Source organism: Maniola jurtina, chromosome 4, assembly GCF_905333055.1.
Source record: "Maniola jurtina chromosome 4, ilManJurt1.1, whole genome shotgun sequence".
NCBI classification, from domain to species: Eukaryota; Metazoa; Arthropoda; class Insecta; order Lepidoptera; family Nymphalidae; genus Maniola; species Maniola jurtina.
In genome coordinates this window covers 823,773-1,103,822 of record NC_060032.1, presented here as the reverse complement: position 1 = coordinate 1,103,822, position 280,050 = coordinate 823,773, and the positions used below count along the sequence as shown (strand labels likewise).

The following is a 280,050-nucleotide window of genomic DNA, read 5'->3' as shown; positions in this document are numbered from 1 at the left end:
CTGCATCATCATCTTACTGTTTGGTATGACTGCAATTTTGCAGTTTATATTATTTAAAAAAGTCTCTTGTAAGTCTTTCGTGTGCGTAAACCCTTTCTTGAGTTATGCTGCTATCTTAATAGCGTTTACTCTAAACAGGGACCGTAATTAATTCCAGATAAAATCTCCACCGTGCAGCAGTTCTGCTGGTTGTGGATTTTAGCGGAATTTACAGCGCTTAGGTGCTAAGGACCAATAAAATTACCATTATCGTCTATTTATTCAACGTAGTTTACTTACACGGGTGCTTTTGAACTTTTTTTTGAGTTCAGTATCAACCGATAGATGTCCAATGCTGGACATTGGTCTCTTGTAGGGTCTTCATAAGTCTTGCACCACTCGAGTCCAGCGACTACATAGGTACTTGATGATAACGGTGACTTCACTTAGGTGGACCTTCTACGAAAATCCATATCTCTACTCAACCTCTACTCGCCGATGACATTGGCTGGTTGGCAGACTACTAATAATTTATTTGAATACAAATAATTAATAATTTATATGAATTTATACAGTTAGAACAAACAAATCAATTTTGAAACGAGTTGTGAATCCAGCTCTAGTGGACCTCCAAGAGCCTCATTTTCCCCGAGATCCTCATCAACCACTGTTGAGTGACGTGTTCCAGAAGCCCTTTTACGTTACGCATCAGAACGAGGAATATACCTCGTCTGGTCGAATCATTGATATAAATACAGAATATACTTATTATAAATAATATACTTATCTTTTTTTTTCTCTCGTCTGGCTTTACAAAAATTAGCCAATGTCAAGTTTGTAGTTATTTACACGTTAGGGATAGATAAGTATGGACTTCGTCTGTGACGGCGCTCGCAGACACACGCGCGGCGTCCCCTTAGAGCGCTTCCTAGTCAGTTCCAGCATGGTTCCAACCCCAAAAAACATCAGTGAAACACAAAAACCGGCCACTTTTAACAAAAAAAAAACGCTCCAAAAAGACACCACACGCGCGCTAGCAAACGCTTACACAGACGAAGTCATAATATATCTTGTGAATATAAATCACACTAATATTATAAAGGCGAAAGTTTGTATGTGTGTGTGTGTGTGTGTGTGTGTGTGTGTGTGTGTGTATGTTTGTTACTCCTTCACGCAAAAACTACTGGACGGATTTGGCTGAAATTCGGAATGGAGATAGATAATATCCTAAATTAGCACATAGGCTACTTTTTATCCCGGAAAACCAAAGAGTTCCCACGGGATTTCGAAAAACCTAAATCCACGCGGACGAAGTCGCGGGCGTCAGCTAGTGTAACATAAATGTGAGTGGCGTTTTACTGGAGTACCTAACCACGCTGCCACACCATACATCATCATAAACTTTAAAATCAGTATCTTCCTCCGTTTTTGAAGTCGGTTAAAAATCTTTCTGTTTCTATTACTGACTGTGCTGTCAACCACAAAAATTCTAACCACGCGTTTGACATTTTGCTCCAAAATTGCTCCAATTCCATACGGCTTTGAAGCTCACATTGTATTCCGGATTTTCCTATCTCTTATTCCCAAATCTATACATTATTATTGACGTACTCCTGCAATCACAGCGGGCTATGTATCGGCGGGCAGACGTGACTGGCAAGCCTACTAGTGAAAACATACGCACTGTCAAATGCAGCGTGAATGTGGCGATTTCTTTGAATTGACACACTTATTTATATAGGTACACGTATAATTAAATAATATCATAAAACAAAAACAAGAAATAGACGATAAAACAAATCGATGCTAAGTAACCACTCATCTGTAGATGCAACCCACCTCGGTTTCTCATGGTAGAGTTGCTTATTACTTTTAAACTGCAAGTTTTTAAATCGATGCTGAGCCGACCACTCACGCTAGATGCGTCCCGCTCCAAATTTATATGAATAATGGGTTTCTCTTAGTTTAAACTTATTTTACCTTAAATATTCATAAATTATAACCTTACTTTCTTAGATAAGTCTTCTTTTCATTGGTCAAAATCGTATGAAAATCCGTAGAGTAGTGGCTGAGATAAGCCCGAACAAACACGAACTCAGCGCAGCGAGGGACTTTAATTTGTAATAGTATGTAGTGGTCGATAGATAAATAAATAATTAGTAGTCGACTCGCCTCGGCTTCGCTCGGGTGGGATTTCTCAAAATCTACGCTACAAAGGAAACTTACAGATCTCAAGTTTCTAGACCTAAAAGGCAAAAAAAATATAAAGACTAATAATAAGCTGTTGATTAACGTGTGTTAAAAAACCTTAAGTATTTTAGTGAAATATAGATACGTGTATTTCCACATACATTCGTGCCTAAATAACAAACCGCTGAATTTGAATTGACATCACTGTGATTTAGTTGTAACCTAAATAATTTCGTTATTATTGCATTTTGTAGTTTGGAAATTACGGAAATTAAAAAAACAAATCCTATCTAGATAATGGTAAAATGACAAAATTGTTTCGCAGTTTTTAATTTATTAATAGATTAGTGACAGCGTAAGTGTGGTTTACAAGGAACCAAAAGCTTAATTTGCTATAATCCGCTAAACCAAACAAATCTGTATGGTGCAACATGCAGCACATGCGATGTGCACCACCTGCCCTCCCACTGATAAACATGCAGGAAAAGCCAGCCACCAAGCAAGCAATTTGCACCACCACCACGCATCACCACACAAATCCCAAAACCACTCGACGCACGTTTCGCCCCAACACCGGAGCATCCTCAGGAGATGTAGACCTTACAATGCCTAATTGCAAAGTATGGCTAGTTTTTATGCCCTACCCGCGACAGCAATTTGCTACAGATCAATGCCTACCGGCAAAGCCGTAGAGCCAAGCCTTCCTGTTACACCGTAGCAGTCATTACCTACGTAAAAGTTGTAGCTCTGCTACGAAACAAAGGCATGAACAAGATTTAACCCTACAACCCTTTGCATAGTCCGGTTACATCTTAGACTGCATCATTTTATTTAACTACCAGGTAAAATCGCAGTTGAAAGTTTCTGAATAATTTTCAGTACGCACGTATTTATTTAGGCTATGAAAGCTTCTAATGTTCTGAGTAAAGCTCTTGTTATAAGTATCGTCTTACAGATTTCAGCGAGCTTCTTTGAACCATATATAGGTATTGTTAAAATATTAAACACTAACGTGAGCGTCTGGAATACAGTTACAAATACTAAATAGGATACCTGAGCCCGTTTATTTAGAACTATGCTATGCCCACGACTTCATCTGCGTGGATTTAAGCATTTTTAAACCCCTTGAGAGCTCTTTGATTTTACAAGATAACAAGTGTAAATTAAAAATTTATAACACCCCCGACAAGTGAAGGTTACAGTAACTAGAAAAGAGCTGATAACTTTCAAACGGCTGAACCGATTTTCTTGGATTATAGCTAAGAACACTCGATCAAACCACCTTCAAACAAAAAATACTAAATTAAAATCGCTTCATAAGCTTAGGAGCTACGATACCACAGACAGATACACAGATACACACGTCAAACTTATAACACCCCTCTTTTTGGGTCCGTCAAAATTTCGTCCGACGATAAACGGATGGCCCGTGAAAAGTTAGCAGTCAGGCGAAAATGTGTCAGATAGACACATTTTCGCATGTAGAATATTATTTAATAATATTATTATTAAAAAATATTATATTCACAAATATTGATATTTTTATAAATATTTATAAACGTTATTAAAATAAAATATTTAATATTCCTACCAACCACGTTATGAAATCGATATGAAAATATAATAATTTGTAAGATTTAAAATAAAAAACTTAGGGGGTATTTACTAAGAGGATAAAGTTCCTTCCAGCTTCCGTTTTCCCCCCTAGCTATTATAATATTGGTACATTTAATGGGAGATTGAATACGTACGTATGTACCTTCAACCTTAGGCTTTATCATACCTATTTGGTGTAATTGCAGTCAAGTGCAAGCGTGTATCACACTAATATTATAAAGGCGACAGTTTGTATGTGTATGTGTGTGTGTGTGTGTGTATGTTTGTTACTCCTTCACGCAAAAACTACTGGACGGATTTGGCTGAAATTTAGAATGTAGATAGATAATATCCTGGATTAGCACATAGGCTACTTTTTATCCCGGAAAATCAAAGAGTTCCCACGGGATTTCAAAAAACCTAAATCCACGCGGGCGAAGTCGCGGGCATCGGCTAGTAGTTTAAAAAAATACGACTTACTTGCTACTTTAATACGCCAGATATGAAAATTTAAGTAATTTCCAGGTTTCACGTTCCCAATACACCTACGCTGCTACTTTTGTAACTTCCCATTTTCCCAACTCTGCGTGCTATGATTGATGTGAGTTCCAAAACACGAAACTTGGTTAACTTTAAAGTTTAAATTCTACAAGTTTAACGCGTGGTTACGTTGGTATTCATGCATGTTTGGAATGGGTAAAACTTTAAAAATACGATTAAGTACTGCATACCTGATACTGCATCTGAATACAAGATATAACAAGTGTAAATTAAAAATTTATATGACTCCCGACAAGTGAAGGTTACAGTGACTAGAAAAGAGCTGATAACTTTCAAACGGCTGAACCGATTTTCTTGGATTATAGCTAAGAACACTCTCGATCAAACCACCTTTCAAACAAAAAAAAACTAAATTAAAACCGGTTCATTAGTTTAGGAGCTATGATGCCACAGACAAACAAGTCAAACTTATAACACCCCTCTTTTTGGATCGGGGGTTAGAAATTACGTTGATACGTTGCTCCGCTGTGACGTGATTGAAAAGCAGACCGACAAACAAACACATTTTCACATTTACTTACGTGAGATTGAAACTTCACTTTCGGAGGCAACCAGATCTTCCGTTCAAATCTGGGGTCATAGTAAGTGCACGAGTATGGATCCTTATTTATTCTGTTGTCAAATCCCGCAAATGGTCCTCGGCGTGGCTTCGGGTGTAGTTATAACAATGTATTTCAATATAGGCTATTAAGAAAGAATTCGTTATAATTTGAGGTATCGGGCATTTATCTACTACTTTAACGGAAACAAGAACAAAAAACCAGCTAATTTCGAGTCAGACTCGTGCACCGAAGGTTCCGTAGTCGGGTATTTTTTCTGACATTTTGCAAGATAAATCAGATCCGTTTATTTATTCAAGCGAGTGTTTTGTGGCTACAGAAAAATAAGGGTGTAAACAAAATCCGACAACAAAACGGCAAGCTAATTTTAACGCTAATTATTTCGCGGCCGGAAGCGAAATCCATTTCCATGTCTATTAAATTGCGATTTTTTCCAGTTCAGTTCCTCTTTGTTTAAGGTATCTTGTTAGTAATTAATTATTTTTTGTTGTTGTGTACTCTTCAGGAATCGCGCTTAGAGCGTTAATTAAAAACCAGCCAAGTGCTAGTCAGACTCGCGCGCCGAGGGTTCCGTACTCGGATATTTTTTCGACATTTTGCACGATAAATCAAAATCTATTATGCATAAAAAAGCCCTTTGATATGATACCGTATTTAATATATGTTAACTTATATTGAAAATTGAAAATACATACTAATTATTTGTTCAGGAACACATTTTAATTTTTTTTTATGTATCCAAAACTTCACGGTTCTCGGATGTTTCATTTACTTATGAGTATGCTGTAAGACCTACCAGGTGGATAGGCCTTTCATGATTCTAGGTCAACGGAAAGCACCCGACAGGTTTTCTTGACAGACACGGCAGACGGACAGACGGACGGACAGACAGACAGACAACAAAGTTATCCTATAAATGCGCGGGGCTGCAATTGCTTGTATAGTACCTAGGTATGGCACAATATTATTGAAATTGAGAAATGAACATGAATGAACATTTGAAAAGAGCAACCACCGAGTTTCTTGCTGGTTGTTCTCGGTAGGAACGCCATTCCGAACCAGTGGCAAATTATTATTTTGACGATTCAAAAGCACTTGTAAAAGTTTACTTGAATAAAAATATATTCTATTCTATAAATATATTCTATTCTATGAACGGTCGGATACAGCGGCGGCAGATGTAGGAAATAGGGATTCACCTTCACCGAGAGATAAGAAGCTAAGCCGAGTGAGGGCACTAAGCCATAGAGAAACTTTACAGGGACCACTACTATGGTACCCTAGTTATTCTAACAAAATATACTAAATTATAAATTAAAGAAACAAATATAACCGAACAAGTGCGAGTCAGACTCGCGCACCGCGGGTTCCGTGACATTTTGTACGATATATCAAAAACTGTTATGTTATAAATACTGATCCCAATTAAAAATCAAATAATTTCATTCTTCATAATATTTATCTAATTTTAGTATTTGTTGTTGAAGTACACGATATAACTGAAATTATACACAAGTTTCAGTTTCTAATATGTAGCCGTTTTTGACATATATGTACTATGTATAATGTATATATAATCTTCACTTTAAAGCCCCCTATTTTGTATGCGAACTTCCCTGAAATAAAGGTTTTTATATTTTTTATGTAATATGCTGAAGCCCATCAGTTTACTTACAAATTATGTTATATTTGAAGTATTCACGTTCAGTAATTCAGAAGTTATAAGGCTGACAGACGGACGGACAGATGGAGAAGTGCAATTTTACTCAAGTAGACCTCGCTTCGGTCAAAAAGCAACTTGCGAACTCAATTTATTTGAGAAAATATTATTTCGAGAACCGTTGGTAAGGGGATGGATACCTTTTCATCCCCCGGTACTTAGTTCATGTTTCAAGTTTCTTACCTTTATAATAGACTACGATATGATTCGTGTATGAAGCGAAAGCTACTAAACGGTTAAGTTTAGAGTCTACGTAAGTTAGGTATAACGCAGTAGGTTTCACAGAATATGTTATGCTTTATGACCGGGAATTAGGGTTTGAGTTTTGTAGATTTCTAAATATATAAAAGGAAGAGTTGACTGACTGACTGACTGATCTATCAAGGCATACCTAATTCAAACTCGTGGATGTAGAAAAAAATAATACTTATTTGTTCTTAATGTCCAAACTACTGACGGATCAGGCTGCTTGGCATGCAGAAAGCTATTATAAGGATTTTTTTTTTATAAGGAAAGGATTTTTGGTAATTCAACCCCTAAAAGGGTAAAATAGGGGGTTGAAATTTGTGTAGTCCACATAGACGAAGTCGCGAGCATAAGCAAGTTATAATATATTGTTATACCCTGTGTTACTTCTGGATAAAGAAGTTTTTTATTGGTGAAATAATTATTAAAATCTGTTCAGTAGTTACACAGTTTATCACATGTTTATCGAATACTAGCTGACGCCCGCGACTTCGTCCGCGTGGATTTAGGTTTTTCGAAATCCCGTGGGAACTCTTTGGTTTTCCGGGATAAAAAGTAGCCTATGTGCTAATCCAGGATATTATCTATCTCCATTCCGAATTTCAGCGTAATCCGTCCAGTAGTTTTTGCGTGAAGGAGTAACAAACATACACACACACACACACACATACAAACTTTCGCCTTTATAATATTAGTGTGAAGTGTGACAAACAAACAAATCTTTCCTTTTCGTGAAATTAACTTAGATAAGTGGTATAGATATATAACTAAAACAAAATACACTGGAAAAGAATCGGGATCTACATGCATCGCAGATTCATCATAATATCAGATGGACAGACTCCCCGAGGAAATTACAGTAAGTATGCCCATTGCTATTCGAATCAACGGAGCTTTGTTTCCATTTTTACAGTACGACATTTTAACCGAACAAAAACAACTGCATAGAAAAAGTTTCTGTCTGTGTCGTATTCTTCAGTGCTGAGAGTCGTGACCCTTTCCAAATCGTAGGGGTTTTTGTGGATAGTAATGCAGTGGGCTTCCAGATCTCTTAATATACGGCTCGACTGCATAACTTTTAAGAGAAGTTTCCCTAGCGCGCTCCCCATACAAACGTAGTTTGGTTTTTATTGAAATATAAATCAATCAAACTCAATTAAATTTTGTAGCCACGTTCTAGTTACTAATATCTGTGTCTGTGGTTTCCCAGATTTTTGTACAAATATCTAGTTTTAAAGTTACTCAGGTAAGATTTGTATATAAATCCGTGAGCTTAGTATGTTTTAATCCGCCAAAACAGACACATTGTATGGTACAATGTGAGCATGCGATGTGCACTGCTAACCTTCTTACTATTTACAAGTGTAAATTAAAAATTTATAACACCCCCGACAAGTGAAGGTTACAGTAACTAGAAAAGAGCTGATAACTTTCAAACGGCTGAACTGATTTTATTGGATTATAGCTAAGAACACTCTCGATCAAGCCACCTTTCAAACAAAAAAAAAGTAAATTCAAATCGGTTCATTCGTTTAGGCGCTACGATGCCACAAACAGATACACAGATACACACGTCAAACTTATAACACCCCTCTTTTTGGGGCGGGGGTTAAAAAGCAGGAAAAGCAAGCAATACATACGAACAACACCATACCTACATAATGTTATCTAAAACACTCAACGTACCTACGCCCGCTCACTCTGGACACCGGAGCATCCTCAGGAGATGTAGACTCCACGGCGAATCAAGGTTTAGGTTCCATGTTATAATCTAATCATGAAAAACAAAACTAACCGTGCATGGTTTTCGTTAAACGGAAAGCTTAGCAGTTAACGCATTGGATGCCTGGCTGTGCAAGCCAGCGCAACATACCGCTGCAGCAATCCCGGGGGATTCCCGAGTCCCGACCGCATTCCCACACGGACTAGAGCGTAATCTCACAAAACACCCAGTAATACTAAAACTATACTAATATACTACTATATAGTTTCTTGCTGGTTCTTCTCGGTAGGAACAGCATTCCGAACCAGTGGTAGATTATTTTGACGATTCAAAAGCACTTGTAAAAGTTTAATTGAATAAAAATAATATGAATTTGAATTTGAATTTGAATACATACTATACTAAATACTATACATACTTATCAAAATACGCTAGATTGAAAGATTCCGATTGTGAATTTTTAAGGGAAACTCCATCCATACAAAGGTTTGGTTCTCATTTAAATACTAGCCGATGCCCGCGACTTCGCCCGCGTGGATTTAGGTTTTTCGAAATCCCGTGGGAACTCTTCGATTTTCCGGGATAAAAAGTAGCCTATGTGCTAATCCTGGATATTATCTATCTCCATTCCAAATTTCAGCCAAATACGTCCAGTAGTTTTTGCGTGAAGGAGTAATAAACATACACACACACACACACACACACACACACACACACACACACACACACATACAAACTTTCGCCTATATAATATTAGTGTGATTATTCAATAAAATAAAAAAAGTAATCTCACAAAACATCTAGTAATACTATACATACTTATCAAAATAAGCTAGATTGAAAGATTCCGATAGTAGATTTTTAAGGAAAATCTCTATATTCCATACAGTAGTTTGGTTCTCATTTAAATATTATTCAATTAAATAAAAAAAAAAACATATTATTTCTCAGATTTAAACTGCTTCAGTGAAAATGCATCTTTATGGTACAAATCTGAAGCGAAACAAAGCGGAGATAAGTTTAGTCGACCAATCAGATTTTTGAGAGTTCATATTGTAATAAAATTGGTATGTTTAATACAATCTACAATATTATGTAGGATTGTTAATGTATAAGATATAATGTATGTGTTAAAATCACTATCCACAAATGCGAATGTGTGTTTGTTGGTATATTGGTTAGTTAGTTTATTCTTTATAATCACTCCGTAACGTGTAACGGATTGGCGTAATTTTTTGCATGGATATAACTCGAGACTTGGAAAATAACATAGGCTACTTTTATCCCAGAAAATCAAAGGATTTCAAAAACCTTAATCCATGGCATCAGCTTGTAATCTTATTAGTCTACTTAACACATTTACGCTCCACTTTGCTCTAGTGGATAGGCACCCTAATGCTGTAATCACTATGAGTAGGTATAATGTAGACTTTCAAAATCTTACAGGATAAGGCCGGATGACAGAAAGATAAAGATATTACCATTGTAATTTATTGTAATTTGTAACATTGTTTATTATGAAAAGAGGTGATAATAACGGGGGCTGCTTCACAGTATAATTTGAATAATGAACAATGAATAATTATTTCGAATTTAAATCTGAATAATGGAGAATGAGTGATTCCCTTTCATATCGCACAATGGTGTTATCAAATTGCGAATCCTTAGTACGTGAGTGTTTCAAGAGATTGTATGAAATAAAGGCTTTCAGCAAAGTACTGTCGAAGAGCTGATGAAATATTTCTACATCCGATTTTTTTAAACCTTTAGAGTTTAGAGAAAAGTCTCAAAAAATATTTTTTCAGTATTTTTGGGCTCTTTGGTTTTGGATTATTGTATACTAGGAACCGTCCAACAGCGTCGCTCCTATAGGAGCCCAGCTTGTCTACATTATAAAGAAAGCCTCTGTACCAACTTCCAACGTTTTGATAATACCCAAGGATTTGGGCTGAGCATTTTACGCAAAGTCATAATAATAGTTTGTGGGTGGGTGTTGCAGCGCATCGTGTGTTGGGTACGTTTGGAAAGAATGAAAAAACTTTTATTTTTGAAAGCTGTGCCACACATTACCAGTTATACCTACGATTAGGTTATCCCGGTTCGGTTATACGATTTTAGGGGATTTGTGTGGTGTTGGTGCGTACTGCTTGCTCGATGGCTGGCTTTTCCTGTATATTTAGCAGTGGGAGGGCGAGTGGTGCATATCGCATGCTGTATGTCGCACCACACAGACTTGTCTGTATCAGCGGATAGCAAATAAAGCAATTGGTTCCTTGAATATAAATTTTGTTTTGAATGGTAAATTGTGCGCCAGCTCTTAGCCTATCATCCACACCGTTCGTTCTCTTTATTACGCATAATTTACGTGTTTCACAACTCGGATTTTGTGACATTCACGTAGCACTGTCTAATATTAGATTGTGTAAATCATGTAACTGAAAAAAACAACAAAAACATTATTTTCACTTAAATAAATTAATTTTTTGCTGGGTGTATTTTATTCTTACTTGGCTTATAGCTAAAGTTAGCTGGATAGTGACACACATCTATACTAATATTATAAAGTGGAACCCTTTGTATTTTTGTATGTTTGTATTGAATAGGCTCAAAAACTACTGGACCGATTTCAAAATTTCTTTTACCATTACTTAGAGGGATTCTTCCGAATAGGCTATATATTTTTATTCCGGAAAATATAAAAATAAATGTCCACCCGTGCGAAGCCGGGGCGGGTCGCTAATTACCAATAATGGTATCTTTTTTCCTTCATTTCTTTCTTTTCTTTGCTAATATTTGATACAGGAAGAAGTAATATACGGGACATATTGCAGATATCTCATATTTTCGGATTGGCCAATATCTGCCGTTTACGACAAGAGAAAAGTTTTATATTGCGCCACCGTTGATATAAAACACGCAGCGATACATTATCCTTCAGAAATTTAACTCCTAAGGGGTCTAAAAAAATTACAAAACACAAAAAATCGAGGCACAATAAATTGATGATATTGATATCGATAAAGTAAACAATCCAAATCTTTTTGAGGAAATTTCGAAAAGGGGACTCGAGAGCTGGAAAATCATTTATTTTGATGTAACTATCATGATTTCAATTTTCTTTTGTGCCTAATTGAAATTGAAGCGCTTGGTCATGTTAATAATTGATATATTATTTAATAAAACGAATTTTGACCTTTACTTCCTATTTTTGCTACATTTATTATATTATGATACTGTACGTGTCTTAGGGTTTAGTATATCGATGGTCGGTAACGGAGAACTTCTCAATAGTTTGCGGGCAATATGTAGGGAAGAAAATTTTTAAAATTTCTCAAACGTATGTTGTTTGTAGTTGCTAGCTTGTTTAGTTTTATGCGATGGCTTGCTTATTTCATCTTCTTTCGAATTTCTTGGAGTTTTAGAACAGTTGCTGTAAAAAATAGTGTTTACACCAGGGAAAAGATCTGACATTTTTTAGATGGCTAAACAGATTTTTATCACACTATCAACCAAAGCCCGCTTTCACATTAAAAAACCGCATTTAAATCGGTCCATCTGTTTGAGGTCTATGATGCCACAGATAGACATACCTACCAACACTCAGACAGATAAGTCGGTCAAACTTATAGCTCTTTGCGTTGGGGGTCTTACCCTCCATTAGGGGCGAAGCAACAGATTCCTGAAAGGCCGGTAACGCATTGGCGGCTCCTCTGGTACCTACTGCAAATGTTCTGGGCGGCGGTAATCACTAAACATCAGGTGACAAGCCTGCTCATTTGCTCGCTATTTTTATTAAAAAAAACCACCTCACGTACACGAAAACAGTACAAAATAGACTTCAATATTCGAAACCGCTAGCAAAAGCTCTCTCAAGAGCGCTTTCCTACATTCATAATTAAATCTCTCTTATTACGAACACCAAGATTATTGTTCCTAAAGTCCCTCAATATTAGATTCAGCAGTACATACCATAAGTTATCCTAAGTGCTTCTACACCGCAAGGAATTACTTAGAAGTAGATTAATTATACGAATTAGGGGGTAGGTCAGACCCGACGGCGTAATTTATGCAGACTCGCATGTTGATCTGTTATTCAATTTTAGTCTTTATTGCTAGAGAAATAAAAGCCCAAGGTTTACACATATGATCCATTATACCCCGGTTGTTCCCGGAATTATTTACGGGCAACCCGAAGGTGGGTCTGAATTAAATTTTAATATTTCATACCGCGCTATTTCGGATCGCTTTTTGTTTGTTAAAGATTATTTTGTTATGAGCTCAGAATTAATAAAGCACATTGTTGATATTGAAAACTATAATAAAAGCAGAATGTCAAACGTGATTGTTATAGTTATAAACTACGTTATATGAAACTTGCCCTAATGTCCTAGTATAAGGATTCCGTTTCTCCTTTTGAGATACAGAACCCTAAAAATTAGTCAAATAGCCTATTATTCTAGTAATTTTAGGCAGGTAATATGCAAACCTCATTTCTCGTTAGCTGAGGGCAAGTGTCGCATAAAATTTCATTACAGTGTCGCACGCGGTACTTCCTACTTTATAACTTTAATTAAACTGTACCTCAGTTTATTAACATGTAGGGCCGTTTGAATATCTCTTACAGGATTTTTGGAATTATCAATTTTCGAAAGGGTTTTCGTAGTATTGGAGAAATTATGCGTTTGATATGGACACCAGACACCAGGACACCCAGGATACCAGACGTCACCTATTTTCTGAGAAATCAAATGTAGAGTGGTGTTTGTGTGTTAGCCTGTGCCAACTACTACTAGAAGAACCTATGAAATATATTACTCACTTCTCTCACACTCTGACTGTTGATTTTATAATATAATGACTTTTTGTCAATTAAGAATGATAAATTGATTAAAGATGAAATCTTATTTTTAACCCCCGACCCAAAAAGAGGGGTGTTATAAGTTAGACGTGTGTATCTGTGTATCTGTCTGTGGCATCGTAGCTCCTAATCTAATGAACCGATTTTTATTTAGTTTTTTTTTTTGCTAGAAAGGTGGCTTGATCGAGAGTGTTCTTAGCTATAATCCAAGAAAATCGGTTTAGCCGTTTGAAAGTTATCAGCTCTTTTCTAGTTACTGTAACCTTCACTTGTCAAGGGTGTTATAAATTTTTAATTTACATTTGTCTTCATAAAATAATATTATATTACTTATACCCATTAATATAGAATAGTAGGTATAGAATATGACCGATCACGAACGAAATGATAATCATCGATGTAGATAATATCGCTCAAGTGGCCAGGTTTTTTAAAATGAGAACAAAATATTTATTCTAAAATGAAACTTAACACCTGATCAATAAGTCAAGACTTATTTGAAATAAGGTCAAACTATAATTTTTGCTTTTATTATTCGGGCCGCTTTTGAAACACTTATTTCAAATCCAGTAGATATTCCTATCACTTATAATACCAGTTGAATTGTGGACCTTCTACTTTTTGAATGTAGTTAAAAAAACAAAAGAAACATCTATCCCATTTTTAAGATTTCTACTTAAGATTTAAAAGAAAAAGGTAAGAAAAGGTACCGCGTTTAATTTTCTAAAGGTATCTTATTACTTTGATCAACCACCTTCACCGCGATAGCGCGTTGTGTTAAAGACCCTACGTGACTTTCCATTAATTTGTCTTTTATATACAGGGTGTGTAACCAAAACGTTACATAAACCAAAGTTCACAATATATTGCAAATAGAACATCTGACTGACGCTATAGGTCACCGAACGTTCCGTAAATAGGTCACTCGAAGTCAGTTAGTCAGAAGTTATACAGAGTGTAACCTAGCAACTAGTAACGCTAGTAAAAGTATGTTATTATACACTACCTACATACAATCCAATGCCAATAACCATTTGCATTTTCTTGCAGTTTAAGACGTGATTTAGTATTTTTCAAACCCGCAATGTATAGCGTGCAAAACTCGGGCCAATGCCCTAACTACGACGCGTCATTGACTCCGAGTGGTCTATTTACACTACGTTCGTGTACTTCTAGCGTCAGTCAGATGTTTTATCTGCAATATGTTTAATACAGATTTTCAGACAATATTTTTTCATTTTTTGGTTACACTCTGTATTCAAATCCGTGACGCTTCCATTATCTTTTGTATCCTGTTTAATCGGTTATTATTTTTAAACAGTTTACATCCATAAAATCTTACTTATCTTTAATAGCTTTGTGCTTTATCTTTTCTTTCTGTTCTTATTAATATTGTTATACTACCAATGAATTTCTCAACCCATTGCCAGCTCACTACTAAGAACTAGTCACCTCTCATAGTGAGAAGGGTTTGACCATAGTCTACCACGCTGGCCGAGTGCGGATGGGCAGACGTTACACACCTTTGTTAATACTATGGAAAACTTTCAGGCATCCCGGTATCCTAACTGTTTTTCTTTCACCGTGAAAGCAAAGAAATTCGCATTTTCCAGTATACCGTCAACAGAAAATTTTAAAACGATATTATTGAAATATTTTCGGCAATAATAATATCTCTTCAGTTGAATTTCTTGCATTTGATGATGTAAATTAGATTGTAATAGTGCTGGGTGTCCGTGACAAATCCATACTAATATTATAAATGCGAAAGTATGTCTGTCTGTCTGTCTGCTACCTTTTCACGGCCCAAAGTTTAACCGATTCTGACGAAATTTGGTACAAAGTTATCTTATATCCCGGGGACGGACATAGGCTACTTTTTATACCGGAAAATTAAACAGTTTCCGCGGGATTCCTAGAAACCCATCCGCTTAACCGACTTGTATGATATTTGGTACCGAGGTAGCTTGCATCCTTGTAATTGACATTGGCAACTTTTTATCCCAGAAAATCAAACAGTTCCCACGGGATCCTTAAAAACCTAAATCCACGTGGACGAAGTCGCGGGCATCCTCTAGTGCCTCATAAAAATTAGGATAACAAAAAACAAACATAATAATATAACTATGAAAAATAGGCAGATAATGATAACAGTTGTTTTAGAATTCAATTTTCGTTTACCGGTGGTAATTTCCCGGGGGCGCGGTCCGTCTAACAGTAACGTCGGGGTATGACCTACAATGCTAGGTGGCTATGAAATAGAATTATACCTGCCCTAATAATATTTATTGCGTGGATGTAACTAAATCGTACATTTTGTACCTCTTTATTAGGGTTCCAACGGGTACCAATGAGACCCTATTACTAGTCTGTCCGTCCGTCTGTCTGTCTGGCTGTAAAAATTTCAAAATGGCTGCCATGAAATGCCCATTTCTTGACAAACACGACGGATGGACAGACAGACAACCTATCTTATAAGGGTTCCGTTTTTCCTTTTGAGGTACGGGTTCGGAATTCTAAAAAGTGTTATTTCTTGTATGATGGTACGGAACCCTCCGTGAGCGAGTCCAAACTTTTAATGTGTAAAATAGTGATTTGAAATTTAGTTCTTCATTTATTGTCCACGCGGACGAAGTCGCGGGCATGAGCTAGTGTGATATAACAAACAATCCAATTTCCATTTTGTTTTAACAACAGATCAGCCAGTGCGTATCGTAACGAAGCAAACGCAAATATTTGCAACTTGTTAGCGCGGGACGATATCACAGTGATGCGGGAATCCTAAGCGGATACATGCTCGTCTTTTACCTTTCTACTGACATTTGTTGGAGTCAACTAACTGACTGACGGCGTCCGTGTTTCCTGCTAAGTGTAATTTGAATACACTCAAGTCAAAAGTGAATAAGCATCTTCTAGACAACCTAGATCTCATCATTGTTCTGTTTCTCAGACATGATTGTCATTAAGCGCAAGCCTAACTAATATTATAAAGGAGAAAGTTTGTGTGTGTGTGTGTGTGTGTGTGTGTGTGTGTTTGTTACTCCTTCACGCAAATACCATTGGACAGATTTGGCTGAAATTCGGAATGGAGATAGATAATATCCTGGATTAGCACATAGGCTACTTTTTATCCCGGAAAACCAAAGAGTTCCCACGGGATTTCGAAAAACCTAAATCCACGCGGACGAAGTCGCGGGCGTCAGCTAGTTTAGCTATAAAAGCTATCTAGTCCTATAGTTCTCAGATTTTACGGAAAAAAGTTGGTGCGCGCTAGCTCTTCTAGTTCTCCTAAGGGTCTCCTCATTTCAGACTCAAAACATAAAAAGCTAATAATGTAAACGGGAATAAAGGGTTCTAAGAAAAATTACAAAACCTGAGTCGGGTCAAGGACTGTAGTGGCCCTCGGGAGTTGTTAAAGACGTAAAAGCTGTCGTTGAGATTCGTAAAATTTTAATTGTCGCTTAGCAACTTTTCGTCGCCCGAAGTTCGTATTTTTACCCGACTACGGCAAAGCCGAAAGGAAGGGTTATGATTTTAGCAGTCTATGTATGTATGTATGTATGTATATATGTAAATATGTAAATATGTATGTATATTTGTATCCAGATTCTGTGTTCCACCGTAGCGCCTAAACTACTGGGCCGATTTTGATGAATGAGGCCGTGGTTGTGCGTTGTCGACAGCAAAAAGAAAATATTCTAATTTGGTAGACAAATAAAATCACTGGGAATGCCGTCAATCAAGGATAAGACATACGCTGTCGACAACGCACGACCACGGCCTTTGTATTGAATCTCAATCAAGACGATAATAGTACTAAGCACAATCTTGTTTCTTTCTTTTTAGTTTATTTTACTTGTACCAAGTCGGGTTCAAGTTGTCTCATTTTTTACGTAGTCGGGTTATAGTTTTTTCAACTTTTTTTTATTAAGGGCTTGACCTGCGCCTTAATTTACAAGGCGTTGTTAAAATATGGCAGCTACTCCATTGTCCGCACCTCAAAAGGAAAAAAGGAACCCTAATAGGATCACTTCGTTATCTGTATGTCTGTCGTGTCTGTGAAGAAACCTATAGGTTACTTCCCGTTGATCTATTATCGTGAAATTTGGTAGGTAGATAGGTCATAAAGCACGCTTAAGGGGAAAAATCATGAATTTGTGGTTACATCACAAAACACTTTTGACTTTTAAAATGTGTTCATGAACAAATAATTAGTTTTTTCAACTGTCAAAGTAAGATTATATGTACCAAATGGGGTATAATATGAAAGGTCTTTACCTGCACATTCTAAAAAAGATTATTATTTATTTTGACATTTGATATTTTTTGATTTATCATGCAGAATGTCAAAAAAATAATACGACGGAGCAATTGGTGCGCGAGTTTGACTCGCTATTGGCCAGTCTTTTTTAAGATATAAAAAATACATTTTTCCACTAATCTTGCAAAAGTTCGTAAAGTTTCCGATTCTTTAACGAATGTATCCTACACATAAGGTATGTCATATTATGTATGTATACACTAACATCCAAATTTCTAGTTTTCTCATCTCCGAAGCTTATGAACTGCAAAAATACAGGCAAAATCTGAAAAACAATTTCACAGCAGTGCATACATAATTAATAATAACTTTCATATTGTTATTTCATTTATTATTTACGAGGCATACACTGTATAATTAGTTTACATACATTAATTCCGAATTGTTCACACAAATTACCGTGAAGATTAATATTAATGTAATAAGTGGCCCAGTTATTATCAAAATAGCAAACAATCTATCTAATAGTAATCTAAACTGATCGGATATGTTTGGAGATTTGCATGCTCGATTGATTTTACATGCTAGGATTATGGCATAGATTATGAAATAGTTGCAGATGTGACTGAAATAATTTTCGATTTGTTTTACTGCCTACATGAATATATTTACACTATTTCTTAAGTAAACTAATGATTTTATATAGTATTAATCATGGTAAGTCCCCGTCATCTACAATATTATGATACCTTGTTTATAATAATCATTTATTAGTAAAGTTATAAATAGAATTGCTGTGTTTTCTTTGTAAAACTTACAATTGATTGCAGCATAATAAATATTCTATATAGATCATTGATTGCGGTTATTTAATTATTCTACTTAAATAATATTTTGATATTTTTGAGCAGCCGAAAGCTGTTGAGAATTACACAAAAAAAAATCCGCACGTTGTGTAGCGTTGAATTGCAGGAACTATTAAGGATAAAACTAAGGATAAGGATAGGACTAATAAGGATATCTTATAATCTTGCTCTATTTGAAGTCGTGATACTAAGCGCTCGCGTTCCACGTCAAGACTTGCGTAGGCATAAAATCAAAACAACTTAATGAATGTCTATTATTTACCTATTCTTCACAGCTTTGGAACGTAAAATCAATAGTATCAATTACGCGAAAATTCCGGCTTTTGGTGAAATAACTTTGCTAATTTGTGAATTTACCAATTTCCGATATTTTAGTGATTCCGTCGTATTAAATCACACAGTATAAGGTTCTCTCTGTTACGTAATCCCATATAAAATCATGCAAAAATAACAAAAAAAAATTCAATAAGCGTTAACCATTTTGAGTCACCAACCAATCGCAAACGAAACTATGTTTTCGAATTGAACTTCAAATGTTTTTGAAAACATTACCAAACCCATCGTCGGTGCACAACTCTCAGGATGAAAGGTTTTAAGACCATAGTCCATCACGCTGGCTGGCAGATTTCACCATTGAGAACATAATGGAGAACTCTGAGGCATGCTTTCCTCATGATATTCTTTGATGCACTGTATTAAAATCGCTAGATTATAGGCAGCGTACTGTATAAGTACAGTATATAGATGTTTCCTGCAGCGCTTTAAGAGGGCTCTCTCTGTCACTCGCTTCATACAAACGTAGTTCCAATTTCATTTGAATATTAAGCAACCAAAGTCCATGAAATTTTGCAGACATATTGTAGAAAGTAATATCTATGTCTGTGGTTTTCCAGATTTCTGTTAAAATATTCGGTTTCAAAGTTACGCAGTCTTAAAAATTTTCATACAAATCTTTGAGCCCCTGTAATTTTAAAACTACATATTTTTAGAAAAATCTAAAACACCACAGACACAGATATTAGTTTCTAGAATATGTCTGCAAAATTTCATGGAGTTTCTAGAATATGTCTGCAAAATTTCATGGACTTTGGTTGCTTAATATTCAAATGAAATTGGAACTACGTTTGTATGAAGCGAGTGACGGAGAGAGCCCTGTTAAGCACTGAATGTTTCACAGCTTATGTAGCTCGTAGCGAAGGAAGCAGCGCTGGGAAGCCGTCTTGAAGAATTTCATTCCATTTAATGGAAAGCCTAAATAAAGCGCTCGACGCCCCGTGCTCCAGTTTTTGTGCCTTATTTATTGAGCACGACAGTATTTCTTGCAAAAGCGCTGCAAGCCGGGTCTTTTCTCACATCGTTCAGTTCTTTAAGGGAGATTATGGTGTTTATTCTATGGAGCTTAGACTTCTCCTGGTAATAAGGAGTACAATTGTACCTACTTTGAATAAATGATTTTGACTTTGACTTTGACTAAGAACTTTTTGTCACGATGTGTATCACACTTACATTATAAAGGTGAAAGATTGTGTGTGTGTGTGTGTGTGTGTGTGTGCGTGTATGTGTGTGTGTGTTTTCTTTATTATACCACGATTAACACATAGGTTATTTTTTATCCCGAAAAAATCCGTTCTTCCCGCTTGATTCTTTCAACATATATCTTGTTTGATTGTGATTAGTTTTATTTAGTTTTGTTACAGTATCCCACTGCTGGACAAAGATCTTCCCCTTCCCCCTTAACATTTCAGAACAATTCATGGAAATATTCTTAAATTACCCAATGACTAGAAGTCATTGAAATCATCTGCAGTTAATTGAAGTTCATTGAAGTTTTTGAATTATGTATGTCAATATTTGTTTCATAATATTTTATATTGGATTAAATAATTGGGTTAGAGAAAATATTATGCAAGGTAAGTAGGTACACCGGAAATTCATATAATTGAATATCAGGTATAACTTGGCTATTTGTCTAAAACTCACTAATGCATATTAGAAGCTAATTCGGTTTACACGATGATTTGTTGGCGACTGAACAAAAGGGGTGTAATTTTTGGGGTCGCAACAAACAGAACGCGTGACGGCAATCTCTAAACAAGACGTCACAGCAAACGCGCGCTTACGCGTTTCCTGAGTGTAATAATATGTCTAACTGTAATGTCCTCCCGACCGAATTTTGGATACACTATACAGTGGAGATATGATAGAAAAGCGTGGATTTGACCTGCAGCTCAATATTGTAATTGGCATAATATTGTATATAAAATCTTTGAAAAGAGCAACCGCCGAGTTTCTTCCTGGCTCTCCTGGTAGGAAAAGCATTCCGAACCAGTGGTAGATGCTTTTGACGATTCAAAAGTACTTGTAAAAGTCTAATTGAATAAAAATATTTTGAAGTTTTTGAATAGCACAATTTAAACGTGCACAAACACAGGTGCATTTTCTATTCCTTGATTATCACAATCCGATGGGATGGCAATGCGACATGACTGGGGAGAAATCAGGAGCTGTATTGGCAGCATTTTGAACTCTATAGAGCAAAGAGGTGAAACACCATCAACTCCCTAAGTTCGGACTAGACTAGACTAATGGAAAATTTCTTGAGACAAAAACCCGATACATAATTTTTTCAGCGTTACCCGGGAATGGATCCCAGGACCTCGTCAAACGCTGTAATTGACGCTGTAATAAACGCTGTAATTGTAATTACCGCTAGACGAGGCAGAATAAACATCAGGTACTACCATACTAACTACCATAGATCAATGAAATTGTCTACTACACAGGTACAAGATGTAATACGCTGCCGTCGCGCGTTGTGTATGCTTCATGCTTTAGACAAAAATAATTGAGAGCGAGCCGGGCTCGTAAATTGATATTAATGATCCAAAGGCAAAATTGGTTAGTAGGTAAATTAATATACCTAAAGTTGAATTTTGGATTATAATCTCGGTTTACAGAGGCAATAACCTATGACCCAAAAGTTTCAATACGCCTAAAAAAGCTGCTTTACAAGAGATCATCGCCCGTTGCCGGTTTACTACCGAGCACAGGTCTCCTCTGATAATGAGAAGAGTCTGGCCATAAACGCCGAGTCACACCAAGTACGTACACGTGACACGTGCGTAGTGACGCGCGTAAATCCCTAACACAGCAGGTTACGCATACGCCCACGCTTTACGCAAGCGGTGTGCCATGTTTTATACAGTTCCATACATTACAACGCAATGGTACGCACTACGTCTACGATTACGCAACGCTTACGCAGCCTGTGTGAATGAGCTATAATCCACCACGCTGGCCAAGTGTGGAAATTCAGTGTGAAATCTACCAATTTCACACTGAATAGCTCATCGTAAAAACCTACTTTATTGAGAGAGAACCAACCTATCTATTCTGTTTGATTCTTACCTTACCGAAAAAAGAAGAGGAAATAGAGGATTATTTCCTTCTAACAGTTAACAGAATGTGAGAGTAGTATTTTAAAGCACTAGATCTCGTAATTTCGTTCGCGCATCGAACATCTTGGAAACTTGCTAATAAAATGTTACTACGGACATTCAAAGAGTGCTTGGCTTCATGCGGTTACACTAGCGACTTTTTGTTTCGAAAGCTTTAGGCCGAGGTTTTCAAACGAGTGCGTTTAAAAACGTTCAACTTTTCGATTCCTTGTATTACAACTTCTAGCTGGTAGAAACGTGCCTTGGTTGACAAGTTAAACGAGAAGTCTATAGATAGGGTCAACTTGTTTTAGGCTTGGTTGATTCCATTCGTAATGATACCACGCTAAACCTTGATTAATGTCAACCAGGCCCATAGAAAGAATATAATATATATAATTGGACAACGACACATAAATAGGACAGTTTGATGTGTCTTGCAGGTTGTTACTTGTACTTACTTCTCTGGCTCAGTTACCCAACGAGGGTCTTGGTTTCCAACTCTAAAAGCTGCCAATCATGCCTATATTGTGTCATTTTGCACCTTGGGTCTTCTGAAAGCTTCTTGGAAAGCATTCATAGTCTAGTCATTCATCCATACTTCCATACATTATACTATTATATAATATTATAAATGCAAAAGTGTGTCTGTCTGTCTGCTACGTTTTCACGGCCCAACCGCTGAACCGATTTTAATGAAATTTGGTACAGACTTGAGGTACATCCCGGGGAAGGACATCGGCTACTTTTTATCGCAGAAAATCAAAGATTTCCGACGGAATTTTAAAAAATCCGAAAACCACGCGGGCGAAGCCGCGGGGATCCTCTAGTAAAAAATAATTCGAGCACCATTTATACTTGTACCTATTACAGAGAGCTTTTTGGGAGGTCACAAAAATTAATTCAAGCACTTTATATTTTTCAATGCATAAAGAGGTAAAACGACTTATTATCTTGCGACATGTCGCTAATGTGGCACTTGCTTGCAAATAAAATACTACAACCGGCCGCAGCAGTCACTCAAGAGTGCTAGCTTTCCTCTGCTCTTTTAAAAGTTTCTTTGTCTTTGTTTACATTTCAGTTCTACATTTCCGATTTTACTTCCTTCAAGATAGCTAAAAGGAAGCTAATATACCTATTCAATCTAGAGTTTAGACTTTACGTTGAGCAGTATTTTTGTTGATGGTGAGATTCTGAATAAATGAATGAATTCATGCTTTTATTTTGTTGTATTTCTCGGTTGAAATTGGTGCTTTACATGTGGAATTAGAGGTCAAAATGCTGTATTAAATTTTAGAAAAACGCCTCGATTCGCTGCTAATATAAATCGACCCTAAAGTTAAACCATCCCCGTGTATAAAGGGCGTAACCAGAATGGTAGCAAAAATTTAGCGTTATTATTATACTACCTTAACACAATCCAATGCCAATAACCATTTGCCTTATGTCATAGTTTTAGTGATGTAACATTTTTCAAATCCGCATTGTATAAGCTTGCAAAACCCGCGTCAATGCCCCACCTACGACGCGGCATTGACTTCGAATGACCTATTTACGGAACCTTTGTTGACCTCTAGCGTCAGTCAGATGTTTTATATTGTGAACTTTAAAAAATCTGAATTTTTTTAACGTGTTTTTTGTAGCTTTTTATGGTATCTTATCAGTAATCACCAGTACTATCACCTATCTTCGTTTTTGCTAGCGTTTTCGTTACACCCTGTATACGTACGTGGCCCATAGAGTAACGTGTAGCTTTTAACGTTCGATCACTGGTCGCCGTGGCCGCGTCATGGGCAGTTGGTCTTGAGTTACTGCTAGCGGATGTACTACCTATTTGTTTACTCTACTATTCAAAATAAACTTGTAGTGCCTAGACAAAGAATTAATTTATATCAAAAAAACGTATACTGCATGGCCATACGAGTGTACAATAAGCTACCGGAACGTTTTAAAAAACTCAATATAAGCCATTTTATATCTAAACTCTTCAAAACCTTGTTGAATAGGTGCTATTACTCGGTAAATGAGTGTTTTGAGGATGATATCAATAACATAGTGTAATATTTTGTCACTTTGTTTTGTCTTTTTCTATTGTAATAACTATAATTAATGAAATTTGAAATAATGCACTTGACTATATTTATAATTAATGAAATTTGAAATTTGACTCTTAATTCTGTTTGACATTAATTTAAATTAATTTTGTTATCTTAAATATTTGCACACTAATAATTTAGTAGAAAGTTAAGGACTCTAATCATAAATTTCCATCTTATTGTACCAACTTTCTCGCAAATAAATTATCTTATCTTATCTTATCTTATCTTATAAATTTTGGGGTGGAAATTCTAATGGTTTTATTGTAGGTTGAGAAAAAATATGGAATTTACGAGTATGTTAAAAAAACTCGCCTGTTACGATAAATACATAATATAATACTAGAATCAGATAGTGTCGGGGACTGGACGGGTGGACAGTTTTGATTTTTCGGGTAGCAGATACGTGTTTTGGGAACAGTTATTATACACAGAGAAACGTTCAGCTTTTATAAAATAACGAAGGTCTGGCCCTCGCGGTCTCTCTCTTCATGATATTTGCATGAAAAATATCTAACAGTTGTTTCGGAAAGAATAGATGACGGACCTAACATCTACGCCTTAGAGTCTACGACTTGGTATAAAAAGTTTGTTGCAAATTAGACGTTTTATAGCGTAGAAACAACACGGTCTTTTCACAAATACCGAGTCTTTATACGGTTTTTTCGTAAACTCATGTTCCAATTTAATTTCACGAGGATACTTTAATGAAAATTATATTTTCGTACAACGTTCTGGACGACGCGAAATTTCACATGGAGAGAAATAAAGAACAAAGAAAATGCAGTCAAGTTTGGACGCAATGGAGATAAAAACTTTATTAAGTCCCGTAATGGGTTGTCGCTCCGTGGACGGTGGACGTCGGACGGACGTTCCATTTACTACTTACAATAAAACTGTATGAAGAACGAATCTACGGAATTACACAAAATCCGTTGTTTGACGACTAATCGAAATCAGCATCTTTTAACCCCCGACCCAAAAAGAGGGGTGTTATAAGTTTGACATGTGTATCTGTGTATCTGTCTGTGGCATCGTAGCTCCTAAACGAATGAACTGATTTTTGTTAAGTTTTTTTTTTGAAAGGTGGTTTGATCGAGAGTGTTCTTAGGATTATATCCAAGAAAATCGATTCAGCCGTTTGAAAGTTATCAGCTTTTTTCTAGTTTTCTTATAGAGGTGTCGGGGTTTTTTTGAATTTCGATTTATTGACATAGGCAAACTTTCGCCTTTACAATATTAGTTTGAAGTGTGGCTGATAAACCGACGGTACAGTCTAGCTATGCCAAGTCCGTGAGGTATAATGAATTCAGCGTCTAGGATTACGGCCTTCTTTCACTTATTGCGAGGAAAGTAAGGGTGCGTTTAATGTAGACCACCTTTTTACACAACTATAAAGGATTATGTTCAGAAATAAACTTTACAGAAATCTCGACTATTAACATTATTTTCCAAGAATGTTTTTTATAGTTTAAAATAGATAGTAAAGTTATATAAGATTCATTCATTCATTTATTTATTGCAAGATTGTAAGTTCCAAAAAGTTGTTACATAAATTATTAAGTAGGTACATATCACAATCTGCCATAAAATGGCGTGCAAAATTTGTTAGCTTGATCTACATTTTCGATAAGTACATAAAATATTTACACTTTATCAAAAAGAATTAAAGTTTAATACATTATAATTTAAGTGATCATTGTAAATCAATAGATAGAAGATGTAATGTGTGGCACAATTCAAGAAATAAACGTTTGTTTCTCTTTCTTTCTTCTTTTCCTGTCTATTGTCTATTGTTTAATAATTTCCAGGAATATTTTCCAGAAATGTACTTTATATCAAGTTAGCAGAAATAAATTTTACAAAACACGGGTAGAGAGTTGTAAAGGGAGCATTATGAACACGGGTCAAACAGCAAAGGAACTTTTAAGGTAGCGCTACATTAATTCAACTCAGCGCTCAGATTTTTGCTGCATTCATTTCTAGGAATTTATCGTAAAAGTATGAATGCTTTTGTTCCTTGTCGTTCACTTTCATACTCTTTTTAACCCCCGACCCAAAAAGAGGGGTGTTATAAGTTTGACGTGTGTATCTAGGTATCGGTGTATCTGTGTATCAGTCTGTGGCATCGTAGCTCCTAAACTAATGAACCGATTTTAATTAGTATTTTTTTGTTTGGAAGGTTTTTTTGCTTGATCGAGAGTGTTCTTAGCTATAATCTAAGAAAATCGGTTCAGCCGTTTGAAAGTTATTAGCTCTTTCCTAGTTACTGTAACCTTCACTTGTCGGGGGTGTTATAAATTTTTAATTTACACTTGTTATATGAAAGTGACGTATAAAGTTTCAATTGATTTGTTATATTAATTTATTTATGGATTTGTTTGTTAGAATCGGAACTTTTTTCCTTAGTTCTTCCTTTAAGATATTCCAAAGCAGTGGTAGATCCACTTTACCAATCAAAAATATTAAAGATTTTTTTTAATCCAGGTATTTTCAGACTGCCAACAATAAGCATTCTTTTAAATAAATAATTCCAGTCTAGCTTGGCTGCAATCAGAATTACAGCCAAGCTAGACTGGAATCCTGACAAAATGATGATTTGTGTGGTGCTGCGTGGTGGTGGTGCGTGTGGCTGGCTTTTCCTGCATGTTTATCAGTGGGAGGGCGGACGGTGCATGTCTCATGCTGCGTGTTGCACCATACAGATTTCTTTGGTTTGGCGGATTATAGCAAATTAAGCTTTTGGTTCCTTGTATATCACAGTTTCTGTAAATAGAGACAGGTGGTAGGCGCGCCATAAATCAAGTTTGCGGCGCTCGCACAAAGAGGGGCACTTTGCTCGAAAAACTCTAAAAGCTCGAGACGGCCTCAATGGAGTGTATTGGCCCTCCACGGCGGCGGGATTATTCCGAGTGCTTAGAGCGTGATGGATCTAGAAGACTGAGCTTGCTTTGTTTCCTTCCAAGCCAAGGTAATGTGTATTCAAATTTAAATTCAAATTCAAAATGTTTTTATTCAATTAGACTTTTACAAGTTCTTTCGAATCGTCAAAAGCATCTACCACTGGTTCGGAATGCCTTTCCTACCGAGAAGAACCAGCAAGAAACTCGGCGGTTGCTCTTTTCAAAGATTTGATATACAATATTATGCCATGTATAAAAGCAATTGAAGTCCTGCGCATTGCTGGAGCGAATCGCAGGTCAAATCCACGCTTTTTTATCATTTACATAATCTTCGATAGTATAATATGCTTTTCTCAGGAGCATATTTTTAATAGATTTTTTGAACCTGTGTAAAGGCAAGTCCAAAATTGGCTGAGGAATTTTGTTATAGAAGATTATACCCATTCCCACAAATGACTTTTGGACCTTCCTGAGGCGGAGCGTAGGAGTCGCAAGCCTGTTACGGTGTATTTAAAAGATATGACTATACCTCGCATCGATACCTACCCCAATAGAGTCTACTTAGGTGAATTTTCATTTTTAGGGTTCCGTACCTCAAAAGGAAAAACGGAACCCTTATAGGATCACTTTGTTGTCTGTCTGTCTGTCCGTCCGTCCCTCCATACGTCGTGTCTGTCAAGAAACCTATTGGGTACTTCCCGTTGACCTAGAATCATGAAATTCGGCAGGTAGGTAGGTTTTATACCACAAGTAAAGGAATAAATCTGAAAACCGCGAATTTGTCGTTGTATGATTAAAAATAAAATAAAATGTGTTTCAATTTTCAAAGTAAGATAACTATACCAATTAAGGTATCATATGAAAGGGCTTTACCTGTACATTCTAACCCAGATTTTCATTTATTTTTATGCAAAATAGTTTTTGATTTAATATGAAAATGTCGGAAAAATTACCCGAGTTCGGAACCCTCAGTGCGCAGTCTGAATCGCACTTGGCCGGTTTTCGCTCATCCATCCGCCTGTCTGTTCGGGCATATTAGGTAGGTATAAAGTGTAAGGCACATTGTACAGTGTAAATAATGTGTGAGATGGAAGCAGACAATCCGGGAGACGTAAAATTCCCAACACGAAGGAGCCACTCGGCTCCCAACATACGAGTCTACTTGCACCTAATTATACGAGTACACTACACTGTACACTTTAGGGCGAGCGCAGACGAACGATTAGTCGTAGAAGGTATCCACCCACAACAGCTAACCGGTAAAGCCACTCTGCGTAAACAACCTCCAGATATTCTTTGTGGGGCTGAATATTTGCTTTCATAACATGGTTCCAAAGGAATTATTAGATTTGCCCTTAAACAACTTCAAACATTGTTTAACAAGTGTAAATTAAAAATTTATAACACCCCCGACAAGTGAAGGTTACAGTAACTAGAAAAGAGCTGATAACTTTCAAACGGCTGAACCTTATCTTGGATTATAGCTAAAAGAACACTCTCGATCAAGTCACCTCTCAAACAAAAAAAAAAACTAAATTAAAATCGGTTCATTAGTTTAGGAGCTACGATGCCACAGATAGATACACAGATACACACGTCAAACTTATAACACCACTTTTTTTGGGTCGGGGGTTAAAAAATGCTTCGTCTGTGACTTTTCCACCAGTTTAAAATGAAGATTCCACTGTGAAAAGCCGGCAAGAAACTCAGTTCCACTTTCTTTCTACTTCTACTTTTACAATTTTGTCACCAAGGGATTCATAAAATTGTGTCGGGGGTTAAAAATACACTTATTAAGTTCTTTTGCACAATTTTATGAATCCCTTGGTGACAAAATTGTAAAAGTAGAAGTAGAAAGAAAGTGGAACTAAGTTTCTTGCCGGCTTTTCACAGTGGAATCTTCATTTTAAACTGGTGGTAAAATCACAGACGAAGCATTTTTTAACCCCCGACACAAAAAGAGGGGTGTTATAAGTTTGACGTGTGTATCTGTGTATCTGTTTACACTATTTATCGCTGTCTATCCGTCTGAGAGTAGCCTTACCCAATCGAGTGCCACAGTAAGTAGCTACCTATACCCTCAGTGAACTCGCTACGTCTTGAGACATTTTAGGCTAATTGCCTCCAAGAGACAAGTTTTACTGCTGAATACTTAAGACTATGCATTTCACTTTATCGGAGTGTTCGAAGGTAATGAATATTGCATAATATACTCGTAGATTGTTACTGTGTAACAGCATTTGCACATTAGCCGATAATAGTTCGTAGTACTTATAACAGAGCTGTGGGATAGTCAGATTGGTACTTTATTTGTAACCAGATGATTAATTTGTTCATTGGGTTTAGGGTTTTTTAAAAATCCCGTGGGAACTCTGTGATTTTCTGGGATAAAAAGTTGCCTATGTCAGTTTCTGGGATGCAAGCTACCTCTGTACCCATATAAATCGGTTAAACGGATGGGCCTTTAAGAATCCCGTGGAAATCCTTTGATTTTCCGAGATAAAAAGTAGCCTATGTCCATTTTTGGGATGCAAGCTATCTGTGTACCAAGTTTTGTCAAAATCGGTTAAATTAATTAAATGGGCGTTTCACTACAATCACACTAATATTATATAGGCAATTTGTGTGTATGTATGTGTGTTTGTTACTATTTTAGGCAAACACTACTGGACAGTTTTGACTGAAATTTGAAATAGAGGTTAATTATATATAATACCCAAGATTAAAACATAAGCCACTTTTTATCCCGAAAAATCAAAGAGTTCCCACACATTTTCCACACGATTTAAAAAAAAACCTATAACCACGTGATTTCTAAAAAACCTATATCCACGTGGATGGAGTGGCGGACATCAGCTAGTATCAGTATAGTATTAAATTAACAAGTGTAAATTAAAAATTTATAACACCCCCGACAAGTGAAGGTTACAGTAACTAGAAAAGAGCTGATAACTTTCAAACGGCTGAACCGATTTTCTTAGATAATAGCTAAGAACACTGTCGATCAAGCCATCTTTCAAACAAAAAAAATTAAATTAAAATCAGTTAATTAGTTTAGGAACTACAATGCCACAGACAGATACACAGATACACACGTCAAACTTATAACACCCCTCTTTTTGGGTCGGGGGTTAAAAAGGCTAAATGGAAATAAAAATAGCTGTACATAGTAAAGAACCTCATTTAGATCTATCACGCAAAGCACACTAAATAAACCAACAGGCGTGCGAGGCCTATCCACTCCAATCAGTCTGTCTGGAGATTTTAGAGGTTTTTGTGAGTGAAGCACCTCTGGCCTCAGGGAGGCGGGTTCGATAATCTGGATTTATGACGCGACTAAAAACTGTATGCTTTGGCTTTGGAGAATAAAGCTCCGCGGAATGCTTCGGGATTTATTAAGTAAAGTGAGTCGTAAAAATCGTAAATGTAAACTTGCTTTATATAGTAAGTGAGGATTTGGCGAACAAATCATTGTAAACTAGCCGATGCCCGCGACTTCGCCCGCGTGGATTTAGGTTTTTTGAAATCCCGTGGGAACTCTTTGATTTTCCGGGATAAAAAGTAGCCTATGTGCTAATCCAGGATATTATCTATCTCCATTCCGAATTTCAGCCAAATCCGTCCAGTGGTTTTTGCGTGAAGGAGTAACAAACATACACACACACACACACACACACACACACACACATACAAACTTTCGCCTTTATAATATTAGTGTGATACTTAATAAAAGTAAAAGTAAAAAGTAAGCCTCTTTGTTATTAAATACGTTTTTCTAATACATTGATAACTATCTCGTGTTACAATAATTTATTTATTTTACGTCATTTTTGTTCATAAATTCTTCATAATCAAAACATATATCAATCTGATCAAGTGTAAATTACTTACACCAAAATAAATTATACACAAGAGGAGCAAAAAACTGTATGAGAGCTATTGAAACTTAATTGTAATTACCATTTCGGAATTACGAGATTTGGACTCAATTTAAGCACAGTTTTAGTTTGTTTTATTTAAAAACGTTCAAGTTTGTATTCAATGAACGAAATACGAATTCGGCACAAAATTTTAGCAGTTTGAAGCTGTTTGCTCGTTTCTTTATGACGTATTTTTCTTACACCTTTTTGTTGATAAATATAAATGTTAGATTAGAACTACATCAAGAAAACTGTTAACAAATTCTTGGATATGAAGATTTGTTTAATAATTTCGAAAAGTTACTACATCTTCAACAAAATGCAATTATGTACTTACAATAAAAACGCAGTTCAATATGTTAACAGCAAACTGAATTTTCAACATATTATTTGAGTAAATGCTTCGTCTGTTTGCTCTTTTTTTCACAAATAAACAACATTCCTCGAACGAGACGCGTAAGTTTATAGATCCATCACCACTTGAACACCTCAATATAATCGCGACGTAAACAGCCAATACAATTCATTCGAGTCGTCTTGAATTTGAGCTTTTTTCGAGGAAAATGCTCTTTTTTGTGTAGCAAACATGATTTTTGGCTGTTATGTTCCACGAGCGAACTTATGATACTTATGAACTTTTACTTTTTCTGCTTCTTAGAGCATAGAAAGCTGTAGATTTCGGTTATCTTTTCAAACTAAATAATTGACATTAGTTTAAACCTGAGACAGATTTCATTATCTTATTGTAACCTACAAAAGTATCCAGGTACAATGTGTAGGATACTAGCCGATGCCCGCGACTTCGCCAGCGTGGATTTAGGTTTTTCAAAATCTCGTGAATTTTTCGGGATAAAAAGTAGCCTATGTACTAAGCCAGGATATAATCCATCTCCGTTTCCAATTTCAGCCAAATCCGTCTAGTAGTTTTTGCGTGAAGGAGTAACAAACATACACACAAACTTTCGCCTTTATAATATTAGTGTGATTAAGGACATAATATGGGGCATGAAATATAAACCAAATCAGGGTGGTGTTACCAAAATTTATGGCGCAATATGTTGCAGCAAAAAGTATAGTTCAACTAATTTCACTTGACTTAAGTAATGCCCGCACGAACCAGAGATACGAAAAATTTATAATGAAACGATTTAACTGCATGAACAATAAGTATTACTTTTTCTTTTGTGATTAGACTTTACCTTCTTACTTTTTTTATTACTTATTATTCCAAATTACAAAAAAAAAAATATTCACGTGTGAGTTTTTGTGTTTTTTAACCCCCGACCCAAAAAGAGGGGTGTTATAAGTTTTACGTGTGTATCTGTGTATCTGTGTGTCTGTGTATCTGTGTATCTGTGTATCTGTGTATCTGTGTATCTGTCTGTGGCATCGTAGCGCCTAAACGAATGAACCGATTTTAATTTAGTTTTTTTTGTTTGAAAGGTGGCTTGATCGAGAGTGTTCTTAGCTATAAGCCAAAAAAATTGGTTCAGCCGTTTAAGAGTTATCAGCTCTTTTCTAGTTTTCTTGTAGAAAAGAAGGTTAAATAACCGTTAGGTTCTTAATATTATGTCAATTGACAAATGTCAAGCTGTCAAGGTGGACGTTGCCTAGATATACATTATTATTTATTTGAAAATGATGTTTTGGAAAACTCAGATACTTTGGATCCAAGTCCAAGCTTAGTCCAAGTCATCGATGGTCCAAGTTAGTTAGTCCAAGAAAATCGGTTCAGCCGTTTGAAAGTTATCAGCTCTTTTCTAGTTACTGTAACCTTCACTGGTCGGGGGTGTTGAAAATTTTTAATTTACACTTGTTTATTACTTATTATTCCAAATTACAAAAAAAAATACAATATTCACGTGTTTCAGTGTTTGTGTGTGTTTTGTCCTTTAATCACGGTACAACGGAACAATGGATCCATCTGATTTTTTGCTTGAATATAAATAAGGCCTATAGGGTGACAAAGGCTACTTTTATCCCAGAAAAATAAAGAGTTCCCATGGGATTTTTGTGTAAACCTAAATCCACCCAGATGAAGTTGTGGGCATCACTAGTTTCTATATTTTGAAACTAGGTATAGTACGGGACATATAAAGCAGCTGACGGGAAGTGGCTGGATGAGGAAGGCTGAGGACCGGGTGTTGCGGCGCTCTATAGGGAAGGACTATGTCCAACAGTGGACGTCTACAGGCTGATGATGATGATGATAGTACGTGACAGGTTGAAATGGCATCGGGGTGGGGACGCCCCGCACACCCGCAAAGCCCCCTCGCTAACAGGATAGCGCTGGTGGCTTGCAGGGCGTCCCTCCGCCTCATACCCCGATTCCATCTCCTCCTCCATCCCCATCACACTCCATCCACAGGTCATCTCGACCTGTGGTAAGCAAAGAATGTACTTGTATGTATTTTCTAATGCATGAACAACATTTCCAATGGCATAAAATATTATCAGCTGAAAGTTGAAACAAAATTATTCCCAACTATGTCTGACTAAAATTATGTCAGTGTATTCAAAAGATAAAATTGCGGCTATACTCTATTCTGAATGCAGATTTCGTTTCCAAAATTCCAACCTAACACGGCGGCATTATGCAGGTCCCACGGTTTATGCGAATTATGCATCTTTTGTGCGAGCTTTGCAGTTTTCTTTATATTCATTATACTATACTCGTACTGGACAAGCGGAATTATACCGTAGGGGTAAGTGGAAAGAATATTCTGAGTTAGCCTGAATTTCAGGCCATTAAGCTGTGTGTTTTCATTAACATTTTTGATGAAATATATTGCTATTCTTTTCATAAGGTGCAATGCAACGCCTTTGCTTTATTAATAGCAATATTGTACATTGAAGGATTACTACTTTGCCCCGGATTTTTACAAGGCGCATTCTAAATCAAACATTTTATTGAATTTTTATTAGCAGTTAGTAAACTATTTTTCAAATTTTTTTAAAAGACTGAGCGCGGTTGCGCTCTCATCCAATCCAAGTCCGTGTAAATACAGATTTTTAAAACTCGGACCAAACTCGGATATTGAGTACGCACTAATCCGATCTCTCGTGCAAATCTAAGCTACTTAGTGGGCATCTTTGACATATCTACGTCATATTATGTCCGATTTGAATCTGAGGCACATCGGAGACATTCTCATGAATGACGGAGTCGGATGTAGTGCTACCAAACAAATAGTTCTATGACTACTTCGGTACGTATTTTCACGGAATCAGATCGAATGCAATGCGTATGCGCAATAATTTTTAAAATTACTCAATCATATAAAATGCCCAATACATTAACAACAAACGATAATTAAAAATTTATAACACCCCCGACAAGTGAAGGTTACAGTAACTAGAAAAGAGCTGATAACTTTCAAACGGCTAAACCGATTTTCTTGAATTATAGCTTAGAACACTCTCGATTAAGTCACCTTTCAAACAAAAACTAAATTAAAATCGGTTCGTTAGTTTAGGAGCTACGATGCCACAGACAGATACACAGATACACACGTCAAACTTATAACACCCCTCTTTTTGGGTCGCGTGTTAAAAAATCGTCGAATTTATTCATAAAATTCATCTTAATTAATTGGTAATTATTAAAAAAGTTATAATATAGGTACCTAAAATGGTTGATATGTAGATAAGTTTCCTAATATGCGTGCAATCTCATTACCGGATTTGGCGGTTTCGTGTTTAATTCGAAATGAGAAAACCGCGGGCCGCGACCGCTGTGACCAACTTCATCAGCGCGCCGAGTTAATATTTGAGTTTTAATTATAGTTCCCTCCTTTATGTACTACGATGAAATATTGAACGATTCGAAGACTCGTTGATTAATTTATTATTTGAGTATAACATGAGTTTTAATCAATACATCTACTCTACGATGACATAATCTTTGCTAGGTAGAACATTAATCTTTTTAACCAAATACACACAATCGATATACCAGAAAATATCATCATGACCTGGTTAATTTTTAGGGTTCCACACCCAAAGGGTAAAAACGGAACCTTATTAATATCACTTTGCTGTCTGTCTGTATGTCTATCTTCTTCTGAAGTTCCTGTGGGGAACTTTTAACAAAACGTCGAGGCACCGACGTCATCGGCAGGTTTCAAATGGTAGTCAAATGTTAGTAAATTTAGGAGGTAGCGCCAAATGTTTACATATTTACATTTAAATGGGGGACAATACGTAGAGAAACTTTCAGCTTTTATAAAATAACGAAAGTCTTGCACGCGCTGGCTCTCACTCTATAACAAACAACGCATTTATAATATTATGGTAGTTATAGTACTAATTAAGTAGTAGTAGTAGTAATTTAAAAATTTAATCCACCAGTACCAGTGCCTGTAGTGTCTATTGATGCCGGGTCTTTCACATTGCAGGCATTTAACATAAGTACTAAGTATATAATTTTTTCACTGTATTCCTAAATCATACGTGTGAAGAACTGCGTTTAAAAGCTAGTAAAATACAGAATTATCATAAAATATTCGTATTTCCACCACTTTAGCACCATTTAATTGCCACTCGGCACCATTTAGCATGCTTGGAGTATTCTGGTGCAATTACCGAGAATTTACCGCCTCATTAGGAGCATAATCGCTAGTATATGCACCGGAATGTACTTGAATAGATCTTATAAATTTACCTAGCACTGCATAACGATTAAGGTATTATAACGTCTATTAGTACCTACAGCCGTAACGTTGTCTGGTTGGAGACTTCGGCCGTGGCTAGTTACCACCGGTAAAGCTGTGCCGCCAAGCGATTTAGCGTTCGGTATGATGCCGTGTAGATGAAACCAAAGGGGTATGTTCAAAGGGTTCAATAAAAAATTACCGTACCCCTTCCAGGTTAGCTCGTTTCCATTTTAAACTGCATCATCACTTACATCAGGTGAGATTGCAGCAAAGGCTAACTTATATTAAAATTCCTTGCGACTTGGTACTATCCAACACTAGCACTTCTCCTTTCAGCAAAGGTTGCCTGGTAGAGATTGCTCCAAGCAATAAGGCCGCCTTTGCACACAATTGTTTTTTCTGTTTTCTTCTTTCTGTGTTGTGATCCTTTACATGTGTTTTTGTGTGCAATAAAGTGTTCTATCTATCTATCTATCTATCTATCTATATCTGAATTAAAAAAAACGTCCACCAGGTTCGATTCCGGGCACGCACCCCTAAGTTTTCGGAGTAGTGTGTGTTTTAAGAAATTGAATATCACTTGCTTTAATGGTGAATGAAAACATCGTGAGGAAACCTGCATGCCTGAAAGTTCTTTACAATGTTGTCAAAAGTGTGTGAAATCTGCCAATTCGCACTTGGTCAGGGTGGCTAACTATGGCCTAAATTAAGTGGTTTAAGTGCAGCTGAACTTTATAATAATAATACTATTACTATAGGATACAAGAATCGGAACACGGTTTTGACCATTGATGTAGAAGGAAGCTATCCCTTAATTTGCTCTGTGGTACTGATAGTGTAACACTCTATGACACCTCTTATATCCACAATCTTAATGTTTAGGAAGCGATCTAGGATCCTCACCACTTTTTCACCCTGTATCGGCCCTACCGCAGTGTCGTAACTAGAATGTTTTAGAAGAGTAAGAAGTAGTATTTTGAATAAATTAGAAAAATTAAAAAAAAAATTGTAGGTATTGTAAGGTTATTTTTAAAAATTGTTTTGAGTTGTCAAAAATAATATAAAATTAATAATTTATCTAATGCAGGTAGATTGATAAAATCGATATTTGGCTCATTCGATGTCATACAATCTGTTGCTAGGAGGCCAACAAGATTGAACTTGCATAAATACGGGTGTTTCGAAGGTTTTAGTTCAGTCTCCTTCTGAGATTCGGAGCGATATCGCATATTTTCGGTATTTGGATTGTGAACTGGATAATTAGATGTTGTGATAGCAATCACGCTCTAATTAAATTATTTATTTTGGCATTAGTTTTTTTAGATTAAAACTCTCGGATAACCTCTACACATTGAACCTGTGTTTTTTGTGTTGGTTTGAGAGGACATTCCAATAATTCGATAAAAATATTTAAATAATACCTGCTTTCAATCAATATTATGCACACTGAGCTGATTGCAATATCTGAATGCCTGTCTTATATATTGTCACTTGAGGGTGATAAGTTTGTGATTTTATCAGACTCAAAGAGCGCCCTTCTACATTTGGCTCGGCTAACCTCGAATATTCGAGGATACCCGATAGCCTATGACATCTTAGACTCCATATGCAAAATTAACAACAATAATAAAACTGTCATAATTCAATGGTTACCCTCCCACGTAGGAATCATGGGCAACGAGGAAGCAGACACGGCAGCCAAACGCGCCATCAGCGATGGTATACCCTATGACTGTATACCACTACCAAATGAAATTTTGATAAAATTTAAACAGGAATGTGTAGTAGAATGGCAAGAATATTTTGACGAAAGGTCTCGGGTTAAAGGCATATGGTATAAAACAATAGTGTGTCAGCTCCCTCGATGTCCATGGTTCGCAGAGTCCAAGTTTAAAAGGGCAGAGATTATAACTCTGTTAAGACTTCGGTCCGGGCACATCCCATCAAATAAATTCAAATTTATGGTGAAAAGGTCGTCCACACAAAATTGTATTGAATGTGGAAACACACAAGTGGACGACGTTTTTCACCTTTTGATGGAATGTGCACGGAACGGGTCGAAGCGGCCGCGCGTCCTTAAAAACAACTACAGCGTGGGTATGTGCAATACCATATTAGCTGCCCCGCTGGCCAAGGACGTGCGGTCGCTTCTTAAAATGTGTTAATATTGTTGTAATATATATATGATTTGAGTGTTTTTTTTTTTTTGATTGTTATGTTTTATGTACGCACTATAATTGTTAATTGTAGAACCTACGGGGGTGACATAGTCTTCTTAGACTAAAACCCCACCAAAAAAAAAAAGAAAAAAAAAAAAAAAAAAACTATTACTATAGGATACAAGAATCGGAACACGGTTTTGACCATTGATGTAGAAGGAAGCTATCCCTTAATTTGCTCTGTGGTACTGATAGTGTAACACTCTATGACACCTCTTATATCCACAATCTTAATGTTTAGGAAGCGATCTAGGATCCTCACCACTTTTTCACCCTGTATCGGCCCTACCGCAGTGTCGTAACTAGAATGTTTTAGAAGAGTAAGAAGTAGTATTTTGAATAAATTAGAAAAATTAAAAAAAAAATTGTAGGTATTGTAAGGTTATTTTTAAAAATTGTTTTGAGTTGTCAAAAATAATATAAAATTAATAATTTATCTAATGCAGGTAGATTGATAAAATCGATATTTGGCTCATTCGATGTCATACAATCTGTTGCTAGGAGGCCAACAAGATTGAACTTGCATAAATACGGGTGTTTCGAAGGTTTTAGTTCAGTCTCCTTCTGAGATTCGGAGCGATATCGCATATTTTCGGTATTTGGATTGTGAACTGGATAATTAGATGTTGTGATAGCAATCACGCTCTAATTAAATTATTTATTTTGGCATTAGTTTTTTTAGATTAAAACTCTCGGATAACCTCTACACATTGAACCTGTGTTTTTTGTGTTGGTTTGAGAGGACATTCCAATAATTCGATAAAAATATTTAAATAATACCTGCTTTTCTGAGTGACGCCAATAATTCAGAAGCGGGATGTGTCTCACGTTGCCTTAATTTTGCTTTGGTATCTTTTTGTAAACAACCCACATTTGATTAAAATTTTAATTGAGTTTGATTTAGTGATTAAAATTTTTAGTTTTTTTTTTTTAAGATTTTAGTCTTTTGTGAAGTGGAAAGTAACTTGCAATAAGTGGTTCAGATTTTGTATACATCGAATGGGAAGTTAGTCGTTTGGATTTATTGTTGACTTGATATTAAAACTGAGAGTTCGGCAGTTCAAGGGTAGGTTTTAATGATTTGACGGAAGGCAGGATAGCCCATGATTTGGATTTGACTTAGGGCAAGGAAGCCCGCGACTGACATGACAAGATTGATTAGAAACACGAGGACGTGTTAAATTCAGGACGGCCGAACTGTAAGGTTATTTTTAAAAATTGATTTGAGTTGTCAAAAATAATATAAAATTAATAATTTATCTAATGCAGGTAGATTGATAAAATCGATATTTGGCTCATTCGATGTCATACAATCTGTTGCTAGGAGGCCAACAAGATTGAACTTGCATAAATACGGGTGTTTCGAAGGTTTTAGTTCAGTCTCCTTCTGAGATTCGGAGCGATATCGCATATTTTCGGTATTTGGATTGTGAACTGAATAATTAGATGTTGTGATAGCAATCACGCTCTAATTAAATTATTTATTTTGGCATTAGTTTGTTTAGATTAAAACTCTCGGATAACCTTACACATTAAACTTGTGTTTTTTGTGTTGGTTTTGGAGAGAACATTCCAATAATTCGATAAAAATAATTAAATAATACCTGCTTTTCTGAGTGACGCCAATAGTATAGATATAGCTAATGGTTGTGATTAAAATAAATACTCGAAAAAATTACCAACAGTATTGTCTCATGCATTCAAACTATAAATTAAATAATATTCATTTCAATATACAAGTGTAAATTAAAAATTTATAACACCCCCGACAAGTGAAGGTTACAGTAACTAGAAAAGAGCTGATAACTTCCAAACGGCTGAACCGATTTTCTTGAATTATAGCTAAGAACACTCTCGATCAAGCCCCCTTTCAAACAAAAAAAACTAAATTAAAATCGGTTCATTAGTTTAGGAGCTGCGATGCCACAGACAGATACACAGATACACAGATACACACGTTAAACTTATAACACCCATCTTTTTGGGTCGGGGGTTAAAAACAAGGTCAACTGTTTGAAAAATCCAGCCCAAAGAGACAAAACAAATCTGTAAAAAAATTTGGTTAAAGTTCTTTGTACTAAAAAATACATGCTCCGGTTAGGTTTGAATTGTGTTTTATTTTATTTGTGGCAAAGATCAAAGGATAAAATATGTATACGAATAAACCGTTTGAATGCTCTTAGCTTTTGCCAAGGGTTTCTGGCTATCTTTTCCGATAGAACATGTGGGTACATTGTTGTCATAGATTAAAAAATATGTAGAAGGAGCAAATTAAAAATGCTTTTTCTTAATGCTTTTCGTTTTTTTGGTATAGCGCATTCGGTGCGACAACACATGGACAGACGGACAGACGAACGGACGGACGGATGGAAGGACGGACAGACAGACAAGCAAACTTTATTGCACACAAAACATAAAATAAGCAAGACAAAACAAAGAAACTAAAAAAATTAATGCAAAGGCGGCCTTATTGCTAAAATCAATCTCCACCAGGCAACCTTTGGTGAAAGGAGAGACTAGGTGTGTTGGGTAGTACTTACACGCAATAAGTACACATATTATTTAGAGGATTGTCGTCAAGCGCAAGGTTATCACACAATAAAAAAAAATCCAAATCGGTCCAGGCGTCTTCGAGTAATCGGGTAACATACATTAAAAAAAAAGATTCCGACGAATTGAGAACCTCCTGCTTTTTTGAAGTCGGTTAATAAGATTTCGCGCGAGATTTTCAAAGAACCTTAATCCACGCGCATGAAATCATAAGGATTGTCTAGTTCCAAAATCTTTTCAGCAATATTCTTTGACGCCCGTATTGCCATGTTCGACCGGCGATCAGATAGCAGTCGCGTGAATCTTACGAACGCGTGCCGGCGTGAAATATGCCTCGGAATGATAAAATTACGCCCGGCATGTTCCTTGCAAACAAAATGCCTGATATCTGAATATCGACGAGGAACGGAGCTACAAGTAGAAGCTTATGATAAGAAATTGGTTGTGTGTAAAGTCGGTTTACTGACGATAGTTGAACGTGACAACAAAGGCCGATTGTGCTTCTTTGTCGCTCGTTCCGCGCTCTCGCTTGCACTTCAAGCCTTACATGGAACGCCTCAGAGCGAGGTAACGCCGCATGAGTCATGTTTTTTCGTGCGTGCAGCCGGCTCTATCGAATTATAAGACGTTGTCACGTCAAAACATTCGTCTTTCCAGCTTGAATAATCACCGTATAAAAGTTGGTAGGCACGCTAGTACTGACTGGATTTACTTAGATTATCATCTTGGCGATCATTTCTTTCCACTGTCAGAATTTTACAACCCGACCCAAAAAGAGGGGTGTTATGAGTTTGACGTGTGTATCTGCGTATCTGTGTATGTCTGTGGCATCGTAGCTCCTAAACTAATGAACCGATTTTAATTTTGTTTGTTTTTGTTTGGAAGGTGGCTTGATGTGGTTCTTAGCTATAATCCAAGAAAATTGGTTCAGCTGTTTGAAAGTTATCAGCTCTTTTTTAGTTACTATAACCTTCACTTGTCGGGGGTGTTATAAATTTTTAATTTACACTTGTTAGAGTTCCATACTGTAACCATTATTGACTGCGATTAAGTACATTTTAATAATTATAATACAGGTACATATTCTACATTTACCACATATTTTCGCAATATAACACACACTGATAATAATGTAATAAACCAATAATAATAATAAGTGTACAATTTATTTGCAATTTATTGCAATTTATGATTTGTTTGCAATTTATTGCGCCTAGTAAACTTAGACGCTGGCATAAAAAAAAGTGTTATTTCGTACGTATTGTACGATAGTACGGAGTCCAAAGATCGATTTTCTTATTTAAGACTAGAGGATGCCCGCGACTTCTTCCGCGTGGATTTAGGTTTTTAAAGATCCCGTGGGAATTGTTTGATTTTCCGGGATAAAAGTCGCCTATGTCAATAACAGGGATGCACGCTACTTCGGTACCTTTCATACAAATCGGTTAAGCGGAAAGGTTTTTAGGAATCCCGTGGGAACTCCTTGATTTTCCGGGATAAAAAGTAGCCTATGTCCGTCCCCGGGATATAAGCAAAGCCTGTACCAAATTTCGTCAGAATCGGTCAAACTTTTGGGCCATAAAAAGGTAGCAGACAGACAGACAGACAGACAGACAGACAGACAGACACACTTTCGTATTTATAATACCTGTTAAGTATGGAAATATGGATTTATTGAATGAAACGCTTGGAACACCGACAGTATTTGCCCAAAGATCAGTTAGTTCTGTGTGAGTTACAAATGTATGAAAACGTGAAATATGCCTCAAAATGTTGGAAATAGGTCGGCCATTTTTCGCAAACAAGTGTCGACAAAGGGTGAATACCTATCGATATTTTTTCAAGGGAAAGGATTTGTTTTTTGTGTTTGGGTTGTAACACAACTTCGTTAGGGCTACGATTGAGATGTATGCTTTTTATATTGTGTTGATCTTACTATAATAAATATTATAAGTGAATGTCAAAGTTTGTATGTTTGGATGTTAATGACTGTGTATAGCCTGAATTAACGCACAAGATACATTTTATCTCGTAAAGTTCTAAAGTTCCGTAGAAATAATCATAATATTAGAGTCATCATCCTCATTTATTTATTTATTTATTTTTATTTTAAATCTAATTGAACGGCAGAGCCACTTACACGAACTAGATGATTAATTATTATACAAATACAAAAAGAAAATAAAATAAAAATAAAAGGTAAAGATAGAACAAAATATGATACAATAAAAGATTTTAAATTTTGAATGAATGTATACGCATTCATGATCAATCCATAGCTAGCTCCATATATTAATAGTACATCCATGTAATATCATTTCAAAGCCCAAGTAATACATAGTTTCAGTTCTTTGTGGGTGTATTCCAAAAGGCTTAATCTTTCATCGATAACATTAGCGTTCTGGTGAACATGCCTTTGTAGAGGCTTTTGAATGTAATTTAATTAGGGTAGAAATCCCATTGTCACTTTTTCCTTTACAGCTTTGAATACCTTTAAAGATTTAATTAACGAATTAATTTTCTTTTGCTAAAGTTTTTTGTCCACAAATTCAAAGACGCTCAGCGAGCTATGGAGAGGGCTATGTTAGGAATTTCCCTGAGGCATAAGACCCAAAATGAGGAGATCCGCAGGAGAACCAAGGTCACTGACATAGTCCTATAATTAGCAAGCTGAAGTGGCAGTGAGCAGGTCATGCCTGTCGTAGAGGCAATGGTCGTTGGAGTTGGAAAGTCCTTGAGTGGAGACCGTGTATCAGCAAGCGTAGTGTGGGACGCCTTCCAGCATGATAGACCGATGATATAAAGATGCTGGCGGGAAGTGGCTGGATGAGGAAGGCTGAGGACCTGGTGTGGTGAAGCTCTTTAGGGACGGTCTATGTCCAACAGTGGATGCCCCCAGGCTGATAATGATGATGATGATGAAAGTTTTTTAACAGGAGAATTACTGAACTGGCTGAAATCTCCCTGAATGTTGTTCATATAATCATCATGATCAACCCATTGCAAGCCTACCTACTAAGCACATGTCTACTATCGAAATGAGAAGGGTTTAGGCTAAAGTCCGCCACGCTAGCTAAGTGAGGATTAGCAGATTTCACAAACCTTTGAGTACATTATGAAGAACTCTTAGGCGTGCAGGTTAAGCAGGTGAGGTTTTCCTTCACCGTGACAGCAAGTGATATTTAATTGCATAAAATTCACTATGGAAAGTTAGAGGTGCACGCAGGATCGAACCCCATATCTCTCGAATAGGAGACTGCCGTCTTAACCACTAAGGTTATCACCGCTCTAATATTGCAAAATGTAAAAAGATGTCTATCCGTCAGTCTATTCATTGCACATTCACGTAACCGATTTTTTCAAATAATTATAGTAATCAAATAATAACCTTCAACAAAACAATAGAGTTGAAATATTTTCATAACATATTATAAAGCAGACCTAGGTAAGTACATACGAGTGTAAATTAAAAATTTATAACACCCCTGACAAGTGAAGGTTACAGTAACTAGAAAAGAGCTGATAACCTTCAAACGGCTGAACCGATTTTCTTGGATTATAGCTAAGAACACTCTCGATCAAGCCACCTTTCAAACAAAAAAAAAACTAAATTAAAATCGGTTTACTAGTTTAAGAGCTACGATGCCACAGACGGATACACAGATACACACGTCAAACTTATAACATCCCTCTTTTTGGGTCGGGGGTTAAAAAGATGTCTATCTGTCATTCTATTCATGGCCCATTCACGTAGCCGTTATAAGAATAATCAAATAATAAATTATTAATCTTTGACTAACCCTTCAACAAACTAATAGAGTTGAAATATTTTCATAACATTTTATAAAGCAGACCTAGGTACACAAAATAAACAATAATAACATAATTTTCATTCTCCATTCCTTACTCCGCGAAAATTCATGCAAAATTTCAGCAATTTTAATAAACGAAACCCTCTTATTGTCACATAAATTTGCAAACGATAATTGGAACGTATTTCGATATTTATAATAATATCCGAATATTTAATTTTGTCATTTTAGTCATCAAAATTTACATTAACAGGTCAATTACACGAACAATTCACTTTTATGGGAGCCTCATTATTGATATTTAATTATTCTCTTTATTAGGTACTGATTGTGTGCTCTACGACGTATTTTGGTATTGTAATATTTTAATCAGTGATATTTATTAAACGGAATAATACATATCATATTAACTATTCTTTCAATAACCCTCTCTGGGTAGGTACCATTTCCACCTTGTTTATTCTCACAAGTTTGTTTATTGGTTCGTGAACACATACCCGTCATCGAAGAAACATTGGATGGACATGATTTTGGATGGTTTTTTTAAAATAACTAAATGGGCATGCGCTTGACTGCATTCACAAGAAGCAGGAGATGATGCAACCCAAGGTGAAGCGTGCCTGCCCAGAAGGTGCCTATTCACTCTCCTTTTGAAGGTACCTTAGGAAGGTATATTATAGCAAGTGGGAAAAACGGAAGCCGGAAGGGCCTTCCATATTCTATCAGTGCGGATTAGAAACGAGGAAGCAAATCGCATCGTACCTACGTGTCCGTGGGATATAGTTAAAGATCTCAAAAGTGACATAGGCTACATTTATCCCAGAAAACCTACCCAATGGGTTCGTAAAGTTAAATCCACGCGGACCAAAGTCAAAGGAATTATTTAGTTTGCTAATCTAAATGTACATGAAAGGAACAGGCGACTGACTGATTGACTAACTGCTATATCAATGCACAGCTCCAACTATTGAACCGATCGGGCTGTTTCGCAAGCAGATAGGTACTTAGCTCTTATTACGTAGACATCCGCTAAGAAAGGATTTTAGATAAAACCTCTAAAGGAGTAAAATATGGGTTTGAAATTTGTGTAGCCCACGCGGACGAAGTCGCGGGCATAGCTAGTTGCAATAATAATTTGAAGGTGCAATAACGCGTAGGTATATTAATTATGTAACTTAGCACTATTTTATTTCAGAAATACATACCTATTGCAACTTTTGCTTTTTAAATAGGATTTATGTATCTTGAAGAATGGCTTTCTTTATGAATACGTTTGAAGTCGAAACATCTACAGATACTAGGTATTGGTATTCATTATATTATAGATACTTATGTGAACATCAAATGGACTTTTCGTAATAAATTCTTTGAGAGCATTGCTGGTTGATAAATGAAAATATGATTCGAGAAAAATATTACATACTTATAGGTAATATGTGTATGAACATTTTTCTTTTCTTCGCTGAGAATGGAGAATCTTTTGAGCGAAATGTATAATGTAAATCAAAAATAATAATTTAGTATGTTTTATATTTTTTATTACGCGGTTCAATATTATGGACACGTTTTAGTTAAACATTTTTATAATGCATACATTTTGAGAACTCACTTGTCATTTGCTCTATTAACTATTTCATTTCATTTCATATGTGTCAACTTTCGTGTCAAACGTAGGTACGTTTCACGACTAAAATTGTAAGGCAAGTTTTCAAAATGGACGTACTATATTTCATTTCAACAAATAGAAGACAGCAATCAGATCACTCATGTTGCAAATCGGAAATCTCAAATTTTTAATTGAAGCTGTGGGATTCTATTTCCAATCCAATAGCCCGCCTTCCTCTCTCCACAAAGGTTTTCCAGGACTGATGATATCGAGAATATGAGATAAGTCTTTTTGAATACAACCACGAGAGTGAAAGAGGAATACCCGGTAAATACCTGTAAAGGCTTTTTCAATAGGAGTACCTATTGAGTTATTGACTTTGTTTAATTTTGCTTATTTGCTGATGCCATTATATTAGATCAAATGTTTTACATAAAAGGTCTGAAAGGAGCAAGATCAAAGATATAATCACTTGATAGGTTTTGAGAATGATTAATGCGACTTCCTTACCATAAGTTTCTTAAAGGGTCTCAGATAAAAATTAAAAAAAATCAAAAAGTATGCAGTGTTACAATAGTATGATGGTACGGAACCTTTCGGGTGCGGGTCTGACTCGCACTTTAACGTGTTTTATTCAACTTGTTGCCAAATGGTTATTGAATTTAAGAGACAATGAATAAAACAATGAGCAAAAGCTCAGTACCTAACTTATGTTGGAGTAGATACCTACTCCAACATAAGTTAGGTACTGAGCTTTTGTTCACATAAAATATAAACTTACTTTGGAAACAACTAAACAGAAATATTTTCTAGATAAGTATTTGAGTATTTCAGAGACAGATGTTCCGTGTTACCAAGTAGTTATTTCTTGGTATTCTTTTGTTAAATTAAATGCTATAATGTTGGACGTTCGCCATCGGATGATTTGCTGTCTTTCTTCTCAAGTATCGATTCTGAGTTTTCTTAGTTCATACCTACATTAATATATGTATTGTTTATACCCAGTACTTACAAATCTTTGAGCCCCCCTGTAATTTTAAAACTACATATTTTTAGAAAAAACACTACAGGCACAGATATTAGTTTCTAGAATATGTCTGCAAAATTTCATGGGCTTTGGTTGCTTAATATTCAAATGAAATTGGGGCTACGATTGTATGGAGTATAAGTGACGGTGAGAGCCCTGTTGAAGACTAAAATCGTTCTTTTGAAATGACAGTTGACGCATAGAGCAAAAATACCGAGTGAGTCCTCAAAATGTATGCACCGTATTCACTTTGGCCTTAAAATTGGCTTTGCAACTAAATATCACGTAGTTTATTTTCCTAATCGTAGACCTATATCGATGTAAACCCATCGTTAAAATATCGAATCGTCGTAAATTCGAACAACCTATAACCCAGCCAAACGAACAACACACCAAAGTTCAGTGTAAACATTAGCTGTATCAATACACACAGCAAATACGGTTAACAAGCTCTTGATATTTTTCACACATAACATGGACTCTATTCCATTAGACATAAGGGTTGGGTAGGTGTGGTTGGGTAAAGGAAATTGATGTGAAATATAAAAGAAGAGTGAATTGGCACTATGGATGGAAGGCTTGCCAAGAAAGCAATAAGCTTAGCGTCTACGAACACGGAAGAAGTTTAGGTCGGTTTAATTTTATTTTTGTAGATGCATACAATGCTTTGTTACTTATTTAACTCTACGTTCAAGTTATAGTTTATATTGCAAGCTTATATAGTTTAATTATATAGCTTATGCCCGCCACTTCGTCCGTGTGGACTATACATATTTCAGTTCCCTATTTTGAATTTTCAAAAATTCTTTCTTAGTGGATGTATACAATAGTTATCTGCATGCAGCCCGTCATCCATCCATTAGAGAGAGAGAGAGAGAGAATAGATCAGTCAGTTCTTTCATATATTTGGATATTATTATTGAATATTCATGATTTTATATTTTTGTTTCCCTACATAAATCAAACACATATTCAGAAAATACATACTATGCGGATAAATACCGTATTTCCCGAAGCTAAACTTTTTACATGAAATATAACGCTAACAGGTAAAAAATTGTATTATTGTGATATCTAAATGTGAGGTAACTTGTCGATGGAAAATTGCTCTCGCACAGTGTTCTGTGTTATGAGCATTAAAAGCGAGGTCACATTGTATAGGCGGAAGCGGGAAGCATTTAAATATTCTTTATTCAAATAAACTTTGATTAAAAAAACTGATAGGTATAGTGTGCTGTAAAATTAGCCATATAAAAATGCTATTCAGGTGTTTTCAGCAGGTCGATTACGAAAAAGCTGCATCAATCATTTGCTACGATGTCAATTGCTGTCATTAACATTTATAGTATTTCTGTTTCAGCAATGTATTTTTGCCAATTAGAGATGATCGATCAACATTCAACACACTGCAGCTTTCATTTATTTACCGTAATCGAGCCAGTGGTAATAAGACGTTTGAATTATAATTTAGTTGCTCAGTTGGAGTATCTATCAATAAAATTAAATTAATAATATTTTTGTATAATATTGTTGTAAGATTATATTACATTTTTCGTAATTTGAAATGAGGTTTAGGTTACCACTGGCATAGAAATTTTTCTTATCTTAACTGAATTTGAAATCTGAGCAAAGTAAAGATCTGGCTGAGACCACTCAGCCAGATCTCAGCTTGAATCTCGCTGCGCTTATGACCGTGAATCACCGATGTGGCTAGATTCCCCTGTAGACGCGTACATTATAAATGCTTTGCGGGTATCGCAATTCGCAAGCAGCCGGATTCGACGGAATTTTATTCCCCAATACAGGAATACTTATGGCCTCCGCTGTTCCACCTTTATTTTACACCGCCCAGGTTTATTGCGGAATTATTGAGGAAATGTTATTTTGGTTCTTTATTAAATTATAATAACTGATTGAAATATCTGGCTGAAAATCAGCGCTATACCTATGCTTTTGTGCATGTACAAGGTTTACAGCATTATGCTGATCTAGAAACTATAACTTATAAGCAGAACTAGAACTTATAAAATGATGAAGGTTTTTTAAATTATAACTCATTGAAATATTGTACCTGCAAGAAATTACAAAATACATTATTTAAGGCTCCACATTAGGTTGTATTATCACTTGTAAGCAGGTTTGATTGCAGCCAAGCGCTCTTGAGTAGACATGTTTTCAACATACAAAAATTTTCAAAAGAAAGGTAAAACCGACTCGAATTATTTATTTATAATTTTTTAGTGTTAGTGGTTTCTGAAGTCGGTTTTTTTCTTTCACAATTTTTAGTGGCCCCACTGTACTATAACATGCTATGCCCAGTTACAACCCTACTGTTTACTAAGCTATTATCACTATCGCGAGCAATTTACTGTTATCCATTGAGGAGTTCTGTTCTCCATCTCCGAAGATAATTATCAAATCTTCACCTTTATTATGGCACCACCTGGAAAGTATATCCTTTCAAACAAAAAAAAATTCCAAATCGGTCCAGGCGTCTTTGAGTAATCGGAGACCATACATTAAAAAAAAAATCCAATGAATTGAGAACCTCCTCCTTTTTTTGAAGTCGGTTAAAAAGTGACCAGCTCTTAATGTATCCACCTACATAAAGTTCTACTTACCACGAACAATGAACATTCCCTGTTCCTACTTGCCAGTCGTTGTATTGTCATGTCAGCAAGGCTTTGCTACAGATCACAATACATGTCACAAATGTTTAAACTACGTGCTAATCAAAGATAAGTCTTAATTGATAAGAAACAAGGTCCTAATCGCAATGGCGGTTGTGTTCGGGCTATCATACATTTCAATTGCTTGACCATGTCGTTGGATTTAGGCAGATTAGGTAATTGAATTGAGTCCAGTGTACAGTTGCATAGGTAGCAGTCGACAGCAGTAATCTATTATACTTGTATAATAAATTTGTCCTATTCAAATGAAATAGGCAATTTATGAGTTTCACATATTATTAAAAATATTCTTCTAGGTGAATTATTTTTTGTATTATTTATTACCAATTATTCTTTAAGTCTTTCAAATAATATGTGATTAGTGTTACCTTTTAATTTCGTAATTACACATTTTAACCTAAACCACAACCATGAGGACAACACTATTTTATTTTATTGAAATAACTAGCTGATGCCCGCAGCTTCGCCCGCGTGGATTGGTCAGATCCCCTGCAACATCAGGATTGAGGAGTTGGACTCCAAATTTTTTAGGAAACAATGTTGCAAAGTTCCTCTATCAATTAAAAAAGAAATGACGCAAATCGGTTCAGAAATCTCGGAGATATCGGTGTACAAAGGTAGAAAAACACAACTCCCTTTTAGAAAGTCGGTTAAAAAAGTAGCCTATGTTACACCCTGGTCAATCCTCTACTTGTCAGTGAAAATCCCGTCAAAATTGGTTCAGCCGTTCCAAAGATTAGCCTTTTCAAACAGACAGACAGACAGACAGACAGACAGACAGACAAAAATTTTAAAAACGTGTGATTCAGTTATAGTAGTATCGTTCAAATAACCATATGACCTTAATATTCGGTAGTTATTTCGAAATTACAGACAGACACTCCAATTTTATTTATTAGTATAGATGATACCAGCTCAGGATGAGCTCAGGTATCATTATTTTTAAGTTTGACAGTTCGAGCTGCCATTTTTGTCTCTGGGATTAAAAAATTGACTAAAGGTGTAGTTTCAAAGATGGACTAAATCCTTGAGACCCCGCAACTTTGAAAGGTATATCTAACTAATATCTAGAAAATACTCTTATATTTTCCATTTACGCTTTAACAGTGTGAAAAGATTATAGCCAACGTTCCGATCACTTGTTATTCTTCGTTCCCACAAAAATAACAGGGACCAATATTTTGAATTAAAATCTCCATTATTCGAATTGACCGATCGTGACACCAAAACAGCTTAAATTGATCTGCTTTTACGTTTAAATCAAATCCAATATTTACTTTGCGGTTGGTTGATTGAAATAAATAGCTAAAATCTGATTAAGGTTGGAAAAGCCGATGGCACACAGTTTTTTTTTTTTCGCGGGGATCCCATTTTTTTTACCATCGGAGTATAACATAAAGACTTTTGTCCTGACTGACTGACAGATCTTTCAACGCAGTTTAAACTTCTAAAAAGGTGAAATTTTAACAGTAGGTTCGAACCGTGAACTGTAGACGGTAGGATTTTCGGAAACTACCGCTATGGTGCAATAAGGGATGAACCACGGGATTCTTAAAGGCCCATCCGTTTTACCGATTTAGGTATATGAAATTTATTACAGAAGTAAGTAGCTTGCGTCCCGGAAATTGACATAGGCAACTTCTTCCCCGAAAATCAAAGAGTTCCCATGGGATTTTTCAGAAACCTAAATCCACGCGGACGAAATCGCGGGCTACTCTAGTATAATAATATATCCAAAATTATTTTAATACTTTGTTTAAAGCAATTCAATGGAGTGAATCGAATCTTTCATTTCGTCCAACAATGGCAACTCTCAAACAAAATTGGCGCGAATTCATCTCATGCCTGAATCGGACAACTCATCAATCCATCTCAGACGTCCAACCCTGTTTAACACTAGAACGAGTGAGAAAGAACATTGGTTTTTTGTTCCTACAAATCAAAAAGATCCACGGGGATTTAAAAAAAAAATTGGTTGTCTGTAAAGTCAGTTTACTGACGATAGTTGAACGTGACAACAAAGGCCGATTGTGCTTCTTTGTCGCTCGTTCCGCGCTCTCGCTTGCACTTCAAGCCTTACATGGAACGCCTCAGAGCGAGGTAACGCCGCATGAGTCATGTTTTTTCGTGCGTGCAGCCGGCTCTATCGAATTATAAGACGTTGTCACGTCAAAAAACTTGAATCCGCCTGGACAAAATCGCAGGCATCGTCTATTGGTTCAAAGGTAGCTTGCATCCCGACTAGCAAAAGCTACTTTTTATCCCGAAATTACAATCAGTTCGTACAGGATTAAAAAAAAAACTAAATTCAGGCGGACGAAGTCGCCTTCATCATCTAGTCAAAAATATTTGAACACAGATATTTTATTTACACTAATTATTCAATGGAGTAAAGACCGAATCTTTCATATCTCAGTCCAACAATGGCAACTCTCAAACAAAACTGGCGCGAATTCATCTCGAGCCTGAATCGGACAAGTCATCAATCCATCTCAGACGTCCAACCCTGTTTAACACTCGAACGAATAAGGATAAGACAGCTTAATACACTTCAAACCCTCTACCCTTGGTTCTTGAGTTTGAAGTTTAAGTACGTACTAAATAATTACCTACCAGTAGATAAGTATCAGCTTTATGATGCTCACATCCATTTTGATAAAGTCTTGTCAAAAGTACGATTCATCATCATCATCATCATGATCAACCCATTTCCGCCCCACTACTGAGTACGGGTCTCCTCTCAGAATGAGAAAAGTACGATTAAGGGCCGATTTTTCACTCGTCAAACAACTTTTATCTGAGGGATAAATTTACCTCACACTTATTTCTCAGATAAAAGTTATTTGACGATTAAAAACAACCCTTAGATTAAACGGTAAAACGAACTGATATGACAATAATTGACACATAGACCAAATATAGTGAGTTATTTCTCAATCTTCTCAATATGAAGTTTTAACAGTGAACACGTATATGCCATACTTTCTACTCAACAAGACATAATGGTCAAGACAAATATTATTGCTTATTTTGTTAAATTTATAGAGATCAGTTTAAAATGAAAGTCAAAATCAGTTCATAAATCTTGGAGAAATTGGTGTACATATTATTATACAAAAAATTGGCGGCGTAAGTGTAGGTACATTTATGCATATTACTTCGTACAGAAGGAACTTCGTACGTTCGTATTATGTATGTTAAAACCTTCCTGAAAGTATGTAAATTACAATAGTCAAAATCTTGCTCTTTGAGATAAACATAAACATACATACATACATACGGATCGAATACATAACCTCCTTTTTTGAAGTCGCTTAAAACTTCAGGGAAAAAATATTACGTGTTGCCATACTTACTTGTATTAAATTTTTTTGACTATTCGATTATTTTATGATATTCCTTGTTTCGCTGTTTGTACCTATTCTTTTTTTTAGGGGACTCCCCTTTCCCCTCCAATTAAGCGTAAAGATTGAACCAGGATTGGGTACGACAATAGTGCAACGGGTGGGGTTTGAACCGCCGACCTTTCGGAATTCAGTCCGCTCCTCAACCGTTGAGCTAGCGAGGTTTACAATCAACATCTAATGCCCTCTTTTTTACAGTCGGCTGAAATGTAAACAGACAGTCCTTGACAAATAATTACAGGCAGAGTTTGTACAGTAATTTCCACATGTGTCACTTTACACAGTTCCAAATCAAAGGGTTGGAAATGAAGGCACTCATTCGTAATAATGTTGTGTCACGCAACGAATTTAAAATGATAACAGATGTTATAGCAAGATCCCAGTGCCACCAGACGTGACTTATTTCCTGAGGAACAAAACGTTTCTGATACAGTAGCGTTAGTGCGTGCTAACTTGTGTCTTGGGCCAATTTATACGTATCAGTTGCTAGAGATACCTTATCTATGAAATATTAGATATGTAATAACAATTACTCAGTTTTCTTAAAGCCTGGGTGTAGATTTTTATTTTTGTTTTACAGACGATTGTCAATAATGATTAATTATATTCAATACACTTTCCGTCGGCGGTCATCTCAGCCAGACACTTAAAATCTTGCGAAGAAATAATATAAATAATCTTACTTATAGTCTAAGTCGTAAATTTTATATTTGACAAGTTTTTAAGAAAAGTGACTAATGTTTTACGTAGCTTTAGCAATTCATATCTTTAAATAAGCCTTTGGTACAAGGTAGCAATGCCTACGCATTGCTACGTTAAATGTACTAAGACTAGGTGCTTTGTCATATAATATGTACATTTATTTCTCAGAAAATAAGTAACGTCTGGCGACACTGGGATCTTGGACCATTACGAGTTTGTGGCACGCGATAGTTAAATTAAAACGATCGATAGTTTACAAACTTTAGTTATCAAAGAGATAGCATTCAAGAACTAAAACTTAATTACTTAAAATACTTAACAAAATAACTGGTCAAATGCGTGATAGAGCACATAATGGCAGGAGATCTCTTGGGATGTGTGAGTTCACAGATGCTTCCGCATTCCGCATACAACTCACTAAGAGAACGAGATTTTGTTTCTTAGAGTTCACAGGTATTATCAGACTAGCCGATGCCCGCGACTTCGCCCGCGTGGATTTAGGTTTTTTGAAATCCCGTGGGAACTCTTTGATTTTCCGGGATAAAAAGTAGCCTATGTGCTAATCCAGGATATTATCTATCTCCATTCCAAATTTCAGCCAAATCCGTCCAGTAGTTTTTGCGTGAAGGAGTAACAAACATACATACACACACACACACACACACACACACACACACACACACACACACACACACACACACACACACACACACACACACACACACACACATACAAACTTTCGCCTTTATAATAGTGTGATGTTAGTGATAATAACCGGGACCGGAGCCAAAGAGAAAACGAAAAGGTCTTTAATTATGTCATACTTAAATATTAATGTTAGGTATTTAGATTTCGGACTGAATGAAAAGAGAAAAAAGAAAAACAAATAAAATACCAGTGTAAAACTATTTATTTGTTTATAATAATATATGTATGGCATGTAATTCAGTAAATAAAGCCTTATATTATTATATTATATTTAGATTTCAGACTCTCGTGTATAGACCGCAAAAACCAGGTCCTAAAATAGCATCGCCTAAGGTCTAGTTAACTTATAGAAAGAGAGCCAGTGCGCGCCATATCTTCGTTATTTTATAAAAGCTAAAAGTTTTTCTGCGTATTGTCCCCAACACAGTGACCCCCTGCCAGACGCCATTAAAGTTTAAGTTTAAGGGTGCTGTCAAAGGGTTGCCACAATACCAAGTGTCTGGAAATGCATGACCTGATTTCTAATACTATTACAAAGAAAACAAAAATATCAGACTTTTAACTTTACCTTTATTACCTGATATCTCCCAAAGCTACCATGATCCAAACTTCATAGTCGCTGATCCTTACTCCCTGTGTTGGGGACAATATTTAGAGAAATTTTCAGCTTTTATAAAATAACGCAGGTCTAGCACGCGCTGTCTCTTAGTCCATTATGTGTGAAGAGCTGTTATATAGGGCATCACATTCAGGCCAAACCCATAGCCCGAGGCGAAGTACTTAGGTCCCTATCACGCCCTCAAGCTGCCCAATAATTTACGCACGGATTGAACTTCGTCGGGCGCTCGTTAATTTGATAGATATCCCGATTTAGCTGGTTTATTTGTGTTGCAGGTATATTGTCAAAGCCGTAATATTACAATCTCACTAGTGATATCACACTAATATTATAAAGGCGAAAGTTTGTATGTGTGTGTGTGTGTGTGTGTAAGTTTGTTACTCATTCACGCAAAAACTACTGGACGGATTTGGCTGAAATTTGGAATGAAGATAGATAATATCCTGGATTAGCACATAGGCTACTTTTTATCCCAGAAAATCAAAGAGTTCCCACAGGATTTCGAAAAACCTTAATCCACGCGGGCGAAGTCGCGGGCATCGGCTAGTTATAATTAAAAGGTAGATTGTCAATTGACTTTATTTCTTACAATTTATCGGCCTGATAAGGGAAAGCAATGATAAGGTATAGCTGCTAGTTATATAAATATAAGTAAATAAATAAAAATATAAATAATATATTATCGCAAAATATAATTTTTCCTACAGTACTCTAAAAGTATGTGAGTGGAGTATAAAACTTTATTTAGGACCGCGGCAGCGCTATTGTCAATATTTTAGTAAACTAAGTTACCGATACAAAATTGTGGTGTACACAAACGTCTAGCGTAGATTTCCTGCGGGACACATCTGACTCAATAAAGCACTTCTGTAACTTACCGCAGGAAAATCACAACTTGCTGCGCAAATGCACTTGTATTTTTAACCGACTTCCAAAAAAGGAGGAGGTTCTCAATTCGTCGGGATCTTTTTTTTTTATTTTTTTTTTATTTTTTATGTATGTTCCCCGATTACTCAAAGACCCCTGAACCGATTTGGAAAAATTTTTTTTTGTTTGAAAGGGTATACTGTGCAGGTGGTCCCATATAAATTTGGTGAAGATCTGATGAATATCTTCGGAGATGGAGAACAGAACTCCTCAATGGATAGGAGCAAATTGCTCGCGATCAGTGTAATAGCTTAGTAAACAGTAGGGTTTTAACTGGGCACAGCATATTATAGTACAGTAGGGCCACTAAAAATTGTGAAAAAAAAATTTTTCAAAAGAAAAATAAAACCGACTTCAAAACGACAAACACTAAAAAGTAAAAAATAACTTTTGTTTAGCTACACGTGTAATGCGCCTAGGTATGAAGTCGGGCGAGCTTCACTCTTGGATTTCTAATTTTGTTTTAATATGCTCGCTCGACTTCATACCTAGGTGCATTACACGTGTAGCTAAACAAAAGTTATTTTTTACTTTTTAGTGTTTGTCGTTTTGAAGTCGGTTTTATTTTTCTTTTGAAAATTTTTAGGTACAAAATCTTTTCAAGAATAAGCTGTAGCTGCCTAGTGGTTAGAACTTCCGCCTCTTAATTGGAGGTCGGGGGTTCGATCCCGAGCACGCACCACTAACTATTCAGTTATGTGCGTTTTAAGCAGTATATCACTTGCTTTAACGGTGAAGGAAAACATCGTGAGGAAACCTGCATGCCTGAGAGTTCTCCATGTTCTCAAAGGTGTGTGAACCAATCCGCATTGGGCCAGCGTGGCAGACTATAGCCTAAACCCTTCTCATTCTGAGAGGTGACCCGTACTCAGTAGTGGGGCGGAAATGGGTTGATCATGATGATGATACAAGAAAAAGGTGAGTCAGATTCATTTATCAACGCACAGTTCAAACTATTGGACGGGTCGGGCTATTTGCTAAGCAGCTGCTATTATGACGTAGACATAGGGGAGGTGTGCTCAAAGTGGCCACCAAGAATTTTATATTGCTACAAAAGGAGTTTAATAATGATAATATTTTTAACAACATAATTATTATATAAGTTTAACAAGCTTTTGACTTTCCTATAATCGGGATCGGGATTTCGAACCATTTTAATCTATTAAATATAATATTATATCATTTGATTTGAGGATACCTTCATGCCTCTCTCAGGCATTCTCAAAATTTCCGCACTGGGCCAGTGTGGCCCAGTGCGGATTATGGCCTACAACTTTCTTATTCTGAGAGGAGACCCGTGCTCAGTAGTGAGCCGGCTTTGGGTTGAACATGATGATGACACAGCGTTTAAAACTAAAATCGAGCCTGATATCAGTATACAGTTCAAAAGTAATTTTTCGTCGTTGCTTTTAATGGGACTGATGGAAAGGGATCATGGTTCAAAGTATACTTCTTATGATACAAGTGATAGTATTCACCAATCCAATTAATGAAATAGGTCAACGTTCATTAATATACGATTCGCGAGCGATTCCCCGAGCACTCAAAGGCATTTAAATACTATCCAGTATTAAAATATTTTAACAAGCTTTTTGACTTTCCTATAATCACCAAATAATAGGATTTAAAGTTGGAAGACATAGTTTGAGTCTGACTGAAGTTTTAAGGTTATATTTTTACGCGCTGGATTATTTTTATTACTAGACTAGCGACCCGCCCCAGGCTGCGCACAGGTAGCTTATTAAAATTTTCTTAGGGATCTCAATTTTTTTGAAAATAAAATAAAGCTTGGGTTGGGTTGATTCCTTTTTTTTTTGTTTTAAGGTTTAACATTTTCCGAATTCAATTTTTTGGGAATTGAAATTCAACATTTTGCGAATCCAACATTTTGGGATTCAACATTTGCAACTCCGAAATTAAACATTTTGTAAATTCAACATTATGAGAATTCAACAACATTTTGGACCTAAAGGGATGTAACCACAAATTTGGTGTTTTCAGATTTATTCCTGTACTTGTGCTATAAGAACTACCTACCTGCTAAATTTCATGATTCTAGGTCAACGGGAAGTACCTACCCTATAGGTTTCTTGACAGACACGACGGACAGACAGACATACAGACAACAAGGTGATACTATCAGGGTTCCGTTTTTCCTTTTGAGGTACGGAAGCCTAAAATTTTTCAAAAATACCGCCATGAAAATTTAAAAAAAATTTAAAAGGGTCATTTCTTGTACGATGGTAAGGAACACTCCTGTCCGAGTTTCCAATTTTTTTTTAATTGAGTATGCTCGATCAGTAATGAACGTGAATATCTCAACTCAATAAAATTCTTAGTACTTTTAAGGTCTCTTTAATTAGAGACTGGTCTGTACTCCAAATAATAAAACCATATAAAACCTTGACAAAGCCCCAAGAGTCAAAGAGTCATCTAAGTACTTATCTCCCCTCTTCCTGTGGTTTAATTACGACTTCTACGGCTACGTTGGACTACAAAAAAAAATAAGAGCGAAAAATGAAATCTCATTTATTCCTTTCTCCGGTTGCCCACATCTCATAAAACCATCGATTGCATTACTATTCACGTCGTCCGATGCAAAAAGAACCTTGTTCTGAGTGGCGTTGGATTCGAATTTGGTTTTTTCTTTCTTTTTTTGCTTACATGTACCAAGTAGGTACGTATTTATTCGGACACGCGGGAATGGAAATTTTTAATACGCTAATGCAATCATGCTGATATTTTTAAATTTTGTAGGTGGTGGATATTAAAAGTAATATTTCGTCGTTGTAAGAATAATGTAATTAAAAAAAAACAGGCAAGGGCGAGTCGGTCTCGCCCACCAGGGGCCTGTACATTAGGAACATCGTACTTCGTCTGGTTTGGAGTTCTGTTCCTATCGGGAAGAACCAGCAAGAAACCCGATGGTTGCTCTTTTCAAATGTTTAATTTAATCAATTTAACATTTAAAAAGAGTAAATGAGTATTATGTAAAAAAAATCATTACTTATGCAAAAGATCTATTCTCTATTATAGGTCTCTCTCTGTTACGTAATCCCATACAAATGACAAAGACCAAACAGTCATTGAGCGTTAACCATTTTGAGTGATCAACTTATCTCAAAAGAAACTTTGTTGCTACTTTGCAACGTGATTGAAGGACAAACCAACAAATAAACACACTTTCGAATTTATAATATGAGACGGACAGACGGAGACTTAGTAATAGGGTCCCGTTGATACCCTTCGAGTATGGACCCCTAAAAACACAATATAAGAAAAGTTTTAGTAGCTAATTTTCTAAATACTCCGAAATGTCTCAAGATAATCAGCTTGTGTAAATTAGGAACGTCTCGCAAAAGGATTTCCATGTAAGTGTAAACGAGTTAGGCAATGTTCTACGCATACTGAAAGAGTAGGCGACATCCAATTATAATGATTACCTTCAGTACTCAAAGCTACTTATTAGCACCTTCGCACGACTAAAGAGAAGAAAATTTGAGCTTCAAGAAAAAAATCGGTCAAGTGCGAGTCAGACTCGCGCACTGAGGGTCCGTACTCGAGTATTTTTTCCAACATTTCCAAATCAAAAACTGTGTTGCATAAAAATAAATAAAAATCTGTTTTAGAACGTACAGGTTATGCCTCTTCATATGATACCCCATTTGGTAGTATATCTTACTTTGAAAATTGAAAATACTAATTAATTATTTGATCATAAACACATTTTGATTTTTTTTGTGATGTAATCACAAATTCGCGGTTTTCGGTTTTTTTCCTTTATTTGTGCTATAAGACCTATATACATTTCATGATTCTAGGTCAAAGAGAAGTACCGTATAGGTTTTCTTGACAGACACGACAGACGGACAGACAAAAAAGTGATTCTATAAGGATTCTGTTTTTCCTTTTGAGGTACGGAACCCTAAAAATACTACTAAGGCCGCTTTGTGACTAGTCGGTACAGCAGGTGGTGTAAAATCAGCACGGTCGGATATCGAGAGCATACCGCGCCGCCTTCGCTTTCTTACATGTCTATATAAAAAACTATGCAGACATGTATAGAAAGCGAAGGCGTTATCCTTAAATAGAAAACATTAAAGCCCGTCAAAATGAACATTTGCAGCACCAGAGGGACCGCCAATGCGTTACTGACCTTTCAGGAATTTGTTGTTCCGCCCCTTGAATAACCCCATGTTGTAATCTAGTTCTTACATCGCCCATGGAAGGATGGATGGGATGCGATGCTCATTGCCACATCAGCTTAGAACAAATAAATCCCTAAATTGCTCCTGCCGGGAATTGAACCAGGATCTCCCATCATTAGGGCCACAGACCACACCGCTGTGCCAGAAGGGTTATTCACCAATATAGAGCAATTCCCACGCATACATCATAATGGTTTCCGGAACGATGCGAAGGTTTTATTCCCTTGCAGCGAATTTATCGCTATCGCTTCCTGGACGATATTTGTGGTTTCGATTCGTACCTGTCGGTATTTATCGCTTTAAGCGCTTTTATCTATTGTAATGAATCCCGAACACTCTTGAGCATTAGTATCGCGGTTCTAAAAAGATTTTCTGTAAAGTTCCTTCCTTACTTTGAACTTTTCTCATAGTAGGTAAAGCTAATGACTCAAAATTTAAAACCCCCGACACAAAAAACTCTATAAGAAAACTAGAAAAGAGCTGATAACTTTCAAACGGCTGAACCGGTTTCTTCAATTGTAGCTAAGAGCTTTCTCGATCAACCCACCTTTCAAATGAAAAAAAAAACTAAATTAAAATCGGTTCATTCGTGGAGCTACGATGCCACAGACAGATACACAGATACACACGCCAAACTTATAATACCTCTCTTTTTGGGTCGGGGGTTAAAAAGAACGTTGCTTACCCGATTTACCTCCTCGTTTCTAATCCAAACCTTTGGTAGCTTCTGGTATCAGTTTGCCCCTCCACAATGCCCGCCACTTATATTATAGGGACCTTCAAATTAAGAGCTTGGTAATAATATGCATCAGAACGTGCGCGCTCCATATTAGACTTAGCCAGTAGGTCTGATTGCAGTGAAGGGCTAGTCTATAAATAAATAAATGAAAAATCGGTTAAGTACGAGTCAGACTCGCATAAAAACGGTTCCGTACTCTATTTTTATACTTTTTAATTTTTTTAATTTTCATGGTAGCCACTTTGTTGTTATAGCGGCAATAGAAATACACAGTATTCTGTGACAACTCTATACGTACCTATTTACGGTTGACGAGATACAGTCCGCTGACAGACAGAGTAATACGGTCCCGTTGGCACCATTCGGGTACGGAACCCTAAAAACCAAGAAAACTGTAAAATCCATTATTCATTATTGTTACAGATTATATTAATAGTTTTGTGTGACTGCTACCAATAAATCACACTTCACACTTCACACTACTTCAAACTAATATTATAAAGGGGAAAGTTTGTGTGTATGTGTGTGTGTGTGTGTGTGTTTGTTACTCCTTCACGCAAAAAGTACTGGACGGATTGGGCTGAAATTTAAAATGGAGATAGATTATACCCTAGATTAGCACATAGGCTACTTTTTATCTCGGAAAACCAAAGAGTTCCCACGGGATTTTTGAAAAATCTACATCCACGCGAGAGAAGTCGCGGGCATCAGCTAATTTCACAATAATATTATTGGGTCAATCTTGCAAGTTATCTCTGTTGGTCAGACTGGAGCTTAAAAATTCAATTGGAAACAATACCGCATTCTCTTATTGGCTGTTATTGTTTAAGATTTGACCGCGCACAGATAGCGCATCCGAACTAGCGTGCAGTTGTATTGTGTCGACGCTACATTCTCGATTTTAAACTTAACTTAAACTACAGACAACGAATCAAAAGCTTAATTTGCTATAATCCGCTAAAAAGGCCAATCGGTATGGTACACAATTGTAAATTATAAATTTATAACACCCCCGACAAATGAAGGTTACAGTAACTAGAAAAGAGCTGATAACTTTCAAACGGCTGAACCGATTTTCTTGGATTATAGCTAAGAACACTCACGATCAAGCCACCTTTCAAACAAAAAAACTAAATTAAAATCGGTTCAGTCGTTTAGGAGCTACGATGCCACAAACAGATACACAGATACACACGTCAAACTTATAAAACCCCTCACCCTGTCACTGCTAAGCATGCAAGAAAAGCCAGCAACCAAGCAATCCCCAAGTATCACCAACAAATCCGCTACAACACACTCGACGCATGTTTCGCTCCGATACCGGAGCATCTTCTGCAATTGCAATTGTGCATTGTAAGGTCTACATCGCCTGAGGATGTATCTATGTCGTGTATTTATGTGTGTTCCACCGTAGCGCCTAAACTACTGAGCTGATTTTGATGAATGAGGTGTCAATCGATTCGTTATTATAGTCCGGGTGACATAGGCTAGATTTTGTGTGAAAAAATAATCCTCCAAATTTGTTTTTTGCTATTGGATCGAATGGGATATCAAATGAAAGAGGAAAAAATCTTAGTTCATAAATATAAATATAAATATATAAAATACACCGAGCAACTGAAAAAGAATTTAAGTAAATCTATTGCTATCTAAGTATCGGCAGTTCGCGGGTAGTAGTCGAGTTTGGTGCTGTTTAACTTTATATTGTTTCAGTATCGGTTAGATAAAAACAAAATGCAGCGTGGGTGTAGCCGCGACAGGATCTGGCTTCGCTCCAAGCCCATTATAAAAGTTGCACAGCTAAGTAGGGTAGTAATGAAATATTGAAACAGGCGAAAACTGGATTGGTACGCTCCCTGCCGACCTTACGATTGATTGAATTACTGAATGCTCAAAATGTACTGCGTCTTATACATATTGTATTGAGTTATAGACCTTGGGATGCAAGGGTTGGTTTTCATTATTAGATTAGATAAGATTTACAATATTCCAGTTTGTTAAGTTATGGCAAAATGAAACGAAAATAAACAGGTGTAAATTAAAAATTTATAACATCCCCGACAAGTGAAGGTTACAGTAACTAGAAAAGAGCTGATAACTTTCAAACGGCTGAACCGATTTTTTTGGATTATAGCAAAGAATACTCTAGATCAAGCGATCTTTCAAACAAAAAAAAACTAAAGTAAAATCGGTTCATTAGTTTAGGAGCTACACAGATACACACGTCAAACTTATAACACCCCTCTTTTTGGGTTGGGGGTTAAAATGCTAATCCACACTAAATGAAGGCAAAAGTAACAAGTAGGATTTCTTTGATTTTCCGGCATAAAATATGTTATCGCACATGTTTGCCGCGCTTTTGAACGGAAGTCACGTGGCATCTATTGGTAATGTTTTTAGGAACGCAACCGTGGCGCCACCTCGGAAAACTATCTTGAAAGTGGCCTGCGAGAGTTCGACTCACTTTGGTTCGGTCGATCTTAGTGTGCGGACGTATTTTATCAATCTGTTATTATTGCGCTAACTTAGTTTTGTTGAGTCTCAAGCCTTAATCATGCAAATAAGGGTTATATTTATTCATTCTTATATTTTTATTGAGGTTCACTTCTGGTATTCTTATAAATATTAATTAGGCTATGTTCACTCCGCAATTTAAGCCAAATTCCAAAATCCAAATAACACTTCCCTCACTCTAGTTCATTCTGGTGATCAGTATAGATTGTGTACTTTCAAATGAATGCTCTAATTCCAATAAAGGAGGGCAAAGTGACGTGGTGTACCCATACTTTTACATTATGTATGGAAAGTTTACCCCATTTTGTGCAAATTCCAGATACTATCGATGGCAATACCACAGCCAAACTGGTAAAAAGGGGTAATAAAAGTGATTCATTGCAACGATATTGCGCGGATTAATGCGGGTAGTTCGAAATGTACTCGAAAAAACAAATTCGTCAAAGAACAATGGGAATGAGTTATGATTCGCGAATATCAATCCAGAGTTCGGTGGAACGGTCAATTTGCGTCAGTCTCGTGGTGGGCTTTTCGAAAATTTATACGCAATAACAGCTTAACGATGTATTTTTATATAAATGGACTTGCAGAGAGTAGGTCTGGGGAGAGACTTCCTTCCATCAGCCATACATAGGCCTTTCCAAGAGCGCGCCACCAAACATGGTCCTCCGCCTTCCTCATCCACCCGCTCCCCGCCACCTTCTTCAGGTCATCGGTCCAGCACCAGCAGGCTGAAGTCATCCCATACTGCGCTTACCGGTGCGCGGTCTCCACTCCAGAACACGTCTGCCCCATCGGCCGTCGGTTCAGAGACAGATTGCGAGCCCGAGTCTACAATAATAAAATCTATAGATATACAAAAGGAAAAGGTGATTGACTGACTGACTAACTGATCTAACATCACATCACACTAATATTATAAAGGAGAAAGTTTGTATGTGTGTGTGTGTGTGTGTGTGTGTGTGTGTGTGTGTGTGTGTGTGTGTGTGTGTGTTTGTTACTCCTTCACCCAAAAACTACTGGACGGATTAGGCTGAAATTTAGAATGGAGATAGATTATACACTGGATTAGCACATAGGCTACTTTTTATCCCGGAAAATCAAAGATTTCCCACGGGAATTTTAAAAAACCTACATCCACGCGAACCAAGTCGCAGGCATCAGCTAGTCTAACATACGAGTAAAATTACTGGGCGGATCGGGCTGAAATTCGGTATGCAGTATACCTAACAAACATCAGCTAAGAACTTTTTTTTGAAAATTCCACCTAAAATAAGGGTTTGATATCCATGTAGTCTACGCGGTAGAAGTCACGGGTAGTCAAGCTTGAGCAGTCAAGCTACTCAATATCAGGTGACACGTTCGCTTCATCTAACAAAAAAAAACATTTCTATTTCCTTCCTTTCTACATAGAGTAGACAAGTAAGCAAAAATAAGTCAATTTTGTTTGAAACAACTTCGCAAGCTTACGGCGTAAATCAATTTTTATATGATACTCGTGTTTATGGAGCCAAGTTCGCTCGTATAATAAAGTGATGGACGCGGGAGCCCCTGATAGTTTACGACGCTCGCCGCGAACTGAGGCGATTGAAAGCTCCACTGTAACGACTCAATTCTATATTATAACTCGTTACGAGATTTACATAGTAATCCAGACAGAAAGGATCTTCAATTAAAATTCACACATTAACAAGTGTAACTGAAAAATTTATAACACCCCCGACAAGTGAAGATTACAGTAACTAGAAATAGCTGATAACTTTCAAACGGCTGAACCGATTTTCTTGGATTGTAGCTAGCACTCTCGATCAAGCCACCTTTCGAGCAAAAAAACTAAATTAAAATCGGTTGATTGGTTTAGGAGCTACGATGCCACAGACAGATACACAGATACGCAAATACACACGTCAAACTTATAACACCCCTCTTTTTGGGTCGGGGGTTAAAAACAAAACTGCCCCGGGCAATGTCAACCACATGGCAATCGGGGTATGAGGCGGGGGAGACGTCCGCGCTATCCCCCACTGGGTTAGCGCGGGGACTGTGCAGGCGTGCGGGGCGTCGTCACCCCGATTGCCATCTCGACCTGTCGCAAACGATAGTACGTATCTCGTCATACCTCTTACTAAGTCCTTGTTCTGTCTTGGCAACAGCTTTGCTACAGGTGCATCTGGCTGTAATCAAGACTACGTGTAATCCTTATTACGTTAATGATAGGGTCCTAATTGCAATGACATGTACTAACACACATTCAATTGCGTGACCATGTCATCGTATTGGAACAGATTAGGCAATTGTACTGATTGTGTAACTGTTAGCAGTAATAGTCTAGTGGTTAGCATTAGGGGGTCTCAGGTTCGGTCCCGGGCACGCATCTCTAACTTGTCTAAGGGCGTGTATCCACTCATTCGTATTCAATTCGTATTCGTTTTCGTAAAAATAAAATTCAAAGTGGCCGCCATACAAAACGTGCATACGCGTGTGCACTCATTCGTATTTTTACGATTCATATTTTGATGGATTTTCGACGTTAAAAAACAGATCGTATTTTTACGAAAAGGAATACGAACTAAATACGACAGTAAACGCCCGAACGGCGAAAGAAATTATCGTGAGAAAACTAACATGCCGGAGAGTTCTCCATAACGTTTTCAAAAGGTTCGTGAAGTCTACCAATTCATACTTGGCTAACGTAATAGTAAGGTAGGTACTAATGGCCTTAGAAGCACTTTTTATTCTGAGAAGAGACCCGTGCCTCAGCAGTTTGAGGGCAAAAGAAATGATTTAAAGTTCATTCCAGCGGAAACTTTTTGAAAATTTAATTTTTAGGGTTCAGTATCTCAAATGGAAAAACGGAATCCTAATAGGATCACTTTATTGTCTGTCTGTCTGTCTGTATGTCTGTCTATCTGTCTGTCTGCCCGTCTGTCCGTCTGTCCGTCTATCGTGTCTGTCAAGAAAACGTATAGGGTACTTCCTATTGATCTAGAATCATGAAATTTGGCAGTTACGTAGGTCTTATAGCAAAAGTAAAGGAATAAATCCGAAAACCGTAAATTTGTGATTACATCATAAAAAAATGTTTCAATTTTCAAAGTAAGATTACTATTCCAAGTGGGGTATCATATGAAAAGGCCTTACGTGTAAATTCTAAAGTATATTTTTATGTAAAATAGTTTTTGATTTGCAAAGTGTCGGAAAAAATACTTACCCGAGTACGGAACCCTCAGTGCGCGAGTCTGACTTGCACTCGGCCGGTTTTTTGGCTTTAAATAAAATCTCTTTGATTTCACGTCACCTGTAGCCCAATTTTTTAAACTGAAAGCTTCCTCACTCTAGTTCACTCTGACTCAGGAAAAAAAAAAACAGGTAAGAGCCTAGTGATGGGAAATAGAGCTATTTACCCCGTTTCCGAAGCCCGACTGCAGCTCGGAACGGGAATAAGCTGTAACGTCCAATAATTGCTATGGACGTTTTTACCAGTGTTTTAAACCTATATGGATTTTTATGGTGTACCTACATACATACAAAAATACCCACAAAGCTTTGTAAAGTGTACTGCATATACTATGTTTTTTAGGGTTCCGTAGCTCAAAGAAAAAGGAACCCTTATAGAATCACTTCGCTGTCCGTTGTATGTTTGTCTGTCAAGTCACTTTTTGTCAGGAACGTTTTGACGTTAATGTTGGAATTAATATCAAATCAGGTCTTTGGGGCTGTAAAAAAATAAGCTCCTAAGTCACGCAATAAGAAAACATGGCAAAGACAAGAAGCAAGGTTCCAAGCCTGCGGTAGGTACCTATCAAAGTTATAGTATGACATCACTGCACGAGACCGGGAAGTAAACGTTTTCTGGTCGAAAGTGAGTTCGTCTCTCTAATTTAAGGTAGTATTTAATAAGAGCCGTAGGTTACTTATTTCTTTATTTATTTGCATTCATGTTTTACATCATAATAGAAAATAATTATAATATTACAACATGAAGCCCCGTCAGGGCGTTGCAAAGTGATTACATATAAATAAAATGTCACGTATATAAAAATTAAAAAATAAAAATCAAAAAATTAAAATTATTCTTCTTGTTCAGGTTCTTGAGCAGTATTTTAATATTAGAGAAACTTTCCCACTTCAACACCTACGAGCAGTTTGCGAACATTTTAATTTCCGGCCGGGATATCAAACTCTCCAAGATTTATCTTTTATACTTCAACGGCTATTGTTATTACATCGACTGGCCCTACTGATAAAATAGGTCGAAGTACAGAAAGGACAGAACACTTTTAAATTTAACTAGCTGCATCACCCCAGCTTTGTTCGTCTGAATTTCTAAAAACCCCTTTCTTACTGAAAGTTTACGTAATAGAGAGGGTTTCCTTATGATACAGTTCTTACAATTCACGAAGGCGAGTGGCTTATGCTTGTGTTTAAGTCCTATCGGTATAAGTAAGGTACACTAAATGTGTGCGTTTGCGAGCGCTTGCTCGCGACTGATTGGTCCAACATGCACGCACACTTACGCAATGCCCATGTATACGATGTAACCACAAGTAAAGTTCACTCGCCTTCGTGAATTGTAAGAACTATACCAATTACACCCAACACACACACAGACCCAGCCAAGTTTGAGCCAAGTTCTCACATGAAGGCTTTGGAAGCATATCCACATGTGATTATATTGTTTTTAAAGTTATCTGTAACTGCAAATGTAAGTTTGTAACCGCAAAAAAATAATACATTTTCCTTTACGTGTGCTTGAAACTGTGGTATATACTCTCCGTAGATGGAAGGAAAAAAATTGCCAGAGTACTTCAATGGGTACTTTCAATCAATGTCAGTCAAATACTTCCGAGTGCGCTTTCTTGAGTGAGTTCCCGTTTAAAGCTTTATTATTTTTCAAAATATAAACTTTTAAATGCAAAGTCTCAAGTTTTATCGGTATTCATCAATCATTTTTTTTAAATATAGTTTTTCCTGTTTTATTTTAATATAAAATTATCGTGACTGGACGTGCACTGTAAAGATGTCTGTTTCCGAAGCTGCTTGGGGATGCTGTAGTGAGGGCTGTGACACCGATAAATTTCTTTCCTGTACGCGTTGCAAAGGAAAATATCATTTTTCTTGTTTGGGATACAATGAAGATTTTTACACTCCGAAAAGACGTGTATCCTGGAAATGCCCCACCTGTATAAGCTCGCTACCAAGGAAAGGTATAGATGATAATACACCTATTCGCAACGTATCCACATGCCGAGGCAATAAGAGACAAGCGACAAACTCACCCCCGGAGATTCAGCACAACGACCAACTTACAAGGGAAGATATTGGCGACATCATCCAGAGCACTATGCAAGCTAAGTTTGATGATATGCTGTCCAAGCTGAATAACACTCTCGTTAATGCATTGAATGACAAATTAAAACCAATCCAGAATGAAATGGTAGAAATAATAAAATCAATGGAACACATGAACGAACAATTCGAGGAAGTCCTCATTGAACATAAAATTACCCAAGAGACAATGCACGCACTAAAAATTGAGAACAACAATTTAAAATCGACAGTTTCCGAGCTTAACAGTAGACTTAGCCAATTAGAGCAACATTCTCGAGCCAAAAACATAGAAATACAATGTGTACCAGAAAAGAAACACGAGAATTTAGTTAATGTCATCACTGAGATCGGAAAAGTCGTCAATTGTAACGTCAATAAGGAGCAAATACTGACCTGCACCAGAGTTGCCAAATTACAACGTGATACAAATCGACCACGTTCGATTGTAGTGGAATTGGTCACTCCTAGATTGCGAGATGAAATGTTAGCTGCCGTTATAAAATACAATAAGGCCAACCCAAACGACAGACTAAATAGTGACCTGATTGGAATTCCTGGATTGAAATCGCAGATATACGTCGCTGAGCACCTCTCTCCTGCTAATAAAGTTCTACACGCTGCTGCGAGGATTAAGGCTAAACAGATGAATTACAAATTCGTTTGGGTCAAAGGTGGCCGCATATTTGTACGCAAGGATGAGGAATCAGCCTATATCTGGATCAAGGATACTTGTTCATTAGATAAAATTATTTAATTGTAAAGATTCTTACTATCTATATCATTGCATGTAATGGGCGCTCATTTTATAAAATACGCGAAATTACAAATATACTATCAAAATGTCCGTGGCTTGCGTACTAAAACTCATAATTTTTATACTCAAATTTGCTGTAATAACTATGACATCGTTATACTTGTAGAAACTTGGCTAAACATTAATGTCTCTTCCCATGAATTATTTGATAATAGGTATGTAGTGTATAGGAGAGACCGTGATAGAACAAATTGCCACCATAAAAAAGACGGCGGAGGAGTTTTAATAGCTGTTAAAAATAAATATATGTCTAAACGCATGTATAATTGGGAAAGTGATTGCGAAGATTTGTGGGTTGTTGTCGATGACATTGCTAGTAAAAATCATAAACATTCGAAGCAAATAGCTTTATGCGCCGTCTATCTACCTCCTCCAGTAAGTCAGAGCATGCTTGATCACTACTTAGATAAATGTAACTCTGTGTGTGACCAAAACTTTCGTACTTGTATAGTTGGAGATTTTAATTTGAGCTATATAAACTGGGCCTTACTTAATGATAATAATGATAGCTATGTATTATCTGGAATTGGAACACATTTAGTCGACTTTATAAACCTACATAAACTTTGCCAAGCTAACAACATTCCTAATAAATCAAACCGAATATTGGATTTACTGCTTACAAACGTTGCCTGTGAAGTTTCCACACCATGTAATCCTCTAAGTATCGTCGACCTTTTGCATCCACCATTAGAAGTTGTCCTGTCTATAACAGAAGATATTAAACTCGCCTATAATACAAATATTCTTATACCAAACTTTTATAAAGCTGATTATGATGCTATTTGTAAATACTTGCAAGCTCAGGATTGGGAAGATATATTTCATGGATATAATGACGTCGATTCCATGCTAGACGTGTTTTATGACATTTTACATGAAACTATTCAAAAGTTTGTCCCATTTACTACTAAGGGCAAAAAAAATAAATTTCCTCCTTGGTTCGACCGTAATCTTAGAAGAACCCTAAATGAGAAAAATGTTTTGAGGTGGCGTTATAAACTATACAAAAATCCTATGGACGAAATTTCTCTGAAGTTAGTTAGTGATAGGGCTTCTCGTCTTGCGTCAATTAAGTATAATCAATATGTTAAAGACATAGAACATGGTATCATTAATAATCCTAAGCTATTCTGGACATTTATAAAAATTAAGAAGGGTGGCAAAGGAAAATATCCGGCTAATATGAGTAATGGAGAAACTGAAACATCTGATGGTACTACTATATGCAACTTATTTGCTAAACAATTTTTGCAATCGTTTAACACTAACTGCATAAACTCAACAAGGAAGGAATCCACCAAATGCTTAGAACATATACACAATTATGGCCTTTCAATAACAATACCTACATTATCTTTTGAGAACGTGTTAAAATCCTTAAAAAGTGTCGATCGAGGAAAAGGTGCAGGTCCAGATGGCATACCGCCTGTGTTCATCGCATCGTGTGCTTCGGCCTTGGCTACGCCACTGTGTGCTATTTTTAACAAATCGTTAACCACAGGTACATTTCCAAAAGTATGGAAGTCAGCGAAGGTCGTCCCCATTCATAAATCAGAAAAAGATACCCTAGTTCAAAATTATAGGCCTATTTCAATTCTTTCCACTTTTGCTAAAATATTTGAATGCATAGTCTGCCCACTGATACGAAATCACCTTAAGCATTTTTTCACCATCAACCAGCACGGATTTATTAGTTCTAGGTCCACTTGCACAAACTTAGTAACCTTTACTGAAACCCTCATCAATGCTATAGATAAAAATAATCAAATTGACGTTATATACACGGATTTCAGTAAGGCATTTGACAGTGTCCCACATGAAATTCTCGTTTCTAAATTAAAGGCATATGGTTTTACTGGAAACTTCCTTGATTGGTTAAAATCTTATTTAAATGATCGCACTTTCTTCGTAGTCGTTAATGGATACCAATCCAAAGTTTGCAAGATTTCTTCCGGTGTACCCCAAGGTTCACACCTTGGTCCTATATTATTCAATGTGTTTATCAATGACATTTCTAATTGCTTTCAATATTCATCTGCATTTCTGTATGCCGATGACTTGAAATTTACCCGAAAGATTGAGGCTGCAGATGACTGCATGCTCTTACAAAAAGACCTTGATGAGTTGAGTATATGGTGCGAAAACAACAAAATGATTTTGAATAAAAATAAATGCTTTTATATCAAATATACAAGAAAATTAAAATCTATTAACTTTGACTACCATATACACGGGCACAAAATAGACGAATTGGAGACAATAAGAGATTTGGGGGTAGTTTACGACCAAAAGTTGACATTTGTCCCACATATTGAAAATGTTACTAAGCGGGCATCCAGGATGCTTGGTTTTGTCATTAGAAATGCCAAAGTCTTTAAAAATATCCGCACGAAAAAGCTTCTCTATAATAACTTAGTTAGGAGTATCGTGGAATATGGTTCAGTGGTTTGGAGACCTCACTATGCAACACATATTTTAAGACTTGAACGCATCCAAAAAAGATTCCTCTGGCATCTAGCTGCTAGTGTTGGAAAAGCTAACAGAAAGTTTGCATATAAAGAAAGATTGGCTTATTTCCATATGCATTCGTTAGAAAAACGTAGGGAGCTTTTAGATCTACAATTTTTGCATAAATTATTTAACGCTAAAATCGACTGTCCTCAATTATTAAGTAGCTTTAAATTTAAGGTTCCTGTCCATTATCCACGTAAACCTATTACACCACTTTGTCCCCCGTTGCGTAGAACTGTCCTTGGCGCCAATTCTCCTATTTCAAGGTTGTGTAAAACTCTTAACCTCAACAGCTCTGTCATCGACATTAACTCTGACTCTTTGTATAGGGTTCGGGAAAAGATTTTCGTATCGTGGAAGTCTTGAGTCTTACCAGCTAAAATTTCAAACCACACTTTACGTTTAGCCATAAGTTTACACTATTAGATACACTTCATTCATTCTTTCTTTTTTGTTTATCTTTATCCACTTAATTATCATCGTTGTACCTATTAATATATATATTTTTTTTTGTAACTTTGTTGTTGTAAATGTTGTGTTCACTTGTAAATAGCGACTACATTTAGCAAATAAGTTTAGATTATGTACTATTTTTAATATTTAATGTAAGTAGCTGTAAGTGAACCTAATTAATAAAAAAAAAAAAAAAAAAAAAAAAAAAAATTTTCAAAATCATTTTACCCTGCCGTGGTTTTATGAGTGAAAAATTTTGGGTTCGACTCCCCACAAGGGCTATTTTGAATTTATAATTTCTAAATTAGCTCAGAGCTGGTCAGCAGGAGGTATTAGTTGCTGCTGGTTATGAGGCTGATTACCCACATTTTTCCATTATGTGGGGGTTATGTGCTTTTTATACAATTATAAGTCTCTCATTTATTTATTTTTCCCATTTTATCCTATTTTTAAATAACAAACAATAAAATAACAAAAACAACAGAAACACAGAAAAAATAACAGAAACAACAGAAAAATAACAGAAACACAGAAAAAATAACAGAAACAACAAAAAATAAAATAACATCAACAACAAAATCAATAAATAACAGAAACATAAGAGAAATAAAATAACATAAACAACAAAAAACTAAAGTAACGGAAAAAAAACATATATACAATTATTATTATTACGGTTCTTGAGATACAGCCCGCTTACAGACAGACGGATGGGAAGGCAGCGAAGGTCATAAGCGGAGGCGGTAATAGGGTCTCGTTGGCAGCATTTGGGTACGGAACCCAAAAGCGATTGTTTTAACTTCAATCACAAAATAACGATACAGTTGGTATTAATAATCCTCTAAGCCAAATTGATTATCCCATGGCACAAAGGATAACCCGGCCTGTAATACCCGGTGATCTAACGCAAGCCCGGTTAAATCCCTTTCCAAAACTCCACTTTTTAACCCGGCAAGAGGCGCTACTGGGTAATAATTACCATAGATGTGTAAAATGTTCTTGTAAATTTGTTTCGCTTATTCTTTGCAATGCATTAAACAATAATAATTACATATAATTGTGATATAAATACAACAACATTTTAACTTGGGATGTGGAGTATCACAGATTTGTTCTCCCTTGTTATGATTTATCAACATGGCTCATACTCGTACGTCCACGTTCACAGCTGTGTTATAAAAGTTTCACATCCACAATAAATAGTTGATACCGTCTTATAAAAAACCTTATGATCTATTCATACGTTGTGCCTACCGAGCGTTCAAAATTTATGGTCTGATGTCCCCGGCCACATTTACGGCCAACGACGCGATGTTAAACGGCGTTTCCTGTTAAACGTAGATGTAGCCACGAACAACGTCCAACGGCATTCACAATGCCGTTTGGCGTTAGACGATTTTAACCCCAATTCAATTGACATTGTGGCCATTCAGTTTAACGCGTTGGTTATCGTTACAATTATGGCGATGTTGGGCATTGACGTTAACCTTAATGCAGCCTGCATAACAATTTGAAAAGGGACAATTTTAATTTGTCAAGCTGAACCGTTGAATCATATTTTAAATATTGTGGTATTTTTAACCCACTAGATACTATTTTTGATCCAAATAGGGGTGCGTTTTCTACCAGGTTAAGTAAGTCAAATCACCAAAATTCTACTCAATCTAAAACGATTTCTAAAATAATGGCAGTAAGAATTAATTTAATATACATTCGAATTGGAAAAAGAGTATTTTCACAGTACATTGTATACAATGCTCTAGGCTGATGAGGAGAATGGTGCGATGACTAGTATGGTGCCACCCTAATCTTTTTTTCTTTTAGTAAATTTTATCGGCATCATTACCTATTATGTACAGGGGTGCCAGAGGTCAGGGCTCTGCCTGAAAATCAGCAGCATCTTGCTGAGGCAGAGCCCTTTCAGCTCACAGACACAATATTGGTCTTAGAATTTTCTATTTTTAAGTTTAGTTGATAATTTGTATGAATTGTATTTTTATTTTTACTCTTTTTTTTGTGATTTTGTTGAGCTGAATAAACTTTTATTTATTTTATTTATGATTCTTTAGAATAAAACCGTTTTACTTTAAAAAATACTTGTTTTATTGGACCGTATGAACATCAGAAAGTCTTCAAATTCGAGATAAAATGATCTGGACTTCATTGCAGACGATACAAAGCAATAAATATCTAGAGATAGGTATGGAGCGAGATCGTGAATATCGTTCAGGTTAGGTTCGCTATAAATTCGCTGCCAGTAGAATAAAACCTTCGACTCGTTCCGGTGCCAGCCGTTATGATCTATATATTATTCAATTTTTGAAGTAAAAGTTCTATGGGCTAGAAAATTTGTGACTAACTTTATAATGGGGTTTGTAGAAACTCTTTATTTTTCTTTCCAGGATCTATTTTTAAAAAATCGGCCAAGAGCGAATCCGTTCCGTACTCGGGTATTTTTTTCAACATTTTACACGATAAACCATAAAGCAGGTAAAACCCTTTCATATGATACTTCACTTGGTATACATACTTTGAAAATAATTATTTGAAATTAATTTTCTTTTTTGTGATTTCCCTAAACACAAATTCACGGTATTCATCCTTTACTTGTGCTACAAGACCTACCTACCTGAAAAATTTCATGATTTGGTCAACTACAACTACAACTAGGTCAACGGGAAGTAGGTACTTCATAGGTTTTCTTGAGCTACACGACATACAGACAGAAAACAAAGTGATCCTATAGGATCACTTTTCCGTTCCGTTCCGTTTTTCTTTTTGGGATACGGATCTCTAAAAATATTACGTGTATCGTTTAGCGGTAAACCCCTTCATATTGTTGTGAGTTGTGACAGTGTTAAGCCAAGAAGTTTTAGAGCTTCAGAAATAATGAGTTCATCCAGCAACCGGAAAATATCATATTCGTAATTAAGTACAATAAAATACATACAATACAATAAAATTTTATACAAGAGCATTAAATTCGGGAAATGCACGAAATTTATCAATGGCACTTATGCATATTGTTAAAATTTCGACATAAATTGTGGATGACATAGTAATGTTCTTTTTGGGGTTAAATGTAATGTATGGTCACCTTTGTTGTATCGAAAATAAAGGCTATAAATTTTGCAAAATATTTCCCGTATGTTAATTAGTATCTCCTGTATTTATAATACAAAAAAAAAAAAACAGAAAAGTACATACTAGGTGGCTACCTGCCTTAGTAATGCAGGTTTCCTCATGAATTAAAAAAAAAAGTGAGCAAACGAGCAAGCGGGTTACCTGATGTTGAGTGTTTACCGCGGCCATGATTATTTGGGAGGAAACACCAAATGCGTTGCCGGCTTTTCAGGAACTTGTTGATCCGCCCCTTGAATAACCCCATGTTGAAATCTAGTGGGGAAATAAGATCGGTACAATTTTTATTAAAAAAAATCTGTCTTTTGAAGGAAGGGTCCTTTGTCTTCACTCTTTTAGTCTTTAATTTTAGGGTTCTATACCTGAAAGTTGCCAACGGGATCCTATTACTAAGCCTCTGCTATCCGTCCGTCCGTCCGTCCATTCGTCCGTCGAACCCACCTGTGTCCCTGAACCGTAATAGGTAGAGAGTTGAAATTCACACAGAATGTGTATTTCTTTTATGGCAATGCCAAACAAACAATAAAAATTTCAAAATGGTCGCCATGAAAAAAAAAATCTTGGCTGATTTACTTTTTTCTTTGAATGTAATGTTTTGTGTGCCAATCAAGAATTTATTTATCTAACTTTTCTAGTTTTATATGGGGAAAAAGATAATGAACATGTAACGAGCAATTTTCCGAAACCGAGTAGGTAAATGTTACTAGCAATATGGTAGATACTGCAATAGGTATATTGTTGATTCCATTCAGTGGGCGTGCTTATCAACCCGGGTTTAGTCGCCATGCGGGCATATTGTTTCTGACGTATCTATGGCGAACTGAGTGGTTCTAATGACAGCGTGAAACATTTTTAAGGTTCCAAATGGTACCAGCAGGACCTTACTGCCTGCGTTGTCCATTCGTCTGTCCGTTATGAACCGTAATAGATAGAGATTATTTTCATAAGGCGTGTCGCTATAACTGCAAACAATAAAAACCAAAATGGTGAATTTCAAAATGGCTGCCATATATTGGACAAACGCAAAGCAGTTCTTCTCTGAAAAGGTTTAAAATAGTCAAGATACCCATTATACTAATGCTTTTTTAATGCGAGCCATAATGATTGGTCGTAGAGTGGTGGTAGAGCTGTAGTTAGTGCTGGAGCTAAAATTGTATTAGAATTGATTTTGATACAACCGATGGAATCCATTTATAGGAGTTTGCAGGTAGGAGCACCATGAAGTTTGTAGGAAAACCAGATTAACCGACATAGTACAAAGAGATGTAGCTAGCGAGAAATAAAAAAATTCAAAGAGATTAGAGTAGGTGTATTATTACTACGTATACTATTATTGTAGATGTATCGTAGATGTATGTAATATTGGTCTTAGTATTTTAACGTTTATTAGTTGATAATTTGTATGAATTGTATTTTTATTTTTATTCTTTCTTTTGTGATTTTGTTGAGCTGAATAAACTTTTTTTTTTGAGGTCGCAGAAATAACGCTCACAGTAAGACCGTACGCGAAAACTTTTATCTATTTCAAGCTTCGTTGTTTCGTTCGTTTGGGATTCAGATTTAAAACTGGTGCCATGAAGCTATTCGTTATAAAACTGGGTAGTTTAATTTTCTATTGTTGTATGCATCATTAAAATATAAAGAAATACTTTTAAAGATTAGGAAAGTAGGTAGGTCAAGCGTCAAAAAAGGTTGAACAGATTGGCTGTGAAAAACTAGCATATAGACAGACACTTTCACACTACTACTCCTATTATAAGTACTATTTATTATAAATAGTATTAGTGTGGAAATATGGATATTGATTACAAAGTACAATATATCGATAAATAACATTCAAAGTTTAACAAGTACTTTATTTAAAAAGTTTTCAAAAAAACCCCGACTATGGTTTAGTGAAGTAAAATAAAGATAGATTATACCCTGGATTAACACAAAGGCTACTTTTTATTCCGGAAAATCAATGACGGATATTTAAAATGTATGTCCACGGGAACTAAGTCGTGGGTATAAGCTAGTTTACCATAATCGGTTAAGCCGTTGAATAGTTACGAGCGGACATACGAAAGGACATAATTATATACAGTTAAATTCATAACCCTCCTTTTGGTTTTCGCCGCAGTCGGGTACAAAGGGAATGGAAATCGGCGAGAGGGAAAAAAGAGCGAGAACGTATCGTTTCCGAGCGGTATCACACACCGGAAGTCGGTACACTGTCGCAATTCTCTCTTTTCCACCTGACGGGCTTTTTACAACAGAAATTTACCTGTTGAATTTCGCTAAGCGCTCCCCGACGATCGTTTCGCAAATTATTCTGGCTGCTAGTTGAATTCCAATATTGTGTCGTGACTTTTTTTGTGGTAATTATATTCATTCGCGTTCTTTTAAGTTTCACTTCAGAAATGGCATAATTAGTTGATAATTTAAGTTTGTGAAAAGATTTAGCTTATTTATTTTTAACCCTCTCTATGAGAAATGAATGAATGGATATCTCTATTCTTTAGTTTGTGGTGCAAAGTATGGTAAGTATAATAGATTAGCTGATGCCCGCGACTTCGGTCGCGTAGATATAGGATTTCTTAAAATCCCGTGGGAACTCTTTGATTTTCCAGCATAAAAAGTAGCCTGTGTGTTAATCCAAGGTATAATCTATCTCCATTCCTAATTTCAGCCAAATTCGTTTAGTTTTTGCGTGAAAGAGTAACAAACATACATCCATCCATACATACAAACTTTCGTGTTTATAATATTAGGATTTCTCGTGGAATCGATGTAGTTTGCGCGGCTATTAAGAAGAAGGTCAACTTGCCAGATGCTACAGCCAGAAAATATAACAAATAAGGGCTAACTTTTTTTTGTAAGAGAAACATACTTTTTACGTCACACGCGTTGTCCCAAAACAACATGCCTGAAGACATATTTTATGATATATAGGTAGGTAACAAGAGGACGCCCGCGGCTTCGCCCGCGTGGATATCTGTTTTTTTAATCCCGTAGGAAGTCTTTGATTTTCCGGGATGAAAAGTAGCCTATGTCCTTCCCCAGGATGTATCCCAAGTCTGTACCAAATTTCATTAAAATCGGTTCAGCGATTGGGCCGTGAAAACGTAGCAGACAGACAGACAGACACACTTTCGCATCACACTAATATTATAAAGGCGAAAGTTTGTATGTGTGTGTGTGTGTGTGTGTGTGTGTATGTTTGTTACTCCTTCACGCAAAAACTACTGGACGGATTTGACTGAAATTTAGAATGCAGATAGATAATACCCTGGATTAGCACATAGGCTACTTTTTATCCCGGAAAATCAAAGAGTTACCATGGGATTTCAAAAAAACCTAAATCCACGCGGGCGAAGTCGCGGGCATCGGCTAGTTTATAATATTAGTATGCCTAATACAGCGTGTTTGATAAACCATATGACATGACATAAATATGAGGCATGTGCCAATATTAGATTAGTGCCATAGATTCTCGCATCGTCTCTGCTATTTGACCAACGTTCAAACGGTCCAGCGAGTTCGCAGATTTTTTTTACCAGTTCATTTCCACGATCAGCTGTTTACAGGGCTGTCACATTGCAGTTTTAAATAAATAAAAGTCCTCATTCATGATAATTACCACGCTACGAAGCTCCCTTGCATCCCGGGAATGGACATAGGCTACTTTTATCCTGAAAAATTGAGGGATTTCCATGAGGCTTAAAATAAAAACTAAGCATGCAGACGAAAAGCGGTTACTCAATAATATAATTTGCTCATATTTTTACATCATTTCATCACATCTGTGTTTAGCAATAAATAGACAGTTTTCATTAGTTAGTTAGTAGATTTTAGTGTTACCACCCGTAACACTAAATCTTTCTAGTTAGAGAAACATTTCATTGAAATTCAAACTATTAGAGACTGTCCAGTATTTTGTGCCATTGTTACTCCCAAACTATCATCACTCATCCGCATTGTTACATCGCGATAAAATAACACGAAATAACACAAAATAACACAAAATAACACAAAATAACACAAAATAACACAAAATAACACGGGTTATCGTATGAAAATGATGAATACTCGCCGGGAAAGCGGCGCGACGGAATCACGCACCAGTTTTGTGTTAGATCTAACCCAGACTACCGATTTTTTATACAATTTGTAGTCTATAGGGCTTGGCTGCAATCAGGCCCGCTAGCAAGCGATGATGCAGCCTAAATAAGCCCCAGCGTTTGCCTAGAAGGTAATTAATTTTTCACTCTTGTTTTAAAGGTACTTATCTATTTTTAAAAAAGGCGGGAAAACTGATATCAGAAGTGCGTTCTTTTATCCTAACGGCTTGAATTAAAAACGAGGAAGCAAATCGTATCCGTGAAATTTCGACTACGTACGGCCACTATTATTCTGTACTGAGGCTGCAACCTTGACGATATCTTGCAGTACGATAATAGAAAGATGAAGGAAGAACCAGGTCGAAAGTTCTTGGGCACTCAGTCCAAAATATATCTTGAAGTAATGTAGTTAAGGACTTGAGGAGCGAGATAAGCCACATTTTATTCTGGAAAATCAATGAATGCCCACGGAATTTTTAAAAACGTAAATCCACGCGAATAAAATCGCGAGCATCAACTAGTAACAGGTACATAAAAGATATTTTTCGGTCATCTGCACGTGGCCTAAGCAATTTATTTCATTTTACACAAATGCCCCGAGCTATGGAGGGTTAGAGCGTGGCACGTAACTCGTTGGATTTGAAAAATTTCAAATATTATACAAAAAAACTTTGAGTGTTTGTTTAGGAGAGGTTTTTGTGAAAGCATTTTGTCATGTTAAATACAACTGGGTTTACTTTTTGTAAATTTTAAAAGTATTTTGCTCGATGCTGTGAACATGTAAAATATTTAAGAGTGAATAATTACTCACCGAGCCTTAAAATGTCTAAAGTTATTTTGGTCGTTGGTAGTCACCACCCTGCCTAATCAAGCGATTGGTGTTCCGGTACGATGCCATGTTGAATGTTGCCAGAAATACACATTTAAAAATAGTGCCGCCATTTTGATTGTTTTTTTTTTTTTCAAAAAAAATTATAGCCAGGGTCACTCGGGATAATGTTAGGTTTATAACTATACCCTATATAGTCAAATCTATTCGGGCGCTCAGAACTCAGATAATTTTTGATACCTATGTGCCTATTCAAAAGTAAGTATTTATTATTTCTATAATCGTTATTCGTGTAAGTAATCAATGGAATTCAACATGAAATCGTACATAGCGAACACACTGTCAGAATCGTGATCACAGCACATTTGTCATTCAGTTCCACAAAGGTAACTAGGTCTGAAATAACTACTCCTACAATAAATTGGTGTCGCGCAAAAATAGCATTTGAACACGCAGCAAATAAATTAACGACACAAAGAAAAATCTGATTATAATTATCGTAGAGGAACGAGTGAGGGGAACTATATACATTGTCACGTTATTAAAAAATTGTTTTTATAATACACGAATGGTGTACTGTAAATGTATTCTTTACGCATTGTATTTTCAGTTTTCACGCAAGGACTAAAAAGTGAAAATAGAAAGCGTCTAAACTAGGTAACTCTTTTTAACCCCCGACCCAAAAAGAGGGGTGTTATAAGTTTGACGTGTGTATCTGTGTATCTGTCTGTGCCATCTTAGCGCCTTAACGAATGAACCGATTTTAATTTAGTTCTTTTTGTTTGAAAGGTGGCTTGATCGAGAGTGTTCTTAGCTATAATCCAAAAAAATTGGTTCAGCCGTTTAAGAGTTATCAGCTCTAGTTTTCTTGTAGAAAAGAAGGTTAGATAACCGTTAGGTTCATAATATTATGTCTATTGACAAATGTCAAGCTGTCAAGATGGACGTTGCCTAAATGCATAATTATTTATTTGAAAATGATGTTTTGGAAAACTCAGATACTTTAGATCGTAGGCGCGGAATAGTCCAAGAAAATCAGTTCAGCCGTTTGAAAGTTATCAGGTCTTTTCGGTCTTTTCTAGTTACTGTAACCTTCATTTGTCGGGGGTGTTATAAATTTTTAATTTACACTTGTGACTTAATAAGATCAAAATATTAAATTTCAATCTGGCACTAAGGAGATATGCGATGCTGCGCGAGTGGATTAAGAGAAGGCGGCTCTAGCTGATACCAGCTGGAGGTTCCGATACAGTGGAGTTAATCTTATACGAATTCTTTAAACAATGATAAATCTCTTTAGTAGTGGGGTCTTTTATTTATTGCTGCATGTTTAGGGATAATGCCTGCTAGTCAAATCTGCAATTTTTTTATCAATCGTCATACCGCTCGCTTAGAGAGCTTGTATGAAATGGTCTTAACTTTTTTTATTCAGTTTTACAAAAATACATCTTGGCCATTCCATGTGGGCTCCCTCCACTTTTCCAGAAATAATTGGGTAAGCTAGTTAGGTGCTAGATAGATGTGACGTCATAAATATTTGACTGCAATCTCACCTGATGGTAAGTGATGATGCAGTCTAAGATGGAAGCGAGCTAATCTGGAAGGGCTATGGCAGTTTTTATTAAATCCATACCCCTTTGATTTCTACACGACATCGTTCCGGAACGCTAAATCGCTTGACAGCACGGTTTTGCCAGTACGGTGGCATCAAGCCACGGCCGAAGCCCCCCACAAGTCTAAGTGTTGAAGAAAATATGTTCGAAATTACGTCGTCTCAGCAAGGTGTCATATAAAATCTTAGACATACTGACACGTAGCACGTCTACGAGCGTACAAAGGTTTAGGAGACCTTTTCACGTGATGCTATGTCGGATGAGACAATAGTGAGTTTGCTCTTGAATAATAGCTCTTATCTAAATGGAAATAAGAGCGAACTATTTGTACCGTAGATGATAGTGCATATATCATATTCTGTATTGTGATCATGGTCAGCCGACTAAAGAATTCCTATTTTATAAATTATATATACTGGCGACCCTGGCTTCGCACGAGTAGCTTGTTTTTTCATTTCAATTTCAATTATCATAAGGATCTCTATTTTTTTTTTAAATAAAATATGGTCTATGTTACTATGGAGTAGTGTAGCTGTCTACAGGCAAAAGAATTTTCAAAATTGATTTAGTAGTTTAAGAGATTACCCCCTACAAGCAAACTTACAAACTTTACCTCTTTAAAATTTTAGTATAGATTATAAAATAGAGTAAGTAAATCTAGAAATATCAAAACCACTATTTACCTTGCATTGTATTTAAATAAGCCGTTAAAGTAAGAAATAAGCCTAGAATCACAAATTACCTGCACCAAAAATGTTTTTATGCGTCACTTTTTGATTTTCGTTCACAATGTTATAAACTAAAATCTTCAAATTAAATATTAAAATGTATAACTAAGGAATAATATTGCTTTGTCCAAATTAAAACAAAGCCGCCTATTATCATGAACAAACAAAATGAAAATTTTGCACTTTCTATTCTTACTTAGTCTATGAAATAAAATAGGTATTAAACTTAAATTTGCACTTTCTATACCATAGTTGTTTAGTCTATGACGTCAATGAATAAGCAGCGTAGACTCGCCTGAGGCAGCTCATTTCTCAACTCCTCACCACCGAAGCGCAAAGAAAAGCATTCTTCAAGTTCGCGGCTGTATTCAACCTCCATCTTAAAGCTTTTCATGTTAAAAGCTAAAACCTTATTATAAAATAAAAATATAATAATATCTATTTTTTATTCTTAGTTAGTCTATGTCATAAAATAGGTATTAAAGCGCTTTCTATACCATAGTTGTTTAGTCTATGACGTCAATGAATAAGCAGCGTAGACTCGCCTGAGGCAGCTCATTTCTCAACTCCTCACCACCGAAGCGCAAAGAAAAGCATTCTTCATGTTCGCGGCTGTATTCAACCTCCATCTTAAAGGCTTTCACGTTAAGACACAGCTATGGGCGAAATGCATACTAGAGTGTAAGACGTGAGTGAATTTCAACGTTCTTTATGTTCTTTGCTGTTTTGGTAGACGTTTAAACTCGTTCATTTAAACAACAGGTTTTAGACTGGATCTTTGTTTTTTAACCCCCGACCCAAAAAGAGGGGTGTTGTAAGTTTGACGTGTGTATCTGTGTATCTGTCTGTGGCATCGTAGCTCTTAAACTAATGAACTGATTTTAATTTAGTTTTTTTTTTTGTTTGAAAGGTGGCTTAATCGAGAGTGTTCTTAGCTATAATTCAAGAAAATCGCTTCAGCCGTTTGAAAGTTATCAGCTCTTTTCTAGTTACTGTAGCCTTCACTTGTCGGGGGGTGTTATAAATTTTTAATTTACACTTGTTATTACTAATCTTACTTTATATTAATTAGGATTTATTACTTATCTTTGAACTCAAAAAAAAATATGTTCATCGAAATTAAATTTTCTGGTTCTAGATAGTACATCGATTTTACTGGTTTGGATCATTTTTTATTTATTTTTGTAAACATCTATATTGCTTGATACTATGACAAATAATAAAAATACAGAATGTACTCTATAAACAAGTGTAAATTAAAAATTTATAACACCCCCGACGATCCAAAGTACCTATTTGAGTTTTCCAAAACATCATTTTCAAATAAATAATTATGTATTTAGGCAACGTCCATCTTGACAGCTTGACATTTGTCTATTGACATAATATTATGAACCTAACGGTTATCTAACCTTCTTTTCAACAAGAAAACTAGAAAAGAGCTGATAACTCTTAAACGGCTGAACCAATTTTTTTTAAATTATAGCTAAGAACACTCTCGATCAAGCCACCTTTCAAACAAAAAAAACTAAATTAAAATCGGTTCATTCGTTTAGGCGCTACGATGCCACAGACAGATACACAGATACACAGATACACAGACACACAGATACACACGTCAAACTTATAACACCCCTCTTTTTGGGTCGGGGGTTAAAAACGGCGACCATATCACTAATCACTAAGTACAGTGATCTCTTCCAGGAAACCCCATACTTAAGGACTTATAGAACTATGAGATGGGGACTGGGGAGCCTTATACTTAGTGGTAAAATAATATTTTTTTCAAGATTTATAATCTTCTTGAAGGTAGTATATAAATTACAATACTGAAAAAATATCAAAATCGGTCAACTTATTAGTCATTGTGATGATCGCGGCCTTACATAACATACCTACATACACATCAAATACATAACCTCAATTTTTAAGTCAGGTGAAAATACTACACTAATAAGGCAGTAAATTGCTCTGATTAAATCAGTCCAGTGACACGTTTCCGCTGCCTCAATCTGAAGTGGACTCATTAAATATTTTAATCTTGACTCCATCATTAATTAAATATGAAATTTTTTTTCCTTATGCCTGACTTCTGAAACCATACAAGCGTTTTATTATCGCCCGGCAAAAAGTCTTTATCAAAATCTAGCTGATAATGTAACTTTCTATAATAGGTGGAACAATTTTTAAAATCGGTTCAGTAGTTTATGAGCGTAGCCTACCCATTGCAAACAAACAAGTCTTTCCTCTTTATAATGTCAGTAGGTATAGATTGCAAAACAGAATAGATGACTTCGCCTTCATTTAGATTTTTAAAAATCTCTTGAGAAATATTTGAATCTCCGAGAAAACCTATTCTATAAGTTCTTGAACAAAATATAAGCTGTCTCTTTACCGAATTATGTTAAAAACTGTGCAATGGATATGCCGTAAAAAGGTAACAGACAGACTTTCACAAGACATATAAGAATGGATTTCAGTGTCTTTCGGGGGAATTACTGAGGCGAGTAAGACTAACTGGGTTTTTTTTATATATTAGAGGATAAACTCACTGACTACAATGTTCAGTTTAAGCACTGGATCTAGAAATGTGATAATATTTTGTATGAAGCTTTTCTTAACGTATACCTGGAAGTATAATTTGAGAATGGAAACTAGTCGAGCTGGGTAAGGTAATCATAAAATGCAAGGCCACGCTCATACCCGAAAAGTTTTGTCGGTGTATTCCCGACTAGTTTCAGACCTGTCTGCAGACATAATGCAGCCGCAAAGCAAATGTTTGTTTGATTTCCATCCATTGACATTTTTTGACGTCAGTGCAACAGAAAAATATAAAACAAAATGTCTGTAGTGTGTTTGTGACTTAAAACCGAAAAATGATGTCATTTTTAAATTAAAAACATAAAAGAAAAGACGATTTGGATGACATTTTCAAGTTTTCGTGGCTCGTTAATGTCAAAGGCTTTGTCTGGGATGCCTTTTGAATTTTAAAGCTTGCCAAAAATCTACCTAAAAAATAAAAGCACGCTTTTAGCACAGTAGTTTCTTTTAAAATTTTTGGAGAAAGCTGTAAAATGAGCTTTGATCAGGTTTTCTAATATTATTATAGTAGTAAAAAGAATGTATTGAATACTAGCTGATGCCCGCGACTTCGTCCGCGACGATTTAGTTTTTAAATCCCGTAGGAAATATTTAATTTTCCGGGATAAAAAGTTGCCTATGTTAATTTCTGGGACGCAAGCTAACTCTGTACCTTTCGTATAAATCGGTTAAACGTATGGGCTTTTAGAAAAACCCATGGAAACTTTTTAATTTTCCGGGATAAAAAATAGGTATTTAGGATTCAGGTACATTACCTATATGCTGCCCTATATCAAACTAGCCGATGCCCGCGACTCCGCCCGCGTGGATTTAGGTTTTTCGAAATCCCGTGGGAACTTTTTGATGTTTTGGGATAAAAAGTAGCCTATGTGCTAATCAAGGATATTACCTATGTTTATTCCAAATTTCAGCCAAATCCGTCTTGTAGTTTTTGCGTGAAGAAGTAACAAACATACACACACACATACACACAAACTTTCGCCTTTATAATATTAGTGTGAAGTGTGATAGTGTGATAAATAAATTCATTTCATTTCATAGACAGTGTTAGCCAAATACACAACTAAACATTACTTTAGTTTACTTTTAGTTTTACTTTACCGCTAATTCTTGTCCAGTAATCTTAAACATAGCTTTTTAATCAACTTTAACTTTACAGCGGTTTTACCACGAATCCTTTGAGCTGTACGCCACAGTTTAAGAGGGGTCTCTCCGTCACTCGCTCCATACAAACATAGTTCCAATTTCATTTGAATATTAAGCAACCAAAGTCCATGAAATTTTGCAGACATATTTATTCTAGAAACTAATATCTATGCCTGTGGTTTTTCAGATTTCTATTAATCGGTTTCAAAGTTACGCGGTCTTAAAAATTCACATACAAATCTTTGAGCCCCTGTAATTTTAAAACTTCATATTTTTAGAAAAATCTAAAACACCACAGGCACAGATATTAGTTTCTAGAATATATCTGCAAAATTTAATGGACTTTGGATGCTTAATATTCAAATGAAATTGGAACTACGATTGTATGGAGTTAGTGACGGGGAGAGCCCTGTTAAGCAGTAGGTGAACCAGAATGTGCGGTTTTGTTTTTGCTCAAAACCTAATTCCAAAATTTGTTAAGTGCCAGGTCCCAAGTTTAACTAAACGGCCAATAAAATTCCGTTTTATAACGTAAAGCGGAGGTTATAAGAAATTAACTAGACCAGAGCTTCCCAAATGGTTAATCACTCCAGTACTATGCACTTATTTCTGACTAGAGGATGCTCGCGACTTCGTCCGCTTGGATTTAGGTTTTAAAGATCCCGTGGGAACAATTAGAATTTCCGGGATAAAATGTCTATGCCAATTACAGGGACGCAAGCTACCTCTGTACCTTTCATACAAATCGGTTAAGCGTTTTCATGAATCCCGTGGGAACTCATTAGTTTTACGGGATAAAAAGTAGCCTATGTCCGTCCCCGGGATATAAGCTAACCCTGTGCCTTATTTTTATCAGAATCGGTTAAACGGTTGGGCCGTGAAAAGGTAGCAGACAGACACACAGACATACTTTCGCATTTTTAATATTAAGTATGGATGATGTTTTAATAATCTTTTTTGCCTTTAAGTGCTGTGCCGAGCATGGTGGCGTGCGGAAAATAGGTAAACATCATCATCATCATCCCTTCGCCGGTTCATTCCTGAGCACAGGTCTCTTCATCAACACATTGCCGGCTCCTCGTATGGGTCTCCTCTCAAAATGAGAAAGGTTTAGGCCACAGTCTACCCACGTTGGAGAAGTTCACACCTTTGAGAACATTATGGAGAAATCTCAGGCATGCAAGTTTCTTCACGATTTTTCGTTCACCTTCAAAGCAAGTGATACCTACTTAATTGCTTACAGTGTACTTAGCTCCGAAAAGGTAAAGGTGAACAGCGGACCGCCCTACTAGGAAGCGATCTTCTTAACCATTAGACTATCCCCGGTGAATTATAGGAATTAAGCTTGTTGTTTCTTATTATGTTGATTTCCACAATATACTTAACGCTTGTTTACCATTAAAATCCAGCATTCAAAATGGATTCACTTTTTCTAATGGACTTCTGAGAGAATGACTGTGAAAAAATATTTTATTTTTTAGTGTTTATATTTAACTTGGTTATGCCTGGGTGGACTATATAGATTTCAAACCCCTGTTTTAACCCTTTATTAATAGAATTTTCAAAAATCCTTTCTTGGCGGATGTTAACGTCATAATAGCTATTCTGCATGCCAAATTTCATCCCGATCATTCCAGCGGTTTGAGTTACGCGTTGATAGATCAGTCAGTCAGTCAGCTTTTCGTTTTATATATACAGATATGTTGGGCTTAGGAATAAGAAGTTTGGAAAGCACTGTCCTAGCCTATTCCGCATGCCCACTAATCCTTGGTTAGGATAAACTTGCATAATATATGAGCTCACTGGTCGCGAGCCCTAAGTAGATTTTATAATATAATGAGAGATAGGCGGACCCGCGTCCCCGCCAGAAGTTTTATTACCGAGGAAAATGAGCAGGCCTGGAAATTGTTAGCCAAAGAAATGGTGGTACATTTTCAAGAGGTACTTAATCCATACTAATATCCATGCCTAATAATCCGTACTTCCATATCCATACTTTTTTTTAATATTATAAATGCGAAAGTGTGTCTGTCTGTCAGTCTGCTAGCTTTTCATGGTCCAACAGTTTAACCGATTTTGATGAAATTTGATACAGAGTTAGCTTACATCCCGGAGAAGGCTATAGGCTACTTTTATTACGGAAAATCAAAGAGTTCCTACGGAACTCTTAGAGAAAACACCTTAATGTCTTCGGTATAAAAACTAAATTTCATATGTTAATTTGCTATAGCTATAAGTATGACAAGGTACGTTCAAATGTAGTTTCAACGTGAACCGTTCACAGACAGATAAAACTTCAAAAAAAAATGGAATTTATACCAATAGCATTGTTTCCTCTAAATACCTATTTACTATTTTTTAAATAATATATTAAAAGTATGTAGATACAGAAATCGTCCAGTTACAGTTTATAACACATTTATAGTCGACTTTGCAAAGAACTTCTCCAAAATTTCCCACCACTTCTCAGAGCATCTTATGAAAACGATAATCGACTTTTTTCCTTTCTTTAATTTGCGGCATTAATTTGGAAGTAAGAGATTACGGGTAAGTAATGACTTGTGACCTTCCGGTGACACTTTATAAAAAAAGAAAATTTCTCGCTAATTCTACGTGGAAACAGATCTATATCATTTAAGTGATGTAAAAAAGCGGCGATAGCCTATACTCTACCTGGGAAAAGAAGTTAGTATAGCGCTGTCTCTGTCATGTAATCCCATACAAATGATAGAGACAAAAATCCTAGTGGGCGCTAACCATTTTAAGTCAGCAACCAATCGCAAACGGAACTATGTTTTCTGATTGAGGTTAGAATGTTTTTGAAAACATGTTTGTGATTGGCTGGTGACTCAAAAACACTTATGGTGCAAGCAGCACTAAGGTCACTTCGGGTCGAGAACTCTCGGATTCGGATCCGATGTAGTGCGTAAAGAGCCTTACGATTTCTACGATTTATAATTAATTTAGGACAGTTGTCATTTTTATGAACCCCCGACCCAAAAAGAGGGGTGTTAAAAGTTTGACGTGTGTATCTGTGTATCTGTATATCTGTGTATCGGTGTATCTGTGTATCTGTCTGTGGCATCGTAGCTACTAAACTTTTTTTGTTTGAAAGGTGGCTTGATCGAGAGTGTTCTTAGCTATAATCGAAGAAAATCGGTTCAGCCGTTTGAAAGTTATCAGCTCTTTTCTAGTTTTCTTATAGAGGTTTTTGTGTCGGGGGTTTTTTAAATTTTAAGTTATGATTCAAGCACCTATGCTATGCAATATAAATAAATAGAAAGAAGCGTAATTTTGCGTACAGACAAATGCGTGCAAAATTCTGATTATGCTAAGTGAAATGAAATGAAGTATTTCCGCTCTGGACATCCTATCTATTAACAGCAAAATCTTTTTCACTACTTTGTATTTTACTTTTTCCTGCGATTAAAAATTCTACGGCTTGCATTCGCCCTTCATTTAGAAGGAAGAGGTCATTTTTTAACTCTCGTTTTTCTCTTTAATTTGGACCATTATTTTGGAAATTAGAGATTAGGCCGTGAGTAATACGCGAGGTTGGTCGCAGTTTAGCAATTATACAATTCAGAAACGAAGTTTTGCAAACATTTGGGGTGGTTCGGCACGAGCTACAATTGTGAGCTGTTGCTGCGATCTATTACTTACCTACCTATCTCTTGCTTTAGTTCAGGGTTCATGCATGATTCATATTGATTCAAAGTATATACGATAACAAGTATAATTAAAAATTTAAAAACATGACTGGCTTGCTTAAGACGAACTAAAAAATAAAAAACTACATTTGAAAATGATGCCATACCATATGCTATCATATTGATTTTTTTCAAAAAAAAAGGATGACCCGTAAAGCAACCATACCTTTCAAATTTCAAATTTGTACTCAGGCTTTATAGTACCCAAGATTTCGTGATTGGTCAGTGAGTAAGTGAGAGAAAGTAAAAACCATCTAACCTCGCTATCTTTTAGGGTACCTTTTTATGTAGATCTGTAGATATGGTGACATACTCGTATAATCTATCCGTTGGCATTGGTCCGTAATTTTAACGTGTAAATATGACCGTTTTCAGGGTTCGGCAGTTTCTCGCGATATATACGTATGTTGGTTTCCACACTGTATGATGGCTAAACTATGGTAAAGTGGTAAAGCAGTGACTTGTGACAAGGTGACAAATGCAGGTTTAAGTAGAGGCTTCGCATTGGAACAGTTGAAGTGAAGAAGGATTTGTGTAAGCTCGATTGATGGCGGCTTAGCACCGATCGACACGGATTATTCAAGGAACTACAACTTACTATCTCTTTTTACATTGTTTTCCTCATTAATTTGCTGAGTGACGCTTATAAACTTCTAAGAAACTTCAAAGAAACAAGTAGGTCAAACAGGTGAAATGTTCCCGTCTTCGTGTGGAGTCGGGGTTGTAAATGGGTTATTATTTTGCAACCCTCGACCCAATTTCTGTGCGACGACGCTTAATTTCATGCGTCGCTTACGTTATGATTTCCTTTGCAAATACTAAGGGCTAAAGTATTGTTTAGATTGCCCTAATTGTGCAAATTGTATGTTTTTGACGTTGATAAGTAGGAAAACTTCGTCGCTAACAATGATGTGACAATGAACCTGATGAGAATGCTCAGATTCGCTAAGGGTAGACACACACTTAATAATTTAAAGTTCCCTGTAGAACTCTAAAATGCCTTTAAGTCCTATGTGGACTTCAAATTAAGTTACGGTCTCGTTTTCAATGGTCTTACTTTTAAATTTAAAATCACAAATACTACAGATTAGATTTTTACACGATTGATAATAAAAAAACGTGTGTAATGTTTTCGGGGTTCATGTATGTGAGTTTTTTATCCCACCATTATGCATTTATCTTCTAAATGCCTAGTATATAAAATATATGGATTAGAATCCTTACGTTACCCGAGTGACATTAGCTGTAAATTTTTTGAAAAAATCAAATGTGGCGGCTATATCGCACCATTTTCAAATAAGAAAAAACATTTTTTAATTTCCAGACGTACTTAATGCAGCTCAAACCGCGTCGAGTTTTTGAAAACTTTCTACTAAAACTAAATTGTCATCAAAAAAAACTTTTTTAAACACTCGACCGCCGCCTAGCTACTTTGCTTGTAATAAAATCTAAGACTTAAATCGTAGTCCAGTATACTTAATTTAAACGTTAGGATCAAAACAACTGCCCCCTAAACAAATCAAAACTTCCCGAAAGCTGTTCAGTAAATTAGCTTCCGTGAACCATTAGTTTTTATTGCTGTTGAAATCTTCGTAAATCGCACTCAATATAACTTGAATCTATGACTCTGTTTCACCTTGTTTTTATTCCATTGTGAGTAATTTGACCAACTTGAAAAAGGAGGATGTTCTTAATACTTAAGATTTTGCTCAGCAATGGAACATTATTATGATGCCTAAGAAAGTTTTAAAACAAGAAAATTCTTCAAAATCTACCCAGTTAAATATTTCACTTGATCTCTAATTGAAACCTCAATGTCTATTGCATTTCACTTGATAATAAAAAATATACCTACCTAGATTTTATGTTTTCAGGTAGGTATTAAGAAGCCACATCTTTGGATTTGTCTCGCCCTAGATAATATGATTTCCTCACCTCCTTACCTTAACTCAACTTATCCAATGTAGATATAATTTTTTTTTCAAAAAAAATACCGACTTCAGTACCTAACCACAAACACTAAAAAGTAAAAAATAACTTAATTTATTACTGAATGTAATATTATATTATTGTGTAACAAGAGTTAATGTACTTAGTTCTATAATAGGTATTTTGGAGTCGGTGTCAATTAGCCGCATGAACCGTTCACTCTTCATATTGTTTGTGACTCCACATTCATCGCATTGGCAAATTAAGGAACCTGCCAATCCACACTTGACCGGCGTGGTAGACTATGACCTTCTCATTCTGAGAGGAAATTCTGCGAGATTCTGTACTCTGTAGTGAGCCGGCGGTGGGTTGATCATGAAGGAAAAACAAAGTATACTCAGTATTTTTTCTCCTGTTTGGCACGGGAACACGCTAGGACGGTGAAGAGATAGGGCATGCGTGCCGTCGCAAAATGGCCGGCTTTATTAGCTTCATAATAAGCTCTACACCGCACACCACATTGTTTGTCCTCATTCTGCTTCCTTACTTCATTGGCTCTTGAAGTTATGGCACACGTACTTGAATTTAAGAACTAGATTGAATAAATGAATCTTGAATCTTGATTTTACCGGCAAACTCAAACTAAAACCTATTTCGTTCAAAGTTAGAGTATAAGGTTTTCCAATTATTCATTACTAGAGGATGCCCACGACTTCGTCTGCGTGGATTTAGGTTTTTAAAGATCCCGTAGGAACTGTTTGATTTTCCGGAATAAAAAGAAGCTTATGTCCTTCCCCGGGATATAAGCTAACTCTGTACCTTTCATCAGATTCGGTTAAACTGTTGGGCCGTGAAAAGGTAGCAGACAGACAGACAGACACACTTTCGCATTTATAATATTAGTATGGATAGTATGGATACTTTAATTTAATGATATAGGCTACATTTTAAATGAAAAAACTCGACTTGACGGATCCAAAAAAGTGGGGTCTCCAAATTTTTTTTGTTGCTATTGTATGCCAATATTAAATATCTATCGGCAGTTCGCGGGTAGTAGTCGGATTATAGAACTGTTTAACTTTTTATTAAATGACACATCCCACTTAAATAAGACCCCATTCTATTCACAGCGCCAGGTTGTCGTGATTCTTCTACTTATCTTCACATTTTAGATTAGATCACGTAGATATACTCCAAGCATAACACTCTTCAGTGCCAGTTGAGTGAGCTTTCTTATCAGCTAGATATACTAAATCACATCAAAAGCTCATGTAAGCTGATACAAGGCGATATACTACTTGACTAGAAAGATATCGCGTTCAATCATCGCTGCCAATTTGCCGCGCGAGATACGGAGCCAAGGTCATCAGATCTAGTTTCCGTCACACTTGTAGACGGACGTGACGTCAAACTAGCTGCTAAGGCATGGTTTATACAGGGTTTATAATCGTAATTAATAGAATTAGACAAGTGTAAATTAAAAATTTATAACACCCCCGATAAGTGAAGGTAACAGTAACTAGAAAAGAGCTGATAACTTTCAAACAGCGGAACCGATTTTCTTGGATTATAGCTAAGAACACTCTCGATCAAGCCACCTTTCAAACAAAAAAAAACTAAATTAATATCGGTTCATTAGTTTAGGAGCTACGATGTCACAGACAGATACACAGATACACACGTCAAACTTATAACACCCCTCTTTTGGATCGGGGGTTAAAATTAAAAAACATGACTGTTCTGCCAAAAAACCGGCCAAGTAGAAGTCAGACTCGTGAACGGAGAGTTCCGTATTCGGGTTTTTTTCCAACATTTTACACGATAAATCAAAAAATACTATGGATAAAAATAAATAAAAAATCTGTTTTAGATTATGTAACTAGCATGTAAATATGAATGTAACCGCCGAGTTTCTTGCTGGTTCTTCTCGGTAGGAACAGCATTCCGAACCAGTGGTAGATTATTTTGACGATTCAAAAGCACTTGTAAAAGTTTAATTGAATAAAAATAATTTGAGTTTGAGTTTGAGTTTGAGTTTGATTACGTATACGGATCAAAGGCACAACTAACTGCAACTATTATGCATAAATCTGATACAAGCTATGCGTCGTGCGTGTCAACGCAAAATTGGCTTCATGCGGTTCATTATCTGCTTATGAGAGCATTAAGGTCATAGCTCACTTACATGACACAGCTCCCATACGGTAACAGAATAAACATTCAAATACGTTTCACGAGCTTTCTGTTAGCTGTCGGTGCGTGGACAACTACTTAGCGGTCACTTCGATTTGAAGTGGAGCCGTACGTGTGTTGTGTGGAAGCAGTGTCGTGTAAATGAGCTACGACCTTTTTACTATTCGATGTCCTGTTTTTTAGGATTCCGTACCAAAATAGTAAAAACGTAAAGCCTAGTGGTTAAAATTACGGCTTATTCGGAGGCTCCTGGGTTAAATCTCGGGCGCGGAAATTTAATTTTTCGGAATTATATGCGTTTTAAGCAATTAAAAAAGACTTATTTCAATAGAAAAGAAAAACATCGTTTCCTCACAATGTCTTTATCGTTAAATCAGATGATAACCACGAAACGATTAGAGATACGTGTTCGGAATCCATCTTCCGAATAGGCAACCGACATCTTAGCCACCATAAATATAATTACACTGTGTCACTGAAGACCAACAAACGTTGAATTTCCAAGTTGAAATTGCGTTTGTAAAAGCCTATAAATAAAGGATTTAAAAAAAAAATTGCGTCGTTGTCACCACGATGTACTCGTATATAAATACGCACCGATAAATAATACATATTTCAGCTTTTATGTTTCGCTTACACAGTTAACAAGATTGAAAATGTCCAAAATGACGATACATTGCTGTATTGAATATGCCTCTATTGGATTTCATAGGACATAATATTTTAGGAAATAGCGGCCATAAAGAAAAAGGTTTACTTGCAGTTTATGCCTACCTACTAAAAAATATTCCCTTTTGCCTAGAACGTCTAAGTTAGAAGCTATAGCACAATGAAGAACACACATACACACATTCATGAACCCTGAAGACATATTTTTTTGAGCAGACGTGTAAAAAGAACTTGACGATAATTTGAATAACGAACACAATCACTCGCTAAATTACCACTCAAAAGTTTTTCCGTATTCCGGATGCCGAATTGCTGTGGAAAGGAACAAAATAAAAGGCTTCAGGGGCGAAAATAATATGAAATAGCCCTCGAAACGGTTCGTTATACGGATTCCGATCCGTTCGAATTTGCACGATTTACTTGATGTAACAAGCACCTCTCTGCATAACAATTTCGTTGTTGCGAAAATTAGAAGAGTTGGAAACAGTATAAATTGTATCTCATTGAATATAAACAGCTCAGGCACTGTACAAGAGTGAATTAGAGTGAATGAACTCTCGGTTTGATCCTGAAGTCAAATATTAGGCTATGGTGACACAAGTGTAAATTAAAAATTTTCAACACCCCCGACAAATCATTTTCAAATAAATAATTATGTATATCTAGGCAACGTCCATCTTGACAGCTTGACATTTGTCAATTGACACTTGAATATTATGAACCTAAGGGTTATCTAACCTTCTTTTCTACAAGAAAACTAGAAAATAGCTGATAACTTTTAAACGGCTGAACCAATTTTTTTGGATTATAGCTAAGAACACTCTCGATCAAGCCACCTTTCAAACAAAAAAAAGTAAATTAAAATCGGTTCATTCGTTTAGGCGCTACGATGCCACAGACAGATACACAGATACACAGACACACAGATACACAGATACACACGTCAAACTTATAACACCCCTCTTTTTTGGTCGGGGGTTAATAAAATCAAAGCAAATTAGGGATGCTTCAGGGCTACCTGCGTCAAATGTACGAACATTTGACGCCTGCTAGTGACGTCGAAGCCTCGGTGTTTTGAAGAAGTCTTGATCACGATCAACTCATCGCTGGTATATTACGTAGCAAGGGCTCTATGAGACGGACTTAGACCGTAGTCTGCCACTAATATTATATCTCCCACAGTAATATAAGTATAGAAAATTTTGTGGACCCGTGAGAACAGGTTTTTTTGGACTTTTTCCATGAAGATATGTGAAAACGCCCATTGCAATATATTTTAGATTTTCCGGAGAATCAAGATTCAAGATTCACGATTCTTTTGTTACAGAAACATTTTTTAGAATAACCTATCATCAACATCGCGTGCCTTCTTCTTGATATCTAATGTGGTAGAGCCTTTATATTTCAGGAAGTCATCAATTAATTATTTCACTGGCTTAAAGCTACAGCTGTTTTATGGGTCCATACTGTGTGGTTACACTTACATGAAAATGGACCTAAAGGACCTAAAAAGACCTATTTTGTTTCAAATTTCGATACTAAATTCAAAACACAAAAACGGTAACTATGGAGCTGGTCTGTACACTATCGTTCCTGCAATGTGTGACCATGTTCGTAGTTGGTCAAACTTCTGTGCCAAATGCAACATGCAAAAACTTTCTCTACCACATAAACACATGGTGTCTTAAGTCTCCAGTTCACATTGGCGCAATGTATGGAATGAGTTTCGGCCAAAGTGTAAATGATATTTACGAATTGTGTCCAGATACTAATAAGTGCTCTCTTTTTGATACTTCTCTGGATATCGATGAGCACTATAGTCTTTACTGTTGTCTCTACTGTTACGGTCTAGGTTTTAATTCTCGGAAAGGTCAATTTCTTAATTAGCTTATGAGTAACCTGGCCATTTACCACCCGTATGCCAAGCAATTTAGCGTTACCATGCCGCGTAGAAACTGATCAGGGTTATTTATGGATTTAATCAAACTGCCACAGGTGACGTACGTATTTTTAAAAGGCTATGCGTTAGTTAAGTAAGTACATTTTTATTGACATATCATAATGAAACCTAAGCATTGACCTTTCTCACCTAAGGTAAGCAGTGCTTTTATGTTCAGCGAGCTACTATTTCTAAATATGAAAGATAGCCCACTGTCTATGAAGTCCATCCTAGACTGCGTCGTCGCTTCTTATTTGATGAGATTGCAGCCAAGGGGTGACTTGTGACGGAATAAAAAAGCTAACAACAAGCTAAAAGAGGTATGGATTTAATAAAAACTGCCAGGTAAGGCCGCTTCCCTCTAAGACTGCATCAACACTTACCACCAGGTGAGATTGCAGTCAAGAGCTAACTTATACCTAAAAAAAGTACTAGAAAAGTCATAGGCTGTTTTGTCCTAGAAATTGTTTTGTTAACTAAACAACAGTAAACTTTGGCCGAGTGAATTGGGCTAACGTGTACAAGGGGCATGATAAAAAGCTTTCGCGCGCGGTTCACGGCCGGACGCCATCCGTCATTGTCACGGCCGTCCAGGAAAAACTACTAAATGACTCAGCAAGAAGTTTTTCTAAGTAGCTTGTATCCTCGTGGCTTGAATAAAGGAGCTTATGTATTCTTACATTTCTGTTTCCCTATCCTTTACCCCGCGAATATAAAGCAGTGTAGTACTGCTTTATATTTACGAGCAGTTTAACTACATAGTTACAATAATTATTAACCCGCGACCCAAAAAGAGGGGTGTTATAAGTTTGACGTGTCTATCTCTGTATATGTGTATCTGTGTATCTGTCTGTAGCATCATAGATCCTAAACTAATCAACCGATTTTAATTTAGTTTTTTGTGTTTGAAAGGTGGTTTCTCGTTATTGTAACCTTCACTTGTCGGGGGTGCTATAAATTTTTAATGTACACTTGTAACTATGTAGTTTCTAAGTTGTTATACTAGTACTGCATTATTAATTGATGATCTTTCTGGAGCAGTACCGAGCGCTGTGGAATTATTAGTGGGCGGTCCCGGGTTCCTTTACCGGCAGGGGAAATTTGAAATGTGAGAGGCTTCGGCCGTGGCTAGTTATCACCCTACCGGCAAAGCCGTGCCGCCAAGCGATTTAGCGTTCCGGTACGGTGCCGTGTAGAAACCGAAGGAGTATGGGCTTAATGAACACTGCCATGCTCCTTCCAGGTTAGACTGCAATATCACTTGCCACCAGGTGAAATTGTAGTTAGGGGCTAACTTGTATAATATTGTGTTTTAACTTGTATTTTGGCATTGTTGAGGAAAAATAGCTCTTCCTATACACATAATCACACAATAAAAATACGTAACTTAATAAAAAGTTCCCACAGCTTTGTCGGGTCAAATAATCCGTCTTTGTCACATATGCCCAGGAAAAAACTACTAAATGACTCGACGCGAAGATTTCGCAACTAGCCTCTAAGTCTACGCTGAAACTGATGTGCTGAGGTTTTGTCTTCAAAGAAATTCCTTGAGGATGTACAATAAACACGTTTCTTGCCTTGATAGTTTTAAGTTAAACATTATTTTGTCAATACATCACATCACACTAATAGGCGAAAGTGTGTGTGTATGTGTGTGTGTTACTCCTTCACGCAAAAAGTACTAAACGAATTTGGCTGAATTTTGGAATAGAAGTAGATATTATCCTGGATTAGCACATAGGCTACTTTTTATCCCGGAAAATCAAAGAGTTCCCACGGGATTTCGGAAAACCTAAATCCACGCGGACGAAGTCGCGGGCATCAGCTAGTTATTTGAATAAATTTCTATATACTCTGTACATTTTAGTAAGATACAGAATGTGTATAATAAAGCGTTTGGGTTTAAATCTTCAAGTATATAATATACCTAACTGAGCTCAAAATATCCCAGTAAGTTTCAGTTGGAAGGATTAATTCTTTAAACGCCTTGCTTCCTCGGGCGCAAATTAACTCAAACGAGCTAGATTTTTATCTTATAAATTTTAGATTTTTTTTTTTCAATGCTGAGGTAGAGTTTTATGCTATTTGCTTTTTAACCGACTTCCAAAAAAGGAGGAGGTTCTCAATTCGTCGGGATCTTTTTTTTTTTTTTTTATGTATGTTCCCCGATTACTCAAAGACCCCTGGACCGATTTGGAAATTTTTTTTTTTTGTTTGAAAGGGGTATACTGTGCAGGTGGTCCCATATAAATTTGGTGAAGATCTGATGAATATCTTCGGAGATGGAGAACAGAACTCCTCAATGGCTCTTATCCATTGAGGAGTTGCTTGCGATCACTGTAATAGCTTAGTAAACAGTAGGGTTTTAACTGGGCATAGCATATTATAGTACAGTGGGGCCACTAAAAATTGTGAAATAAAAAGTTTTCAAAAGAAAAATAAAACTGACTTTTTGGTTTTTGAAGTCGGTTTTATTTTTCTTTTGAATTTTTTTTTTATTATTAACAGCAACCCCCATTGTAAGAAACTAAGTGTTTATTGCTTACGAGCGACCCGTGCCGGCTTCACACGGGTAGCTTATTTAGTTTATTACAATTTTGTTAGGGATTTCTAAGTCTTTGAAATGAAGTAAAGGTTATGCTTCATCGATCATGAGTAATGTAGCTTTCTACTGGTGAAAGAATTTTTAAATCGGTTCAGTAGTTCCAGAAATTACTTCCTACAAACAAACTTACAAACTTTACCACCAAACAATATTAGTACAAGTGTAAATTAAAAATTTAAAACATCCCCGACAAGTGAAGGTTACAGTAACTAGAAAAGAGCTGATAACTTTCAAACGGCTGAACCGATTTTCTTGGATTATAGCTAAGAACACTCTCGATCAAGCCACCTTTCAAACAAAAAAATATTAAATTAAAATCGGTTCATTAGTTTAGGCGCTACTTTGCCACAGACAGATACACAGACACACAGATACACAGATACACACGTCAAACTTATAACACCCCTCTTTTTGGGTCGGGGGTTAAAAAGATAAGATGATGCCCATTACTTCGTATGCATGGATTTAGTGTTTTTAAGAAGCCGTGGGAACTCTTTGAATTTATGGGATAAAAATATGTCTATGTCCGTGTCTAAAATCCGTAACTAAAATCTATCCACATTTACTGACAAACCCCAATAGAGGTACATAGATCTTTTGATCTCTACCAGGAGAGGAGTAGCCAGCAATATTTACAGCAATATTCATAGCCCGTCTACGAGTCTAAATCTGAATTACAATAATTCGCCCAGCGCGTCCAGTATTTAGCACTCAAGTGTTCTCGGGAGGTTTCGAGCAATTAATCGCCTTTTGTCCTCTGAGACCGTCTGGGAGGTGTTTAATTCAAAGAAATTATGATTGTGTAAGTTCCTTAAACTCTACAACAGTTACTAGTAAGCCGCCCTGGCTTTGCACGGGAGAGAAACTATTCTATACTAGAGGATGCCCGCGACTTCGTCCGCGTGGATTTAGATTTTTAAAGATCCTGTGGGGACTATTTGATTTTCCGGGATAAAATGCCTATGCCTACATGGACGCAACCTACCTCGGTACCAAATTTCATACAAATCGGTTAAACGGATGGGTTTTTAGGAATCCCGTGGGAACTCTTTGATTTTCCGGGATAAAAAGTAGCCGGGATATATATAAGTAGGGGCTAACCCTGTACCAAATTTCGTCAGAATCGGTTAAACTGTTGGGCCGTGAAAAGGTAGCAGACAGACAGACACACTTTCGTATTTATAATATTAGTATACTCATTACTCATACATTAAAGACAAAAATTTGTAAGCAAAATTTCGAGTTTCTAGACCTATGCTAACCGATATACGTCCACTGCTAGACATGGGTTTCTTGTAGATCTACTTCCTTCCACAAACCACGGCTTGCGCCGCCTGAATGCAGCGGCTCCCTGCGATTCGTTTGATGTGTCCACCTCATAAGGGGACTTCAAACGTTGCCTTTTACGGTGTGAAGTCACCATTCTTAACTAACTAAGGGAATATTTACACCACACCATCTCAATTTTCACTAACTCAAAACATTTGTCCATTTTAGTCTTACACTAGGATACTCTATCCGCGAAAAGAAGTAAAGCGCACTCTCTGTCACGCAATCCCATACAAATGATAGAGACAAAAACCTCAGTGGGCGTTAATGTATTTGCATGCCAGCTTGGCGTGATACAGCCGGACTATTTCTATAATTACACCTGTAATACCTGTATCAGCAAATAAAAAATTGATTGATTGATTGATTGATTGATTGATTGATTGATTGAACCATTTTGAGTCACCAACCAATCACAGACATGTTTTCAAAAAACATTCGAAATTCAATTAGAAAACATAGTTTCGTAGTAGTTAAAGATAGATAACTTCTCGCACTCACTTCTCACTTCTCAGTTAACTTATCCTAATGCTTCAATTTAACTAAAAGTACCGACCAACTGGTAACTCCGAATGATCGCATTCACATACAAACCGTTTACTTCACTAAAACAAGCCTGCAATCCGGACTTGGATCAAAGCGTCTGAATGGTCATTACATTGCATTCAGAGTGTTTTCGAGCAATTTTCCCCTGCAATTGGGTACTGCTCTTGCACAGCTCATGTAAAATGTTTGTATTTTTAGGGTTCCGTACCTCAAAAGTAAAAAAGGAACCCTTAAAGGCTCACTTTCTTGTCTGTCTATCGTGTCTATTCGCAAATTTCCCCTGCCGGAATCAAACGTGTGACCTTCCATTTAAAAAACCACAGCTCTCACCAATGCGCCAAAGGTTATTTTTTTAATGCTGAATTTTTCAAATGATCTTTAAATCACCATGTGATTACAGTGAATTCATAATAACCTAACATCAGTTGTTAAACGCGATACTAAACCTCCGTGACCTATTTACGTCTCCACACACAAAATACCCATGTTTTTGTGAACTCCTAAGGAAAAAGGACATATTTCAACGGAATGGGACGCGAAACCTACTCTGTGGGGGCCTAACCGGCCCTTTAGTTTATTTGATGCTTCCATGGGATTTCATGATTTAGCGTATGAGACGAAAATTATACTTATATTTAAGTGAGGTACTGGTAAACAAAACGGCGTGTTTGCAAGTAAAATTTTACAGGCCCAGCAAAAAACTGAATGAAAGCTGCTCAAACTTTCCTGTAAGAGTACCGTTTTAATCGAAATCACTAACTTTGCTCCCATTTTATGACAGTTTTGGGCCATTTTGCTTGGAAATTAGTTCAAGTTTGTATACAGTAATTGTTCAGAAATCAATTAATATTATAAATGCGAAAGATTTTTTATCTGTCTTTTAGCTTTTCATGACCTACCCGTTTAACCGATTTTGACAAAATCTAGTACATAAGATAGCTTGCATCTCGGGTACGGATATAGGCTACTTTTATCCTGGAACATTAAGAAGTATCCAAGGCATTTTTAAAAACCTAAATCCAAGCAGTTGAAGTCGCAGGTCTAGTCATATCTATTTCATCATATTTTTATATCTCAAACTTTATACATATTTTTACTGGGCAATATATTTAAGTAGGAACGTACTTAAAAATAAAATGATGATATGCCTACTTAATAAAATAAATGTCTTGTTTCTGAACTAATAATTAATTTTCTTTGTCTAACGGACTAAAAAGTTTTCATCCTCGCAAACTTCTGTAAAACGGTCCTCTTTGTCCAACAGCGTATTAAATAATTTAAAAGAAAATTAATCTTATACCAGGTTATGAGATAAATTAAAATTTTCTTCGAACTTTTGTTTATAGACTAAGAGCCCGCGAAGGCCAGACCTTCGTTATTTTATACGCTGACTATGAAGTTTGGAGATAGTAGATAAGTAACCAAGGTGTAAAAAACCTTACGTCAAAGCAAAAAGACTATTGTTTTTATATTTCAGATTTTTTCCTTTACTTGTACTTGTATCTACTATAAGACCTAGCAACCGGCCAAATTTCATGATTCTAGGTCAACTGGAAGTATACTGTAGGTTTCCTTGACGACAGACGGACAGACAGACAACCAATTAGTGAACCTGTAAGGGTAACTTTTTCCTTTTGAGGCAAGGAACCTTAAAAACCTAAATGCTAGTGAAACCGCGGGCATCAGCCAGTCCCAAATAAATTCAGACTTCAAAAGGACCGTCCAAATAATATCGTACTAAAAAGTAAATGAACACACATGGTTATTTCTTTACTCAAAGAAAGATGGCCGGAAAAAATGCCGAAAAGGCTATCACGAGCCGATTCTTTGCAACACACAACTAGAAACTCCGACGCTACTATCCAGTCAAATTTCAACTTTAATTTCATATTAATTAAGGTTGAAATTAGAGTGTAAAAATGTTTTGCAGGGGTACGAAACCGTGGTCGTAAAAATTGGGCTTCGTTTGTAGTCACACGATTATGGCCGAAGTTGGACGAACATATCCGAAACGTTTGCGTATAATCAACGGCTTTCCGCTATAGAATGCTTATAGTGTAGATCAGAGGTCGAGAACTTATTTATTGAGTCGCAAGGCCTCTTTTGAACAAAAATACAGCGTTTGCATGTTAACCTTCGCCTATGAATAGAGAAAGTTTTTATTTAGCTCGATTTCAATTCTTCTTTTTTGGTTTATGACTGTATACAAGCGGTTGTGACGGATTTATTGAATAAGTTTTCAAAAGGGGAGGCCAATTTTGTTAGTTTCGTATAATGAATGGCATTTAATAGCTCTACGAAGTCTACGAACTCTACGGAGTCTACGAAATCTATGAGAATTTAACTTTATAAATTCTGTAATCTGTGACAAAATAACTAGTATATTTTTTTTTTATTTTTTCAAATTTTTTTTTTCAATTTTTTTATACTTATCAGTAGTTTCGGTGATACGGGAAATGATAAATTTTCATGTATAATTTTTTTAAACAACTTCGAATTAAACATTACTCGTCCTCTTGCTACTAAACATGCATGCAAAGCAAGCAACCAAGCAGAGTTGTTTTTCTTTGTTCAATTAGCAAAGTAAGTTTTCACTTTGCAATTATTGTAGAGCCTACATTTCTTGTATATCATTCATCTAATTCATTAGATGTCTAATGAATTAGATGAGCCATTCGTCTCAAGAATGATCTTATAATAAGTGCTAACAATAACAGAATTAGCACCGATTTATTATCACGCGACGTTCGGTCGAAGCGTTAACGAGCCCTGCCATTCGTCACCGTTCGGCCAGACTCGTGCATCTCAGCGAAGTCGCAGACCAATGAATACTATAGACGGAGCATTAGTTTTCCTTGCATTTCAGTTATTTCGACAAAAAATGTATAACGCGTACAAAGTAACTATGAGTATATTATTATTGGTTCTACTAGCGAAAAACGAATGCGGCATGTCTATACCTATTGAAAAACGTGCATCATATTTTTTATGCTTGGATTTGCACAATTCTGACGACTGAAAAATTTTCATGAAAAGTTTGCACAGTTGCATTTGTGGCGCTGCGATTGGCTCGTGCGGTGAAGTGTGTGAAGAGTTATGATGGTATCATAATGGATGCAGTTGTTATTTTCATTTAGATTCTATATATTTGAGTTTTCTAATTAAAAAAAAAACACAATAACTAGAGAAGATTACTGAACACAATATGAGAAGAGCCGCGATATTGGTATTAAAAAAAACTAATGAGTTCGCCATGAGCCACATCTTTATAACTTTAGCGGGTCATAGCTGTACCACAGAAGAATATGGATCTTTTTCACACAAACTTTCACATTTATAATATTAGTGTGATATTTTGTTAATTTTTTTTTTGTAAGTCATATTATTTAATGTAATTGTTTGTATTTTAATACTGTAGCCCGGAACGATGAATCGGGTTACTAACAAATGGCGTTTGAAAGTTGAACACACATAATACTCTGTCTATTAATTTCATTGTTCTCGGGGCGAGGTTGCGCGGCAAGACATGCGCAGAAGAGCCTATCCCTCAAACAGCACCAGTGGGGTGGACTGACGTGTTGTATCCCGACCGCGCCCGGGTTATCCCGACGAATACATCCGCGGGATACAACGAATACAGCGAATACAGCGAATAAATCGAATACAGTGGGTTGTGATGTGACACGGTGTCTGTGTGTTTGTGTGTGCAGTGCAATGGAGTATTCGTGTTTTGTGTGTGCTAGACTTTTGGAAGAGGGTCCCGTTTCGTAATGGTGAGTTGATGTGTGTATACCATGTTATATACGTTATGGGTAGGGTTGCCAACCATATTATAGCATATTGTATTGTATTATAATAATTTGGTGCAGTTTTTTTTTAATAAACAAATCCCGCACTTTGTAGAGGCAATAGGGCTCACTTTTCAAACAAAATTTTCCTCAAAAAAACGGAAACAAAATGAAACAATCTTTGGAAAAAGAAAAAATTTTAGTATTTATTGACAAATCTTTCTACACTGTTTGATTTCCCAGGAAAAAGTAGTAGAGTAGTAGCCTCTTCCCATAAAGTACTATATTTTTAAAATCCATACTAGTATTATAAATGCGAATGTATGTCTGTCTGTCTAGCTATCTGCTAGCTTTTCATGACCCATCCGTTTAACCAATTTTGACAAAATTTGGTACGGAGATAGTTTGCATTCAGGGGAAAGACGGTAGGCTTTTTATCCCCGGTAAATCAAAGAATTCATACGAGATTTTTGTAAAACTAAAACTTATGCGGGCGAAGTCGCGGGCATCATCTAATTTATCTTCTAAATGTATAAAAGGAAAAGCTGACTGACTGACTGACTGATCTATCAACGCACAGCTCAAACTACTGAACGGATCGGGATGAAAGTCATGCAGATAGCTATTATGACCTAGACATCCGCTAAGAAAGGATTTTTGAAAATTCCGCCCCTAAGGGAGTATATTTTTTTAAATATTGGGAACCCTAGTTATTGTATGTGTAGATATAAGTTTGTATAATATGGTAACCGAGACGTCGTGCGTGGCATTAAGTTAACTTAATCTTTTATACATAAAAAGGTTTTTGAACGTGAATATAATTATTATATATTGCACGTAAGTATATACCTACGTATTTATGTTAACTCCACGTTATGTGTGACTAATGTTTTTATTCTCAATTCGTTTTTACCCGACCTCGGCGAAAAGGAAGGTTATGTTTTTGACCTTTACGTATGTATGTATGTACGTCCGGTTCTATGCCCGCTCGTAACTACTGAACGGCTCAACCGATTTTGATGAATGATGCGTCGATGACGCGAGTATCACTGGGTAGATAAAAAATTAAATAGGTCGTAAGTAATGATGTTTTTAAAATCTAATTAATAACAAAGCTACTTATTAAACAATTTATCTAAAGCGTTGTGCCCAATCTAAATAATCACTTTCGTTTGATGTTAATTAATTAATTAAGACTTTAATTAAGACCTTTTGGATTCAAGAAAGGCCGGTTATTCAATGAAAAATCATTTAGGTAGGAAGGTAGCTACTTATCTCAAAAGAAATCTGAATATTAAGAGAAGTTTATTCGCAGCATGCTCCATACAAATGTAGTTCGGATCTCATTTGAATACTATAACCAATCAAACTCAATGACATTTTTGACTCATTCTAGAAACAAATATTTATAGATTTCTCTAAAAATTTATAAGTTTGAAACTGCGTATTTTTACGAAAATCTGCCAAATTACAGACAAAGATATTTATTCCGAACGTGTCTTCAAATATTGAGTTTGATTTATTAATATTCAAACAAGTGTAAATTAAAAATTTATAACACCCCCGACAAGTGAAGGCTACAGTAACTAGAAAAGACCGAAAAGACCTGATAACTTTCAAACGGCTGAACTGATTTTCTTGGACTATTCCGCGCCTACGATCTAATCTAAAGTATCTGAGTTTTCCAAAATATCATTTTCAAATAAATAATTATGTATTTAGGCAACGTCCATCTTGACAGCTTGACATTTGTCAATTGACATAATATTATGAACCTAACGGTTATCTAACCTTCTTCTCTACAAGAAAACTAGAAAAGAGCTGATAACTCTTAAACGGCTGAACCAATTTTTTTGGATTATAGCTAAGAACACACAAGCCACCTTTCAAACAAAAAAAAAAAAAGTAAATTAAAATCGGTTCATTCGTTTAGGCGCTACGATGCCACAGACAGATACACAGATACACAGATACACATATACACAGATACACACGTCAAACTTATAACACCCCTCTTTTTGGGTCGGGGGTTAATAAGAACCAAACTATAGAACAGATCGAGATGGCAATCGGGGTATGAGGCGGGGGGACGCAAAGCACACCCGCACGTCACCCGCGCTCGCCCGCACCGGGTTAAGCGCAGGGACTGTGCGGGTGTGCGGGGCGTACCGGGGAGCTCACTAGGGTTCACTTCTCCTGCTCTACTGACTTTATAACAAGTCGACGTTGACCTCCTAGCCAGGGGGTCTGGGGTTCGATCCCCGGGTACGAACCCTCAACTTATCGGAGTTATGTGTTTTAGCAATAAAATATCACTTGCTTATAACGATGAAGGAAAACATCAAGGAATAATCAAAATATCTATCACACATTTTACAATCGAATTACTAGGCATAGCATAGCTTATGTCTGCATCCCTACATAGTGGAAATCCCACGCACCCGTACAAGGCGTTTTGTTTTCTCGTTTTTATTACGCACTGCTAGAATATGGAATGCCCTTCCGGCTTCCGTCTTTCCCGCTAGCTATAATATTAGTACCTTCAAAAGAAGAGTGAATAGGCACCTTCTGGGCAGGCACGCTCTACCTTAAGCTGCATCATCTGCTGTTTGGTGTGATTGCAGCCAAGCGCAAGCCCATTTAGTTATAAAAAAAAACACAGCTGTGGTGGTAAAATCAAAAGTGTGCCTGCAAAAACAAAACTAACCAACACCATTTGATCGACCACGGTATGCTCAATGAATTTCCAATCACAAACACTACACGGATCAATAGTGTTTTATGCACAAAGTCCGAATTAGGGGTCGCATAAATAATGGAAAACCATTCACTACGGAATCCATCCGGTCGACCTCCATCGGGATTTTGTCCATCAGATATGTGTCATACTTTAAGTAACAATATGTTGGTTCAACCCGCCTGAAATCACCATCACGCACTTCACCAAAAAGCTGTGAGTATAATACATCAGACAAAAGTGAACTATCTTAAGTATAGTACACTAGATGATACCCGCGACTTCATCCGCGTGGATTTAGGTTTTTAAAATCCCGTGGAGACTCATTTTCTGGGAAAAAAGTAGCCAACGTCACACACCAGGTATATAACTAAGCCCATGCAAAAATCACGTCGACCCGTTGCTCTTTTGCAACGTGATTAAAGGACAAACCCAACTAACCAATAAACCAACAAACAAACACACTTTAACAATTTTGTAATATGGGTTGTGATGATCAAATTCACTACCTTATCGCTTCGCTTGATCGTTTGATCAAGTGATTGATTTGAAGTGTCGTGCTTATTTATAAAATGACTAGCCGATGCCCGCGACTTCGTCCGCGTGGATTTAAGTTTTTCGAAATCCCGTGGGAACTCTTTGATTTTCCGGGATGAAAAGTAGCCTATGTGCTAATCCAGGATATTATCTATCTCCATTCTGAATTTCAGCCAAATCCGTTCAGTAGTTTTTGCGTGAAGGAGTAACAAACATACACACACACACACACATACAAACTTTCGCCTTTATAATATTAGTGTGATCGCATAAACGATGTCAGTCTACGGTTTCACACCAGGCAAATTGATTAACGTTTGGACCTGAATTGTGCTAAGCTCACATAAAATTGTTACCTTGTTTGAATATCAATGATTGGCTACTGAATTTTTTTACTAACAAAAGCATTGAGTAAATAGCAGTTATCTAAAAAACGTGTTATCCAGTGAACGAAAATGATTGCGTTAATTCTTTTTGTATACCTATTGTGAATGTGAATAGGTGTTTGTTTTTGAACACTCTCACTAAGGGCCGATTTTTCAATCGTCAAATGACTTTCATATGAGGAATAAATTTGACGTTGAATAAACCTCATTCCTAAAGTTATTTGACGATTGAAAAATTAGCTCTAAGTTAATTTCTGAGTAACGATTAAATTAAAAAAGTAAAACCTAAGTATTAAGTTGAAGTAGCGACTGTAATTTTTTTAGATACCGCTACGTCCTGCGCAGATGAGGGACTATTTATCCGCGTAGGTTAATAAAATAGAATACAAGTGGAAATTAAAAATTTATAACACCCCCGACAAGTGAGGTTACAGTAACTAGAAAAGAGCTGATAACTTTCAAACGGCTGAACCGATATTCTTGGATTATAGCTAAGAACACTCTCGATCAAGCCACCTTTGAAACAAAAAACTAAATTAAAACCGGTTCATTAGTTTAGGATTAGATAAAGCGGCTGGCGGGAAGTGGCTGGATGAGGAAGGCTGAGGACCGGGTGTGGTGGCGCTCTATAGGGAAGGCCTATGTCCAACAGTGGACGTCCACAGGCTGATGATGAGGATGATGATGATGATGATGATGATGATGATTAGTTTAGGAGCTACGATGCCACAGACAGCTACACAGATACTCAGCAATTCAGGCTCAAAACGAGAGCTCTCACCTCTCTAGTTCACTCTACCGAGGTGTACAGTGCGCGACAGGTTGAGATGGCAACCGGGGTGGGGACTCCCCGCACACCCGCAAACCCCCGCGCTAACCCTCTGCGGGTAAGCACGGGTGACGCGCGGGTGTATGGGTCATCCCCCCGCCTCATACCCCCATTGCAATCTCAACCTGTCGCGTACTATACCTTCCGTACACAGTTATACTCAAGAATAAATCTCTGTAGATAACTTAAGATAACTTTTTTTTTTAATTGGTTAATTTACTAAAATAACTTAAATATTTGTGGTCTATATATTTCTATATTTGAAATTCTTCAGTAAGAGTTTTGGAAACTAGGTCGGAAAGAAAGCCACTAAACTAATTCTATTTCGTTCGTCTTAAAGCACTTAAATATAGGTATATCTACTTTACTTAACTTGGATTTCAGGTTTTCATATTAGCTATAAAAACAGCAACAAAAAATGTTTCTTTTTTTGTTTCGTTTTATTAGGCAAGGCTTAAATTCAGATACAAGTTAATCTTTGACTGCAATCTCACCTGGTGGTAAGTGTTGATGCAGTCTAAGATGGAAGCGGCTAGCGGGTATTTGAGTCATAACTTTTAACTTAATTTAATTTTAATTTTACAGAAGTTAGATATAATAATAAAGTTTAAAATAACGCCATGGTTCAATCACACGATTTAAAAATTTATAACACCCCCGACTAGTAAAGATTACAGTAACTCGAAAAGAGCTGGTAACTTTCAAACAGCTGAACCGATTTTCTTGAATTATAGCTAAGAAACACTCTCGATCAAGCCACCTTTCACACAAAAAAAAAACTAAATTAAATTCGTTCATTAGTTAAGAAGCTACGATGCCACAGACAGATACACAGATACATACGTCAAACTTATCACACCCCTCTTTTTGGGTCGGGGGTTAAGGAGAGAGATTTCAAACTAAAATTCGAATTGTTAAAAATTCGAGCCATTTACAAAATAAAAGACAAGACATCTTGGCTCACCCGACTAGAAAGTCCTATTTCAGATAGAGTAGCATTGTCGAAATGTAAGCACATGATCCATATAGGCTGCATAGAAAGACATCTTTTATGCTAAAAGAAACTGGAGCAGCCTCCTGTGCTACTTAGTCTGCCTAAAAATGCAAGAAAATACCTGCTTTTCTTCTTATACAGGCATATTTTTAACCCCCGACCCAAAAAGAGGGGTGTTATCAGTTTGACGTGTGTATCTGTGTATCTGTCTGTGGCATCGTAGCTCCTAAACTAATGAACCGATTTTAATTTAGTTTACTTGTTTGAAAGGTGGCTTGATCGAGTGTGTTCTTAGCTATAATACAAGAAAATCGGTTCAGCCGTTTAAAAGTTATCAGCTCCTTTCTAGTTATTGTAACCTTCACTTGTCGGGAGTGTTATAAATTTTTAATTTACACTTGTTCATAGTTATATCACTACCCATTTATAAATGCGAAAGTGTGTTTGTTGGTTCATTGGTTTGTCCTTCAATCAACGGGTTGACGTGATTTTTTTGCATGGGTATAGTTAAATACCTGGAGACTGGAGAGTGGCCTTGGCTATGTATAATATAGTTTTCATCTCACTCGCTCGGAAAAGATTGGTTTGCCCTTAGAAAAGAAGGGCGAGTGGAAAGTGGTAATTTTGCTCGCTAGCGTGCAAAATACGAGTTGAAATTCGAACGTTACGAACTGTGATCTATGATTGGCGTACTTACATACTTTTTTTTCTACTGGCTTTACACCTATGAGGTATTTTCCTATGTCAGTGCTTTACTCAGATTAGCCAAAGTCAGGTTTGTATTTTTTTTCTTTCTATTATAATGTTATTTTCTTTCTATTAAATTGTTCTGCATAACAAATAACTATTTTTCGGTCCACCTATAGATATTCACTGGTGGGTATAGGTTCGACATGATTAATTAATACATACAATAGATATGAGAGGGTCAACAACTATGAACGCTTGTATTGTTTCAAGTACCAATATTTTTTTATCTTTCTATTAATTTATTAATTAAGCTCAAATCAATGTTCTTACTTTCTAAACAGTACTAGCAAGTGACATTATGGTACAAAATATTTTTCATTAGCACATAAACATCCGAAAACTCTGCTCATAATATTTTATGATTTATAAATCCGTCTAAGTGATGTAAAATTAAGTTGCCGGTGTTGTACATCAAAGCAACAATATATTAACATTGTTAACAAGTGTGTCTGTACCAACTCTCTACCAACAGTAACATTGTTAGCACTAATATTGTGTTGTGTACATGCATCAGGACATTATTTGTGTTAACTCAACATGTTTAATTACGATATTATACATTGAAATTAATATTTTGCATCAATAACAAGTATAAATTAAAAATTTATAACACCCCCGACAAGTGGTTACAGTAACTAGAAAAGAGCTGATAGCTTTCAAACGGCTGAACCGATTTTCTTGGATTATAGCTAAGAACACTCTCGATCAAGCCACCTTCCAAACAAAAAAAACTAAATTAAAATCGGTTTATTAGTTTAGAAGCTACGATGCCACAGACAGATACACAGATACACTGATACACACGTCAAACTTATAACACTCCTCTTTTTGGGTCGGGGGTTAAAAATGCACGATGGACGACGATATAAAGAAGCTGGTGGGAAGTGGCTGGATGATGAAGGCTGACGACCGAGTGTGGTGACGCTGTCTTGGGAAGGCCTATTTCCAACAGTGGAGTCCACAGGCTTATGATGATGATGATGATAGTGATGATGATAATGATAATCATAATCAATAAAAATAAATCACGAATGCAGTTTTAATCCGGTGTTTACCTACCTATCGTTTACGGTGTAATTTAGTGTGACAACTAGTCAAAGCTTCTATGAAATACTGGCATTTGAAGTCACAATGATTTGACGTGCTTTTTTAGTTGAATCGACAATTTAAAATCACTTTGTAAAATCACTTAACTTGTTAGAAGTATCAAAGCTGTTAAGCAAATCAATCCTAAGCTTTCTTATCGTTTAAATTTTAAATCATCCTTCACATGACGCACGATTGCTCTGTCTAGACATCTCGGTCGAACCTCTGCATGTAATGCATCGTTACTCTGTGGCATTACGGTCGACTTGCACTTGCCGTAACGTGTATAGTCTGCATTAAAGTTACGACTCTGGCATAACCATATACACAGTGGGCAATAAGCATTTCTCTTTTCTTTATGACAAAATAATATTACCTTTACGGAGACAATAGTGTTATAAAGTTCCTTTATACGGTTAATAGTGCTATAAAGGTTATAAAAGTGTATAAAAGCGTATAAAAGGCTCGACCCATAAGTGCACACCCTTTTCCGTGGCAGCAAATGTAGCGCGAGTTTGCATAAAAGCTATCGGCCTGTCAACCTCCATTAACGGCCGTTAATGTCACTTCCTTCCCCCTCCAGAACTCACATAACGGTAGTAAATTAACCAGAATATCTAAGGAGCTGGCAAACCAAATAGTGTATAATTATACTTCTGATTAAATCACTTTTTGTAGCAGTTAAATAATCTAATAAGACCCTTTGACAAGTGTAAATTAAAAATTTACAACACCCCCGACAAGTGAAAATTACAGTAACTAGAAAAGAGCTGATAACTTTCAAACGGCTGAACTGATTTTCTTGGATTATAGCTAAGAACACTTCCGATCAAGCCACCTTTCAAACGAAAAAAACTAAATTAAAATTGGTTCATTAGTTTAGGAGCTACGATGCCACAGACAGATACACTGATACATACATAGATACACAGATACTCACGTCAAACTTATAACACCCCTCGTTTTGGGTCGGGGGTTAAAAAGAGCTCATAAGTATATGAGAATTTAGGAAATTATAGTGAACATTTCCAAAAAATGTCACCTATTACGTACAACACTTAGGTATACAAAGAGGTGAGCCCTTTGTGTAGTTCGTTTCCCATTAGGTTTTCGCCGTCAACACCGTGCCCGGGACAAAATACTATTAACCCGGTTTGTGAGCGGATCCGGGGAAGGGGACACTTAGTGCCGCTAATGGAGGCGGTGGATGTATCGCTTTTAACGCAAACACCGACTTCAATTTATAGCAAGGAAACACCGTGTGGAGTGAGTGATCAAGTTTTTTAAAAATCTTTTAAGGAATCCGTAACCAGTGATAATATGAAAAAGTGGCTGTGAAATACGGACGGACAGACAGACAGACAGTTTGGAGTTGAGTTAATATTGCGTTAATTTGTCAATTCCGTATATGGTCATACTAGCTGATGTCCACGATTTTGTTCCCGTGGATATAGGTTTAAAATCCCGTGGGAACTCATTGATTTTCCGGGATAAAAAGTAGCTTATGTGTTAATCCAGAGTATAATCTATCTCCATTCCAAACAACCAAATCCGTCCAGTAGTTTTTGCGTGAAAGAGTAACAAACATACATCCATCCATACATAAAAACTTTCACCTTATAATATTAGTGTGATTCACGTAGCATTGTCGCGACAGCTGCGGCGCGTCCGTATCAGAACATACCACAGAAACATACCTTAATAGGGCTCTCTCCGTCACTCGCTTCATACAATCGTAGTTCCAATTTCATTTGAACATTAAGCAACCAAAGTCCATGAAATTTTGCAGACATATTCTAGAAACTAATATCTGTGCCTGTGGTGTTTTAGATTTTTCTAAAAATATGTAGTTTTAAAATTACAGGGGCTCAAAGATTTGTATGTAAATTTTTAAGACCGCGTAACTTTGAAACGAATATTTTAACGAAAATCTGGAAAACCACAGGCATAGATATTATTCTCAAAATTCCATTGAGTATGATTGGTTAGTATTCCAATGAGAGGCGAACTACGTTTGTATGAAGCGAGTGACGGAGATACCCCTCTTAACAGGGCTTCGATTCGCCCCTTGGGTACAAAACCAAAAAAAATAAAAGCTGGATAGTTCATGCAAATGCCGTAATCGTAAAAAGATACAAGGAAATCTGACACGACATAGTTAGTGAAAAAAAAAGAAGAAAATCGGAAACAAACATTCCCCTAACAACCTGTTACTTGATAATAGAACCTTTTTTCCGGTCACTGCACGAGCAAATAAAAGTCGTTATCGGCCTATTGGCCTATTTATATGACTAGGTGTCACGTCTACAATCTATTTATAAAGGTGCGGACTGACTAGGAACATTTATGCAAGTCTTTGTACGGCATTATAATACCGCACGTTTTTTTACAAGATTAATCTTATCGAATATTTAGGGGCGCATATCTTCTATACTGCATAATCACTTATCAATAGGTGAGATTCAATGCCTGCGAGTAGTCAATTTCCGGGACGCAAGCTACCTTTGTACTTTTCATAAAAATCGGTTAAATGGATGGGCTTTTAAGAATTACGTAGGAACTCTTTGATTTCCCAGGATGAATAGTAGCCTATATCCTTCCCCGAGGTGTAAGCTAGCTCTGTGCCAAACATCAAAATCGGTAAACTGTTGAGCCGTGAAAACCTAGCAGACAGACAGACAGACAGACAAGCTGACAGATAGACAGACACACTTTCTCATTTATAATATTAAGTATGGAAATATGGATTTATGAGTAAAATGAAAGCTACAACTAACAAAAAACAGACACCAGCTCTTTTAACCGATAAATAAAAATGGCGGGTGCTTTAAAACGCCGGCGTCAGTCCACGAACTTAACATATGAATTTCTCCCCGTCTCCTCCAGACTTTTATTAAGTGGGAAAAATCGTGGAAAAACTCGGGAAGCACTCGCGCAGGTAGTGGCTGAAGTGATCTCAGAAAAGATAGAGTTATAAACGGCCTTCGTTACGTTTTCACCTGAATAAGAGCTGGTTCCCACTTGTCGGGTGTCGGACCCGGATTTCAATCGGATATCACTAGCAGATCATTTTATATGAAGCTATTCACACTTGTCTGAAACCGATTTTGTATCGGTGCCGACAATAAATGTCGGGTGTTTTGCCAGAAAAAAGGCATGTCGGATCTCGCTCGCCAATGAATAAGTATGACACTGTTCCCATTTGTCGGATGTCGGGGCCGATAATTCTGTAATTAAGTTCTGAAATATTCTTGAACTAAATCTTTCCCTCAGGATTGGGTGTACCCAATATTTTCTTTCCTTAGCTGTCTTTATTCGTTTTCTTTTCAAAGTATAATACTTACGTCATCACAACAACAACTTTTACGATGTCCATAGTTCGGTCGAACCGTAGCTGATAACCGATTAAGTGTAAACAGAGGCGCTGACACCCTATTAAAACCTGGGCCCGACATTCGACTAGTGGGAACGGGCTGTGTGAATAAGGTTGTGTTTCTAAGATTTTTCGCAACAAAGGAAAATGCTTCCTTATTTTCGTAAGAGACTGCGCTCTTCAGTCGTGATACGAATTCATGATCTCGTTTCAAGTGTGGAGTGTACGGTATAAAAAATGAGTAATTTTCAGGATAAGATCATATAGCTACCTTAAAAATGTATATTAGTTGAGATGTGTCACTTGGACCCATTTGAAATGAAATGAATCCTAGTTAGCTAGCTGATGCCTCTGATTTCGTCCGCATGGATTTAGATTCTCAAAATCCGGTTCTCTCTTTGATGTTCCGGGATAAAAAATGTTCTATGCCAATTTGCCAGACGCAAGGCTACGTATATACCTATCTATAGTATAAATCGGTTAAGCGGATGGGCCTCTTGAAGTATCCCGTGGGAACTCTTTGATTTTCTGGGATAAACAGTAGCCTATGTCTTTCTCCGGGATTTAAACTCTGCACCAAACTTCAACAAAATTGTTTAAACTGTTGGACCGTGAAAAGCTAGTAGACAGACAGACAGATAGACACACTTTCGCATTTCAAATCAGAACGGAAATTCAACTGAACTGTATATAAATAAGTGCATCTTGTTCGTAACTGTCTTTGCAAACTTTTTTATCTTATCAGATTAAACCTGATTGTAATCTGTTCGAACGCCTACTACCTAGATGTTAAGAGAAAGTTTGTAGTAGTGGAGTCTAAGCTTTTAAGTAAAACAATCTTGAATCCAACGGTAGTGAAAAGGAATCTACTTAAAACAATAAAACCCTGCCAAGTGCGAGCCGGAATCGCACAAGAAGGGCTCCGTGCCATCTTACAAGGTACACCTAGCACTTTTGTGTAGAACACTGCAAGTTAATAACGGATCTGTGATTTAGTAAATTATTTTTTTCTGAACACATTTTTTTTCAATGATGTAACTACAAATTCACGGTGTTCGGATTTTATTCTTTATTGGTTCTTGACTTGCCTACCTGCTAAATTTCATGATTCTAGGTCAAGGGTAAGGTACCCTATAGGTTTTCTTGACAGACACGACGGACAGACAGACAACAAAGTGATCCTGTAAGGGTTTGTTTTTTCTTTTCTAGGTACGGAACCCTAAAAATACCTCCGTAAAAAGTGCAAACTAAGAAAAATACACGAAGGAAACAAACGCTGGAGAACTCGGCGCAAACTAATAATAAAGACTGAGCAGACAAAGCCAAAGGAAAATGCCAGTCCCAAGCAATGTGTAAAAAGGCTATTTGACTTTAAAACTTTTCTGTGGAGTCGAAATGTGCTAGAGAAGTTCCAACAGCCTCATTTCCATATAATTGTTCGTTGCAATAAGGCTTTCTTCACACCAAAGTCCAAACGGATCGTCAACTGTCGATTGTGAGCAGACTCACTGCGAGACTCAGTGTGAACGTGAAGTCAGACTTTTTATTCAGATACAAGTTAGCCCTTGACTGAAATCTCACCTGGTGGTAAGTGAGGACACAGTCTAAGATGGAAGCGAGCTAGCCTGGAAGAGGTATGGCAGTTTCTTATTAAACCCAAAATACATATACCTACCCCTTTGGTATCGCTAAATCGCTCAATGTAACAAAAATAACACTTTTAATTTTTTTAATTTTCATGGCAGCCATTCTGATATTTTTATTACATATTTGTTGTTATAGCGGCAACAGAAATACAGATTTTGTGAACCACTCTCTACCTATTACGGTTCACGAGATACAGGCTTCTGCCAGACAGACGGACGGACGGACGGACAGTGGAGTCTTAGTAATAAGGTCCTGCAGTTGGCATCCTTCGGGTACGAAACCGTAAAAGCAGTAAACTGTGTAATGTTAGCTCACAATCGGCGGCTGGTAATATGTTTGATGTGAACACATCCTAAGACTCCGTGATTCTAGTGGGTAGTATTAAAAAATTCTAGCCTAGGTAAGTGAGCTAACAGTTGCTTTGCGGAATTAAAAAAGAAAAGTTTATAAAGACGCTTAGAAGAAGTTGCCTTAATTACTCGTATCTGGGGAACTTTGGAGCAAACTCTGAGCTCAGAGTGCTAGAAAAAGTAATAGGTGTTCCGTAAGTTAGTAAGCTTTTGCTCCTAAGTTCCTTATAATGTTTCAGCTGGATTGTTTTAGGGTTCTGTTCCCAAACCGGGACTCTATTACTAAGCCTCCGCTGTCCGTCCATCTGCCAGGCTGTAGCTCGTGAACCATAATAGGTAGAGAGAATTTTTACAGAATGTGTATTTGTATTTCAGGTTTAAGAACAAATAATAAAAATTTCAAAATGGCAGCTAAGAAAATTTAAAAAAAAAAGTGTTATATCTTGTACAATAGTACAGATTACAGAACCCTTCGTGTACGAGTCCGAAGACAATAAAGGAATTAATTTTTATAGGAAACAAGAGGATGTCCACGAATTCAACCGCGTGGATTTAGGTTTTCAAAATTCCCGTGGGAGCTGTTAGATTTTCGGGGAAAAAGTTGCCTATATCAATAACAAAGGATGCAAGCTACCTCGGTACCTTTCATACAAATCGGTTAAGCAGATGAATCTTTAGGAATGCCGTGGGAACTCTTTGATTTTCCGGTTTAAAATTTCTATGTTCATCCTCGGGACATAAGCTAACTTTGTACCAATCGTCAGAATCGGTTAAACTGTTGGGCCGTGAAAAGGTAGCAGACAGACAGACACACTTTCGCATTTATTTCGCTCAGAATTTCGCTTTTCTTAACACATTACTTGGCTGCGTAAACCTCGTATAATAACGTATGATATTGAAATAACATTATTATAACCTTAGCATGTCTACGAAACTAATTAAGCACGGTCCGTGAACCTCATATTGCTAACGTTATCTACCTAAACGCAGTTATTACTTCTAATCTTCAAGTAGCAATAAGGTGGCTCGACCCGTCTGGAAACTCCATCACTAACTTATGACCTTTTGTTTTTTTTTAGTCTCATTTATAATACTAAAAAATTTTTTAGTACTATTTTAGCTTGGTTTTTAAAGTTAAATCACTATTTTGTGCTTTAAGTTTCTCCGCCGTCTTACAAGCTCACTAACAGCATAATATTTTTTAAGTACATCATTTTTTTAATATTTAAATAACATAGAAAAATATAACATCGATTATGAACAGTTCACACTAATTATGTCTCCTATGTAATATATAAAACAGTATTGTAGTGAAAGTATACACAGTCAGAACCGGTGAAAGATCTGTTTGGAGAAAATATCCTTTGAGCTACTCGGAGCGGACTAAAGTGGCATTTGGAAAAAAATCCATTACGGAACTTTCAAAAAACACGAATCGTTGAGACGAAATCGTAGGAATACGGTAGTTTTGGCATATTCAAATTGATCACTTGATCATGTTACTTAACAAAATCGGTAGTTACAGTAAGGCTGGTGCCACGGTATGATCACGTCGGTCTACGCATCTAATAGCGAAGATATTATAATATGACAGCAAACTAGCTCAACACGAAGACACCTATTATGCACGATAGCACTAATCGTTCCAGCAGATAGCTGATACTAAGTAATCACACGAGTTATGTCTGCATCTAATCGATGTTGAGTCGATTATGTTATAGAGACTCGTCTATGATTTAGTCGTTAGAGAGCGCTTTAACTTATGAGTTATGACTCAAGACTATAATAAAATTGTAGAAAAGAGGTGTCTGTACAATGGAAATATATAAAAAAAAGTAGCAGGGGTTGTTATTATATCGATGCTGAACCCGAAATTGTAATTAATATTTTTTTGTCTGTTTGTCTGTTTGTCTGTGTGTTTGTGTACGCTAATATCAGAAACGGCTTATTCGATTAAGATACGGTTTTCACTAATATATTGTAGTAAGCTTCACTTAATATTTAGTGTTTATTTCACTAGGGTTCATAAATAAAAAAGTTATGTCTATTTAAAGAATCACGGCGAACATTTTTAACGTACAGAGTATATGCTGCCCGAAAAGTCACTATTCCACGCGAACGAAGTCGCGGGCATAGCTAGTCATTCATAAATTTTGTATTACCAAAGTTAATCTACTCCCACTCCTAATGGTTATGATATGATATCATGTAACGTCTAAGCATGGGGGTATTATGCATGATATCACCTAACGACCTATTAAGATAGCCGACATCCTGTGAGCTCGGTAATTACAGGTACAGGAGTTAGTTATTATGATATCTACTTGTACTAACTTACTTAGGGCCAGTTGCATATAAAACGGTTAAAGTTCTACGATAACCGTTAAATTTCGATCTAAACTCTATCTATACATTTACTAGTTAATTCCCGCGACTTTTAAACCCTTATTTTACCCCTTTAGAGATGGAATTTTCAAAAATCCTTCCTATAGATATCTTTTTAGCTATGTAATTTTGATCTAAAAGTAAAGCATATTGTGACAAAAAAAAAAGTTAAAAAAAGTTTCCTGAAAACTTGTAATTTTCATTTGAAGTCAAATAAGAATCAATCAATACAAGTGTAAATTAAAAATTTATAACACCTCCGACCAGCGAAGGTTACAGTAACTAGAAAAGTGCTGATAACTTTCAAACGGCTGAACCGATTTTCTAGGATTACTATAGCTAAGAACACTCTCGATTTAGATTTCATTAGTTTAGGAGCTACGGTGCCCCGACAGATACACAGATACACACGTCAAACTTATAACACCCCTCTTTTTGGGTCGGGAGTTAAAAAGAAATCAATTCATCTCATCAACCCCCATTGTGGTGAGCTCAATAATTTCACTAAGCAATAACGTGAAAGCAAACCATTTTAACACCAACAACAATGCAACAAAGGGCTTTGTTGTTGACAAAAGGGCGGGAATAAATGTATCATTTTTATACCGACAAGGAAAATAAAAGTCAACTTAAACGTACTTTCAGAAAGAGTGAGAATTTGTCTTCTAAGTAAAAGCTGTAATCTCTACAACTCTTTTTACCCGACTACGGGAAAGCCAAAAGGAAGGGTTATGATTTTAGCATTTATGACAGGACTAGCTGACGCCCGCGACTTCGTCCGCGTGAATTTAGGTTTTTTGAAATCCCGTGGGAACTCTTTGGTTTTCCGCGACAAAAAGTAGCCTATGTGCTAATCCAGGATATTATCTATCTCCATTCCGAATTTCAGCCAAATCCATGCAGTAGGTTTTGCGTGAAGGAGTAACAAACATACACACACACACACACACACACACACACACACACACACACACACACACACACACACACACACACACACACACACACACATACAAACTTTCGCCTTTATAATATTAGTGTGATGGCCGGGGATGTGACGTCTGAGAGAAAAATTTAAATACATTAATATATCAAGGGGTATCCAAATCACCCCCATGTATGTTTAGCGATTTTTGGTAGTTTAGGAGGTATGATTTTTTTAATGATTTTTTCACAATTTTCATCCTTCGGTGGGTTTCTTTTCTCTTTCTGTTCTTGTGCTGATTACTTTTTTTAATTTATTTTGTTGTTACATCGGTAACAGTAGAAATAGGTACTCACTGTGTAAAAATTTTCAACTCTGTAACTATTACGGTTCATGAGATACTGCCGCTGACAGACGGACAGACAGACGGACGGACGGATAGCGGAGGCTTAGTAACAGGGTTGGTACATTTCGATTAAGGAACCCTAAAAATGTATTAGGTACCACATCAGTTTCGTCAGTTTATCTTATTCATAGCCTATTTTAATACCTTCACAAAGCCGTATTCCCTTTCACTAGATCTTACCCCAAACTTATTAGGCTTCTTATAATACACTTTGGAAGTCTTTGAGTCCCTAAATATTTCATGAGAAAAGATATCGGCCGTGACTTAACTCAAGTGAACAAAATGGTCTTATACTTTTCATAAAAATGTTAGTGAATTTCTTAAAGTGTTTTCTTTTCTTTTTGTAGAAGCGTATGAATAAAATTGGCTTGGAATTGAATGGACTCAAGAACGGACGAGAGTAATTTTCATTGAAAAAGGTTAACCATTGCCTAAACAGTTAGTAGCCTAGTGGTGTAAGATGTCGGTATGGTAGGGGGCTCCACCCCGGGCGCGTACCAACCTTTAAAAAATATATAAGTGTAGTCAGCTAACAACCAGACAGGTCATCTGATGTTAAGTGATAACCGCCGCCCATGAACATTTGCAGCACCAGAGGAACCGCCGATGGGTGTTGATTCCCAACGCGTAATCAACTCTCTACCTATTACAGTTTTTGAGATACAGTCCGCTGACAGACAGACAGATGGACGGAAGCGGAGGCTTAGCAAATAGCAATAGGGTCAATTGGCACCCTTCGGGTACTTAACGTAGAAATAATACGATAACCATAACTTTCGTGCTATGGGAGCACACTACAAACACGCGTCGCGTTTCGACGTTTGAGCCGAGTCGTGGGTATTATTATCAAGTTTCTACCTTAAGGATTTAATTATCCTAATATGCCCCACATTAGGGCCATTGCCAAATAGGCAGCGATTACCGGGCGTAAAAGGATCGTCTCAAGATCTCGTAATTGCTTCGTTTGAGCACGTAACGCCGTCACAAAGTCCAAATCCTTAACGAACGAACTTGAGTGTTTAATTAGTATTTACCGAGTACCTACTCTTTTGGGAGGAACAACAAATCCCATAGGTACTTTACTAGGTCACATAACGAAATGAGCTTTCTTATGAAGCCCATATTTTAGCGACCATGTTTTGGATCTCTAAGAAGCTGAAGTGGCAATGGGCAGGGCACATTATAGTGGAAAAATCGATAGACAGAACAGATTCGGATATATTATGAGGTATCGTTAAAATCCTTACATCATCCCGACACAGACTATAAATTAATAAATACAAGTCTAAATTAAAAATTTATAATACCCCCGACAAGTGAAGGTTACAGTAACTAGAAAAGAGCTGATAACTTTCAAATAGCTGGACTGATTTTCTTGGATTAATAGCTAAGAACACCCTCGATCAAGCTACCTTAAAAAAAAACACACACGATACACAGAGATACACACGTCAAACTTATAACACCCATCTTTTTGGGTCAGGGGTTACAAATCAAAAGAATATTTTATTACAGACAGATAAAGACATTCTGAAACTCATTTGCACGTACGGTTAACGGAATATTGGTAACGCGTTTCCAGCATTGCTGCCAACCTATGAAAACTATTTAGTTCAATAACCGCAGGTATCTTTATAGCCACCTTTTGCCTTTACGGACACCATGGTCTTAACTATTATATAACTCAAAATTTAAAAAACTCCTGACACAAAAAAGAAAACTAGAAAAGAGCTGAATAACTTTCAAACGGCTGAACTGACTTTCTTCGATTATAGCTAAGAACACTCTCGATTAAGCCACCTTTCAAACAAAAAAAAACTAAATCAAAATCGGTTCATCCGTTTAGGAGCTACGATGCCACAGACAGATACACACGTAAAACTTATAACACCCCTCTTTTTGGGTCAGGGGTTAAAAATTGGGATCATTTGTTGAATTATTCATCATTATCATCGCCAACTGACTACTGAGAATGGGTTTCCTCTCAGAATGAGATAGGTTTCAGCTAGTCCACCACGCTAGCCAAGTATGAATTGGCAGACATCACACATCTTTGAGAATATGACTGAGGACTTTTTCTACAACTAGCAGTAATTAAAACATCTAATATCTTATATTTAAAGCAAGAATTTAAATTTCGCATATCAAGTTATAAACTCTTTTACGTAAACTCTTTTCCCAGTAGAGGTAGTACTTTTTTTTTGAAAAATCAATAGTTTAGTAGGTTTTTTTTACTCAAAGTTAAGGTGTCTACTTTGAGCACACCTGCAATAAGTATGGTTTATTAAAACTGAAATATTTCTCCCATGTTAGCTTGCTTCGACTGCATTATCACTTACCATCATGTGAGATCACCGTCAAAGGCTAACTTGCATTGTAACGGAATACAAGTGTAAATTAAAAATTTATAACACCCCCGACAAGTGAAGGTTACAATAACTAGAAAAAAACTGATAACTTTCAAACGGCTGAACCGATTTTCTTGGATGATAGCTAAGAACACTCTCGATCAAGCCACCTTTCAAACAAAAAAAAACTAAATTGAAATCGGTTCATTCGTTTAGGCGCTACGATGCCACAGACAGATACACAGATACACACGTCAAACTTATAACACCCCTCTTTTTGGGTCGGGGGTTAAAAAAAGAACAAAGCCAGGTCGAGTCGGCTAGTTGATATCAAATTACAAGATTCTTATTTTACGTAGGTACAAAACCTTTTCGGTCGGGCACTCCCGTTTTATTGCCCGCTGGCTGCGTGACGAGATTTCTAACACCAGTTTAGTGGTTTACTCCTGAATTTGCCGGCTCAAGTGCGTTAAATCAACCTAGTATTAGGTAATTTATAAACCCCCCGACCCAAAAAGAGGGGTGTTATAATTTTGACGTGTGTATCTGTGTATTTGTCTGTGGCATCGTAGCTCCTAAACTCATAAACCGATTTTAATCTAGTTTTTTTTTGTTTCAAAGGTGGCTTGATCGAGATTGTTCTTAGCTATAATCCAAGAAAATCGGTTCAGCCGTTTGAAAGTTATCAGTTCTTTTCTAGTTATTGTAACCTTCACTTGTCGTGGGTGTTATAATTTTTTAATTTACACTTGTACTTTAGTATTAGATATAACTTAATATTATGAATGTGAAAGTGTGTTTGTCTGTCTGTCAATCTGCTAGCACTTCACGACCCATTCGTTGGACACATTTCATTCCAAGAGCCTGTATGCGTCAACTGCTGGACATAACCCTTTCCAAGAGCGCGCCACCAAGCACAGTCCTCCGCCTTTCTCATCCTTACTGGTACGCGGCCTCCACTCCAGAACACGTTTGCCCCATCGGGCGTCAGGTCTGCGACAGACATGACCTGCCCATTGCCAGCCTGCTAATTTTTTAAGCTTTGTCGTGTGCTTTTGTTCTTCTGCGAATTTACTCGTTCCGGATTTTATCCCTGAAAGTGATACCCAACATAGCTCGCTCCATAGCGCGCTGAGCGTCTTTCAGTTTGCGGATGAGGCCAAAATATGTCAGTGTCCGCGTTTCATGTGTACCAGGCGAAGTTAAATCACAAAGTTGTATCAATATTACCTAAATAAATTAGTTTAATAGTCTCATGAGGTGACAGAAGGTTTGGCACATTTTTTGCGCAACGGATCAGCCTGGCTGTCCAGCGTGGAAATGCAGCTAGTATTCTCGGTACTATTCCACGCATGATTTGTATGATAATTAGTTAAGGCTAGCTTTAAATTTTATTGTAATATTTTCTATTAGAAAATAAACTAAATAAGCTAGTACTAGGTATAACTATTTTTTCTATTCATACTTACTAAAAATGCTTTGAGTAACCCTATCTGCATCACTTTTAAGAGTTAACGAAGTCTGTTGTTTGTCTAATTTAAAATGTGTACATAATTATTGCGGCTTGGAAAGCGATTTTGTATAAAAGCCCCACTTTGGGGCAAATCCCCGGGAATCCACACTGATGGTCTCTCTACGGTGGAGCATAAAATATTTCTGAAGGTGAAAAGGATAAAGGCCAAGCACTCCGTGAGGTGAATCGGATCTTAGACTGAGTTATACATATTATATGTAGCGAGTTACTTAGTCGAGAATATTCGTGAAACGTTTACACTTGGTCAAAATTTTTGGGCTAATATTTCGACGTATTTCATTACGCAATCGTCCGCCACACTAGCCTAGTACGAATCGGTGGACTGTAAACAACACCTTTGAAAACACGATAGAGAAGTCGCAAGTATATAGGTTTCCCCAACGATGATTTCTTCATCGTTAAAGCAAGTAATATTTAACTGCTTAAAGTCATAATTCCGAAATTTAGAGGTGCTTGCCCGGAATCAAATCCCCGACCTCCGAATAGAAGGCCAACGTCCACCAATCTTACTTACTTTTTATCATTATTAAGTATGTTTAATTCTCTTACCTTCACATCACACTATAACTTATAAAGGCGAAAGTTTGTGTGTATGTATGTGTGTATGTTTGTTACCCTTTCACGCAAAAACTACTGAACGGATTTGGCTTAAATTCGGAACGGAGGTAGATTAAACCTTGGATTAACACATAGGCTACTTTTTATCCCGGAAAATCAAAGAGTTTTGGATTTTGAAAAACCTACATCTACACGGACGAAGTCGCGGGCGTCAGCTAGTTTAAAAATAAATTACCATCCGTTGTGACATTTACAGAATTAAAAATTAGTAACGTAATTATTAATACAGCCGAATTTATAATGGGTACAAAATTAGCTTTAAAAGTAATTTGTCTTGACAGGCCTCGTTTAAAAATAATCCACGGGAATTTGTGCAGATGCCGTCATCTGCACGAGTTCCCGTGGATTATGGGGCATAAAATATTTTTTGAGGTAAAAAGGTTGATGGCTGTTTTTAGGGTTCCACGCCCGAAGGATGCCAACGAGACGCTATTACTAAGACTCTGTTGTCCGTTTGTCTGTCAGACGGGCTGTTTCTCATGAAACATAAGAGGTAGAGAGTTGAAATTTTTAGAGTATGTATTATTCCATACCATCAGTCTGTATGCGTCCCTGCTGTACATAGGCCTTTCCAAGAGCGCGTCACCAAACACGGTCCTCCGCCTTCCTCATCCACTGGCTCCTGAATCGACCTCTGTCAAATATTAGGCTAGTGACGTGAAATAGGCGAAATCAAAAATACTTAGTCGTTTCATAGCCTACCTAGCGTCAAAAGTAGGTAACATTTGGCTGACGCCTGTGTAGGTGAAAGCCTCGAGGTTTTGTAACAAGTTTCTTACTATCGTTGTACGGAACTCTTCGTGTAAGGTCCGGTTTATAGGTTAAGTCCGCTGAAATTAGTACAGAGGTGGACCCTAGAGTGAACCATAAAATATTCCTGAAGATTATGAAAAGGACGAAGATCATAGAATAGTGTGTGATGTGAATCAGACTTGAGGGTGAGGTAGGTATCTATCTAGATATTAAAGTTTGAACGCGGTGAGGTATTGAAAAATGGCAATCGGGATCCATATACCAATGCTGCTATTGAACCTGTCATCTTTTTGCAGTTTCATGCTGGTTATTATAATTCTCTCCGTGTTCGTCATATTTTTCATTGCTGATAGATAATTACCATCCATCTATACTAATAAATAAAATTGGAGTGTCTGTCTGTAATTTCGAAATAACTACCGCATATTAAGGTCATATAGTTATTTGAACGATACTATAACTGAATCACACGTTTTTAAAATTTTTGTCTGTCTGTCTGTCTGTCTGTCTGTTTGAAAAGGCTAATCTTGGAAACGGCTGAACCGATTTTGACGGGATTTTCACAGACAAGTAGAGAATTGACCAGGGAGTAACATAGGCTACTTTTTTAACCGACTTTCAAAAAGGGAGTTGTGTTTTTCTTCCTATGTACACCGAAATCTCCGAGATTTCTGAACCGATTTGCGTCATTTCTTTTTTAATCGATAGAGGAACTTTGTGACATTGTTTCATAAAAACTTTGGAGTCCAACTTCACAATCCTGATGCTGCAGGGGATCTGACCAATCCACGCGGGCGAAGCTGCGGGCATTAGCTAGTAAATAATATAAAAGGAATAACTGACTGACTGACTGACTGACTGACAGATAGCTATTTAGTTATGACGTAGACAACCGCTAAGAAAGAATAATGTTTGTTCCTCCCTGTGTCGGGGACAATACGGAGAGAAACTTTCAGCTTTTATAAAATAATGAAGGTCTGATACGCACTGGCTCTCTCTCGATAGCGATAGTGCATCGAGCGCTGACCCAGATATACAAACTGACAGATTCAATTTCGATTATTATGATTGTTTTTAATCAAGCGTCGATTGTTGGCAGAGCGTTGCGGCGGTCTTACTTAACAGAGCTCTCTCCGTCACTTACTCCATACAATCGTAGTTCCCATTTCATTTGAATATTAAGCAACCAAAATCCATGAAATTTTGCAGACATAGTCTAGAAACTAATATCTGTGTCTGTGGTGTTTTAGATTTTTCTAAAAATATGTAGTTTTAAAATTACAGGGGCTCAAAGATTTGTATTTTTCTTTAAAAAAAGGCCCAACTTTGTGCTCGTTTTTCTAGACATCGAAGCAATTTAATGAAATTTGGAAAAACCACAGACCTAGAAAATTTAATGAATATTATGTAGTAAAAAAATTATCGTTATATATTTTATATTGTTATAATTATGTGGGAACTACGAAAACCAGAAATTACACCCAGAAATCTTGAAAATTTCGTGCTGTCTCGATTTGTGCAAGCGGGGTGGTGAAGTGCGGGGGACGACACGTGAAACTGACAGAAACGGACAGTCTAAACACACGGGCCACATTTAGACTGCACCCGACTCCAAACTTGTCGATAGGTCTAACTAAATACATTTCAACTTGCGTTAGACGTATGCGTTACCTACTCAGACGTTGCCTGTAGATAAAAATATGTCTCATGTTTGCTGGCAATAGCGCATGCATCAAACCCTGCAAGTTGCAACTCTCTTGCAACCTATTCCTCACGCAATACGCACAGCTTTAATATTATAATTTTTGACAATGTATACTATATGTAATGCCATATCACAGGTCACTCTCTGATTTATTGCTAACAATTTACTTCCAAATGCAAAGAAATCTAAGTGTGTTGAATTCACACTGCCCAATACCAGGACCTTAAATGACATAAATTCATTGATAAATAATCATATGTTGAAAATAAAGGAGAACCCCGTGTTTCTCGGTATAATGTTAGATGCAAAGCTTCTATGGAACACCCACATATCAACACTTGATGGTAAACTCAGCTCTGCTGCTTACACTGTTAGAAAAATTCGACAGGTACTGACGTGGAAACTGCAAAAATTGTATATTTTGACTATTTTCACTGTATTATGTCTTACAGACTCTTGCTATGAGATAAAGCGGTAGATATTGAGAAAAAAATGTATTACAGAAAAGGACAGGACGTGCAATTTATAATTTAAAACCGCGCGCTGCCATACATTAAAAATATAAGGAAATAAGTACCTTATCTATTATCTTATAGTAGCTTCTAAACATATTTACAACTAGCTAATGCCCGCAGCTTCGCTCGCGTGGATTTAGGTTTTTAAAAATCCCGATCCTTTCATTTCCCAGAACAAAAGTTGCCTCTCCGTAATAGCCCGTCCCCGGGATGCAACTTGTTTCTGTATCACGTAAGAATATTTAAACGGATTATCCTTTTCAAATCCCGAGGGATCACCAGGATTTAGGAATGCAATTTCTTACAGCATCAGGGTTGAGGTCAACGACAAAGTGTTTACTTGGTATAGATACCTTCAATATCAATTAATAATCGACACTTTTTAAATCCCATTAGCTTTAGTAGTCAGGTCCCCTGCAACATCAGGATTGAGGAGTTGGAATCCAAATTTTTTATTGAACAATGTCGCAAACTTTCTTTATCGATTAAAAAAACTACCCAAAATTACGCAGTTAGGTTACCTGCCAAATTTCATGGTTTTGAGTCAACGGGAAGTACCCTAGAGGTTTTCTTGACACACACGACAGACAGAGAGATAGACAACAAAGTGATCCTATAAGAGTTCCGTTTTTCATTTTGAGGTACGAAACCCTAGAAAACGTAGGAACGGCATTCCGAACCAGTGGTAAATTTTTCTGACCATCCAAAAACACTTTGAAGTTTACCTAAAAGTTTACAGGAATAAAAATTTATCATTGTATTCCATTTCATTCTATTCCATTCTGTTCAAAGATAAATAGATAATAAAAATATTTGTCACCGAAACAATAATTTACGATACATCGACCAATATCAATTTTACTGATGACAATCTGACTATTACCAAAGTGAACGACTACTATAATATCTATTATATACGACTAACATAATATGTATTATAAATTGTGTGCCGTTTGCATTCTCACTAGGTTCTCATTAAGTTTGTTTTATTTGGTTAAACTTTCTGGCATTTATATTGTTATGACGTTTAATTGGCAAACAGTCTGTTTATTGGCTGAAACTCAAAAATTCAGCCAATCACAACAAAGAAAATATTGTAATAATGATTGATGCAGCTTTCTGTAATTGAAAACAAAATATTTGACATTAACTTGAATGTGACAGTGTTTTCCGAATAGGGTTGCCAGAGGCCCCGTATTTTACTGGTTACCCCGTATGTCAGGATAGAGAAACCGGTAATTATGAAAATAAAATACGGGGCAAATAAAACTAAATATTTTTAGGGTTCCGTAACTCAAAAGCAAAAAAAACTCTTATAGGATCACTTCGTTGTCTATCAGTCTGTCTGTCTTTCCGTCTGTCCGTCTGTCCATCTGTCCTTCTATCCGTCTGTCATGTGTTCATGAACAAATATTAGTATTTTCAATTTTCAAAGTAAGATAACTACATATATCAAGTGGGTTATCATATGAAAGGGCTTTACCTGTTCATTCTAAAACAGATTTTTATTTATTTTTATGCATATTTTTTTTAATGCATAACAGTTTTTGATTTCTCGTGTAAAATGTCGAAAAAAATACCCGAATCGGAACCCTCGGTGCGTGAGTCTGACTCGCACTTGGCTGGCGAAACCGAACACTGACGTTATGTCCAGTAGAAAGAATATTTTCCTTTTGCGGCAATGCGTAGCCGAAACCCACTCGATATTGATCATGGTCGTAGCCAAGGCGGCGGGGCTTGGTTTGAGGATGTTAGCCTTTTTTTATACAAGTTAGCCCGTGACTTTAATCTTTCCTAGTGGTAAGTGATGATGCAGTCTAATTTCTTGGCCGTTAGGGCCATACTAACCATATAACTAGCCATGACCGAAGCCTCCCACCAGACCAGAAATTTAGAAATGGCGACTGCGCCTGGGAAGCCGTCAAAAACCTAAGCCTAAAATAATACTTACACTATTTCTTGCATTTGCTTACCAATTTTTTTTTGGAAATATATCAAACATTTCGCGCTCACTTCACTCGCGCTTTGAATTTGTATTACTTGGTGTAAGCCCCGCAATTTCGTTTGCATGAATTTAGAGTTTTAAAAATTCCGTGGGGGATTTTCCGGGCTAAAAAGTTTATGTCTGGGATGCAAGTTACCTCTGAATAGTAAGTACCAAAATTTTGGTAAAGAAGATGGGCCGTGAAAGGGTAACAAATAGATAGGCAAATAGATATACTGTCGTATTTGTAATATAGGGATAGGGAGCTTTAAAAATAAAATCTTGCTATGGCTAAACTCGTTTCCCTTTCACTTTAATTCTTTCTGTAATTGAACCAAAAACACTTACGCTCACTGCGCTCGCGCTTTTTTATTGTTGTATTTTATCTCACTGTCAAATTGAAAGGCGAAATTCCACTAACCAGGTAATTAGCCCATAAAGTTGAGCGAATGTTTTTTTCCTCATGACAGGATTCAGTTCCGGCCCTGATAAAACCTCTCCCGAAATCGATTCCTGGCTACGGCCATAGTATTGATACTGTGAAGGTGGAATTACAAGTTAAATGTAAATTTAAGTTAAAATGCAAAGATTGTATGCATGAAATGTATAACATTTTGCTTTACAAAACTAGAGTTTTTAAAAGCTATTTAAATAAATAAATCTTTTATTTAAAATCACATTGCAAACACAGTTCACCAATCAAGACACGGCAACATACAGAGAAAAAATACAAAACTTACAAATAAACTGAAATATCTAAATAGGCTTTCCATGCATTTCAGAGAGAACCACCGCCTATTTCTTCAAATACATCAAATTTTTAAATTTCTTCAAATCTAAACCCCGTATTTTTGATGGTGGTAGCCTGTAAATCAAAAAGAGGCAGGTGGCAACCCTACTTGCCACATGACATTACAGAATGAAAAATTGTTTTCATTACTCGGTAAGCCTACTGCCATAGTTTCACAGAAAGTGTGACGGTAGTTGTGACCTCTGATTGGTCGACTCTCTTTCACTATTTGCTAAAATTGATGATTGCAACAACAATTTTTTCTTTTTTGTAATCAAAAACAGAACACGGACGTCATACAGGTTGACTAATTGCAATCATTTCTGACCGGCTAACATTGTTCCGCTAGTGGCTCAAACTCACTGTCGCAGCAAGAACATGGTAAATTCAGCCAATCACAGCAATTAGAATTGGTTATCACAAATGCACCGATCTAGGAACCGAGAATACACGAACCAGGGCAGATAGAGATGAGAACAATAATATCATACGTAGGAAATCGACGGGGGATCGTTGACAATGATCCTCTTAATAGTGTGTCGTGAGCAAATGTTTGTATACTGAGCAAATATAGTGGATCATGGGCCAATGTAGTGTACCATGGGCAAACTGTATCGCTATACCACATAACTATGATATACATAGATAGAGCATACATAGAATAGTGATTGTATATCACGGAACTGCCCCATAAGACACGCAAAAATGATCAAAGCTGAATAAAAAATAGTATGCAGCATGTGACGCATTGAAAAGATTTTGATGACATTTGTAGACGTCACGTCTTCTTATGAATGTTACCCCCCGTCCACACACTGGTCTACTCGCTCAAATATTCGCGATGCCACCTCACTAGGTCGCTTGCCTGGAACGCGATGGATGTCGAAATGTCCATTTTAGACCGCATCATCACTTACCACCAGGTGAGATTGCAGTCAACGTTAAACGTGCGAAGCTATTTACGCTTCCTCACTCACCTCGCTTGCTAACACACTTTTCATAAAAAGGAAAAATAAATATCAACAAAAAAAAACCCTACATAATTACGGATAGGTAGCTATGTAGGTAATTACTATTGACTTAATAATGGAAAATGTACCAAGGAAAAATATTGTTATCAGATTCATTGACGTCAAACAGAAAAGTTTTTCTTTGACGTCATAATGCTTGAATAAAAATAGAAATTTAATTATAGCTTTTTAACACGGTATTTTTAAAGCATTGGATAGAAAGTATGAGTGAAATGCAACGTGTTCAACACGCCTTCTTGTTGTATATTTAACAGGGCTCTCTCCGTCACTCGTTTCCACTCGTTTCATACAATCGTAGTTCCAATTTCATTTGAATGTTAAGCAACCAAAGTCCATGAAATTTTGCAGACATATTCTAGAAACTAATATCTGTGTCTGTGGTGTTTTAGATTTTTCTAAAAATATGTAGTTTTAAAATTACAGGGGCTCAAAGATTTGTATGAAAATTTTAAGACCGCGTAACTTTGAAACCGAATATTTTAACAGAAATCTGGAAAACCACAGACATAGATATTAGTTTCTAGAATATATGTGCAAAATTTCATGGACTTTGGTTGCTTAACATTCAAATGAAATTGGAACTACGATTGTATGAAACGAGTGGAAACGAGTGACGGAGAGAGCCCTGTTAAATATACAACAAGAAGGCGTGTTGAACACGTTGCATTTCACTCATACTTTCTATCCAATGCTTTAAAAATACCGTGTTAAAAAGCTATAATTAAATTTCTATTTTTATTCAAGCATTATGACGTCAAAGAAAAACTTTTCTGTTTGACGTCAATGAATCTGATAACAATATTTTTCCTTGGTACATTTTCCATTATTAAGTCAATAGTAATTACCTACATAGCTACCTATCCGTAATTATGTAGGGTTTTTTTTTTGTTGATATTTATTTTTCCTTTTTATGAAAAGTGTGTTAGCAAGCGAGGTGAGTGAGGAAGCGTAAATAGCTTCGCACGTTTAACGTTGACTGCAATCTCACCTGGTGGTAAGTGATGATGCGGTCTAAAATGGACATTTCGACATCCATCGCGTTCCAGGCAAGCGACCTAGTGAGGTGGCATCGCGAATATTTGAGAAATTGGAACTAAGATTGTATGAAACTAGTGGAAACGAGTGACGGAGAGAGCCCTCTTAAGGATATACTTAACTTTTGACGTGACAACGTCTTATAATTCGATAGAGCCGGCTGCACGCATGAAAAAACATGACTCATGCGGCGTTACCTCGCTCTGAGGCGTTCCATGTAAGGCTTGAAGTGCAAGCGAGAGCGCGGAACGAGCGACAAAGAAGCACAATCGGCCTTTGTTGTCACGTTCAACTATCGTCAGTAAACCGACTTTACAGACAACCAATTATTTTTTTTCGAGGGGGAAATCTAAGTCTTGAACACTACGCTATAACCATTTAGTAAAAATCATACTTTTGCTTTATAAAATCAAGCTTGAAAGTAGCTCTGGTTAAAAAGCACCTTAATAAAATCTTTTACTTGACCTATTCTACAGTCGCTTGACTCCTCATCCATAAGGGTTAATTCCCTTTTTAATATCGGTCCGTAGTCAGCGTATAACTGGGTAATAGCTCTCATCTATCCCCCAGCGGTGATCAGAAACCTTAGTATAAGATTTTATATTCCAGCAACGTTGATACGATTCGAACGTTGAAGCTCTTTAGCGTCAAAGCAATATGGACCTTTAACACTTTGTTTTAAAGCTGAAGTTCCTCCACACATCTACAGCAAAGCTGGTATCAACCCTAGTCAGCGTATAACTGGGTAATAGCCCTTCTATCCCGCAGCGGTAATTAGAAGCCTTAGTATAAGATTTTATATCTCAGCAGCGTTGATAGAATTCGGGTGTCACCAACATCATAGCGTCAAAGTAAATTGAACCTTAAACGCTTAAATTTAATGCTCAAATTCGTCTATACATCTTCAGCCCTCGCTCCAACCAGAAACCTTGCGAAATTAAAATCGATGACACTGAATCATTTGACTTTATATCATGGACTTTTAGGTCTATTTTAGTCTGACGTTATTGTATTACGACACTACAATTGTGCAATTTAATACTAATGAAAAACATACTAGTAAAATGGACCTGAAAGGTCTTGATTTAAAGCTCAAATTCGTCTTTACAGCATACGGTCCAAGCGCAAACTTTGCAAAATTTAAATCAGTGGTAATGAATTTTTGGCTTAAAATCAAGCAATTCTAGATGAGTTTTAATCCATTGAATCTTGACGTTTGAAATCTATCATCGTTAGCGAGACGAAATACTAATAAACTCATACTAATCTAATCACACAGGATGGTAGAAACGAGAGATGATATTTCACGAGTGCTCATTAATAACAATCTCAGTACTGATTGAGGGTGCTTCAGAGATTTTTTTTTATAAAATTGTGGTCAAGCTGTGGCATATTTTATGATATTTTTTCTAATATCTATTTTTTATACTTATTTTGCTAATTTTATAAACTAGCTGATACCCAGGATTCCACGATAAGTTTTTAAAAATCCCGTTTGCTTTTCCGGGAATTTTAAAGAATCCTCTTTGATTTGCCAGTATAATAAGTAGATTATGACACTCTTCAGATCCACGTCGATCCGTTGCTATGTTGCGGTGTGATTGAAGGAAAAACTAACAAACAAACTTAACATTAAATTAGGTACTACCTGCAGCCAGAGCCATGAGTCAGGTTCTAAAATGACAAGGAAAAGAGCCTGATCCACAGTATATCATCATCATCGTCATCATCATCTTCAAAGCGATAGACTCTTGTACGTACTTCTATACGTCACGGTCATGCGCCGCCTGAATTCAGCGGCTCCCTGCGATTGGTTTGATGTTGTCTGTCTACCTAGTGGTCTTCCAAAGCTGCACTTTCTGGTGCAAAGTCGCCATATCAGTACGAGAGGCTAAAACGCCTCGAGCGACGTACCGATGTAAAAATCGGCTCTTCACATAAGTTTTTTAAAGGTATAATAATATGTTGAAATAAAATTTTGCTAATGTAGACATTGGGCTTGTATTGGATAGGTTTATTCGATGCTGAAAAATTACTTGAATTTAAGTTTTCAACGCTATTTTCTAGCAAAAAAGGAATAAAAATTCAAATGTTGCAATAGCACGCTACTGAAATTTAGTTTGATAGAGTTCGAGACAATAATAGTGGAACCCCTGAATTTGAAATAAGTAAGTATAGAAATGTTAAGAAGAGTGAGATAGATTGCCTTCCAGACGCAGGGTGAGCGGCAGAAAGAATTCTGGAGTTCTGTAGTCTAATTTGGTGGCAAATCCGTAGCATCTCGGTACGATGCTGAGAAGAAATTAGGACAATGGGTTTAGTAAAATCTGTCATGGCTCTTTGATCTTACTTTCTAGGATAAAAAGTAGATTATGTTATTTACAAAAATCACATGGATCCGTTGATCTGTTGTAAGACAAGTTTTTTTAATTTTTTTATTAAGTTTCAAGCACTTGACTGCAATCTCACCTGGTGATAAGTGATGATTCTACCAAACAAGACCAGACGAAATTTACAAATTATAAAATTCCAAATTTAACCTGCTGGGAATCGAACCTGGGCTCCAACTGATAAGGTCATAGCGCTTATCACTGTGCTAAGGAGGTCATCAAAAATCCAACAAACAAACACACTTTTGCATTCATAATAGGTATTAGTAGTGATGAACGAGTTGCTCAAAATCGCGACACGCTCACGCTGTTTCATTTTGAATACAGTGGCGTACCATTTCTATTACATTATTTATAGTTCTGTGGTGAAAACAAATTTGATTTCCTCGCGCAGTTGGGTAAGAAGTAAACTGCAATTTCTGGACTACACAGAATGCAGCTGCGCATTTGCAATATTTTCCAATCATGTCTAACTGCTTAAGGTTATCAGAACTTAGACCTGCATTAAACTTTTTACAAGTTAGATTAATGTTCTATTTAGATTTGTTTTTATGTTTGGTAAGGTATGTTACAAGTTATCTTTTGACTGCAATCTCACCTGGTGTTAAGTGATGATGCAGTTGGAACTGGGCTAACCTGGAAGGGGTATGGCAGCTTTCATTAAACCCATACTCCTTTGGTTTCTACACGACATCGTACTGGAACACTAAATCGCTTAGCGGCACGGCTATGCCGGTAGGGTGGTAACTAGCCACGGCCGAACCCGCCCACCAGATCAAACCAGAAATTAGAAATTATAAAAATCCAAACCCATGCCGGGAATCGAACCTGGGACCTCCCACTAATAAGACCACATCGCTTACCACTGCGCCAGGGAGACCATAATAAAAATTAAAAAGAAAAGATCATAAGAAAATAGTAAAAATAACCACAAGTGTAAATTAAAAATTTATAACATCCCCGCCAAGACTGAAGGTTACAGTAACTAGAAAAGAGCTACTTTCAAACGGCTGAACCGATTTTCTTGGATTTCTTGGATAGCTAAGAATACTCTCGATCAAGCCACCTTTCAAACAAAAAAACTAAATTAAAATCGGTTCATTAGTTTAGGAGCTACGATACCACAGACAGATACACAGATACACACGTCAAACTTATAACACCCTTCTTTTTGGGTCGGGGAGTAAAAATGTTTTAATACATAATCGTTCGCATCTTCAATCTTGACTCCATCGTCACTTTACAAAGCGCTGTCGTCAAATGTTTCACCTAAAACTAAAGCTCGAACTTTCTAATCACACAGTTCTCGGCACGCTGCTAAACTCCGTTAAATTAAACCGCCAGTTCTGAACTGGCTGGAATAGTTGAAAACATGCCATCGCGACGGATACATTCAATTCAATCGTGCAGATGGTGACACTTGGAAAGTGGCCTTGTTTACAACCTTCCAGTAGAATTAGAACAATACTGTACCTTGTTAGGCGACCATGGGACGATGGGTTTAGTGTTAGTAGGTAAGTGTGTCAGTAAAATAGAATAGGAGGATCACACTAATATTATAAAGGCGAAAGTTTGTGTGTGTGTGTGTGTGTGTGTGTGTGTGTGTGTGTATGTTTGTTACTCCTTCACGCAAAAACTACTGGACAGATTTGGTTGAAATTTGGAATGGAGATAGATAATATCCAGGATTAGAACATAGGCTACTTTTTATCCCGGAAAATCAAAGAGTTCCCACGGGATTTCAAAAACCTAAATCCACGCGGACGAAGTCGCGGGCATCATCTAGTTGTATAATAATTCTGAGACATAAATTACTTTCAATCTGTAAACATAACACTAGCTTATACCCGTGATTTCATCCGCGTGGATTCCGTTTTCAAACCCCTATGTTACCCCTTTAGGGTTGAATTTTCAAAAATCTTTTCTTAGCAGATGTCAACGTCATAATAGCTACCTGCATGCCAAACAGCCCAATCCGTCCAATAGTTTGAGCTGTGCTTTGATAGATCAGTCAGTGAGTCAGTCAGTCAGTCAGTATAGATTCAAAGTCCTGACTGACTGATTGACTTATATATCAAAGCACAATGTAAACCGCTATCCTTATAGACTTGAAATTTGGAGGGTGTTCTTTGTAAAAAGTAAGCACCCTTTAAGAAAGGACTTTTTGAATTTTACCCCTTAGGATGTTAATTAAAGGTTAAATAGGGGATAGAATTTTGTATGAAAGTCCGTCATTTTTAAAGTTACATCGGATTTTTGGAAATAGAACCCCCACACCGATTTTCTAAATTTCACCCGAAGCTGATGCAGTTTATTATAATTTCAAAGACATTGTAAACGAATACACAACGAGAAAGAGGTGGGTAACATATACAAACTATATTAGATATATTCGAGTTTCACATAGAGCTGGGTTGTTACGGTTTCCGCGGCTAATTAGTACACAACGGTACCAATTAGACGTGTTTCTGTTAGGGCCGCAATACACGCGGGGCGCGGTCGAATTGAAAGCGGGAAATTATACAAATTACTTCATTATGTAACTTTTATATGGATACTGTAAGGTTTTCATGACGAAGTTGAATTCAAAATATATTATAGAATACTACATGATGCCCTTGACTTCGTTCGCATCGGCTTATAACTGTGATAGCCCAGTGGTTAGAACGTCCGGCTCCTAATCAGAAGTCGGGGGTTCGATCCCGGGCACGCACCTTTAACTTTTCAGTTATGTGCGTTTTAAGCAATTAAATATAACTTGCTTTAACGGTGATGAAAAATATTGTGAAGAAACCTGCATGAGTCAGCGTGGTAGACTATAACTTAAACCCTTCTCACTCTGAGAAGAGATCCGGTCTCAGTAGTGGGCCGGCAATGGTTTTTCCGGAAAAATCATTGCCGGACATAGGAAAGAATTTGATGATGTGCAAACTTTACTTAGAGTTTAAAAAAATAATATTAGTACCAGTAAGATCTAAATATTGAAATGAACTTCCCAAAAAAATTATGTTAGATAAAGCATTGAATAAATATGATCACAATTCACAACATAATCACACATGCGCGGGGATGCACAAAGCAATGCATACGACACAATCACGGCTGATCCGGCTTGAGGCGCGATTATACAGCGAGCTTATCGCTCATTGTGTTTGGAGCTATTATTATCAGTATTATACAAATATTATATGACATTCAACCTACAAAATGCAACTATAATGATTTTGTCCCATTCGGTGTCGAGACCCTTGGTCCGTGGGTTCCTAGCGCTATAAGGCTTTTAACAGGGCTCTCTCCGTCACTCGTTTCATACAGTCGTAGTTCCAATTTCATATGAATATTAAGCAACCAAAGTACATGAAATTTTGTAGACATATTCTAGAAACTAATATCTGTGTCTGTGATGTTTTAGATTTTTCTAAAAATATGTAGTTTTAAAATTACAGGATCTCAAAGATTTGTATGAAAATTTTTAAGACCGCGTAACTTTGAAACCGAATATTTTAACAGAAATCTGGAAAACCACAGACATAGATATTAGTTTCTAGAATATGTCTGCAAAATTTCATGGGCTTTGGTTGCTTAATATTCAAATGAAATTGGAACTACGATTGTATAAAACGAGTGACGGAGAGAGCCCTCTTAAGGGAAATATCAAAAAGGTTAGTCGACATCACAGGAGACCGAAGAGCTGGCAGCTAACTCGGACAAAGAATTAGTCAATTATTCAAAGGGGGAACGCTGCCAGTATATTCGGAACCTTGCCTAAAGGGACTTCTTTTAATAATTTATTTTAGTTATTTATATTATATTTTTAAGGTTTTTAGTTTTAGGTTCTTTATTTTAGTAACTTAGATTTTAGTTTTTAATTTAATTATTTTTAATAAAATATGCAACTGGTGTTGCGTAACGTTGTCTTCATTGGTTATCAACTTTGTAAACATTAGATTTCTGTATTCGGAGTTCTGCATTCCGCAGTCAGTATTCCTTATGACATGAGTGGTTGACCTGAAGTAAAAAAAAAAACAAGGAAAAAATGATCCTAGAGTAAAGCAAAATAATATACTTACTATTGCAATGATTATTTAAATTACCTATAAAAAAGCTTAGAAATGAATTGCCCATTTTGGAAATTCTAATAAGTTTTTAGTGATATTTTGAAATGATGATAAAAATAATACTCACCTGAGTTTGTTGTGGGATTCTTCTCAGAACAGGGCGCGTCCGGAACCATCGTAGCTTTAGTTTTAGGTTCATGTAATTAATTAATATCACCATTGTAATACCATTATCCTACAGATTCAACAATTAACAATCAAAAAGTGTACAATGGTTTCCAATTTTAATAGTTAATGATTTGAGTTTCAGTTTGCAAAATCTTCTATTAGGTTTTATATAATAACTAGAGGATGACCGCGGTTTCGCCCGCGTGAAATCCGTTTTTTTTAAATCCCGTAGGAACTCTTTGATTTTCCGGGATAAAAAGTAGTCTATGTCCTTCCCTGGGATGTATCCCAAGTCTGTACCTTTCATTTAAATTGGTTCAATGGTTGGGCCGTGAAAACGTAGCAGACAGACAGACACACTTTCGCATTTATAATACTAGCTGATGCCCGCGACTCCGTACGCGTGGATGTAGATTTTAAATATCCCGCGGAAACTCTTTGATTTTCCGGGATGAAAAGTAGCCTATGTGCTAATACAGGGTATAATCTATCTCCATTCTAAATTTCAGCCCAATCCGTCCAGTAGTTTTTGCGTGAAGGAGTAACAAACATACACACACACACACACACACACACACACACACACACACACACACACACACATACAAACTTTCTCCTTTATAATATTAGTGTGATTAGTAAGGATAAGGATAAACAGTACCAATAGCAACTGATATGCAAGTGTACGTTTAAGTTGCACGCAACTTGCATGCAAGCCACTTGCACTTGCATAATAGAAACGTGCCATCAACACATGAAATCGCTCTCTGTTTGACCTCACATCCGTCATTTGCATTACAACTAGAAATTAACTGCGTAACTCGCAAACCTTTCGCAGGGAATACGGTATACCGTACCGTATACCACAGTTAATTCGGTACGGGCGCTGCGTGGCTAATTATTGCGCTCAGGGATTTTGTGTTTCGGCGAAACCCGAAGCTGGTTAATCTGAAGTGGTTAGTAGTATTAGGCCGCGCTCACTTTGCAGGCGTTTTCGTACGAAATTCGGACGAATTTGATTTCAAGTACTATGGGAACTCATACTAGATGCGTAGTCAAAGTCAAAGTACATAGGTATAGACTTAGCCTTTTCCCATGTTATTTGGGGTCGGCTAGTCAAAGTGAAATTTTTTGTTCAAAGTAGGTTAGGGGCTAGGTACCTACCTTTTATTGTATACTATATTTTTTGATTGTCAATAATTGACAATCAAAATTGGAGTTGTAAGATGATGATGTTGAATCAATTGACACCTCATTCATCAAAATCGGCCCAGTAGTTTAGGCGCTACGGTGGAACACGCAGAATCTGGATACATACAAACATACATGCATAGATACATACATACATAAATACATACATAGACTACTAAAATCATTACCCTTCCTTTTAGCTTTGCCGCAGTCGGGTGAAAAAATAAATATGGATACTGGCGAATTAGTGTATTTTCGATATTATAATCTCTTAATACTCTTATTTTAATTTAAATTCAACACAACAGGAAGAAAGCCAACAATGGCATTGTACGCACAGAATATAATAACTGCGCTTCAAATGCCGTCCCGTGTATATGCAATAAAGCACTCGTAGACGTCATTTTTTTTTTTTCTTTAAATCTGGCTTTACTCTGATCAGCCAATGTCAAGTTTTTAATATTTTCAAGTTATTGAATTTATACAAGTATGGACTCCGTCTGCGCCGGTGCCCGCCGACATACGCGCGGCGCCCCCTTAGGGCGCTTCCCAGTCAGTTCCACCACCAAAAAACACCAAACAAAAACCAGCCACTCTTAACAAAAAAAACACTCCAAACAAGCACAGCACGCGCGCCAGCAAACGCCATCACAGACGAAGTCCTAGACGTCATTTGTCAGTTGCATTCAATGGGGGTGTGGTTTTAGTACCGACGACAGCGGCACGATAAAATACCTCACGATACGAATCACTATTTTGTCTTAAACTCGCGGAATATTCTGATTTTATCTTACATCCGCTTGTTGAATTTTGCATTAAAAATTACCCATTCAGGTGTATCTATTAATGAGATGTTTCCTACTTGGTGATGTATTTCTTATATTTCAAGATTCTCATAATGATTTTAAAATTATTTAATCAACGGGAAATCACGTGAGGGATAAAATCACAGTAAGCCAACTTTTTGTCTACTCTTAGATTTCACGTGGTGTACCCTAAGTTTTTTTTTAATAGGCTTCTGTAAAGCGGTAGCAAGTTTCTATAGCTGTGCTAAATTTCTACTTTGTAGCTCTTATAATTTATTTTTAAAATTGTTGTAACACACACAGGCAGACAAATGATCTAGACACAAAACAAAACTTTTACTACGAAAAACAATATTCTGACCTTTTTCAGAATATTTGAAAATCGTACCGATGTATCGTACAGTGTAAACTGCACAACCAACTGCACTGAACAACGCCTGGCAGGAAATTGCAGTCGCATGCTGTATTCAGCGAACTTATTCACGATACACATTACATTATTTTATCAAAGCACAATTCAATTGTTAATCAGAACCTTCTTATGCGCTATTTGTAAGTAAAGAGTTTTGCGATTTAAACCGTAAGAGGCTCGCAAATCCTACGCTCCGTCAGGAAAGTGAAAAAGTCATTTGTGGGAATGAGTTTCATATTTTAAAATAAAATTCCACAGTCAATTTTAGACTTGCCTTTACACAAGTTTAAAAAATATATTAAAAGTACTTATGCTCCTGAAAAAAGCTTATTATACAATCGAAGATTATGTAAATGACAAAAAAGCTTGGATTTGATGCGCTCCAGCAATACACGGCGCTGCAATTGCTTGTATAGTAACAGTATGGCATATTACTGTAAATTGAATACTTGAAAAGAGCAACTGCCGAGTTTCTTGCTGGTTCTTCTCAGTAGGAACGGCATTCCGAACCAGTGGTAGATTATTTTGACGATTCAAAAGCACTTGTAAAAGTTTAATTGAATAAAAATATTTTGAATTTGAATATGAATTTTCTGTTAGTTTCAGCATTTGACTGTAATAATTGTCCGGTTTAATATCCAATCTATCTAAGTCTATTATTCCTATACTTAAGTATATTATAAAAGGAAAAGTTTACTGACTGACTGACTGACTGATCTATCAACGCATCGCTCAAACTATTAGACGGATTGGGCTGAAATTAGGCATAGCTACTTAAAGCTATTATGACGTAGACATTCGGTGAAAAAGGATTTTCAAAAATTCAACTTCTAAAAGAGTAAAATCGGGGCTTGAAAGTGAAGTCGACGCGGACGAAGTTTTCCCGATCCGTCCAGTAGTTTGAGCTGTGCGTTAATAGATCAGTCAGTCAGTCAGCATTTCCTTTTATAACAAGTGTAAATTAAAAATTTTCAACACCCCCGACCAGTGAAGGTTACAGTAACTAGAAAAGATCTGTTAACTTTCAAACGGCTGAACCGATTTTCTTTGACTATTCCGCGCCTACGATCCAAAGTATCTGAGTTTTCCAAAACATCATTTTCAAATAAATAATTATGTATATCTAGGCAACGTCCATCTTGACAGCTTGACATTTGTCAATTGACACTTGAATATTATGAACCTAAGGGTTTATCTAACCTTCTTTTCTACAAGAAAACTAGAAAAGAGCTGATAACTTTTAAACGGCTGATCCAATTTTTTTGGATTATAGCTAAGAACACTCTCGATCAAGCCACCTTTCAAACAAAAAAAACTAAATTAAAATCGGTTCATTCGTTTAAGCGCTACGATGCCACAGACATATACACAGATACACAGATACACCGATACACAGATACATAGATACACACGTCAAACTTATAACACCCCTCTTTTGGGTCGGGGGTTAAAAACAGATAATATTCATTTATTTAAAGTAGTACATACATATAGACGCGACAGATCAAGATGGCAATCGGGGCGGGAACCCGCACACTCACACAGCCGCCCCAATATCCTGGTGCGAGCGAGTGCGTGTGACGTGCGGGTGTGCGGGGTCTCCTTCCGCCTCACACCCCAATTGCCATCTCGACCTGTCGCGAACTATACTTAGCTCGCTTTAACACTAGTATGCCCCGCAGCATTGCCCCGACCGCGATCACTTTATACCTATTTATACGTAAACTTTGATTTTACGAGCGACTGTTGTGTTTTATTCGAGTTCGAGGAAGTGGAGTTTGTATTTATTACACTTAATGTTTGTTTCACATACTAAGGTATTAAATGCTTAAGGAAATAGGAAATTGTCGCTTTAACGGCATTTTGTTCGACAAAATATCTTATATTTCCATATGCACTTGGTAGAGCATTATTTGGTAACAAAGATGTATGAATAAATAAATTGAATTGAGTTGATATTAATAAGGTAGGAAACGTATTATTAGCAGACCATAATGAAAAATGACCATCCAGCTATTTCAAATAGGGTAAGCAGTGCTCTTATGCCTCCATAGCCTGCACGCCACTGCCCTTATGATATACTATAACTGGTAATCATACACACACACACACACACACACACACACACACACACACACTCACACACACACAAACATACATACACTACAAAAAAGCAACATATACAAAACATTATTCTTCTTCTTTGTCGTTACACTCTTGGCAGAGCGGTCGTGGTCATCATGAAGTGACGTTTTGGGGGGCAGATGTTACACGCCTCACAAACATTATACTTAACACTAAAATCTCACAATATTACAGGTAGTTACCCATTAAAAATCACACATTGGGCTTTAAACTAAATTAAAATCGGTTCATTAGTTTAGGAGCTAGATGCCACAGACAGATATACAGATACACACGTCAAACTTATAACACCCCTCTTTTTGGGTCGGGGGTTAAAAATATACTTAAGCCAAAAACGCGACAGGACCAATAGTCTTCAGTGAAGATTTACCCTTAATGTTTTCCCACCTGTTAACATAATATCTAACTGCCCTGGTATTAAACGGTAACTGGCTGTTATTTTAACGAACCTACTTTAACCTTTAATAGGTGTGCTATTTAAGAACCCATAAAGTAAAACGTTCTTAATTTTGTTGAAATCCAAGCTAAAGAGAACAAATTAATTGCTTAGAGAATGGGAGATCGCGATGTAAGTCTGAGATTTATAAAGCGTAGGTCCTTTAACTTTACTTAGACTTTATTTAGAGTTAAAACGAGACAGATTTATGTCAAAGTCTAATAATTCTGTCTCATTTTTAACAACCCAAAAGAAGGGTGTTATAAAGACGTGTGTATCTGTGTATCTGTCTATGGCATCGTAGCTCCTTAACTAATGAACCGATTTTAATTTAGTTTTTTTTTTTGTTTGAAAGGTGGCTTGATCAAGAGTGTTCTTAGCTATAATCCAAGAAAATCGGTTCAGCCGTTTGAAAGTTATCTGCCTAGTTATTACTGTAAAGTTCACTTGTCGGGGGTGTTATAAATTTTTAATTTACACTTGTAACTCTAAATAAAGATTTAGCAAAGTCAAGTTTTGGTGCGAGAGTGGGAGGACGCCATTCTAGCATCTTGTGACCCCAAACTTCATTTGGCCACTCAACAGAAAAAGGAAATATTGCATTTTTAAAGCGAAGTCTGCTAGCTATATAACGGTTTATTCGTTTAATCGATTTCACATTTCAAAAACCTAAATTGCTTGGGCAAATTCATCTATTTGCTACAGAGACAGCTTGCATCCCGTAAATGTATAAAAGCTTAGTTTTTATCCCGGAAAATCGAAAAGATCCCTGGTGATTTTATCCACGCGCACGAAGTCGCGGGTGTCACCTAGTTTTACATATTTCTTGTTTATTACGGAACCCCAATTGCAATAACAAAAATACCGCCTTTCATATTCATTTCAGTTTTATAGGCTTGGTCCAGCGGCAAAATTTATGGAAATCGAATGCCCATACAAAATCGCAAGCAAACGAAACTGTATCAACGAATACCAATACAATTCCTATAAAATATTCAGTAATAAAAGCTGGTCAAGCGTGAGTCGGACCCGCACACGAAGGGTTCCGTATCATCGTACAAAGAATAACACTTAAAATATTTTTGTCATGTTTGTTGATGGCGCTCTTTAGGGAAGGCCTATCATATTATGTACAATAGTGAACGTCCATGATAATGATGCTAACACAAGTTCACGGTTTTCGACTTTTCCCTTTTATTTGTGCTTTAAAATATCGTACAATTATTAATATGTACCTTTTAAATTCCTTTAATTTGCATTGCAGCCATTTTGAAATTCGCCATCTTGGTTTTTCATTACTTGTTGTCGTAGCGGCAATAGGAAAAAAACGGCGCACGTGAAAATTTCAACTCCCTACTTACGGTTCATGATATACAGCTCGCTGACAGACAGATGGAAGGACAGTGAAGGTTTAGTGATAGGGTTCCTTCGGGTACGGAACCCTAAAAACGTGATGGCTGTGAGGCAAAAAGCCGTAAAACAGTTGCGGCAATAAAACCCCTGCTTGAGACGAATGAGGAATATGAAACTCAATTCCAATCATGAATAATATGTGTTAAGCAGCCTGGTCTGTTTTTAACCCCCGACCCAAAAAGATGGATGTTATAAGTTTGACGTGTGTATCAGTGTATCTGTCTGTGGCATCGTAGCTCCTAAACGAATGAACCGTTTTTAATTTAATTTTTTTTTGTTTGTAAGGTGGCTTGATCGAGAGTGTTTTTAGCTATAATCAAAGAAAATCGGTTCAGCCGTTTGAAAGTTATCAACTACTAGCTGACGCCCGCGACTTCGTCCGCGTGGATTTAGTTTTTTCGAAATCCCGTGGGAACTCTTTGGTTTTCCAGGATAAAAAGTAGCCTATGTGCTAATCCAGGATATTATCTATCTCCATTCCGAATTTCAGCCAAATCCGTCCAGTAGTTTTTGCGTGAAGGAGTAACAAACATACACACACACACACACACACACATACAAACTTTCGCCTTTATAATATTAGTGTGATTTTCTAGTTTTCTTACAGAGGTTTTTGTGTCGGGGGTTTTTTTTTGAGTTATGTTCACGACTGACTGCCTGCAATGACGTTTCTAAGAAGTTTTCTTAACTTTTGGATATCACGTTTTACGCCTTTTAAGATACATCTTGCATAATGAAAAAAACCAGGCCACTATACTTTCCAGTTGTTAAGGAAAATGTGAAAAAATCCCCGCGGCGTTCCATAATTGGCACGAATAAAGCATTTTAGACGTTTTCCGTGGCCCAGTGTGGGTTAATGGAATAGCTTGGCTGTTTATTAGCGGTAATGCTGAAAAACTTTCCCAGACTTAAGCGCACTTTCCAAGGGAAAATAGAAAGATTATTGTCAGGGTTAGATGTAGAACACGTTGAGATTATTTTTAAGATTGTTACTTACATAGCTCTTTTTTAGGGTTCCGTACCTAAAAAGGCAAAACAGAACCCTTATAGGATCATTTCGTTGTCTGTCTGTCCGTCGTGTCTGTCAAGAAACCTATAGGGTACTTCCCGTTGACCTAGAATCATGAAATTTGGCAGGTAGGTAGGTCTTATAGCACAAATATAGGAATAAATCTGACAACCGCGAATTTGTGGTTACATCATTTAAAAAAAAAAAAAAAACATGTTTCAATTTTCAAAGTAAGATAAACGGCTGAACCGATTTTCTTGGATTATAGCTAAGAACACTCTCGATCAAGCCACCTTTCAAACAAAAAAATTAAATTAAAATCGGTTCATTAGTTTAGGAGCTACGGTACCACAGACAGATACACAGATACACACGTCAAACTTATAACACCCCTCTTTTTGGGTCGGTGGTCGATTTAGTTCAGAATAACCTGTAGTAGAACTAGTAGATTTGATTGATTGTTTCAATATGTTGTTTCTACCATCGCACATTAAACATTACATAAGTAGCTCAATCTGCGAACTTTTTTGCTGAACCCAAAAAAACCCTCAAAAGTTTTAACCTAATAGCTATTTTATAGCAACGGTTCTCAGTTGGCCCCTACCCAGTTGCTTTTAAATTAAAACGGCGACTTATTGTCCATTCCAACAGAAACTGCTTCGGGCTCTCCCGGAAATTGCAACCACAGCTCATACAGTCGGCAACGAAACCTTCAAAATTTTGTCAACAATGTGAACCTTATTCGTAAATATATAAGAATAATGCTAAATAATAACTTTTTTGGGTGGACTGTATTTTACTATGAGATGAACTAATTTAAAGTGTACAGAAATTTTGTAATACTTTTGGATAAGTTTTGGACTGTTGCGGTTTTTTGCTATCTCTCTCATTTATGAGGGTTGCGGCCCCATTTTATTTATCCATAATTATTTAGATACTTGAGATTGTGGTACTAAGTTTTTTCAGACAGGATTGTTTGAAATTCCACTCCTAAAGCCGCGGTTAAATAGGGGATTGTTTTTTTTTCTTTTAATAAGAATATTAGCCATGATAATCATGACTAATACTCCCCTTTCCCCTCCAATTAAGCGTAAAGCTTGTGCCAGGAGTGGATACGACAATAGTGCAACGGGTGGGGTTTGAACCGGTTGACCTTTCGGAATTCAGTCCGCTCCTGAACCGTTGAGTTATCGAGGCAATGAATGAGGATGAAACTTTGTATGAACGTTCGTCATTTTTTTAAATATAATGATATTATATTATATTATTATCTACTAGAAGATGCGCGCGACTTTGTCCTTCTGGATATACTTATGTTTAAAAAATCTTGCGAGTAGGTACCACTGATTTTTGCGGGTTAAAAAAGCCCATACGTGTTAAATCCAAGATACAAAATCTATCTCCACTCCAAAATTCACACACGTACAAACTTTCGCCTTTATAATATTAGTGTGATGAAAATTTGTATTTGGGTTTTTGGTTAAAAATGACCACATATGTTTCAGGATTTTTACGGATTTGCGGGTGATAAATAGAGCTATGCTTTTTTTTTTTATTCATAGTAGAGGTATTTATAGGTAAGCGCTTGACCACAATCACACCTGATGGAAAGTGATGATGTGGTCTAAGATGGGACGCGTTTACCTAGAAGGTGCCTATTCACTCTTGTTTTAAAGATACCCGGTTTTTTTATTAAGAAAATCTATAATATAAAAATGAATCGCAAAATGTGTTGGTAAGCGCATAACTCAACAACGCCTGGACCAATTTGGCCAAATCTTTTTTTTAAATGTTCGTTGAAGTTCAAGGATGGTTTTTACGGGGAGAAAAATTAGAATTATTGCTGGAAAAACCCTAAAAATAGCCCTTTTCTTTTTCCCATACAAATGATTTCTAACTAAAACGTAGTCAATTTGAGCTTTATTGCTATGGTATAAAGTTCATATTAAATTACAAGCACTCACTGTTGTCTAAGCAATGTAGGTGTGTTCCTAACGTCAAAGATCATATCTATCAAAACAATGTGCGTGTGTGCGTTGGAGCACAGAATACATAGTTGGAGGAGTTTAATGTCGCTTGCTTGAAGGTGGTCGAACAGCCCATTCAGCACTAAAATTGCCATTAAATATGCAAAGCAATGAAACTCCAACCTGCAACGTTTCGAAGAACTCTGCAATGGCAAAGGTTTTGCAGCAATGTAAATTGATTGTTTGGGATGAATGCACGATGGCACATAAAAAATCTTTGGAGGCTTTAGACAGAACCTTAAAAGATCTACGGAGCAATAATAACCGATTTGGTGGTGCAATGATTTTATTAGCAGGAGATTTTCGTCAAACATTGCCAGTGATTCCACGATCAACGCCAGCTGATGAACTCAATGCATGTCTAAAGTCCTCCAATTTGTGGAAACATGTCAAAGTACTTCATTTAAGCAAGAATATGCGTGTCGAGTTGCAAAATGACCAATCTGGAAACATATTCTCTAGACAACTCATTGACATTGGTAATGGCAAATTTCCTATAGACATGTTGACTGGCTGCATTAACTTTCCTCAAAGTTTTTGTCAGTTAACTCGATCAAAAGATGAACTTATTCAGAAGGTGTTTCCAGATGTTTCTCAAAATTACAGAAACCATGATTGGTTGAGCGAACGAGCTATACTGGCTGCAAAAAACATAGATGTAAATGAATTGAATTTCAAAATTCAAGAACAAATTACAGGCGAATTGAGGATATATAAATCAGTTGATTCGGCTACTAATCAAGATGATGTAGTCAACTATCCACCGGAATTTTTAAACTCGCTGGATTTGCCAGGATTGCCACCTCACAATCTTCAATTAAAGGTTGAATCGGTGGTTATAATGTTGCGAAATATCAACCAACCGCGTCTTTGCAACGGTACACGGTTAGCGATAAAAAAATTACTAAACAATGTGATAGAAGCAACTATACTCAAAGGAAAGTATAAAGGAGAAGATGTTCTCATACCGCACATCCCAATGATTCCGACTGATGTGCCATTTGAGTTTAAACGACTACAGTTTCCAGTGCGGCTTGCTTTTGCTATGACTATAAACAAGTCCCAGGGGCAATCATTAAGTGTTTGTGGTATTAATCTAGAAAACCCATGTTTCTCACATGGTCAATTGTATGTTGCCTGTTCCCGTGTTGGAAAACCATCAGATTTGTTTATCTATGCGCCAGGTAATCAAACAAAAAACATCGTATACCACAAAGCACTACAATGATAATAATAATAATTATGATTCACATGATTAACAATAAAGCGATTACTTACTTTTAAATCCTTCTATATGTTTTATTTAATTATTTTTTATTCACAACGCCCTATCACCAGGGTGACGGTTCTGTTCAGGAGAATTTTTTAAAATACGTAGGCACAAAAACTGCCACATTACAAATCTTTTTGACAGGACGAAGTCTGTCGGGTCAGCTAGTATTACAATAAAACTTAAAGCTGGCCTTATCTAATTACTATACAAATCATGCCCGCGTGGAATGGTGCCAAGAATACTGGCTGCATTTCCACCCTGGACAGCCAGGCTGATCCGTTACGCAAAAAATGAGCCAGCCCTTCTGTCACCCGATGAGGCTATTAGACGCGGTGAAATGTGTCGTAATTTTTTTTTGTAATTAAACTCCATGGCCTCAGGGTCTCCACGGCAAACGGAACAAAAATGTGACTCTCAATAAGAGAGGCATAGTTGCGCCGCTTGCCGCGATCAGCCATTTCTGTACTTGATTAATTTTGATATTTATGAGGATAACTATGATCGTGTTAACTATAAAAACGAAAAATCGCGCTTTCGCATCAGAATGCAACAATATTTTACTATTTCCATTCTAGCGAAGTCATTACATTGTATCAGAAACCCGCAATGACCTAGATCCATAACTCATGCGATGCAGAAACTAAGTTTGCATTTTCATTTCAATTCTCTTTTTTCTCCTTCTATTTTTAAAATACGCGGAAAGTTTGTTTGTAAAATTTTTAGAGCATTAATAATATCTATGGTTTAGGTATCTCTTTTATGCGTTTTATATGTGAAAATCATAAGTAGTTGTTTCGTTTTATAGTGCACTTTTTAACCCCCGACCCAAAAGGAGGGGTGTTATAAGTTTGACGTGTGTATCTGTGTATCTGTCCGTGGCATCGTAGCTCCTAAACTAATGAACCGATTTTAATTTAGTTTTTTTTTTTGTTTGAAAGGTGGCTTGATCGAGAGTGTTCTTAGCTATAATCCAAAAAAATCGGTTCAGCCGTTTGAAAGTTATCAGCTCTTTTCTAGTTACTGTAACCTTCACTTGTCGGGGGTGTTATAAATTTTTAATTTACATTTGTTTACAAGTTAGATAATGTTATTTTTAATGTAGACTAGCTGACCCGACAGACTTCGTCCTGTCAAAAAGATTTGTAATGTGGCAGTTTTTGTGCCTACGTATTTTAAAAAATTCTCCTGAACAGAACCGTCACCCTGGTGATAGGGCGTTGTGAATAAAAAATAATTAAATAAAACATATAGAAGGATTTAAAAGTAAGTAATCGCTTTATTGTTAATCATGTGAATCATAATTATTATTATTATCATTGTAGTGCTTTGTGGTATACGATGTTTTTTGTTTGATTACCTGGCGCATAGATAAACAAATCTGATGGTTTTCCAACACGGGAACAGGCAACATACAATTGACCATGTGAGAAACATGGGTTTTCTAGATTAATACCACAAACACTTAATGATTGCCCCTGGGACTTGTTTATAGTCATAGCAAAAGCAAGCCGCACTGGAAACTGTAGTCGTTTAAACTCAAATGGCACATCAGTCGGAATCATTGGGATGTGCGGTATGAGAACATCTTCTCCTTTATACTTTCCTTTGAGTATAGTTGCTTCTATCACATTGTTTAGTAATTTTTTTATCGCTAACCGTGTACCGTTGCAAAGACGCGGTTGGTTGATATTTCGCAACATTATAACCACCGATTCAACCTTTAATTGAAGATTGTGAGGTGGCAATCCTGGCAAATCCAGCGAGTTTAAAAATTCCGGTGGATAGTTGACTACATCATCTTGATTAGTAGCCGAATCAACTGATTTATATATCCTCAATTCGCCTGTAATTTGTTCTTGAATTTTGAAATTCAATTCATTTACATCTATGTTTTTTGCAGCCAGTATAGCTCGTTCGCTCAACCAATCATGGTTTCTGTAATTTTGAGAAACATCTGGAAACACCTTCTGAATAAGTTCATCTTTTGATCGAGTTAACTGACAAAAACTTTGAGGAAAGTTAATGCAGCCAGTCAACATGTCTATAGGAAATTTGCCATTACCAATGTCAATGAGTTGTCTAGAGAATATGTTTCCAGATTGGTCATTTTGCAACTCGACACGCATATTCTTGCTTAAATGAAGTACTTTGACATGTTTCCACAAATTGGAGGACTTTAGACATGCATTGAGTTCATCAGCTGGCGTTGATCGTGGAATCACTGGCAATGTTTGACGAAAATCTCCTGCTAATAAAATCATTGCACCACCAAATCGGTTATTATTGCTCCGTAGATCTTTTAAGGTTCTGTCTAAAGCCTCCAAAGATTTTTTATGTGCCATCGTGCATTCATCCCAAACAATCAATTTACATTGCTGCAAAACCTTTGCCATTGCAGAGTTCTTCGAAACGTTGCAGGTTGGAGTTTCATTGCTTTGCATATTTAATGGCAATTTTAGTGCTGAATGGGCTGTTCGACCACCTTCAAGCAAGCGACATTAAACTCCTCCAACTATGTATTCTGTGCTCCAACGCACACACGCACATTGTTTTGATAGATATGATCTTTGACGTTAGGAACACACCTACATTGCTTAGACAACAGTGAGTGCTTGTAATTTAATATGAACTTTATACCATAGCAATAAAGCTCAAATTGACTACGTTTTAGTTAGAAATCATTTGTATGGGAAAAAGAAAAGGGCTATTTTTAGGGTTTTTCCAGCAATAATTCTAATTTTTCTCCCCGTAAAAACCATCCTTGAACTTCAACGAACATTTAAAAAAAAGATTTGGCCAAATTGGTCCAGGCGTTGTTGAGTTATGCGCTTACCAACACATTTTGCGATTCATTTTTATATTATAGATACATTACCTACCTTACACCCCTACTTAATCTATACAGGGTGTTTGGTAATTAGTATATAAAGACGACACGTACCCTACTTTGATGCTACTTTGATTTGATAAATACAATGCTGAAGTATGACAAAATAAAATTATAAAAATTTCCAGACAATTTTTTTTTGACGTGAGTAACGTCTTATAATCGGTACAGCCGGCTGCACGCACGAAAAAACATGACTCATGCGGCGTTCAACGTCGCGATCGGCCTTTGTTGTCACGTTCAACTATCGTCAGTAAACTGACTTTACAGACAACCAATTTTTTATGTCCAAGTTAACGTGCCCTAACGTGCCATAACTCTACACTGAAAATTTTAACTCTCACCTATGAAGGTTCATGAGATACAGCCTGCTGATAGACGGATCAACTTGAAGCAACTATGGAGAGTATTCTTAAAGAGTGAAGGAAAAGAGAGCGCCAGAAATTTATAAATATTTTGTTAATTAATTCGTATAAGAATTTTTTTCCATCCTTTTTGGTTGAAAAAGGAAGAAAAATAAAATTTTACTAAATAAACAAGCTTTCACAAAAAGAATTCCACAAAATACATTATTAAATCAGAAGGACATTGGAACATTATTACGATTTTCCGCCCATGTTACATTAATAATGGATGTAGTCTGACCTTTTCCTGGACGATGAAACTTTCATAGAATTCCAGACTCTGTGTTGAATTGTGTTAAATATTATAAACAGGTGATAGCCTAGTGGGCCATTATTCTGAGGGCCCGAAATTCGATCGCGGATCTCTAATGACGATGTGAAAAATTACATCTATTACTGGCGACCCGCCCGGCTTCGCGCGGGCAGCTTATTACAATTTTCGTAAGGATCTCTAATTTGTTTGAAAATTAAATGTAGCCTGTGCCACTTAGGAATGATGTACCTTATTGATGAAAGAAACCTACCTACCTGATGAAAGAAAACTTATGTTATTATATCTATCATACCGAGTAGCAACGCATTTAATTAAAAAATAATAATATGGTGGCTGTATGGCACCATATTTTACTTTTTAGTTCGTTTTATGGCAGGGAAGTCGTGTTCTTTAGTTAACCCCCGACCCAAAAAGAGAGGTGTTATAAGTTTGACGTGTGTATTTGTGTATCTGTGTGTTTGTGTATCGGTCTGTAGCATCGTAGCTCCTAAACGAATGAACCGATTTTAATTTAGTTTCTTTTTTGTTTGAAAGGTGGCTTGATTGAGAGTGTTCTTGATTATAATCCAAGAAAATCGGTTCAGCCGTTTGAAAGTTATCAGCTCTTTTCTAGCTACTGTATGTAACCTTCACTTGTCGGTGGTGTTGTAAATTTTTAATTTACACTTGTTTTTAGTTCGTTTTATGACAGGGCAGTAGTGTTCTTTAATTACTTTTTTGACATTTTATCAAAAAAATCGCCTCTGCTTCTACTTAGTCTGTATGCGTTGGCCCTTAGAAATAATCAGAATTTAATTTTAACGTTTGGGCGAATCATATTAAGCCGTGTTTAAATAAAACACGAAATATATGAAGCCCGATTCCTGATCCCGGATATATGAAAATTTTATAACGTGAATATAATATTTAATATCGCGGGACATGAAATTCTTGAGAGCTCATATTATGCGCGCACCTATTTCAAATTCCACCGCGGGTTTTTTAATTTAATCCTTGCCTACCGTTTATCCACGGTTCTACTTTTCATCTGCGGTGAAACTCAAATGAAATATGAAATTCAGCTACAATTTAACTAAAATACACCCAAAAACTTAATTTATTTCTTGTTAAATGAATAGAATACTTATAAAGGTTCTTTATTCAAATAAAATTTTGCTTTTTAATCCTCAAAAGAATTTTAGTGTCATGGCAACCCCCAGAAAGACTCCCTTAAAGTTAAAAAGTTTAAGGGTGTCTGGCAGGGGGTTGCTACCATATTAAGTGTCTGGCAATTCGTGACGTGATTTTTAAAACTATTCCGAAGAAAATATAATAAAATTAGACTTTATATTTTGACGTAAGTTTTTTACACCTTTATTATCTACTAGAGGATGCCCGCGACTTCGCCCGCGTAGATTTAGGTTTTTAAAGATCCCGTGGGAAGTGGGCCGTGAAAAGGTAGCAGACAGACAGACAGATAGATAGATAGACGGACACACTTTCGCATTTATAATATTCGTATGGATTATCTACCAAAGCCCTATGATCCAAACTTCATAACTGATCGTTCCTCCCTGTGTTGCGCACAATACGCACAGAAAATCATCCTCGCAATAGTTATCAGTGGGCTTTTGCACACGATTTGATCCCGACTCCATTACTCAGTATTTATTACCATAATATCCTCGATTAACAAATACTACGTTAATCAACAAGTATTCGATTCAGAATCGATTCCCTCATTACTAAGCGAATGTATTATAATATCATTGCAATTCGATTAGTTCGATCTGTCCCCTCGTCGCGTGAAGGGGGACAGATCGAACTTTTTATTCCTATCTGTCCCCTTGATTTGTCCCCTCAGGGGAAGAATTCGTTTTCTAGATTAGATATTTGTTTTTTTTTTCGCTATACAAAAGCTGACTGACAGATGGACTTAAAAAAATAATCCACGCTGATGAAGTCGCAGAAAGAAGCAGGTTAAAAAACATAGAAAAAAACTGACTGACACCAGAATCCATGCAAAGTCAGAGCAGATCAGTTAGTTTAGCAACTAAAATAAGAGATTACCTACATTCCTTTACATTCCTTTCAGAATCATTTCCGCAATGGTTATCAGCGGGCATTTGCACGCGATTTGACCCCGACTCCATTACTCAGTATCGAGTCATTACCGGAGCGTCGATTAACGAATATATCGTTAATCAACCCGTATTCGATTCAGAATCGATGCCGTCGTTACTAAGCGAATACGGGTAAATGGATATTGGTTTACGTTTGGTAGAGTATAAAATTTTTTATACAACGTAATTGACTATAGAGAGAAAAGAATATTTTAATCTAACATGACACTACAAAAACTAAAAAAAGGGGTGTTATAAGTTTGACGTGTGTATCTGTTATCTGTGTATCTGTCCGTGGCATCGTAGCGCCTAAACGAATGAACCGATTTTAATTTAGTTTTTTTTGTTTGGAAGGTGGCTTGGTCGTGTGTTCTTAGCTATAATCCAAGAAAATTGGTTCAGCCGTTTGAAAGTTATCAGCACTTTTCTAGATACTGTATGTAACCATCACTTGTCGGGGGTGTTATAATTGCCACTTCAGCTTTGCAATTATGACTGAAAAAAGATAATTATATTATAATCATAAAATATAATAGAATAATAAAAAAAAAAACCCCAATTTACCCAGATAAAGCAGTTTGCTTACAAAGAAAATAATTAATAAAGCTATTTAATTATTCTTTCTCCCGGAGTTTTCTCGAGACAGTAGAGTTAGGCAAGTTAATTAAGATTAATATTTAGGCTTTGGCTTCTTTGGCAAGTTCAAAGGAAGGCTCTTGAGGCTCTACCGTGATAAGTGATTAGCAAAATGTAACAACAACGGGTACGTATAGTAATTTAGCACTTGATATTATTATAATTAAGTACTTATTACAGTAAACTCTTTTATAACATGACTAGCTGATGCCCGCGACTTCGTCTCCGGGAAATTCAATGGGAACTCTTAGACTTTCCAGGACAAAAATGTAGCTTACGTTCCTTTCCAGGTCTTTAAAGCTATACCTTCAGTGCAAATTAAACACGCGGATCCGTTGCTCCGTAGCTGCGTTACTGAAGGTCAAAACAACGAACCAACAAACCAACTAACACACACTTTCACATTTATCTATAATATGGGTAGTGATTCCGAAAGACGTCTGATTTGCTATCACACTAATATTATAAAGGAGAAAGTTTGTATGTGTGTGTGTGTGTGTGTATGTTTGTTACTCCTTCACGCAAAAACTACTTGACGGATTGGGCTGAAATTTTGAATAGAAATAGATTATACCCTAGATTAGCACATAGGCTACTTTTTATACCGGAAAATCAAAGAGTTCCCACGGGAATTTTAAAAAACCCACATCCACGCGAACGAAGTCGCGGGCATCAGCTAGTTGCATATAAAACATACGGAGCCCTCGGTGCGCGAGTCTGATTCGCACTTGGCCGGTTTTTTTGTTATACTACGCAACCCTGCATAGTCAGTCACGTAATTTTGTTTGTTATAGTTATAGTGTTTACGTATAATAAATAGCAGAGTTCATTTCCAATTTCCTCCAAAAAAGCCTTAATATCGCATCCGCAAAAACGGATTCCGCAAAATTTATTATTAAACCCGGGGGCCGATGCCGAAACGTTTTTACGATTTCTGTTCGTATAGCCCATTAATAATGTATGTATATCTGTCCTACCCCTGGACGATGAAAATTTAATGGGCTTTCGGGATGGATTTGAAATTAATAACGTGATATTAATATCGGAAACGTGGCGTTTTCCCCGTTTTAATGACGTTTTCTTATAATGATATACGATAATGAAGTCCGATTATACAACAGCGTAACTAAAGGCTGTTTTACACTGGCTCTGTCTAAGTTTTGTTTATTGTTTTGAGATAAAGTAGGTAGGTAGGTAGGTATGGAGAGAGCTATGCTTGGAGTTTCTCTACGTGATCAAATCTATACTAATATTATAAAGAGGAAACCTTTGTATTTTTGTATGTTTGTATTGAATAGGCTCAAAAACTACTGGACCGATTTCAAAATTTCTTTTACCATTACTTAGAGGGATTCTTCCGAATCCGTATAGGCTATATTTTATCCCGGAAAATAGAAACAATAAATGTCCACCCGTGCGAAGCCGGGGCGGGTCGCTAGTCAGAAATAAGGAGACTCAAACTAGCGGAACTAGAGTAATTGACGTAGCTCGACGGGTTGCAATACTGAAGTGGCAATGGTCAGGGCACATAGTTCAAAATTCAGCCAAGTGCGAGTCAGACTCGCGCACTGAGGGTTCCGGACTCGGGTATTTTCCAATATTTTGCACGATAAAAATAAGTAAAAATCTGTTTTCGAATGTACAGGTAAAGCCCTTTCGTATGAAACCCCACTTGGTATAGTTATCTTACTTTGAAAATTGAAACACATTTTAATTTTTTTTGATGATGTAACCACAAATTCTCGGTTTTCGGATGTATTCCTGTACTTGTGCTATTAATACCTACCTACCTGCCAAACATGATTCTAGGTCAAAGTTCACCTATAGGTTTTCTTGACAGACAGACAGACAACAAAGTGATCCTATAAGGGTTCCATTTTTCCTTTTGAGGTACCGAACCCTAAAAACCGATAGACATGGGAGTCCCAAGGAATAGCAAACTCGCACTGGAGGTACGGTACACAAGTACAGCGTTGAAAGATCTTCGCTAGTCACATAACTCAGATCAACAAGTCACAAAAAGCCGATGGATTCAGGTGGCGCAGAAGAACATGGCGTGCGAAAGCCCACTATGAGACCTATGTCCAGCCGTGGACGACGTTGTTGATGATGATGATGATGAATGATGTTGAATCAACTCCCATCGGCGGTGTTCTCAATAGATTACAACATGGGGTTATTCAAGGGGCGGACCAACAAATTCCCGAAAGAACGGCAATGCATCGGCGGTACCTTTGGTGCTGCAAGTTTTCATGGGCGGTAATCACTTAACACGAAGTGACTCGCCTGCTCGTTTTCTCGCTATTTTTAACCGACTTCAAAAAAGGAGGAGGTTCTCAATTCGTCGGAATCTTTTTTTTTTTAAATGTATGTTCACCGGTTACTCAAAGACCCCTGGACCGATTTGGAATTTTGTTTTTGTTTGAAAGGGTATACTGTGCAGGTGGTGCCATATAAATTTGGTGAAGATCTGATGAATATTTTCGGAGATGGAGAACAGAACTCCTCAATGGATAAGAGCAAATTGCTCGCGATCAGTGTAATAGCATAGTAAACAGTAGGGTTTTAACTGGGCATAGCATATTATAGTACAGTGGGGCCACTAAAAATTGTGAAATAAAAATAATTCAAAAAATAAAACCGACTTCAAAAACCACAAGCACTAAAAAGTAATAAATAATTTTTGTTTAGTTACACGTGTAATGTACCTAGGTATGAAGTCGGTCGAGCTTCACATTTGGATTTCTAATTTTGTTTTATTATGCTCGCTCGACATCATACCTAGGTACATTACATTCATGTGTAACTAAACAAAAATTATTTATTACTTTTTAGTGCTTGTGGTTTTTGAAGTCGGTTTTATTTTTCTTTTGAAATTTTTTTATTTATATAAAAAAAATGGTTCAGGTACGGTTTTTGTGAATCGAATCTAAAACCTCTTTAGCAAAGCAAATAATCGTATTTCAGCACTAAATAGGTCGTCAAAATTCCATTCAGCTTGGCAACGTTAATTGAAAATATTTCAAATGCAATCCTGCAATGAACGAGGTCAATAGGTACGCATTATTGCAAGCCATCGCTATCATATGAGAGCATGCGGATGTTTTAACTCTACGGATTTCTAACATAACCTAGTTCTTGCATAGTTCATAAGGATTACCCTCGATTATGTATATAAATGTAGCTTGAAAGAGTACTTTTTAACCCCCGACCCAAAAAGAGGAGTGTTATAAGTTTCACGTGTGTATCTGTATATCTGCGTATCTGTCTGTGGCGTCGTAGCTCCTAAACGAATGAACCGATTTTAATTGAATCGAGAGTGTTCTTAGCTATAATCTAAGAAAATCGGTTCAGCAGTGTAAAAGTTATCAGCTCTTTTCTAGTTTTCTTATAGAGGTTTTTGTGTCGGGGGTTTTTTTAAATTTTGAGTTATGATTGTATAAAAGCAGAAGTCCATGATATACAAAGAACCAATAGCTTGATTTGCTATAATCCGCTAACAAATCTGTATGGTGCAACCATGGTGCAACATGCAGCATGCGATGAACGTGCGTCGAGTGGTTTTGGGATTTGTGTGGTGCTGCGTCCTGCATGTTGCATCATACAAATGTATCTGTTTAGCGGATTATAGCGAATTAAGCTTTTGGTTCCTTGTAGAGCACTCTATGTTAATAGTCATCATTGTCATCATGATCAACCCATCGCCAGCCCACTTTAGAGCACAGGTTATAAAACGCTACGCTGGTAAAGTGCGGATTAAAATACTTTACTCACCTTTGAGAACATTTTGTAGAACTCTCAGGCATGCATGTTTTCTTACGATGTTTTCCTTCACTGCTAAGTCCAGTGATGTTTAATTGCTTCAGAAAGGTTAGAACTTCGTGCGCAGCAGGATCGAACACTTGACTTACCGAATAGACGTCTTAATCTCTAGGCTATCTTTGCTAAGAAAGAAACAATTCCTCATTATATTCCGTGATATCCTAACAAAGATACTAAGCAAGAATACTGGCTCATCCCCGTCTCGTGTTATTGGCGCAATAAATTTAGCTGAGATAAACATACACAGTCGTAAAACATCGTGACAAAGGACTTTTGTATCCGAATGTGGGGCATAAAGTCGGAGATAGCATATGATCGGGGTCTCTCATTGGGAGAAACGAAAGCGATAGTATATTATACTTACTCTATTTACTTAAACCCTAGCTGGATTGCCAACTTCTAAACATAATATTATGATGAAATCAACTAAAGAAAAAAACTTACCTTTAAAATGTCACACAATCCCCACTATATTCAGTGATATCTAACAAATATTCTAAGCAAGAAAATTAATAATAATAAAGAAAGAAATAATACGCTTGAAAAGTTCATCCGTCTCACGATTCCCTATTATATTCCGTGTTATCTCAAAGATACTAAGCAAAAATACTGCCCCATACCGTCTCGGGTTATTGGCGCAATAAATTTAGCTGAGATAAACATACACAGTCGTAAAACGTCGTGACAAAGGACTCTTGTATCCGAATGTGGGGCATAAAGTGGGAGATAGCATATTGATCGGGGTCTCTCATTGGGAGAAACAAATAAGATGGTACATTACACAATTCGTAATGTTATAATTCCCCGACTACGCGATAGGAAAGATATGTTTATGTTTTCACGCCTGTCTGGGTACTTATTGATTGCCTCCTCATTTCTAATTATTCGAAATAGGATATGTAATGCCCTTCCAGCATCAGATTTTCCCTCGAATTTTAATATCATCATGATCAACCCTTTACCGGCCCACTATTGAGCACGAGTGTCCTCTCAGAGTAAAAAGGGTGTAAGCCATAGTCTGCCACGCTAGCTATAATGCGGATTGGTAAACTTCACACACCTTCGAGAACATGAAGAACTCTCAGGCATGCAGGTTTCCTCATGATGTTTTTCTTCACCAAACGCAAACAAATAACTCCGAGGTGTGTGTCCGGGATCGAACCCCCGACCTCCAGAAAAGAAGCGGATGTCTTAACCACTAACCTACCTAAGCTAAGCTGGTGAAAGAAATTTCAAAATCGGTTCGGTAGTACCAGAGATTACTTCCTACAAAAAACTTACAAACTATACTTAGCTGTTTTTTTAAAAGAATATTAGCCATGCTAATCATGACTATAATGATGATGATGATACATGATAATACTCCCCTTGCCCCTCCAATAGTGGAACGGGGGGGGGAGGGCCGTATGGTCCAAATATAATATTGCCGTTCATAATATTAGTAAAGATAAAATTTATAGCCACGTAGGTATCAGATGTATGTACTAGAAGTATGACGTCATACTCGTAACTCTAGTATGACGTGGACGGTATACTGCCCGATAGCCGCCGTGACGTCAGAGCTGACCGACTTTGCTGAATTCGATTAAATGCCCGCTTTAAATAACTTACTGCATCAGGAACGACGAGTTATATGCCGTAATAGTATTTAGCATATTGGGACAATCTAGACTACTTAGGTTTAATTCCCAGTAGGTAGATATGGGTTTTTTAACCCCCGACCCAAAAAGAGGGGTGTTATAATGTGTATCTGTCTGTGGCATCGTAGCTCCTAAACTAATAAACCGATTTTAATTTATTTATTTTTTTGTTTGGAAGGTGGCTTGATCGAGAGTGTTCTTAGCTATAATCCAAGAAAATCGGTTCAGCCGTTTGAAAGTTATCAGCTCTTTTCTAGTTACTGTAACCTTCACTTGTCGGGGGTGTTATAAATTTTTAATTTACACTTGTTAATGTTATTTCAACTCTCCTACCAATTTTATGAAAGGTAATCTCCCAAAAATCACGGGCTTTGGAAATTCCTTTGAAAGACAAGCCAAACACCGGATATGCTTTTAAAATTCACCGCTCGAAATATGCAGCCAAAAATGCTTAGCCATCTTTCTTGGTATTAGGTTACCGATGATAAACAGTGCATGTATTTACCATAACAGGAGACAAGCGCAACCGAGTGTGAATAATACATGGCCCGGTGTGACCTGGATCATGCATAATCTCCTTCGCTGCAAAATTGTTTGAGCTTTCGAACTTACATTTTACCTCTAAAGTAAAATCCTGCTAAAAATATACACGGGGTTATCTTTGATATTCCTGTACCAGTATCTCAACCTTAAAGTATACATTTGACACATCATACAAGCGAACTGATTTAATTGGCTATTTCTACTATTACTACTACTAGTACACCGGTCTGTCCGCACACGATTCGTGTATGTGTGGTATATGGGCTGGTGTAACCTGGATCATGCATAATCTCCTTCGCTGCGAATTGTTTGAGATTTCGAACTTACATATTAGGTCTCATAAAAAATCCTGCAAAGAATTATTATTACTAAAAATTTACTTTATTTTAGCAATTTAAACAAAAAGCTCCTAAAAGGTTGCAGTCAAAAACGTTTTTGGTTTACGATTCAAAGTTCAGACAGCGGCATTAGGTTAAATAAAACATCCTCAAACATCAAACAAACATGCCTGAACCGTTCACATTACCCGCCGCGATCTCCTCTTGACAGTTTTATGTAATTTCAAATTCCACGTTTACATTTCGGGGTCGTAACCCGGCAACAAACCTACATACATCGGTTTAAGAGCTGGTGGCAATTACATTATACCAGACGTTACATATCATCACTAGGCCATAGACCTACTAGACCCACTAGACCATATATGGCTATACCCGTATTAATTCAAATGTGTGTTTGTTTGTTGGTTTGTTCTTTTATCGGTCGCAACGGGGCAACAGATCGACATGATTTTTTGCATAGATATAGTTAAAGACCTGGAACATAGCCGCCCGCACCGTTCGCTTGCATTTAAGTTTTTGTAAATCACGTGGGGACTCTATGATTTTTTGGGATGAAGAATAAAATTAATTTATGTCCATCTTCAGAGATGGACATAACTTTCGAACTCGAAAGTGTGTTTGTTAGTTTATTGGTTTAAGTATCCTTTAATCACGCTGCAACAGAGCAATGAAACGACTTAAATTTTTGCATAAATACAGTTAAGGACCTGGAGAGTGACATAATCGCCCGCACGATTAGCTTGCATTTAAGTTTTTGCAAATCCCGTGGGAATTTTATGATTTTTCGGGATGAAAAGTAGTATGTGTCCATCTTAGGGATACAAGCTGAATCTTCAGGATCTCGATATAAAATTTCGCCACAATCGGATAAATGAATGAACAGCTAGTAGTAGTAGAGATACACACTTTTGTATGATTTATATTAGTATGGAAACATAGAAATAGTATATTCCAAGACTAAATGACCCGCCCCAGCATTTCTCGGGTGAAATTTTAGTGAATCCTTTCTAAAGAGGATTTTCTTTGTAAAGAATACCTACTAAAACTCTCCTCTGAATACTTTCTACCAGCTCTATGACTAACATACATGTGAACGGGTTTCCAAAGCATTTTGTCATGAAAATGGGTCAAAACGTAACGGTTGAAACGTTTTAGAAATGCAAAAGAGATGAATACATAATCTGAAGCCAAAGTATTTTAATACCTTTTTTGGGGGGTAACCTTACTATTTTCGTGCAACGGTTTTAGGTCAGACTATGAAAAGTTGTAGATTTTAAGCTTAAAATTTCGTGGTTTAAATACCTAATTACACTTTTAGCTTCCTATGCATTTAGCTATTTTAAAACCTAAATGAAGATTATCTATAAAGATCTAGGATTTACAATTTTTTCGTTGAAAAATATTTTGGGACATTTAATTTATAGACACGCCTAACGCTGTTTTTCCAATGATCTAAGATAATAATTATTCAGTATTTAATACTTGTGACTTCATTTGCGTTCAAAATCCTGTGGAAACGTTTATTTTCCGAGATAAAAATTAGATTACATAAGTATGTCCTTTCCTGTGATACGAGTTATTCTCTAGGTCCAAGAAATTTAATTAAAATTGGTTAAATAGATGGTGCGTGATAAGACGCGTGTGTGTGTGTGATAGATAGACAGACACGCTCGCATTCATAATAATATTACTTAGGCATGAATATAGATTTCGAGATTATAACTCAGAACTCAAAAACAAGACTTAAATAACAACATACGATGAATTTTAAACGCAGTTTGTCACAAAAGTGGGTCAAACACGATAGCTGAAATGTCGCGCAAAATGTTAAAAGATGAAACATTTTTATCGTATGTAACTAAAACATTTTCAAACTACAAGTATTTTGTATATAAAACTTTTACATAAAAAATGTTGGTTTTTATTTTATTTTTTGCTTACATTTATTATTGTCATTATGATCTACTAACAATTTTTATCACAAGCTATTACAATTGTAATGCGACTCAGGCGTCGAACGTTTTTTTTTTGTTATAATAAAATAGAGACCAAACGACCAGGTGGGTCACCTGATGTTAAGTGATTACTGCCGTCCTGAACATTTGCCAGAGGTACCGCCCAATGCGTTGCCGGGCTACAGGAATTTGTTGGTCCGCTCCTTGAATAACCCCTCGTTGTAATCTAGTGGGAACACCGCCAATGGGAGTTGATTCCTCAGTTCCACATTGATACTTGCCAGAAACCTTAACTCAAGGGCCAACAACAATTGTACATTTAAACTCCTGACATGATATCCAACGATACTAAGATTACAATTTTGTTACAGATAACCCGGTAAATGGTCCGCCGAAGACTTTCCACAAAACAAAATGGTGGACTTATAGCATCGAGTATACTCCGTACCACATACCTCCTCAAACGCGGGCGCCGGAAGCGGAAAAATGTTAATACTGATCATCCTCCACTTCATAACGCTTCCCGCACTCACCTCCCGAATCGTAAGAGGAGAAAACACAATGGAAGACAAAAATGTACCTTTAATAAGCTCAAGAGTAGTTAGGACTAAATACGGTGATATAAGAGGTTTTATAGTGACGCCAGAATCAAGATTTCTGGAACCGGTGGAAGTCTTCCGTGGGATCCCCTACGCGTCACCCCCTATGGGCTCATTAAGGTTCATGCCCCCAGTGTCTGGGGCGCAATGGTCAGGGGTCAAAATAGCTGAGGAATTCAGCCCAGTTTGCCCGCAAGTTTTGCCCGACATAAGGAATGAGACGGCAGTTTTGAAACGGATCTCGAAGGGGAGGTTGGAGTATTTGAAAAGGATATTGCCTTTTCTGACGAATCAGTCGGAGGATTGCCTGTATTTGAACATCTACGCGCCCGCTCAAGGTAACTAATACTTCATAGTTTTATTTAGATTTATGGTAAGGTGTCTTGGCATAATATGAAATCACCACAAATTAATATAATAAACTAATATTAATATAAAAAAATTAAAAGGATAAACGGAACCCTCATAGGATCACTTTGTTGTCTGTCTATATGTCTGTCTATCTGTTCGTCTGTCATGTCTGTCAAGAGGTACTTATCGTTGACCTAGAATCATAAAATTTGCCAGGCAGGTAGGTCTTATAGCACAAGTAGGTACAAAGGATAAATCGGAAAACCGTGAATTTGTGTTTACATAACAAATTCTAAAACAAATTTTAACTTACCTTTTAAGTTACCTTTCTGAACAATAGTTTTTGATTTATCGTGCAAAATGTCGGAAAAGTACGCGAGTACGGAACCCTCGGTGCATGAGTCTGACTCGCACTTGGTCGGTTTTTTACATTTATAAGAAGATTTAGAAAGAAGCAAATAGGCGTAAACCGTGTGAAGCCGGACTAAACACCGGTAAAACCCCGTTGCCTTTGGAAAAAGATTATCTTTTGAGCCGGATTTCACGGAATTCGAACTTCAATCACGATAACGAATATCAAAGGCACATGCACATCGAACTCTACTAACAGTTCTTGTTATCGAACCGTGGTTTAGCAATCATACAGTTAGGAAAGGACCACGCATTAAGGTAGATTTATCTGGCTGACATGTCGTGTCGTGACGTATCAGACAGAATGAAATCGTTTTTATATATTTACTAGCCGATGCCCGCGACTTCGCCCGCGTGAATTTAGGTTTTTGAAATCCCGTGAGAACTCTTTGATTTTCCAGGATAAAAAGTAGCCTATGCGCTAATCCAGGATATTATCTATCTCCATTCTGAATTTCAGCCAAATCCGTTCAGTGGTTTTTGCGTGAAGGAGTAACAAACATACACACACACACACACACACACATACAAACTTTCGCCTTTATAATATTAGTGTGATTTATAGTAACGTTCATACTAGTAGTGAGCGATGTGTTCTGATGGCATCTGTTTTGCATCAGAAGCGATCCCGGTTTTCATCAGAGCGATGGGGTTGGGGACGAGGTGAGGAAACAGCACGACATAAGACCAATGTGCAAGCGCTAGTGCAGTGTTATGACGGGGTCAGAGTTGTTTGTTTGGCTGTATTGATCCAAAATACAGTTAGAAAGCGTTAGAGCACGACATATAAATGTGAAAACTAGCCCTCATGTCACAATGCGACATGTGTCACCATGACAGATAAATATAAATCCACCTTTACTGACCAATAAAACAGGTAATAATGTCTGCAAAATTAGATTACAAACTAACTTTGACTATCCAGGGACTTTACATTTTTCCTCCACTTTGAAGCAAACCCGTGCTTGCGCAAAGATAATAATTACTAAGCAAGGTATTTTCTGAACTGTATGGTTCGTAAACCATGGTTTCAGCAGTCATAAGGTAACAAAGAGGACCAAAAAATTTCGCTTAGCTCTCCACGTCGATATTACGAAATGCCACGAAAAAGGTTTTTTGCATTTTGCCCGGTTTTTGTTGGCTTTTGTTACAGCGTGTTACGATGCATGTTTTGCTGTTTATTTTGGGATTGGTGCAAGAAATAGATCAATGGCGGAAAGTATAAAATAAAGTACAAAATAAATATTGATCTTATCAAAATTGATTTTTTTATTCCTTTATAAGCCCTTGACTGCGATCTTACCTGGTGGTAGGTGATGATGCAAGCAAGCTAACTTGGAAGGATATGAGACTTTTAATGAAGCTATACTTTTTATCGGTTTCTACGTACCGGAACTTCATTTAGAGTGGACGGGAAAGAGGCCAGAAACTTTTTGTTCTCTTTAGCATTGCTATCTTGTTTGATTTGAAAAGAGTACTTAGAACTGCTGAGCTTCTTGCTTGTTCTTCTCAATAGAATCTACTTTCCGAACCGATGCGATGGTAGCATTCCCGACATAACTGACACCATATTCAGTAATCCTACTTGAAATAAATTTTGAATTTTAAATACAAGTTGTGGAGTGAAGTGTGAATGAAAAAAAAAATCTGTATTTATACATAAGAAATGAAAGTATTTATTTCATGTACCTAACACAGCTACAAAATTATGTCAAGACTCTACCACCGGGTCGGAAAGCCGCTTCCACCGGGAAGAGCAGGGAAGGCCAGTCGAAACTTTAAAACCGCGTTCCGCTTATTACTTAGACCTATTCAAAAGGCTTCAGTATATAGGAACCTGTTAGACAAAAATAGACGTTTTTACGGTACAGTGTGTCTAGACGTACAATTTTTGTTACGATGAGGTATTTTAGTTGTTTGGAATTTTCAGTAAATACAGACCGAATACGAGGCCTTTGCAATATACTCGTATAAGAAAAACGATTTTCTCACCCAAGTAATGCGTCTCCATCGTTTGTCACGAGCCACGACATCTAATTACATGACCTGTCCGCGATTCGTGAGAAAACACCAAATATCCGGAATACTATTCACGCTTGAAATCCCAGTGCCGAAAATGTCCATTTACCTACACAAAACTAGATGATAACCGTGGCTTAGGGTGAAATCTATAGTGCGCACTTGGAGCTACGATGCCACAGACAGATACACAGAAACACACGTCAAACTTAATATAACACTAAAAAACTAGGCTATGCTCGACGCCCCTCTCCAAAATGGCCTATCTGGACCTAAAACGGCAAATGGCCATTCGCCGCCGGAGCCAGGACTACACTCTCACTCTCAAGAATTCACATGGTATTTTCTTTAAATGAATTCAGTACATCGACTGTACTGAATTCATTTAAAGCTTGCATCCGATCCTAGACACGGACATGTGGTACCCATGTGATTTTACATAAACCCTAATCCACGCGAATGATAAGGCAAAGGCATCTTGTTTGTTATAATAATTAGGGAATATTAATATTTGTATTAGTTGATATCGAGAGAAAACCAACGTGCCTGAGAGTTCTCCATAACATTCTCAAAGGTGTGTGAAGTCAGCCAATCAGCGTGGTGGCCTTTGGCCAAACCCTCTTCTGAGAGGAGACCCGGGCTCAGTAGATATGCTGAATCTCAGCAAATCAAGAAAACGCTGATAGGGTAATAGCGAAGCTCAAACAAAAAAAAAATCACATATAAAAAAATCTGTAAAATAATCAGAATCTCCACTTTTATACTTTTAAAAGATGTGATGATTGTTCAGTAATGGAAGTTGGAACGGTATTGAAGACCGTCATAAATTCAAGAAAAATGAATCGACCCCCATTATATTCAGAAAGCTTTTGCGTATAAATTCATTCACCCCTTCCTTTAGACCTACGGCAGAGATAAGGTCCTCGGGTCTTGCGGATTCTAAGCCCCTTTTCAAATACAAAAGTCTATTCTTTTTCGTTATCATACGAATTTGAATAAAGCCGATATTCAAAATAAATATATTTGAATGTATTTTTCGTGTATTTGAAGTAGAGAACATGTTGATATTGGAATGGAATTTGATTTCCATATAATAATATAATATCTACCATCGTAACTAAATCTGACTTGTGGTAAATCTTACTTTTTAACCCCCGACCCAAAAAGACGGGTGTTATAAGTTTGACGTATGTATCTGTGGCATCGAAACTCCTAAACTAACGAACCAATATTAATTTAATTTGTTTTTGTTTGAAAGGTGGCTTGACTGAGAGTGTTTTTAGCTATAATCCAAGAAAATCGGTTCAGCCGTTTGAAAGTTACCAGCTCTTTTCTAGTTACTTGTAACCTTCACTTGTCGGGGGTGTTATAAATTTTTAATTTACACGTCTTGTCATGCTAGTTTTGGCTGGCAATTTCCTCTGCGTACATATTTTAACGCCATTAAAACAACGCATTTACGTCAAAGACAATAATGTTTATTTTATTAGGGTTCCACTTTTTTTTAAATTCATTGTTTATCCAATTTTTCCCTTTACTTGTTTGACGGGTCTTGGACAGACAACGAAGTCATCTTATAAAAGTTCTTTTTTTCTCTGTGGAGAGAACCCTAAAAATCGCTTTTTTTGGTTCCAAAATGTCAGCAATCTATTCCTAACAATAACTTCGCGAAATGGAAATTGAAAACGGTAATATAAAGCTGTACAAATATTTCACTCTCAATTCATTTGACTTGATTGAAAAGCTATGATTGATGATAGCAGATGCGTTCGAAATAAAAAACGGTATTCGAATGGTATGAGTTTTGAACAAACGGCCTCAGTTAAATGTATGGATTCTCAATCCTTTATTCGTATTTCGCAGAGATGGGCATTATTGCTATTTTAAAATCATTTTCATTTGGTGAAATTGTTATTGTGTCACAGTGAATTCACATGCGATTTTTCACGGAAAGTGATTTTTAAATTTACGCACTTACAATCGTTACATCGCTACATTAATTTAAATAGGAAGTGATCAAGATCAATAGATCCCGCTCTTTAGTTCGGATCAATGACCAAGCTTGCAAAAAATTTAAATAATACAGTAATCTCCTTTGAGATTTTGTATCGTGATTTTTCACAGACCACTTTAAGCAAGACGTATTACAATATGAAAAAACTTATCACGTCATTTTTCATATTATGCTCCCACTCTTGTCAACGGTGTTCCCACTAGATTACAACATGGGGTTATTCAAGGGTTGGATCAACAAATTCATGTAAGGCCGGCAACGCATTAGCAGTTCTTCTGGTATTGCAAATGTTCATGGGCGACGGTAATCACTTAACATCAGGTGACCCGCGTTTTCATTTGCTCACTATTTTTTTTTAAATGCTACCTGTGAAATGGCCCATCTCTACTACTGTATCGAAATTTCTGTTTAATTTATAGACTTTCCCTGCAATTTCGCTTCAGCTTTTACTGAAAACTTCAGCTTTACATGGTGTTAAAAATAATCCACTGTTCAATAGTAACTCAGTGTAGCAATGAAACAGTTAAGCAACAAATATACTTTTTTTATTTTATTTATTAAGGAACACTAACAATATACATATTTTAAATTATACCATATATATACTTACAAACTATTACATAGACTACATATTACATATGCATAACTATAACATGTATGTATATCGATGACTAGTATCCACAATATTTTTGTAAAGTGCCAAGTAAGCATTATATTATAAAATAGATTTAATAGATATAATAGATACAAGTACTTAAGTAATAGGTTTATAAAACATAATTACATTATTAAAAAAAAAATCACTATAGTTACGTAAAACAAAGGTATACTGAATACTTAGTTAACATAATACATGAATACTTAGTTACGTACATACTTAGTTAATCTGTGCCTATTTGGCTCAATGAAATGTCAATATTTAATTTGCAGGCCGGATGTGCAGAATACAACCAAGCGTATTTTGAAATGTTTAGAAAAATACTAAAAGCTTGGTGATGTTGATTTGCAAAAGCGACAAGGTATGTACGCACTGCAGTGACTGTCAGATTTTTTTTGTCAGTTTGAACTTTTTTGACAAATTTAATTTTTTAAAAGAGCTAACATTGCAGTACGTTCAGACCTTGCGGCTTTCGCAAATCAATAATATCAAGCTAAATAATTAGTGTTTTCCTAAACATTTTAATGCGAATAACATGCTTACAAGTCGATTGCTAACGTCATCCGCATTCTGCGCATCTGACGGTTTTAGTGGTTCTTGTGGTTTGAGACTTGAAATCAGCTACATAGTTTCGCCTAACTGTACGATTGCTAAACCATGATAGTGGTTATGCGCCATCCTTGTTTACATTTGGTCCCCAATGGATTTCGACCAATCGTTATTTTTGCTTCTATTCGCTTTAGCAATTTATGATTGTACTCTGTTGCAATTTATTACTTCTAGGGGTGTGTTTTAGGGTTCCGTATCCAAAGAGTGCTAGATAAAAAGCTTAAATAATTCTATGATAGAAAGTTGAAAATTTCATAGAATATGTATTTATATTGCCACTATAACAAAAAATAATAAAAAATTCAAACAACTGTCACGAAAATTAAAAAAATTAAATGTGTTATTTCTTGTATGATGATACGGAACCCTTCGTGTGCGAGGCTGACTCGTACTTAATCAATTTTTTTTGTTTTTGTTAACTATCGCTGTTTTAGGTCGACCTATTTGTTTTGTTTGATTAATGCTACCGCCATTGTAAATATTATAACAGGTATATGCAAGTAAATAAAGGTTGTATTAACGCAATTTCGGTTTTGTAAAAATAATACAATTACTTTTTCTACCCTACTCATCGTCGTTACCTTATCCCACCGTTGGTTCACACGGGCCGCCACTCAGAATGGGAAGGTTGTAGGCCATAGACCACCACACTGACCAAGTGCAGATATAAAGACCTTTAACTACATTATAGAAATGCTATTTTGCATCCATTGACTTCTAATCAGGGCATCGTGTAATACCTGATCAACTGTTCTGTGACTTCGTCGGCGTGGATATAGGTTCCTGTAAAATCCGGTGGGAACTTTTAGATTTTCCGGAATTAAAAGTAGCCTATGTCCGTCTCCAGGATGCAAGATATCTTTGTACCAAATTGATTCGCCACTTCGTTCACGTGAACTTAGATTTCTTTAGTCCCATCGGAACTCTTTGATCTTCTGGTAAGTTTCTATGTCCGTCCCAGAAAATGTAAGCTAATTTTCTTGTTGGCTCTTCTCAGTAGAAACTGTTTTCCGAAACGGTGGTAGAGTCTTGACATATCATAAGTGACTGATGCTGTCCTACACGAAGCAAATTTCGTGTAGGACTTTCGCATTATAATTTCGCATAATATTAATTAGTACGGAAGTATGGATGCACATTTTCTGCTTGCTGGTCTCTGTTTAATTTAATTAAGTGGATTAAAGTTGAAATGAACAATTTTAATCAATTGTCATTATCAATTCCCAGCTCCTATCATAATATCATCATTAATTAGGTATTACTTTTTTGAAAAGTTAACAATGATTTTTTTTTAACAAAACAGATAATTAATATTCCGGATAATATTTCTAAAAGTTCATAAGAAGTCGTGATAGCCTAGTGGCTAAGATGTCTAGCTCATATTTGGGAGGTCGGAGGTTCAATCCCGGGCATGCACCTCCAACTTTTTGAAGTATTGTGCATTTTTAACCCCCGACCCAAAAAGAGGGGTGGTATAAGTTTGACGTGTGTATCTGTGTATCTGTCTGTGGCATCGTAGCTCCTAAACTAATGAACCGATTTTAATTTAGTTTTTTATGTTTGAAAGGTGGCTTGATCGAGAGTGTTCTTAGCTATAATCCAAGAAAATCGGTTCAGCCATTTGAAAGTTATGAGCTCTTTTCTAGTTACTGTAACCTTCACTTGTCGGGGATGTTATAAATTTTTAATTTACACTTGTAAGCAATAAAATATCACTAGCTAACGGTGAAGGAAAACATCGCGAGGAAACCTGCATGGCTGGGACTTCTCCATAATGTTCTCTCAAAGGTGTGTGAAGCTTACTACTTCACACTTGGCCAGCGTGGTGGACTATGGCCTAAAACTTTTCTCATTCTGAGAGGAGATCCGTGCTCTGTAGTGGGCTGGCGATGAGTTGATCATGATAAATGTTTTCGTACCATTTTAACAAAATAGAAAATTAATTGGGCTAATTCCTGACAATACTTGTACTTGAGAAGTGTGCTTAAAAAGTTCTTAAGTTTACTAAATGGATGGCCGGCGATCCGTTTCTTTTAAAACGTGCTTACTACGGGAACTCGATTCATCCCTTCCTCTCGATCCATCATGGCCGCGATAAGACCTTGCCGATTGTAAGGGCTTCCTCACATTGTAAAAATGTATTGTACAACGCTAACATTATAAGTTCGGAAGCATATTATGTTGGAAATATTTTCACAGCAACAGAAACCAAAGGAGTATGGGTTTAATGAAAACGGCCATACGCTTTCCAGGTTAGCCCGCTTAGTTTGTATGTTTTTTTTTAAATTCAGATACAAGTTAACCCTTGACTGCAATCTCACCTGGTAGTAAGTGATGAAGCAGTCTAAGATGGAAGTGGGCTAACCTGGAAGGGCTATGGCAGCTTTTATTAAATCCACAGCCCTTTGGTTTTTACACGGAATCGTACCGGAACGCTAAATCGCTTGGCGACATGGCTTTGCCGGTAGGGTGGTAACTAGCCACGACCGAAGCCTCCCACCAGACCAGAGAAATTTTAAAATTCTAAGCCACGGCGCTTATCACTGGTGCCAGGGAGGTCGTCAAAAATAGGTACTTAACAGGTAATCTCTGCAATTGATGACCCAAATTCAAGATTCAATTTTTCAAATTCTTTCACTGATAGATACCTACATTATCCCCGAGTACTTAATAGGCTCAAAATTATATCTGCATGCGGACTAAGTTGCACTACATAAACGTCTTAGTAGATTGTTTACAGCGTGAAGGCGCCCTAAACCTAGCCTGCTTTGGCCAGATACCTACGAAGCTTTTCTTTCTTTTACGTCTCGCATTTGAATGGAAGGAAACGGAATTGAGAAATTTGATACGTTTCTTCAAGGTTCTTTTACGCGATTAGATAAAAAGCAAATGAGATAAATGAAAAGGATTTTTCTAAGATAATAAGATTTTTCTGCTTTGAAGTAAATTGTGAAGGGAAATTCCATGGGTCGCAGTCGAAGCGCGCGGTACAATTTTTTGTTTTGCGCGCGGTTTTGCTTAGCTTGTGTAGAAATATATAAACAGTTATTTGGTTAATTTAAAATAAGTACATACTTAATAGTAAATAATACGTACAACAGCACTGGACATCCCGAACTTCTGATTTCCAATACACCCCAGTCGTTACTTATACGATTTTTCGAGTTTCGTACATTGTTTTCTCGTTACTTTCATTTGTCGTTATTTATTAGTTCTGACAGTAACGAAACACTCGATGATTGGGAGTAACGGTAAACTAAAACTCTCTTCGTGCGTGAGGGGAAAATAAATATGAGGATTGATTTATTTCATTAATATAATAATATTATTTATTTTTTTCCTGCAGACTTCTTGGTAGTGTATTTGTTTGACTTACCGTCTTTCCTTGATAGGCATCTGTTTTTCCTGTTTATTAAGAGTGCTCTACTCTATACTGAAGGTCTCGAACATGTACAGACTAGTGGACCCGCCCCGACTGCACTTGAGTTGAATTTTTGAATTGGGAGATGGAATTTCTAAATATCCTGTAATAGTCTGTCTCTATTCAAACAGAAAACCTTTTCCAATTGACATAGATATGACTTGAAAAATCAGACTTGCACACAAGTTTCATCCCTCATTTAACCTCTTTATAATATGTGGACTTTCTTAAAATCGTGAAACACGTATTTCTTCATTTTAATCGATATTCTAAGTACTAATTCTTATGCATACCAATAACTTGACAGATGATGGATATTTTCTTGCCATAATTAACCGACTTTGGAGTGGAATTTTCAAAAACTCATTAATTTTCCGGCATAAAAAGTAGCTTATGTGTTAATCCAATGTATAATCTAACTCCATTCTAAATTTCAGCCAAATCCATCTAGTAGTTTTTGCGTGAAAGAGTAATAAACATCCATCCATCCATACAAACTTTCGCGTTTATAATATTAAATGGATTATGTGCCGATTTCACCAACGTCGAGTGACGTACCAAGAAATAAATTAGGCGTAATGGCAGTATGAAAACCTGTCAAAATATCAATTAATTTATTCTTAGATGGGACTTATTTTACTTTGGTGAAATCAACCTTCAGTGACTATATTTTACCTCCATTATTCTAGAGCGAAAAGGCTAGTATTGAAAATTTAATTGGCCCAGAGGATTTCAGTTTTCCAACCGAATAAAACAAACACGGTTAGGTATTTGGCAACCATTAATCATACTAGGTATAATACCGTGTGCCAACCAGGTCAGTTGGAGCTGCCCGTAGACTGTAGAGTCAATACAAAGTGTACCTACACACCGGAACACTGGCTCCCTGTGGTAATAAATGATTGCGGTTTACATTTTAACCGGAATAATAACCACCCTCTGTCGACCTCTCGGGCATGACGGTACGATTATATTATTGCAAATTGTTAGCCAGACCTGATTTTAGGACAAACTAGGATGTTTTGTTGATAACTAACAAAACCAGTTTCGGTGTTATATTCATAGGTTTAGGCATTTTTACCCGACTACGGCAAAGCCGAAAGGAAGGGTTATGATTTTAGCAGTCTATGTATGTATGTATGTAATATGTATGTATGTTTGTATCCAGATTCTGTGTGTTCCACCGTAGCGCCTAAACTACTGGGCCGATTTTGATAAATGAGGTGTCAATCGATTCGTTGTAAAGGCCCGGGTGACATAGGCTATATTTTATACGAAAAAAATTGGCCAGACGGATGTTACATCAAAAAAAGTGAGGGTCTTAAAAAAAATTTAATTGCTATTGTGTCGAGTGAGATGTCCAACGAAAGAGGAGAAAATTCTGAGTTCATAAATATAAATATAGTTATTATTAAAATATACCAAGCGACAGAAACCACTTTTTATTATAATTATTATTTCTCACACAGCGCCACCTATTGGCCATTCACGAGACCTCGGTTAGTCGTCGCATTATAGAATTATTAAAACGGAAAAGTTTCAAATAAAAAAAAGTTGAAAAAACTATAACCCGACTACGGAAAAAATGAGACAACTTGAACCCGACTTGGTACAAGTAAAATAAACTGAAAAGAAAGAAACAAGATAGGTGCTTAGTGCTATCATCGTCTTCATCGTCTTGAGTAAGATTCAATATAAATGCCGTGGTCGTGCGTTGTCGACAGCAAAAAGAAAATATTCTAATTTGGTAGATAAATAAAATCATTGGGAATGCCGTCAATCAAGGATAAGAAATACGCTGTCGACAACGCACGACCACGGCCTTTGTATTGAATCTTACTCAAGACGATGAAGACGATGATAGCACTAAGCACCTATCTTGTTTCTTTCTTTTCAGTTTATTTTACTTGTACCAAGTCGGGTTCAAGTTGTCTCATTTTTTCCGTAGTCGGGTTATAGTTTTTTCAACTTTTTTTTCAGAGATTGAAATTGTTTATTTACAGAAATATTTATTGTAATGAATTTTCCAGTAGAAAATACGTTTTACCTAACATACAATATATTTAATATTACGAAGTTATAGACAGGTTTTCAAAGTTAATATTAAAACTAACTATCTAATAATAAAACTGAGGCGGAAGTTATTTTATCACGGTGCTTTCGCTAAACCAATTTTGATGAAAGGTACAGAAGTAGCTTTATCCCGGATATAAGCTACTCTTTATCGCAACAAACCAAATACTTGCCAGGTTATTAAAAATATACAGTTAGATACTAATAAAAGGCTTAAAATTCAAAAATCTGTTTAAATTCATAGTGAAGTAGGACTTTCCTGAAAGCCAAGGTAGTTAAGTCTTGAAGACTTTTAGTATTTATATTAATGTTATTATAAACTATTATAGATTTTAGTACTGCGCAGTTCTTTACTAGAGTGGCACTTCTACATATAATTAGAAAAACAGCTAGCCAGTCTGAAAATTCTATCTTTTAGCTGAGTTCGCTAAAAACAAAAAAGACTAGTGAAAAATCGATCCACTGAAGTGCCAGCCTTGACCCACAAGCAGATGCGGAAAACAGCTTTAGAGGGCTTTGATATTGTGCATTTGGGGTTCAGTACCCGAATGGTGCCAACGGAACCCTACTACTTAGATTTAGAGACCCCACTACCGACAAAGCCGTGCCACCAAGGCGCCGTGTAGAAACAAAGAGGGTTATAAGTTTAATAAAAAAAGCCATATCCCTTCCAGGTTAGCCCGCTTTCATCTTAAACAGCATCATCACTTACCACCAGGTGAGATTGCAGCCAAGGGCTAACTTGTGTGTGAATAAAACGTGAAAGTCTGTCTCTCTAACTGTCAGTATGCTGTATCTCGTGAACCATAATAGGTAGAGTGTTGAAATTTTCACAGAATGTATTTTTTGCCTATTGCCGCTATAATAACAAATAATAAAAATTTAAGGTTTGTAAAAGTGAAAATAAAGAATAAAAAGTGTTATTTCTTGTACAGAACCCTTCGTGTGCGAATCCGGCACGCACTTGACCGACTTTTACTTTACTTTTGCTTAGTATTTTCTCTCCTTTAAAGTCTTTGCTCTTTTCTTAGAAAATACTTAATACCTACGTTAGGCTAGGGAGCTATTAATTCAGTGGATAGCATCCTCCGCTTTAACGCTAATCGCTAAACAGGTGTTTTTGTTGGAAAATCCTTATTTTCTTTAAGTAAAAGAGAAGTTACTTATACTATAATTTATCTATACCTACTATACTTTGCTAGAGCTGCTTGTTTTATGCCTTTGATAATTATGTACGTTGTTATAAGTACGTAAATTAAAAATTTATAACACCCCCGAATAGTGAAGGTTACAGGTGGTTACAGTAACTAGAAAAGAGCTGATAACTTTCAAACGGCTGAACCGATTTTCTTGGATTATAGCTAAGAACACTCTCGATCATGCCACCTTTCAAACAAAAAAATAAATAAATTAAAATCGGTTCATTAGTTTAAGAGCTACGATGCCACAGACAGATACACAAATACACAGAGACACACGTCAAACTTATAACACTCCTCTTTTTGGGTCGGGGGTTAAAAATAGTCACCATGTAAATTCATAAAATTACAAAGTAGGGTCCGTATCATCTTGTACGATGATACAGAACCCTTCGTGTTCGTGTGCGCCTTTTCACTTTGTTGTGTAACTTTTGAACGCAATCTGAGTTCATTTTTGTGCGCTAAAATTTGTATGGGGAAAGAAACAGTTTTCAGGAATATAAAATACTAACCGATGCCCGTGACTTCACCCGCGTGGATTTAAGTTTTTCGAAATCCCGTGGGAACTCTTTGATTTTCCGGGATAAAAGTAGCTTATGTGCTAATCCAGAATATTATCTATCTCCATTCCAAATTTCAGCCAAATCCGTCTAGTAAGTTTTGCGTGAAGGAATAACAAACATACACACACAAACACACACATACATACAAACTTTCGCCTTTATAATATTAGTGTGATAGTGCGACTAGCTTTTATATTGCAACGATGATACGGAACCCTTCGTGTGCGGGTACATCTCGCACTTGACCGGTTTTTCCTGTTCTACCATCAACCGAGCAAATTTAATCAAACCAACGATTTAATTAGTCCCAAGTACAGCAATACGCACAAAAACCACAAGACAGTATTGTACCCCGTATCTTTATGAGACAGTCGACCTTGCCCGCCTAATTTCATATATCAGATGAGCCTCTTAAAGATACATCAAGTGACCGTTTGCCTCTATTATTGGTTGCGAAAGGCTCGTAAAAATAATATATCGATATTACTTGGCACGGTTTGTGCTTGTATATATTACTTTAGGGACTTAGGGCAGACTTTGTGAGGCAACTTTGTCGATTTTGGAAATATGAGCGCCTTTTCTCTTTGTCTTTGTTGTGTAACTTTTGGACCCAATTTGAGCTTCTTTTTGAACGCTAAAATTGAGGTCAAAAATGTTTTTAGGAGTATGAAATAATAACTTTTATATGGGACATGAAAGTATGACTGTTATTTCCACCATGGTACATGGTGAGATGGAAAATGTTTTGCGTGAATCAGCGTTTGATACTATTCAGTAATTTTTCAAAACTAATATTTTTTTATAACCTCATTTTATAACGGTTAAGTAAAGTATGCCTCCATATTGTAAGTTTTGCAATGTTGTATTTTTTTATATTAAATAACTTTCAAAGTAAATATAATAACATTATATTTATATTATAACTATTGAGTGTAGATAATGTAAGACACTTATATCGATATTTGGTTGCTTTCTAAGATCAAGAACAACACAAGTGTAAATTAAAAAATTTTAACACCCCCGATAAATGAAGGTTACAGTAACTAGAAAAGAGCTGATAACTTTCAAACGTCTGAACCGATTTTCTTGGATTATAGCTTAGAACACTCTCGATCAAGCCACTTTTCAAACAGAAAATCTAAATCAAAATCGGTTCATTAGTTTAGGAGCTACGATGCCATAGACAGATACACAGATACACACGTCAAACTTATAACGCCCCTCTTTTTGGGTTGGGGGTTAAAAAAATAGAATTATCAGCGTAATACGTTTGTATGGAGTCGTACCTATACATCGCAGATACAATAAATTCATTCAATATAATGTTCTTATCTAATATTCTGTATACAATTCCCTATACTTCAAAGTTACGACTTTTCCAATATGTGTCCAGATATTAGTTAGAGTGGTGTTGTGAGTTTTGTTTGCGTGAATTGTTTTTCGTTAGTTTTATCGGATACTTGTTTGTTGTTCTGGACAGATACCAAATAGTCGACAAAATATAATTTGAACAATAGTTTTGTGGATTTATTTAGTCTATCAATGTTTGTTACATTTTATTTTCACTTTTGTTACTTATACTTTTTGTTTGTTGTACTTACATTACACAATATACTTTTTACATGTTTAAATATAGTGCTATCTTTTTCCACACAGAGTATTATAAAAGGGATAGCAATAAACTGCTATCTGAGTTTGGTCTGGAGATTGTGTACAAAAGAATTAGCCTCCTTGACGTTTCTTTGCATTTTTAACCCCCGACCCAAAAAAAGGGCATCGTAGCGCCTAAACGAATGAACCGATTTTAATTTACTTTTTTTTGTTTGAAAGGTGGCTTGATCGAGAGTGTTCTTAGCTATAATTGAAGAAAATCGGTTCAGCTGTTTGAAAGTTATCAGCTCTTTTCTAGTTTTCTTATAGAGATTTTGGTGTCGGGGGTTTTTTAAATTTTGAGATATGGCCGGTTTTTTCATTTCAACTTGAACGGTTCTGTAATTTGCAGAAACCAATTGCGCGAATATAATCATCACTAAAGAACAATGGGATCACATTTCAAAAAGTAGGCAATATACTTAAATCACTAAGCCAATGTCCAACAATATAAAAAGAAAATGGCGGGCGTATGACGCCATTTCGTTAAATGGAGGCTTTAATATAACGGGGTCGCGCCATCGCTCGCTCGGTCACACTTTTTATACTTTATCTACGTTTATGTCTCTCAACGCTTTAATACTTAATCTAGCCAAACGGCTGCTCGCGGACAGTGACAGGGTATTAAGTTAAGTATATTTTGAGAAAACTGTTAGGCTCTTTACCCACTGCGTCTGATCTGATCCGAGAATTCTCAATCCGAAGTAGTGCGAAGATCGGATGCAGTGCGTAAAGAGCGTCCGCCGCAATATCTTTTATGCCACAAACGGGAACAACTGCCGAGTTTCTTGCTGTCTCTTCTCGGTGGAAGAGCATTCTGAACCATTGCAGTAGTACTTGACTATTCAAAAGCACCTGTAATTTTTTTTTGAATAATAAAATCTAGGTTCTATTTCTGAATTCTATGGCTCTAATAGAAACAACGAGAGACGTATCGAGGACTGTTCGTCAGCATAGGATATCACAGAATAATCTATTGACTTTGAGGAGTAGCGAAAGCCTAGTGGTTAAGACGTCAGCTTTCTATTCCGGAGGTCGGGGGTTCAATCCCGCGCACGCACCTTTATCTTTTCGGAGCTATGTGCGTTTAAACAGATAAGTTAATATCACTTGCTTTAACGGTGAAGGAAACAATCGTGAGGAAACCTGAGAGTTCTCTATAATGTCCTCATAGGTGTGTGAAGTTTGCCAATCCGTACTGAGCCTTCTCATTCTGAGAGCTGACCCGAGTTCAGTATTCGGCCAGTGAGGTATTGATCATGATGATGATGACCAAAGAGTTTACTCATCCGACTAAACTGTCGACAAATCTAAAGTCCGTCTGTTAGTGACCTAAAAGCTAGCCAAATGGCCGGCAATTCGCGCACAGTGTGGCGACATTAACTTTTATAATATTCCAACAAAACTGTGAGTGCAAGTAAGAAAAATATTATTTTCTTATCATAGCGTCGTAACACGGTTTTATTGGCCGTAAGGGTCGACCCGCAATACTAATGCCGTTATAAAAACTTTCTTCTTCGCTAAACTATAGCAACAATAGTTTGTAGCTAGTTTTTTAGGGTGCCAACGGGACCCTATTACAAAGCCTTCGCTGTCCGTCTGTCTGACAGTGGGCTGTACCTCATGAACCTTAAGAGGTAGAGAGTTGAAATTTTCACTGAGTATATATTTTCAATTGCCACTATTGCAACAAATAATAAAAAACTAAAAAGGCGAATTTCAAAATAGCCGCCAAGAAAGAAAAAACGAAAGTACAAATACGTTTGGTTATTTATCTTGTTCGATTGTGCGGATTTCTTCGTGTGTGAATCCATACCATACCATCTTGTATGTACCTTTTTAACCCCCGACCCAAAAGAGGGGTGTTATAAGTTTGACGTGTGTATCTGTGTGTCTGTGTATCTTTGTATCGGTCCGTGGCATCGTAGCTCCTAAAAGAATGAACCGATTTCATTTAGTTTTTTTTTGTTTGAAAGGTGGCTTGATCGAGAGTGTTCTTAGCTATAATCCAAGAAAATCGGTTCAGCCATTTGAAAGTTATTATCAGCTCTTTTCTAGTTACTGTAACCTTCACTTGTCGGGGGTATTATAAATCTTAATTTACACTTGTTAATGTAATTTCAACTCTCTTACCAACAGCTAGATCGAGTGAGCTGAACCTCATGAACCGTAACAACGTTTCATGAGGTTCATCCCGTTCATAGACAGATGGACTGACAGAAGGACTGATAGATGAGGCTTAGTTGATAATACGGTATCTTCGGATACGGAACCCTACAAAGGTAGGATAGATTTTTATCATCTAAACCTCCTTTCCTTTAAGCCTCGATAGCTCAACGGTTGAGGAGTGGACTGAATTCCGAAAGGTTGGCGGTTCAAACCCCACCCGTTGCACTATTGTCGTACCCACTCCTGGCACAAGCTTTACGCTTAATTGGAGGGGAAAGGGGAGTATCAGTCATGATTAGCATGGCTAATATTCTTTAAAAAAACATTTCAATGGCCCATGTAAATCAATCTCTTTCTCCAGCAGGAGTAAGAGATGCAGTGGCGCGGTACCCGGTGCTGGTCTTCGTGCACGGAGAGAGCTACGAGTGGAGTTCTGGGAACCCTTACGATGGTGCTGTGTTGGCGTCGCACGCGGGCCTGGTGGTCGTCACTATCAATTATCGGCTGGGGATATTAGGTAGGTGGACTCTTTTACTGTTCAAATACAAGAGTAGAACTAAAGAGCGCTTACACAGCTTATGAGGCATTATACGAATCGTAAGCAAGTATTACATAGAACTGTGATGTAGGTATACCTGTAAAAAGTACCAATTTCGAGAAAGAGGTTTGGAAAGCTTCGAGGTGTCTTCGCGTCCAAAATTCGTCAGTGACCAAATTCTTCAAACAACGCGTGTTGTCAGTGATGATATATGGATCCGAGGCAATGGTTCTTAACTATGGGCCTCATAAGAAACCTCAGTTACTCAGCGAGAGATGGAAAGAGCTATGCTTGGAATTTCTCTACGGGATCAAATCAGAAATGAGAGATTCGTAGGAGAACCAGAGTAATCGCTTAGCTCAATGAGTTGTAAAGCCGAAGTGGCAAGGATCAGGGCATATAATTTGGTAAACTGATATAAGTAAGTAGTGATATTAATAAGTAGGTAAGTTGGGGTCCCAACTTGGGACACCATCGTTTATCCTCATTGGGACTCCCAAAGTGCTAGAATAACGACCTCGCACCGGAGAGCTCAGGTGGACAAACGACAGCAAATGAATCGCAAGGAGGTACTGGATCCAGACGCGGCGTAAGACCTAGGCATTTGGAATTCCCTGAAACCTGTGTCCAATGATGGACGTATATCAGTTGATAATGATGATGATGAGTAAAGTGCACGGAAATAATATTTCTATGGTACAGCGGCATAATATTCCAAGCAATATCCCCATTACTGAGCCAATGTTTTGAATATGCCCATGGGATGTTATGGGGTAAATATTATTGGCCATTATGCGAAGATTGAGCTCGTTACAAGACCAATAACTTTGATGGCATGTCTGCCATAAACATGGCGTATGAGATTCATCTCATCGCGATTGTCGTAATAAAATATATGTCAAGTTAGGTCAGGGCATATTGTGAGATCGTTAAACTATACACAATATCTAGAGTTCTGAATTCAGAGTTCTGCGTTCTGCGTTCACGACAATCTATTGAATGAGGTGGATTTCACATGAGCATTTAAACTTAAAGACCCAACAGAAGTACCAGGATTGTACCAAAAACAAGTTTCCACCTTAGCATAATGCTGTACGGCTTGTTTAAACACACAAGGTGGGAGGCTTCGGCCGTAGCTAGTTACCACAGTACCGGCAAAGTCATGCAGCCAAGCGATTAAGCGTTCCGGTACGATGCCGTGTAGAAACCAAAGGAGTGTGGGTTTAATAAAAGCTACTATACCCCTTCCAGATTAGCCCGATATTATCTTAGACTGCACCATCACTTACCACCAGGTGAGATTGCAAAACAAACACCCCCATACAACCCTGACCTTCATCTGGGATCCTGAAACATGAGGTAACCCGCCTACTAGATTAAAATCTTTACTCAAACCAATTTATTTCAATCACTGGAATTCCATAACGTATTTCCAAACACAAAAACTGCATGTAACAGGAAAAATTCATTACCCCTAATTATTCCAAAACAAACAGTCAGACTTATCGATATGAAACACGCGATCCTGTGATTAAGATTTGAACACCGTGTTATGATGATTTAGGCTGTGTTTGGTATTTGGATTGGCGGATAAAATATTATGTAGGATTCCCCACATGTCCTTTCGTTTCAGGAATATTAAATTGAATGAAAGAGGAAGTATGATCTTTAATAATTCCACGCGTATCATTCACATGCCCATTGAATGTTAGAATTATGAATATTCAAAGTTATTTCATTTCGTATTTACCTGACTACACAAAAGCCCCTATGTTTTTCACTACTATTAACTTAATAACATACATTGTTGTATGTTTTTTAACCCCCGACCCAAAAAGAGGGGTGTTATAAGTTTGACGTGTGTATCTGTGTATCTGTCTGTAGCATCGTAGCTCCTAAACTAATGAACCGATTTTAATTTAGTTTTTTTTTTGTTTGAAAGGTGGCTTGATCGAGAGTGTTCTTAGCTATAATAGAAGAAAATCGGTTCAGCCGTTTGAAAGTTATCAGCTCTTTACTAGTTACTGTAACCTTCACTTGTCGGGGGTGTTATAAATTTTGAATTTACACTTGTTACGTATCATCTGTTTATGTATGCACCTATTAGATAATGGATACAGGTTTTTTATATCTTGCGAGAATTCCTTGATTTTTCGGGATAAAAAGTAGCCTGTGTGTTAAGTCAAAGACACCTATCTCCGTTCCCAGTCAAATCCGTCCAAATAGTTTTTGCGTGAAAGACTAGCAGACATAATATACGATGTATGCGTATATGTCTGCTAGTCTTACGTTTATAATATTAGTGTGATGTGATATTATGAAAGGGATGATTTGATAAATATTATAAACATGCTGGTATTTTTAAAAGATGTAACATAATAGGTTGGTATAATGTAAAATATAGACAAAGCATAGGTACTAACCATTCTTTAGACTGATAAAAAACGCCAAATAAAATGCAATAACGATTCTTTGGTAAAAAGTCTTGAGTATTTCTACTTAGGAGAAACACAAAGGGTTCCAAGTAAAATGATTTTCTTTCTTCTTGGTAAAAGGTAACGGATCTCCACTCTAATAACCGCAAGTATTTCAAAGTAACTTCGCAACTTGTTGTCTTTTAAAAGTTACCGAAATGATTCTCTCAAAGGATGACATTCTGTTTATTACTTTTGTTGATATTCTACTTAAAAAACCGGCCAAGTGTGATTAGGACTCGCGCACAGAGGGTTCCGTACCTTAGAAGTGTAGGTGCCTACGAAGGTATGATTACATTGTTGCTTAAATTATCTCAAACTGCAAATGATATTTTGTATTCGCAAAAATGATCACACAGATTCGAGTTTGTGTCCAGATATTTTTTTATCTCAACAGTGTAAATTAAAAATTTATAACACCATTATAATATATTTATTATACACCACCATATATTTATAAACATATATTGGGTCGGGGGTTCAAAGTGCCTTGTTTTGCAAAACAAATGACATAATATATAATCGATAGTATAGTACTTAGCCATGATTCTAAAACCAATAAAATTTCATCGTGTGTAAACTAATTTTGAAGTAATAATATAGAATGATAAAATTATGAAATCAATTAGGTACGACATTCCAATTTACAAGCAATAATATAATCTGTAATTGATTACGTTGGAAACTTAGAAACTGAGACTACGCGTCAAGTTACAAATTACAAATTGGCTTTCTATTTTCATAAAACACTGAGAGCTGCTGAACGAATTCTCGCTTACTATTTGTACATTAAAGCCTTGCCTACACGGGGTCCAATTTCGTGCACGCACCTCAAGCTTTTAGAAGTTATGTGTATTTTAAGCAATAACTGACAAGTAATTCAATCCCGTGGGAATTTTTTGATTTTCCGGGATAAAAAGTATCATATGTTCGTTCCCGGGATGTACCTAAGTAATTTTCGTGCCAAATAGATGCACTTTTTCAGTCTGTTAGCGCGTAAAATCGGCCATTTTTTTGCCATCTGAATGTACCCTGTGATAATTGCACTATCAAGAAAAACCGGTCAAATGCGAGTCAGTCTCGCGCACTAAGGGTTTCGTACTCGGGTATTTTTCCAACATTTTGCACGATAAATCAAAAACTATTGTACATAAAAATAAATAAAAATCTGTTTTAGAATGTACATGTAAAGCCCTTTAATATGATACCGCACTTGGTATAGTTATCTTACTTTGAAAATTAAAACACTTTTTTATTAGTTTTTCTGTGATGTAACCACAAATTTACGGTTTTTAGATTTATTCCTGTACTTGTGCTATAAGACCTACCTACCTACCAATTTCATGATTCTAAGCAACGGAAAGTACCCTATAATTTTCTTGACAGACACGACGGACGGACGGACGGACGGACGGACGGACAGACGGACAGATAGACAGACAAAAAGTGATTCTATAAGGGTTCCGTTTTTCCTTTTGAGGTACGGAACCCTAAAAATCAGGAAAAACTTAATGACGTATTGAAAAATCGGTTGGGCCGTTACCAAGTAAGTAGTTACAAGCGGATATAGAACACAAAACATAAGTTTAACGAAAAAACATAAGTACACACAGGCCAAAAACATAACCCTCCAATCGGACTTCAGCACAGTCGGATAAAAAAGGAGGTGTTACAGCTATAAACAATTTGTTGACTAGCTCTTACAAGTAAACTTAGAGAGCGAAAATGCTTTCTCGAAAACGATGAATATTTACTGCGTCTCGCGCTATAATTTTCGGAAAGTTGTCGGAACAATTTCCGGACGAATTTCGTATTTATTCCTAGCGATTAATTGAATATTTCCACTTCGTAATCCTTTGAAACTTTATTAATAATTTTACAACTCGATATCGATTTTTCGTTAATCTCTTTGTTCTAGATTTAAATTATTTCGAAAATATATTATGTACCTTTTTAACCGACTTCCAAAAAAGGAGGAGGTTCTCAATTCGTCGGGATCTTTTTTTTTTTTTTTTTTTTTTTTTTTATGTATGTTCCCCGATTACTCAAAGACCCCTGGACCGATTTGGAATTTTTTTTTTGTTTGAAAGGGTATACTGTGCAGGTGGTCCCATATAAATTTGGTGAAGATCTGATGAATATCTTCGGAGATGGAGAACAGAACTCCTCAATGGATAGGAGCAAATTGCTCGGGATCAGTGTAATAGCTTAGTAAACAGTAGGGTTTTAACTGGGTACAGCATATTATAGTACAGTAGGGCCACTAAAAATTGTGAAATAAAAAATTTTCAAAAGAATAATAAAACCGACTTCAAAAACGACAAACACTAAAAAGTAAAAAATAACTTTTGTTTAGCTACACGTGTAATGCACCTAGGTATGAAGTCGGGCGAGCTTCACTCTTGGATTTCTAATTTTGTTTTAATATGCTCGCTCGACTTCATACCTAGGTGCATTACACGTGTAGCTAAACAAAAGTTATTTTTTACTTTTTAGTGTTTGTCGTTTTTGAAGTCGGTTTTATTTTTCTTTTGAAAATTTTTTATTGAATTATTTTTTAACCCCCGACCCAAAAAGAGGGGTGTTACAAGTTTGACTTGTGTATCTGTGTATTTGTGTATCTGTCTGTGGCATCGTAGCTCCTAAACGAATGAATCGATTTTAAGTTAGTTTTTTTTGTTTGAAAAGTGGCTTGATCGAGAGTGTTCTTAGCTATAATCGAAGAAAATCGGTTCAGCCGTTTGAAAGTTATCAGTTCTTTTCTTGTTTTCTTATAGATGTTTTTGCTGTGGGGGGGTTTTTTTGAGTTATTTCTATATGTTGCTGTGTTTTTTTCTGCGTTATGGTCCCAAATAAAAGAATATTTAGTTATTTATTTATTTATGACAAAGCAATAAAATATTATAATTCGATGTTTGTTAGGTATTCCTTTTTCCAAGTTTGCCAGCGTCAAACTTAGACTACATTGTCATTTATCACCTGGTTCATCACAGTTAAGGGCTAAACAGTAAACATCGTAGCTCACTTACACGACACGACACAGCTCCCACACGATAAAAGAATGAACATTCAAATATGGACTTAAAATCGTACTCGGTACATACATTTTACAATAACAATATACAATTTCTATTAATTTAGCCTCTCGATGGTTGACATTTTGTTTACCACACGCTTCAAGCGAGCGTAAACAGCGTGCGGGCCACTCGAGCAAGCCTACCTGAACATAACCAGTCGAGAGTAACAACTAGTCATTTTATCTACAACTAACTATAATCGTAATCCTTGCTAACTTTAGAATAAAAGAAGAATAACAGATTTCCTAGAGGGAACTATTAAATTCATACCATGGCATCCTTTTGCGACATTGTGATTGTAGTTTACTAGAATTTCACTCAAGCAAAGTAACTATGTTAGATACTGAACGCTTCGCTTTGAAGTATGCGGAATATGTCACTTATTCAACGTTTCCTTTTAAGCATTAGTAATTTTTATACGGTCATGATATCAAAGTGAAAGGAATAAATAAGGACGTAGCTAATACAAGTGTAAAATAAAAATTTATAACACCCCCGACAAGTGAAGGTTACAGTAACTAGAAAAGACCGAAAAGACCTGATAACTTTCAAACGGCTGAACTGATTTTCTTGGACTATTCCGCGCCTACTATCTAAAGTATCTGAGTTTTCCAAAACATCATTTTCAAATAAATAATTATGTATTTAGGCAACGTCCATCTTGACATTTGTCAATTGACATAATATTATGAACTATATGAAATTATCTAACCTTCTTTTCTACAAGAAAACTAGAAAAGAGCTGATAACTCTTAAACGGCTGAACAAATTTTTTTGGATTATAGCTAAGAACACTCTCGATCAAGCCACCTTTCAAACAAAAAAAAGTAAATTAAAATCGGTTCATTCGTTTAGGCACTACGATGCCACAGACAGATACACAGATACACACGTCAAACTTATAACACCCCTCTTTTTGGGTCGGGGGTTAAAAATTATTGGAGTTACTTCTTGATTAAAATACGTAGTATATGTTAAAAGAACTAAGTTATTTTTCAACTAGTAGTCTTAAGAGGGGTCTCTCCGTCACTCGCTCCATACAAATGTAGTTCCAATTTCATTTGAATATTAAGCAACCAAAGTCCATGAAATTTTGCAGACATATTCTAGAAACTAATATCTATGTCTGTGGTTTTCCAGATTTCTGTTAAAATATTCGGTTTCAAAGTTACGCGGTCTTAAAAATTACATACAAATCTTTGAGCCCCTGTAATTTTAAGACTACATATTTTTAGAAAAATGTAAAACACCACAGACACAGATAGTTTCTGGAATATGTCTGCAAAATTTCATGGACTTTGGTTGCTTAATATTCAAATGAAATTGGAACTACGATTGTATAGAGTAAGTGACGGAGAGAGCCCTGTTAATAAAATGTATATGGCACATTGTCATTGTTTCTTCATTCAACATTTTGTACTTGTATTTACTGAATAATTCATTTATTTATCCATTTATTCATTCGAAAGATCATTTTCAAAATTGGCTTTAGGAATTAGCATAGAGCTTCGTAAGCAATTGCCTGAGGTACAGCAATTTGGATATTTTCTGTAAGGTTTTTCCGAATATCGTTTGTCTTCTTCTCTTAGACCTAAATGTTTTAAATTTCATTAAGATAAACCTTTGTTTGAACACTGTTATTAAATGAAATTATATTACTTGTACCTAATACTTATTTCTTCTCGACATCGAGATTGTCTGTGATTCTGGGTTATTGAAGTGAATATTTTAAGGTTGCGTCACTACCATGCTAATTGTATGGAGTGCCAATACGATAGATACGTATAAGAACTAACAAAATCCACTGTTATTTTACAATTTTAAATTTTATAGGCCGGCCTCACCGACAGCCAGTTTTTTTTTGTTTTAGCCAAATATTCGTCTTTGTGTATTCTTTATTCATAACGTAAGATAATTATTAAATAGTGAAAAGTGGTTATAAAACAATTCGGTTCGTCCCCCGGCATCCTTTTGACGACACGAAGAGTGAAGTTATATCGTTTGACACAACTATGTTGATATTACGGCAAGCGCGGCTTGGAACAATGTGAAATATTTCACTTTAGCTGTTGCGTTGTATATATATATATTTAGCTGTATACATATAAGTGTGAAAATATACATAACGGTTCTCAGTTTGTATAATAAGTATCTAAGACCGTCTTTGCACAGTTGCGAAGTAGCTCAACGATGCGAGGCAGAAGAGTAGAGGAATTAAGTAAGTATGAACTTATTAGACGGAATTTTCAGTGTATTTTATACGAGACGATGTCTGAGAGTTCTCGTTAATATTCTCAAAAAAAAAAAAAAGGGAGTCTGCAAATCCGTACTTGACCAGCGTGGCAGACTATGGCCTAAACCCTTCTCTTTCTGAGAGAAGACCCATTTTGCAAGATGGGCCAACGACAAGTTGATATGGTGATGAGTAAAATAACCTAACACGGTTTTATCCTATGTGAATATCAGACATTGTTCAAAACAATCGCCTGTCAAAAAGTGCGGATGCCCACGTTGATTTAAAAAGCAAATAGAAATGAGGTTATGGTCATAATTATAATTAATTACAACTTTAAACTACTTACAGATATTACGAAAATTACTTAAAGAGGGCTAAACCCGCCCTGGTCTGGAAAGAAGCACACGACAAACTCAGGCGATTATTGTTTACATTTTTATTACGTCGTTTTGTGGTCGGTCTGTCTGTTTGTTTTATTGGATAATTTACTTATACTTAGATGATGCCCGTAACTTCATCCGCATGGACGTAGGTTTGGAAAACCCGCGAGAAATCTTTAAATTTCCAAGATAAAAAGTGGTTTATATCCGTCAAAATCAGTGAAGCGGATAATCGTAAAAAGGTATCTAACAGACAGACACACTTTCGCATTTATAATATCAATATCGATATTCAACTTTTTATTATTTTCCGTACTTTCTGTACAATATTTTCCCTTGGAATAATAAAAACATCAGCATAAAACCCGCATGAAGAACAATACACCAAAAAGCAAGACCGTGTTATTATTCGGTTCACCTTGAATTAAAACATTGGATGGATTGTAATATGATTGATGAGTGTTCCAAGTAAAGAATTCCATTTACGTGTTGTGTTCCACAAATACCTGTGTACTTACTTTTTACTTAGCGTCATGCGAACTTGGTTTTTAACCCCCGACCCAAAAAGAGGGCTGTTATAAGTTTGACGTGTGTATCTGTGTGTTTGTGTATCTGTCTGTGACATCGTAGCTCCTAAACTAATGAACCGATTTTAATTTAGTTTTTTTTTTGTTTGAAAAGTGGCTTGATCGAGAGTGTTCTTAGCTATAATCCAAGAAAATCAGTTCAGCCGTTTGATAGTTATCAGCTCTTTTCTAATTACTGTAACCTTCACTTGTCGGGGGTGTTATAAATTTTTAATTTACACTTGCATATTTTTACTTAGTGTGAGGATTATGTGAAGGTTATGGTAATATTTAGGTTTTTTTTTGCTTCTACATACATGCGCGAGTTTTTTGGTCTACCAGTCAGTTAGTCAGTCAGTGTTAGAATACTATTAAATAGATGACATAAGATATATCAGATTTTTCTGAACTCTACATAATACCTGTCATCATCATCATCGCTTAACTGATAGACTGTTGGACATTATTACCTACGTCTCTTGTAGAAAATAGAAATTTATTAAATTCACCCTTTTCCATTATAAAATTCGCTGAAAATCAAATTTCATCATAGGTAGATATTTGTATAGCTTCAAAATGAGTTTTCAGATCTTATTGGGTGCTTTATTGGAAATGTTGGAATATTACTTTCTACAGACTTGTTTGTTGTTAACAAGTTAGAATTTGGTAATAATTCATATTTTCAAAGTTATTAATGTTTCTAAATTCAAATTCAAAATATTTTTATTCAATTAGACTTTTACAAGTATTTTTGAATCGTCAAGAGCATCTATCACTGGTTCGGAATGCCTTTCCTACCGAGAAGAACCAGCAAGAAACTGAAAATCATATCCTTGGTTCCCTTCATCGGTAGATCTTAAGACAACCAGGTTTATGATATGATCATGATGTCGTCAAGCTACACCTATAAGTCCACTCAAATTCAAATTCAAAATATTTTTATTAGAATTTTTCAAACTAGAACTAAAATATTGAAAAATTTGTGTAATTTGAAATAAGCATATTGGCTATTTTTGCCACATTTGATGCACTTATTTCATTTCTTGAGCATTTTATTTCTATGCTTTACAATATGAAGGATATTCATGATTGACAACCTCAAATCAAAAGCGGATGGGTCCCATTATAGCCCGCGAAATCTGAGCTAAGCCGACGCTTAAAATAGATCCATCCATATCTCACTGGATCAAAGCGAGAGTCGAGTCTTTATTCTCCAGGGTGACATTTGGGCCCAAAATATATTGACATTATCAAAGATATTATCTTGTATAAAAGCAGGCGTTACTTTGCGGAAGTCCATGATATACCTACAGGGACTAAAAGCTTTATTTCCTATAATATGCTGAAACAGACAAATCTGTATGATGCAACATGCAGCGTGCGATATGCTCCCTCCCGCTCCTAAACGTGCAGGAAAAGCTAGCCACTAAGCAAGCAATACGCACACCACACGCAACACCTCAGTCATCACAAATCCCCCAAAACACACTCGACTTGCACACAAAGGATTCCTTACCATCTTACTTTTTATCTTTTATATCTTTTATCTACTTACTTTTTATTTATTTTTAATTTATATGGTGGCCATTTTGAAATTGTTTGTTAATATAGCGCCAATAGAAATACACACTGAAAAGATACAGCCCGCTGTCAAACAGACAATCAGACAGACAGTCAGACAGACATACAAACGGACACATGGACGTACGGAAGCGGAGGCTAATTATAATAGGGTCCCGTTTTGACATCTTTTTGGTACGGAACCCTAAAAATAACGTCGAGGCAGTAAACCTTTAAGTGCTTGTAAATATTATAATTCATTTGGAGATTAACAGTGAGATGAAGCAATCACTTAAAAGATTGATAACAAACAATCTACAAACTCACGGTTTTCAGATTTTTCCCTTTATCTACTTGTTTAAGACATTGCTATCTGCCAAATTTCATGATTCTAGGTCAAAGGGAAGAACCCTATAGGTTTTGATTTCCTTCACGGGTCTTGACAGATCCTTACGGACGGGTATTGTGATCCTTTAACAAGGCTCTCTCCGTCACTCGCTTCATACAATTGTAGTTCCAATTTCATTTGAAATCCATGAAATTTTGCAGACATATTCTAGAAAATAATATCTGTGTCTGTGGTGTTTTAGTTTTTTCTAAAAATATGTAGTTTTAAAATTACAGGAGCTCAAAGATTTGTATGTAAATTTTTAAGACCGCGTAACTTTGAAACCGAATATTTTAACTGAAATCTGGAAAACCACAGACATAGATGTTAGTTTCTAGAATATGTCTGCAAAATTTCATGGACTTTGGTTGCTTAATATTCAAATGAAATTGGAACTACGTTTGTATGAAGCGAGTGACGGAGAGACCCCTCTTAAGTGTTTCTTTTTGTCGTTTGGACTACGGATCACTAAAAATAGCAGGCAGTAAACCTTTAAGTGCTTGTAAATATTATAATTCATTTGGAGATTAACAGTGAGATGAAGCAATCACTTAAAAGATTGAACTGTACCAACAGAGCCCTCATCTGTCGGGGGCAGACGTGAAACGGAATTGATTAGCTAAATGAAACCGTGTTTAGATTGTTTTCTCTCATACTCATTATTGAGAGTTGTGACCTCTTCCCATTAGTTTTGTAATAGCATGAGTCATTATAGTTTTATGGTAGTGTTTTCATAAATTTCTAAATCATCTTATATAAAAAAAAATGAATCCCTAATTTTCCCTTGGTCACGCCATAACAACTTGAGAACGACTAGACCAAATTGGATAATTCTTTTTTTGTTGAAAGACAGTTATAGGCACGGGATAATCTCGAATGTGATTTTTCAAGATTTTGGGAAATTCCTCCAATTTTCAAAAATTCCTTTCGAGTGAAGCTGGGGTGGGTCAGCCAGTTAACCTACATGGATAATAGCATCGAATAGCCTAACAAACATAAAACGAATTAGGGATCTCCTCTAACGAATACAATTTAATTATTCTACTTACCTTCACTGTAACAGTGGGGCGGAGGGCCGTTTTGTTAATGAGAGGGTCTGAACCTCTAATTTACTCCGTTACTCAACTGCGGGCTGGAGGCCAGGAGAGCTTTATTATGGTCTTAACTCCTTTCTAATTTATAAACGGTTGTATTATACTTGTTTAAGGCAAGGCATGGGTCAGCACTCCGCTCTTAAAGTAAATTACTTCATGAGATGCTTGTTCATATACATCATTCGTTGTTCATATATTGTGTAGATGCGGTATGTGTGGTAGATGCTTTTGACGATTCGAAAGAACTTGTAAAAGTCTAATTGAATAAAAATATTTTGAATTTGAATTTGAATTTGAATTTGAATTTGTAAAAGGAAAAAATGACTGACTGACTGACTGATCTATCAACGCAAAGCTTTTAATCTACTGGATGGATCAGGCTGAAATTTTGTATGCAGATAACTATTATGACATTCATTAAGAAAGGATCCATGCATCTCATTCATCATCTCTGCATCGATCTTAGTAAATTGGACTTCAGAAAACAATCCAATAAAATTTCATGGTTATCCAGTTAAGTGCTATTACAAAATTGTCAATTTCCTAAGTTCTCCACAAAAATATAGTTAGAGGTTCTGAACAAATTATTTTCAGTCTCCACACTCCATCGATCTTAGTAAATTGGAGTGTACTTTATAAAACCGGTGAAGTGCGAGTTGGACTCACACATGAAGGGTTCCGTATATAATATAACTCAATGTACCTACTATTTTTAATTCGCATGGTGGACATTTTTATTATTTGTTGCTATAACGGCAATAGAACACATTCTGTGAAAATTTCAACTTTCTACCTAACGGTTCATGTGATGCAGCCAGCCAAACGGACGGATAGACAGCGGAGGCATAGTAATAGGATCCCGTTGGCATCCTTTTCGTACGGAACCCTAAAAATTATCCAATAAAAGTTCATGGTTTGTTGTCAATTGCTACCAAACTACGAAATAGCCAATACAAATTTTAATACGTCTTTTCATTGTATGTGTTTTAGCTTTAAGTTATTGGAAGGGACATGAATAAATAAACGAATAAATAGCAAGATAAAGTTAAGCAGTTAACTAAAACCCGAATACTACACAATAGCTGGCGATAGCTAGTGCTAGTTGTATATTTGGTTAGTTATTAAGTTTGTATGTTAGGTTAGGTAGTTATTTAGGTTTAGTAAAATTGTTTTCTGTCGCTCGATGTATTTTAACATTGTACTATATTTATTATTTATATTTATGAACTCCTCCTCTTTCATTTAATATTTCACTGGATATTATGATAACAAAAAGCAGGCGCCTTTTTTTGGATGTAACATCTGTTATACTGATTTCGTCTTTATAAATTGTACCCTATGTCACCCGGGCCATAGTAACGAATCGATTGATATCTCATTCATCAAAATCGACTCAGTAGTTTAGTTGCTACGCTGGAACACACATAGATACAAACATACATATTATATAGACTACTAAAATCATGACCCTTACTTTTGACTTTTCCGTAATCTGATGAAATAATAAAATTCGATGTAAAATATCTAAAAACACTCTTTTTATTCGCTTTTTTATCCCCGAAGGGGTTAAGGAAGCGAACAAAAAGAGGGGTTTATTTGAAAAAGCGCACAAAAAGAGGGTTTTATTTGAAAAAATGTGTCAAAAACTTTATTTTGTTCGCAGGCTTCCTCAACCCTCGGTCAGACGACTTCCCTCGGTCTCCAGCCAACTACGGTCTGATGGACCAGATAGCAGCACTACACTGGATCAAAGAAAACGTCGCAGTATTTGGCGGTGACCCCACTAATGTCACATTGATGGGTCATGGAACTGGAGCCGCTTGCGTGCATTTTCTGCTCACTTCGCTTGCAGTGCCGGAAGGTAAATAGAAATACATCTTTATCTACACCACTGTTAGGTATTTAGAACCATGCAGCTACCCTTCAATGGATCAAAGAAATCGTCGCAGTATTTGGTGGTGACCTCACTAATGTCACATTGATAGGTCATGGAACTAAAGCTGCTTGCGTGCATTTCCTGCTCACTTCGCTTGCAGTGGCAGAAGGTAAACAAAAATGCTCCTTTTTCTATTACACTGTTGAGTAACTTAACTTCTTACTCCGCTGGGTACCAGATACCCACCATACCCATGGGCACCCGGGTGAATAGTTAAGACTTCGGTCTCCTATTTGGATAGTCCAGGGTCAATCCCGAGAACCTGGGTACCCAGGTTTACTGGCCTTATGATGACCATGATGGCCATGATCACCGTGTAACGGTTAAACGCACTATTTTGTTTTAAAATTAGAATTCGGTATTAACCATATTCCATTACGTATATTTCACGGTTTTATGACCCATTAAGTTAAACCTCCGCAGCTAATAACTACGCGGAACCTACATTAACTTCGCAACAACACATTATTAGATAGGGGGATATCATAACTCTATGAGATACCAAACAAAGGCATCGGCTCCGAGGGTTTAGGAGAAATTGTGCCATATACAAACATCAACATCTCGAGTAAGCTAATATCGTCAGTCAGTTTACATAGGCTTGTTGGTTTATACAAATATGTGTAGTGTATACTAGACGATAAAAATGGAGTTCATAACAATATATTCGGTTTTGTCACGAAAACATATTATTGTATTATTTTATTTTTATACTAGATGATTGCCTGTGACTTTGTTCGAGTGAAATTAGGTTTTTTAAAGTCCCGTAAAAATAGTAAAGCCACGATAGCGCAGACGTCCACCTCCTTATTATTTTTCGCATAATCACCATCATCATCATTATGATTAACTATTCACCGGCCCACTACTGAACACTACTGAGGATTTGGCATGGCAGAGATGCATTGGCATTACGACGTAGACATCCGCTAAGAAAATTTAACTTCCAAGGGGATAAATTAGGGTCTAGTCCACGCGGACGAAGTCGCGGGCCTAAGCTAATCCAGACTAATATTTTAAATGCGAAAGTGTGTCTGTCTCTCTGTCTGTCTGTCTGTCTGTCTACTAGCTTTTCACGTCCCAATAGTTCAACCGATATTGATGTGTATAGAGTTTACATAGCATGGAAGGACATTACTATTTTTATCCCTCAAAATCAAAGAGTTCCCACGGGATTTTTAAAGGTCTATCCGTTTAACCGATTTATAAGTTGATACAGAGGTAGCTTGCATCCTAGATTGACACAGGCAACTTTTTATCCCGGAAAATCAAAGAGTCCCCACGGTTTTTTTTAAACCTAAATCCACGCGGACGAAGTCGCGGGCATCATCTAGTAAGTCGTAAAATATTTTCATTTCCTCTCAGTACGAGTATTTTGTTTTGAAAGCACTATCCACAAGATCTCAGTGCGCTCTTTAGACCTAGATTAGCTGGTATGAATACTTAAGACTCTCAGATATAAAAGAAAATCTCCACCGGAGAAGAGCTATTTCAGTTTTTGTATTTAAACATTTTTCTTATTCTTTATCTTGAGCACTGAATATACCCTTAATGAATAAGTTTTGCTATTTTCAGCATTCCGTACTTCAAAAGGAAAAAAGAAACCCTTCTAGGATCACTTGTCTATCTGTCTGTCATTTTTCGAAGGTATCAAAAGGAACATAAGCAGCGTGCCAATATCTATGTAGTCTGTGTCTACAAACTTGGACCGTTCTTATTTACAAAACTCAGTTGATTTGTATGCTCCATGCAGTTGCAATTTGTTGGCATTCAGCTTTTCATTAGGACCTTTAGGGCGTACAACCCACGTAATATTAAAGTTGGACCTCATAGTCTTTGCAAGTCTAAATAAGCGTGAAACATTTTAATTAAAGCTAGTTTGCCCGTCAACGTCGGGATAATACTCTCCTTTTGTTGACTCTACGGATGTAGTTTACAAAGTTCAGACATTTTAATTTTCCTTTACTGTTTTACTTTAATTATACAGAGTGGTCTAATAGTAAATCTAAAAGTATATAACTTAGAATTTAAAAACCCCCGACACAAAAACCTCTATAAGAAAACTAGAAAAGACCTGATAACTTTTAAACGGCTGAACCGATTTTCTTCGATTATAGCTAAGAACACTCTCGATCAAGTCACCTTTCAAACAAAAAAACTAAATTAAAATCGGTTCATTCGTTTAGGAGTTTTCTTATTGAGGTTTTTGTGTCGGGGGTTTTTAAATTTTGAGTTATAATCAAAGTACCCATCAGCCACGGGATAATTCGGTCCTTTTGTTAGCTCGACGGGTATAGTTTACAATGTTTACACGATTTAATTCTCCTTAAGTAATTTAGTTTCATTATGGGGAAAGGTCTATTAAATAATTTATTCATAAATGTAGATTTTATAATGATAAGGGTTCGCGCATGTTGCGTTTAATTGAGTTAGGTAAGGTTAGGTAATTGAATGAGAATAACCATCTGTGAAGGATTTATTGACCGTTCATCGTAACTGGAAGCGAAGAATATAGCCAATCTGATCATGACTAACACTCCCCTTTCCCCTCCAACTAAGCGTAAAGTTTACAATAGTGCAACGGGTGGGGTTTGAACCGCCGACCTTTCTTTCAGTCCGCTCCTATAACCGTTGAGCTATTGAGACTTATGTTGGCACCCATTGATTTTAGAAGAGAGCCATTGGCACCAATGCTTTGCTTGCTTTATTCCTTAGAAGTAAGGGTTTATTTTTGTGTGATTTGCAATGGTGGCAACATAATATTTATTACTCACGCATCAAGTTACTATGAACGGACAGTACCCACTTATTCAAATGTTTTAGGGTTCCATATCAAAATATAAGAAAATGAATCCTGCTTCATCCATTCCTCTGCCCGTCTGTCCATTCGCTACGAACGCTTGTATATAAATATAAATAGAAAAGCTGATTGACTGTCTAAATGATTTATCAATGCACGGCTCAAACTACCTACTGGACGATTCGGGCTGAATTTAACCATTTTAATGACCTACAAGTTGTGTCAAAAGTCACATAAAAATACAAACTGCTGGACATAGGTCTCACAAGTATAAATTCAAAATGTATAACACCCCCGATAATTAGTGAAGGTTACAGTAACTAGAAAAGAGCTGATAACTTTCACACGCTGAACCGATTTTCTTGGATTATAGCTAAGAACACTCTCGATCAAGCCACCTTTCAAACAAAAACTAAATTAAAATCGGTTCATTAGTTTAGGAGCTACGATGCCACAGACAGATACACAGATACACACGTCAAACTTATAACACCCCTCTTTTTGGGTCGGGGGTTAATAATAGGTCCAGACGCGTCTGCAACAGGCCACGCTTCAAGAATATTTTTCTTATATAATATGTACATACTTCATTCCGATATATTCTGGGATTGTAACCCATGTAATATTACTATCCCCTAAAGTCCATAACAAAATTAATTATAGTCCATAAAATTTAATTTCACGTGAAACAAAACACATTTATTAACTTGATTTATGAAACCACTGCATCTGGCTAAAATATGAGATGTGCGGTTTTTGTTAAAACAATCATTGTACCGAAAAATCGTTTATTTTAATAAAACCTCAAATTGCTGTATCATTTATAGTTCGTACAGGGTTTCAGTTTTCAATTCTTATTTTTAACCAACCTGTTTTTCTTTTGTATATTTGTTACGCGATTAATCTGCCAAAAATATGAACCGGTTTGGAATTTTTTTATTTGTTTCGGGTTGGTCATATTTCCCAGATGGTTTTATTTTAGTTTGGTGAAGATCTGATGAATATCTTCGGAGAAAGAGAACAGAACTCAATGGAAGAGTGGATTGCTTGCGATCGGTGTAATTTAGTTGTAATAGCTTAGTAAACAGAAGGTTTTTAACCAGGTATAGCATATGTTAATATAGTAGTGTTGTCTGTTTGTCTGTCCGTCTGTCTGTCATATCTGTCAAGAAAACTTATAGGGTACCTTCCATTGACCTAGATTGGACTTAGAAAACATGGAAAACTTGGAAGATAGGTAGATTTTATAGCGCAAGTAAAGGAAAAAATCCGAAAAACGTGAATTTGTGGTTACATCACAAAAAAAAATGTGTTCAGCAACAAATAATTTAGTATTTTCAATTTTGTTTCACCAAGTGGGATATCATATTAAAAGGCTTTACCTGTAGATACTAAAATTATCATATTTTTATTTATTTTTATGTAATAAGTCTTTGATTTATCATGCAAAATGTCGGAAAAATACCCGTTCACGGAACCCTCGGCGCGCGAGTCTGACTTGTACTTGGCTGGGTTTTTTTGTATGGCACACCACTTCTAAGATTCCTTCTACATAAATGCTTCTAACGTACTTGTACTTATACATTTTTGTGGATTACAGAGTAAATTTTTTTTTAAGTAATTTCTACCTTAAGACAACAGAGAAGGTTCTACTTTCTATATTAGTAAACCCATTCATAGCACTAAATTTTCAGACAGTCAGTGTTTATTTTCGTTCGTTCTTCATACAAATTGGAACGAACGAAAATAAAGCTGTCTGAGATAGTTGAAATAAACGATTTTGATACAATTTCCAACCGCTGCATAATATGTGCGGCATTAATGAATGAAATTCAGCAAGAAATTTTGACCATTTGCAGCGGTTCTACAAATCAGTTTGATACTATTATTTATTATACGAAATTACATTTTGAAGCAATTTTGAAGCTTATGGTCGGAGTGATATATATTTATACTAGCTGATGCCCGCGACTTTGTCCGCATGGATTTAGGGTTTTAAAAATCCCGTGGGAGCTCTTTGATTTTCTGTGATAAAAAGTAGCCAAAGCAAAGACATGGAGAGTGACATACGCTCCTGGTCTTTAACTATATCCATGCAAAAAATCACATTGATCCGTTGCTCGTACAACATGTAGGTACACGTACAACGTGATTGAAGGACAAACCAATAAACAAATATACTTTCGCAATACAATAATATGGGTAATGATACCGTTTTTAACCTAAAAAGAGGGGTATTATAAGTTTGACGTGTGTATCTGTGTATCTGTCTGTGGCGTAGCTCCTATAAACTAATGAACCGATTTTAATTTAGTTTTTTTTTGTTTCAAAGGTGGCTTGATCGAGAGTGTTCTTAGCTATAATCCAAGAAAATCGATCCAGCCGTTTGAAAGTTATCAGCTCTTTTCTAGTTACTATAACCTTAACTTGTCGGGGGTGTTATAAATTTTTAATTTACACTTGTCTTATTCTGAGAGCAGACCCGTGCTCAGTAGTGAGCCGAGATTTGAGAACTTCTTCCTTTTTAGAAGTCAAATAATAAAATGGTTAATTTGAATTGTTATCATAAATGCCTCTACACACTACGCCACAGTGTCATTCCACTATGTAGGTGTGCGTTGCGCCTTACTTCAGTAGATTTAGGTATATTTGAACATTGGAAGTCCTATTACAAATACAACATCAATATTCAAAGCGAAATCAATCAAATTAGAATTCCTTGCCGTAGATATAATAAAGTAAGATAAACAGTTTCTTTAGTAAACGTTGCTCCAAATTCTGATTTTAGAGACCCATAGTAAAATAAAACAAGGAACCTTTGCAGTCTGTCAGTTGAGTTTGATTCATGCAATTTGTAAATTAACTTTTCTCGTACTAAAATCCTGCATTTATTTTTGATACATACTCGTACATTAATTTGCTATCGTTTGCGCTTATTGTTTTTGCGTGTTCATCCCGCAAAAACCACAGGACCAATTAAGACTAAACTACTACAATTTAAATACGTATATAAAATAAAAATAAATTATAAATGACACTCAGTTTTATTGCACTCACAAACTATGATTATTACGAATAAGTAATGCTTAAGTGTGTTTGTCTGTCTGTTATCTTTTTACGACCCATCCGTCTAACGGATACAGACGGGATAGAACGGGTACAGAGATAGCTTGCAATCCAGGGTTTTATGGCATTTATAAAAAAAACTAAATCCACGCAGATGAAGTGCGCATCATTGAGTAGTTTAATAAAATACGGTGAAGTCAAACTTGACATGTATTAAGCTATAGCAGTAGCGCCATTAGCTTAAATTTTACTCGTGCAAAGCTGAAAGAAAAAGATACCTAATAAGGAAATTAATACCCTTTGGTGGTAATAATTATTCTTTGCAGTTAGTTTTCAAACACTCTTTTACGTAAGACAGTAGGTATCTACGTAGGTTTGTATATCAATGTTCTTTATAAATGAATTGTTCAGTCTATAGCCTTCTGAAGTACGAACCAGTTGATTAAATTTAGCTCCCGAAGAATATCTTCTGATAAAAAAATAAAGCCCAGAGAGAGAGAAAGAGCGAGATTTTATTAAATTTTTCCGCCATAATTATTCATGAAACTCGAAGATTGTTTAGATATCCGAAAATAGGTAGTGCTTCGCTGAAAAATCTTTTTTTTTTGTGTACCTACACAGTCCCGCATGAATTTTTTAATATTGAAAATATCTTGTTTGTAGGGTTACGTATCTCCAGAAGAAAAAGGAACCCATATAGAAACACTTCGTTGTCTGTTTGTCTGTCTGTCGTGTTTGTCAAGACCCGTCAAGGGAATCAAAACCTACGGGGTATTTTCCGTTGACCTAGAATCATGAAATTTGGCAGATCTACAAGTAGCAATGTTTTATAGGACAAATAAAGAGAAAAATCCGAAAACCATGAATTTGTGGTTACGCCACAAATAGAATTGTTATTTCTTGTACGATGGTGTGGAACCCTTCGTGTGCAAATCCGACTCTCACTTGGCCGGTTTTTATTTTTACAAATACCTTGTTATTATTTTTTGTTTTTTGCTTGTCATAAAATAACATTGCGCAGTAATGGATCACATAATTTTCTATTCAAATAAAATAACAATTTGAACGAAGAGACGTGTTATTATTTCTTTACAGGGTTAGATGTCTGCTGTTACACATTATTATTTTTATTTACAAGTGTAAATTAAAAATTTATAACACCCCCGACAAGTGAAGGGTACAGAGCTGATAACTTTCAAACAGCTGAACTGATTTTCTTGGATTATTTATAGCTAAGAACACTCTCAATCAAGCCACCTTTCAAACGAAAAAAACTAAATTAAAATCGGTTGATTAGTTTAGGAGCTACGATGCCACAGACAGATACACACGTCAAACTTATAACACCCCTCTTTTTGGGTCGGGGGTTAAAAAAAATACATAAACAACAACCCGGCGAATTACGTAAGCGGCAGCCAGATTTTGAAGGAAACAAAGATGGAATTTTACTTTTATTCTAGGATTCTTACATTTTAACCTAACCTAACGTCTGCAACAATGTTAGTTGCAGAGTTTCACTTTATGATGACCTAAAGCTAATATAATCCCGCACTACTAGAAACTGTGTTGAGGTGTGACGACAGAATACCCCTCTTCACATCTCACACTTAGTTTTTATACCTACCTTAGTGTAACATACATCCATACATACAAACTTTGGCGTTTATAATATTAGTAGGATTAATACTGCCAGGCATCGTCAAGGTCTGCATCCATACGTAGTCGAAATTTCTCGAACACGTACGAAGCGATTTGCTTCCTCTTTTCAAATCCAAACCGCCAGGATGTGGAACGCCCTTCCGGCATCAGTTTTCCTTTCCACCTATAATATGGGTACTTTCAAGTCAAGAGTGAATAGGTAACTTCTAGGCAAGCGCGCTCCATCTTAGGCTGCATCAACACTTGCTAGCGAGTCTGATTGCAGCCAAGCGCTAGTCTATATACAATAATTTGTGTATTGTTGCAGGTCTGCTGTTCCACAGAGCCGTCCTGATGTCGGGGTCAGGTCTGAGCCCCTGGTCGCTGGTGGCTGACCCCAACAAGTACGCGGAGTTGGTCGCTACTCACGCCAACTGTTCGCCTGGTAAGTGGAACTGGCTGGCTCTTCTCGGTGGAATCTTCTTTTCGTTCCGGTAGTAGTGTTCTGACATACCTATTGTAAATAAATACATTTATTTTATTTTAGTAGACTCTAAATCAATGATGTCAAAATAATTGTAGAGATGTAGAAGTTTTGTAGATAAACGACAAATGGTCGTTTATTTTGTACGTAAATAAGATTAATAATAATATACCAAGCAGGATATGAAATCAATAACCTGCACATTCTACAACTGTTTTTTATAAGTATAATAATTTCAGAATTAGGTAGGTATAATAATACTGACAATCCTATAAAATAAACTTAAACCTAAATTGAATTAACTAATTTTTATTTATTTTTATTCGAATTTATTTTTATAAAATGTCGAAAAAATACCTGAGTACGGAACCCTCAGTTCGCGAGTCTGACTCGCACTTGGCCGGTTTTTATTTCAATAGTTCCACTTCCCCTCAATGCGCATTGAAAGGAAATGGAAATATAGTAGGTAATTTCAAAAAGACCTTATTCTTAGAAAAATATCACAATATGCAATGTAGCCTGTCAATAAAATATCATTGCAAACTTTAAGCTCCATTCAAAGCGGGGGAGTACCTACTGCAAGCTACTTCAATCAAACTTCTAGTTTTCTATCCTACGATTGAAAATTGAAGATTTTGTTTGTGAATCCTCAAGCCCGATGTAACTTTGCTTAAACTAAAATGAATATTTTAACGGAAATCTGGCAAACCATAGACATAGATACTTAAATTAGACTCGCAAAAAGTTTAAAAGTTTAAGGGTGTCTGGCAGGGGGTTCCAACGATGTTAAGAGTTTGCATACGTGATTTCTAATACTATTCCGAAGAGTAAAAATTAGACTTTATTCTTTAGACTACATTTTTTACACCTTCATTACCTGTTAACTCCCAAAGCCACCATGATCCAAACTTCATAGTCCTGACCGTTCCTCCCTGTGTTGGGGACAATACGCAGATAAACTTTATAAAATGACGAAGGTCTGGCACGCGCTGGCTCTTAGCCCATGATGAAATGGCAGTAAAGGCTAAAACGTATATTAAAAAAAGCATTTTTTGAAAATATGAAATAAATATATTTATATAGTTTGCAAACTTTTTCATTCCGTTACCAGTTAGTCCTTGACTGCGACTACAGCTACCAAATTATTGTGATGATACAAAAGCACTCGTAAAAGTATATTCGAATAAAGATATATTCTATTCTATTATACTGATGGTAGTAAGTAAGGATGCAGTCTAAAATGGAAGCGGGCTAATTTGGAATGTATGTAATTTGTAAAGTGGTGATAAAAAAGAAGAATACCCGGCTGAGTCTGTTGTGGGCTTTTCTCAGACTTGGGCGCGTTTGGAACTCTCTTTGCTTTAGTTTTAAGTTAATGTAATTAATTATCACCACTACAAAATTGTTTGGCAATCGGAAAGTGTACAATAGTACCCAATTTCAATAAGACTGTGACTTTGGATGTGGCAGGGGTACGGGCATCTGTAATTTTCTCACTCAATTTTATTTCTTTGTCCTCAGATCTCACCCCTCCAGCATTGCTCCGATGTTTAAGAGAGCGTCCGTTAGAAGCGCTTCTATCAGCACCGGTACAAGCACCAGACTTTTCTTACGCGTTCGGTCCCAGCGTCGATGGAGTTGTGATTGGTAAGTCAATCAATCAATCAGTCTGCTTGTATCCATAGGCCTTTTATAGATAATTGCTGTATTCTTAACAGTGGAAGGTCCCGGGTTCAATTCCTGGAAAAGGTTTGGAATTTCTTAATTTCTGGTCTGGTTTGGTGGAAAGCTTCGGTCGTGGCTAGTTACCACCCTACTGGCAAAGCCGTGCCGCAAAGCGACTTAGCGTTCCGGTACGATGCCGTGTAGAAACTAAAGGAAAACTGCCATAGCTCTTCCAGGTTAACCCGCTTCCATCTTACACTGCATCATCACATCTTACAATGAGCTGGCGATAGGTTGATCATGATTATGGTCATGATCATTTAAAAAAACACTCATTACTTAGTCCATGTTGTAGTTAAACTATTCTATTCAGGTAAAGCCTGCCCAATACCAGATAATTCCTCGGCATTTACAACAAACTTGGTGTTAGGGAACTCGGAACTATCTTGTATATCGCAGTATTCTCGTCACGCTCCGTCTGTCCGTGCAAGTTGTGAATTTGCTCCAACTAAAACACTGTTTGTCCTCTAGCCACGGTTTGCTTACTGGACATTCACACTACGAACTGCAGTACTCCCTTTATATTGTCAACATTTGCCGATTGAATTTAACTTGAATGCAGGATTGTAGGGTTACTGTAACTTTGACAAACGGTCACCCGTATAATAAATCTTTATTTGGTAAAAATTTACAAGGTTCTTTCTTTCTTCTCTCTGGGCTGGTTTCCGCACTTAAACGTTTCCGTCTGTTGTGCGTGAGTTGCCGCTTCCCGCCGAAGTCTTCACTCCAGCCATCCAAGCTCGCTCCAGAAGCCGAGTAGACCGCCCAGGTTGCCGAAGGCTTCATGAAGTGAGGTTGGGTATGCCAGATGGCGTTCTCGTTGTTCTGCCACGCCCGTGCACTCCAGGAGCACGTGCGTCGGTGTATCATCGACCTCCATGCAGGCCCTGCACAGAGGACTGTCGATAACATCTATAACAAAGAGGTGTTTGTTTAGTGGGCTATGCCCTGTTATGAGGCCCACCAATTTACAAGGTTAATCCTAAGTAAACCAAGCTAATTACACGCAAAATTCCCGGCCTGAAAACTAGGATTCGTTGTGCTATTGGAAGCCAGTCTTATGCCCGAATATGAGTAGGTACAAAATGAAAAATATAACATAATTACTTAGAAGTCCTTAAACAGATTAAAGTAAACAAAACAACGATCGTTTAATATTAGAATCTTAGTGGGTAGATACTAAACAAAACATATAAAATCGATATTCCTGGCCCCAAATTCCAAGATTCCTTGAGCTACGGTAAGCCAGTTGTTTATTTTGAATGTACACTTAATATCTAGATTCTAGTTGCTATTTATTTTTCGCGTTTTGCATCATCTGCGTTGACCCATAAACCCTATCAGTATCCTGAGGTGAGTAGGTTCCTACCGTACCGTACCGTACGTACCTACCGTAAAAGCCTACTCAGTTATGCGCTATACCTATAATATTACTATTTTCTTTTAAAACTTTTGACTTCCATCAACTCTTGGATTGCCATCCCGGAAGTTTCCGTTGGGCAAACCTCCCGTCCAAGCTCCGTTATTAAATTATCCCGCAAAGTTTTCCCATCCCAATCCCCCGTGTTCTCAATATTGTCTACTATCTCTGCGAAGAATCCTTTTGATTTTACTCGTATACTCACGCTCACGCTTTTATTAGTGACCGTTCATACGAACCACAGGATATATTTCTTAGAGTGTGCTAAAGATTTAGTTCCCCCTTAGCCATTTTTTTATCGAACTGCGAGGCATCGCAAAAATCTGCACCTCTATAACTATACTTAGTCGAAATTTCACGGAGTCTTACGAAGTTATTCGCTCTCTAAGCCGTTGAATGTAAATTGTACTGTAAATTGCGGTACGTATATATACGAACTGCGAATTTCCGTACAATTTTGCTCTGGGTGATATTTTTGCCACTATGATCTGAAGTTCAATGGGTCTGAACTTTTCTTTGGAGACAGTTGTGGTTTGTGTGCTTTATTTGTGTGTTGTTTTTCTTTAATACTGCGTGTCTCCAAAATAAAACTAAAATAAATAAAAATAAATTGTGATTGTGATTTGTGGCATGTCTTAAAGGACCCCTATGCCCTCGTTCCTTTTACAACGTCAAAGACAATTACGTCTTCGAAAGTTTTATAGGCATTTTTGTGTCGAAAAGATTTGTATGTATTTCGGTGTGTATTTTGTTGTAGGATCAGCTACATTACATAAATTGGAACACGATTGCTTTGCAAGTTGTTTTAAGAACATTTAGTTTTAAAACAACTTGGGAAGCAGTTGTATGAGCATGAACCACCATTTTAGAATGGACTACCAGTTCGTTACTTAGTTTAACCCTTAATAAGAACCACATGCTATTGATTATATCTTATACACACCCAGACGATCTTTAGGAGATCGTATCAAGTGGGTAATCTTTTGTAAAGGAGTAAATACGGTCTTGAAAACAAGTGGCCTACTTAGGTACCTTTTGTAAAAGGGGTAAACTGACAGAATAGGTAAATTGTTGACAAGTGTAAATTAAAAATTTCCGACACCCCCGACAAATCATTTTCAAATAAATAATTATGTATATCTAGGCAACGTCCATCTTGACAGCTTGACATTTGTCAATCGACACTTGAATATTATGAACCTAAGGGTTATCTAACCTTCTTTTCTACAAGAAAACTAGAAAAGAGCTGATAACTTTCAAACGGCTGAACCAATTTTTTTGGATTATAGCTAAGAACACTCTCTATCAAGCCACCTTTCAAACAAAAAAAAGTAAATTAAAATCGGTTCATTCGTTTAGGCGCTACGATGCCACAGACAGATACACAGATACACACGTCAAACTTATAACACCCCTCTTTTTGGGTCGGGGGTTAAAAAAGAAACACAAAGATCTATCTTGACTATAAATTCCAGTATCATAATAATAAATTTATTTCATTTCCTTTTATTTATTGATGCTGATCACTAAATTTCTTAACTGACAAGCCGGGATTATTTATTAAAACGTTCTGAGAAGTTTTTTCATCTCGTCCCCTTTTGTCGTCGTCGTTTTACCTGTTCCCGGGATGGAATTCTTTTGATTTTCTACTTAAGTTGTCTTTTTTACCTTCCAAAGCAATTATTTTCCTCGAAAGTCTTGTATGAATCCCATTTTCGTCTTAGCTATTCTGTTCATGATTACCGTGACATGTTTTATTAGATTCTCGTGAACACTTAAATTATTAATGATCCCCGAATATGATTTGTTATTAAATAATAAAGCGAGTTTTTTACCCTTTACAAGTATTTCCTCTTAGATTTAAATGTATCTTTTTCCATGAAAACTTAAATAAATTTAGTAAGCGAATTTTTTTTTTAATTTTATGTTATTTTCTTTACGTTTTACAGGTTTTAAAAAGGAATTCCTTGATTTTTCGGATAAAAAGTAGCTTATGTAACTTTCATCTTCAGTCAGTCGTATGTTGATTTGGATAGCCCATTAAAATAGTTCTGGTGCCAAAAGCATAATGTACTTGACCTGCATATGCAAAGATGCCAACGGGACTCTATCACTAAACCTGCACTGACCATCGATTCACTGACCGTCCGTCCGTCTGTCTGTCTGTCAGCGGGTATCTTGTGAGTAGGTAGAGAGTTGAAATTTTCACAGAAAATTTATTTCTATTGCCTCTATAAGAACAAATATTCGTCGTTGTGTGAGTCCGATTCGCACTTGACTGATTTTATTGTTCTTGTTGTTTAGATACTGGGGACATGCTCATCAATCCGGAGCCAGGCTACGAGTGGCAAGTAGCCCGTGCTCCGCTGGGTAAGGGAGCCACAGCTGTAAACATCATCAACGCCGTGCTCATGCGGAAAAGCGCAGTTGCGCAGCTGACTAAGTAAGTAGCTTGTGTTGTTACTTAAAGTCTTATAGTTGGGAAATTAAAGCAGCTTATAGCTTCGAACTAGGTTGCTTCAAACAACAATATAAACAGTGAACTAACATAGGTTCCTTCGTTTATTTGCTGAGAAAATAGCTCTTGAGTGAAAGAAAAACATGAAGTCTAGATTCACCATCTGCTGCCTGTATGCACGTATCTTATATAAATAGTAGCCAATGCCTGACATAATGTTGCAATACGACTCGTGTGTAACCTAGATATTACGTTGATGGCATCATTTACAAATCTCCCGCAAGTCTCAAAAGCAACCGTACGAAATTTCAAATTAACCGGACTAACGATTCGGGAACGCATAAGTAACTAGCAGAAGGAAGATGTTAATTTTTCTATGTAAAATTAAAACAAATTGTGCCCAAAATAATTTTACCCATCTGTAGGTGAATTCGGGTAATTTAGGTGTGCATACGGATGATAGAAAACGTTGTGTCTTATAGCTAATACCATACAATGGCGTGCAAAACTAATTAAGCATAATGTTATTTCATAAAATGCTTAGGTATATTATTAAAACTATCTGTAGATAGACATGATCATTTATAATATCTAAGAAACATCTCATTCTTACAATAGAATCAGGGGAATAGAAGTAGGGAGAAGGGAAGAGAAGAGGGAACGCCAGTTACTAATCTAGAAACTTCTTCCAAAACAGGTACGATGTAATGCTAGGGGTAACGAAGGCAGAAGCCTACTTCGCGTTCAGCGGAGACGATGTCCAATACGGGATAGAAGCTGACAGAAGATCGAAGATCCTCAAGTCCTTCGTACGGAACACGTACAGCTACCACCTGTCAGAGATCCTCGCTACAATCATAAATGAGTACACGGACTGGGAGAGACCCGTCCAGCATCCTATCAATATAAGGTGAATTGTAGGAAACTTTTGAACAGGGGGTTTTATATCAGCTTCGTTATCCATCATAATAAAAGCATTTTGATATATAAAATCGAGATATTTAAATACGCGTATTATAATTTTGCCTACTTAAATGTTTGACCTTAATTAAACCCTTTGAGCCTCGATAGCTCAACTGTTGAGGAGCGGGCTGAATTCCGAAAGGTCTGCGGTTCAAACCCCACCCGTTGCACTATTGTCGTACCCACTCCTGGCACAAGCTTTACGCTTAATTGGAGGCGAAAGGGGAGTATTAGTCATGATTATAGCATAGCTAATATTCGTTTTTTTTAAACATTCCCTATGAATTTTAGCTTAATTAAACTCAGCATTTTTAAGGAGTGCTTCTATCGTCAAGTTGCATAAGTTTTCTCCCAGTTTCTCTTTTTTCTCTTCCTTGACTCTTTTGGTATTGACTAGTATCTTCTGTACAGGGACGAAACTCTAGAAGCACTAAGTGACGCGCAAGTGGTAGCGCCGACGGTTTTGACGGCCGACACACATTCTGCATTGAGAAGGAACTCCTACCTCTACGTGTTCGACTACCAGACCAAATACGGCGACTACCCTCAGGTAATCTATTAGTCATCACTATAAATATATGCTATATATATCTATTAGTCATCACTATAAATATATGTGTTATAGCTTAAAAAATCTAATAGTACTTTCCAAATACAGAAGGATCACTTCGCAAAGACGGGGAAATAAATAGCGACTTTTGTTACGTGTGTCTGTCTATCTGTCTGTTTGCTACCTTTCACGGCCCAACAGTTTAACCGATTCTAACGTTTGGTACAGGGTTATCTTATATCCCGAGGACGGACATAGGCTACTTTTTATCCCGGAAAATCAAACAGTTCCCACAGGATCTTTAAAAACCTATCTTAGTAATTAATAAAGTACGATTCAGCTCGGACAGCGCTGCGGCCTAAAATTTTATAATCTTTAAAATATGTGTATCAACTGTCAATCTAATCCAGCAACCTATATGCGTCCACCGCTGGAGATGACAGGCATTTTCAAAAGTGCCCTACCCAGTACAGTCCTCGGTCTTCCTCATCCATCCGCTTCCAGCCACCTTCTTCAAATCATCGGTCCAGAGCTGAGGTTGTCTCGTCTTTCCCATTGGCCGTCGATTCTGCAATAGACATGACCTGCTTATTGCCACTTCAACTTGATAATAATAATAATTAATCATTTGAGCTATGTATGGCGGCTAAATTGAATTCGAATTTGATCTATCAATCACTTGATGTACTTAAAAAATATTCTACAAAAACAACAATATTGAAATATCAGCAAGACAAATAATAAAACATTTTATGGTCTATAAACCAGCTTAGACTCACTTTTTTATCTAAAACACAAAATTTAACTAATCAACCGCAATATCTACGATAGACAATCAATTTTCTTTTCTTGGAATAGGTACCTTTATAAAGTTTAAACATCCCTTCAAATTAATTTATAAGACACCGTCCCAAAAAAAACTCTCGCCCAAAAGAAACGAAATTTCCAACAGACTGTCATTGTTACGTACAACTTTTTGAAACTCTCATTAAATACGACAAGGTTTCTATAGAAAAACGAGGACTTGCCAAATTCAATACCGTCCGTGATGGAGGCCCAACGTAGCATATCTAAGATGCCTTTTACAAAATTTGCGACAGAACTTGGCCCGTTAACATAATTCTCTTGTCGAGCTTGCCAAGAGGCATAATCTGCTGAATTTCTTTGTTGTCTATTCATAATACAACTCAAGTGATAAAACTTTCGTTAAAGGTTGCCAGAATAGTAAATGATATAAACTTCCTACTTTTGGAATTTCTAGCATGAAGCATAGCTGTATTTCGAACCATCAATTTTTATTTTCCTATATTATTATCTATATTTATTTTCATAACTCTATCTACATTTATCTTAATATTACCTATACCTTTCCTTTCTTCCTATATTTAGCCAGGTAGGTACATTACAGCCAAATTATTTGTTGATTAATATGTTAAAACAATAAAGTACAAAGATTTTTTACTCACATAATATAATATATAATATAATACATAAACTTTTACGAGTGCTTTTGAGTCAAATATTTTGAGTTACCGAGAAGAACCCGTTCGAAACTTTTCAAAACTTCTTTTTGTTGTCTGCCTGTCTGTCCATCTGTTTGTTTGTCGTGTCTGTCAAGAAAACCTAAAGGGTTGTTCCCGTTGACCTAGAATCATGAGATTTGGCAGGTAGGTAGGTCTCATAGCACAAGTAAAGGAAAAAATCACATCTTTTTCATCTTTTTTTCAATAGTCAACTATGATTTGTGTAGGTGCACTCAGATTTTATAAAGTAGCTACCTACTTCCACAAATCAATGGTAGTTAAAAATCTATTAACAAACCAGTAGGTAGTTAACATGCCCGTGGCACCATCAAGTAACCACTAGAGCACATTAAAACTTCTTAACTCGCCACCAAAGTTAGACGATGAACCGCTTCGTTCAAAGCTAATAACTTGAGTAGCTAGGTACAAAGACCATTCCACACTGGAGACGTTTGCAGATTTGGTACGACATTAGTGAGATAAACTATAAAAAATAATCGGTCAAGTATCTGACCATATTAAAGGTTCCGCATCATGGTACAAGGAATAACACTTATTAATTTTTTTGTGATGTAACCACAAATTCACGGGTTCCAGATATTTCTTAGATTGTCTTCCCCTCCTTTCACATTCGACGTACATTTCACTTCAACACCAGAGCATTCTCGGGAGATACATCTTACAATGCACAATTGCAATTGAGCGTGTTCTGGTGGATTTGTGTGGTGTTGCGTGGTAGTACTTTGAGTTTGCTTGATGACTGGCTTTTCTTGCATGCTAAGCAGTGGGAGGGCGGGTGGTACATGTCACATGTTGTATGTTGTACCATACAGATTTGCCTTTTCAGCGGATTATGGCAAATTAAGCTTTTGATTCCTTGGTTATTATGGACTTCCGCAAAGTAACATTTACTTCTATACAATACAATAAATAATTAAAGTTCAATTCAATTCAATTCAATTTTCTTTATTGCGAATTTGGGTTAGTTATACGAAAACAATTTATAGAGGAATAGTTTCTTGAGCTATCCGTGCGAAACCGGGACGAGTCGTTAGTAATTTGAAACAGTGATAATATTTTCATTAATAGCTGTAATTTATGTTTTTTGTAGCAATGTAACTAAGTTGAACTTAATTCATTTGATAGCGCTCAGTTTAAGTTTCAACGTTTCCATTTCATTAAAGTTTGTTCAGCTATCATCATCAAAGAGAAGTTCTATTCATATGAGTAGGTACTTTACATTAAAGGATTACAATTCTATTCATATTGTTTGTACTTTACATTAAAGGAATAAAATGTTTCCACTATCGTGCAAACTTAACTCTAAGTTCTATCAAGCAAATTAAATCGTTTTTCTTGTATGACAAGTTAGCCCTTGACTGTGATCTCACCTGGTGTAGTGAATATAGAATAGAATAAGATTTATTTTCTGACCCAACACATATTAAACACAGTAAACATTTACAAGAATAACGCCTTAAAATCTAACTTAAACAGTGTGTACACTATATTGTGTCGTGCCAACGAAAAGGCCCGAACTCATATGGTACCTACTAACAAAGATGTTAGTGGGCTAACTTGAAAATCGTTTTCTTCTGCGTCTCAATACTTTAAGCAGAGTAACTATACTGTTCGAGCTATGGCATCCATACCGCATTCATTGGCATCATTCAACGCGCTTTTAAACAATGGTCAATGGAATCCACTGAATGACGGACGACTTTGATTCTGGAGTCACTGAAATACTCTGAGAGCATTGAATGACCCTATTGCTATTCAAAATCATTTAATGCTTTTGTTATCATTTTGTATTTTTAACCCCCGACCCAAAAAGAGGGGTGTTATAAGTTTGACGTGTGTATCTGTGTATCTGTGTATCTGTGTATCTGTGTATCTGTCTGTGGCATCGTAGCGCCTAAACGAATGAACCGATTTTAATTTAGTTTTTTTTGTTTGAAAGGTGGCTTGATCGAGAGTGTTCTTAGCTATAATCTAAAAAAATTGGTTCAGCCGTTTAAGAGTTATCAGCTCTTTTCTAGTTTTCTTGTAGAAAAGAAGGTTAGATAACCGTTATGTTCATAATATTATGTCAATAGACAAATGTCAAGCTGTCAAGATGGACGTTGCCTAAATACATAATTATTTATTTGAAAATGATGTTTTGGAAAACTCAAATACTTTGGATCGTCGGGGGTGTTATAAATTTTTAATTTACACTTGTATGTTACTTTCTTTGTTTGTATAATTACAATTTATCATTAAGTTTTATTCTTCTTTTTCTTCTGCTAGTGTCATCTCCTATCGGAGGTAGGCAGGATTTTGTTCACCGCTGCCCTAAACAGGGATCCCGGACCCATGTTGAACCACTGGCAAAGGCCCTGTTCGTCTACGGTCAGGTCGATGTTTGACTTTTATCTTCTCCTGTATAAGCTGTATCAGGTCAAACTTCTAATTGAGTTTTAAGTTTTATTACAAGTTCCATAATTGTTGTCTTGACCTGTGAGGGCGTTCCCTCCATCAATCGCTCCATACAAAAGTAATTTGGTACTCATTTGACTATCAATCAATTAAACTCGATATAATTTTATAGAAACATTCTAAAAACTAATATCTTTATCTGTCGTTTGCCAGATTTCCGTAAAAATTGTTAGTTTGATAGTTATACGGGCTTAAGGATTTGTATGTTATTAAATTGTTGAGACCGTGGTACTTTGAAAGTGATTATTTTAACGAAAATCTGGCAAACCACAGACATTCGTTCCTAGAGCGTATTTAGAATATTTCATTACGTATATTTGGAGCACACTACAAATAAAGCTCTCTTAACGTTCAGTCAAGCAAATTCGAATGTGTAGACGCGACATTGAACATTGCTATCCAGATGTTTAAATTTGGTTCGTCAAACATGTACTCGTATCTTTGTATACCTACTTGTTTATTAAGTAACTACCAAGCTCTTTGATGAATAAGTTACCCAGATTTTTTCATGAATAATCACACTAATATTATAAAGGCGAAAGTTTGTATGTGTGTGTGTATGTTTGTTACTCTTTCACGCAAAAACTACTGGACGGATTGGGCTGAAATTTAGAATGGAGATAGATTATACTCTGGATTAGCACATAGGCTACTTTTTATCCCGGAAAATCAAAGAGTTCCCACGGGATTTTTAAAAAACAACATCCACGCGAACGAAGTCGCGGGCATCAGCTAGTTAGGTATATGGCGAGCTTTATCAAATACCAGTTACAGGATGAGACGTCAATAACTCAAAATTTAAAAACCCCGACATAAAAACCAATATAAGAAAACTAGAAAAGAGCTGATAACTTTCAAACGGCTGAACCGATTTTCTTCGATTATAGCTAAGAACACTCGATCGCACCTTTCGAAAAAAAAAAAAAATTAAAATCGGTTCATTCGTTTAGAAGCTAAGCTGCCACAGTCAGATACACAGATACACACGTCAAACTTATAACACCCCGCTTTTTGGGTCGGGGGATAAAAAAGACACAAAATATGCAATACTCATAATGTTTAACTTAACTTTAATACTGAACAAGCCTTTACGAATCTGTAAAAGTAAGCTATTAATACTAAAGTCTCAAGTTAGCCACTTTGTTAGACACGGGTAACGAGATAGTAGATACTGGAGCGAATCAGTTGAAACGAGGCAAATTCTAGGAAACTAGTTAACTTAGAGTTTACGGTAAATATACCTTAAGGGAATCGCAATTAACTAAATAGTTAAACTTCATGTCCTATCGACATAACAAGTTCAAAACTTAGCATCTCTGCAAGTTTACAAAATACATAAAAACGGTCAAGTGCGAGTTGGCCCTGGCTTTTTAGAGCTCCGTACATAATTATGAACATCATATTTTGGGTGTCACACTTCACACTAATATTATCACGCTTCACACTAATATTATAAAGGTGAAAGTTTGTGTGTATGTGTGTGTGTGTGTGTGTATGTTTGTTACTCCTTCACGCAAAAACTACTGGACAGATTGGGTTGAAATTTAGAATGGCGATAGATTATACCTTATCCCGGAAAATCAAAGAGTTTCCACGAGATTTTTAAAAAACCTACATACACGCGAACGGAGTCGCGGACATCAGCTAGTATGAAATATTTCTTTTCCGATCTAGAACATTACAATAAAGCTTGAAAGAGAATCCCGGAAAATGTTCGTTTGTTTTGGTCACAGCTTACAAACTTTTTTATAAACGTTGTTTTCAGTACTTGTTATTTTAATACAGTAGGTATAATGTGTATGTACTAATGTATTCTCAAAATTCAAAATTCAAAATATTTTTATTCAATTAGACTTTTACAAGTTCTTTTGAATCGTCAAAAGCATCTACCACACACATTCTAGTCACATTAACTTCCGCTATAGAAAATATCTCATCATTTTATTACTAGAGTAGGTAGGTAAAGTTTGCAGCTGCAGTCAGGAAACGAATTAGATACATTTCCTGATTTCAAATGCAAGCCCCCCCGTACTTATAAAAGAATCAATATGTTGGTATTTATTGTTATACCTATCGCCATGACCTTTGGAGAAATTTGTTTCTACTGTAGCTACGATTAACTTGTGAAAGATGATAACATTTACTGAAAATAATACAATAAAACTTAAAGCTAGTCTTATCTAATTATTACTATACAAATCATGTCCGTGTGGAATGGTGCCAAGAATAATGGCTGCATTTCCACGCTGGACAGCTAGGCTGATCCGTTGCGCAAATGTGTAATTTCTCTTTAAGGTGTTGTAAGTTACTATCTAAACAGATTCGACTAGAAACATTACAGACTGTGGTTTATCAGGACTAATAACAATGATCCTTTCTTTCTGAACTGTATAATTTGTGTAAACTTATGCAGATACTTTGTTCCTCTTACTACTTGTTAGTTCCTAAGTTTGTTTTATCTCAATATTGATGCTGACTTTCGTTGTTTTTCTTTCCAAAGTCAATTTAATATACTCGTGATTAGGAAGCTGCTTGAACTGCGTAATACTTTTACTTAAGTTGTATAAAGCTGCCTCTCCACCGAAGATTTTGGCGTAAGCGTTTTGGTCTTATAAGTGGGAGGTCCCGGATTCGATTCCTGACAGGGGTTTAGAATTTTATAATTTCCAAATTTTAGGTCTAGTCTGGTGGGTGGCTTTGGCCGTGCCTAGCTACCACCTTACTGGCAAAGCCGTACCGCCAAGCGATTAAGCGTTCCAGTACGACTAGTTACCGCCCTACTGCCAAAGCCGTGCCGCCAAGCAATTAAGCCTTCCAATACGATGACGTGTAGAAACCAAAGGGGTATTTAAGTTTGATAAAACCGGCCAAGTGCGAGTCAGACAGGCAGACAGACAGACAGACAACAAAGTGTCCTATAAGGGTTTCCTTTTGAGGTACGGAACCCTAAAAATGTACCATACCCCTTCCAGGTTAGTTAGGATGAAAATATGAAATCAAACGATTTTATTGGTTAAATTATAAACATCCCTCGCTTAGCACATTTCTGGTGGGAAGGCAGCCAGAGTGATTTAAATTCAAGCAACGTTCTCAGTTGGGTTCGCAGTTCAAATCGTTACTTTGAATCAAGATATTTCCCGGCAAACACGGTCCCACCGCTTGACAAATGGCCTGCTAGCAATATTTTAGTACTAAAATGTTGTTTCCCCAGCGTAGCTTTCGCAAATCGATCGCGCTATTAGTCACAAAACATAAATCTCTAACGCCATGCTGATTTCCTCTTTAGATAGAAAATGCTGATAAAGCCAAAATGCCGTCTTCATCCGTGAGCTTCCTACTTCGCGGTATTTACTGGCGTCTTATTATTTTTCTGACCTAGATTTTATCATAGAATGTGAATGGTGTATTTTAAACAACTGATTTTAAGAAAGAAGATTTTCAATTTAAGGCGTATTTTTTACTAGCCGATGCCCGCGACTTCGCCCGCGTGGATTTAGGTTTTTCAAAATCCCGTAGGAACTCTTTGATTTTCCGGGATAAAAAGTAGCCTATGTGCTAATCCAGGATATTATCTATCTCCATTCCAAATTTCAGCCAAATCCGCCCAGTAGTTTTTGCGTGAAGGAGTAACAAACATACACACACACACACACACACACACACACACACACACACACACACACACACACACACACACACACACACACACACACACACACACACACACACACACACACACACACACACACACACACACACACACACACACATACACAATCTTTCGCCTTTATAATATTAGTGTGATGTAATAGGTACTCCATTCTACTTCAAATCTATTTCTGTAATTATGTTCATAATCATGTCTAAGCGGGCGATGAAGAGCTCTGCTTGGAGTTTCAAATCAGAAATGATGAGATCCGTAGAAATTATTATTAAATTAAATTATTAACAGGTTGCGAAGTTTAACCTCCTTATTCTACGAAGAAGTTAAATATTAACGAAATAGCACATTTTCTCGATCGTTTCTTCAAAAAACGTATCATTTCTTTGAAATACAAACTGGCAAAAATAACGACATTATTCTATAGAAATACCTAACAAGCTTTTATCCTCAAAGTTAATAATCCTTGTAATTTAGAAAAAGATCAAAGACAACGCCATTTCAGCAACTCAAAAGATTCAAAAAGAGACCATATTTTCCGCGAAATCGTCCCGCCTTTTATTTGAATAGTGTATAAAATGAAAATGTTACCTCACATTTTCATACCACCTTTGAAAATCGGAGCGTATAATTCCCAAATAGGCTTGTTGAAAATATATCGATAAATGTATGTCAATATTTTTGGATGATATAATATTATGATATTTTGATGTATCGATATTATAATATTATGATATATCGATTTAAATATCAAGCATCGAAAATATGAAAAATGATACTTTTTCCAATAGCACTACCGTTGTTTCCACTGCCCTAAACAGCTGGTATACAGAGCGGTAGAGAGGTACCTATGTCATATGGTGTCTTTGTCTTTGTTTATTTGAGTATTAATTTACACCACACTAAAAACAACACACCACGCGCAAAACATAAGACACACACACACAATTGACACTACACTAGAATTTTAGGAATACTTACCAATATTCTTACCGATAGGTATATCAATGTTTTTTGTTGGATATGCAGACGTTGATATTGATTTAAAATATTATATCGATACTTTGGAATTTCCGGCATCCCTATTCCTAAAAGTTTAATATTGAGCCCCGCAGAATTCAGGTTTACTTAATATTTATCATTCATTCGTAATTTCAGAACCTTTCCTAATAATCTAATGCTATGAACATATTTTGTATGTGTTTATACTTGAATATCAATCGATGAATATATTTTATTTATTCCGGTGCAAAATATAACACATTTTAATTTTTTTTTTAAATAAAGTAACCACAAATTCACAGCTGTTTTCAGATTTACTCCTTTACTTGTGCTATAAAACATACCTTCCTGCAAAATTTCATCATTCTAGATCAACGGGAAGTAGCCTATAAGTTTTCTTGACAGACACGACGGACGGACGGACGGACAGACAGACAGACAACAAAGTGATTCTATAAGGGTTCCGTATTACCTTTTGAGTTACGGAACCCTAAAAATGACTGTGTGAGTAAGAATTCGTAAAATTCAATAAACAATATTAATTGCGATAAAGAATGGAGAGTTCTGTTTTAGTAAAACTTCCATAGCCAACAGATTTTGTACCTAATATTTGTAGCACAAAATATTCTACCAACGCTTTATCCAAGTCAAACACATTATGATACAGAACATAAATCTCGAATGTTCTATAACCTTTGTATAACCCCCGAAGTTAATACAACTTCAATGTGGCACTGAATTTCAAAAGATATGAAAGCAACATTTGGGATCGGGAAACGTTCAAAGTTTAAAAAGAAATCACTCCTTGAATTGTACTGGCTTGTATTTGAACAGTGTGGGAATTGAAATATGTCTTCTTGAATTTTAATGTCGTCGCTCAAAATTGGCACCTGTTTTACATAGCTTGTGACAATGATATTATAAAACTTTAGATAGGCAAAGCTCGTATACAACAATGGCGTCAATTTCGTTTTTAGGGTTCCGTACCTCATATAAGGAAAAACGGAACCCTTATAGGATCACTTCGTTGTCTGTCTGTCTGTCTGAACGTCGTGTCTGTCAAGAAATCTATAGGGTGCTTCCCGTGACAGGTAGATAGCACAAATACAGGAATTAATCTGAAAACCGCGAATTTGTGGTTACATCATTTAAAAAAAATTAAAATTCAATTTTTAAAGTAAGATAACTATACCGAGCGGGGTAGCATATGAAAGGGCTTTACCTGTACATTCCAAAACAGATTTTTATTTATTTTTATGTATAATAGTTTTTGATTTATCGTGCAAAATGTCGAAAAAATACCCGAGTACGGAACCCTTAGTGCGCGAGTCTGACTCGCACTTAGCCGGTTTTTTCCTTTTGAGGTACGGAAACTTAAAATGGAGCACGATCGTCACCAATGAGCAATATGATTCAGAGAGAGAGAGAGAGAGTTATTACTGACTAGCCGATGCTCGCGGCTTCGCCCGCGTGGATTTAGGTTTTTCGAAATCCCGTGGAAACTCTTTGATTTTCCGGGATAAAAAGTAGCCTATGTGCTAATCCAGGATATTATCTATCTCCATTCCAAATTTCAGCCAAATCCGTCTGGTAGTTTTTGCGTGAAGGAGTAACAAACATACACACACACACACACACACACACAAACTTTCGGCTTTATAATTTTAAGTGTGATTGTGTAATATTTTCGTAACCAAGTGAAAATCACCACGCGTCAAATATCAAAGCCGTTGAAACTAAAACTCATTTTGTAATTATTATTGATATAATGCTCTCGTAATTTCGCTTCAAATATTAAATTGTATTCAAAACCCAATTTACGAGAACCTACCTTTGAATACCTACGAAATATTCGTTGATTGGAGTGGAAATAATATTACGGATTCTAGAAATAGAACAGTATTTTACAACCTACTTCTATAGTCTCAGTTACCGATAGCAACAGGCAGAGCTTTGACGAGTTCAAATTTATAACACCCCCGACAATTGAAGGTAAAAGAGCTGATAACTTTCAAACGGCTGAACCGATTTTCTTGGATTATATCTAAGAATACTCTCGTTTAAATAACCTTTCAAACAAAAAAACTAGATTAAAATCGGTTCATTAGTTTAGACAGACACACACGTCAAATTTATAACACCCCTCTTTTTGGGTCTCTTGGGTCTTAGCACCTCTTCAAAGTTCTTTACTTTTATAGACACTAAAGTGCTTACTAAAATACGAACAAATTCGGATTTCCTTATCATGCTAATATCCAAAGATAATTTCCTAGTACCTAAACTGCAACATTATTGCAAACAAATTGTTTTTGCGGTTGACTTTTTTTTCATACCACATTATTTGTTCCAAGCAGAGGCTAGAGCAACTTTACAATTTTATATATACAGAGATTTTTTGGTAATCACTCATCGGCCATATCCCAGTATATTACGTGAAATAATAATATGCAACCTTTCTGAACGATGTTTTTTATTCAAAGTAAAGCGCTTGTAAAGTTGTACTACCTGTATCTAATATGAATTAAGGCAAGGAGGCTTTCCTTATATTTTCGAGAGATACTCTTAGTAAAAATTTAATTATAGTGCCCTGCAAACAACTTGGATCTGAAAAGGTGTAGTGTGAGAAAGTTGGCGTATCCGAGACGCGAAAGTCGACGTATCAACCAATCGCGTGCACCCGCGCCGACTGATCAACCAATCGCATGCACCCGTCATTCGCCATCCAATCGCGTCAATGCCCAAGTTTGTAACGACCCTAGATTTTACACCAAAGTGTTATAAAATTATATAAAAATAATATTAAAATTTTTGCTTCAATTTTATCAAAATCAGGTCATTGAATACTTGTAGAGGTGTACTTACTCATACGAACATAAAATTAATTCCTTTAGACGTTTCAATCTTAATGTGGGCCGTCCGCATTTTCGAAAAGAGGCAAACACCGTTTGGCATGTCGGTGATGCAGCGGCGCGATCGACTGCGGTCGAATTGCGTCGCGAACGATGTGTGCGCGGGCGTTAGTGCTCGAGAGTCGAAATCAAAACGTGAACGACGTAACTCGCACGGCGGGACCGCGTGCGTTTGCATCGGCGGCGGTGTCTGTGCGGACGTCGTAATGCGCGGAGATAATTAATTTGTTTAAATTCTGTACTGGGGCGATACATAAAGTTTATATTAAAGAATACTGAGTTGAGACTCGGACCAAGTTGGTGCTTGGATAGAAACACTCTAAGCAAATATTCTAATAGAAGGGACCACTTTAATTACACAGATATATTTGTTATATAGGGGCGATACCTCCTAAGATCTAAAAGCGATTTATGTTTGAACTGTTGACGACGTGGCTGCTCGGGCGGGGAGAACCGCGTGTCCTCCGGATATTCGGTGATCTTTGCTTGAGATGGCTTTCGGTGATATTAACTAACTATCTGACATATGACAGAGCGCGTTGGAAGAAACTTATGCGAGGGAGAACCCTGGTGCCTTTGATGCTTTGTCAATCCTAACTGAGGAGAGCCCTAGTGTCTTAGGCGCTTTGTGAATCCTTTGCTGAGATGATTCTAATGTGCTTTAATAACAGACTGACCACAGAGGGCAGGTAATGCTGCTGTTCTGTTTGTATTCTGACATTTGTTGGAATACTTAACCGCCTTGTGGTGGTTACCCAATATTAATAACATACCCATACAAAATTACGCTAATGCATATATACTGAAGATTGGGTTAAGGCCTGTGGATATTCCCGCAGTGAGTCTGACCCGTCCTTGAAACCTATTACAGGTCTGTAGTGGGAGAGCACCACTATAAAAATGCTATTTCAGCTTCGGCTGCAACGTGGGATCATAAGTGGCACGCACCACTTCCTAAAGTATGCTTGCATACGCTGCGCTGTTTATTTGGATGATGACGTGTGTGGGGGGGGAGCTACTGTTCGTTGGTATTTTATGTGCCATATTGATCTCTTGATTCATCGAGGGTCCCAGTATGACGATGGGATACCAAAGGAAGGCAGAAGCTCACCGTACGTGGCGTGGTGGAGCTACGTACCATCATTCACTCTAAACCCTTTTTACGCCAACTAGAGTGAATGATGCCGCACACAACTTCTTCCTTTCCTAAAGAAGAAGCACACTCACACACACACGTCTAATAAGTAGGGCTCTATATGAAGTGTTGTCTTGTAAGAGCAGTCTCATGATCCTTTCATATTTTAATGCGTTCCTATGCGGAACACACATTTTAATTCTCGAACTAGCACTTGTCTCACCATACCAAATGCTAAATAAATATTTATACGCAATCACACATTTTCAATACTTGAACTCCGTAAAGTCGTTTGAGTCTGATGAACTCATTATTTCCGACGCTCTAAAAGTTCTTGGTTTATTATGGACACAACATTACAAGGGGTCCTACCGCTATACGATACACTTGCCACTTTAAAGAAATTGTTTTAAAATGTAATCTTTAGAAAGATCCGAAGGAAAAATAGGGTAGAGTTTTTTAGGACCCCGTTAGTTCAGTTACAAGTTGTTTGCCGGCCTTATTTTATTGATTATCTTTATTTCTTTAACAGAGACAAGGCTGCATCCATGGTGAGGAGCTGCCATACATTTTCGGGGCACCCCTAGTCGGCGGGTTGGCACACTTCCCGCGTAACTACACAAAATCCGAAGTAGCGCTGTCGGAATCAGTTATGCTGTATTGGGGGAACTTTGCCAAGACTGGGTAAGCGAGTTTTACCGAAAAAATACCCTTTGTTTCAATATCAAAAATATTTTTCTGGACAAAATGCAAATCTATTAGTTATACCTAGTGAGCAGTTATAGATTTTTTGCTGCATATTCTTTTTATGCTATTGAAAGATATTAGGTCACCGTTTTGTGCTTAATGTTGGCAAGATATCAGCAGACACATTTGTTCCATTTTTATTTGAGAAGACAATTTTTACATGCTTCAAAGGTTTCTTGATGTTTTGCAACTATTAGTAAGAATTTTATTTTTAGAAAGAAAAAATAGTAGAGTTTATGATGTATTTGTTATCTAGGTTTACTTACTAATATTGAATTGTTTTGATAGTATTTATTTTTAAGTTATGTAATTAATTATCACCACTATATCGTACAAATTTAACAATTTCGACCTTCAAAAGGAGTACAATTGTACCTACTTTGAATAAATGATTTTGACTTTAACTTGACTTTGACTTTATTAAAAGATGATTAAAACATTTTTGTAACAGAAATCCGAATGAAGCTCAAGAGAGTGATCCGATCAGAGCTGGGAGACAAGAACGAGTCAGAATGAAGAACATCGAATGGACGGCGTATGAAGCGGTCCACAAAAAGTACTTGAATATTGATATCAAGTCAAAACTGAAGAATCATTATCGAGCTCACAGGTTGGTAGACTAGAAGTGAAATTGTACATTATGTTGAATACAGTAACGCCAATCCAATCTTCTGTATATTATGTGCATCCAGTGTTGGGCATAATGTAGGCCTCTTATAAGTAATGCCAGCGTGCTTTATTTTCGGCTTTTCGAATCCAATAGACACCAGCTATACTCAGAATATATTGATTACCAGTCGTTACTGGTAAGACGTACTGTTTAAAGACTTTTGTCTTCAAGAATTGTGGTATAGTCAATGAGAAGTCTCGCTGAAGTTTGAATATATGTAACATAATTATTCATGCTTAATCCTTTGTCCACAGACTATCGTTCTGGTTAAACCTAGTGCCAGACCTCCACCGACCAGGTGGAGAAGATGTTCCTCCGTCGCATCACCAGCTAGAAAATGAGGACACGTCTCTACAGCCAACACTTAAAAGTTTTACACCACCGTTCAAGAAGACTACAGAAATGGTGCTAACAGACACTGGTTTAGCCACCAAAGTTCCTTTGTTAACCGTTCTTAACGTTACATCGCCATTAAATTTTAATATAGTGGGGCTTAACTCTATGACCCCAAGCACTGTTGGGGCATCAGAGGTCCATAAATCAGAAGGTTCTACAGTCGCTCCGCCAGAAGATGGTTTTGCAGCTTACTCGACTGCTCTTAGTGTAACGATAGCTATAGGTTGCTCTTTGCTCATATTAAATGTATTAATATTCGCTGGTGTTTACTACCAGAGAGATAAAACAAGAATGAATGGCCAAGACGGCCACGCGAATGGCTCGCATTTGAAGAAAAGAGTAGAAAATGGTCAGATGCCGAACAATATTTGTGGTGATTTAGAAGGAGCCCTTTCGTTTCAGACTAGTTTAAAAAATGATCCAGCAACAATTTTGAGCCATCACCACACGCATTCACACCATCAACTACCTCCTCCAGAGTTTGCTGATTTGCCTAGTAATAATGTAGCAGGTATGGCCACTCTACCGAGAGCACCTCCGCCTCCTAAGATAGGGAAAAGTAATATAAACACGTTAGCAAGCGGTCAGTTGCAAGAGAATCAGCCCCTGCTCTCGGCACATCAAATGCAAATGATAAATACGAATACATTGACGAAAAAGAATACACAGTTGAACGCAAAATCGAATGTGACAATGGAGGAGCTGAGAGTGTGACGCCAGCGTGCCTGACTGCAGCGTGCCGGCAGTTGCAGTGACGTGGTACACCACGACGAGATCGTGTGACTCCCGCCGGACCTTCTCAAGTGCGTTACAGATTACATTTGACTTTCAACGCGCTAATAAGAAGGCGTTAATAGTGAATTTCCAAGACTCGATGAATTTATTAGTGAATGTGATGATAAAACGATTGTTTTCAAATAATATTATTACCATATCCGTAAAAAAACTTGAAGATATAGATTCTAAATAAGTTGGAGTGTTTAACGATGCATGAGACGTTGTTAAAGTATTCGTTGTAAATCTTTGTATATACGTATTGTTTAGGGAATATGATAAATTTATGTACATACTATACGATAATGAGGCGCAGCCGCATATCCATCCTAATTATGATATTACTAAAGATCACGTGATTAAAATTGAGTGATAACAGTCTCAGATTCAATTAAAATCTATAGAGTTGATGAGTCACTTACATTAGATTTGAAATTTTGTGTGATGTTAAACATAATGTCCTTGCTAGGACTTTAATACTTATTAAAGAACGTAAAAATAAATTGAAGAAAAAATTGTAATAAGAATATTCAAATCAAAATTAAAAGACACCAAAATTACTTCCAATTTATATGCAAAAGAGATAGTTACTTATTTTTAATTCAGATTGTTAACTTTCATTAAAAATAAGCAATTATCTAAATTGAGAAACGTAGATTGCTAAGAAGGATCCTTAAGAACTCTTTTAGAAGTTTTTCAGTTTTTAGAAAAAAAAAACCATTCATTGCGTTGTTATCTTGTACATTTTATTAATATGAATCCAATACAAGTGTGTTCTTTTAATTTAATTTTAGTTTTTTAACATAGATGGACCAATAGTTTTTGTAAATATGTAAATAATTTTAGCTAACGGTATAACAGGTTGTAATGATACATTAATCCTTGTTCAACTAACAATGACTAATCATTGACTGATTAAATCTTCAAGTTAATAGAATAGTTTCAATTTCTTTTTAGTTTTGATTAGCAATTATTATTGTTAGCATTTTTGCAGTAGGTAACTTCAACTAAATCTTTAATTAAGTTTGGATTGCACTTAATTTAATTGACTTTCTGTGAAGCATAATTATTACAACTATTATTTACTTCTTTAGTATGTTTTTAGTTTAGTCATGTATCTCTGTCTGTGTGACAGTTTGAAATTTTAGAAAGAAATATTATTTACTTAATTTTATCTGCTTTGAATATTCAGATTTTTGTTTCAGCGAGTAAATCATATCGACTCATTGATTCAAAAATACATTTTTCTTTTCATAGTTTGTTAGCGAATTTCCTTATATCTTTAGCTCTGACGAACATAATTTCATCGACAGTGTCTTGTATTTTTCTTTTTCTGGCTTGTAAGTAATTTATTTTCCAAGCAAACGAGATAGCTTTGTGACCAAATTATTAGTCTACTTAGATTCAAATTACTTAGCCGATTTGTCAGTATTTTGTAACAGTATTAAATAGATCTTCAAAAATTTTATTTGCTATCTTTTTTCATAGTTCAAACTGTAGAAACATTAATTTAACTATGGTTATTTGGATATTTTCAACTCCATATTATTTAAAAATTTAACATATAACGCAATGATATCAATTGAATAGCCCAGTTCAAGAATCCCTTAAATCCGTTTTTTCTTTTTAGGAACTGTGAAATTTTATGTGCAAAAATTGCAGTACAGAAAAAATAGATCTATGATTTTGAAAATTATTTCCTCATATATACTGCATGGTTCTTTGTAAACTCAAAAAGTTCATTTGAATTATTGTCTTCAGAAACACGCTTATGAATATTATTGTATCAGCAAAATGGAACATTTGTTTTATACAGTTGTTTTAGATAAGCAATTACTTATTGTTTCATAAATATTTCAGTTCGATTGAAAAATACAGTCTGTACAGAGACTTACAGATAACTAAGTTACTTAATGCGGACTAAAAACTTTAATAAAATAAATTAAAAAGTAACTTTGTACGTTTTATTTTCAGTACTGTTAACAGTTGAACTTAGCCTTAATTTGCACGAGCGTTAAAAAAGCGTTGCGCTAAAACCCGGCGTTGCGCTGAAAATACAAAGTCCGCGTTAAAAAAGCGTTGACGTGTGAACAGATACATACTTACTCACATTACTTAGGAATGCATTTGTTCTATTTGAATGCTTTTTTAACGGATGTTTAAAAAGCTCTCGTGCGAATGAGGCCTTAACATCACAGGTAAAGCTGTTTTAAGAAACCATAGTTTTAGTTTGAGGGACAATGTAAATATTAGTCACATAATTTTTCAAAATATGGCAGAATGTAGTGGAAGTATGGCAGTGGCCTTTACCGTTCTAAAACAGAACAAGAAACCGTGAACGTTGACAATCGGCATCCTTGTGAGGCCTTATAGAAATGCGCTTGAAGATAATCATACCTGATTGCCGTCAAGCGCTGTAAAAAGAAAAAAAATTGGAATAATTCCAGCAAATCGTTCCAAAGGATAAAACCTAGCAACCAATTAGAACATTACAAATAGCTCCACGCTTTCTTTGCCTTCCTTTTTCTCTTTCGCACTTATTTCCGCGAAACGAATTTAAATGCTTGAAGGTTAACAATATCCGCACTCATCCAAATGGTCTGAGTATTCCTTTTCACTTTGTGGCTTAGGATCCAAGCTGAAGCGATTTTCATAAGAAATTTTATAGCTATAATGTTTTGCTAATAATTTTATTTTGTTGAGACGACTAAGTATTTGGCTGCAAGGTTGTTTCAAAGACCACTTAGCCCATCGATTTATACGTGAGAGAACTTTTATATACCATCTAGGCCTATCTATATCATTGGTCTAGCGTGCTTCAATTTACGTTACGTGGAGGTGACGATGGCAAGCTAACATGGAAAAAAAAACTAAAAAATGCTAAAAAAATACGTAAAATACACGTCCTTTGTTAGTTGTAAGTGTGATAACCATTTTAAATTCGATTAAACCAAATAAGAACGTCAAATCATTGTGACGTCACATGCCAGTATTTTATAGAAGCTCATATAATACTAAGCGCGTGTTTTTACTCAAGTAATTCGCCGATCATTATTATAATCCTGTAAGTTAGACCACGCAACAAAGCGGATAGCTAACAGAAAATTACATCGTTACAGCTAATGGCTCCGCATTTGTTTACAGCGCGCGAGACTCGTAAACTCTCATCAATTTAGATAATAACTCCAGATAGTGCCCGAGGATGACAGACGGCTTCTTGTTTACCAGTTATTATATGGAATATATATGGAATATTACTGTAAATTGAAGAATTGAAAAGAGCAACCGCCGAGTTTCTTGCTGGTTATTCTCGGCATTCCGAACCAGTGGTAAATTATTTGACGATTCAAAAGCACTTGTGAAAGTCTATTTGAATAAAAATCTATTCTATAGTCATAGTACGCGATAAGTTGAGATTGCAGTGGGGGTATGAGGGGGTATTTAAAATATGCTCTACCTGGTTTAAAACCTACTGTTTACTAAGCTATTAGACCGATCGCGAGCAATTTACTCTTATCCATTGAGGAGTTCTGCTATCTATATCTCGAGATATTCATCAGATCTTCACCAAACTGAAATGAGACCACCTCAGAACTATGAGCAACCAAACGAAAAAATAATCAAAATCGGTTCATTTTTGGCGAAGTAATCGCATAACAAACATAAAAGAAGAAGTCTCATCTAAAAATAGGCTCACATATTATTATAAAAAGCTTTTAGCTTTTATTTATACTTAAACTTTCAAATCAATTGAATCCGATCAGAGAACCACGAGTATTAAACCCTTCCGTAGAAAGCAATTCAATTATCTCCCCATGTTTTCCTTTGCCATGAGCGTTGGTGTAAACAAAAATCGGCTCAAATATAAACGGTATCATTGACGGCTCGGATTATTTTTGACTTTCACGGATTTTTCAGCAATTTCCGTGAAAAAACTTGCTTTTATGAGTATTTTTATTCACATTTTATCCGGGCATTCCTTTTCAAATTTTATTGTTTTCAGTTTTACAATAGCGTTTTTTTTTAGGGTTCCGCTCCCGAAGAGTGCCAAAGGGAACCTATTACTAAGCCTCTGCTGTCCGTCCGTCTGTCTGTTAGCAGGTTGTATCTCAGGAACCGTAGTAGAGTCAAAGTTTTCACACATTTCTATTGCCGCTATACAACAAATAATAAAAACCGGCCAAGTGCGATTCAGACTCGCACACCGAGGGTTCCGTAGACTCTACAGTCGTATTTTTTTCGACTTTTGAACTATAAATCGACACAAAAATAAACAAAAATCTGTTTTCGAGTGTAGAGGTAGAGCTCTTTCATACAATACCCCACTTGGTATAGTTATCTTACTTTGAAAATTGCAACACATTTTTTTGTGATGTAACCACACATTCACGGTTTTCGAATTTTTTCCTTTACTTGTGCTATATGGTCTACCTACCAACCAAATTTCATGATTCCAGGTCAACGGGGAAGTACCCTATAGGTTTTCTGGACAGACACGACAGACGGACAGACAGACAGACAACAAAGTGATCCTATTAGGGTTCCGTTTTTCCTTTTGAGGTATGGAAACCTAAAAATGAATTAAATATATGTTTGTAAGAGTAGGAGAACTTGCTCCAATAAAACTCGCGCCGTTGTTATTATTCATCACAGTTTATTATCAATCTTTAACCATCTTTAATATTACTTTTATCCTAATAAACTTTTACAAATACTTTTGAATCATTAAATGAATCTACCACTGGTTCGGAACGCCTTTCCCACCGAGAAGAACCAGCAAGAAACTCAGCGGTTCTCTTTTCAAAGATTCGATTTACAATAAGATTCAATTTACAATATTTTAACCGAAATTACATTTAACCGTCAAACTAAAACGAACAAATTGAAAGAAGTTAAGAAACTCAACATTTAAACCAAAGTTACAATTAACTGTCAAACTAAACCGAATAAATTAAACAAGTAGAGAAATTCAACGTGTTATCACTTCGACTGTCGATAATAGAATGCCGCTCCGCTGGACCGCTTCGCTTTTAAATACTATCGTGGCGGTGGGGTTCGGAAACGTCGACGACGTACGATGCGTCATTGAGGATTCTACTCGTCATTCGATCTATGAATTACGTGTCTCATTATTGCGCCGATACGGCCATACTGATCATAGGCGCGTCCCTGCGCCTACTCTCGTCCTTTTTCTCTGCAATAAAGTGCATAAATTAGTAAACCAACATCACACACACATAAACCCTTATAATTTCGAAATCAAAAATGGTTCCTCAACACTCTTATCACGTTAAGAATCTCATAGCCTCAGGGCCTCGACACCCATATTAGCTTTCACGTTAACTCATAGCCTTCACGTAAACACATTTCAATTATCTTGGAACACATAAGTGATAACGTCAGAACCTCATAGCCTCAGCGCTAATTTTGGTTCAGCCTCAGAGCCTCGGCGCTCATTTTAGCCTTGACGTTGACACATGAATTACAAGACAATTGAAAACACATAAGTGATCATCAGAACCTCATAGCCTCAGCGCTAATTTCGGTTCAGTAACCATTTTTTTTGCTTCTTTTTTTTTTTTTTTTTTTTTTCACATTTCAATTATCTTAAAGCACAAATGACGTTACAACCTCATAGCCTCAGCGCTAATTTTGGTTCACACATCAAATGGACTTTAAGGATAATTGAAACCCCAAGTGATGACGCCAGAACCTCATAACCTCAGCGTTAATTTTGGTTCAGCCTCAGAGCCTCAGCGCTCATTTTGGCCTTGACGTTTACACCTTCGGAAAGATAGTAAAAAGTGATGACGGCGGAACCTCAAGCCTCAGCGCTAATATTGGTTCAGCCTCAGAGCCTCAGCGCTCATATTGGCCTTGCCGTTTACACTTAAATAATGGAAAAGTACTTAACTTATAAAAGCACGTCAGTCTGCGCGTCAAATCCTCACTTTGCCGTACTATTACGTTTACTCATAGCCGATACGGCCACATTACTTTGTACTTCAAATTTTGGTACGCTTTCCAAACGTTCGTTAATCGTGGCAAACTTTTCTTCTGGTCCCATTGGTTTACTTCGATGAAGTTCACGTCTATTGTTCAGTAATATTCATATTCAGAGGATATTCTTACTTCAGCTTTTACGTTAACATTTTATACAATATTATTATCAGTTTTTTTTTCTTTCTTTCTTTTTTTTTTTTTTGCATTGTTTATCTTTTTGTTTGTTTTTTTTTTTTTTTGCGGTATTACCCTTTTTTTTTAAATATTTATCCTCTTTTTTTTTTAATCATTACTATCCCATTTTTTTTTTTTTTTTTTTTATCATTGTTTGATAAATACAAAACCCCAACTCTACCTAGACCGGCTCTTCCACCCCTATACCGGTCCCAAACCGACCATCTAGCCTAGCTACCACAACTAGTACTATGACCTCAACCAACGGAAACTACATAAGGTAACCACAACTCTAAAACCTACAGTAAGTACGACAGACCGTGTCTACTGAGAAGTGTCTCTGACCAGAGCCGCAGAATAATGAATCGGTTTTGATATATACAACACCCAGCGTTACGAATTCATAAAACACCACGGGATTCTATAACTAGATCTGATATGTATCACCGACTTGTAGAACTCTGATTATAATAACAACAAGTAACTGGGCGACGGTACCCTACACTAGATTGGCTCCATCGTAACTACTATCTCAACCGTCTAATCAACATTTCTAACCAACAATATCCACACGTATGTAAATTCACATTATCTGTACAAATTGGAACGAACTCACCAATTACAACTGCAACTTAAAATCACTTTCACAGTACTGACTCAAGAAGTCCTTTCACTACTTCACTCTGTCGAAACACCACACGTAATGAATGCCGCTCTGCCGCTGGTTAGCGTGTCTACCCCAAAAATCTCCCTACCACTTCACGCCATTTTATCATAAAAATACCCGCGCCACTTGCTATTGGTCGATTCAAACATATCACAAGACTGCCAACATAAAAAATGATATTGCCAATATTGTTAAAGTTGCCACTTGAAAATAATATTGACTATGGACAAACACGATTTACTCAAAACTTTGAATAATTATGGAATTATTAAACAGTAAATTTAATCGAATCACGACAATTGTAATGTTATTATCTGTTCGTATTTGGTTGGTACCAAAAATTTGTAACAATAAGAAGAGAAAAAGTGGATTCGCAAACACATCTCTTTATGAGGTCTGTACTATTTGGTAGATAATAGGAACACATGGAAGCATTTAAATTATAAAATCGCGTCAACACCTTGAAATTAAAATTTGGATTGCACTACAGGAACAAGCGAGGTCTGTTAGTCAGTCATCAACTCATCGCCGATTGGGCGAATTTCATAATTAGTTGATAATAGGAACACGTCAAAACAGTTAAATTATGAAACCACGTCGATCGCCTTGAAATTAAAATTTAGATTGCACTTCAGGAACAAGTGAGGTCTGTCAGTCAGTCATCACCGATGTGGTCTCATTGATTTCTTGGGTGAATTACATAATTTGAGAACATGTTCGGCCATTCTGCCCATGACAACCTTTTCTCGTCAGTAGACAATAAGTACCTCAGATATGCCGTGATTAAGTCAGTACTTTCATCTCTTTTAGGATCGCTTTATGGTGTGATTTGATGTATTCCACTGAAGGTTTGATTAGACATTTTTAACTTTCTCGTAAAGCTTGAGCTTGATCTTAATATGGGATGGTGTTATTAAAACTGATTTAAATTGTCTGTCAATCGTCCAAGTAAATTACTTAGTAGAAAATTCTTTACAATAATGGCCTTCTTAATGAACCAAACTTATGAACATTCAACAAATTTATGACTACAAGACTCGTATCTTGGTTGAAAAATGAAACCTTAAAAATTTATTCACTACTATCATTTAAGACAAAAAGGAAACTGGGATACCGGTTCTACGTATCGTTGATATTTGGCATTGGCACGCACAACACACGGAAACGTTTAAGTGCGAAACTTGTAATTAGAATAAGTCTGAACCGAACGAGAAACTCGAAAGAAATGGCCAATACGAAGATGTTCCAGTAAGTCTTTAAGATAGCTTGGATTCGAGCTCCAAATACCTAATCGAACAATCCATGTACCCACAAATGTTTAATCCGCCAAATGCGGCAGTGGTCTGAGAAACACGCGGAACAACTATTAAAATATCAACTTAAAAAAAAATTAAAAATCTCTGAGATTAAATCCTACAAAAGATATTCATAACCAACGGCCAAGAAAGACAATTTAGTTTTCCCAACAACACTTCCTAACGGAGCCAATACTTTTAACGGAAATGGAAAATGATCAGCAAATCACCAAAGCCGTTGAGTCACCTCGCACAGACCCGTCAGCTCACCACAGAGTTTGTCAAAGTTATTCGATAAACCTGTATTACGAAGAAAACAACCGATTCTATATGACACAACATCCAGTCAGTAGCTTGGTCCTTGGTAATAGTATTCCACCGTAAAACAGAAAACGTTGAAAAGAAGGAACACTGCCGATCAGTGTCTCCCACCATAAAACAAGCCCTTGATCTAGTACGGTATTAAGGATCACTTAAAAAACAAAACTACTATGCTATTATGACCTCTCAAAGTGACTGCTGTGAAATTTAAGAATATTCAACGGTTCGCCATTAACAGCGAAATCTACGAATAATCAAAAACGATTTTGAAGACAAAAAAAAAAACGGAACTATCCAGAAACACAACAGGAGTCCGATAAATTGCTTAAACCCGTCTACTATCATCTTGGGACCACGAAATAGTAAAGTAAATGTTTTCAAAGAAATACACCTGTGAAGCTTTACAAAACACATCTGCTTCTAATAGCGGCCTACCACTGGAAAAATAAATAAAGATTATGATAATAATAAATGAAATGATGACAAATAAAACAGCTCACACCACGCCAGGCACGTCATCTTCTGTCGGCAACTATCTTTGAAATCTTAGGTTTGTATCACGTTCCAGACTTTGGATACCTTCAGCCATTATTTCACTTATCCAACATCATACGTATGCCAATTCACTCAGGTTATACTCCTTGGATTGATTGTTCTAAAACTGGTACTGTACTCCGTGTCGTGGTTTTAAGCAAACATTCCCACGATTTTACTGCTCCTAAATGAGCGCTAGCTGCTTTCAGTCGCACTTCGTTGTATTTTAAATCATATTCATTTCTTTCACATCAGGGTTGAAGTTTGAAAATAAACGGCTAAAATCTATTCATTATTTCTCAATCTATGTCTCTAAAGTATTATCCAGAAATGCCGTTGCTATTAGCGAGGCGATGATGGTAATTGGCGTTGATTCATCCCTTCTTCTGATGTAAGAGTAGGAGAACTTGCTCCAATAAAACTCGCGCCGTTGTTATTATTCATCACAGTTTATTATCAATCTTTAACCATCTTTAATATTACTTTTATCCTAATAAACTTTTACAAATACTTTTGAATCATTAAATGAATCTACCACTGGTTCGGAACGCCTTTCCCACCGAGAAGAACCAGCAAGAAACTCAGCGGTTGCTCTTTTCAAAGATTCGATTTACAATAAGATTCAATTTACAATATTTTAACCGAAATTACATTTAACCGTCAAACTAAAACGAACAAATTGAAAGAAGTTAAGAAACTCAACATTTAAACCAAAGTTACAATTAACTGTCAAACTAAACCGAATAAATTAAACAAGTAGAGAAATTCAACGTGTTATCACTTCGACTGTCGATAATAGAATGCCGCTCCGCTGGACCGCTTCGCTTTTAAATACTATCGTGGCGGTGGGGTTCGGAAACGTCGACGACGTACGATGCGTCATTGAGGATTCTACTCGTCATTCGATCTATGAATTACGTGTCTCATTATTGCGCCGATATGTTATATATAGACATATATGGAAATATGAATAAATATCTATGGAATACGTAATGTACATACTATGTAAACACCCATGTGAATTAATTGGGTAGATGAAATTAATATAAATATTTATACAACGGAAATAAACCTCATATCAAAGATTGTTTTTCTGAACATAATATTATGTTTAGGAAAAACAATTTTTATTGAGTATGTTGTATGTTTGTGTATTTTGGATAAACACAGCGATATAAATATGTTCCACTGGATGGGACGCTTCATACTTCATAGTAACAACATGTATTAAGATATAAGTTAGCCCTTAAGAGGGCTCTCTCCGTCACTCGTTTCCACTCGTTTCATACAATCGTAGTTCCAATTTCATTTGAATATTAAGCAACCTAAGTCCATGAAATTTTGCAGACATATTTTAGAAACTAATATCTATGTCTGTGGTTTTCCAGATTTCTGTTAAAATATTCGGTTTCAAAGTTACGCGGTCTTAAAATTTTCATACAAATCTCGAAGCCCCTGTAATTTTAAAACTACATATTTTTAGAAAAATCTAAAAAACCACAGACACAGATATTAGTTTCTAGAATATGCCTGCAAAATTTCATGGACTTTGCTTGCTTAATATTCAAATGAAATTGGAACTACGATTGTATGAAACGAGTGGAAACGAGTGACGGAGAGAGCCCTGTTAACTGCAATTTCACCTGGTGCTAAGTGATGATGCAGTCCAAGATGGAAGCATGCTAACCTGGGAGATGTAGGCATGGCAGTTTTCATTGAACCTATACTCCTTCAGTTTCTACACGGCATTGTACCCGAACTCTAAATCTCTTGGCGGTCTCTTGGCCGATAGGGTGGTAACTAGCTACGACCGAAGCCTCCCATCACACAAATAACAGAACAATTTCATCGTATTCTTGCGTTTTTATTATGTGTTTAATTAACTTTACATACTTTCATATTCTTCTTTATATAGTTACCATGAACCCTATCTAGTGAAACATTTATTATTATCGCTGTATAAACATGAGGCCCTTACGAAGGTATGTTGTTTTACTTCGTGCCTCGGAGCGATCACTTAGCTACTTTGATTTGATAATAAAGAACCGAAGGGCGTATGCCGTCTTTTATTTATTTGTCTTGGCATTTAGGTACACTTGATGTTAATATTTGTTTATTGTTTGGATAAGCCTTTTTGGAATATAAACATATTAAAAGTTTTGAATATTTGTTCAACGGAAATATAATTTACAATAGAAAATATTATTTCAACGTTTAAGCTACCGTGAGTGATTTGAATCTAGTCGATCTTACATCGCCTAAATACATGAGTATAGTCGTAACAAGCTAAACTTACCTACTTCTAAAAGAAAATATCTTATGAACAAGTTTAATAAAAAAATTATAACACCCCCGACTAGTGAAGGTACTAGGAAGTAACTAGAAAAGAGCTGATGACTTTCATACGGCTGAACCGATTTTCTTGAATTATAGCTACTTAGAATAAAAACCCAGTATAGCTAAGAACACTCTCGATCAAGCCACCTTACAAACAAACAAAAACTAACTTAAAATCGGTTCATTAGTTTAGGAGCTACGATGCCACAGACAGATACACATATACACACGTCAAACTTATAACACCCCTCTTTTTGGGTCGGCCGGGTTAATAAAGAAAACTCCATCAGTTAGGCATTGGTTATTCTAACGATACCCGATACATCCAAATCTTTTCAGAAATTTAGAGGTTACGGCGGAATAAATAAACTCACATATTTGAATAATGCCTGAACACTTTTTTGTTTACACTCCTTTATTTTGGACAGTCGTGTAAAAAAAGCAAGTTTTCATCAAGTTTCAGCATAATATTTCAGCTAAGAACAATCTAGGATGTGAACTAGGTGTTAATCACTATACACGCACAATACGAGGCTAATTAAACCTCGTGTGCGAACAAAACTGGGCCAAGTTAAAAAAAAAAGATTTTTTTATTCGTAAATCCACAATTTTACAGCGCCGCGTAACCTCCCATACACATTTGCATGAGCCCGGTTTTGTTTCAAAAAGCGGTGCGATATTGTTCTGGCCCGGATATTAATACAGACTGGGCTTTGTAGTCTGAGAGCCAGCAGACGATGTTATCAAATGGTTTAACAGGGCTCTCTCCGTCACTTACTCCATACAATAGTAGTTCCAATTTCATTTGAATATTAAGCAACCATGAAATTTTGCAGACATATTCTAGGAACTAATATCTATGTCTGTAGTGTTTTAGATTTTTCTAAAAATATGTATTTTTAAAATTACAGGGGTTCAAAGATTTGTATGTGAAGTTGTAAGACCGCAAAATTTCATGGACTTTGGTTGCTTAATATTCAAATGAAATTGGAACTACGTTTGTATGGAGTGAGTGACGGAGAGACCCTTCTTAAACATGTTTTGACGACTTCCTGATGTCTGATCTGGTGGGAGGCTGTAGTTGTAGCTAGTTGTTACCACCCTAACGGTAAAATCATGTCGTCAAGCGATTATACCATTCCGGTACGATGCCGTGTAGAAACCAAAGTGCAATGGGTTTAATCAAAACTACCATACCCTTCCAGATCAGCTCGCTTCCATCTTAGACAGCATCATCGCTTACCATCAGGTGAGGTATCTGAATAAAAAAAAGTTCAAACTCTACATGACAACTTTACAATAGTTATAGCTCGAGCCTCGAGAAACGAAGCTTTCTACTGCATCAACACCTACCACCAGGTGAAATCGCACTCAAGGATTATTTTGTTATGGACTTATAAAAATACTTGCTGATACGCACGACTTCATCTGCTTGGCTTTAGGTTTTTAAAATCCTGTGAGAACTCTTTTATTGAGGACTAGCTGATGCCCGCAGCTTCGCCCGCGTGGATTGGTCAGATCCCCTGCAGCATCAGGATTGAGGAGTTGGACTCCAAATTTTTTATGAAACAATGTCGCAAAGTTCCTCTATCGATTAAAAAAGAAATGACGCAAATCGGTTCAGAAATCTCGGAGATTTCGGTGTACATAGGTAGAAAAACACAACTCCCTTCTTGAAAGTCGGTTAAAAAAGTAGCCTATGTTACACCCTGGTCAATCCTCTACTTGTCAGTGAAAATCCCGTCAAAATCCGTTCAGCCGTTCCGAAGATTAGCCTTTTCAAACAGACAGACAGACAGACAGACAAAAATTTTAAAAACGTGTGATTCAGTCATGGTATCGTTCAAATAACCATATGACCTTAATATGTGGTAGTTATTTCGAAATTACAGACAGACACTCCAATTTTATTTATTAGTATAGATAAAAAGTAGCCTATGCCACTTTCCAGGTCTTTAATTATAATCATGCAAAAAATTACGCTTTCTTCGTTTCGGCGTGGTTGAAAGACAAACCAATAAATCCACAAACAAACACACTTTCGCATTTATATATGATACTCATATTATGACAGGTATAAGCTCTTCGCCCACCGACTCCTCGGCTAAGACTGGTCTTTGTGAGGCCAAAAAATTTAATTTCGAAAGTGACGTCATTGTGTGAATATTGAACATACCTTTCTAGCAGATTGCGGCTTCAATGAAGTGTAGTGTTGACTGGGCGCCCTAGATTTTTAGTGAGTTTTAGTGGTTTTAGTAAACTCGTGACAATGACGTGAAAACATTTCAATTTCGGAAACATCCAGCGGGACCCCTTTGTCGGCGATTTCACGGATGAGTTATTAATTTTCGCGCCCACGCTGTAAAAGGCTGGGTGGTTTTTTAAGCAAATATCTAGTATCTACCTATGTGTCTATACAAAACCTATAATGTCCATATTTTATACAGAAAGTAACCAGAACGCTAGCAAAAACTTAGCGTTACTATTATACTACCTTAACACAATGCGAATAATCATTTGCCGTGTTTTGTAGATTTAGTGATTTAGTATTTTTTAAACCCGCACTATATAGCGTGCAAAACTCGGGTCAATGACCTACCTACGACGTGGCATTCTTCGAGTGTCCTATTTACGTAACGTTCGTTGACGTCTAGTGTCAGTTAAGTCAATGACTTACGATGCGGCATTGGCTTCGAGTGTCCTATTTATGGAATGTTCCTTGACCTTTAGCGTCAGTCAGATGTTTTTGCAACATATTGTGAACTTTCAAAAATATAAGTTTTTTTTTTAAGTTTTTTTTCGTAGTTCGAACCCTGAAAAGAAGCTTTCCTTTCAGGGTCTCAGGCCTTGAGTCCATTCTGCAGGTATGCGTTGTACCTAAAAGTCACTATCGACACGTGTTGTGAGTTATCATCATCATGATGATTAACCCATCACATGCCCACTACTAAGCACGGGTCTCCTCTCAAAATGAGAAGGGTTTAGGCCAAAGTCCACCACGCTGACCAAGTGCAGACAGATTACACACCTCTTTGAAAACACTATGGAGAACTCTCAGGCATGTAGGTTTCTTCATGATGTTTTCCTTCTCCGTTAAAGCAAATGGTATTTATGATTTAAGCCGCACATAACATTGAAAAGTTAGAGGTGCGTGCCCGGGATCGAACCCCCGACCTCTCGATTATAGGCAGACGTGTTAACCACTAGGCTACCATTATAAGCGTAGGGAAAGTGTGGTAGGTATCCTTATATTCCATGTGTTTACGCCAACATAACTTAGCGAGTTCGTAATTTATCAAATTCCATTAAAAGCCTACCTTGAAACACTTAGCGTACCTTACACCATATACGCCAAGTTTGGAACATACGGAATTCATAATGTGAGAATGATTAATTGCTTTACTCAAATGTCTGTGAAGCTGAATTTTGTGGATTAACACAATGTACGTTCGTTTACAATCATATATGACAAGAGTTAGGTAGGTACCTACCTATAATAAATAATTTACGAAATCTTCACTAAATATAAAACAAAGTCGCTTCCCGCTGTCTGATCTTTAAAACTACGCAACGGATTTTGATGCAGTTTTTTTTAAATAGATAGAATGATTAACAGAGGAAGGTTTATATACATAGTACAAGCATAGAGAAACACTGATAATTTTTCTTTAAATTCTAATGTGATGTTGGAAATAAACACATTTTTTGCGCTTACATTTTCAAACGCTGGCTGAACCCTACGAGATAAATCAAAATAATGTACTACAGTATTGTACACCTTAAAAAGGCCTACAAAAATGTCTTCGATGGTATATGTCTATCGCTTAGGGATAACCTACAATAACCATTTTTTATGCTTCACTTTTTACGAGAAATAATGTAGCATTGCACCCGTGCGAAGCCGGGGCGGGTCGCTAGTTTCATATAAAAGGATTGTGTGCTTTTTAACCCCCGACCCAAAAATGTTATAAGTTTGACGTGTGTATCTGTGTATCTGTCTGTGGCATCCTAGCTCCTAAATTTATGAACCGATTTTAATTTAGTTTTTTTTGTTTGAAAGGTGGCTTGATCGAGAGTGTTCTTAGCTATAAACCAAGAAAATCGGTTCAGCCGTTTGAAAGTTATCAGCCATTTTCTAGTTACTGTACCCCTCACTTGTCGGGGGTGTTATAAATTTTTAATTTACACTTGTGCATAGGTATTAATAGTTAAAGACCTGGAGAGCGACATAGGCTACTTTTATCCAGGAAAGTCAAAAAGCCCGTAAGGGATTTTTCCAAACCTAAATCCACGCGGGCACTAGATGATCTATATTAAGGTCATATGGTTATTTGAACGATACTATAACTGAATCACACATTTTTAAAATTTTTGTCTCTCTGTCTGTCTGTCTGTCTGTCTGTTTGAAAAGGTTAATCTTCGGAACGGCTGAACTGATTTTGACGGGATTTTCACAGACAAGTAGAAAATTGACCAGGGAGTGACATAGGCTACTTTTTTAACCGACTTTCAAAAAGGGAGTTGTGTTATTCTACCTATGTACACCGAAATCTCCGATATTTCTGAACCGATTTGCGTCATTTCTTTTTTAATCGATAGAGGAACTTTGCGACATTGTTTCATAAAAAAACTTGGATTCCAACTCTCAATCCTGATGCTGCAGGGGATCTGACCAATCCACGCGGGCGAAGCTGCGGGCATCAGCTAGTCTACAATAAGATATGACGTTTTTACGCCCAATCATGAATGAGGTGATATTTTCACCAACACTTTTCGGAATCCTATAAATTATTCAACAAAGTGTGTACTGTGTAAGTAGCACAGCTTTTAAATAAACATTTTTCTTTCGTTACTCTCTGTTTCTTACATATGTAATAATATGTAAGCATGTTTATACGGTTTTTACATATGTAATAATATGTAAGCATGTTTATACGGTTTTTGCCATCAAGTTGGTCCTATAAAAACAGGCAAACAGCGAGGCGCGAAGGCAGCTGAATTTAAAAGCGTTTCCAATCCCTTTAATGGCTAAGCAAATAGAAACTCGACTGTTCTTATCCCATTGACTTAATATAAAGGGCTACGGTTTGGCGAAGGATTTACTTTGAAAAGTAAAACATCGTGGGAGAGGCAGTGCTGCTTTACTTACTTACCTGAAAAAGTGTTGCGTCACTTCCTATAAACATTTTTTATTTATTTATTTAAAAGTACCTACCATGATAGACATCAAACTCAATAGAGTAGAGGAAAGAAGAGGCGTTGCTTCTTTTTAGGGCTTCAATTCTACCGCGTGTGAATTATTACACACTTGAATTTTTTTTAAGTTTTTGCCTTAAAATTGACGAAAGGGGGGGCTTTCAAAGTGGAGATTGAATTGGACGTTATAATATGTCAACAAGTGTAAATTAAAAATTTATTACACCCCCGACAAGTGAAGGTTATAGTAACTAGAAAAGAGCTGATAACTTTCAAACGGCTGAACCGATTTTCTTGGATTATAGCTAAGAACACTCTGGATCAAGCCACCTTTCAAACAAAAAAAAAACTAAATTAAAATCGGTTCATTAGTTTAGGAGCTACGATGCCACAGTCAGATATATATGTAGATACACACGTCAAACTTATAATACCCCTCTTTTAGGGTTGGGGGTTAAAAACGGCCGGTGTTAGTCGCGGGCATCATCCAGATTTTGCATAAATTGCCAAGTTATAATTCTTTAAAACAGCGATGGAACCAACAATTCCTTTTCGAAGCTGGTTGTGTTTTTAATAATGCCTTCATTGTGATTTATGAGCGTCGGAGCCGCGAGCACGTCATTTTTCTTTCACAGATATTTCTTTATGATCTCGTGTGAGTTTACTCGGTTCTGTAATGAGAATAACCGCTGAAATTATTTTTCTCTTTTAAGTAGTATTATTCCCGTATAATTTTTGGTGTGGGTTGATAAAATTGGTCTCGTCCGCAGAATAAAAACTTGAATAAACACTTAAAAATCTAAGGATTCTTAAAACTTAGTAAGTAATTGCTTAAAACGCACATAACTCCAAAAATTTGCATGCCCGGGATCGAACCCTGACCTCACGAATAGGAGGCAGATGTCTCAACCACTCGGCCATCACGGCTCTCAACATTACAAGGCAACTATACATTACAAAGCAACACATATTACCAGCATCTTGCTGAGACAGAAACTAAATTATCCCTACGTGTGTCACTTTGATTTACGATATTTTGATGTACGGCTAAATTTAATTAATTACATATCTCAAATTTCGATATAATATGTACCATTATTCTGTATTTAATATAATACTGTCATAGTGAAAGCACATAAAACACTAGCTAATGCCCGCGAATTCGTCCGCGTGGACTACACGAATTCCAACCCCCTTTTTTACCCCCTTATTGGTTGAATTTTCAAAAATCCTTAGCGGATGGCTACGTCATAATAACTACCTACATGCCACACAGCCTGATCTGTCCAGTAGGTAGTTTGAGTTGTGCGTTGATCTGTCAGTCAGTTTTTCCTTTTATACCTACATTTAGATAAAACGGTATAGTTTAGTGGTGAAATCCGGGGGGTTTGGGGTTCCATCCCGGACCTATATCTTTTCGGAGCTAGGTCCGTTTTCGGAAATTAAATATCACTTTAAGGTTGAAGAAAAACGTGAGGAAACCTACATGCTTAGAGTTTTCCATAATGTCTTGAAACGTTTGTGAAGTCTGACTGACCGCACTTGACGTGGTGGACTATAGCCTAAATCCTTCTCCTTCTCATTTTGAGAGGAAATCTGAGTACTCGGTGGGCATTTGGTGGAGGTTTTGAGATTACGATAAGCCAGATAGTACATCAACATATTGTGTTCAATAAAGATATTTAACCATACAATCAATTTCGCATAATCATATGCTGCGTCGCGACGTGATTGAAGGACAAACCCACAAGCAAACACACTTTCGAATTTTTAATGTTAGTATGAATAGGGATGACGACTACTAGTCAAATCAGCAACTTTTTATCAAACGTCAAAACGCCCCCTTAGTATGAAGTGCATAGAAGTGACGTCATCATAACATTTGACGTAATTTGACGTACTTTTTTAGTGAAATCGATAATTTACAAGTGTAAATTAAAAAATTATAACACCCCCGACAAGTGCAGGTTACAGTAACTAGAAAAGAGCTCATAACTTTGAAATGGCTGAACCGATTTTCTTAGATCAAGCCACCTTTCAAATAAAAAAATACTACTTAAATTCAGATCGGTTCATTAGTTTAGGAGCTACGATGCCACAGACAGATACACAGATACATATTACATACATCAAACTTATAACACCCCTCTTTTTGGGTCGGGGGTTAAATATGGATAGCAAACTTAAAACTAATTGTAGACGGGGATATTTCGAACTTTGAAAGACCCTCTATTTAATAATTCCTAAGAAATAATTTATTTTTGATATAGACATCATCGCTAAGTATTCATTATTTATAATGGAGAGAAACGTTGCGTGACAGGGCTCCATTATAATAAGTAGGTAGGTAATAAAACTTCAAAGAAATTTCACGAGTCAATTTACTGAAGAGTGTTTTTCGATCAACTTAATAACAAATTGTTTCCTTTCGCTTAATATATCAGATGTTTTCATAATAACAGCTGTCTTGTCAAAATATTCATAATGGCCGATTTACATTGTTTCACTAGCAAGCCAATACAGTTAGTATTCTATAGCATTATCTATACTAATAAATAAAATTGGAGTGTCTGTCTGTAATTTCGAAATAACTACCACATATTAAGGTCATATGGTTATTTGAACGATACCATAACTGAATCACACGTTTTTAAAATTTTTGTCTGTCTGTCTGTCTGTCTGTCTGTCTGTCTGTCTGTCTGTCTGTCTGTCTGTCTGTCTGTCTGTCTGTCTGTCTGTCTGTCTGTCTGTCTGTCTGTCTGTCTGTCTGTCTGTTTGAAAAGGCTAATCTTCGGAACGGCTGAACCGATTTTAACGGGATTTTCACTTACAAGTAGAGGATTGACCAGGGTGTAACATAGGCTACTTTTTTAACCGACTTTCAAGAAGGGAGTTGTGTTTTTCTACCTATGTACACCAAAATCTCAGAGATTTCTGAACCGATTTGCGTCATTTCTTTTTTAATCGATAGCTTCGCGACATTGTTTCATAAAAAATTTGGAGTCCAACTCCTCAATCCTGATGCTGCAGGGGATCTGACCAAGCCACGCGGGCGAAGCTGCGGGCATCAGCTAGTTCATTAATAATAACAACGTTTTAATTAAGAACTTGAATAATTGAATCTAATGAGCAATCCAAATTGCAAATTAACGATTTTCTAATTTTCTAAATAAAACGTGTTTTCTGAGACATGAACGAAAGATACATGCCAAAGTAAAATCTACAATATCAGTCAGCCATCCAGTTACAGATTTGGTCGACGTTGCTTTATTAACACATTCGACTGGAGTGCACTACCACAAGCCATACTACCCGTTAACTTGTTACAAAGCATAAAGGGACCTGTTCACTTAAGCGATGTGAAGTGGAGCGGAATCATGATCAGTCAGATCAGTTTTTGGGACAAAATATGTTATATCATCAGCTATCAATAATTTGATTGGCTTACATAACACACCATCACGCCGCTCCGCTTTTGTGAACAGGCACCCTAAGGGATTGAAATGGTGTACAGTGTACACAATTTTATTAATTCCAATAAAGTGTAGCATACTCACTAGATTTCGTTGGCTTCCCTGGCGCAGTGGCAAGCGCTGTGGTTTTATAACTGGGAGGTCTCGGGTTCGATTCCAGGCGGGGGCAATTTTGGAATTTACAATTTAAATTGTCTCTGGTCTGGTCTAAATGGAGGCTTCGGCCACGGCTAGTTACCACCCTACCAGCGAAGCCGTACCGCCAAGTGATTATGGTAGGATGGCGTGTAAAAATCGATTAGGGGTATGAAGGGTTTAATGAAACTGCCCTACCGATTCCAAGTTACCTGCTTCAATCTTAGACTGCATCATCACTTACCATCAGCTGATATCGCAGTTAAAGGGTTATTACTTGTATCAGAATAAAAAAAAGCTACTTGAATAATGTAAATCGGTAAGTTACATTATATTGTACATGACATAAAATAAAAGGAAACATTTACGGATGTTCTGTGCGACGGCCGCGTTACAACGAGCCATAAAACTTCAAAGAAAGCGATGATTCAAATTGACGACTCAATTTACTGATGAGCATTTTCCCTTAAGACCCCCAAATTAAGTGTACAAAATGTATTACATTTTTTACGATGGTTTGATAGATAGCTCTTGCATGCTATTGTTTTTTACTCGACTTACGCAAATAAAAAGGAGGGTATAGTATTACCTAATTGTATTCTATTTCAGCTATTTTAGGCAACTGTACTATTGACTTTTTAGGGTTTGTTATCCTCAGATAAATGTTATTTGACTAAAAATCGGCCCTTAATAGGTAATAATCTTGATTCAGTTTTTTTTTATTTCGAACTTTGCCTTAATTAACCTAAGTAGAGCATGGCCCTAAAAAGCTTCCTGTAGGCAATTCATTCAGCAAGTCGAAGTCCATGACAAAGGAAAACTTTTAATGTAACTTTTTGTCTCGTACCGACGTAACTTACGCATCTGATGTCGTTTTTAAGGTTCTGTATCATCAGAGAAAAAAGGGAACCCTTATAGGATCTCTTCGTTTTCTGTCTGCCAAGACCAAGGGAATCAACACCTATAAGATATTTCCCGTTCATCTCTTAGAATCATGAAACTTGGCACTATCTTAATAGCACAAGTAAACGAAATATCCGAAAACCGTAAAGTAGTTACATCACGAAAAGTATTGTTTTTCCTTGTACGATGGTACGGAACCCTTCGTGTGTAATTTCGACTCACACTTGGCTGGTTTTAGCATAAAATACTTCCAGACTTTTCTTTGAACTGTCAGCGTAAGATTCACTTTAGGGAATTATTGTCCTGTCACTTTCATTTTCACATTAGGGAATTATTGTTCTGTCACTTTCATTAGCTATTGAACTAAATTAGTAGGACTTTGCCGTGTCGTAACAGCTTACTTAGTGGTTAAGACGTCCGTATCTTGTTCGGGAGATCGAGGATTCGATCTTGCCATTCATCAAGGTTGGAAAACCAAAAAGGTTGGTCCTCATTTCGGTATTTGGACCCAAGTCCAACCCACCCCTCTCACCCCGCTGCTAGTGGGGACCCATTTTACCGTATTTTTATCCAATGTTATTTTTCTTTTTCTTCCGTTACTTTAGTTTTCTGTTGTTTCTGTTATTTTATTTCTCTTTTGTTTTTGTCATTTATTGATTTTGTTGTTGCTGTTATTTTATTTTTGTTCTTTCTGTGTTTCTGTTATTTTTTCTGTTGTTTTTTGTTATTTTATTGTTTGTTGTTTTTGTTATTGCTGTTATTTTTGAACATTTTTAAAAAATAGTGTAAAATATCCAAAATAAATAAATGAGAGTATAAATTACAACGTTATATTGAATCTGAATTCTAAATACGTGTAGCGGGACTCCACTAAGCTTCCCTTTGTCTGCTCCATTGGTATGAAGATCAAACGCTCATTGATGTTGATTGTATTTTAATTGAATTTAGATTGATTAGCTAAATAGTAATCACGTTCATAGTTCAGTACCCCGTACGGGTCACAAAACTTGGAGCATGTCACTAAATCTGTGAACCAATGACATTTCAAAACCTAAATTCACGTGGACGAAATCTAGCAAGCAAGAAACTCGGCGGTTGCTCTTTTCAATATTATTGTAAATTAAACAATTGAAAAGAGCAACCGCCGAGTTTCTTGCTGGTTCTTCTCGGTAGGAACGGCATTCCGAACCAGTGGTAAATTATTTGACGATTCAAAAGTACTTGTAAAAGTTTATTTGAATAAAAATCTATTCTATTCTATTCTATTCTAGGCGCTAGTTAGTAAGGCCAATAGGTTACCTGGGCACCATAGCGGCCTCTCTGGTGCAGTGGTAAGTACTGTGGTCTTATTAGTGGGAGGTCCCGGGTTCGGTTCCCAGCAGGGGTTTGGAATTTTATAATTAATCTAAAGGAGAACGGTCATCTGTGACCCAGGCCCGACAGAAACGAGACATATCTCATTTTTTTTGGTATATTGTGTATTGTTAAATTACATATATTTTATATTCTAAATCAATGGCTAACACCAAAAAATATTGCCGTATGTTTTTGTTCAGGCGACACACAAAAAAATACAAAATGTCTATATTATCTATAAAATTCGCATATTTATTTAATTAAATGACAATACAATAGCTATAGGATGTATCTAGATACAGTTAACTTATATAATTAATTAAAATCGTGGCATTTGATGATTTATTGCATAATATTAAGTTAAATGTACAAAAACGGTCACATACTTCCTGTCTACATGCTATCATAACGGCTCAGGTAGCCTGGCGGTGACAGAAACCAATCATGCTGTCTCTCTCTTTCATTAAAACACAGTGGCGGAGCGGAGGGGGTAGGGTAGGGGTGGGCCGCGGGGTGCACCGACGCAGCGCAGATGCAGGCGCAGTTCTTCGCTTTCTGTGTTGAGATCTGTGCGTTTTTGTATTCAAGGCTACATTTTTTCGACGTTTTTTGGCTTTCTCTTTACTGGACTTGATTTTTGTATTGTGAGTGGTTCGTTGATATGGCTGACAATATTAATAATTGTGCTGCGTGTGAACGTACACTTCGCCGTCGTCGTCCATACGTTCTCAATGAACGATTACTGGAAACACGAAGAGATTTCGTAGAGCAACTATTACGCATCGTTGGTGGTGAGGTATGTATCATTTTTATATTTGTAATTAAAGCCTTTCCCAATACAAAAGCGTGTCAAAAATGTAAAGTCAAGTGTTGATAGTTAGATACCTTTGTTAGTTAGGGTAAATAGACTACATCACTCATTATACAGTCCGTACACTCGTAGAAAACTGGTTATCGGCGCGGCGCCGATCTGCCAGCGCTTATCGAAACCGGTCCATGCAGGACGCAGGTAATCGGCGCTCTGGCAGTCTCAATTAGATTTAGTTTGATTTCACCATACCTACCTATATGATGGGATTAAGTCGTTGTGTATTTATATTAATGTTGTGTATTTATATTTTGTGACAGATAACTTTTGATGGGACTCGGTCGATTTGCCACTCGTGTCGGCATAGAATCGACGCTGCAATTAATCAAGAGCGACAAGTCCCAGCAGCTCCTGTCCTACCAGCTGCTGTTGTAAATGTACAAGGCGTTCGACGTGCACCTAATACGGCTCGGCGATGTTTAATTGACAACTGCAACAACAGTTCTCTGCTTCAAGTGCCTAATTCGGTGAAGGTACAACTCCTTAGCTATTATCACTTTTACGTACCAAATCTTGCCCGCATTTGCCAACGGCATTTACTACACATGGCGATAGAAGAGATACCGGAAAATATAACAAATCAAATGACCGACTTGAATGCGGAGAGTGTTGGCGACATCATCAACATGTATACACAAGCTTTGGAACAAAGGTCACAGTTCAATGTAGATGACGTTTCTGACGACGAGTTAAGCTTTTGGACTGGAAGAAACAGAGCCACGTTCAACGATTTGCTGAGTCAAATACCAAGCCTTAATCGGTCCTCAAGTACTCCACGAAATGATTTGGCTATCTACTTGTGCAAAATTCGATCAGGGGAGCCGAATAATAGAATCGCTTCACTTTTTAATATAACCGAGCGAACTATTGGAAGAAAAATACATAAAGTCAGGCAGTGTCTCATTACTGACTTTGTTCCATTGCACCTAGGTTTAGACCATATAACCAGGGACGAAGTAATAGCCCGCAACCGGGTTTTACCAAATGTTTTGTTTGGTAACGAAGAGTCACCAAAAGCAATAGTTACATTCGATGGAACCTACATATACATAGAAAAAAGTTCTAACTTTTTATTTCAACGCCGCAGTTACAGCCTTCATAAGTTCAGAAACTTAATAAAACCATTCATGATCGTGTGCGCGGATGGATATATTTTGGATGTAACAGGTCCGTACTCTGCACGGACTACCGATGCTGATATAATGAAAATGATATTGCAAAACCATGATGGACCCATTGAAGACGGACCGTTCCACTTTTTTTTCCATGAAGGAGACTCATTTATTTTGGACCGAGGCTTTCGGGATTCAATACCTTTAATAGAAACATATGGTTATGTTGCTCACATGCCGCCAACCAAACAACCACAAGACACGCAATTAAGCACCGAACAAGCTAATAAATCACGACTCATTACAATGGTGCGATGGGTCGTGGAAACTATAAACGGGAGATTCAAGCGCGACTTCAAGATCTTTAAAAACAGAGTATTCAACAAACATGTGCCGCATATATTTGAAGATTTTAAAATTGCTGCAGCTTTAATTAATTATTTTCAAGAACCTTACGGAGACAGTCCATACACAGAAGATTTCATTGAAATAATTAATCAAAATATACAACGCCCCAATCGATTATTTGAGTATGTGGAGGAAAATAATCTAAACCGACAAAGAGTGTCGTTTCACAGGATGACTGGAAATGATCCGGATATTGAACATTTTCCACAATTAACAATTGAAGAGTTAATTAAATTCTCAATCGGCACCTATCACGTGAAGTTAGCACGGTCGTATTGCAGTGAGCATTTGAAAGCCGCGGGAGTATATAATATGGAATTATATAGACATCCAACGGCAATAGAGGGCAGAAACAATAATACTTTAATCAGGTGCAGAATCCATTCGCGACACGTTACGACAAAAATATATTATACTTATATTATGTTTGATGAGAATGTAAATGGAAGAAACGCAATAACGGAATATTATTGCACATGCTATCATGGTAAAAGGACATTGGGAAGTTGCGCACACGTCATTAGTGTTGTATATTACCTAGGGTGGGCTAGACATCGAGATCACTTTGACCACCCAGCAATGGGTATGGATTATGTTTTAAGAGATATAGAAATTCAATAAAACTTTATATCGAGATACCTATTAGTTTTATTTTTATTTGTTTCAATCCTGAAACCCAATGATTGGTTTCTGTCACCGCCAGGCTACCTGAGCCGTTATGATAGCATGTAGACAGGAAGTATGTGACCGTTTTTGTACATTTAACTTAATATTATGCAATAAATCATCAAATGCCACGATTTTAATTAATTATATAAGTTAACTGTATCTAGATACATCCTATAGCTATTGTATTGTCATTTAATTAAATAAATATGCGAATTTTATAGATAATATAGACATTTTGTATTTTTTTGTGTGTCGCCTGAACAAAAACATACGGCAATATTTTTTGGCGTTAGCCATTGATTTAGAATATAAAATATATGTAATTTAACAATACACGATATACCAAAAAAAATGAGATATGTCTCGTTTCTGTCGGGCCTGGGTTTTTTTTGTATGGGGCGTGACCGTTCTCCTTTCTGGTCTGATCTGGTGGGAAGCTTCAGCCGAGGCTAGTTACCATCCTGCCAGCAAAGCCAAGCGATTTAGCGTTCTGGAACGATGCCAAGTAGAAACCAAAGGAGGGCTTATGGGTTTAATGAAAACTGCCATACCCCTTCCAGGTTAGCCCGCTTCCATCTTAGACTGCATTATCACTTACCACCAAGCAGGTGGTCTGTGCCACCAAGTGAGATTGTAGGCAAGGGCTAACATGTATTTGATTTTTTGAAGTAATATGGGTACTGATTAGTCAAGACTTTTAAAATCTTGAGAGAAGATGTGACTACAAAAAGACTTTGTAAAGACAAAAAAAAAACAGCAAAGCAAAAAGCAAGAATTTTCTGAAGAAACTCTTTGAAGGATCAAGGAATTTCTTCAGAAAATTCTATATAATTTCTTTAATTTGTTGTATTGTAGAATTTCTATCGACATCGGAAATAGATTTCTTGATGAGACTATCCCCGAAGAGCAAAAAGGAGTGGGGCGGGTAATGTTGTGACAGCTCCACTTATTGCTTGTGCGACATCAATTTACTGTTATAATAAATTGTTTGGTTTTCTATTTCATTCTTGATGTTACGGCCAGTTTACATTGTTCCACTAGCTGAGGATAATTTTTTTCTCTTCTTTAATGCGGTGACGTTCCAACGTATCTTAAACCAAGGCTCATGGGTGCATGCATGTTACCAACTATGTGCTTTGGTGCTCAAACTTGGTCCCGGATGAACTCTCAAAAGACCAAGCTTAAGGTTTGCCAAAAAGCTATAAAATGCAGCGCACTTAATATTAAAAGTAGGTTATTTACGCAAGAAATTATGTTAGACATTCCAAAACGTGAGTAGGTGACGTTGGCCTTGTAGTTATTTTACTTAAATGGGACTGAGCAGGTCATGTGAACCAGATGAAAAGTGGGCAAAATCTGCTTCTTTCTGGACTCCCCAGAGTCACCAACGCCAGCGAGGCAAGCCAAGTTCACGAAGGCGTGACAAATTAGATAAATGTATAGTTATGATCATCAACCATCAATTGTATAGTTAATAATTACCTACTTAGATGCGAACATTATGATTTCAGTTTCTATTTGTATACCGATTGGTTTTTAGTTCAGTATCGTAGATATTTAAGAGGAATGTGCAACATCCACATAAACTCAGGAGTTTCAGGATGTCAAGTGGATTTATGTTCAACTATTCTTTGGTTCAAATGAAGAATTATAAAAAAACCATTACTCATCACTACTGAGTATGTGTCTCCTCTCAGAATAGAAGGGTTTAGGTTATAATCCACGCACTGGCCAAATGTGAATAGGAGGCAGACTTCATACAATTTTTGGAAATATTATGGGAAATAATCAGGCATGCAGGTGTTCTCACGATGTTTTTCTTCAAAGTTAAAGCAAGTAACGAATTGCTTAAATACGGACATAATTCTGAAAATTTAGTGTGCCCGGAATCAAATAAGAGATTAACGTTTCCATCTGACGTCTGGAATAAAGCAACTAAAAGCATCTGAACCGGCCTTAAACTAAAGTTAATCACACGACTACTTATCAAAGATGTACATTTTACCTTGTAAAGCAAGTCCGTAAACAGTATTAAAAAAGATTCCCATGTTAACGTAACTTCCAATATCAAATTAGGCATCCCGATCCTATTTGCAAGTATATGAAGAAACTACTTGGAGACGCCATTAAACTCGTAAACTTATTTAAAGTTCCCTTTTGATCCTCATCGAGTTTCCAAGCGGAGGATCTTTTTGTGCATGTGTAATGCACAAAAAGATCAAAAGTGTGTGTGCTGATATCTTATGCTGCTCTTTTTGAATCGAGTTTATTTTTACCTTACTACATTTTACTTCGTCCTTATTTTATTCTTGGTATTTTAAGAAAGGAAAGTAAGCTGAGTGATTCATTTTTAGGGCTCCGTAACTCCAAAGGAAAAACGAAACACTTATAGGATCACTTTGTTGTGTACCTGTCTGTCTGTCTATCAAGAAACCTATAAGGTACTTCTCGTTGTCCTAGAAGCATGTTTGGCAGGTAGGTGGGTCTTATAGCACAAGTAAATCTGAAAACCGTAAATTTGTGGTTACATCACAGGAAAAAAAAAATGTGTTTTAGCCCACGCTGTCTGTCCATCCGTCCGTCTGGCTGTTTGTCTGTCATCGGGCTGTATCTTATGAACCGTTACAGGTAGTTGAAGTTGCACAAAGTGTGTGTTTCTATTGCTGCTAGACCTAATAACAAAATATAATAAAAATTTCAAAATGACAATGTACGTTACATTATTAATTAGTATATAGGTACAAGGGTACGGAACCGTTTGTATGCAAGTCCGACTGGCACTTGACCGATTCTTTATTTAACCTACCAGCTACCTACCTACTTACCCATGTGAATTTTAATGTAACAATTTTCTAATGTATCTTTATTTTTTGCCATACGCTTACAGATTCTCATGTGTAATGGACCCACAGTGAAATATAAAATAAAGAATATGAATAAGAATAATATTATAATAACCATCTTTATATAATCAACGAGGATCAATATTCAAATTCGACCACAGCATGATAATTTCTTGTGAAATAGCCTAAAATGGCATAAATACCAGACCGGAAATCCATTTGGGAAATCTAACCCGCCTCAAGAATATTAAACAGACCTAACAACATAGTAGGCAAGAGGCAATATCAAACTAGTAAAGTAAGTACTAATTTGCCTCATAACCAAAATTCCACTTAGCATTCAGTCTAGGGATGGGGATGATTGGTAACTTTAAATCATTTTCATTTGGTGAAATCAACTATTATTTTTCTGCACAGTGATTTAACAAGCGATTTTTCATGGAAAGTGATTTGTTAATTTTTCCATTTGGTTTCTTACCGGCTCAGTAGAATCTACATTCCGAAAAAAGAAAATTTTGATTTTGCAGTAACAATCGTTTGCTTAAAATTTATTTAAATAGAAATTGTGATCAAGTGCGTTGATATTTCGCAGATTGCTTTTCATGGAAAATGAATTTGGTTGTAGGTAAGTGCGAAAATTTTCTTTTCGTAAAACGTTACAAAAGATTGGTTACTACATTAAAATAAACTTTTCTAACACGCAGGAATGCGAGTATTCTCGTACGCGTGCTCTTTAGCTCGGGTCGATGACCGACCGCGCGTTTGAAAAAAGAAGTATGCTTCGTGATTTTTCACAGGCTACTTTAAGTAAGGTAACAAGTGTTACATATGGAAAAGCTTTTCATGTGATTTTTCATATGCTACTTATGCTACTTATGAAACGGTCCATCTCTTAATAGTAGGTATTCGGTGGAACATAGTAGGAACCGTTGCAATCCGATGTGGGGTATGCAAATATAGTCTTATCAACACAAAGCCTTTGGTGTGCTGGAATATTAATATCAGCTCCTGAGGAATTTTCGGGTTTCTTGTAGTAAAGACTTGTACACACAAAAGGCGACGGAAATGACACAAAGTTATAATAAACGCTCGTGTATGAGAGTTCGATTTGTTTGTTTGTTGAATTATCCATACTTCCATACTAATATTATAAATGCGAAAGTGTGTCTGTCTGTCTGTCTGTCTGTCTGCTACGTTTTCACGGCCCAACCGCTGAACAGATTTTAATGGAGACCGCAAAGATAGTATATTTTGCTTATTTTCATAGTATTATGTCTTATGGAATCTTAATATGGGGTAGAGCGGCAGATATTGGGAGAATTTTTGTATTACAGAAAAGGGCAATACGCGCAATTTATAACTTAAAACCACGCGATTCACTTCGAGAAAAATTTAAGGAAATAGGTATCCTTACCGTAGCCTCTCAATATATTTACAACAACATAATTTTTGTAAGACAAAATATTCTTAGTTACAAGAGGGTTGGCGATCTACACAACAGGCTGACTAGACACCGTAACAGGCTTGCGACTCCTACGCTCCGTCTCAGGAAGGTCCAAAAGTCATTTGTGGGAATGGGTATAATCTTCTATAACAAAATTCCTCAGTCAATTTTGGACTTGCCTTTACACAGGTTCAAAAAATCTATTAAAAATATGCTCCTGAGAAAAGCATATTATACTATCGAAGATTATGTAAATGATAAAAAAGCGTGGATTTGAACTTCGATTCGCTCCAGCAATGCGCAGGACTTCAATTGCTTTTATACATGGCATAATATTGTATATCAAATCTTTGAAAAGAGCAACCGCCGAGTTTCTTGCTGGTTCTTCTCGGTAGGAAAGGCATTCCGAACCAGTGGTAGATGCTTTTGACGATTCGAAAGAACTTGTAAAAGTCTAATTGAATAAAAACATTTTGAATTTGAATTTGAATTTGAATGTTTGGTACAGAGTTGGGATACATCCTGGGGAAGGACATATTCTACTTTTTATCCCGGAAAATCAAAAAGTTCCTACGCGTGGATTTCGATATATTTAAAAATATCGAAATCCACGCGAAGCCGCGGGCATCCTCTAGTTATGAATTAGATGATGCCCACGACTTAGTCAGCGTAGATTTATGTTCTTAAGAATGCCGAAGGAACTCTTTGATTTATTGAGGGATTTATCCCCGAGATGCAAGCTGTCTCTGTACTTAATTTAGTTACAAGTGTAAATTAAAAATTTATAACACCCCCGACGATCCAAAGTATTTGAGTTTTCCAAAACATCATTTCCAAATAAATAATTAATTATGTATTTAGGCAACGTCCATCTTGACAGCTTGACATTTGTCTATTGACATAATATTATGAACCTAACGGTTATCTAACCTTCTTTTCTACAAGAAAACTAGAAAAGAGCTGATAACTCTTAAACGGCTGAACCAATTTTTTTAGATTATAGCTAAGAACACTCTCGATCAAGCCACCTTTCAAACAAAAAAAACTAAATTAAAATCGGTTCACTCGTTTAGGCGCTACGATGCCACAGACAGATACACAGATACACAGACACACAGATACACACGTCAAACTTATAACACCCCTCTTTTTGGGTCGGGGGTTAAAAATAGGCTAGACGAATGACCCACGGCTCATTCACCTAGCTAAGCTAAGCTGATAGCTAAGCTAGTAGACAGACAGACAGACGCACTTTCACATATTTTATGATATTTATATGTATTATTATGGAAATATGAATATTAGTATGGAACATGGATATAGTTAAAGACCTGGAGAGTGACATAGGCTCGAAAAACAAAGAATTCCCGCGGAATATTCAAAAATCTAAATCCACGCGGATGAAGTCGCGGGCATCTGCTGTTTGTTTTTGGTTTCCTATCGTTATTTCATTATTATTTTCAACTAAAACCGCACAAAGTTCAAGTTGCAGTAGTTTTTTCCTACTTAATATTGTGTTAACTTCTGAGAAACTTGTTACCAACTTATTCAGAGTAGAATGGGTTAACTTTGTGAAAGTTTTAATAAAAATGTGGAATTGCTTGTAGGTTTCACTGGCAAAGTTACTTATCATGGAATCCAATTGTTGCATTTTCATTTTTGTTGAAAGTGCCTACCCTTTTTTTCATGAAACTGCTTAATTTTCTATTAGGTAAGAGGAAAATTATACAGGAAAAAGTTTACCGGGTTCTGTGAGTGTCTTAGTATGAATAGGGCAGATATCAAGCGTAGGTATAGTACGCGACAGGTTTAAATGGCAATCGGGGAGGGAACGCCCCGCACTCCCGCACAGCACCGTTTTTAGGGTTCCGTACCTCAAAAGGAAAAACGGAACCCTTATAGGATCACTTTTTTTTCCGTGAGGAAAATCCGTCATGGATACCACCGGCCACAGGGGAGCACAGTGGTCAGTGGTTATGTTCGACTCCTACGCACTAAAAACCTCACGAAGTTCCATTTTACCGCTGATGACAGAGGCGCTAACCCCATGCTGGCGAGCGCGATGACGTGTGGGTGTGCGGGGCGTCCCTCTGCCTCATACCCCGATTGCCATCTCAACCTGTCGCGGACTACACATAGGTACAACATGTGCCTGCTCGATATGTACTGCACAAAGTAACCGCAAGTCGACGTGCTGTTATACAGGGTGTTGTTAATTCAAATTAGCTTTAAACTAAAATTCTTTAAAGGCCATGACGTCTTTGTAATGGAATTTAGCATACATATTATGCTCTAAAATTCCGTTGTTAGAATGCCATGGTCTTTGTAGAATTTTATTGAAAATAATTCAAAAGGCACTTTTTTTATAAAATTCAGTATGAGTACTAAGCAAACATTACAATCAACCTACAAGTCGTTGTTTAAAAAAATCAAAAATACGACTGCCCTGCTGCTTTTCCAAAAAACTAACTAAAAGTAATCATTTTCACATTTGCAAATACCTACCTATCCTACAACCGCCATATTGTTTTTTTTAGATTATCGCCAATTTCACTCGGGATGATTTTATCGATAGCCCTAACTCCAAACATCCAAATTTGTTTTGGCATTTAAAGGCCGATTCACACAATTGCGTACACGTGACCCATGCGTAGTGACGCGCGTAAGCCGCTAACACACCGGGTTACGCATACGTCCACGCTTTACGCAAGCGGTGTGCCATGTTTCGTACAGTTCCATGCATTACAACGCAACGCGCTACGTCTACGCTTACGCAACGCTTACGCAGCCTGTGTGAACAAGCTATAAAAGTTGTGGAAGCATAATATATACATCTTTACATACATGACGATATTATATTGCTTTTTTTAGCAGTCGTGTAAAAAATCAACGTCCCGATCTGAATTTTGTCTTACGATTTCATATAACGAAATTCGGATCTCGTGCAGATTCGGATTGAATGCAGTAGGTATGTAAATAACCTCACTAAAAAGTTACAATCTGCAGAAAAAATTATAAATTATGTATCGCGTACATCTAATGGAAGTAAATCGTGTGTGTAAGCGATTTCCTAATCACCCTGTAACACGATGCTGCGTCGTTTAATATTCAGGAGACGCAAGCCATCGTCCGAATCGCCCGATCGGAGATCTTCAAATGTCGAGGTTATCGGATATTGAATTCGTAACCCAATGATATATAATTATCTACCTGAAAAATCGAACATAGACCACTCCTTAAAAATTGACCATTGTTACCTTGATACTTATGTACTGACTGAAGAGGTGGATTTGTCACATCATCAACACATTGCAATGTCACTACTTAGCACAGGTCTCCTCTCATGAGGAGGAACAGACTCCATATCCCTTTGGGAGCATTGTCCCGGGATTCCCCAATTATTAAGGTTAGCTGGATTTTGCCCTAAACAGTGACCTTGTACTCATGTTGAACCACTGGCGAAAGTTCTTAAGCCAGGATGTTCGTCTACGGCCAGGTCTACGTTTGCATTTTATCTTGCCCTGTATTATAAGCTGTAGCAGCACTATTACATAATAATGTTATGTAGTTATAATAGGGTTGTACGGAAAATAATCTGTAGACAGTGGATAATTGGTAATGGAATCGATGATTTAACAGGGCTCTCTCCGTCACTCGCTTCATACAATCGTAGTTCCAATTTCATTTGAATATTAAGCAACCAAAGTCAATGAAATTTTGCAGACATATTCTAAAAACTAATATCTGTGTCTGTGGTGCTTTAGATTTTTCTAAAAATATGTAGTTTTAAAATTACAGGGGCTCAAATATTTGTATGTAAATTTTTAAGACCGCGTAACTTTGAAATTGAATATTTTAACAGAAATCTGGAAAACCACAAACATAGATATTAGTTTCTAGAATATGTCTGCAAAATTTCATGGAATTTGGTTGCTTAATATTCATAATGAAATTGGAACTACGTTTGTATGAAGTGAGTGACAGAGAGACCCCTCTTAAAGGAAAAAGAAAGAATAGTAAATCTAGGAAAAAAAAATGTACAAGAGGACATCTTGGTTTTGTATGTCAATGGCAGTGACCGATGTAACCAGTCACGAGAAACTGACGGTTTTTGGCCAAGAAACAGCTGGACTTACAATTCTCGTACTAAATCATTTTAATTTATTCCGGGTAAAGGGTGGACTTACGAGTGGAAGGAAATTTGTGAATACGAATTATAATGAATTTTGAGGATTTACTCCAATGTTTAGCCTTATGGTTGCCCAGATTTTCGAATTAAGCCATTTATATATTATATATATATTCAAATATCAACAACAACTTTTTCCACTAGTTCGGAAAGAACATTCCACTGCGGAAATTCAGCAAAACATTCATTCCAATTAAAACCCACATTACTCCGAAAAGTAGGAGGTGCGTGCCCGAGGTTGAACCCCCGACCTCTCGAAAAAAAACACGAATGTCTTAATCACTAGGCTATTACCGCTTTTTAAGGGTCAAATACCTTTAATAAAATAATAATGGATCAGTTTTTCCAGATAATAAAAAGAAACCAATTAGAAGAACCAAAAATATCTCCAAGCTGAGATTTTCGTGGAAATTGAAGAATAAGACATTGCTATATTTAATTAAAATAATGATCTCAAATTTCTAAGACAAAAATAATAATCAACAAAAGGCTGAGATAAAGCTGACATCATTATGTTTGTTAATTAACCACAAGCAAAAGATTATTATGTTTGCTTAGCAAAAGCTGGCAGAAACTTGGCATCTCCAATAAGGTCAATAGCCGGGTCCACACCGGACGATCCATCGCGCTCCGATCGCGCGCGGCAGCAGCGCGATCCAAAGATGCAGGCGGTGTGGACGTGCCGCGCGCGATCCATGCGCACGTATTGGAGCGCGCGCTCCCTACCTCGCGCGATCCGTGTGCGGTCGGTTTTTGTGCCAGCCTCAAAGGTGCCTCAGTTGCGTGATGCGCGCGGTGTGGACGGTTGTGTTGGTTCGCGCGATCCACCTCGCCATGGACATCTCAGAAAGTCGCCGTTTGATATCGCTTTATAAAGAATTTAAATGTTTATGGGATCCCAAAGATTCTAATTACACCAATAGAGGTGTTAGAGATGATGCTTGGTGTCAGATTTCTCGTGAAATGGGGAATAAGTCGATCGAGAACCTAAAGAAAAAAATGCGATCTCTGGCGGGAGGCTACAGAAGGGAGAAACACAGAGAGAAGCAAAGCCGTATAACTGGATCCGGTAAGAAAACAAAGCTACTTTTTATCTGTAGGTATTAAAATTATATATTTTATTATAAGTAATTACATCATAATATTTACTGTGGATTTCACGTGATTTCGCTTTTTACATTTAAGCTGTTAGAAATACACGTGGTTATTTTAATGAGTAACTTGTTTATTTCAGGTGCTCAAGATACATATAAATCAAAGTGGTTTGCGTATGATGACTTCGACTTTATGGCGGATAAAAATGAACCCGGAACCACACGCGATACATTGGAACATATTGTGAGCTATTAGTTTACTGATATTCATTTTGCCAAACTATTGTATGGTTTGTAACAAAGTGTCTTGCTAAGTGGGACCGTATTGTAGTGGCATTTTCTGTTGCTCTTCTTGGTACGACGGCCATCGGTTGTAGCGATTGTGATGGCGGTTCATTTCGCCAGCTTCCAGGTATTACATCTCCATTCTCCTGTACTGTATCAAACGTTCCTGGCGATATAAAGTTAGGATTACTGCGTAAGTAGTTATATAAATGAACCGTTGCCAGCACGACTTTAGTCGCAGTTTCTGGTTCCAAAAGCATAGGTTTACGCAGGACTCTGTAGACAGAACTAAGTACTCCAAACGCGTTTTCAACTACTCTACGTGCTCTTGACAGTCGGTAGTTGAAAATTCTTTCACAAGAACCCCTTTCCCGTGTACCATCGTATGGTTTCATAGTATAATCATTAAGCTGAAAAGCTTTATCACCTAGTATATAATAGGGTACCTCAATTTTATAGGGAACTTGCAATATCTCCGGTGGAGGAATATTTAGCTCTTTTTTTTCAAGTTTTTTATATAAATTTGTGCTTTTGAACACGCCTCCATCTGATATTCTGCCTTTAGTCCCAACATTCACATACAGGAACCTATAATTTGCATCTACTAATGCAAAAAGAACAATACTAGGAAATAATTTGTAATTATCAAAGTCGTTGCCACTATTAAAAGGCGATTGTATAGCGACGTGTTTGCCGTCCATCGCTCCTATCACGTGTGGGAAATTCCACTTATTCTCGAATTGCTGAGAAACTGTACGCCATTCTTCTTTAGTTGACGGCACCTGAAAATAAAGGAGATCTTAATTATAATATAAAGCTGAAAATAAGAATAAGCAGTAAATAGTAATAATAATTGTTGTTACAGGTAGAATCTGATACGACTGATGGGGAACTTGAAGTTAATACTACAGTGAGCGAAAACGAGAACAGTAACATTACTAGTGACACACAACCGGAGAGAGCCAACCACCACACAGATCAGAGTAGAGAGCAGAATGATCAGAATGCACAATCCAGTGTCCAAACAACAAACAAAAGAACAAAAAAAAGAAAGAAAACTACTTCTAATAATGCAGATGACATATCAGATGAAACTCTTTCAGAGGCTTTCCAACTTCTGCAACAATGTGCTCAGCCACCACAACCGGAAACTGATTCTTACATTGCTTTCGGGCAGTATATATCTACTGAATTGCGGAAATATGATGCAGTAACATTAGTTAATGTCAAAAATGCTATATGCCAAGTTATTTTTCAAGCTGACACAGGAAGATATGGGGATAGCAATTATGGATATTACACTAATTCATACCCTGGCACACCAATAGCATCCACTTCATCACAGTCCCAGTCTCTACAACCTCAAAATTATCCAGCTCCAATTCCACAGACATCACCGTCTGCTCATCTAGCCTCCAATTCATCGCAGTCCCAGTTTCTGAAACCTCAGGATTATTCACTTCCACAGTCACCACCGAATTAAATAAGTACCTACCTATATCATGTTTTCAAAAAATAATTAATAATTGTAAACATGTTACTTCTTTAAATTATGATTGTAATACACTACTTTTTTATTGAGTAATAAAGTATGGTTTTACTTACCTTTACATAATCATTTAACAGGTCAATGATGGCTTCACAAACTTCAGGAATAATTATCGATATAGACTGTTTGGAAATGCGGAACAGATACTGCAAACTGACGTACGAATCTCCAGTTGCTAAAAATCTCAATGTTAGTAATAATCTTTCCTTCACAGTAATGGCATCTCTATAATTTGTATCATTCTTTCTTAGCTTGTTATTTAATAATGAACACAATATCTCAAATTGATTAGCATTCATTCTTGCAAAATTGTGTTCAACTTTATCTGACACTAACTCTGCGTACAGCTGAGTCCCAGATTCCAAGCGATTTTTGTAAATTTGTTTCACCCAAAACCGTCGTTTTCTTTTTTGTGATTTTTTGCGCAAGCATTTAAGCAAAATAAAAGTTACTGCTGCAACGGCAAGACGCCGCCGTTGTACGTGTGACTCCATATCGTACAAGAGTTAGACTGGCTGAATCACGGATCGCCTTAGGATCGCTTGGAGCGCATATTTGGGATCGCAAGTTTCCAAGAGTGGATCGGCATAACACGATCCACGATCCACGATCCGCGATCCTGGATCGCGGATCGCGGGATCGATGGATCGTCCGGTGTGGACCCACCTAATGGGTACTTCACGCTGGAACAGCTTCTAATGGTGTACCAAGCCAAGTTCGATCTTGTATGGAGTACCTACTGCAGCCATTTAGGGGATGGTTCTACCAAATACCCTTTCGCCCGCTTCCATCTTAAACTGACATCTAGATAGACATCATCACTTACCATCAGGTGAGATCGCAGTCAAGGGTTATCTTGTATATTAGAATAAAAATCTTATAACACCTCACTGTTTTCGTCGGGGGTTAAAAAAAATTGGTTGTCTGTAAAGTCGGTTTACTGATGATAGTTGAACGTGACAACAAAGGCCGATTGCCATCGAATTATAAGACGTTGTCACGTCAAAAACTAGCCAAGTGCGAATAAGACTCGCGCGCCGATGGTTCCGTACTCGTGTATTTTTCGTCTTTTGCACAATAAATCAAACACTATTATGCATAAAAATAAATGAAAATCTGTTTTAGGATGTACAGGTACCCGATATAATACCCGACTTGGTATAGTTATCTTACTTTGAAAATTGGAAATACTAATTATTATTTGTTTATGACGGACAGACGGACAGACAACGAAGTGATCCTATAAAGGTTCCTTTTTCCCCTTTGAGGTACGGCGCTATAAAAAGGTCAAGCGGTAGTCCACACAATAGAGTTGACGTGGTCAAAAATGAGTGGCATATCTAATTCCTCATTCTTGCTTGCCCTTTTTCAAAATATTCACTATAAGTAATGTGGAATAGAAGCAGGCATAATATAGGTACTTCTTTATCACTTTTTGGAAGTCCATGGTCCAAAACCTTTATCCTTTATCATTCACACTAAAAACACAAAAGAAAGAACACTAGTTTAATTTGTTACAACCGCCCCAAACTAGATAAATAAATCTATATAATACAACATGCAAAGTACAGATTTATCAACGAGCGATATGTACCACCTGCCCTCCCACTACTACATTTATGCAGGAAAAGCAATTAATAGGTATGCACGTCTACCACATACGCAAATCTAAGACACACTTTACACAGGTTTTATTTCAACACTGGAATATTTTAGACAGAATTTTTTGACGTGACAACGTCTTATAATTCGATAGAGCCGGCTGCACGCACGAAAAAACATGACTCATGCGGCGTTACCTCGCTCTGAGGCGTTCCATGTAAGGCTTGAAGTGCAAGCGAGAGCGCGGAACGAGCGACAAAGAAGCACAATCGGCCTTTGTTGTCACGTTCAACTACCTATCGTCAGTAAACCGACTTTACAGACAACCAATTTTTTTTATTCAATGATAAGTTAGCAAACCTCTTCCAGCCCGCTTCCATCTTGAACTAAATCGTCGCTCAGCAAGGTGAGATTGCTGTCAAGGATTAACTTATCATCGGATAAAAAACCTACATAAACCATCTAGGCATTACCTTCACTTCACTAACAAGGTGTCCTATTATCGGTACAATATTGCAATACCTGAAGTCTGCTTCGATCCCGCAACTTCCTCGAACAGATATAAAGAGATTCAATTAAACTTTCATTCCAACCTGATAGAAAATTTTCTTCGGCTTACTTTTTATTAAGACGGGGCGACTCTTTGGAGCTGTGGATTGATAAATTACTTTTGTACTGAGTTTATAGACCATGTTTCTAGACTAATGATTTTATTATTGCCGGACAGCTCTTGATGTTCCTGCGAAAAGAAAAAGAAAGCAGGTAGACCAGTAACACAGAACTATAGAAATCCTAAGACTTTTTTCTCTAAATCTGTGATACTACCCATGACGGCTCGAAATTCATCTCTCGCAGCACTGCAGTCCCGTCATGAACACGACTCATGCAACTGACTCGAAATATCGGCAGTTAAAAACACCAAATTAATCGTGGTATGTACATTGTACCCGTTATCTACAATAGAACACATGAACACATTTGTAGAGTTACATTGTAAAACAAGGAAACCTTATAGTTTTTTAAAGCCCTTTTCTCTATCTGCTGATTAATATGGAAACATACGTAGCTTGCATACTGGAAATTTACATAGGCAACTTTTCATCCCGGAAAATCAAAGAGTTCCCACGGGATTTTTAAAAACCTAAATCCACGCGGACATCATCTAGTAGATAGACAAGTGTAAATTAAAAATTTATAACACCCCCGACAAGTGAAGGTTACAGTAACTAGAAAAGAGCTGATAACTTTCAAACGGCTGAACCGATTTTCTTGAATTATAGCTAAGAACACTCTCGATCAAGTCACCTTTCAAACAAATAAAAACTAAATTAAAATCGGTTCATTAGTTTAGGAGCTACGATGCCACAGACAGATGCACAGATACACAGATACACACGTCAAACTTATAACACCCCTCTTTTTGGATCGGGGGTTAATAAAGAAGATAGGTACTGAGCAAAATTTATAACTCTACTAAAGAATAGAAATCGCACGGCGTTTCGCACAATATAAGGCAGTAGAATTTATATCGATTGCGGTGAAGGTGCAGAGAAAGCGTCGAAGTCAAACGCTTATTGGGTTTCGGGAATTAGCTGTAAACCGTTCCTCTCGCTTGGTATAATATTCCTTTCACTTCGAACACTTGTTTCTTTTGCAAATTTGTAGTGTAACAGCTTATAGAAAGATCTAGAAATTACTCGTGTGCATCTAACTTAATGTTGAAACACAATTTACAGGGTTCTGCTACTCGATACCAGGAACAGAAGAAAAGGAAGAAAAATGAACCCCTAATATTAGAGCAAGACAACACATCTCTCAGAAATATCTTAGACACAGACGAATAACTCAAAATTGGAACGGAATATTTCAAATCTAAATTTTAGAATTCGTAGCAGCGGGTATAACAGGGGAGGTTCACAGCACTAGTGAATTCAGTTGAGAGGACTCGATTGGAGGACTCAATGAGGATGAGTCAGTAAACTCAGTGAGGTGAGTTGAGTGGACTTAGTAAACGAAGCAAGAAGAGGTGAAGAACGGAATACTAGTGGACTTAGTGCTCTAGGTACCTACGTACTGAAGTTCGCGCGGTACGTCCAGGTTACCGATGTTCTTCATATTTGTACACTTCGTGGATAGTGCTCCGGCTACCAATGTGTCGATATTCTCGTGTCATGTGAGGTCCAAAACCTGTGTGTCTGTAGCTAACGTCGTCCAATAAAGGCAAAAATCCTACCACCGTGTATTACTTCCAATCCCGACCCCCAGCTATCTATCCTAGAAATCTATCATTTTTCAATTTATATGAGTCGGGGTAACCAGTTGATAAATTACAAGATAAACTAAACCCCGACTGCAATCGTCTTAATAAACGCTGAAATATTAGATTGTTGTACATTTATATTCATGAGCTCAGAATTTTCTCCTCTTTCATTTGGCATCCCACTCGATACAATTGCAAAAAAAAAATTTTTAGATACCTACACTTTTTTTGATGTGACGACATCCGTTAGGTCAATTTTTCTTATAAAATATAGCCTATGTGGTGACATAGGCTATATTTTAAAAGAAAAAAATATAGGAAATAAATTATAGGACTTTTACAACGAATCAATTGATACCTCATTCACCAAAATCGACTCAGTAGTTTAGCCACTACGGTGGAACACACAGAATCTGGATACAAACACACATACATACCTGCACACATATATACATTCATACATACATAGACTGCTAAAATCATAACCCTTCCTTTTGGCTTTGCCGCAGTCGGGTAAAAAGCATCTTATGGATTGAATGCTCTAAGCTCGTAACTTAGAGGCGAGGAGAGTAAGTGAGGCGGAAAGGTGCTCGGCGGTTTCAATTAGCCGCCCGTCCGCTGGAGACTGCACTGAACATCATTGCAAATAAAACAATACCGCTTCGGTACAGTGCTTCGCTTCTATGGATGCTTTTACACCCTCTTTTTTGTCTTTCATATAATTTGTTCATGACGGGGTCCAGGGTCCGATTCCCAAGTCGGACCAAAAATAATTAGATACTTATTGGATTCTCAATACTAGTAAGGAGTTAGGAAGTTGGCAGTGTGTCAGCCCCACGCCAGACTGAATTAGAGTGAGGGAAATCTCGGTTTGAACCTAAATCGACGATTATGTCAAATATTAGGCTATTAGGTGACGTAAAATCAAAGAAAAATACGGCTACTTAGCCCTAATTCACACGAGCGTTAAAAAAGCGTTGCGTTAAAACCCGGCGTTGCGTTGACAATACAAAGTGCGCGTTAAAAAAGCGTTGACGTGTGAACAGATACTTGGGAATGCATTAATATTTGTTCTAATTTGAACGCTTTTTTAACGGACGTTAAAAAAGCTCTCGTGCGAATGAACTGTCGTGAACGGTGCCCGACGCCCGTGCCTTAGAGAGCGCGTAAATCCGTCACCGATCTACGACTGATTTTCCTTTGTCGTGTCAGATTTCCGTCCCATCGGGCTATGAGAGCGAGGGAATTGAAAGTGTACATGTGTTTACGCAGTCTTATGCACTGAAACATCTCCCGCGCAGTTCATCAGATCTGAATTGATGCGCTTACATTTTTGAAAAAAAAAATTAAAAATGTTTCATCCCATTTCCTAATAAAACAACCAATTCAAATGTTCGTCACACACCCCCAAAATGAACAAAATTATCAAAAGCCCGCTACTAATGAGAACAGTAACCTTCCGAACCCTCTCATTAACAACAAAATAGGCCAATTTCCCTTATTAAGGCATTAACTTTAACCATTGTATTCTACTTAAATTCCTGTTTTTGCGCTGTTAAGTAAATTCACAGCCTATTTATGTCATCATAACAAGATAAAGTTGAAAACTAAAACCGGACTACGATTGTCTTAATAAACGCTGAAATATTACAGTAAAATTGTTTTTCTGTCACTTGGTATATTTTAATGTTGTAGCCCAGTGTTCATGAACTCAAAATTTTCTCCTCTTTCATTTGACATCCCACTCGATACATTAGCAAAAAAAGATTTTTGGAGACTCCTACTTTTTTTTATATTTATAACCTCCATTAGGTCAATTTTTTCGTATAAAATAGGCTACTATAGGTGATGACTGTGGACTTTTTTTTTAATCCCGTGGGAAAAGATCCACTATCTATCTGGCTATCACAGCCTTATAATGATTTTTACAGGCAATGAATTAATTCGTTGTGCAAACTGAGTGTCTGATAGCTAGTGTTTGACGTGCTTTAAACGACGTTCTTTAAACACTAGCTGCTTTGAGTGCCTCAAAGCAGCTAGTGTTTAAAGAAACTAAACCGCAATTAATTCTGACTTTCGTCAGTCAGTCAGTTACTTAGTCACTTAGTCAGTTAGTCAGTCAGTCAGCTTAAAGAGAATGAGCCAGTTATGATAATCATTTTTACAGGCAATGAATTAATTCATCGTGCAAGCTGAGCGCCTGATAGCTAGTGTTTAACGAGACAAAACCGCAATTAATTTTGACTTTCGTTCAAATAGAGTCAGTTAATTAGTTGGCGAGAAGTTTGTTTTACAGCTGGTGCAGACTTTAGACCGTCCTACTTCACAGATTTGGGTTTGAGAATGGTTCACAATGTATTCGCGAAATATTTTATTAGTCACATATTATTGTAGGACGAAGAAATAAAACTTTAATCTGATTTATATGAAAATTCAAATAGATTTTTTAAGATAAAAAAATACTTTCAAAGTGACATGACATAACAAAAAAATTTTTTTTTGACCTGACCCATCTTCAAAATCACTGAAAAATATTGCGTAGGTTTCATCGTTTCTTTTCAATGGAATTAGTTTTACAAAATAAAAAATATTTTAAAATATTATGAAGCTTTATTAGTGGAGGTCACATGAATTCGCAATTAATGTTCATAATTATATGCGTATAACTTCACATATAAGAATGATAATTTAATATTTTATATACCAAACCATTCCAAGAGTAAGGTATATTTAAATTAAAAAAAAATGGTTGCTTGATTTTGAGAAAATCGCAAAAAATTTCAACCAACTCTTTTAAGACTTTTCTATCTATGCCGGCAACAATTTATTTGGTAGTTCTATTTTCAAGATGTCTAATGTCTGCGCAGATCTCTATCAATGTTTGAATTTAGTTTTCAGATTTGTACTGTTGTAATAAAATTAAATGAAACTACACGTAGGTATTCGTTTAATTTTATTTGACTGTTGATTTTAGTAACAAGAACTTTGCACTTATCAAACTATGTCTTTCTCTTCTGCATCAAATTTCTCATTGGTGAGGTCCGTGACTTCTTTTTCCATCTAAATAATGTATTTAAAAAAAAAATGACTGACTGACTGATCTATCAACGTACAGCGCAAACCACTGGACGGATCGGGCTGAAATTTGACACGACGCTTAGACCGGATTTTCGAAAATTCAACCGTTAAGGGGGTAAAATTGGGATTTAAATTTTTTGTAGTTCACGCGGACGAAGTCACGGGCATAAGCTAGTCTATATAATATACATGAAAGAAAAAGGTGACTAACTGACTGAACTATATCGCAAACCACTGGACGAATCGGGCTGAAAGGAATTATTATAGCTAACATGACGTAGGCATCCGCTAGGAAATGATTTCCGAAAATTCAATTAAAAGGGGTTAAAAAAGGTGTTTGAAGTTTGTGTAGTCCACGCGGACATAGTTGTGGGCTTAAGCTAGTCACACTAATATTATAAAGGAGAAAGTTTGTATGTGTGTGTGTGTGTATGTTTGTTACTCCTTCACGCAAAAACTACTGGACGGATTTGGCTGAAATTTAGAATGGAGATAGATTATACCCTGGATTAGCACATAGGCTACTTTTTATCCCGGAAAATCAAAGCGTTCCCACGGTATTTCGAAAAACCTAAATCCACGAGGACGAAGTCGCGGGCATCATCTAGTTAATAATAAACTCGTGCTAATGAGGTCATCTGTTTCTAATCCTACACAGGCAGACGTTAGCTTAGATCTCTTAGTCTTGAGAAATCCAATCGGTCCGCTAGGGTTCAGCTTGAAAGGGCTCGAACGTTTCCGCCTAATGGGCCGGAATAGTCCGCGGGCTATTGAATCTCTTGCTTATTGCATATTGACTCCAATGCGCTCCGACTTGGCCCTTTGTGTGTCCATTTCACTTAAGTTCATCGAATCTGTGAACAAAGTTCCTACTTTGAACTTTAAGTCTAAATTCTGATCTTTGAGATTTGTAAACTGTACAGGTGGCAAGTGATTACAGGTTTTATCAAAACGTGAGCTTATTGCTTTACAAGAAAGATAGCAAATACTTTATTCGAGGAAATAGGTACACGAATTAATATTTAATTAATTTTATTATACTTAGTACAGTTCTACATAAACGCAATTCTCATAATTTTCGAAAATCCTTCCTTAGCGGATGTCCACGTTATAATAGCTACTTATACTGCATACCTTTCAGCCCGATCCGTCCAGTAGTTTGAGCTGTGGGTTGATAGATCAGTCCATTTTTCGTTTAGATTATTTTTTATCTTTAAATAACAATCTGAATTAAGTAGCAAAACTTAACACTTAAATTAATTAAGTATATAAGATAGATATAGTAAAATAGGTAGATACAAAGATTTTTTTAATAATTGAAATAAACTTTGGTTCGGAATACCTACCACAAAATGATGTCATCGAATGTGTGTAAAAATAAACATTTGTGGCAATATTCCCTGTTTGTTTTATTTAATTTTAAAATTCGAGCTCTTTTAATGATTGTTCATTAAAAGTGCTCGAATTTTTAACCTCCGACCGAAAAAGAGGGCTGTTATAAGTTTGACGTGTGTACCTGTGTATCTGTCTGTGGCATCGTAGCTCCTAAATTAATGAACCGATTATAATTTAGTTTGTTTTTGTTTGAAAGGGGGCTTGATCGAGAATGTTCTTAGCTCTAATCAAAGAAAATCGGTTCAGCCGTTTGAAAGTTATCAGCTCTTTTCTTGTTACTGTAACCTTCACTAATCGTCGGGGGTGTTATAAATTTTTAATTGACACTTGTACCTAGCTATTATAGTTTCTTTTGCTATTTATGTGTTGCTTTCTGTACTGATTTTTATGGTGTAAAAGAATATTCGTTCATTCAGTCATTCATTGATCCCTTTTAACCATTAAAAACAGAAACCTTCAAAGATGCCCGTCCGAGGCATAATCGATGGAAACTAATTTGCGCACAAAGAACCGGTAATTCCATCAACAATAGCGCCGCAACACAACAAAGAGTTTCCTATCCGATTCCACGCCTTTTGGATCGTTATTCAAATTACCGCCACAGTAACAAACATGTGTTTTTTTAATTTATAGACCAGCTTGGTTGCAATGGCAAGTGATAATGCAGCCTAAGAAGAAGTTCTTAAGGACTGGGTCAGCGTGAAAGACTATGGCTGAAACCATTCTCTCAGTAGTGAGCTGACAATAGGTTGATCATGATAAGGGGATTGAATGGGAAGGGTTAACCCATAGTCTACCAAGCTGGTCCAGTGTGGATTGGTGGACTTTACACACTTTCGATAACATTATGGAGAACTCTAAAACATGCAGATTTCCTCATAATGTTTTGTTAAAGCAAGTGATATTTTATTACGTAGAAAAATAAAACTATTTTTTCTTGAAAATTTTTATTTCACAATTTTTATTGGCCCCTCTGTACTATACCTAATATGCTATGCCCAGTTAAAACCCTACTGTTTACTAAGCTATTACACTGATCGCGAGCAATTTGCTCTTATCCATTGAGGAGCTCTGTTCTCCATCTCTGAAGATATTCATCAGATCTTCACCAATTTTATATGGGACCACCTGCACAGTATACCTTTTCAAAAAAAAATCCAAATCGGTCAAGGGGTCTTTGGGTAATCGGGGAACATACATTTTAAAAAAAGAAAAAAAAAGATTCCGACGAATTGAGAACCTCCTCCTTTTTTTAAGTCGGTTAAAACACATACAATATGAACCCCTGACCCGTCGAATAGAAGGTCTACATCTTAACCACTAGGCTATCACCGCTTCTACACCATAGGTAAGTATAACGGATAAAAAAAAATAGTTTTACATTTAGTTCAGCAACGCCCGCATCGCAACGATACCGGTATCACGCGAAACGAAATCAATGTAACACGAATATTTGTACGCTCAAACAAATACATGGGTACAGAAAAAAGTTCCAACAATTCCCATTTATTCCATTCAAACAAAATCGCTCCCTATTTGAATACCCGTTTTTCAACTTTCACCAAAATCCTTGACTGCTGTAATTCCTTTTTAACGAACAAAACTCTACGCGTAATTGACGAGCATGGGGCCCCAAAATATCCAATTAGAGTCTGGTTTGTTTTAGGAAAGGTTTGTGCAAAAGCGGATAATATGGTCTAGTAGCGAATACGCGTATCAAATGAAGGAATGAGTAACCAAATTTTGTAAGCCTAATAAAGACGTACAGATTGTAAGTTTGGATGTAGGAGATAATCTCCGAAACTAATCATCCACTGTGAAAAATTCTTTCACTGGTATAATATCCCCGAGTACCATATATGTAATATATAAATACAATAAATTATAACACTTTCCACGAACAATTGCCTGTAAAAGAGGATGATAGATTTTTCCTAAGCGTACTCAGTGCGATGTTTTCTCGCAACTTTTTTATTGATAAAGAGTTGCAAGTGAGATTTTTTTTTTTTTTTAATAAAGAATATTAGCCATCCTAATCATGACTAACACTCCCCTTTCCCCTCCAATTAAGCGTAAAGGGCACGACAATAGTGCAGCGGGTGGGGTTTGAACCGCCGACCTTTCGGAATTCAGTCCGCTCCTCAACCGTTGAGCTATCGAGGCTCCATGGGCTTGCGCTTGACTGCAACTATACCAAAGTAGGAAATGATGCAGCCTAAAGTGGAGCTCGCTTGCCCAGAAGGTGCCTATTCACTGAATATACACGGGCTGGTTCAGTGATGATTATCTAGTAAAATATGTCACTAATTGTGCCATCAAAGCCTCGTTACGGATAATTGGAGTTGAATTACTGACAGCGATCGTGTGTTGACACGTCACTTTGACGGGTAATTACGCACGCTACCTGCTGGTGCTGGCAACATTCGCGACGTATTACTTAATTGGTATTGCTTTGTGAACATTATATTTTCCAAGCAATCGCCTGAAATTAATGATTTCAGCCTTTTTTCATAGTTTAATTACCTATTAAACATGGTATTTGTCACTCGAGGGTATTAACCAAAATTTTATTTTTGATTCATGCTTTATATATTCATGATGAGGTAGGTACCTAATCAGAAAAAACTTATTTTTTCAAAATTTTATTATGCTTCTATACAGAACCAGAACGCTAGCAAAAACTTAGCGTTATTATTATACTACCTCAACACAATCCAATTGACTTCGAGTGACCTATTGACGAAACGTTCATTGACCTCTACCATCAGTCAGATGTTTTATTTGCAATACATTGTGAATTTTAAAAAATACAGGATTTTTGAACTTTTTTTCGTACTTTTTTATGGTATCTTGTCAGTAATCATCAGTACTATCACCTGTCTTCGGTTTTGCTGGCGTTCTGGTTACATCCTGTATACCCGCAATCCCGCATCCCGCATTCATGACGTATAGGTATATCCGCAGCGGGCTTCCTATTTTTCCTACGGGACCCTAAAACCAGCAGTGTAAGAATATAAGTAATTGATTAACCCTATTAGCGTCTCCATTCACAAAAACATGTCATGTGTGGTCCATAAATCGCCGCGCAGCCATAAAACTAGATTATCCCCCGACCTTGCCCGCTTAATGATTTATTGATTGCACATACAGAACAGCGCACCGGAGGTCGAATATAAATAGCCTTATTACATTCGTACAATTTTATTTTGTTGCCAACTTTGACAATATGACAATAGGAAATTTTATGTACTTTCAATGGGTGTCTTAAATTCAACTGCAGATTGGAGACACGACAAGACTGTCGCTGTTTTTTGTCATGTAATTTTTGACGTGACAACGTCTTATAATTCGATAGAGCCGGCTGCACGTACGAGAAAACATGACTCATGCGGCGTTACCTCGCTCTGAGGCGTTCCATGTAAGGCTTGAAGTGCAAGTGAGAGCGCGGAACGAGCGACAAAGAAGCACAATCGGCCTTTGTTGTCACGTTCAACTATCGTCAGTAAACCGACTTTACAGACAACCAATTTTTTTTTCCGTCATGGATACCACCGACCACGGGGGAGCATAGTGGTTATGTCGGTCTCTTACCGACTAAAAACCTCGAGCAGTTCCATCGCACCGCTGACGACGGAGCACAAGGGACCGACAACGCCTCGTTACTCCGCCAGCGGATGTCCACCACAGCAGACCCACCACTGGGACACTATACAGGCTCCCAAACACCGTTTGAGGCAATGGTCACGTCAGTCGCATCGGCCGCGACTCACGTAAGTCTGCCTGCCTGTCAAAAGGCATCCTCAGCAAAAACTTCTGATCGACTAGTTTCAGCTAGTTTACATGGCCTGCACGTTTTGGATGTTTGTCGGCAATCGGGGAGCGCGCGACGCCAACAAATTGTATGTTTCTCGTCACTGACTCGGAAATACGCAATTGAATTGAAAATACGAAATAGCGATCTTTCTGTTTTCTTAACAAAAAAACCGGCCAAGCGCGAGTCGGACGAGATACGAAGAGTGTCGTACCATGGAAAAGAAACAATACCAACTTTTCATTTCCTTAATTTGCATGGCAGTCATTTTTTTACTATTTGTTGTTACAACAGTACTAGAAATACACACTGTGAAAATTAGAACTCTCTACCTGTTCACGAGATACAATATACAGTTTGCTGAGAGACAGACAGGACGGATAGACGGACAGCGGAGGCTTAGTAATAGGGTCCCTTTTTTATGACTAATTCATTCACGTGGATTTAGGTTTTAAAAATACCGAGAAAACCCTTTGATTTTCCAGAATAAAAAGTAGCCTATGTCTTCCTTTGGGCAAAATCAGTTAATTAGATGAGCCATGATACGTGACAGACAAACTACTTAGAAACATTTTCACATATTTTATGATATTACACTGAATGGACAAAAAGGCATAGATTATCTTTATCAATAAAATACTTACGAATATTCACTCGCGATTTAGTTTGGTTTAATTCCGTTAGAATTTGTCGAAACTTTTCATAGAGAGAAATCTACCGGTGTAAAGAAAACTACGTACCTAAGTTTTTTTGCCACTAAGAACCCACGACCCCAGGGTCTGTATCCACAGCAAACGGAACAAAAGTACCTCTCAATAAGAGTTGCATATTTGCCTTTTACCAATCCAAATGTTCTCTAAATTGGACCTGGCAACATTTGTCTCCTAAATGGAAATTCTCTAAGTAAACACTATTAGCACCCGACAATGGGAACAAAATACGAATTTAAACAGGATTTGCTGGTAATTTTAGGACAAATGTGTACGTTACTAGGTTATCATGGCTACAGTGTAATTCTGTGGCCCAAGTTAGAAATACCAGGCTTTGGATTTCACAGGACATAATGCAAAAGGATAAACACTTCTAACTTTCACCAGGCAATGGAGAGAGCTAGGGATCCGTAGAAGAAGAAATAACCAGCGTAGCTAAAGGAGCCACGAAACTGTAATGGACCAGGCACATATGAAAAAAAAAATCTGAAAAATATTGAAATCTTATTCAACCATCGATTTTCCTATATGATAAACCTGTACCACCTTTAAAACCGAAAAAACAAGGAGGTTTAACGCATCCAAATTTTATGTTCACTCCATTACCCATAATCATAAAAGTCTGTCACGCAATTCTCAATCTTATATCTAAGGCAATAAAGAATTCGAATTATTTTTACTAGCATAACCTTGGCAAACAAATCTAGTCCTTATTGTAAGAGTAATAAGGTGTAAGGATGTTTGGTGTGTTTTGCACGGATTTTATGGTATGTTTTTATAATCATGTGTTAGCGACATGTCGTAGGCTGCATTATCTGTTTTCCTGTAGATGGAAAGCAAATATTTTGCGAGTTTTTGTATGAGAATGAGTTACGACAAATATGTTTTTCTGGGTGACATTGTATTGATAGATAGAATAAGGAAAAATTAACATAATGTCGTAAAAAGAACGGCGCTCATAAAAGACTAGGCTAGATATTCATCTGGGTACCTATACTTATCATATTCTACTCGTAGTTAGATAGATTGAAAGGCACAGTACATAAGTATATCTAAAATAATAATCAATGACATCATCACTAAACAGTAGGTAGCTATTGGGCGCCCGATCAACCTGTGATACCACCAGGGATCACGGCTGAAAACCAGCACTGCAGTCCACTGGCTGCCGCACCAAGCTGAGACAGCGAGTTGAAGCGACTAGCCAAACTATCAAAAAGAATCTCGCTCAGCGACGTTCTCTTGGCGGTAAAAACAGGAATTATTTCGCACACTCGCTCATAACCGCTCCCATCAACAAAACTGTCTCAACCACACACTACAACGGGATCATTCTTCTTTTCATATAATTCGGACGTCTCAAAATCTTGTGATTCCTGATTAGTTAGCTAAACCTATTGTTTATGAGTTTTAGATGTACCCCCATATCTCTAAAACTTTAGTACCCCTAAACTCAAGATTGGGGTCTTTCTCATTAAGTCTAGGTGTCCATTGTTTAGTAAGTTTAGTGCACTATAAATCCTAATGTTAATCGATACGTGTGAACCCGGTCTGTTCAAACACGAAGTAAAACCTACGCAAGCAACGATAAACAGTATTATGTCCCATTAATGGAGTCTCGAAGCCTTTAGTGGCATGCATGTTTAACTGAGCGGAGCGATAAGCGGAGCGATTTTAATGCACGTTCCACTTATTCCTTCACGCACTCACTTGCTATTAGACGCTCGGGATTCAGGCTGAAAACCGGCGCCGTATGCTTTTATGTAGGTATGTGCGTATGTCCCAACTCAGCGTGATGCTGCACGCCTTACAGCAAACTTCGTTCGAAAAATTTTATCAAGAGTGTGTTATCAAATAGAAGTTGGTTTTTCAATCATTCGTACTTACCTGTGATCTGAGTATAAGTTATGAAATTCGTCATACCGACGACTTATCAAACTATTACAATGTGCATATAATGTTTTTTAAGTACGAACATAAATTCAACAAATCAATTTCAAAGACATTGATTAAGTCAATGGTTGAACA

General features: G+C 36.7%; 4 protein-coding genes and 3 long non-coding RNA genes across 9 annotated transcripts; 5 read left to right on the top strand and 2 right to left on the bottom strand.

Moving 5' to 3' along the window:
- Positions 1 to 56,416: 56,416 nt before the first annotated feature.
- On the bottom strand, positions 56,417 to 67,819 carry LOC123864516. The gene is made up of 3 exons (XR_006795800.1): positions 67,680 to 67,819; positions 63,213 to 63,215; positions 56,417 to 56,430 (listed from the first exon to the last, which is right to left on the bottom strand). It is a non-coding gene; the product is annotated as an uncharacterized LOC123864516 (long non-coding RNA).
- A 37,240-nt stretch (positions 67,820 to 105,059) lies between these two features.
- LOC123864505 (neuroligin-4, Y-linked) lies at positions 105,060 to 230,264 on the top strand. 2 transcript variants are annotated; one of them, XM_045904989.1, is made up of 12 exons: positions 105,060 to 105,262; positions 166,299 to 166,864; positions 184,028 to 184,180; positions 197,640 to 197,837; positions 205,745 to 205,861; positions 207,422 to 207,547; positions 211,350 to 211,488; positions 212,201 to 212,413; positions 212,878 to 213,016; positions 226,257 to 226,408; positions 226,923 to 227,081; positions 227,396 to 230,264. In XM_045904989.1, exons 2-12 carry the CDS (start codon positions 166,414 to 166,416, stop codon positions 228,249 to 228,251), a joined length of 2,703 nt encoding a protein of 900 aa, XP_045760945.1. In that variant the 5' UTR covers positions 105,060 to 105,262; positions 166,299 to 166,413; the 3' UTR covers positions 228,252 to 230,264. The 2 variants fall into 2 exon arrangements, with proteins under 2 accessions (XP_045760945.1, XP_045760944.1); XM_045904988.1 differs by having other exon boundaries at positions 184,025 to 184,180.
- A 4,392-nt stretch (positions 230,265 to 234,656) lies between these two features.
- LOC123864522 lies at positions 234,657 to 237,208 on the top strand. Its single transcript, XR_006795806.1, has 2 exons — positions 234,657 to 235,549; positions 235,657 to 237,208. It is a non-coding gene; the product is annotated as an uncharacterized LOC123864522 (long non-coding RNA).
- A 3,577-nt stretch (positions 237,209 to 240,785) lies between these two features.
- Positions 240,786 to 254,426, top strand: LOC123864518. Its single transcript, XR_006795802.1, has 2 exons — positions 240,786 to 240,896; positions 254,393 to 254,426. It is a non-coding gene; the product is annotated as an uncharacterized LOC123864518 (long non-coding RNA).
- Positions 250,752 to 253,731, top strand: LOC123864506. The gene is made up of 2 exons (XM_045904990.1): positions 250,752 to 251,501; positions 251,834 to 253,731. Exons 1-2 carry the CDS (start codon positions 251,367 to 251,369, stop codon positions 253,712 to 253,714), a joined length of 2,016 nt encoding a protein of 671 aa, XP_045760946.1. The 5' UTR covers positions 250,752 to 251,366; the 3' UTR covers positions 253,715 to 253,731.
- An 8,411-nt stretch (positions 254,427 to 262,837) lies between the features above and the next one.
- Positions 262,838 to 265,181, top strand: LOC123864510. The gene is made up of 3 exons (XM_045904993.1): positions 262,838 to 263,307; positions 263,473 to 263,576; positions 264,483 to 265,181. Exons 1-3 carry the CDS (start codon positions 263,025 to 263,027, stop codon positions 265,098 to 265,100), a joined length of 1,005 nt encoding a protein of 334 aa, XP_045760949.1. The 5' UTR covers positions 262,838 to 263,024; the 3' UTR covers positions 265,101 to 265,181.
- On the bottom strand, positions 263,569 to 265,832 carry LOC123864509 (protein ALP1-like). Of its 2 annotated transcripts, XR_006795799.1 has the most exons (3): positions 265,223 to 265,832; positions 264,930 to 265,055; positions 263,569 to 264,399 (listed from the first exon to the last, which is right to left on the bottom strand). XR_006795799.1 is itself a non-coding variant. In XM_045904992.1 (2 exons), the coding sequence occupies exons 1-2, from the start codon at positions 265,658 to 265,660 to the stop codon at positions 263,590 to 263,592; spliced, it is 1,248 nt and encodes a 415-aa protein (XP_045760948.1). In that variant the 5' UTR covers positions 265,661 to 265,832; the 3' UTR covers positions 263,569 to 263,589. The 2 variants fall into 2 exon arrangements, 1 of the variants encoding a protein (XP_045760948.1); XM_045904992.1 differs by lacking the exon at positions 264,930 to 265,055.
- Between the last annotated feature and the right edge of the window lie 14,218 nt (positions 265,833 to 280,050).

What these genes read in the sequence shown, in the direction of transcription:
- LOC123864509 (XM_045904992.1), bottom strand. Translation starts at nt 265,660, where the DNA reads ATGGAGTCACACGTACAACGGCGGCGTCTTGCCGTTGCAGCAGTAACT. An exon ending in TGTTAAATGATTATGTAAAG is followed by an intron (nt 264,400 to 265,222) that starts GTAAGTAAAACC and finishes CTTTATTTTCAG; the next exon opens with GTGCCGTCAACTAAAGAAGA.
- LOC123864510 (XM_045904993.1), top strand. Translation starts at nt 263,025, where the DNA reads ATGCGCGCGGTGTGGACGGTTGTGTTGGTTCGCGCGATCCACCTCGCC. An exon ending in AAGCCGTATAACTGGATCCG is followed by an intron (nt 263,308 to 263,472) that starts GTAAGAAAACAA and finishes TGTTTATTTCAG; the next exon opens with GTGCTCAAGATACATATAAA. An exon ending in GCGATACATTGGAACATATT is followed by an intron (nt 263,577 to 264,482) that starts GTGAGCTATTAG and finishes TTGTTGTTACAG; the next exon opens with GTAGAATCTGATACGACTGA.
- LOC123864506 (XM_045904990.1), top strand. Translation starts at nt 251,367, where the DNA reads ATGGCTGACAATATTAATAATTGTGCTGCGTGTGAACGTACACTTCGC. An exon ending in TACGCATCGTTGGTGGTGAG is followed by an intron (nt 251,502 to 251,833) that starts GTATGTATCATT and finishes ATTTTGTGACAG; the next exon opens with ATAACTTTTGATGGGACTCG.
- LOC123864505 (XM_045904988.1), top strand. Translation starts at nt 166,414, where the DNA reads ATGTTAATACTGATCATCCTCCACTTCATAACGCTTCCCGCACTCACC. An exon ending in TTCGCTTGCAGTGCCGGAAG is followed by an intron (nt 197,838 to 205,744) that starts GTAAATAGAAAT and finishes GTATTGTTGCAG; the next exon opens with GTCTGCTGTTCCACAGAGCC. An exon ending in AATACGGCGACTACCCTCAG is followed by an intron (nt 213,017 to 226,256) that starts GTAATCTATTAG and finishes TTTCTTTAACAG; the next exon opens with AGACAAGGCTGCATCCATGG.